The sequence below is a fragment of the Peromyscus maniculatus genome, chromosome 5 (assembly GCF_049852395.1).
Source record: "Peromyscus maniculatus bairdii isolate BWxNUB_F1_BW_parent chromosome 5, HU_Pman_BW_mat_3.1, whole genome shotgun sequence".
NCBI classification, from domain to species: Eukaryota; Metazoa; Chordata; class Mammalia; order Rodentia; family Cricetidae; genus Peromyscus; species Peromyscus maniculatus.
In genome coordinates this window covers 141,870,992-142,159,349 of record NC_134856.1, presented here as the reverse complement: position 1 = coordinate 142,159,349, position 288,358 = coordinate 141,870,992, and the positions used below count along the sequence as shown (strand labels likewise).

The 288,358-nt window shown below is 45.2% G+C and overlaps 3 protein-coding genes across 6 annotated transcripts; 2 read left to right on the top strand and 1 right to left on the bottom strand.

The window, feature by feature from the left end:
* The first annotated feature begins 16,773 nt into the window (after nt 1-16,773).
* Nucleotides 16,774-23,042, top strand: LOC102920631 (procathepsin L-like). Its single transcript, XM_006981708.2, has 8 exons — nt 16,774-16,933; nt 18,757-18,893; nt 19,173-19,295; nt 19,393-19,539; nt 19,722-19,946; nt 20,426-20,588; nt 21,661-21,769; nt 22,749-23,042. Exons 2-8 carry the CDS (start codon nt 18,768-18,770, stop codon nt 22,846-22,848), a joined length of 993 nt encoding a protein of 330 aa, XP_006981770.1. The 5' UTR covers nt 16,774-16,933; nt 18,757-18,767; the 3' UTR covers nt 22,849-23,042.
* Nucleotides 23,043-41,968: 18,926 nt separating this feature from the next.
* On the top strand, nt 41,969-45,659 carry LOC102920322 (procathepsin L-like). The gene is made up of 7 exons (XM_006981707.2): nt 41,969-42,101; nt 42,379-42,501; nt 42,599-42,745; nt 42,927-43,151; nt 43,664-43,826; nt 44,426-44,534; nt 44,946-45,659. Exons 1-7 carry the CDS (start codon nt 41,976-41,978, stop codon nt 45,043-45,045), a joined length of 993 nt encoding a protein of 330 aa, XP_006981769.1. The 5' UTR covers nt 41,969-41,975; the 3' UTR covers nt 45,046-45,659.
* A 28,306-nt stretch (nt 45,660-73,965) lies between these two features.
* Nucleotides 73,966-232,984, bottom strand: Dapk1 (death associated protein kinase 1). 4 transcript variants are annotated; one of them, XM_076573519.1, is made up of 26 exons: nt 232,848-232,984; nt 145,230-145,451; nt 120,521-120,659; nt 119,269-119,398; nt 119,054-119,102; nt 118,943-118,969; nt 117,976-118,128; nt 117,556-117,601; nt 115,891-115,980; nt 114,653-114,745; nt 111,674-111,793; nt 111,199-111,297; nt 110,200-110,298; nt 109,070-109,168; nt 108,014-108,211; nt 106,625-106,822; nt 101,364-101,462; nt 96,767-96,844; nt 88,519-88,741; nt 87,491-87,700; nt 84,350-84,547; nt 83,353-83,491; nt 81,583-81,703; nt 80,064-80,252; nt 75,228-76,456; nt 73,966-74,775 (listed from the first exon to the last, which is right to left on the bottom strand). In XM_076573519.1, exons 1-26 carry the CDS (start codon nt 232,907-232,909, stop codon nt 74,736-74,738), a joined length of 4,350 nt encoding a protein of 1,449 aa, XP_076429634.1. In that variant the 5' UTR covers nt 232,910-232,984; the 3' UTR covers nt 73,966-74,735. The 4 variants fall into 4 exon arrangements, with proteins under 4 accessions (XP_076429634.1, XP_006981766.1, XP_076429636.1 ...); XM_006981704.4 differs by having other exon boundaries at nt 87,491-87,679; XM_076573521.1 differs by having other exon boundaries at nt 73,966-76,456; nt 87,491-87,679; nt 120,513-120,659.
* Nucleotides 232,985-288,358: the final 55,374 nt, after the last annotated feature.

Sequence of the window (288,358 nt, the reverse complement as noted above, 5' to 3'; positions counted from 1 at the left end):
TCATGGGTACCCTGAGAGGCCTTCCCTCATTCAGTCAGTAACTCATGGGTAACCTGAGAGGCCTTCCCTCATTCAGTCAGTAATTCATGGGTGCCATGAGAGGCATACCTTCAGACATCAGCAGAGATTCTGTTGGTCAGAGAGATTTGCACTCTGGACAACCAAAGCTAATTTCCCTTAGAGGAAACAATTTTTTTTTTTTTTTTTTTTTTTTTTTTTTTTTTTTTTGGATCTGAAAAGTGCCTAACCCACAAACACCTGAAAGGACTCTTCAGCTGCTATAGCACAATGTCAGGAGAAGTTACCCCTGGAAACAGGATTGATCCTGAGCTAGTGCCTCCCCAGAGACAAGGGGTCCATATCCCAATCCTGCAGGCCTTTTCACACCGCCTCATTTCTCCTTCATTAAAAGATGGATTTATCAAATATCTGTCTTTCTCCTCCTCCTCCTCCTCCTCCTCCTCCTCCTCCTCCTCCTCCTCCTCCTCCTCCTCCTCCTCCTCCTCCTCCTCCTCAGTTCTTCCCAAATCCTAAAAATTTGAGTCCCCAGGACCAATATCTGAGGGAATTTCCCACTGCCTCCAGTGCCCAATAACAACTCTCCACTCTGCATATTCAATGTCAGTTTTTAAATTCCACATGTAGGTGTGGTTATGTGGTGTTTGTCTTTCTATGACTGAACTTAGTGTCCTCCAGTCCTGTTAATGATACTGGTAATGACCAGATCTATTTTTTAAAGAAAAACTGTATTACATGGCGTAGATATATCACATTTTCTTTGCATATTCTTTAGTTGATAAATAGATGCATTCCATCATTTAGCACTGTGAATAGTACTGCAGTGATCAGGAGAGTAGAGATATTTTGTAACTGAATTGTTTTCATTGAGTTCTTAAGCTTTTCTAAACACAACTACATTCCTATCTTCTATGTTAGATGTTGAATATTTTATGTTTACCTTTCTCTTTTAAATTCACAGATGGAATTGTGTGCATCTCCCAGGAAAAGTGTGATGGTCTGCCATACTTCTGCTAGGTGGAATAAATGAATCAAGATAATTAATGCATGCAAGATTCAGTCGCTCATTTTTAATTAGCACTGCATTCTTGTACAAAGGGGTTTCATTATGATGTTGCTGTGCATTCTTAGAATGATCGTGTCTACCTCCTCTATTTACTTTTTCTCGCTCTTCCTGCTTCTCTCTTTTCTCTTTCTTCTGAATATATAATAATCTTCCTTCTGCTTTCCAGTCTTTCTTCTACACCCAAGTTCTATATATGAAAGAATATATGTGACCCCTGTCTTTATGGCTGGGGAAATCAGGGTGTGTACGCCCAAGTTCTATATATGAAAGAATACATGTGACCCCTGTCTTTATGGCTGGGGAAATCAGGGTGTGTACACCCAAGTTCTATATATGAAAGAATATATGTGACCCCTGTCTTTATGGCTGGGGAAATCAGGGTGTGTACACCCAAGTTCTATATATGAAAGAATACATGTGACCCCTGTCTTTATGGCTGGGGAAATCAGGGTGTGTACACCCAAGTTCTATATATGAAAGAATACATGTGACCCCTGCCTTTATGGCTGGGGAAATCAGGGTGTGTATGTACCACACCTTCTTATCACTTTTCCTGTTCATGGCTCCCATGACTGATTCCATAGTGGGCTACTATGAGTAACACCATGACAAACACAGGTTTTCAGGCTTCTCTATTGTAGACTGACTTAAATTCTTTTGTGTTTATACTCAAAAACGATATGGGTGGTACATATGATAGTTACTTTTTTTTGTTTTTTTTTTTAAGGGACTTAACACTGATTTCCAAAGAGACTGCACTGTTTATAATCCCAGAAACAACAAAAGAGCAATCCTTTCTCTCTGGACCTCCACTAGCATTTGTTATAGTTGTCTGTGTGTGTGCATATGTGTTTGTATGTGTGGTGTGTGTCTGTATGTGGTGTGTGTGGATGTGTGTCTCTGTATGTGTTTGTGTGTATGTGGCCGAGACCCTGAAACCGGGCAGACCCACAACGAAATGGAAGGCTGCTTCTGATTCTGAGCGTCTTCATTTGCAGGGAACAACTGCCCTACGAACAGAGTAAAACGCTTCTTGCCGAGGGCTTTAGTCGTGCTGCACTGAACAAGCAGAAAGCTTTGGGCAGTTCACCTCATGGCCAAACTGCTCAATTATTTGCAGTCTGGGGGTGTAGGCAGGTGGATGAGCACCACACTCCAAGTGAAAGTACAAAGGAACAGTGTAGTACTGACTGAAAGCTGATTTAAAGGTCCCCTGATAACCTTCAGCCAAGTATACTTCGGAGGTGTTGACTAAGCAGAGGTGGGGCAGGTCAAATCAGGCTTCCTTTTGTCTTCACTCCATCTTTCTTATGTGCCCTCTCCATGTGCTAGACTCTTGGATCATAGGGATCACTCATAGTAGAAAATATACCATAAATATTTCCAAGCTGTCAGCCACTCCATGTCAACAACTCACATGAACCAACCATTCTAGTGTGGCTGCAGATACCCTGTGCCTGTTTGGCTTATATTTCTGCATAGTCCACAATTCTCTTGGGATGAAAGTGAGTGGTAGGAATTTAGGGCAAGAAAATAAGTCTTTAGATTGGGCAGATAACAAGGCCAAAAGCTGATGATGTCATTCTAGATTCTTGCCACTATCAAAGACTGAATTCAGTGAAGAGACAAAGAAAAGATGTGGGAGCTCTTTGTGTGTTTGTATGTACAAATCAAGGTATGTTCACACTTGCATGTGTATGCTTGTAGGATATGTATATGTGCATATATGTGTGTGCATGCGCACACATGTGTAGGCCAAAGCTGAAGGTTGGGTATCCTCCTCAGTTACTCTCTATTTTCCAGACAGGGTCTCACTGGGCCTAGAGCTGGCTAACTCACCTAGTCTAGCTGGGCAAATAGTATAAGGTGCCTGTCTCTCCTCTGACTCCCAGTTCCAGGGTTACAGGCTTGTGTCACCACACTCAGATGTTATGTGAGTACTGTAACTAGAACTCAAGTCCTCATGCCTGAGCCACCACCATTTTATGGACTGAGCATGCTCCCCTAGAAAATGCACACACTCCAGGGGTAAAAAGGACATCTCAGGGAGAGATGAGGCATTATAAGCCTAAATCTGGAGGGCTTGACATAAGGGTAGGTAGTTATTCTTTCACTACAGTGACTTAACAAGGGATTCTTTGCTTTTTACTTTTATCAGAATGCAGGTTAGAAGCTCAGATGTGGTCTGAATGCTCAGCGTATAAAAGCGATGGTTGCTTTTCCAGAGGATCTGGGGTTAATTCCCAGCACCCACATGGCAGTTCACAACTTTTTGTAACTCCAGTTCCTGAGGATCTGGCACCCTCACACAGACAAACATGCAGACAAAACACCAATGCACATAAAATTTTTTAAAAATAAATCGTTTTTATAAAAATGAGCCCAGATGCTATCTTCCATTTAATATAAAGCTAAGCTGGACACAGATCCACCCCCTCAACAAGTTACTACAGAAGTTTAGGCTATAAGTTCCTGCTTACTTACTCCTTTATTTTTTTATTTTTATTTTTATTTTGAAACAGAGCCTCACTATGTAGACCTGGCAGGCCTGGAACTCACTATATTAACCAGCCTGGCTTGGAATTCACAGAGATGCTCCTGCCTCTGCTTTCTGGGTGTGGAGATTAAATGTCCGCCCCGTCATGCCCTACTAATTTTACATTCATCTTGGATTTCATTGCCCTTTTTTTTTTTCCTTTTGGCTCCTTTGCCAATAAAATTGGCTGTTGTTGGCTGGTTCATTTTCATTATCTGCTTTTTATTATCTGCCTCAGGTTTCTGCTTTGTATTTTATTTTTATTTGCTTGTCAACTGTACAGGAGTTTGGTAGCAGTTTGAGTGACACCTGAACCAAAAGAATCAGCTGTGTCCAAAACATGCAGGGTCAGCCTGGGTCACTGGTTTCTCAGCGCCAAATCTTCAGAGAACCCTTAGGCTCTGACTAAAATAATGACTGAGCGCTGACAGGAAGAATGTTCTGTGTCGTCTCAGGTGTTAAATGTCTTTTTGGTGAAGCAACATTTTGTGACAACTGTACTTGAGTGTCTTAAAACAAATGACTGCCCTATGATGGGGACATTTGTCAGCATCCTTATCTTGGACATTTTTCAGTTAGTGTTTGCACTGTGCATGGGATGACAGTGAACCTGGAGCCTGCAGAAGACAAGGAATAAAAAGAATTTGACTGACGAAGAACCCTGCCTTAACTCAGAGTCTGCACTTGAACACGTAGCAAACATACCTGCAACTCCAGAACACCCTGGGTCACAGGTAGAGTCAGTTCATGGGCACCAACAATGGGGCTTCATCGTGGGTAACACAAAGGTCCAAACAGAATGTCTCCCCAGGGCCCCTCTTACCTGTCATCAGATGCCGTACTTAAAGGGCTTAATTGGACACAGAACCAAATTTTTCAGAAACTTCTTACAAGGCTATTGACCAGAAATTGATCATGATAGGAAGATTTAGGGAATTCCCATAGTGCAGAAAAGATTCCACACATTGAAACAATGAGAAATGTCATAGTCCCACAAAGGAATTCTAGAACAAACACAGCAGGAATTATCTTAGGAAGGTGATTTTGTGGTGGGTTTTAATTAATATGCCTAGAGATCTCAAATGGAAATTGAAGTTGAATCAAGGCCATTTCCCCCCACAGTCACCATCCTGAATCCACACTGCCCCTTGCACTGCAGAGCCTCCTTATTCCTAGTATTTCTCACAAGACAGAGGCAGAAGAGAAAGAAGACATGAATGATGAGATCCTGATTATCACTGCTGAAAGCCCACCACATGACTGAGGAGCACATTCAAGCTCTCCACAGGACCCATCACTGACACCCCAGTGTGCATACAACCCCTGTGCTGAGTGTGGTGCCTTTCACTATTTCAAAAACAACACTGGTTCCTCCAGAGGCCATGCCCCCAGGCCAAGTTGCCCTTTCAAGATGCCTCCTACCTGGCAAATTCCCAAAATTCAGGCACCATGTCACCACACAAATAACCCACAGGTGCCACCTGTGGGTTAATTCTGGGAAGCTAGAGAGTGTTTGGTTTTCAGGGTGTGGATGATCTCACTCAGCATGTCTTCTGCTTTCATCCTTTTACCTGCAAATTTCATAGTTTACTTTTTCTTTTCAACTGATTATAATTCCGTTGTATATATTTCTAGCATATTCATTATCCCTTCAGATAAAATTCAATGGGGGTGTCCCATTTCCTATCTTTTGTGAATAGAGAGGCAATGAACATGTCTGAGAAAGCATTTGTGGAATAGGATGTTGAATCCTTCAAGTATGTGCTGAGCCATGGTATAGCTGGGTCATATGGTAAATCTTTCATGTTATTGAGAATTCGCCACACTATTTTTCAGATTAGCTGCACCAATTTTCTCCCCACGGAGCAGTGAATAAGGGTTCCTCTTTCCCCACATCCACACCAAATTTTTGTCCTTTGTTTTTTTCATCTGAGCCAATCTGACCGGAGTAACGTGAAATTACAAAGTAATTTTATTTTGCATTTCCCTAATTGTTAAGTATTTTGAACACTTTTAAAGATATTTCTTAGACAATTTCGTTTTTTCTTTAGAGAACTCTCTGTGCATATCCAGCCCATTTTTTAATTGATCATTTGTTTTCTTGAATCTTTAATTTTTGGAATCCTTTATATATTCTGGATATTAATGACATATGGGATGTATATACATGATGTATATATAGGATAAATATACAGAATGTAAGTATGGGATGTATATACAGGATGTACATGTGGGATGTGTAGATGAGGTATATATATGGAATGTGTATACTGGATGTAAGTGTGGAATGTGTATATAGGGTGTATATGTGGGATGTACAAATGGAGTGTGTATAAGGGATGTATATACATGATGTATATATGGGATGTATACACAGGATATATAGCTGGTAAGGGTACTCTCTTGCTTTGTGGGCTTTAATTTTTTTCTTGATGTATCATTTCTTTTTCAGTCCAGACACTTTGATGTTGTATGAGATCTCATTTGTCATTTGTTGGCCTTAATTCATATGGTGGTGACGTCCTATTTAGAAAATCCTCTCCTTTCCCCTCTTGCCTGCAAATGTAAAAATGAAATAGCAATTTGGAGAAAACACGGGTGGAGCTTCAAAAATATACCCATACCTTTTCCCCTCATACTTATACCCAAAAGGAAAGAAACTGTATGTCAATGCAAAATGCTATCCACAAATGTTCTAAGAGCAGTATTCATAGCAACCAAAGACTGTGGAGGAAACAAATATCCCTCCATAAAAGAATTGGTAAACAAAATGTGTATTCATATAAATGAACGTTTCAGCCATGAAAACATATAAAGTACTGACACCTGCCGCAGTGTGAGTAGGGTGTCGTCTGTGTTTTCCTCTAGCATTTTAGTTCTGTAGGCTCCACATCAATGTCTCTGTCCATTAGGCAGTGACTTCTGTGCAGGGTGATAGATGTGGGTCTAATTTCTTTCTCCTTATGTGGGGACATCCAGGATTCCCCCCTCTTCATGGGATCCTGTAACTCAGTGAGTGCTGATATGGCTCCTTAAGAATTGAATTATAATCATGATAATTCTAGGATGACTTGGGGCAGAGCCAGATGACAGACTATGAGAGCCAAGTTTGTACAGCAACCCTAGAATCAGCAAGACACATGCCAACCATGATGAGGGCCAAGAGGTACCCTTAGCTGGAATGTCATTTAAAACAAAGAGGGAAAATGCAGAATTCCTCTTTAATGACTTTCAGAATGTTGTCTCTTTTTCTTAATGAAATATGGAAGGACAGACTAATCTTCATTTATAGATCATCTCTCTACAAGTAACATGGAATGACTACATAGAAACCTCAGTGTTCAAGGACTCCCAAAGGAGAAAACAAGCAATATCAGTGGGGAGAAGAGAACTTACAGTCTGGATGTTGAAATGGAATGTTGATTCCCCCATCTCTCAGTTTGACTTTAAGTGCATCAAGTACAAAAAAATGAACCAATATTTGGATCATGTTGGCTCTTCATCAAGAGAATGGCATGAGAGAGACCCAAGAAAGAGTTCAGGAAATATGAACAGGAACCATTATTTCATCCATACAGCCAAATTGATTCCTTTTCCTAAGATATTCACCTTCCCAAGAGTTGTTCATGCCACCTCCTTAGAAGAAATATTGTACAGAATAACTATATAGGGAATTATGACAACACTCTTTCCCAGAAATTTCCCTAAAGACCTTGGTGGAAGGTTGAGAACCCATCATTTGTGTTTCTATGGATTCAGGCCTATCCCCTAAACTAGTAGGTTTTACATCTCTCACACTTCTTAGAGGACCTCCAAGATTTCGGAAGTTCTAGGGCTCCTCTTGGTGTGGACAGCTTCCAGGAAGACAAGAAGCAGATTGAAGGCGGCTTGCAGAGTCTCTTCCTGGTGAGGGGCTCAGTTCCAACAGTTACGATTCCAGAAGGCTGTTATCATAAGTTCACAGTTCAGCCCAGTGTGTCACCAGAGGATTACACAGGCCAGATTCAGAGAAGAGTCAAGGAAATAAATATGATTGATGCAAAGAACCCCAGAAACACCAGGTATTGCTGTGGACTTCCTTTGGCTCTAATGCCAGTTCTCAAGGATAGAAGAACTTTGAAGAGAAAACTGTGGCTATGATTGCCTATATCAAACTATGATTTTTCACTCAATCTTATACAGTTCTTGGTTGTATCTAAAAACTTAGCTGATAAAACTGAGGCCTAGTTATAACTGCTGTTCACCCTTTATGTTTCCTGAGGCTGAGGTGGAGCTTTCTGTGCTCCAAGGCTGCTGAGGAAATGAGCAAGCACATGGGATATCATGAGACAGTCCCTGCCTTTGGCTCCTCATTTGTGCTTTACTTTCTTTTTAACACAGACATTGCTGTCATAGAGTTTTAGAATGGACTCTGGAATAGTCTGCAATCTGAGGTTTCAAAGTTCAGAAATTCCTTATTTGTCTAGTCTCTTTTCCATAGCAGTCAGAATAATAACAGAAAAAGGGAAGACTTCTGCTTTTGCAGAAAGCAAAAGACAGATAAGAAAGACCATGCAGAACTGAAACGCCTGTCCAGAAAGAGGGTCTGCGTGTCTCCCAGCTGCTTGGGACCTGCCCAGTCAGCAGAGAGCGTGAGATCCTCGTGTCAGCCCTTCTCAAAATCCTCGTAGAAAAAAGTAGAAATGTCAAATCCATCTCCAGTTTTCTTCCTTCTAACTCTTCTCTGCAAATGTAAAGTGAAATACCAATTCAGAGACAACTAGGGTAGGTCCTCAAAGAGATGTACATGTATCTCTCCTCCAATGTTTTTACACAAGAGGGAAAAAAATCTTGTGCACAAATGTTCTAGGACCATTACTTATAGTATCGAAAAATTATAGGAAGAAACAAATACCCAATCCACTTAAAATGGATTTGAAAAATGAGTATTTATATAAAGGAATGTTTTCAGCCATGAATACATATAAAGTACTGACACCTGTTACAAAATGGATGGACTAGAAAAGCCTCATCTTGAATTATCCAGACACAAAAGACAGCATAATGTATGAATCTTTTTATGACATGAATAGAGCAAACAAGCCCATAGGGAAAGGGGGTAATTAATAGACATGTAGAGGAGGGGAATTCAGACTGAATGTGACCAATAAACTTGGAACAATTTTTAAAGTGGTGTAAGTGTACTGGATCTCGATGACAGTGATGGATGCAGAACATAGTGAAGATCACTAATCCACAACATACTCATCTTGAGATGGTAAATATTATGCTATGTGCAGGATATCCATACCAGTAATGATATATAGTATATATAAAATATATACAAGGTACATATAAAGGCAAGATTGAAACCCATGACTTCATGGCCCACGGTGAGGAGAGTGAAGATCTTCTTGGAGACAGCCAGATGCACACATACCTGAGCTGGGTGTTCCAGGGGAAGGACAGCCCCACCTCTGAGGACCAGTTACTCTTGGAGTGAAAGCTTTGCTAGAGGAGAGTGCTGCTGTGGAGGTGCTGGTGTAGATGATGTCACCACTGAGCAATGCTGAGGCTCCAGGCAGAGTCTGAGCTCCTCACACCTGCTCCTCCTGTCATTCTCACAGAACCACTGGGACAGTAGTTCATGGACAGTGGGTCAGAATCACATGGAAGGCCCAGGAGCAATGAGATTGCTGATCTTTATGATGCCTCTGATTCAGAAGGCCTGGGAAAGGGTTCATGAATGTGGTATTCTAGCAAGTTCCCAAGAATGCATGTGCTGGTGACTGGGAACTTCACAACAAAGAGTTTTTCCATTGCAGATAAGCAGTCTTGAGTAAACCAGTTTGCAGGAGTGAGTGTTCCTGTAGTGGAGATGGAGATGACAAATGGGTTGTACACCTTCTCAATGAGGGAAAGTAATTTCCATGAATATCAGACAAGCAGAGATCAGAAACACAACCAAGCTGTTGAATCTTCACCTGTGTCCCTCCTCCCAGCCCTGATCTCTTATTTTGCATGTTCAACTCTGCAGGCATGAGGGCACCAGGGGATGTGGAATGTGAATCCCAAGGTTGTAGGAGATAAATAACCAAGGCTCCAAAGAAAACCATTGCTTCATTTGAGGAGGGTACCTTCTCCCATGGTACAACACTAGAAAAAAAGTGACAGGACTCAGCAGGGTGGATGTTGTGTGCCTGTGTGTGTGTGTGTGTGTGTGTGTGTGTGTGTGTGTGTGTGTGTGTGTGTTTGAGAGATGGAGAGAGAGAGAGAGAGAGAGAGAGGGAGGGAGGGAGGGAGGGAGGGAGGAAGAGAGAGAGAGAGAGAGAGAGAGAGAGAGAGAGAGAGAGAGAGAGAGAGAGAGAGAGAGGAGAGAGAGAGATTATGGAACAACAATAATAAAAAGAAATAAGAAGTCATGAATTTGACAAGAAGTAAGAAATAGGAATTTGAGAAGGGAGAGGAGGACTTGATGTGAATTCAGAAAAGTAAAAATAAATGTAAATTTAAAATAAATAGGTAAATGATAAGTGAAATACAGTGCTCCATGGCACTCCATAGCACAGCATGGAAGACTTCCTTAAGGGCCATGACTACACTCACAACTGCCACAGATATGAGGCCCTGCAGTGAGAGAGCCATCTGAAGCAACACCCCCAAGAGAGGAGAAGGTGGCTTTGTAGCCAAGGAGCACAGTAGGGCTCAGTACATGAAAATACCAAGAAGAGGCATCAGAAGTGGGGGGATGCTGCTGGGCACACAGGACCATTGCTGCAGACAGCCAGTGTGAGCAGGTGCTGTCTGGGGCATGTGGAGCAAGAGGATCCTGACCACAGAGGGAGTGTGGTCAGATAGGGCTGTGGAGGGTGGAGCTCCTGCTGTGATGGCATTCTGGTTCTTGACCATAACTGGATGTGAAAAGGAGCGCACAGGGGGACAACATGCGATGGAGTCTGATGTGATTTGGGCCCAGCATCATTTCACAGATTTTGTATGGACAGGGTTTGTTTGTTTGTTTGTTTGGGGGTTGGTTTTAGGTTTTTGTTTTGGTGTGTGTGTGTGTGTGTGTGTGTGTGTGTGTGTGTGTGTGTGTGTGTGTGTGTTTGAGTGTTTGAGACAGGGTTTCTTTGTGTAACATTCTTAGCTATCCTGGAACTACCTCTACACACCAGGCTGGCCTCGAACTCACAGTGATCTGCCTTTTTCTGCCTCCTGAGTGCTGAGATTAAAGGCATGCTCCACCACTGCCTGGCTGAACAAGTGTTTTGAATGACTGACGTGAATATTTATACATTCAGTTTTCTTGATTAATTTCATTCCCTATTCTCCAAAATTTGGTTTCCTGGTATAAATTTAATTTCAGAGCACTTTGGGCATGGTAAGGTACAAGTGTAATTTTTTTTCTCCCCGATTATAGGGGTCATGGTTGACATTGACCCAGGTTTATTCAGTTATTTTGGTAAGATTCTTATGGTTATAGCTCCTGGTGTTATGAGGAGAAACAATCTCATCAGCAAAGACCCTGGTCATCTGGCTCTCACCATCTTTATGTTCCCTTTTTTCAATTGTTCCCTGGGCTTTAGCTGTGGGAGTGTTTTATAGATATATGCATTGGGACTGGGCTCCTCCACTAGTCAGCATTTTGATTGGATGTGGTTTTCTGGAATATACATGTATATGCAAATAAATATATGCATATAAAAACAATTTATTAAAAAAGAGGCCATGGAGTTGAAGAACAGGTAGGGATATCTGCAAGGCTTTGAAGGAAGGGAAGTAGAGGGGGAAATGTAATTAAATTACAATCTCAAAAATAAAAATAAAAAGACTATTATGTGAAAGGCCCAAGACATCTGTTTGTTTAGGCAAATTTAAATGCTATGTGAAACTTCAGACACCAAGATGCAAATGTCCGGGGAAAACTGTGTGAGCTTGGCTTTGGGAAACGTGATTTCCCTAAAGCTGCTGATTCCAATGGGAAAGCTCAGCAAGGTGTGTCAGTTCAGACCTTCTGGCCTCTCTGTGCAGCATTCCTTCTTCCCAGGTGTGGACAAACCCTCTGGGATGAAGGTCTGCTGTCCTGCTCCCTGACAGGCTAGCTCAGAGAACCCAGCAGAGGCAGCTCAGGGAAAAAATGCTGGGCGGGCACTTAGAACCTTTCTGGGTGCATTGCTTGCAGGAAATGAATCAATGTTCTGATGACCAAGTGGGGCTATTTATCCATCTAAGCAAAAACACAGGGGTCACATTGTTGAAGTGGAATTTTTATTGAGTTTTTGGATGTAACAGAAGGTTGATAAGATAAAACAGAATTTGATCAAAGTTTAAAAATGTATTAAGCAACCAGGTAGTGTTGGCAAACACCTTCACTCCCAACACTCAGGTGGCAGAGGCAGGTGGATCTCTGAGAGTTAGAGGCCAGTCTGCTCTACAGAGGGAGTTCCAGGACAGTCAGGGCTGTTACACACACACACACACACACACACACACACACACACACACACACACACACACAGAGAGAGAGAGAGAGAGAGAGAGAGAGAGAGAGAGAGAGAGAGAGAGAGAGAAACATGTTCTAAAAACTAAACTTTTTATTAAGTCATACTATCGGCACAGAGAAAACCATTCACCCACGTGTCTAAGATAATCAAATGTTATTTATCTGAACATTATTTAAAACTCCAAATGATACAGACATATGGGTGTGTGTGTATGTGTGTGTGTGTGTGTGTGTGTTATGTATATTTGTCTATGTGTGTGTCTCTGTGTGTCAGTGTGTGTGGTAGGTATGTATATCTGTGTGTGTATGTGTGTCTATCTGTGTATCTGTGTGTAGTGGGTGTATATTTGTCTATGTGTGTATCTGTGTGTCAGTGTGTGTGGTGGGTATGTTTGTCTCTGTGTGTGTCTGTGTGTATGTGTGTGTTGTGTGTGTCTGTGTGTCTGTCTGTGTATGTCTCTCTGTCTCTCTGTGTGTATGTAACCACCCTATTAGGATAACAAAAAAAAAAAAAGATAAATTTTTGAAACTCCTAAAATTCACCAAAACCACAAAATAAATGAACTAACAAAGGGCTAAGAGCTACTAAAGATTTTCTGTGAGTAAGATAACAATGAGAGTTCAAATGATGAAAAGATTCTTGACAGCACAGATCCTTGGGAAACACAGCCAAGAATCACTGCACACAGTTGGGGAAGGCATCTTCAGAAAGAGAAACAGAGGACATACCATGTGTCAGCAAAGAGTCTGACATCAGCACCCCGGGGCACAGCTAGAGGTCAAGGACAGTGGTGCCTGCTCTGTGTGAACAAGGAGAAAACTGGATTAGACACCCGTCTGCTGCCCTTCTGAATGTGTACCCAAGCGATTAAAAGCAGAGGTTGGAAATACATTTGTCACCTAGTGGGACAGCAGTGTCACTAGCAAGAAAAAGGTGTAAAGACAGCCAGAGTTGCAACAAAGGCTGAGCAGATAAAGTGAAGATATCCACATGGAGGAGTAACTAAACCTCAGAAACAGGAGACTGGCACATGTGTGGGGTCTGCCCACGTTGGAATGGCCACATGGCTTTATACAGCTGGAATAGTGACTTACTTCCATCACGGCTGCAGTGTAGAGGGGGGTGCAAGCTTCATGCTGTAGCAGTCCTCAGTGTCACACAGGAAACTGAGGGGTAGAGAGATGCAGGACTCAGGAGAGAGGAGACACTGAGATCAGAATTTTAGTCTAGGAATACAGAATAATAAACTCTGCAGATCTATGGTGATGGCAGTTGAAAGACAGTGTGCATGTCCCTAATTCCAGAGATGTGCAGCTGAAAGATCAAATTTCCTATTAGCCTATTGTAACAGTGAAAAAGTTATAGGTCTGAGTTTGTTTCTAAATGGATTATAAATGGTGTCTTAAGAAGACATAAGCTGGTGAATAAGAATGTCATATAATTTTTTGTTTTAATCAAAGAACTTAGAATATGATTTAAAAAGGTGTTTTGGGGCTGGGTGTGGTGGCACACGCCTTTAATCCCAGAACTTGGGAGGCAGAGCCAGGTGGATCTCTGTGAGTTCAAGGCCAGCCTGGTCTACAGAGCAAGATCCAGGACAGGCACCAAGACAACACAGAGAAACCCTGTCTTGAAAATAAAAGGTTTTTGGCGAACTATAATGGAAATATATCACTAAACATTGTTTTCTACAATGTACTTTACTGAGTAATGAGGGTTAAGAATATTTATGGTTTATTTTTCTTAATTGGCAAATAACAAGAGCTTCTACCTACACAATGTAGATTTATAGCTGTTTTCTCACTTAAAAGCTGTCCAAACACTATCTCACTTCCAGCATTACCCTCTGTCAAATTAAAGCCCCTAAATTCAATCCCAAGGCAGAGACTAAAGAAACACAATGTAACCTCAGTGATGACAATCAAAGCAGACTCCAAAATACTGGTCACTTCCCTGTTCTTCACCTAGGTTTGTGCAAAGACCTCACAATTTTTTGTTGTAGCTGCAGATGTGAGACAAGAAAGGCCCCAGAGAGCAGACAGGATGAGATGAATTACAAGTGCCCTGATTCTCAGGATACTCCTCACCCTACTCCATTCCTGGTTTGGCTTTGACCATCTCCTGCCTGTTTTGGGGATTGCCTTCCCTAAAGACTCTTAGAAACCTGGTTGTCATCTGCCCTGACACTGGGGAGAATGAGCCCAGAGTCTGTTACCACCAGCAGATCCAGCTTAGCTGTGGATTAAAGGGGAAACACTGGGCTAGAATATAACAACTCATGGAAGAGCACTGGCAATGATTTTATTAAAATCTCTACTTCTAATAGAAGAGCAGAGTTATGTTGAAAATCCACATGGGGTTAGCTAGAACCTCCTTTTTAAAGGGTTTTTTTTTCATTTTTTAAATTTATTTATTAAATTTAATTTTACATATCAGCCACGGATTCCCTTGTTCTCCCCCCTCCCATCCCACCTCACCCCTCCCCACCCCTCCCCCCACCCCCTCTCGCCTTTCCCCCAGCCTACCCCCCATTCCCATCTCCTCCAGGGCAAAGACTCCCCCAAGGATTGAGTTCAACCTGGTAGATTCAGTCCAGGCAGGTCCAGTCCCCTCCTCCCAGGACGAGCCAAGTGTTCCTGTATAAGCCCCAGGTTTCAAACAGCCAACTCCTACACTGAGTACAGGACCGGTTCCCACTGCCTGGATGCCTCCCAAGCAGATCAAGCTAGTCAACTGTCTTATTTATCTGGAGGGCCTGATCCAGTTGGGGGCTCCTCAGCTATTGGTTCATAGTTCATGTGTTTCCTTTCGTTTGTGTATTTGTTCCTGTGCTTTTTCCAACCTTGGTCTCAACAATTCTCGCTCATACAAACCCTCCTCTTTCTCACCAATTGGACTCCTGGAGTTCCACCTGGGGCCTGACCGTGGATCTCTGCATCCAGTTCCCTCAGTCATGAGATTAAAGATGATGTGATTGAAGAATGTAATAAACATGGAGGAGTTATTCATATTTATGTTGGCAAAAATTCAGCTCAGGGCAATGTATATGGGAAGTGCCCATCTATTGCTGCAGCTATTGCTGCTGTCAATGCATTGCATGGCAGATGGCCTGCTGGTAAAATGATAACTGCAGTGTATGTACCTCTCCCAACTTACCACAACCTCTTTCCAGAGTCTATGACAGCAACACAACCACTGGTTCCAAGTAGACGATGAAGGAAGATATAGTCCCTTATGTATATAGCTTTTTTTTTCTCTTGAGAATACATCTTGAGTTATCTTTTTTTTTTTTTTGGTTTTTTTTTCGAGACAGGGTTTCTCTGTGTAGCTTTGCGCCTTTCCTGGAGCTCACTTGGTAGCCCAGGCTGGCCTCGAACTCACAGAGATCCGCCTGGCTCTGCCTCCCGAGTGCTGGGATTAAAGGCGTGCGCCACCAACGCCCGGCCTTGAGTTATCTTTTATTTAGATAAAAATAAAGAGGCAAGGGTCTACTGTCATTTGTATACAACTCCTGTTATCTTGAAAAATAAAAATGTTAACAGGAATGCAGTGTGCTCATTCTCCAACCTAGATGCCCTTCAACTAAAGAATGAATAAATAAATTATGGCACATATACACAATGGAATACTACTCAGCAGAGAAAAAAAATGACATCATGAGGTTTGCAGGCAAATGGATGGATCTAGAAAAAATCATCCTGAGTGAGGTAACCCAGACTCAGAAAGACAAATATGGTATGTACTCACTCATAGGAGGATACTAGAGGTGGAACGACGATGACTGGACTGCTGCTCATATCACCAGGGAGGCTACCTGGAAAACAGGACCCCAAGAAAGACACGAGGATCGTCCAATGACAGAGAAATGGCTGAGATCTACATGAACAACCTGGACATGAGTGGGAATAATGAAGGGCGAGGGTCGAGGGAAAGAGAGCCTGTGGGAGTGGGAGATCCCAGCTGGATCAAGAACAGAGAGGGAGAACAAGGAATAGGAGACCATGGTAAATGAAGACCACATGAGAAAAGGAAGAAACAAAGTTCTAGAGAGGCCCACCGAAATCGACAGATATCCCCACAATAGATGGCTGGCAATGGTCGAGAGACAGCCGGAACTGACCTACTCTGGTGATGGGATGGCCAAATACCCTAATAGTCATGCCAGAAACCCCATTCAAGGACTGAGGAATCTGGATGCAGAGATCCACGGCTAGGCCCCGGGTGGAGCTCTGGGAGTCCAATTAGCAAGAAAGAGAAGGGTTTATATGAGCGAGAATTGTTGAAACCAAGGTTGGATAAAGCACAGGGACAAATAGCCCAACGAATGGAAACACATGAACTATGAACCAAAGGCTGAGGTGTCCCCAACTGGATCAGGCCCTCTGAATAAATCTCTGAAGTATCAAAGGCCACCTGGCCAAACATCCTAATTGTCATGCTAGCTAGAACCTTCTATCCTGAGTCAAGTGCCAAACCTCTGTGAGAGGACTTTCTCACCTAATGTCCCTAGACTCACACACTCTGCTCCCTGGAGCAGGGACCCACTGCTCCCTTCCCCACAGTCCACCATGGCAGCCCACACCCAATGCCCCAGGACAGGGTGGAAATCAATGTCAGTATGTGCCTGCAGTCCCACAGCCTGGAGGTTCTGTCCAGTTGCTCACCCAGCCCATTGCAGGGAGGGGGAACTGGGCAGGAACAGTGTCCTGGAGCCACAGATTTGGGATTTAAAGCCTGGATCCACATGCAGCTGGGACAGAGCCTGGGATCTCAGCAACCTCTGAAGACCTGAGACTGTGAAGAACACTTGCCCAGCTGTGGACATCGCAGGTGAGCCCCAACACTCCCCTAAGGCAGACTGAGAACTGACACTGGAGGAAAGCCCTAGAGAGACTCCATGCAGGAACATGCAGCTCCCTCAGAAATGAGAGTATCAACTCAACCTTAGCAGACCTGGTGTGGGGATGCAGAGTTGGGTGAATGGGGATCCCAGGAGGTCACCAACATTTCAGGGGAACTGTGTTATTCAGTATCCAAGTAAGTTGAAAGTCAAGGCACAGGCACAGGAAGTACTATCTTGTCCCCTAAACTCTGGCTGTCATGGGCATAACTCCAGTAAGAACACGAAACATCATTAGGCATATCACTGCCACAAAAAATCCATCAGTCTACTATGGCAGGTTGAGGAGATGAGCATATGCCATGTCTTTTGACAATTGCCCTATCTTTAGTGTTGCATCAAAAACTTATAAGACTGGAGCCTGGACTAGTCTGTCCTTCAGTCCCACGTATACAGGTGGTTCTGTCATCCAATGACTTAGCCTTGTGACCGGGCCTCACTGAGACAATGAATTGGAGTTCTGAAGGCACATGCCAGTTTTGGGGCAGACAGATTCCTAGCTGTTGTCCTTCCAAGATTTTCCAGAAAGGACATCCCAGAAAGATTTAAGATGGGAAGAAGCTAAGGGATAGTTGCTCTCTATGTGTACACTGGCCAAGAAAAAGATGGCTGGTACCCTCAAATCATGGAGATCTCTTTGTATGTACTATGGATCACGCTGCATAAGTCTTGCTTAACTGAGCTAAATTGGATGGGCACAAAATCTGAGATAACTATGTCTTAAGAAGCTAATTGTTAGCCAGGTGGTGATGGTGCACGCCTTTAATCCTAGCACTCGGGAGGCAGAGGCAGGCAGATCTCTGTGAGTTCTAGGCCAGCCTGGGTTACAGAATGAGTTCCAGGAAAGGCAAAAAGCTACACAGAGAAACCCTGTCTCGAAAAACCAAAAAGAAAAAGAAAAGAAAAAGAAAAAGAAGTTAATTGTTGCTTTAAGCCTCTGTGGTGGTATTGTGTTCACCAAAATATTGTGCACCCTAATTAACTTATCTGGGGTCAGAAAACAGAACAGCCACTAGATACAGAGGCTAGAAAATGGTGGCACTCACGCCTTTAATCCTAGCATTCCAGAGGCAGAAATCCCTCTGGATCTCTGTGAGTTCAAGGCTAGACATGCTGACAAATGCCTTTAATCCCAGAAAGTGAGCCTTTAATCCCAGGGAGTGATGGCAGAAAGCAGAAAGGTATATAAGGCATGAGGACCAGAAACTAGAAGCTTTTAGCTGGTTAAGCATTCAGGCTTTCGAGAAGCAGTTTAGCTGAGAGCCATTCTGGATGAGGACTCAGAAGCTTCCAGTCTGAGGAAACAGGATAAACTGAGGAACTGGTGAGGTGAGGAAGCTGTGGCTTGTTCGGCTTCTCCGATCTTGCAGCATTCACCCCAATACCTAGCTCTGGGTTTGATTTTATTAACAAGAACTTTTAAGATTCCTGCTACAAGCTTCTGAACCCAAAGGTGCATCTGGTCCCTGTGGTGAGTTAAATGCACAGTGCACACACTTCAAATCTTGGGGCCTGGGCAACTGCTCTTCTTCTTCTTCTTCTTTTTTTTTTTTTTTTTTTGACTGACGGACTCCCTCTACATATGTGTTTGAAAACAAATGGATTCTTAGTCTTTTAAATAATCTTCATGTAAACCATTGATAGAATGGCTCAAATAATTTCATCCCATGGGGCAACCTGAATTTCTGGGGTAGAAATATGATTTTATTGAAGCACTGACATAATCAGAATCTCATTTCTTCTCCATCTCTAGGTTCTGGGATCATGATTCCTATTTTCTTCCTGGCTGCTCTTTGTTTGGGGCTGGTCTCAGCTGCTCCAACACATGATCCCAGTTTGGATGCTGAATGGCATGAATGGAAGACAAGACATGGGAAATTATACAGCATGGTCAGTATAATGAAAACTACCCAGAGGCAACACAGAGACATTGGTCCTTGCTGTGGCAAATTTAGATGGAATTCATATCATGAAAGCCAGTTCCTCCCTGGCATGACCACAATTTATGAAAATTGATGGCAAACCACCTTATTGACATGGATGCGGTCTGGATTATGGCTTCCATAGGTGCACAGCTTCCTTCAGTTTCCATCATCTATAGCAGCAGGTCCACTGAAAGAACTAGGGTTGGGCTTAAATTAAAATGACTATATACTGTATTTATTCCAGAATGAAGAAGGACGGAAGAGAGCAGTGTGGGAGAACAATAGGAAAATGATTGAGCTGCACAATGAGGACTATGCTAAGGGGAAGCATGGTTTCAGTTTGGAGATGAATGCCTTTGGTGACTTGGTGAGTATGACATGAATTACAGAACATGATTTCTTCTCTTCAGTTCTTTGTACATCATCTCTCCCTTTGCAATGATTTGTTTACTTTTTTCTTGAAGACCAATACAGAATTCAGGGAAATGATGACTGGCTTTCAAAGCATGGGACCCAAGGCGATGAAGGTATTCCAGGAGCCTCTGCTGGGTGATGTCCCCAAGTCTGTGGATTGGAGAAAGCATGGCTATGTGACTCCTGTGAAAGACCAGGTAGGACATGTCACGTTCTCAGGTGACAGAGTCCCCCACAAGTCAGGAAGAAAATGCCATTGTTGTCTTACTGACTGGAGCCAAATAAATCATTCACTGCTTGTGAAATTACTGTGTCATGTGAATTTCTGTCAAATATCTGTATTAATATTGTGGATGACAGTTTTTTTTTTCTTTTCTAGGGTAGTTGTAGATCTTGTTGGGCATTTAGTGCTGTTGGTTCCCTAGAGGGTCAAATGTTTCGGAAAACAGGCAAACTGATTCCTCTGAGTGTACAGAATCTAGTGGACTGCTCCTGGTCATACGGCAACAGTGGCTGTGATGGTGGCTTGATGGATTATGCCTTCCAGTATGTGAAGGATAATGGAGGCCTGGACACCAGAATGTCCTATCCTTATGAAGCACAGGTAAGTAGGAATCCTATGTTGTCATTCCAGCTCAGGTTTTAAAGCTCAGAACAATTGTGCAGACAATACACTGTCCTAAGAACTCTTTCTTCAATGGTAGAATCTATCCTGTTAAATCCTAATTGCTGCCATTAAAGTATTAGCCTTTGTATGCTGGTCAGATTCCATGGTTTCCATGCAGCTGCCCCTGCTTCTTTTTACATAGAGTATCTGCAAACCATTCCACAAATAGTATGGATTTCTCCACTGTAGAATATTAGGAATATCTATGTGGTGTCATAGAAGATGCATGAGCTAGTTTCTACCAGCCACTGAAATCTACCAGCTTGTCAGGACATGTAACATTTTATAAACACATACACTTGGAGATCCTCAGCAGCAAATGCTGTCACCTGCAGTTTTGACTTATGCTCCCGGGAGGTGGATAGCAATAACCATGTTTTTGTTTTGTTTTGTTTTTTAACCTTTGTCTTTCAAAGAATGGAACCTGCAGGTATAATCCTAAAAACTCTGCTGCTAAAGTCATGGGCTTTGTGAAAGTCCCATCAAGCGAATCTGCCCTAGTGAAGGCTGTGGCCACTGTGGGGCCCATCTCAGCTGCAATTGATACTAAGCACCACTCATTCCAGTTCTATAAGGGTGGTAAGTGCTTTTCTTTTCAGTAATCACATGAAAGAGCTGTGCGTCTGTGGTGGTATTGTGTTCCCCCAAAATATTGTGCACTCTAATAAGCTTATCTGGGGTCAGAGACAGAACAGCCACAATATTAAACATAGAGGATAGGCAGTGGTAGCACACACCTTTAATCCTAGCATTCCAGAGGCAGAAATCCAAGGGTTCAAGGATACAGCCAAGCATGGTGACTCACGCCTTTAATCCCAGAAAGTGAGCCTTTAATCCCAGGGAGTGACTGCAGAAAGCAAAAAGGTATATAAGACACGAGGACCAGAAACTAGAAGCATTTGGCTGGTTAAGCTTTTAGGCTTTGAGCAGCACAGTTCAGCTGAGACCCATTCTGGATGAGGACTCAGAGGCTTCCAGTCTGAGGAAACAGGACCAGCTGAGGAACTGGTGAGGTGAAGTAGCTGTGGCTTGTTCTGCTTCTCTGATCTTCCAGCGTTCACCCCAATACCTGCCCCAGGTTTGTTTTTATTAATAAGAACTTTTAAGATTCATGCTACATGCGTCTCACCACAGCTCATCAACTTGATGGCTCATTTTGACATAAATAACTTGAGTTGTAAATATCACATTCAACAGAAAAAATATTGATATGTTTTGGTTTTGCTTGACATTAATTAAGAACAATCCTATGAACTTGTGTTCAATATTGTTTTTTAATTAGCAAGATCATTTTCTGCAGTTGCTGAATCTTTATGATTTTAAATAGATAGTCCATTGATGTAGTTCAGTCTTACAGATGCTTCTTGATTCCTGTATTTTGTATTTCATGTGTTTTCCTTGGACTGACACACTTTCTAAGTAGGATGGGTTTTCTTACAACCATTCAAGCAAGTGTTTTCCCTGAGGATTTATGCTAACCTTTATTTCTGTTATGCTACATAAGAGCTTGTGTCCCAAGCCTTGCTAACTCAGAATCACTCCTGTCTGTATGTCATTGCACTGAAATTAGAAATGTTTCCATTATTGTGGGTGACAGCAGTCACTGTGGGGTCACTGGAACCTCTCAATCAGCTTTGATTTTACCTGTCAGGCATGTATTATGAGGCAGACTGTAGCAGCAATAATCTGGATCATGCTGTCCTGGTGGTCGGCTATGGTGAAGAATCAGATGGCAAGAAATACTGGCTGGTCAAGAACAGGTATAAATAGCCAAAAACATCTACATTTGAAACACTAAAGAAAGCACTGTATGCAGGCAGTATTTGGGTACAAATTTCAGCAATTTACCCCATATATTTTGAATACAGAAGTTCCAGGTTGTGATTATTGTTAATATTCTGATCCTGCCCCTTGGCACCACCCTATGCCCTGATATAGAAGCCTATTCTTTTTTTTTTTTAATTAAGAAATTTTCTATCATTTTACATACCAACTACAGATGCCACCTCCTCCCTCTTCCCACCCCTCAGTGTTCCCCCCCAACCCATCCTCCATTCCCACCTCCTCCAAGTCAAGGTCTCCCAGAGGGAGTCAGCAGAGCCTGGTACATTCAGTCGAGGCAGGTCCAAGCCCCTCCCTCCTCCACCAAGGCTGTGCAAGGTGTCACACCTTAGGCAGTGGGCTCCAAAAAGCCCGCTCCGCCCCTTGCTCTCTCTTCTTTTCCCGCTTTCCACCCACGAGGTGCGCACCTCTTGAACCCCTTGTCTCCCCCCTCTCTCTCTTTCCCTCCTCCCATCTGTCTCCCTCTTTCTGTCTTTCTGCCTCTTCATCTCTCTATTATATGATAAACCATTTCCACTCAGATGTATCTCCACCCACCGCCCCACTGCCAATGGGCCACCCGCCAGCCCACCACTGCATCTGGGGGTCCTTCCGCATACAATTCCTAACAATTATAATAACAAGATGTCATGTTTTGGGAGTGTTAAGATGGAATTTGAACCACTACATTTCTAATTTTGAGCCAAATGCGGGTGGAGAGATGCCTTGTCCTATTTCTGCTGTGATTCACAGTCCTGTTTGATGCAACAGTTGGTATTCAAGAGTTGACCCTCTGCCTTCTGGTCCTGTCTATTAAGTGTGCGTGGCCTCTGTCTCTGTGTTTCAATCAAAAGTTAATGTAATGATGCTTCTGCACTGTGTTCTTTCTACCTAATGGTGTATATGCTCTTCTTCCAGCTGGGGTGAATATTGGGGCATGAATGGCTACATAAAGATGGCCCGAGACCGGAACAACAACTGTGGAATTGCTTCTGATGCTTCTTACCCCATCGTGTGAGGAACTGGACAATAAGAAGGAAGGCGTGGACAAGGGACAGCATGTACAGAACAGGGCTATGCCATCTACCCCACTGTATGAGCTGCTGGAGAACAAGGAAGAAGAGGGGATGGCATGTGCAGAGGAGGGCTTCCCCCTTCATGACCAGCCTCTGCTGTGTGGGGGATGACACCTGAGTCTCTGAAGGTCCATGTTATGGAATGAATTCCGGGGCATTTTACTCCAATTAAATGTAACTGCCACTCTGCTGCTGTAAGTAGCTTTGTATCAATATGTTCTGAATTTACATTTTTTTTGTAAGACGTACACAATTTTTATAAAACCTGTGTATGAAAGACTGATGGTTCTTCCTTTTGTCTTTGTTTCAATGGCTTCTCTTAGTCAAACATGCAATTCAGTGTGAAGACACAGAGAAGGTGGTGATGGTATTTAGGGAAAAAGGATGGGTGACTCTGTTGTCAGGTCAATATTCCAGCCATGATCAGATAAAGTCACAGGCTTCGTGAAAGTCCCATCAGGAGAATCTGCCCTAATGAAGGCTGTGGCCACTGTGAGGCCCGTCTCACTTTCAATTGATGCTAAGCACCGCCATCAACCATGGTGTGAAAATATGAGAAAATTTCAAAATCTTAAAATTTTAATTCACACATATTTTCAAAGTTTAAATTATTTGCCATTCTGTGAAATGAGATGGCACTTTGGGCTGTTCCATTGAACTGGGCCTGGGCCTTAACGCTTTTTCAGACATCAGTCCTGTGTTCTGGCTACCCTGTCACCCTGTGACAGAAGCCATCTCCGTAGCCAGGTTTACTGTCACAGGATGCTAGCATGCTGAAGTGACACTTTCATAGCCCTACAGGGCCTTACAATGCTACATGGACACTGCTATTCCTTCACTTTTCTTAATAGTTACTATTGATAGCCCTCAGCACGTATAACAGATATGCATGAACTCAGAGATCCAGTGAGTCAGCTCTCTCGGAGCTACAGAAGAAACACAGCTTATCTTGTCCCCAAGCATTTGGTGGTTGCAAAAAGAAACAAAACAGTCCATATAGGTTCAAAAAGAGCTTATCTAAAGAGTACGGTTAACTTCCCCATTCTGCCCTTAAAGACCCCTTCTTCCCCCTTTCCTGTCATTAAAACAACAAGCTTTGAATTGTGCATCTGTTCTCTCTTGAACTCTGGTCAATGAGTGACTGTGTCTTGTACCCTGATCACCATGTGACTAGAACTTGAGACATCACTGCTCTGGCATTAAATATATCCTGCTCCTGCTGATTTTGATCATCTAAACATCATCTTTTGTTTCTTCCTACAAACTTAATCCCTATCCTTTCTTACATAAGGTCCATACAGGGCAGAGCTGAGTAGGATGATCAAACATCTGGCTCTTTATAGAAAGGGTTGCTGCCAGTGATAACATGTGCTGTACATTGCAGTCAGGTAGTATGATGTGAGATTCAGTTTTGGATGTGGACACATTACCATCCTGCAGACCAGGCACCTGTGGTGGGATGGATGCAGGAACTGACACCTGAAGGTCAGGAAGCAGACAGTTAGAGGGAGGACTATAGAAGGAAGAGGAAAGAGCAGGTTCAATGGGCCTGAGGAACCGACAGTTAACCTTGTCCATGGCAGAGAAAGACAGAATGGTGACTGTGCCAGACCCAGAGTTTGGGCATAGAGGTGCAGGTGATGAGTGCTGCAGGATGTGATTAGGGAGGGTAATATCTCACAGATGGAGTGGTGAGTTTAATTTGACCCAGACCTGTGAGGCAGGTAGGTGTGAAGATTGCCTTAGGGTCAGAACTCCATCTCCCTGTCAGATTTCAATGCCAGGTTCTGGGGAAACTGGAGCCTTGCTAGCAGGAGTCATTGACAGCCAAGGAAGATGTGCAGGTGTTTTCTGGTCTTATCTAGGCTCTGGTACTCTGTGAGGAGAAAAGAAATGGAGGCAGAAATTCCCATGTAGGTGCTTTAAGCAAGTTGTTAAAACTCAAGAAGTGAGTATCACCTATCCTCCAAGACTACCTTCATGATCTTCTGGAGGATTCTAGGTCACCATTCTTGACTCCTGGCAGTTGGAAGCTGAGTTCTCTTCTCCAGCTGACCTCAGCCTGCACTGCTTTCCAGAGGTCTCTCTTCACCAAAGCCTTTGGGCTTTGACCGAAACACAGCCAAGAGTGACCGGAGAAGAATCTCTGTTGCCCCACGTTTGTCGGGTTTTGGTGAGGCAGTACTGTGTCAACACTGTACTTAAGCCTCGTCAAACAAATGGCTCCTCTCTGCTTGCAGCCAAGCATCAGCATAATTATCTCATACACTTTCAATTAGAGTTTGCACAGCACCAAGCGTGGGGATAACACAGCACTTGGTGCTTGACAAGAGATAAGAAAGGAAAAGAATCTATGATAAAGTACTCCTTGTAGATAGTCTGCTGTAGCTTGAGTTTTCCTGCCTTGCCCACAGTCAGGACAAATCTCTGTCACCCGCCAGTCCCACAGCCGCTCAGATCCAACAGAGTAAACACAGAGACTTACATTGCTTATAAACTGTATGGCTGTGGCAGGCTTCTTGCTAACTGTTCTTATATCTTAAATTAATCCATTTCTATAAATCTATACCTTGCCACATGGCTCATGGCTTACTGGCATCTTCACATGCTGCTTGTCATGGTGGCGGCTGGCAGTGACTCCCTCCGCCTTCCTGTTTTCTCTGTTCTCCTCTCTGTTAGTCCCGCCTATACTTCCTGCCTGGCCACTGGCCAATCAGTGTTTTATTTATTGACCAATCAGAGCAATTTGACATATAGACCATCCCACAGCAGTCTGCAGTAAGTCACACATGGTACAGTAAATTCATTGTCATTCACAAAAAAAATTCCAAATGGGTGAAACAAAGGTCTGAACAGAATGTCTCCCCAGTTCACTCCACACACACTTATCATCAGATATCATCAGATGCCATATTAATTGGACACACAACAAAATTTTTCAGGAATTTCTTACAAGGCTATTGACCAGAAATTAATAGTGATCAGATAATTTCGGGAATTCCCATTGTGTAGAAAAGATTCCACACATTGAAACAATGAGAAATGTCATAGTCCCACAAAGGAATTCTAGAACAAACACAGCAGGAATTATCTTAGGGAGGTGATTTTGTGGTGGGTTTTAATTAATATGCCTAGAGATCTCAAATGGAAATTGAAGTCGAATCAAGGCCATTTCCCCCCACAGTCACCATCCTGAATCCACACTGCCCCTTGCACTGCAGAGCCTCCTTATTCCTAGTATTTCTCACAAGACAGAGGCAGAAGAGAAAGAAGACATGAATGACGAGATCCTGATTATCACTGCTGAAAGCCCACCACATGACTGAGGAGCACATTCAAGCTCTCCACAGGACCCATCACTGACACCCCAGTGTGCATACAACCCCTGTGCTGAGTGTGGTGCCTTTCACTATTTCAAAAACAACACTGGTTCCTCCAGAGGCCATACCCCCAGGCCAAGTTGTCCTTTCAAGATGCCTCCTACCTGGCAAATTCCCAATATTCAGGCACCATGTCACCACACAAATAACCCACAGGTGCCATCATACTCTGGGAAGCTATACAGTGTCTTAATTTGTTGTTGAGGATTTCATACAGTAGGACTGTGTCTATTCATTTCCAGTCCTCCCTTTCCTTTCAATTTCTCTTAGTCCTCCCACCACATCTCTCAGATTCAGGACCTCTTCTATAAATTTTATTGTAGATAAAACCTACAAAATCCATTTAGAGTTGCTTGTATGTATATGTGTTTAAAGATGACCTGGAATTTTGTGATTTATCCAGAGACTTGTCCCTGTACAAGGCTGATTCTCCCCCACAGCAGCTATTGATTGCCTGGGGTTCATCTGGGAGTGGAGCCTTGTGACATTTCCACCATCTGTGCTGGCGTTTCATAGGCTTTGCTGCTGGCTAGGGCTATTGTTTGCTTCTTTTGACTCAGCAAGTGCATAGCATGTTTGGTAATGGAAATATGATATATGACTTAGGATCCATTATACATACACCTTTGACCAATAACGCAAAAGGAGGTTCCCTGTTGCCTGACACTGGGGTTTTTCTTAGTCTATAGCTCTTTTGAGAAGCATTATCACCCCATGTGATAGAACTCCAATAAAGCCACACACATACATACACACACACACACACACACACACACACACACACACACACACATTGCATTTTTAAGAAAACATAGGATGATTCTCCCCTATGGGTTTTTCAGTCACCCTTGGTGTTATTCACTCCTGTGCCCTCCCTCGCTGTCCCCATTCCCCCCCTCCAGGAGACTGTCCAAGTGCCCCTACTTTGTCTCAGCACTCCCATAGCATCTGTGTCCTGCTACCCCCCTCTAGAGCTCCTTCTTCCACCTCAGGACCCCTTTTTACTTTCCTGCTTTCTGTGATTACTCCAGGTTATATTCTCACATCTAAAGACTCAAAGCTGGAATCCACAAAGAAGAGCGGATATGAAACATTTGTCTTCCTGGTCTGGGTGCCCTCACTCAATATAGTGTTTTCTGCTTCCTTTCATTTACCTGCAAATTTCTGACAAGGCTGGTGTGGTGGAGTCTTAAGTAGCTCTAGCTAAACTCACTAGGTAGATGTGCTAACTAGTTTTATGTCAACTTGACATAAGCTGGTGTCATCAGAAAGGAAGGAGCCTCAGTTGAGAAAATGCCTCCATTACATCAAGTTATAGGCAAATCTGTAGGGCATTTTCTTAATTAGTGATTGATGGGGGAGGGCCCAGCCCATTGCAGGTCCTGCACTGGTGGTCCTGGGTTATTAAGAGAGCAGATTGAGCAAGCCAGGGGAAGCAAACCAGTAAGCAGCACCCCTTCATGGCCTCTACGTCAGCTCCTGCCCAGTTACAGTTTCTGTGCTGAGTTGATTCAAGGATGAACACTGATGTGGAAGTGTAAGCCAAATCAGCCCTTTGGTTCAGTCATGGTACTTACTTCATTACAGCAAGGATAAGCCCTTAACAGTAGACCAGGCTGGTTGGAATTCAGAGATGAGCTAGCTGCATCTGCAGCCTAGTGGTGTGCTGGAATTAAAGGCATATACCAATGCTGTCACTTTTCCTTATGATGGATGCAATAGAATTTCATTATGTACATGAATTGCATCTGTACTATCATTCACAATTCAGTACCCTTCTTTTTTTTTTTACATTTACAATTTGTCATCTACTTTGTATAGAGTAGCAGTGAACATGTCTGAGAAAAATCCTTCAGGCATATGTCTAGAAAGATTCAGGAAAGACAAATAGTAGATTTTTTCAACTAACATTTAGAGAGTTACCTACTCTGATTTCCATGGGGCCACACCAGATTGCACCAATAGTGAATAAGTGTTTCCTTTCTCCATATCCACAGCAAATGTGTTGTCTTCTTTTTAAATCAGCTGTTATGAATAGGTTCAGATGAAATCTGAAAGCAGCGTTAATTTGAATTTCCCTAATTTCTAATGTTGTTCACACTTTGAAAGATATTTCTTAGCCATTTTTATTTTTTCTTTTTAAGACTCTGTACAAATCTACATCTGATTTTTTTTACATTTTTTTATATTTTTGTTTATTCTTCTCTATACAATGCATCCTGACTACAGCTTCCCCTTCCCACATTCCTCCCAGTCCCCACCCACCCACATCCCCTCTCCTTCAGATGCACTCCACCAGTATACCCACCCCCTCTAAAAAAGAGCAGGGCTCCCCGGGACATCAGAGGAACAGGGCGCAGCAAGATACACTAAGATGAGACACAAACTTCACATCAAGGCTGGGTGAGGCCAGCCAATAGGAGGGAAAGAGTCTCAAGAACAGGGGAAGAGTTAGAGACTTCCCCATTCTCACTGCCATGAGTCCCCCAAACACCAAGCCAATAATCATAACGTATTTGCAGAGGACCTGCACAGAACCATGCAAACTCCATGACGCCCCCCACTAGCGAGCTCCCACCAGCACTGCTTAGCTGATTCTGCAGGCCTCACTCTCCCATCTGACTTGTAATCGGATCTTTTGTCTTCTTGACTGTGTTGGAATTCTTGTTACAGCATGGATAGAAACCCCTTATGAGGTGTGCAACTGGCAAGGATTGTTTTCCATTCTATGGGCTTCCTCTTCACCCAGTGACAGTTTCCAATGCACTACAGAAGTTTTGTTGATTTGTGAAGTCCCATTTGTCAATTGCTGGCCTGACATCCTGTGAGAATGGAGTCCTACTAAGAAAATCTGCACCTATACCTACAGGGGAAGTTACCGTGTTTCCTTCTAGGGTTTTAGCCTTGCAGGTTTCACATCGACCTCTCTGTGCACTTGGAAGTGATTTTGTGCACCATAATAGATATGGGATTAACTTCATCCCCCGATGTGGACATCAAGGATTCCAACCTCTATGTGGAATCCCACAGTTCAGAGTGCACTGATATGTCTCATTAAAACTGAGTCAGAGCCAGGCGGTGGTGGCACACACCTTTATCCCAGCACTTGGGAGGCAGAGGCAGGCAGATCTCGGTGAGTTCAAGGCCAGCCTGGTCTACAGAGTGAGATCCAAGACAGGCACCAAAACTACACAGAGAAACCCTGTGTCAGAAAAAAACTGAACCAGAAAAAAACAAACAAACAAGCAAACAAAAAAAAAAAAACATACTAACAGAAGTGACAGTGGGGACTGAGAAAGGAACACAAAGGGTTAAGTATGATCCAAGTAAGTTCCATGCACATGTGAAAACATCAGTGTTAACCCACTATATTGTACATACAATGAATACAGCATAGTAAAAAATATGAAAGTGAAGAGAGACTGTAAACAGAATGACAGTTTAGGGGAAGAGGAAAGAGCAGTGAAGGGACAATGGATATGGTGGAATATGTTATATTCATTTATTAAAGAATTGCAGAACAACCCATTATTTTATAAAATTAATGTGATAAGAAAAATAAAGTTTAATTATCTGCATTTTAAAAAGAAAGAAAAAACTGAGTCAGAAGCAGGGTGCCCAGGAGTAGAGCCAAGTGACAGATTGTGAGACCGTGGTTTGTGCAGAGACCCTGGAATCAACAAGACATGTCCCAACAATGATGAAGGTCAAGACATACCTTTAGTTGGAATATTTTTTGAAAAACAAAAAAGAAAAAGAAAATCCAGGACATATACTTAATGTTTTTCACAATGTTGTTTCTTTTTCCTGATGAAACCTGGAAAGACAGACTAAACTTCATTTACAAAGCATCTCTCTACCAGTAACATGGAAAGACTACATGGAAACCTCGCTATTCAAGGACTCTAAAAGGAGTAAACCAGCAAGCTCATTAGATCCATGGAGAAGAGGAATTACAAAACCTACATGTAATTGAATGAAGTTATGATTTTCCAGTCTCTCAGTTTGACTGTAGGCTCCTCAAGTATAAGGAATGCACCAGTGTTTAGACCATGATTCTTGTTTACAGAGCATGACAGGAAAGAAAATCAAGAAGGGTACAGGGAAATATGAGCAGGAGCTATCGTTTCCTCCATGAGGCTGCTGTACTTTCTTTCTCTTAGGTTCTTGGCCTTCCCAACCATCTTTTCCTGTCACATTTTATACAGGGAATATTGTACAAAAATCACTGCATAGGAAACAATAGCAAGACTCCGTCCTAGAGACTGGCCTGAAGAATTGGAGGAAAGCTTGAAGACCCAACATTTTTCCCACTATGGACTCAGCCCCATTCCCTAAGCTAGCAGATTTTACAATTCTCACCCTTTGAGGGAAACCTCAAATTCATTCATAGGTTCCAGCTTCCTGGAACACAGGTGCAAATGGAAGAAAGCTTGCAGAGTCCCTGCTGGCAGGAAGAGACAAGCTCCCACGGCTCATGGTAACAGAGAGCAGCGCACAAGTTCACGAGTCAGTCCAACTTCTATTCACTCTAGTGTAGTGCAATGGGATTCTACACATGTACCCAGCTCAAAGCTGCAACCATGTAAAGTGCACGGTTTCCCAGAGTCAGTGAGGTTGGCCTTTGGACACTATGTCATTTCTCAAGGATAGACCAATTATTGAGGAGGAAATTCTGGATGTGCTGCCTTTATCAAAATGCGAAGTTTTATCAATCTCCCTTTTTTTAGGTTTAATTTATCCTTTGACGTGGATGACTGTTTTACCTGCATGTATGTCTGTGAATGACATGCATACCCAAATATTTCACTCAATCTTATGCAATTGGGGTGGTCTCCATGCTTTTAGAGAAAAAAACCTGAGGCCTAGTCATATCTGCCATTCAGCCTTTATGTCTTCTGAAACTGAGGATGGAGCTGTTGATGCTCCAAAGCTGCTGCAGGAGATGAGCAAACACATGGAGTATCCTGAGACCGTTTCTGCCCGTGGCTCCTCACTTAGCCTTTACACTTTCTTTTCAATGTAAACATTGCTGGCATACGGTTTTAGAATGGAATTCTAGAGCATTATGCAATTTGAGGTATCTAGGTTCAGAAATTTTAGCAAAATATTCTTATTTGTGAAGTCCATAGTCTACCACAGTCAGAATAATTAAAGGAAAAGAGGAGATTTCTAGTTCTGCAGAGAGCAAAAGACAGATGAAAAGATCATGGAGAACTGGAACTCATGGAGAACTGGAACTCCTGTCCAGAGTGAGGGTCTGCATGTCTCCCAGCATACTGTTTGGGACCTGCAAAGTCAGCAAGAACATGGGATTCTTGAGTAGCTGGTCAGCCCTTCATAAAATTCTTGAAAGCCAAAAGGTCAAACTCATTCCCAACTATCTTCCTCCCACCTGTTGTCTGCAACAGTGAAGTGAAATAGCATTATGGAGGCAACAAGGGTAAGTTCTCGAAAAGATGCACATATATTTCTCCTCAAATATTTTACCCAAGAAGGAAGAAAATATATGTTCATACAAAATCTGTGCACAAATGTTCTAGGACCATTATTTATAGTACCCAAAAATTACAGAAAGAAGCAAATACCCTTCCACTGAAGATGGATTAAGAAAATGAATACTCAACCACTTGACTAAATGTGTTTATCAGCTGTAGGAGTTCCCTGATAGAATTTTTGGGTTTACTTATTCGTATACTATCATATTATCTGTGAATAATGATACTTTGACTTCTTCCTTTCTAATTTGTATCCCCTTGTTGTTTTATTGCTCTAGCTAGAAGTTCAGATACTATACTAAATAGATATAAAGAGAGTAGACATTCTTGTCTTGTTCCTGGTTTTAGTGGAATTGCTTTGAGTTTCTCTCCATTTAATTTGATGTTGGTTATAGGCTTCCTGTACATTTCCTTTATTTTTTAGGTATGTTCCTTGTATCCCTGATCTCTCCAAGACCTTTATCATGAAAGGGTGTTGGATTTTGTCAAAGGCTTTTTCAGCATCTAATTAGATGACCATGTGGGTTTTTTTTTCTTTTAGATTGCTTATATGGGGGATTTCATTGGCAGATTTTCATATGTTCAACCATCCTTGCATAACATTAACTCAAAAAATTAATAACCCTCCTATATGCAAATGATAAATGCGTTGAAAAAGAAATCAGGGAATCAACACTTTCACAATAGACTCAATAATATAAAGTATCTTCGAGTAACTCTAACCAAGCAAGTGAAAGACCTGTATGACAAGAAATTCAAGTCTTTGAAAAGAGAAACTGAAGAAGATCTCAGAAAATGGAAAGCTCTCCCATGCTCATGGATCAGTAGGACTAACATAGTAAAAATGGCAATCTTACCAAAAGCATCTACAGATTCAATGCAATCTCCATTAAAATCCCAGCACAATTCTTTACAGACCTTGAAAGAACAATACTAATCTTCATATGAAAGAAAAAACCCAGGATAGCTAAAACAATCCTGTACAATAAATGAACTTCTGGAGATATCACCATCCCTGATTTCAAGCTCTACTACAGAGTTATAGTAATAAAAACCACATGGTATTGGCATAGAAACATACAAGTGGACCAATAGAATAGAATCAAAGGCCTAGATGTAAATCCACACACCTTTGGACACCTGATTTTTGACAAAGAAGCCAAAATTATACAATGGAAAAAGAAAGCACCTTCAACAAATGGTACTGGTCTAACTAGATGTCTGCATGTAGAAAAATGCAAATAGATCCATGTCTATTACCCTGCACAAAACTCAAGTCCAAGTGCATAAAAGACTTCAGCATAAATCCAGATACACTGAACCTGATAGAAGAGAAAGTGGGGAATTAGCCTTAAATGCAGTGACCCAGGAGAACACAGAGTGACTTCCTGAACAGGACACCAATAGTGTAGATACTAAGATCAACAATTAGTAAATGGGACTTCATGAAACTGAAAATGTTCTGTAAGGGAAAGGACACTGTCAATAGGTTCAAGGGAGAACACCCAGACCTCTCTGGGAAGGAGAAATAGAAGACACTTCATGAGCAGACTAGGGGCTGGTGGTGATGGGAACATGAGTGATCGCGTTGGGAGGCGATAAAGGGAAAGAGTACTGAAAGAGACAACTGGAAATGGGGGAGGGGAGCATTTTGAGGTCAGACAAAAACTTGGCACAGGGAAATCTCCTAGGAATCTACAAGAATGACCCCAGCTTAAGACTCCAAGCAATAGCAGATACATAGCCTGAACCAGCCATTTCCTGTGACCAGGCAGGACTTGAAGTGGATGGAGTGGGACACCAACCCAGAGACATAACCTTCAACCTGCAGTCTGTCCTGCCTATGAGATGTACTGGGGTAAAAGTGGCCTAAAGATTGAGGGAATGGCCAATCAATGATTGGTCTAGCCTAATAACCATGCAAGGAGAACAAGCCCACCCCTGAAAGTGCCAAGAGCACCTACCCACAGGCTGGATAGTCCAGAGACTCCTAACAATGCGAGCAGGGACTGTCTCCAACTCTTTTACTGACAAACCTTGCCCAGCCTTGAGACATAGGGAGGTGTTTAGTCTTACTATAACTTGATATGTTATGTTTTGTTGATATCCATGGGAGACCTGCCCTTACCTGAACAGAAATGGAGAAGGGGTGGATTGAGGGTGGGAACAGAGGGGGGTTAGGAGGAAGGACTGAGGGGAGAGGAAGAGGGGTGAAACAAGGCCATAGTATAAAACTAATTAATTAATAGAAAACCAGTATTCATATAAAGGAATGTTTTTAGTCATAAAACCATATGAAGAATTAACACCTGCTACAATGTGGATGGACTATAAAAGCCTCATCTTGAACAAGCCAGACACAAAAGACAGCATAATGTATGAATCTTTTTATGACATGAATAGAGCAAACAAGCCCATAGGGAAAGGGGGTAATTAATAGACATGTAGAGGAGGGGAATTCAGACTGAATGTGACCAATAAACTTGGAACAATTTTTAAAGTGGTGTAAGTGTACTGGATCTCGATGACAGTGATGGATGCAGAACATAATGAAGATCACTAATCCTCAACATACTCATCTTGAGATGGTAAATATTATGCTATGTGCAGAATGTCCACACCAGTAATGATATATAGTATATATAAAATATATACAAGGTACATATAAAGGCAAGATTGAAACCCATGACTTCATGACCCACGGTGAGGAGAGTGAAGATCTTGGAGACAGCCAGATGCACACATACCTGAGCTGGGTGTTCCAGGGGAAGGACAGCCCCACCTCTGAGGACCAGTTACTCTTGGAGTGAAAGCTTTGCTAGAGGAGAGTGCTGCTGTGGAGGTGCTGGTGTAGATGATGTCACCACTGAGCAATGCTGAGGCTCCAGGCAGAGTCTGAGCTCCTCACACCTGCTCCTCCTGTCATTCTCACAGAACCACTGGGACAGTAGTTCATGGACAGTGGGTCAGAATCACATGGAAGGCCCAGGAGCAATGAGATTGCTGATCTTTATGATGCCTCTGATTCAGAAGGCCTGGGAAAGGGTTCATGAATGTGGTATTCTAGCAAGTTCCCAAGAATGCATGTGCTGGTGACTGGGAACTTCACAACAAAGAGTTTTTCCATTGCAGATAAGCAGTCTTGAGTAAACCAGTTTGCAGGAGTGAGTGTTCCTGTAGTGGAGATGGAGATGACAAATGGGTTGTACACCTTCTCAATGAGGGAAAGTAATTTCCATGAATATCAGACAAGCAGAGATCAGAAACACAACCAAGCTGTTGAATCTTCACCTGTGTCCCTCCTCCCAGCCCTGATCTCTTATTTTGCATGTTCAACTCTGCAGGCATGAGGGCACCAGGGGATGTGGAATGTGAATCCCAAGGTTGTAGGAGATAAATAACCAAGGCTCCAAAGAAAACCATTGCTTCATTTGAGGAGGGTACCTTCTCCCATGGTACAACACTAGAAAAAAAGTGACAGGACTCAGCAGGGTGGATGTTGTGTGCCTGTGTGTGTGTGTGTGTGTGTGTGTGTGTGTGTGTGTGTGTGTGTGTGTTTGAGAGATGGAGAGAGAGAGAGAGAGAGAGGGAGGGAGGGAGGGAGGGAGGAAGAGAGAGAGAGAGAGAGAGAGAGAGAGAGAGAGAGAGAGAGAGAGAGAGAGAGAGAGAGAGGAGAGAGAGAGATTATGGAACAACAATAATAAAAAGAAATAAGAAGTCATGAATTTGACAAGAAGTAAGAAATAGGAATTTGAGAAGGGAGAGGAGGACTTGATGTGAATTCAGAAAAGTAAAAATAAATGTAAATTTAAAATAAATAGGTAAATGATAAGTGAAATACAGTGCTCCATGGCACTCCATAGCACAGCATGGAAGACTTCCTTAAGGGCCATGACTACACTCACAACTGCCACAGATATGAGGCCCTGCAGTGAGAGAGCCATCTGAAGCAACACCCCCAAGAGAGGAGAAGGTGGCTTTGTAGCCAAGGAGCACAGTAGGGCTCAGTACATGAAAATACCAAGAAGAGGCATCAGAAGTGGGGGGATGCTGCTGGGCACACAGGACCATTGCTGCAGACAGCCAGTGTGAGCAGGTGCTGTCTGGGGCATGTGGAGCAAGAGGATCCTGACCACAGAGGGAGTGTGGTCAGATAGGGCTGTGGAGGGTGGAGCTCCTGCTGTGATGGCATTCTGGTTCTTGACCATAACTGGATGTGAAAAGGAGCGCACAGGGGGACAACATGCGATGGAGTCTGATGTGATTTGGGCCCAGCATCATTTCACAGATTTTGTATGGACAGGGTTTGTTTGTTTGTTTGTTTGGGGGTTGGTTTTAGGTTTTTGTTTTGGTGTGTGTGTGTGTGTGTGTGTGTGTGTGTGTGTGTGTGTGTGTGTGTGTGTGTGTGTTTGAGTGTTTGAGACAGGGTTTCTTTGTGTAACATTCTTAGCTATCCTGGAACTACCTCTACACACCAGGCTGGCCTCGAACTCACAGTGATCTGCCTTTTTCTGCCTCCTGAGTGCTGAGATTAAAGGCATGCTCCACCACTGCCTGGCTGAACAAGTGTTTTGAATGACTGACGTGAATATTTATACATTCAGTTTTCTTGATTAATTTCATTCCCTATTCTCCAAAATTTGGTTTCCTGGTATAAATTTAATTTCAGAGCACTTTGGGCATGGTAAGGTACAAGTGTAATTTTTTTTCTCCCCGATTATAGGGGTCATGGTTGACATTGACCCAGGTTTATTCAGTTATTTTGGTAAGATTCTTATGGTTATAGCTCCTGGTGTTATGAGGAGAAACAATCTCATCAGCAAAGACCCTGGTCATCTGGCTCTCACCATCTTTATGTTCCCTTTTTTCAATTGTTCCCTGGGCTTTAGCTGTGGGAGTGTTTTATAGATATATGCATTGGGACTGGGCTCCTCCACTAGTCAGCATTTTGATTGGATGTGGTTTTCTGGAATATACATGTATATGCAAATAAATATATGCATATAAAAACAATTTATTAAAAAAGAGGCCATGGAGTTGAAGAACAGGTAGGGATATCTGCAAGGCTTTGAAGGAAGGGAAGTAGAGGGGGAAATGTAATTAAATTACAATCTCAAAAATAAAAATAAAAAGACTATTATGTGAAAGGCCCAAGACATCTGTTTGTTTAGGCAAATTTAAATGCTATGTGAAACTTCAGACACCAAGATGCAAATGTCCGGGGAAAACTGTGTGAGCTTGGCTTTGGGAAACGTGATTTCCCTAAAGCTGCTGATTCCAATGGGAAAGCTCAGCAAGGTGTGTCAGTTCAGACCTTCTGGCCTCTCTGTGCAGCATTCCTTCTTCCCAGGTGTGGACAAACCCTCTGGGATGAAGGTCTGCTGTCCTGCTCCCTGACAGGCTAGCTCAGAGAACCCAGCAGAGGCAGCTCAGGGAAAAAATGCTGGGCGGGCACTTAGAACCTTTCTGGGTGCATTGCTTGCAGGAAATGAATCAATGTTCTGATGACCAAGTGGGGCTATTTATCCATCTAAGCAAAAACACAGGGGTCACATTGTTGAAGTGGAATTTTTATTGAGTTTTTGGATGTAACAGAAGGTTGATAAGATAAAACAGAATTTGATCAAAGTTTAAAAATGTATTAAGCAACCAGGTAGTGTTGGCAAACACCTTCACTCCCAACACTCAGGTGGCAGAGGCAGGTGGATCTCTGAGAGTTAGAGGCCAGTCTGCTCTACAGAGGGAGTTCCAGGACAGTCAGGGCTGTTACACACACACACACACACACACACACACACACACATACACACACACAGAGAGAGAGAGAGAGAGAGAGAGAGAGAGAGAAACATGTTCTAAAAACTAAACTTTTTATTAAGTCATACTATCGGCACAGAGAAAACCATTCACCCACGTGTCTAAGATAATCAAATGTTATTTATCTGAACATTATTTAAAACTCCAAATGATACAGACATATGGGTGTGTGTGTATGTGTGTGTGTGTGTGTGTGTGTGTGTGTTATGTATATTTGTCTATGTGTGTGTCTCTGTGTGTCAGTGTGTGTGGTAGGTATGTATATCTGTGTGTGTATGTGTGTCTATCTGTGTATCTGTGTGTAGTGGGTGTATATTTGTCTATGTGTGTATCTGTGTGTCAGTGTGTGTGGTGGGTATGTTTGTCTCTGTGTGTGTCTGTGTGCATGTGTGTGTTGTGTGTGTCTGTGTGTCTGTCTGTGTATGTCTCTCTGTCTCTCTGTGTGTATGTAACCACCCTATTAGGATAACAAAAAAAAAAAAAAGATAAATTTTTGAAACTCCTAAAATTCACCAAAACCACAAAATAAATGAACTAACAAAGGGCTAAGAGCTACTAAAGATTTTCTGTGAGTAAGATAACAATGAGAGTTCAAATGATGAAAAGATTCTTGACAGCACAGATCCTTGGGAAACACAGCCAAGAATCACTGCACACAGTTGGGGAAGGCATCTTCAGAAAGAGAAACAGAGGACATACCATGTGTCAGCAAAGAGTCTGACATCAGCACCCCGGGGCACAGCTAGAGGTCAAGGACAGTGGTGCCTGCTCTGTGTGAACAAGGAGAAAACTGGATTAGACACCCATCTGCTGCCCTTCTGAATGTGTACCCAAGCGATTAAAAGCAGAGGTTGGAAATACATTTGTCACCTAGTGGGACAGCAGTGTCACTAGCAAGAAAAAGGTGTAAAGACAGCCAGAGTTGCAACAAAGGCTGAGCAGATAAAGTGAAGATATCCACATGGAGGAGTAACTCAACCTCAGAAACCAGGAGACTGGCACATGTGTGGGGTCTGCCCACGTTGGAATGGCCATATGGCTTTATACAGCTGGAATAGTGACTTACTTCCATCACGGCTGCAGTGTAGAGGGGGTGCAAGCTTCATGCTGTAGCAGTCCTCAGTGTCACACAGGAAACTGAGGGGTAGAGAGATGCAGGACTCAGGAGAGAGGAGACACTGAGATCAGAATTTTAGTCTAGGAATACAGAATAATAAACTCTGCAGATCTATGGTGATGGCAGTTGAAAGACAGTGTGCATGTCCCTAATTCCAGAGATGTGCAGCTGAAAGATCAAATTTCCTATTAGCCTATTGTAACAGTGAAAAAGTTATAGGTCTGAGTTTGTTTCTAAATGGATTATAAATGGTGTCTTAAGAAGACATAAGCTGGTGAATAAGAATGTCATATAATTTTTTGTTTTAATCAAAGAACTTAGAATATGATTTAAAAAGGTGTTTTGGGGCTGGGTGTGGTGGCACACGCCTTTAATCCCAGAACTTGGGAGGCAGAGCCAGGTGGATCTCTGTGAGTTCAAGGCCAGCCTGGTCTACAGAGCAAGATCCAGGACAGGCACCAAGACAACACAGAGAAACCCTGTCTTGAAAATAAAAGGTTTTTGGCGAACTATAATGGAAATATATCACTAAACATTGTTTTCTACAATGTACTTTACTGAGTAATGAGGGTTAAGAATATTTATGGTTTATTTTTCTTAATTGGCAAATAACAAGAGCTTCTACCTACACAATGTAGATTTATAGCTGTTTTCTCACTTAAAAGCTGTCCAAACACTATCTCACTTCCAGCATTACCCTCTGTCAAATTAAAGCCCCTAAATTCAATCCCAAGGCAGAGACTAAAGAAACACAATGTAACCTCAGTGATGACAATCAAAGCAGACTCCAAAATACTGGTCACTTCCCTGTTCTTCACCTAGGTTTGTGCAAAGACCTCACAATTTTTTGTTGTAGCTGCAGATGTGAGACAAGAAAGGCCCCAGAGAGCAGACAGGATGAGATGAATTACAAATGCCCTGATTCTCAGGATACTCCTCACCCCACTTCATTCCTAGTTTGGCTTTGACCATCTCCTGCCTGTTTTGGGGATTGCCTTCCCCTAAAGACTCTTAGAAACCTGGTTGTCATCTGCCCTGACACTGGGGAGAATGAGCCCAGAGTCTGTTACCACCAGCAGATCCAGCTTAGCTGTGGATTAAAGGGGAAACACTGGGCTAGAATATAACAACTCATGGAAGAGCACTGGCAATGATTTTATTAAAATCTCTACTTCTAATAGAAGAGCAGAGTTATGTTGAAAATCCACACGGAGTTAGCTAGAACCTTCTATCCTGAGTCAAGTGCCAAACCTCTGTGAGAGGACTTTCTCATCTAATGTCCCTAGACTCACACACTCTGCTCCCTGGAGTAGGGACCCACTGGACCCACTGCTCCCTTCCCCACAGTCCACCATGGCAGCCCACACCCAATGCCCCAGGACAGGGTGGAAATCAATGTCAGTATGTGCCTGCAGTCCCACAGCCTGGAGGTTCTGTCCAGTTGCTCACCCAGCCCATTGCAGGGAGGGGGAACTGGGCAGGAACAGTGTCCTGGAGCCACAGATTTGGGATTTAAAGCCTGGATCCACATGCAGCTGGGACAGAGCCTGGGATCTCAGCAACCTCTGAAGACCTGAGACTGTGAAGAACACTTGCCCAGCTGTGGACATCGCAGGTGAGCCCCAACACTCCCCTAAGGCAGACTGAGAACTGACACTGGAGGCAAGCCCTAGAGAGACTCCATGCAGGAACATGCAGCTCCCTCAGGAATTAGAGTATCAACTCAACCTTAGCAGACCTGGTGTGGGGATGCAGAATAGGAAGGATTGGGATCCCAGGAGGTCACCAGACCTTTCAGGAGGCCAGGTGTGTGCAAAATCTCAATAATGTGAAATCAGGCAAAATTGTTCTCTGGGTGAACAGAGCCTAGTAGACCGGCACTGGTTACATAGTACAGGAAGTGCCAGTTTTCCTCTGTATAATTTGCCGAGGCCATCACTCCCTATGCCAAAAGAGATCATCCTTCTCATGTAAACAAAGGTCAGGGAGGCTCTTTCTAGAGTATCCCATGCAAAACCTTATAAAGCTTAAATCTGGCATTAGTATATCCTTGTTTCTCCCCTAAATTGACAGCTAAGCTATGTATCCTGTATTCAACTATGGGGCCCTCCTCACTGATACAGTGAAGGAGAATTCTGAAGGCTCTTCCCAGTTGTGGGGCAAACAGATTCTTAACTGTTGTCCTTCCAAGATTTTCTAGAGAAGGCATTCCGGAAAGATTTCAGAAAGGAAAGAGTCAAGGCATAGTCTTACTCCTGGTGTGTACTCACCAATAAATGATGTCTTGTGATCCCTCCCATGTCTTGCAGATCTCTCTGTATATAATAGGAGAATATATTGTGCTTAAGTTATGGTTAGCTTAGGAGACCTTAGTATCAATGAAATAAAATGTAGGCCAACTATGTCTTAAGGAGTTAGTTGTTGCTTTAACCTTCTGAACCTTGGGTGCCTGCAGGCCCTGTGGTGAGCTAAATGCACAGTGCACACACACTCAAAGTCCTGGGGCCCTGGACAGCTATTCTTCGTTTTGTTGGACTCATGGAATTTTTTTGTTCATGTATGATTTAAGCCAGCCTCATTGTTAGCTGTGTCGACAATCATTGAAAGATGGATAAAATATTTTTATTCTACCACAGTGGCCTTAATATCTTATGTAGAAATAAGAGTTTATTGAAGAATTTCTGTGATCATAATCTGTGGTGGTATTGTGTTCACCAAAATATTGTGTACCTTAATAAATTTATCTGGGGTCAGAGAACAGACAGCCACTAGATACAAAGGCTAGAAAATGGTGGCACTCACACCTTTAATCCTAGCATTCCAGAGATAGAAATCCCTCTGGATCTCTGTGAGTTCAAGGCCACATTGGAAAGAGCCAAGCATGGTGACACGCCTTTAATCCCAGAAAGCCAGCCTTTAATCCCAGGGAGTGGTGGTAGAAAGTAGAAAGATAAATAAGGCATGAGGACCAGAAACTAGAGGCATTTGGCTGGTTAAGCATGTGGCTGGTTAAGCTTCAGGCTTTGGAGCAGCAGTTCAGCTGAGAGCCATTGGGATGAGGACATAGAAGCATCCAGTCCGAGGAGACAAGAACAGCTGAGGATCCGGCGAGGTGAGATAGCTGTGGCTTATTCTGTCTCTCTGATCTACCAGCATGGACCCCAATAACTCGCCTCGGGTTTGATTTTTTTAATAAGAACTTTTAAGATTCCTGCTACAATAATCTCATTTCTTCACCCTCTCTAGGTTCTGAAAACATGATTCCAATTTTCTTCCTGGCCACTCTTTGTTTGGGGCTGGTCTCAGCTGCTCCAACACATGATCCCAGTTTGGATACTGAATGGCATGAGTGGAAGACAAGACATGGGAAAACATACAGCATGGTTGGTACCTTGAGAACTACTCAGAGCAATACAGAGACAATGGTCTTTGCTGTGGCGAGTTTATAGAGAGTTTATAGAGTGAAAGCCAGTTCCTCTCTGGCATGACCATATGGCATGCTTTATGAGCACTGATAGCAAACCAAACTCTTGGTATGGGGTCTGGATTTTGGCTTCCAGAGATGTGCAGCCTCCTTTGGTACTCCCTATCTGTAGAAGCAGGTCCACTGAGGGAACTAGGGTTAGGATTGAAGTAGAATACACATTGTATTTATTACAGAATGAAGAAGGACGGAAGAGAGCAGTGTGGGAGAACAATAGGAAAATGATTGAGCTGCACAATGAGGACTATGCTAAGGGGAAGCATGGCTTCAGTTTGGAGATGAATGCCTTTGGTGACTTGGTGAGTATGACATGAATTACAGAACATGATTTCTTCTCTTCAGTTCTCTGTACATCATCTCTCCCTTTGCAATGATTTGTTTACTTTTTTCTTGAAGACCAATACAGAATTCAAGGAACTGATGACTGGATTTCAAGGCCAGGAGGCCAAGGAGATGAAGGTATTCCAGGAGCCTCTGCTGGGTGATGTCCCCAAGTCTGTGGATTGGAGAAAGCATGGCTATGTGACTCCTGTGAAAGAACAGGTAGGACATGTCACATTCTCAGTTATCTCCACAGCCAAGTCAAGAAAGAAATGCCATCCCTGCCTTGCTGACTATGGCGCACCATGCAGTTCACTACCACTTGTGAAATCATTGTGTCATGTGAATTGCTGTCAGCATCTGTATTAATTTTGTGAATGACAGCTTTTTCTTTCTTTTCTAGGGTAGTTGTGGAGCTTGTTGGGCATTTAGTGCTGTTGGTTCCCTAGAGGGACAAATGTTCCGGAAAACAGGCAAACTGATTCCTCTGAGTGAACAGAATCTAGTGGACTGCTCCTGGTCATACGGCAACAGTGGCTGTGACGGTGGCTTGATGGAGCCTGCCTTCCAGTATGTGAAGGAAAACAGAGGCCTGGACACCAGAGTGTTCTATCCCTATGAAGCGCGGGTAAATACAAATCCTAAGGTGTTGTCTTTCTTGATCAGGTTAAGAAAGCAGAATAATTGCAGATTTAATTTACTGTCCTCAGAATTTGTTTCCATTGTAGAATCCATCCTATTAAATCCTAATTGCTGTGGTTAAAGTGTCAGCCTTTGCACTCTGGTCGGATTCCATAATTTCCATGTAGCTTTCCCTGCTTCTGTTCACATGGCGTACATGCAAACCATTCCACAAATAGTACAGACTTCTCCACGATGAAAAGTTATTATCTATAGGAATATGCATGGCATATCATGGAAGACACATGGGCTAATTTATACCAGCCACTGAAATCTACCAACTTCTCAGGTCCTGTGACGTTTTTATAAGCATATACACTTGGAGATACTCAGCAGCAAATTCTGGGTCACCTGTGTGGATGACAACTCAGCTGAGTGTAGTTCTGACTCATGTTCTCAAGGAGGTGGTTAGCAATAACCATGGCTTTTTTTTTTTTTTTTTACATTTTTCTTTCAAAGAATGGACCCTGCAGATATGATCCTAAGTATTCTGCGGCTAATGCCACAGGCTTTGTGAAAATCCCAGTTAGTGAGGATGTCCTCATGAAGGCTGTGGCCACTGTGGGACCCATCTCTGTTGGAATTGATTCTCATCACCATTCCTTCAGGTTCTATAAGGGCGGTAAGTGTGCTTCCTTCCAGTAATCAGGGGAATGTGCCTCCACCAAAGCCAGTGAATTTGATGACTTTTTGGTATATAAAATTTGATGTAAATATTTTGAGCTATAGATGTTACATTCAACAAGAGAAATATGTATGTATTGTTTCTATTTTACACTAATTAAACACAATCCCATGAACATGTATCATGTTTTTTTTTAATTAGCAAAATTGTGTTTTATGGGGCTTAATTTTATTGAATTTACTGCAGTTGCTGAATCTTTATGATTTTAAATAGATAGTCCATGTATGTAGTTCAGTCTCAGGGGTGCCTCTTGATTCCTGTATTTTGTATCTCATGTAGTTTCCTTGGACTGACATATTTTGTAAGCAGGTTGAGGTTTTTACAACCATTCAAGCCAGTGTTTTCCCTAAGGATTTATGCTAACCTTTATTTCTGTTATGCTACATAAGAGCTTGTGTCCCAAGCCTTGCTAACTCAGAATCACTCCTGTCTGTATGTCATTGCACTGAAATTAGAAATGTTTCCATTATTGTGGGTGACAGCAGTCACTGTGGGGTCACTGGAACCTCTCAATCAGCTTTGATTTTACCTGCCAGGCATGTATTATGAGGCAGACTGTAGCAGCAATAAACTGGATCATGCTGTCCTGGTGGTCGGCTATGGTGAAGAATCAGATGGCAAGAAATACTGGCTGGTCAAGAACAGGTACAAATAGCCAAAAACATCTACATTTGAAACACTAAAGGAAAGCACTGTGTGCAGGCAGTATTTGGGTACAAGTTTCAGCAATTTACCCCATATATTTTGGATACAGAAGTTCCAGGTTGTGCTTATGATGATAAGACGTCATGGTTTGGGAGTGTTCAGATGGAATTTGAACCACTGTATTTTTAGTTCTGAGCCAAATGCGGGTGGGGAGATGCCTTGTCCTATTTCTGCTGTGATTCACAGTCCTGTTTGATGCAACAGTTGGTATTCAAGAGTTGACCCTCTGCCTTCTGGTCCTGTCTATTAAGTGTGTGTGGCCTCTGTCTCTGTGTTCCAATCAGGAGTTAATGTAACGATGCTTCTGCACTGTGTTCTTTCTACCTAATGGTGTTTTTGCTCTTCTTCCAGCTGGGGTGAATATTGGGGCATGAAGGGATACATAAAGATGGCCCGAGACCGGAACAACAACTGTGGAATTGCTTCCTATGCCATCTACCCCACTGTATGAGCTGCTGGAAAACAAGGAAGAAGTGGGGATGGCATGTGCAGAGGAGGGCTTCCCCCTTCACGGACCAGCCTCGGCTGTGGGGGGATGACACCTGAGTCTCTGAGGATCACCATTTAATGTGACTACTGGGACATTTTACTCCAGTTAAATGTGACTGCCACTCTGTTGCTGTAAGCAGCTTTGTATTTATGAGTTCTGAATTTTCGTTTTTTATAAGATGTACACAATCTTTATAAAACCTATGTTTAAAAGGCTGATGGGCCTTTGTTGTGATGGCTTCTCTAGTCAACATGCAGTTCAGTGTGAAGACACAGAGAAGGCGATGGTGGTGTCTAGGGGAAGAATGGATGGCTCTTTTATTCATGAGGTCAGTATTCCAGCCCTCACCAGAGTTCTTTCCAGACTTATGTACTCACCATCAACCATGGTGCAATGAATAATAAAAAATCTAAATGAAAATTCTTGACATTTCAATTTTTTTTTTTCAAGACAGGGTTTCTCTGTGTAGCTTTGCGCCTTTCCTGAAACTCACTTGGTAGACCAGGCTGGCCTCGAACTCACAGAGATCCGCCTGCCTCTGCCTCCCGAGTGCTGGGATTAAAGGCGTGCGCCACCACCGCCCGGCTACATTTCAATTTTTTTAATCCACACAAATTTTCAAAGTTTAAATTATTCACATTTTGTGCAGTAAGATGGCACTGTGGGCTGAGCCTTAACACCCATTTCGAACACATCTGAACAAAGTCATCACTTTCCTTCAATCAGTGATTTTGTCTACACTTTTTATTGTTTGAAAATTTTTACCATATATATTTCTTTGAATTTCTTTGAATAGGGAAAAATGTTGGGTCTAAAGGGAGGACAGTACAATTTCAGAGAGTTATTTATCTCCTACCTCAGAGGGAAAATGAATGTTAAACAAGATACACAATGTTTTACAGACAGAGCACAAGAGTTTCTTTCTGTACATATAATCCCTTTCCAAACACAGGCATATGTGGAGATGCATTAACTAAAATAATTCTAAATTAACTAAATTAATTCTTGGGTGGGGGAGGTTGGAAGAAGTTGTCAGTGGGCTGGACTGGTGACCAAGTTGAAAGCAGGTTTTTCTGCCCTGCCCTGTGAAAGCATTGAACTAGATGACTTTGTTTATTATTTGTTTTATTTTACAGAAATTTTTCACTAGAACACTTCAAATAAAATAATACTAAGTAACAAAAAATAATGTAATATTAAAAGCTAGCAGTTACACTCAGGAGGCAGAGCCAGGCCGATCTCTGTGAGTTCGAGGCCAGCCTGGTATACAAAGTGAGTTCCAGAAAAGGCACAGAGCTACACAGAGAAACTCTGTCTAGAAAAACCAAAAAAAAAAAAAAAAAAAAAGCTAGCAGTTCCAATCCAGCCCCACTTCCTCCCACTGCCAACGTCACTGTTAATAGTTTGCCCGCACGTTTTCCTTTATTTTCTTTTTCTTTTTTTTTTTTTTTTTTTTTTTGTTTTTTTTTGTTTTTCGAGACAGGGTTTCTCTGTGTAGCTTTGCGCCTTTCCTGGAACTCACTTGGTAGCCCAGGCTGGCCTCGAACTCACAAAGATCCGCCTGCCTCTGCCTCCCGAGTGCTGGGATTAAAGGCGTGCGCCACCACCGCCCGGCTTTATTTTCTTTTTTTTAGTTTTCTTTTTCAAGACAGGGTTTCTCTGTTTAATAGCTCTGGATGTAGACCAGGCTGCCCTAGAACTCATAGAGATCCACCTGCCTCCTGAGTGCTGGGATTAAAGGTGTGTGCCACCACCGCCCAGTCTTCTTTGTTTTCTTTATGAATAAACACACAACCATTTACCAGCTGCATAGATAAAGCCATTAAATTTTATTTGCCCTTTAATGATATTGTGTGATGCATGTTGTTCTAGGATTTTACTTTTGTACTCAAGGGTGAATGCTGAACCCCTTCCATGTCTCTAAACATGTAACCGTATTTAATGTTCTCTGGTAAATATTTAACATTACTTTTTAAAATCATTAAGTATGTGAGATACATAATACTGATGCTTGTGGGTTCACTTCTGAAAGACGACAGTGAGTTTCCAGGTAGGACAGTATGCTTATTCAAAAAGCATTTGCCATTCCTCAGTTATTGTCCACACCAAGCAACCCATACCAGTCTCAGGAGCAAACAAAAGGTCTTACTTCTCCAATCTCACCAATCCTAACTCAATCCTTAACAGTTTGGTCACAGCGAGTGGCTGGAAACAAGATGTCCCCTGACTTTCCTCTATGATTATGGGAGAGTTTCGGGATCATGCCCTGGGCTTTACCCCCTGCTGCTCCTGGTAGTGCTAGGGCAGGACATGGAGGAGGAGCTACACAGGAGTGGGCGCCCTCATAGAAGAGGAGGAGGATCAATGAGACATCTCTGTCCTCAGCAGTACATCTCAGAAGGCTGAGAACAGGATGTTTAGGAGGGCCCTACTTGAAGAGCAGGCAGGTGCTAAAGCGACCTCTGGAGAGCATAGAGGACTTTGGTACCCACAGAGCAGTGGTTCTCAACCTTTGGGTTGCATTCCCCTTTGGGGTCATGTATCAGATATCCTGCATATCAGATATTTACATTATGATTCATAACCGTAACAAAATTATGGTTATAAAGTAGTAACAAAATAATTTTATGGTTGGGGATCACCACAACATAAACTGTTTAAAGGGTTGCAGCATTAGGAAGGTTGAGAACACTGTGTTAAAGCACCCCACCCCAACTAACCCTAAAATAAAGGAGAAAGAGTAACAGGGAATCCACCAGAGAGGAGTGTCAGGATTTGCTTGTGTCTTCAGTGTCACTGTTCTGAGTACAATGCCATTTTGAAGGTCAGAACAGCCAAATGTCATGTCCCACACAGAAAACACAAAGCTACATCTAAATGCAGCTCCTCCGTGACTGATTTTAGACTGTCCACTCTAGACACAAATATGGGTACAGTATCTTTGACATGTGAATCTATCAATCCATTCCTTTGTTTTTAGCCTCTGGCTCCAGCTTCTGCTCTAGATTTCTATTTGATTGCCAGTTGCTGAGATTTTGGTGGTGTCTGAAGCAAAGGAAACAGCTGTGTCTGTCACAGTCAGGGTTATGGGGGACTAGGCTCAGAGGATCCTTTGGGGGATCTGGAGACCGTGGCTGAGCAAACACAAGCAGAACACTGTGCTATCTGAGTGTGAAATGTTATCTTCACAGTGAAGCGACATACATAAGCCCTGGACTTCAGCCTTGTCAGCCACAGGATCTGTCTGTGTCCTGGGGTCGTTTTCAACATCTTTATCTTTATCAGTACACATTAGTGTCTGCAGATCATCTAACACAGGGTAAATGCTCACCTTCATGCCTGTCAGCGTACACAGTTGGCAATAAAAGCAGCTGATAAACTGCTGGGGCTGTGCACACAAACATGCGACGCAGACATGCACACCTGCAGGTCCAAGCCTACTACCTGGGTTGCACAGGCAGAATAAAGTCCCTGGCACTCACCATGGAGCTGTGCAATGTCTAGTCATATTGAAAAGAGGGTGGAGCAGATGGTCTTCCCACATGAGAGATGCTGAAAAGGCTCCCAGTCTCCTTGAAGACCCCCTGAATCAGACTAAAGGTTTAGAGGGGACTTTGTGGACCACGTGGTTGAATTCTTCTGAGTTTGTTATAATGTCCCTGACCTAAACAGTTGCAGAATTTGTGGGTGAAAAAAGGTCCACAGATAAAGAGACAAACTTGTCTCTTCATCTTAGCCATTCTGACTGGAGTCAAGTGAAATTTCCAAGTTTTAATTTGATCTGCAGTTATCTAAAACACAAGCTTCTAGCCACACTTGTGATCAACTTCTTTCTTCCATAGGTTCTGGTCACCATGACTCACTGAGTAATGAACTGTGCTCTAGAACTGTGATTTAAAATGAACCCTTCATTTCTCATGGTGCTTTTGTCAGAATGTTTTATCAAAACAACAGAAAAATGACAGATGATACTTGAGTTTGAAAATCCTTATTGGCAATTTTCAATATTACCTTTTTTTAAAAGATTCTTTGCAGCTATCAAGTATGTTTATTTTCCTTATACCATACTTGTATATGTAGAACCTATATAGTTTTCAGTGAAATTCCATGTGAAAGTAAAAACAATATATTAATTTTATTTTGTTTTGTTTCCTAATGTGAAAAATTGTATCAACTGATAAATGATCTACTGTGCTTTTTAATTTCTGTTGGCATGATAAAACACTGACCAAAAACAACTTGGGAAGGAAAGGGTTTATTTTAGCTTTTAGCTTATAGTCCAACATGAAGGGAAGTTGGGGTAGGAACTCAAGGGAGGAGCCTGTAGGCATGAATTGAAGCAGAAACCATGAAGGAACTCTCTTACTGGCTTTCCCCCATGGCTTTCTCAGACTCTATTCTTATACAACTCATGACCACCTGTCTGGGGATGGCATCACCTTCAGTAGGCTGGATCCTGCCACATCAATCATTAATTAAGAAAATGTCTCATAGACGTGCCTATAGGCTAGTATGATGGAGGTATTGTCATAATTGAGGTTCTCTCTTCCTAGATGACCCTAACTTATGTCAAATTAACAAAAAAGCTAGTCAGCATACTTAAACTGTTTGCAAGATATTTACTATAATTTAATTAAGTGAAATGTATTATCTCCACTGAGAAGTATATTTATACATGTATTCTCTACAGTAAGTCTCTTAGGGTCCATCTCATCTGTTTTAGATGGAACTGATATTTATTTCAACTTTTAATTAATAAAAGCTTATTTTATTTGTTGGCATATTTTTTAAAAAAGATCCATAGGTTAAAAGTTTCACAATGAAATTCTAAGGTGGAAGGCAACACTTTAGTTACTGCCCAGACTGCTGCACCAGGTATAAAAATTCTATAATCAATAGAATTTTGTTTCTAACAAAGAAAATGAAAGGTATGGAGAAGGGAAAGAAAAGGAAAAAAGATAATTCTGAGGAAAAAACATGCGAAACTATGAAACACGGTTCTTCAATTGTCTTGTTATTGGTTCTTTGTAAGAGGGAATTTAGGTGTTGATCAGAACCAATACCATTTTCTTCCTTATTTCATTGCCTCCTTTTTTATATCCTTTTAAAATTCCTTCTAGCAATAGAAACAGAGCAGAAACAAATAAACAACAAAATACCTCTTAAAAAGATACTAAAATTAGCACAAAGCTACACAGAGAAACCCTGTCTCAAACAAACAAACAAACAAAAAAAGATACTAAAATTAGGGCTAAAAAAATCAGATTTGGTCTAGAGGATGAGTTAATTTAAATTGTAAGGAAGTAGATATTCCATTTATTGCAAATGTGAGCACATATTGGAAGAATGCATTCACGGGCTGGAGAGATGGCTCAGAGGTTAAGAACACTGGCTGTTTATCCAGAGGTCCTGAGTTTGATTCCCAGCAACCACATGGTGGCTCACAGCCATCTGTAATGAGATCTGGTACCCTCTTCTGGCCTGCAGGGATACATGCAAACAGAACACTGTATACATAATAAATAAATGTTAAAAAATAAATAAAAAAAAAAAAGAATGCATTCAGTAGGGGATTCCTTTTCTATTAGAGTAATCTTTGGAAACATCCACAAAGACACGTATGCAAATATATTTCTTACAATATTATTTAAATAAAAACCAAAAATGGTATGTCCACCAGTAAAAAAAGACATGGATTTTAAAATAATATTTATTACATTTATTTTACTTATTGGGGGGCCCTCATGTCATGTGGGCATATAGATATCAGAGGACAAATTGAGGGAGTTGGTTCTGTTCTTCCACCATCTAGGTTCCTGAGATTAAAGTCAGCTCATCAGGCATTGTGGCAATCACCTTTACCCACTGGGCAATGTTATTGGCCCATTCTAGCATGAACTGACATGTGGTCGGTCAATGGAGTGGCACATGTACACTAAAAAAGAAAGGCATGGATATATAGTAGCTGGGGTAAAACAGAAGAGTCTGGATAGCTTGGAGCCACTTAAGAGCCTAGATATAAGCCGGGCAGTAGTGGTGCACGCCTTTAATCTCAGCACTCAGGAGGTAGAGGCAGGCGGATCTTTGGGAGTTTGAGGCCAACCTGATTTACAGAGCAAGTTCTAGGACAGCTAAGGCTACACAAAGAAACCTTGCCTCCAAAAACCAAAATAGAAAACAAAAAGAAAAGAGAAACTAGATGTACTCTACAAACATGCAATTGTAGATCTTAGGAAACACTCCAAAATCTGATGGTATCTAAGTAGACTTCAAGGCTGCAGGCTTCCAACATCTGTGCTACCCCTACCGTCATCTGTGCTCTTTCATAAGCATGCCTGCCCTTATTTCCAATGTTGCCACCAGAACTCTATGTCAGAGTCCTACAGCTCAACTGTAATTATAAAACTCTGTAGTAGGTAGCCATTTCAACCTTGATCTGGAAGTTCCAACCCCCACTGAGGCTTTGGTAACTGTCACACCTACAAGGTGGGGCCAAGAGAGGACCCTGAACGATGGAGGTAGACCGAGCAGAGTTCTCCAGAGAATACCGCCAGACTGTGCTACATCTTTCCCAGACCCTGCAACCTACCTATCCCTTCATTTGTAAGTTATGCCACTAAATAAACCTCCCTTTTAACTACGTGGAATGGCCTTAATAATTTCACCAATAAAACTCCTCGAAAACAAAGACAAGTTCAAGGTTGAGCTATGGTAGGGCCAAGTGACAATCACAGGCCCTTATAATATGGCTAAAAATCCATGATGAAAGGCACAAGGTGGACTTGATTTTAATGTCTTTTGAGAGAATGAAAAATATAGGGAATGCCATTCTAGACTTCACGGTTTTTTAAAATTTCCCTCTGGGAATTGAGAATACATGGAACCCTTGCTGTTTAGGGGTCCTTTAATGAAAAAGCTACTTATGTATTTAGGTCAGTGGAAAATGAAAGAACTGCAAAGTTTATACATTACTGAAAGGGGTACTGACCCCCCTCCCCTCTTCACTTGACTGCACACTTCTCTGCTGTTGGTCCTTGGGAATCCCTTGGCTCACACCATTAAATGAAAGGGATCAAATAAACCACTCTCCATTATCCCAAGACCCTCCTCGCCCCAACATCTGTACCATCTCTCTGGAAGGTAGAGACTGGAGATGCCAGAGACCTGACACATGGGTTGAAGGAAAGCAAGGACCTGCCACTGTAGTCTTAGGCATGCCTCCCTAAGCCAGCACTGGGGATTCCTGCCTCCCTCCTCACAGTAGAAGCTATAGTGGATAGGTGTAAGATATTATGGTAGATTATTGTATATACTAGTAAACAAATTTAGTAAAATAGCAGCTTAGATAATTTGCACTGTTATGGATTCTTGTATATTGATACAAATGTAAACTATTTTTTATATTCCTTTTTAAGATAATTTGTATATTGATACAAATACAGAACTATATTTGTTGTGATGTACATATATTTCTACTCTTATTTGAAATATTTTGTATATTGATACAAATGTAAATTTATATCTGTCATACTGTATATATGTTCTAACTCTGTTTAGGATATTTTGTATATTGATATATATTTAGGATTATTGTCATATTGCATATTGCGCTATACATTCCTACCTCTGTTAAAGATATTTTGTGTATTGTCACAATTTTGAAGTCATTGTCCTTTTACCATACATTTGCTTACAGACTGTTTACCTTGTTTGCATGAAGCCTTAGTCCTAAGGTTATTTAGGTGGATAAGACTTATGGATTTATAGCCACCTGTACTTGTCATCTCTATAGTTATGTTAGTTAGGTTATCCCGATTTACAGAAACATAGGTCGGATGGACAGGTAATCTTCAAACACTTCATAGACCTAGAGAATATGGCATTTAAATAACTTAGAATTCTGTTGAGGTGAGACACAATTGCTCTTGGCAGCACCAATTTGATCCCGAGAGAATGTTGGGCTTCTAAGACATTTCTACTTGGAAGTTTGTCTTCTTGGCACAAAATGGCCTACTGGGCAAAGAACTGCCCTTGCCTCGACTGCTGACAGTACGAATGCAATGCTGTCCTTTCTGGACAAGCGGGACAAGGAAAGTGACCACTGTACTCTGCCAAGACAGGGTAAGATGGTCTTTCCGAATTCCTGCTTGTGAAAATGGTCTGTCAGATACTCGAGGCCTGTAGCCAATTTGAATGCACCAACAATGCTGGGAAACATTAGGTGACTGTCCTGGCTGCCAGCTGTCTCTGTCTACTCTTACAAGACTCCCAAAAGTTGCTTGCATCCATCTTCCATTTCTCAGGTATCATCATATTCCTTCTCAGGTCTTTTATGGGATTGAAGACTAACAGTTGTAGTTACAACTTAATATATATATATATATATATATATATATATATATATATATATATAATATCTTAGGTAGAACATATTAAGTATTAGATTTAGGTTCTTTAGGATAGGACACCTTTTGGAATGATCTTTGTAACATGCTATTTACCCATGCTCCAGATTTCTCTGGATTTTAGTATGTGTCTCTTGTTTAATATTGTTTGTGTTGGTTGTATTTCCATCTTGTCTAGGTCATTATCCCTTATTCCTCCTGAACAATATTTGATAATCATTCCTATTGTATACAGTTTTGTATTAGGTTAGAACTTTCTTATTTAGACAACAGGGGGAGATGTAGTGGGTAGCTGTTCCAGCTTTGTCCTGTAAGTACTACCCCCATTGAGGCTTCCGGTAACGTCTATGAGGTGGAGCTGAGACAGGAGGGCTTAAGACCTGAGATCCGGAAGTGCCGGCTCTCTTGGTTCCTGGATCCTGGGCGCTGGAGATGGACCAAGCAGAGTTCTCCAGAGAACACTACTGGACTGCACTTCACCTTTCCCAGACCCTGTAACCTATCCCTTCACTTGTAAGTAGCCCCACAAAATTAACCTCCCTTTTAAGGAGTTGCCTTAATATTTCCACCAATAATAAGTAGAAACATTCTATAAATTTTCACACATGTATTGAGGACCCCAAATCCATTTGGAAGTTCTCTATGGAATCCATGGAAGGGGGAGCTGTTCACAACACTCAGTTTTTAAAGTGGCAGAGAATCATCATCTGTTGTGTGATATTTTGTTTGTGTTTTGACAAATAAAGCTTGCCTGGAAACCAGAGGGCAGAGCTAGCCACTAGTTAACCATAGAGCCCAGGCTGTGGTTGCACATACCTTTAATGTCAGCACTTGGGAAGATCATGAGTTCAAGGCTACCCTGGGCTACATGAGATTGATCCAGTCTAAAAGAGAAACAGAGCCAAGTGGTGGTGGTGCATGCCTTTGATCCCAGCCCTAGGGAGGTAGAGACAGGAATATAAGACAGATGGAAATGGATCTTGGCCCCTGTTCAGTCTGAGGATTCATAGAGGTAAGAAGTTACTGGTGGCTGCTCTGCTTCTCTGATCTCCAGGCAAGTTTTATTTGTCAGAACATAAACAAAATATCACACAACAATCATCAGTGGAACAGAGTGCTATGGTTATGGGTATAGAGCTGTTTCCCTGGACTGAGCTAAACACTGCTCCAGTGCAAATGTATAAGAAGGCAGTAAGAATGGGTGGTAAGCAATTTCTCAACACCTCCATTTTAATGTGCTATTAGTGCTTTTGGATTGGACTGAATTCCATTTCTCAAGCATATGAGAATTTTCCCAAGGATATAGTTGGCTATATAAATGTGTTACTTAATTTCTAACATAACTATGTGAGGTTCTGACATTGTCCCCATTTATACTGGATGAAGTCAAGGCTTGAAGACAGTCAGTCATATGCCTCAACGTTATGCCTAGCGGAAGCGGGCTTAAGTTACCTGCATTCCAAAGCCAGTGTAAGGAGTAATGAGTAGAGTCAAGGTATACTGGCATCAATCATTGCCTGCCTTGTGTATCATGTTGCCAGTCATTCTTTTGATGCAGACGTGTAAGTGCAAAGAAGTGTATATGCAAAGACGTGTGAGTGCAAATGCTTCTGAACAGAAGCTCTAGAGTAGTTTGCACTTCAGTTGTCAACTCAGCATTTGTATGAACAAGTCTTATTCATTAAGTCTGTAACCTACGTCAGTCAAAGAATCAATAAGAAAGAAAAAGGGGATTGTTCAGCCTCATTAGTATTCAAAAGGAAAATCTAAACAGCAGGTAGAAATGAAGACTTAGAAAAAACCCATGGTATTGGTCCTTTTTATTAAAAGTATAAGGGAAGCTTAGGAGCACTGGCTCTTCTTCTTCTTTTCTTTCTTTTCTGTTTTTGTTTTTGTTTTTCGAGACAGGGTTTCTTTCTGTGTAGCTTTGGTGCCTGTCCTGGATCTCGCTCTGTAGACCAGGCTGGCCTTGAACTCACAGAGACCTGCCTGGCTCTGCCTCCCGAGTGCTGGGATTAAAGGCGTGCGCCACCACTGCCCGGCTGCACTGGGTGTTCTTATAGAGGACCTGGTTTGGTTCCCAGTACCCACATGGCTGCTCACAAACACCTGAAACTCCACTTGCCGGGGATCCAACATCGTCTTCTGACTCTATGGGCACTGTACACACATGGAAAATAGGCAGGCATGCCAGCAAAACATCTACTAATAAAGAATAAAGATAAATGTTTTTAAAAGAGTGGGGAAGTGAAGTGGCACAGTCACCGTGGGACAGCCTGGAAATGTCAGAACAGTGTGTGTTTCCCGCCTATGTGCATGCACAAGAGACATGGAAATGGATATTATACAAAATTATGTGCAACTCAGAGCAGCCCCAAGGGGAGCAGTCTACTGTCCACCCTCTGTGGATGGATAAAGAAAATGTAGTGTACTTGTAGAACAACAACAAAATGTTAGGTTCTGATAAGTCTCACAACTGTATTAGTTTTGAAAGAATTCTGCTAAGTTCAAAAAGGCAACAAAAAGGACTGTGTTTTATCGTTTTTTATATGAAATATACAAAACAGATACTTTTATACAAACCAAATATAGAAGATGACCATGGAGTTTAGAAGAGCTGTGCTTAACCATGGCTCACAAATGCTGAGGGTCTTTTGGGGAGATGGAAATGTCCCAAGAATACACAGAGATGACAAGAGCACAGTGCAGATATGAAAACCCACCAAAATGTTCACTTTGCATGCTGAATGTCGGTGTAATAATGCCACACATGCAGAGGAAGACTGCATGAGGTTAAAAACAGCAACATTTGTGTCATTACAAGAGTTGAAACTTGAAAGACCTTCGTGCCATTGAGATTCAGGCTCACACACACCTACCATGGTGTTCAATGAGGACAAGGCATTACTCCAGAGAAAGGGTATTTCTGTGAGGGCCCAGTAGTACTCATGAGAACTAAAGCATTATTAGAAAGGACTCCCGCCAGGACAGGAAGGGCAGTGAAGATGTGAAGAGTTTAAGGACTACCCAGATCCAGGCACTATTGTGGACATTTGCACATGCTTCTCCATCAATCCATTAGAGTCTCAGACTTCAGCCTCTGTCAAGACTGTCCAAAGAAGTGGAGCATGGTGGGGCACACCTTCAATCCCAACACAGAAGAGGCAAATGGCAGGAGATCTCTGTGAGTTCAAGGTCAGCCTGATCTACATAATGAGCTCCAGGCAGCCAGGGCTACCCAGTGAAACCCCGTTTCTAAACAAAAATAAATTTTTTATCTGGAGGGCTCAAGAAAATTTATTATCATCCCTGGAAGCTGTTTTTATAGTTGTCAAGGATGCTACTTATTGGGGACCCTACATCAGGCACAGTCCTTAAGAGATGGTTGTCCTCCTTGGTGCCCATTGTATAAGTGAGTGTGATCACATCAGTGAAGGGTGCAGAATCTCACAAGCATAGCACTGGGTAACTTTCTAAAGGGAAGAAGTAACCAAAATAAGCCTTCCAGTGAGCAGAACCTAGCTGGGCTATAGGGTCTTGACTTTCACCCTTCCATTTAGAAAGTTTCCCAATGCTATGCTTGTGTGGTTCTGCATAGCAGAATCCCCCAACTGCCTGCATCATTTTGCTTTGCAAAAAAAAAAAAAAAAAAAAAAAAAAAAGAATCTCAAGACTGAGAGTGCTAGGAGAAGTAGAACAAGCTTTAGCCAGAGATTATCAGAGGTAAAAGACCAGTGATCCCCAGAGCCCTTGTCTCTGCTTGTATTCCAGCTCACCTGCTCTCATGATGTAACAGTGGAGGACAGATTAGGGCTGCTAAGGAAAAGAGTTACCAGTGGCCTCCAACCATAATGAGATATATCAAGGGCCACTGGGATAGGCAAAGGCACCATTGCAATGGGACCGTGGAGCTGAGGAGGAAGACAGGCTTAACTCAGAACACAGCATGGTCATAGATAGAGACACAGGAGCACAAAAAGCAATCTCAGAGGCAAGGAGGACTCTGGTCAAACAGCCCTGGCGGGATTCTTGCTGCAAAAAAAGACCAGAGTGAGCAGCTGTCATCTAGGACATGGTGGAGGAAAGAGCAGGAACCTGATCAGATATGAAGCACCAAGAGGTATTTTGAATATGGATCTTGCTTAACTGACTTCAAAGGACTCTGCTAAACCTGGTGCTCAGATAGAACCAGTAGAAGACCTGGGACCCTGGCTGGAGTCAGCCCAAATGGAGTCTTTGAAGGCAGGCTGGCTGGACAAGACTGGGGTCCCACATCTACCTGGTGTCACCAGCATCTAGCATAGCATGTTGTCCCATGACCTCATGAGAATGTCCTTCCTTAAGCCATTTAGAGCAAACAAAATTCTGCCCTTCTTGGGACCTGTGCATTGTTAGACTTTTAAGCCCAGACATAAAACTCCTTAATTGAAAATCAGTTATTCAAACAGTGAAGTTCATTCATCCACCCATCCTAAACACACACCTGAGCCATGTTTTTAAAAGATGTTGCTTCCAGGCATGGTGCTGTATGCTTGCAATCCTAGCATTTGCCAGGGAGGTCACAAGGGCAACCTGGGAACACGGTGAGATCCTATCTCAAAGGAGAGGTAGGGAAAAGATGCTTGCATCAATCGTAGGCATCCCCTAGGGTGCCCTCAAAAACAAAACCAAAGAGCTCAGAACAAACTTTGAAGTCCTGCTAAATCACTAACTCCACTCTGAGATGGTGGTTCTTTCTCATGTGTCCTGCCTCTCTTAATACTTGCTCAAATCACAGGCTGCTGATTCCTACTCTTGATGTAACTGTCCTCAAGTCAGACCTGGAGGTAGGGTCCCAGGCTTTCCTCAACTCTGTAGGGTCCAAGGAGGAACCAGTTTCTACTGTGTAGAACTAACACACAGTAGCTGTCTTCCTTCCAGCCCATGTTCAACTACTAAAAGCACCTACAAGTAAGAGTTCAGTGTGGGATGCACAGGTCCTAGACAAGAAAGTGACAGCCACTTCTCAAAGAGGGTTTTACACTCACATGGGATTTCTGTTGTATGATGTCCTCTTCTGTAGCAGTCAGATGGTGGCAAGAGGCACAGGTCAGATCTGAGAAAGAGAAGCTCTGAGACCTGGAAGAGGGTTCTGGGGCTGCTGACCTGGGATGAGTCTGGGGAAGGTGGGGATTAACCCCACATGTTGGCTCCCTGCTATCTCCTGGGCCAGGATGCTGAACAACAATCTGATTTAAACATATGTGCCATTATCTATGTCCCTGGCTTTGACAGTGGGATTAGTGTGGTTGTCTGTGGCCCAACATGGGATAACTGAGGTTCAAAGAAAGGTAAACATGGAGGGATTCAAAAGAAGCACTCATGCCACACCACCTAAGGACAGTGAGATGCATCAATAAGATATATCTGCTAATAATTAGCAGTCATCAAAGTCATTTTTCTACAACATGGGCACAGAAGAGCAAGGAGCAGTAGTACCTCAAGCCCCTGAGCCCCAGACACTGGATATGGGAAGAAGGGTTTCTTTATCTTCAGTATCTTAAAGCTGTGTTTGTATGAAATTGTTTTTAAAATTCTTCTGGTGCTGACAGAGTTATTTACTGGGGAAAGTACATTGTTGCCAGCAATGGGACCAGGAAATTCAGTTTTCTACACATAATGAATGGAATTTGCCATTAGCTTACAATGTATACTGACATTATTTTAGTGGATTTGACACCTACACATGAGAAGAGATAGACCTGCAATGGGCTGGAGAGTTGGTTTGGTAGATAAAGACACTTACCACCTCCCTGAATGCCTGAGATAAATTCTCAGAGTCCACATGGTGGAAAGAGAGAACTCACTTCCACAAGTTGTCCTCTGACCTGTAGGGGTGTGCTGTAACATGTGCTCCCAAAACACACACACACACACACACACACACACACACACACACACACACACACACACACAAAGTGCATGGTTTTTTTAAAGCAAACTATAAAACAGAAGAAAACACAAGAGAAAAGTTTCATGACATAGAGTTTGATGATAATTTTCTTTTCTTCTTCTCCTCCTCCTCCTCCTTTTAAAGATTTTTTTTTTTTTTTTTGGTTTTTTCAAGACAGGGTTTCTCTGTGTAGCTTTGCGCCTTTCCTGGAGCTCACTTGGTAGCCCAGGCTGGCCTCGAACTCACAGAGATCCGCCTGGCTCTGCCTCCCGAGTGCTGGGATTAAAGGCGTGCGCCACCAACGCCCGGCCTTTTAAAGATTTTTATTTATTTACTATGTATACAGCATGTATACATGTTACTATGTATACAGCAGGTCAGAAGAGGGTACCAGATCTCATTACAGATGGTTGTGAGCCACCATGTGGTTGCTGGGAATTGAACTCGGGACCTCTGGAAAAGGAGTCAGTGCTCTTAACCTCTGAGCCATCTCTCCAGCCCCTGATGGTAATTTTCAAACATGACATAATAATTAAAAGTAGATCAATTGAATTTCACAAAAGTGGAAACCTTATTTCATTTAGTGTGATAGAGAAACCAATGCTCAGAGAAAAACATTTGCCAGCCATGAGTCTAATGAGGAGCTAACATCTAGAAGATACGAGAAACTCCTAAACTCCAACTTCACCATGACCAAACAAAACAGTCCAGTTAAACAGCAAAGCCTCAAAAGAGCACCCTTCATGGTAAACACTGAGCACTCATCAGCACAGAGAAGATACTCTGTACCATTAGTCATTAGAGGCAGACAAATTAGAGTCACAATAAGTTGAAAGGAAAAGAGCAAAAGAAAGCAAATGTGGTTGAGCTGACTAGAGACGTGTGCTGGGGGGCGGGGATCAGGATGAATCCACTATTAAGATAGAGAAAAATAAACAGAATTACTTACCCAGCACCCGCACTTTTGAGTAAATGTGTGAAAGAATTTAAAGCAGTTATTTGTATGTCAACATTGACAGCAGCATTGTTAGGAGTATCCAAATGTCCATCAAGGAATAAATAAAATGTGGTGTTGATAAGAAAAATGGAACTTATGATTCAACCTTAAAAATAAAAACATTTATGATGTGACATCTGGGTGGCATCATGATGACATTGTGTAAAGGAAAATATTCAGATGTAAAAGAGCAAAGCCAGCAAGGCTCCATTCTCAAGCAGCACCTAGAGATTTGTCTGTTGTGTACTGCTGTCCTGGAGCCATGGGGGCTGGGTGATTTATCATAAACATAATCAATTGCCTCGTAGTTCTAGGGGCTAAGTATTTAACATCAAGGTGCCAGTATCTGATGTGTGCCTTCTTGCTGGGTCTTAACATGGCTGAGGGCATCATGACAAAAGAGCAAGGGGTAAAGGTCAAAGGTCTTCACGGGGCATTCCATCCCCAGATAAAAGCATACTCTGGGACAGGCTGGGACCAAGAAACACCACACCCAGAGAAGCAGAAAGCTCACAAGCCATACCCATTAGCTGGAGGGTTAGGCCGGCCAGCAAATCTGTAACTTTTAAAGCCAGAGGCCAAGTAACAGTCAGAAGATTGCAAGATCACAATCTTTGAAGAGCTGAATTTGAGACGTGCACCTGTGCAGCTAGATCACCTCGGGTAAGCTTCCCAGCCCTGTGAGGAAGAAGAGGTGAGATTCTAAACCTCACGTGCAGGATTTGAGGAGGGGATCCCTCCAGGACCTCCAGGAACAAGAATATCTTCTCCAGCCCTGCCAGGGGAACCAATGAGAGAGGGTGAATGGGGCGTCCAGTGAGGCCTCCGGGCCACACAGTGGTGGGGGTGTCCCAGAACATGTAATTATGTCAAGGTCTGAGTCTGGCAACATGAGACAGGGAAGCTGGACTCCTGCACGTGAGGTTTAGATACTCATCTCTTCTTGCATCACCTCTGTCAGGTAAAATCCTCTCATCTCAAAAAGTACGTGCAGGAGAAGGCGAGGTGAACAAGGGGTCGGAAACTTAACCGAAAAGCTAGCTGCAATTGATCCCCACTGGCAAAGGGAAAATCAGTTCTCTCCAGCGTGTGTCATTGTGTGTATCTATCACATTCCAGCGCAAGGCCGGTGCCCAGATGTAGCTGGCCAACACACACTGAACTCAATGCTCTCTTTGTGGACTTTTTTTTTTGGTTTTAGTTTGCTCTGACATTTTTTGTCTTATTGGTCTTTTTCCTATCTGTTTTTGTTTGGGAGGGTTCTTGTTTTGGTTTTGTTTCTTGTTTCTTTTTTTAAGGGGGGAGCAAAGAAAATAAACTTGGGTGGGTATGGAGGTAGGGATCTGGGATGAGGTCTGATTTCTGTGGGGGAGGTGGGTTGTTGCCGCTGCAGTTGTGTTCTGCTGAGACTAGAGGCTTTTTTTTTATTATTTCTTTCATTTTTTGAGATCATAATATAATTACATCACTTGCTCTTTCCCTTTCCTCCCTCCAAACACTCCCATACATACTCCTCCTTGCTCCCTTTCAAATTCACCATCTCTTTTCATTGTTGTTACATACATATATGTGTATATGTATGTGTATATGTATGTATGCATGTAGATGTATATATACATATATATTTTTCCAAAATACACCCTGCTTAGTCTGTATAATATTTCTTGTATCTTTCTTTTCATGGTATTAGATAACCAACTGGTATGCTCTTCCCTAGGACAACGGCTTCTCCTACTCTACATCCCCTTGCTGCTTGTACTTCTTTATGTAGGACTGAGGCTTCATGAACTTTCCCACCCACTTTAGCATGTCTTTTTTGTTACTCCTTGGTAGGCTTGATTTCTTGGCTAGGTGTAAAAGATCATTAGAAGTATTGGCCCAATCAGGCCCTCACTCCTCTTCCCTCTACAGATTGTTACGTCATGAGTCCTGCTCTCTGCTTGGCTATCCTTTGCTTAGGAGTGACCTCAGCTGCTCCAGTATTTGACTCCAGTTTCAATGCTTAATGGCACAAGTGGAAGATGAAACACGGAAGAACATACAATCCAGTTGGTATCATGGAAACTTTCCAGAAGGACCCCAGTGAGAAGTCTTTGCTATGGGGAGCTCATGACCACAGTATAGGTTCTAGGATCCAGATCTTTCCAAGGTATAGCCTAATTGAGCATGGGGTGCACACATATCCCTATTGCCTCTAGCCTTCAGAATGGCTTCCAAAAGTGTACAGCCAGCTGGGTGGTGGTGGCACACAGCTTTAATCCAAGCACTTGGGAGGCAGAGGCAGTTGGATCTCTGTGAGTTCAAGACCAGCCTGGTCTACAGAGTGAGTTCCAGGACAGGTTCCAAAGATACACAGAGAAACCCTGTCTTGGAAAAAAATAATAATAATAAGTGTGCAGCCATCCCTGGCCATGAGTCATCTTCATCCATGGCTACAAGACCATTTGGTGAGCTTAGATTGGGCTTTAAGGGGAAATTAAGTCTGCTGGTTTTATGCTTCTAGAGTAAAGAAAAACAGAGGAGAGCCACTTGGAAGAAGAACATGAAAATGATCCAAATGCACAATGTGGAACACCTTGAGGGCAAGCATGGCTTTACCATACAGATACACATCTCTGGAGGCATGGCAAGTGTAATGTGGATGCCTCAATGCTGCCCTTTCCTCCTCAGCTTTCTTTAACAAAATAAATGCTCTCTTAATGTTTCATTTGCTTTTCCTTGAAGAACGCTGAAGAATTAAATGTGTTGAAGAATGGATTTCAAAACCAGAAACACAGGGTTGGAGTAGTCCAGGAACCTCAACAGAAAAAGATCCCAGATCTGTGGGTTGGAGAGAGCAAAGCTACAGGACTCCAGGGGAGGATCAGGTATGGCTGTCACACTCCCCTGTCAACTGTCCATGGGGTGCCAAGAGCGAGCCACCATCCCTAGTTTGTGGAGGACACACAGCTTGCTGCTTTCCTTTAAAGAACTCAGACATGTGACCTGCTGTTGACATGTTGCTGCAGGCTCTGTGGGCAACAGCCTTTCTGCTCCCTCTTCAGGGTCTGGGTAGTACTTGTGGGCGTTTAGAACTTCTGGGACCCTAGAAGGACAGATGCCCCAAGAAGAAGGAAAGTTGGTCTGAGTGAGCAGAGCATAGTGGACTGCTCTCTACCTCAACACAATAAGGGCTGCAAGGCGGGGTTAATGTACAGAGCCTTCCAGTATGTGAAGGGAGTTGGAGGCTAGAACACAGAGAGCTCTTATCCATGCAAAGCAAAGGTAAATGTCATTACTGTCCATGCTCTGGTTTTAGAAAGGGGACACTGCAGAGATAGCATGTCTGTCTCACGACTGACACTTTAAATGTTAGAAGCCACGTTTGCAAGTTGTCAGTTCTGATGTTATAAAGCATTATCATCTGTACTGCTCTGTAATGAGAAGCTCAGCAGAGGTATGGTCTACTGTTACTTAACAGGAACCAAATGCACACTGTTCCATAGCTAGCATGTTCCACCATGATAAAAGGGTTTCTTGTGGATTGATGAACCTAGAAATGTCATTGAAGACAGATGCTAATTTTCAGCTTAGATCAATCAGTAGCGCTGGACTTCCTGGGATGAATTGTAAGCTCCCAGACTACAGATGCTCGGCTGCAAGGTGTGGAGAATTGTGGTTCTGACTCTTGCTCCCCAGAAGGTGACTGGAAGTAACTGAGTCTCTTCCTCCTTTACCTGTGAAAGGAAGGACCCAGCATGTATGGCCATTGGTGATCTGCTAATCGCACGGGGTGTGTGATCACCCCAGGAATGAGGAGGCTCTTTGGAGAGCTGTGGAAACAGAGAGGCTCATCTCTGCTGCTGTTAGTGGACTAGGGGTTCCTTCCAGTTCTATAAGGGAGGTAAGTAGGCCCTGGGTGGAAGCTCATTCGGGGATGGTAGAAAAGGTCCCAGGACCCTCCGGCACGAACAGTCCTTTGATAGGCAAAAGTGAATGGAAATACCTTGGTGCATTGATTCCACACAGCTGTTTCTCCTGGGCACACAACAGTTTCACCTGGTGCTCCCATTTGTCCTTAGTTTAAGCACACCCCAAAATATGTAAGTATTTCACAATTTCTTAAATAGCTAAACTGTTAGATATACAGCTTCACTGTTTAAGTTGTTAATTTGCCCCCAAAGAGCTTTTTACCTTACATTTAAATCTTTTGATCAACAAATTTTGTGTTCTGTGCTGTCCTCCAAGATTGAACACATAGAAGTAGAATTACAGGGTATCTGAGGGCTGTCTTGAAGTTGGGCATGTCTCAACTCCACGCTTGTTGGACCTAGGAGTTTGTGCCCTCCTGGGTAGAGCAGTGGAACCTGTGTCAGTAGATAACACCCAAGCATCACCATTTATGGCTCTCACCAAGCCCTGTACAAAAGATTATGGGACATTTTGAACTATTATTGGTTCCAAATGAGAACATAAATCTTGAGCTTTAATTTGGAAGAAAATGGATTCTACTTTCAAATCTTTTATGGTGTTCATGTCATTTTCCTGAATTTGGAGGTGGATGGCAGAGTGTGTCGCTGCCAAGTACAGGAAGCCGCTTGGCTGAGCTTTGGTTTTATTTTTCAGGCAATTATTATGATCCAAATTGCAACAGAACCCTGACTCACACTGTTCTCATGATCAACTGTGGCTCTGAAGGAACAGAATCTGACAATAAGAACTACTGGCTGGTCAAGAACAGGTAGAAACTGCCAAACATATCTACATCTGAGCATCAAAATGAGCTTGATCAGTACTTGGACAAGTCTCCAAAGGCCTTAAGCTCTTAACATTGAACAGAGAACCATTCATACCTGACCATATTATGATGATGTTGCAGTCTCCCTATGCTCTTACATTGAACAGAGAACCATTCACACCTGATTGTATTATGATGATGCCACAGGTCTCCCAGAGGTATTTATGCTGTGCTGGTACTATTACAAAACTAAATTCCAAAAGTTTTTCTTAATTCTGAAACACACCTACCTGGAAAGACATCTGCCCTTTCTGTCTCTGGCTCTTACGGTCCAATGTAAGGGAATGTTTTGACTCGGGGGTAGAAGATATGCGCAGATTTCGACTCAGTAAGCGGAATGCCTGCCTCCTCGCCATCCTTTCTGTTGAGCCCACATCCCCAGCATAGCGTTTGCACGAGGTGATGACACAGTGTCTGCACGTGCTAGTGAAGACGGTGTACTTTAGTCCTCACGTAAAGTGGTAATTTGCTGTGCCTTCAGCTGGGGTGCAAAATGGAGCGTGGATGGTTATGGAAAGATTGCCAGAGACCTGAATAACAACTGTGGCACTGTGTCAGTGGCCATCTATTCCTTGGTATGAAATGTTACACTGTGAAAAAGGAGGGCTAGAATGAGGACATGTCCACATGAGGGGTTTCACCTTCATTCTGACCAGCCATTAGTGGGTGGGCTACAATATAGGAATCATAGAAGATATAAGCTGTGCCATAATTTCTTTGATACTAATGACGTGTATTGATTCACCTAAACAACATATTTAATTATGAATTAAATTTATAGTTTTTGAAAAGGTGAGAAACATTTGATTTTAATCTTTATGCATCAGCAAACATGTCATTAGTATCCAGAGACAAAGCAGAATGTGTCAGTGGCACACTAGAAAAAGACTGGGTAACCTCAGACTCTTCTAGTGATGCATATGCAGATCTATGTCATCTGTCCTGGGACCATATTCGATCCAATCCATGGATGAAGCAAAATTATGCAAAGTGGCCATAAGGACAAATAAAAACTGTTCTAATGAGGAAGCCTTCACTTCTTAGACAAGCAGACACAAAAGCACATGGAGGGTACTTCTCATTTCCCCCAACTTAGGTACAAGGTGAAATGTCTCACACCAGCCTCATCAGCATCCTTGCAGTTGAAGACCCCGTGGGTGGACAGGATACCAAGGGCTTACCAATGCTTGATCGTCTTGGAATCCACAAAGGATAAGGTATAAATTCCTAGGCTTGAGGCAGGGTTTTGAAATGGTGCCAGCCCTCAGAACGTGGAAGACAGGTGTGCATCTAAATGGAGGTGCCCTGCTGTATCTGCTTTCCATGGTTGTAATGCAACAGTCCCTGGACTAAGTACTTACAAAGAAGACAAATTTATTTGACTCATGGTTTCAGAAATCTCAGTTCATGGTAGTTGGGCTCAATGCCTTTGAGCCCAAGATGAAGCCACATAACATGGACTGGATGTGAGATAGAACACAGCTGCTTACCTCATGGCAGCCAGAAGGCACATCATCAGTCAGACAGAAAGGTGGTGATTCCAATACCCACTCCCATGGCCTGTCCCCAGTGGACTCCCATCCTTCCCCTAGCCCCACTTCCAAAGATCTCCACATTTCCCAATAGCATGGCAGCCTGGGGACCCAGCCTTCAACACATGGACCTTTAGAGAATATTTAAGATCTAAGCTACATCACAAGTTGTCGACTAAAGAAAACCCTCCCATATGTTCGTGTATAAAATAACATCTGTGTTCACGACATTATGAGCCCACTTGGGAAACTCTACAGAAATGCAAGTACCTCAGGAAAGGAAGGACATAGACAAGCTGGGGTCCCTGCCCACAGTGCTTACAGCGGCTTCTCTGCAAGCCCATCCACACTGGACCACTTGCAATGCTAAACCGTCTTCTGCTTTCCCTTGTGGGTTCTAACATTTATATTTTTGATTAAAAATGATATATATTGCATCTGGACTGACGAAATTCCTTCGGTTTTATTACAAAAGCAGACAGCGTTAGAGCAAGATGTGTGAGAGTCCCAAACCACTGCACTCCCCCACCCCACCCCTTATGTAAGCCTGCAGTGTTGCAGCTGCAGGTTCGAAGAGCAAACATTCTGCTTCTTAAAGGAGTGGTTCTCACCCTGTGGGTTATGACCCCTTTGGGGTCGCCTAAGACCATCAGAAAACACATATGTTTACATTATGATTCATAACCATAGCGAAATTACAGTTATGGAGTAGCAACGAAAATAATTTTATAGTTGGGGGTCACCATAAAATGAGGAACTGTACTAAAGTGTCACAGCATCAGGAAAATTGGGAACTACTGCCTGAGAGGATGAAGCAGATGCAGGAGAAACCCTGGGCTTTTTCAGACCAAGCATGTCCCAACCTAAAACTAGACCAAGGAATGTCTAACGGGAGGGAAACATGGGCAGGAGGGTCGAAGAAACAGCATAGTCAACTAAATTTTAAAAATGACTTCTCTAGTCATACAACCAAGCCTTCTGCCCTTGATACAACACAGCTTGCAGAACTTCCTGATTCCTTTTTAAAATGTAATACTTTTGTGTATTAGTCCAGCTTTTCTCAGAATTGGAAGCAATAGGGTGTTTGTGTGGAGGAAGGGTCTTATTTTCAGGAATTGACTTATGCCTGGCCAGTCCCAAATCTGTGGTTCAGCTGACTGCACAGTTACACCACAGAAAGATGATGTTATAAGTCAAGTTCAAAGGCTGTCAGTGAGAATGGGACATGGTAGCACATCCATGTAATTCCAGCACTGAGGGTAACTGCAAATTCAAGGCCAGCCTGGGCCAACTGTGGGAGCCTGTTTTCAGGTTCCTCGTGGCTTTACCCAGCAGGTCCGCATAGAGAGGATGATTAGGATCACCAACCTGAGTGCAGGTGTCTGAGATGGTCTGCACTTGGCTGTGCTGGGGGGTGGGGGTGTCTTTTGCTCCACCCCTTGGTGTCTCTATAAATACCCTGAGGCAGAGACAGTCAGGGCCCATTGGAAAAGGTTCCAGGCCCTCTTGAGGCTATCCTTTATTTTCTATCTGTTTATCTCCACAATATTATCTGCAATAAATCCTTCTATCTAATATTTCTTGCTGCTCACACTCAAGAAAACTCTGGGGAGCTGTGGGGTTGGTGGGTAAACGCCCCACAGCCAACCCACATCTCAAAACAACAATAGCAGATTCAGAGCTCTACCAACCAAAGAAAGCTGTGCTGATAAAGGCTGTCTGCTGAAGTACTTACTCTAGCTTACAGGAAGAGTATCATTCTTTCATTTTATTGTTTCCTTCAACTGAAGGAGAAGTAAGGCTCACCTATGTGGTGGAAGGCAATCCTGTGTACAGAAAGTCCACTAACTTAACTGTCAATCTCATCTGAAAACACCATAACAGAAACACCCAGAACATTTGACCACATCTGTCCTCTAAAGTCTGGTAAGAATAACTAGCAAGCTTCAGCACCACCTCGAGTGTTCTGTGCATCTTGTATGCATTCTCATAAGTTTTTTGTTTGTTTGTTTCTCATGGAACGTGGAACAGGACATGTGTGTCTGTTGGAATGTCTGTTCCAGTCTATGAAAGATGAACCCATAGGGAAATTGTCAGACTTAGTTTGAGTGTTCAGGATACTAATGCCACTTAACACACCCCTTCTAAATATTTTCTCATTTAAGTACAGTGATGCTCACTGAGCTAAGAATGCCCATTACAAATAACATACAATATTATCCAGCCAACTGTCCATTTGCAACATGACATTACCATTCAGTGTTAAGTAGGCACTCCATGTTTAACAATTAATGCTCATATGCAATCACTTAAATAATTTAAGGCCAGCAAGATGTCTCCAGAGATAGAGATGCTGTGCAAGCTTGCCGATCTGAGTTTGATCCCTGTAATCCATGTAAAGGTTGAAGGAGAGACTGGCTTCACAAGGGTGCTCTCTGACCTCCACATGCATGCCATGACGAATACACACACACACACACACACACACATTATGCTTACATACTCAATGATAAGTAAAGAATGTCTGCCTAAATAATACCTGAACAATCACAACACCAGCTCACATCCCAATGTGGATGGAGAAATCTCACAAGGTCCCATCCCTAAATGAAGAGCTACAGGCAGTTAATGGCTTCTGAGAGAGGGACAATCAGTCTTCCTCAGGGTTGAGACCCTGATTGGTTATCCAGTCCCAAATGACAGCAACTTAGCTGGTTGTATTTATAAATTTACATGTATATGCATATATGTGTACATACACACATATTAATGATATTAAAGAATAACAGACCATGATTTGAGGAGTGTGGGAGTGCAGGGGAAATTAGAGGGAGGATAACAAGGAAGAAATGACGTAAATACAGGACTCATCAAAAATAAATAGTAAGTCACCGGACAAAAGAAATTGAAATGTCAGCAAACCTATCATTTATATATGAGAAAAACAAAACTTCAGTAATCCCCTAAATTGGACAAAAGCCCTAAAATCCCATGAAGTTTTATAAGTAAATGGATCTTGAAGCTAGCTAGAGCTTCTTCAAAGTCACAATAGGTATGAGAACTGAATTGCTTAAGTCTCTGTGACAGTGAGGATACTGAATTTCCTTTCCAATCTTCCTAAAGGTGTAATATCACAAAATTCCTTATATGTAGCTAAAAAAAAAAAGAAAGGTAGTCAAAGAGAATTATAAAGTGCTAACTGTTTAAACTAATAAAATAAGGTTTTGCTTGGGGAAGCAGAGTATGATACACTTTTTTGCATTGGCAGAAATTCTGTCCTTAAATCTTAATCATTATGTGTCAGAAGTAAAAACAAAAAACATATATTTATATTTTATATGCAGTTAAAATATGTTAAACAGCTGAGGGTGTGGGGCAGGTGAGCATTTGTTAGTATGCATGAGGTACTAGATTTTATCTCCAGAGCCACACACACACAAAAGCACCAAAAGTAAAAACGTACCCAAAGATGTTTGTGGAAGCTGTGTTCATAACACAGGAAATGCCCTCCTGCTTCACAGAAGGTGACAGTTAAGTGAGGATGTGATACAGTACAGTCCTCTGCAGCCGTCAGAACTAATGTTTCTATGAAGCTTCTATCACCATTGAAAACTAGCTGTGTCGTAACGGTAGGTTTAAAAACAGCAAGAAAGAGAAGCATACAGTCTGTTTTACTGAAATCACATAAAAATATGTCAAAAAATGGCTGAAAGGGGAAAACAGCAGCACCTTTTCATTGCGCGAGACGCCCTGACGGCCAAAGGCCCACCCCTGCCCTGGGCAGGACTAGCGCTGGCTCACTTTCGGCCTCTGGTGCACACAGCAGCAGCGCACGGAACCCCCATCCCCACGCCCAGGACAACTCTCACCTTTCTTCTGGGTGGTACTGATCACGTGGCCTGTGTGGCTCCAGGGATGTCCTTCTCGGGAGACAGGGATGTATCATTGGTTGACACTGACTGTGACAAAACTTGAGGGGTTCTTTGGAGGGCTCAACAGAAGTCCTTGGGGCTCTTACTGGGGTCAGAGCTGCAGATTCTGATGCCTCAGAACCAGGGCAGGGGAAAGCTGCCCTGCTCTTCTCTTTGCTCACAGTGAGAAGATTCACACAGAGCTGAATCAGCCAGATTCTAGGGTCATGACAAAACATATCTTCAGGATCAGAGAATTCTTTTCTACATACATGTACACAAATACAAACACAAACACATGTACATATAGACATATACATACACCCTTATTCCTACACACATGTAACTTGGCACACATAGGTGGTTATGTATATATGCATATGACTTACAGGCATGTTTTTACTCATATGTACAAACTTATAAATAGACACACTTAACATGCATGCATATGTTTACACTCATGACACACATGCCAATGTATGTGCAAGTGCCATATTTAAAGGAGCAACATGAAAATAAAATAGACTTTACGGGTGGACTGGGGGCAGGAGGGACAGGTGGGGAGGGAGAGGGACTCAGGGAGACAGAGAGCTGGAATTAAGAGGCATTTGAGGGATGATATAGAAATCTAGTGCATTTTAAACTTCCTAAAATATTTGAAGTTTATCCTAATGAGCTCTCCTAATAATGGGAAAAACAGGCACCACGTGGGCATTTCTTGTCACTAAACAAGTCTTTGAGTCCCGGAACTTGGTTGCATTCAACTGAGTGGTTGGCCATGGGGGTCCCATGGAAATCCCCAAAAGCCAGGCTGTTGCCAAGACTATGGGTTGCTCTCCATAAGCTGACAGTGAACCCCATTGCAGGGGACAACACTCACAGAACTCATTGAACATGGAGAAGTCGAGCTAGTGACTACATAGAAACTTCACCCAGTGTTCTAGTGTCTTTGGTGAGGAAAGGTGCTCTGAAGGCGACAAAAGAAAAACAGAAACACCAATCCAGCCACAAAGCCTTTGACCTACAATTTTTCCTGCTTGCAAAATATGCTAGGGCAATGATGGAACATAACTTGTGGGAGTGGCCAACCAATGTCTAATTTGACTTAAGGGCCCACTCCATGAGATGAAGATACCTGACACTGCTTGGGTGACCAAGAACCAGAGATAACCCAGAGATCTAGGGTAAAACCAAACCCTATTGATCTTAAAAAAAAAAAAAAAAGTATTAATAAAACGACTCCCAATGTTTTGCTATATATTATACTATAAGTAAAATATAAATAATATAATATAAAGTATATACTATGCCTTATTCAGTCATCACCAGAGAAACTTCCTCCAGCAGCAAGCAGGAAATGTTACAGAGACCCACAGCCAGACATCATGTGGACAATAAGTCTAAATGGGAGGTCTCCATCAAATCCCTCCCCTGTTAGCTCAGGAAACCCCATGGAGGGGGAAATGGAAAGAGTGTAAGAGCCAGAGGGGATGGAGGACACCAGGGGAACGAGGCCCTCTGAATCAACTGAGCAAGGCGTGTATGAGCTCAGACGCTGAAGCCAACACAGGTCAGCATGGGTCTGTACTAGGTCCTCTGTATATATGTCACAGCTTTTAGCTTATTGTTTTGGGGGACTCCCGAGTGTGAGAACTCGTGGGTCTCTGGTTCTTGTGCCTGCTCTTCAGCCTCTTTTTCCTCTGTTGGATTACCTTGTCTAACTTCGATATGATGGTTTCATCCTATTACATTTTATTTTGTCACATTTGGTTGTTATCTCTTAGAAGCCTATTCATTTCAAATGAGATACAATGGAATCAGAAGGGAGGGGAGGTGGGAAGGAACTGGGAGGAATAGAGGGAGGGGAAACTATAATCAGGATATACTATAAAAGAAAAGTCTATTTTGAAAAAAAGGAAAAAATGAAAAAAAAATGAATCAACAAGGCAGAGCCAATGTAAAGGCCCACCTGTGGTTAGATGACCTGATCTAAGCCAAAGTTATGACTGACTCAAGTGTACCACTTTGTCTAATTCTCTTCATTCCATGACTTCCAGATCCTGGAGCGTGTCGGAAATAGTTCATCTCTAAGTTGACTTTATTTGTAAATTCTGTGGTTCTGATGGAACAAGATGGCATCTTCCAAAAAGATAGCCTGGTTCCCACTCTGTACTCCTTATGAGAAGGCAGCTGTGGGCTGTCATTGAAGCCTCCTTCATGTTTCCCTGACATGGGGAAACATGTCAGATGCCTGGCAGTGTCCCTCACTCTGGTGTCGACACTTGAGAGTGACTGGCCTTTGGTCAGGCCAGGCCAGGGCCCAAGTTGCACTGTAAGTGCTAATGGCCTCTCTCCTGACCTTTCCACTCCCATACATAGTCTCCCTCCCTTCTGACTAAGACCTGGGAACACATGGTCACTAACAAGCAATCAATGGGGCAAATTGGGGACAATAACTAAGTCCTCTACTGAGCTATTCCAGGAGTTTCCCAGGGATCCCTTCCTGCCTATAAAGGTGTGTGTCAGTCAGTTTTCTGTTACCATAACAAATACCCAAGATACTCAACTTACACAGAGTAAAGTTTTATTTTGGAGATTTGTTTGGGTTCATTGCCAGTTGACTCCACTGCTTTGGACTTGTGCTAAGAAGGCAGACCATAACCGGGCACATGTAGAAAGCACCTATCCCTGACTCCAAATGCTGGGGTTAGGTTTTGACATGGGTAGGGATTCATACTCAGGTCATCATGATTGTGGAACAAACTTTCTTGCTCATTCAACTATCTTCCAGCCCCTCCTCCCACCTCTTTGAGAAAGGATTTCATGTAACCCAAGCTGGCCTCGAACTCATTATGTATCCAAGGTGGACTTTGAACTTCTGATCCTCCTGCCTGTACCCCTTAAGTGGATGGATTCCAGGCATGTGCCTACACATGTGGTTAAGCCCAGCCTAATGGCTTCAGCATCTTCCAATAGTACTGGATGGAGTCCTAAACCTTTATGGACCTTTGGGGAAACATGTCAGATGCCAACTACTGCAAAAAGATGATGAATACTCCTTAACACAGCTTTTCAGGGCATCTTTCTGGTTCAGTCTCTGGCCAGAGGATTCACTGAAGACAAGGACCTCCTTTCTGACTGAGGACCATGTCATCTAATTTTATAAATAAAGAAGCATCTAGAGAAAGTGTAGTGCTTTCTGAGTGCTGAAGATTGCTTTAAAGATTATCTGGATTCTAGACTGGTGGATGCTGTGGTGCAGAACCCTGGGAGTGGAAACTTAACAGAGAGAACAGCTTCTTTTGAATCAAAGAGTAACCAATCAAATGCAATACGCAACAGTTTATTTATAAAACAAAGAAAAAAAAACAAACTTAATTCTTTTACGACATCTTATAGATTAAGTAAAAATACCAGTATTAATATATATGTATATACATAGTGCATATATATATGTACAGATGATATGGTAACATTACATGCTTCTCAGGACAGAATTAAAACATGTTCCCTCATATCGATGTAAAATTCAATCACAATCTCAAACACCCCAAGAAAACTTGTTTCCTCTATTTTCTCTCTTTCAGACTTCAAGTACAGGAAGTGATCAAACCAGGATCTAAACATAGAGCCCATCTGCTATGCACCAACAACAATGGACTGCCACAGAGTATGAGTTGGGGGTCTTCGAAATTCTTAACACGGGTCTCCATAACCCTACACTGTGTCAACCTTCTACCTGAGATGGGAGGGAGAGATGAGGCATGACAGTCTGTAGGTTTCATGTGCATGTTTACATGGATGTTTTGACAAAAGCAACTAAAAGAATGTCTTCTTACAGCAACACTGGCCATGAACACTCTGGGGGAGGATTCCTTTTTCCTCTTTCCTTGCCAAATGAAACACAGAGCCCCCTCCCTGGAAGGAAAAAAAAAAAAAAAAAAAACCAAAACCAACAACTCAGAGTGAAGCACCTCTGGCGATGATCAGCACACAGCAAGGGACAGAGAGGTAGCGTTTCCTTGGTGACAGCTCCGGGCTGACTCAGATGATTTCAACACACCCTCTTCTGCAAAAGGCACTCACATATTGTCTGTTTATAAATCATACAGTGGGGTCCAAGCATGGGAGTCTCTCCTACAAATATAAAAGAGATAAGCTGAGGAGCTGGTACAGCAGAGAAAAGGGTAAGAAATACACATTGTGTGTTCTTTTTTTTTTTTTAAGGATAATCAATAAGGGACTTTAAAATATTTTCATTGAAAAGTTTGGAATTCTAATAAAATTATCAGCAAGAAGCAAGGTATTAGAGGACGAGAGATGGAGTCCAAAACACTGACAAGGGGGGCACTAGCTTCCCAAGTGGCCAAAGCGAAGGACATGGTTTGCTTTTGACCAGTGGATGCGTGAGAGGGAGGGAAATGGAGGCTGAGAAGCAAGGAACAGGGTAGAGGGTGGGATGGAGGGCGGCGTCTCCAGGAGCAGAAGGAATGTATGCGGATCTGCACTGAAACGAATGGGTTGCCCCCTCCCCACTGCCCTTACATCTCTGTCCATAAAGACCCTGCCCAAGCCAAGGCTGCCCTCACCGGGACACCACTGAGCTAATGGAATTGTAGGAGGTGCCACTGTTACAGCTTGAGGCATAGGCCTCCTGGCCATTGCCATCAAGGTTGATCTTGAACACAGAGGAGGCCTTCAGTAAAAAGTCCGCAGCATCTCGACGCCCCAGCTCCCGAAGTTTGGATATGAGGATGCCCACTGTACTCTCAGGGTAGGAGGTCCATTCCTGTAGCAAGGCATGCACTGGGCTCGGGAGAAAATCCCTAGGAGCCCTGGTATTGATGTTGTGCTTGGCCACCATGTCTGGGAGGCCCAAGTTCATGGCCAGAAGGCACCAGTCCTTCCCCATGGGGTCGGGTGGGTCAAGCAGACGACTCAGTTTCCTCCGGGTCAGCAGACTCAGGTCTGATGCATGGATGTCCATGCCGAGGCTGGCCTGTGAGTAGACATCGTGACACCCAAAGCACGTGATGCTGCTGAAGCTCTCCTTGTACCCTCCCATGGTGTTGGTAAGGGAGCTCTCTTTCAGGGTCTGAGCACGGAAGAAGTCCCGGGGCTGGTAGACCATGACTGGTTCATGGTGTTCCCGCAGCTGCTGGGGGCTCAGGTAGTGCTTCACCGTCAGCAGCCCTGGCAAGGTGGTGGCCATGACATTCTCGATGGTGCTGCATACCGAGTCTAACAGCAGGCAGCACTTGATCTTCTCTGTCTCCAGCCCGCGCACCTGAACCTCGATGCCCTGGCCGTGATTGACCAGCAGTACCAGTAGCTCAGCCCCTCGGTTTGCGACTCTGCAGCCACTCACCCACAGACGGATGTCTGCGTCACCCTCGGCACTCTGCTGGTGAATCCACCGGCACAGGTTAACCTGAACTTTGTGAAAGATGCCACAGGGGAAGGGAGTGAGGTGCTCCACAGGGACGATTCGCACCCCGCCGTACACCATCACCTCATCCTCCTCATCGGCCCAGGAGCGCTGCAGGCTATCTGTTTTGATCAGAGCAGGAACATCCACCATAGTCCCACTACTCAGGTCCCGGGCGCAGATGTCCATAGCATCCAGGATCTGCAGCAGCTCCTCCACGTCACTGTCGGGAACCAAGCGTTGGATGTCTTCCACGGTATAACGGCCCCGATAATGGTGTAGGGCCCGAGGTGTCTCCACAGAGAGCAGCTTCCCCAGGACGTTGGTGCAGAGCCATCGGGGGTCCAGCAGCAACACATCCTGAACCGTCTCACTCTGCATGATGTTGATCTGCCAGAAGCGACAACTCAGAGTCACCAGAGGGAAAGGGCACCCAGGCCAGAGGCACTTAATTACCCAGAGCTCAGCAGGGAATCCCCAAGGAGACACTCTGAGACGTGGCTCTATCTCTAACACCAAACCTAACCACTGCCCTCAGCTGGTTCCAGAATATCAGAGGAGAGCTTCTCAGAAGCAATTCCCATGGAAGTAAAAGTCAAAAGTATGTAAAGACAGGGACAAAAGCAACAACAAGCCAAAGCAATAAACAAACAGTGAAGAAGACAAGGAAAGGGAGCGAGACAAGACAGCAAAAAGATTGGCTCTGATGGAATCTGGGTCTAGAAAAAGCCACAGCTCAATAAAGGGAACTATCAAAAGAGTTTAGCAGGGCAAACAGAAACCCTTGAATGAAGACAATAAACTTGGCCACTGCCTTAAATCGGGGTTGTATTTCTGGACTGTGAGCATGTGTTTTACTGAGCTTTGTGTGGGAACAGCCCTGTCTTTAGAGACACTCAACGATTTACAGTAAAATATAGCAATGTCTGCAAAATAAATTTTTAAAAGGTAAGAGAAAGGAGGCAGAGGAGCCAAAATGTAAAGACTCGGTCAAGGTCAGTTGAGAATATGTAGTTTTCGTGTGCTATGTTTTGTTTGTCTGAGACAAGAGGTCACTATGTGGTCCAGGCTGGACTTCAATTCTTCATTTTCTTGTCTCAGCTCTCTGAGTGCTGGGATTACAAGCATATCCCATGATACCTAGCTTCCATGGTGATGGAATTTTCTTTAAAAAGGTTCAGAATATTGTAACTAACATATTAATGCAATATAAAGTTTAAAGACACATTAAAAAAACAAAAAAACTTTATATATATTGTTTGTCCCTATGATAACCCTTCAACTGAAAGAGGGGACAGAATGATACCAGATATTGACCAGTGTGTCCATTTCTTTAAAAGCCCAAAAGTTGGAGAAAAAAATGTAAAACGAAAACAAACCAAAGCCAGAAATCACTTTTTCCTTCTGGACCCTTTAAGGATATTCTATGAATAACAGTGTTCCCAGGTAGGTTTTCATTGCAGGGGCCTCTGGCTCCACCTGCTGGCCATGGGCCTCTACTGCCCCAGTGTAGCTTAGGCTTCTCACTGCTTTCATATTTGAGCCTCAGACTTAACTTCTCCAGAGGAGACAGTCCATTTCCAACAGGGCACTGAGAAGACCCCTTTACCATTTCATACTAACTAATTGTTGTTATTTCTTTAGGGTCGAGACAAAAAAGCTTGACCCATGGAGGAGGAAACTAAGGAGCTAATGGTTCGTAAAGAAGGTTGCAGCTGCACAGAACTGGCCCACGTCACTGAGCTTCTCTTTCCTTTTCCCTTTCTCCCAGTCTTCATTTCCTAAAGTCTCAAGCTCCAGGGAAGACGGGATATGATATGAAACTAAGGGGATCCCACATCATGACTCAGAAAATTTCTGGTCAAATACTAGGAGGTAAGAGAATCCTATCAAAGGAGAAAGTTTATTTTGGCGTGCGCGGGGGGCGGGTGAGGGTGGGGGTCAGGGGTGGGGGGGGGATGAGGGTTAGGGGGAGACGCCCTATCTAAATGTCTAAATGCCTTTGCCCTGTTCCTGTCCTTTTCCCTGCATTCAGTTACTTTACAGTATGCTAGTCAGTCAGCCAATCAGTTGGCAGTTTACTGAGAGTTCAAAGGCTGGCATTACTGTTTGAGGTCCTTCTGGGCCACTAGCTCTTTATTCAGTATTAGTTTAAAAAATACACAACTCAGACAAATGCAAGCCTTGACATGGCGTACAAAACCAATGAACCCAGCTCTGTTTTCAATATTCTCAGATGACTCTAAGTGTTAATGATCACCACTGTTGCTCTCGACCCAGCCTAGCTCATGTGACCACTGTTTCATAGGAGTGAGGAGGTAAAAGGCTGTGCGTGTTCTGAGGACAGGCACTCGGGATGCAGTGAGAACATTTTCCATACTGGGCTAAAGGTCACACAATCAAGAACCAATTTCTGTCATTTCTGGTAGGTGTTGCTTGCTGAGAGGGTCTTTAAATGTGGTCCTGACTAAAGGACACTGCACATCAGAGTGTCTTCTTGTCCACAGACACTGTCCATGAGGATACCTCATGGGCTTTTCTCAGTATTTGTCAACCCAGGACCATTTACGGAGCCAGGGCTTCTCAATTCCCTCAGAGCAGCCAGCCTAAGGCTGCCAGGAAGAGCAGAAAAGTAGTGGGTGGCTGAGGGGGCAATGGAGACCCAGTTACCTAGGACAAGAGTAACTAACAACAACAGCAAACCAAAGAAAACAGACCAGCTGTTGATAAGGAGTAGGGATAGTTGCTTCTACCTGATATGACTTCTGAAAGTGCAACTGGTATCCTGAGGCCCAATCCTGAAGTACTATGCTCACACATCACACTCCAAACAATGGACCTAGAAGCCTGTTAACATCCTAGGACTTCAACCTCCATTAAGCTACAAACACACAGACACACACACACACACACACACACACTGAACAATGGAATAAGTTTCTCCTTTTAACAACCATCAAACATATAGATTCTATCCAATCTAGTCATATCAATGAATAGTAGTAGGAGAGCCAGATCCAGCCTGAACTAGTCTTGGCACAGTAGCAATAAGGAAAATAAATGTGTCCTATAAATAAACTTTCAGGGAAAAACCCTTATTTATCATGCTATGCTTATGCATAATTAGGTGTGCATATGACAAAAATCAGATGCACCATGGGAAAGGATATTCATCACATCAAGCAAAGGCTTACATAACCTAAACCTGTCAATTAAAATAGAGAACCTCCCAAGCCTGCCCTTTCTCTTTTAGGCCTCATAAAGCCTTGATGTGAAGCACAAGGCTCCTGAACACTTTCACCTATGTGACCTGCTGTCACTCTGGTCAGTGTATTTCTTTCTGATCTGCACTACTGCTTTGCTTTGAAAAAAAAAAAAAAAAAAATCTTGAAATTGTGTAAACCAGGCAAGTCTTTAGTTCAAGTCCTTGAAAAAGAGGCTCAAAACCTAGAAACCCCAGGCCCAGACTGTTGGAATTCCTGGCCACTCCCCCAGCTACATGACTACACACGCGCTGTTCAGATGTTTAGTCATTTCAGGGCTTTACGTCCTACGTAATCTGTGCGCTGCATGGTCGCGTGATCGCTCAATCAGTGCGCATGCGTGGCGTAGCTCTATGAGCCCATATGAGCATGTGCAGGGGAATCCATAAAAATCGGGTCACAGACTGCTCCCCCTTCTTCTCCCCCCACTCCCTGCACATGTCTTCCACAGGCCTGATCACATTCTTTCCTGTCCTCCCTTCTTCTAATAAAACTCTGATAGTGGGTTTTGTTGTGCCTCGTGGCTTTTCTCCCACGGTAATAGCGCCACTTAATGAGTAACATTGAGCTGCCACATAAAACCAACACAGACTCCAACCACTGGTAACATTAAGGTGAAGGAGAAGCAGAGAGCAGGAATTCTGTGTGACTGGGCAAGGTGAGGAGAGCCTCGTGTGGTGCAGGGTCTTTTCTCCTCTGCCAGCTGGAGCTCACCCACCCTCAGGCATGCTCACCTCGCCTGTGCTGTGCAGCTGCTGTGCAATGCGCCTGAGGTCATCCTCAGAGGCCAGGGGGTTCAGCTGGTCCTGCACATCGTACACAAACTGCTGCAGTGACATGAGCTGGTTTGGCCCGTTGAGCTTCCGCCAGGAGGGCAGGGTCGAGATGATCTTCTCACACAGGTGAGTCATGGGAGGGCAGCCCTAGACAAGCAGGTAGGAGAAGTTAGCCACTGCACAGCTGTGAAGCTCTCGGAGCCCAGGAGAGACATTGTTCATGCTGCACATACACAGAGTCAGCGCTTTACAGGCTCAGTCTCAGGGCCCATCACTAACCTAGCGGTATAATTCCTTTGAAAACTTTTAGAAGGATTCTTCAGTGCCAAATTATTTTAAAAATACATTCTCCAAAATTCCCATTCATGATACTTACTGTTCTACATTTGTAAATTTATAAGCTTTAATCCATGCACTTTGGGGCTATTCCATGGGTTGGATAATCCAACTTATTTCATTCCAAGCAAATAACCATGGTGCTGGTTTATTAAATAACCATTTTCCCTATTAAACTGAAATAACATCTTTTCTTCATCCCTCCCTTTTCTGATATGTGTATGTGTATGTGTGTGTGCACACAATGCATGTGCACATGTGTAAGCCTGCATGCCTACTGTCTTCCTCAAACACTCTCCACCTTATTTTTGACACAGGGTCCCTCACCCACCCTGGACTCACTGACTGACTAAAGTAGCTGACCAGCAAGCTTCTTGGATCCTCCCGTGCTGGAGCTACAGGTGTGCCCCGACATGCTTAGCTGTTGTGAGCGTTCTGGGGATCCAAACTCGGGCCTTCATGTTTGCGCACGGGGAACACAATCAGACTCAGCTACCTCTTCGGCTCAGCTTCTTTGTTTGCTGGTAAATGTCTGAGGACACTGTGATCTCTGGGGACACCATCTAAGCTGCTCTTAACTGTTTTAGTTATAAAGCCTGTGAAACCTATTTTCTTCTTCCATTTCCATTTCAAGGTGAAAATCCCAATGCCCTCCATCCCATTTAGATTCTGGGTAGAAATGTATTACATTGGAAAAATGTAACACTCCTTATTTTACCTGCATTGAGAACACCGTCTAATCTAGTATGTTCTCATCTGTTAGCACACATCCTTCAGTAAATTTTGTTAGTGACTATTTTTCTTTTCTGAATTTGTTACACATACTAAAATAAAGCAGATTAGAATTGCTGTTGTAATTTGTAAAAAGAAATGTTATATTTAAAGAAGTCAAGAAACACTGTAAGAGCTTGATATACTCTGAAGTGGTCCACTGTTGCCCACAACAGCTCTCGTCTCCAACCTTCCTGCCTCCCTCAGAGTAACAGGATAACATCACTTGCACGCAGACCTTTGTTCTGCCTCCTACTGTCAACCTGTCCCCCTGAAAACAAACCAAAGTGAGGGCAGTACAGTGGGGCCACCTCCTTGGTCAATGCTGGCATCTCCATGGCAGAGTCCAGGTCCCTCCATGTGTACTCACCGAGACAATCTGACTCCGTATTTCCTGCAGGTGATTCCGAAGAACCTTAATGTCCTTGGACCCAGAAGCCCCTGCATCCAGCACAAACAGCTTATTTGAGACATGAAGGTCATTCCCGAACCTATGGCAAAAGTGGGGGACCACATTAGCTCCGGTTCAACCTTAGGTTTTCCCGTGCAGGGGCTGAGCTCCTACTAGCCCCAGAGGCTGATGGGAAGAAAAGGGAGAGGGCCTAGTGACTGAAGCAGCTCTCTGTCCCTGCTGTTGGGTGAACTCTGCTGGTTCCTCTGGATGCAGTGTGTGGGAAGTCAGGGTACTCTTTCAGTCTTGTAAGCAGGAGTCTGGGATTTCAGCACAGGTAGAGGAAGAGACAGTAGAAAGACATCAGAGCCTCCTGATGCAAAGGCTTAAGTGTTCACTTTCCGAGGGAGGAGAGGAAATACTGCTGATGGTGGAAGGCTAGGATCACAAATAGAACAAGGAAGTTATACCACTCATCTAAAAATATTCACCTAAGACCTCTTTTCATAGCAGGAAGAAAACAGACTGCAGCTCTCATTGACAATTCAACGAGTGCCAGCATGTTACAGAAAACTGCAACTTCAAACTTTATGCTTTAAAGATTCATTTTTATTTTTATTTATGTGTATCTGTCTCTGTGTGTATGCCACCTGTGTTTGGGTGCCCACAGAGGTCACAAGAGAGCATTGGATCCCCTAGAACTGGAGTCACAAGCCACTATGAGCTACTTGTGTGGGTGCTGGGATCCAAACTCAGGACCTCTGCAAGAGCGGCAAGTGCCCTTAACCACTGAGCCCTCTCTCCAGCCCCAGTTCAACTTGTTAATGGAGCCTTGGAATATGCTATGGTTTGGATGTGGTCTGTCCTCCAGGGATGCCTGTGATATAGAGGCTCTGTCCCCAGTGAGGTGATGTGTGTTAATGGGGTCTTTAAGAAGTTAGGATTAACTGAAGGTCGAAAGTCTCAGAAGTACTGCCTTGCCAAAGAATTACTGTAGCTTCCATGGGGTCTGTGCTGTCTCAAGAGAGCCTACCTCCCAAATCCCTCCCTGAATTCCTGTCCTTACATGCTTTCCACCATGATGCCACCCACTAGGAAGTGATACGATCAAGGGGACCTCAGAAGAACTGATGAAAGAGGAGTTAGACTTCTTGCCTCCTAAGCTCTTAGCTAAGTGCCCCTTTTTATTAGCTACCCAACTTCAGGTAAATCATTATAGCAATGAAAAATTACCAATAGATTCCAAGTAAAAAGTTATATTTACCTCTAGTCCTTTATAAGAGAAACAAAGGTCTTATATAAAATACTTGACAGAAAAGCACCCTGATCTTTTCTATTCTGTTCTGTCCCATTCCACCCCACCCTAACCCATTATGGAGCTGGACATTAACCTAAGTAATTTCATAATCCAGTGAGTGTCTGCAACTTACATGTTAAGAAATACTAATCAAAGTGCTAACCATGTAAGTCCGGAGAACAGAAGTCACCTCTGTGTGGAGGTGCTTGGTGAGGTGGTGAGGGCAGGCTATGCCCTTTTACCATGTAGTCTCTGTGTCTAGCAAGGTTTACTGCATGTGTACTCATTGATTTGATGAAAATGAAAAATTCAACAAAGGTTCAATCAAAGATGAAAATTCCTTCCACCCCACCCCACCCCAGCATGGCCACTTGTCCCTTGCTGCATCCTCTCACCTGACCCAGTTTCCCAGTTCAGATGCTCACCCCATCCCACCAGCGGGCGGCCCTCACCTGTTCCTGATCTCTTTCAGCAAGGATATATCCTTATCATATCCAAACTCGCCTCCAGCAGGCCGGGGGATATTCATGATGTCAGCATGTGTGGCCACCAGGACAACTCGGAGCGGGTTCTTCAGCTTGCCTCCAAATGCTGAGGGAGAAAGTGCACCCTTTGAAAGTCTGATCTCCTCCCTGGCTGATTCTCCTGGCCCAGAGGGAATGTGTTGGCCTCATGCCTAGACCGCCTGCCTGTGCAGATGATATGCAACCTGCCCACAGACTGGACGGCAGCACTCTGGAGTATGTCCCTGGCTCTGATCCTCCACTACAGTTCTTAGCAGAGTCCAGGGCAAACTGCAGCACAGAAAGCAGCTCTCAGGGCCTCCCTTAAAGAGGCAACATGCACGAGGGACATTTGCAATCGGGGACAGCTTTCACAGAAACAAAGAAAGCCTTCTGAATGCAGCCACACACTGGAGAAAGCCCAAAGACAAGCAGTCTCCAACTCACACTGACAGAGCCACTCCTCACAAAGTGTTTTAAAGAGATGTGACAAAGGAGAAAAAAGAAGCAAAACTATATCTTCCAGATCAGTCCTGCTGATGTGATAAGTCTGGGCTTTTTGTAGAAGCAAGCTGGCTGCTGAGCATCACCCTGAACCAGGGAGAAACCAGGTGGAGGCAAAGCCATCACCGTCTCCTCTAGCCAATGTGCTGAGGCACGCCACCAAGGACTTTTCACAAGGGCTGTGTGGAGGTGAAGATAGAGAGTTAATCCCTCCTGCTGATGAATGGCCCAGTACTTTCCAGAAGGGAGCAGAAGCCATGGATGGAGGACTCCACTGTGCACTCAGCAATGATGACTTGCTGAGGAAGTGCAGCAGGGGTGAGAGGTTCAGGACTGGGAGGAAAACACAGCTGGGATCCCCATTCTGTGGGGTCTGAGTGTGGCCAGCGTGAGGACCCCAAGAGAAACATCACAGTGGAAAAGAAGGAAGGACCTTGCTCACCTATGGGTTCTTCAACTGGGACCAGAGACTTCAAGAAACTGAGCCAGAAAATCACTTGGTTCAGCTGGATCTCATAGGGTTCTTCTAGACTGAAAACGATGACATGGATGGATGTGGGGTCGTTGGCAGCAAAGTAGTCATAGCAACAAAAGTACACAGGGTTTCCAGAGAACTCCCATACACTGAAATCGCCAACTCCTTAGAAAGAAAACAAAGGCTGCAATCAGGAAACTTCAGTGGCTGTTAGCATTCTCAGGACTCTGCACAGGGCTTGTGACATCTGCAACATGCGTCTGTGTACGTACACAGGGACTTATACACAGGTCCATATCCAGTGCTCTATGCCTGTCTCTCTCCACCTATGTCTACATGACTCCCTCATAAAGGTTTTCATTAAGATAGCTCTGCCTATATCTACAGCATATTTATTCTAAATTCCTGGGAGATATATCTGTGCGTTAGAGGTGTGTGGGCCAGAGGCAGATGTTTGTATATAAACAAACTTTGTGTTCCCCTTTCATATTATCATATAAAGAGGGAGAGGGCCAATGAGGGAAAGAAGAGATCAGTCCTGTCAGATTCCACAGAATCACATGATTTTAGACACACACACACACACATCCTATAAACTGGAGGCTCAGCACAGCGTGGAAAGTTCTCCAAACAGAAATAGGACTTTCAGCACCAGAGACCTGGTTTGTGGTGGTGATGTCAAGTGAGGCCCAAATACAAGTTCCTCCTTTCTTCATGCTGCCGGGCCAGCTCTGTCCTGGGAAGCTGGGAAGAAACAGCTTGAAATGGAGGAAGTAGAATGGACTTTAATCCTGGTCATTGGGACCAGGAGCTCTCAAACTTGGTCCCCTCCAGGGAAATCCTGGGGGATACAGCAGTCTACACTGTTACAGATCTCCCAGGTGATTCCTGAGCCGGCTGGTGTTAAACAGTCACAGCTTCAGGTAATGTGATGTTTTTCACTAGGTACAGGATAATCATAGGGCCTCACCAGTGTGTCTAACTTGTGACCCGTGGGCCACATTCCAGTATAGCTAGGAATGTGGTTCAACACACGTGCAAATGTTGTTGTCACATCACAGTGTTGAAGGGTTGGACACATCTGGACATGATATGATCATCCTGCTATGTTTCTGAAGGTCTCCCCATGGCAGACATGATTGCAGCCCTTCACTACACATTCCTCCCAGTGCCTTTTGGGCATCCCCATCACTCTGTCACTGTCCCTGCTCCCTGCTGAGGATTTGTGAGCTGCAGGCTGCATCCCCAGTGACCTGATGGGAGGCTGAGAGGTGGGGCGTGGTGGGAGGTGGTCAGGTGCAAGGCCCTCAGGAAGAAGTTAACACCTCATTACTTTAGTGTCTTTTGAAAGTAGGTTATTATGAAGAGAGGCTGGCCACACCCCTGGGCTCTCTGGCTTTCTTTCTCAGCATGTACCCTCTCCTGTCGTGATGCTATCTACTTGCAATGTGAAAAGGGGACCCTAACAATAGATGGAGCTGATGGGGCCATCTGACGTTGGCTTTTCAGCTTATCTTTCCTTTATAAAGTACTCAAGGACTTGAGTGACAAGAGCAGAAAATGGAGTGGTAGGACAGTGATACCTAGAAGGGAGTTCACTTTTGTAACCATACCTGAAAATGGAGAATCAGCTTTAGAACTGGGTAACAGACAGAATTTGGGAGAGTTCTGAGACACAGGCCACCCACCACTCCCATCACAGGCCAAGGGACTTAGGAGGGCAGTCTAATTTCACAGAGCAGAGCTCAGGCAGTCCTCACAAGCTCACCACCCAGCCACCTCAGGACTCTGATTCCTGCTTTATGTTGAGACACTGTGGGTGCTCCAGTCATGTGACTTCAGACTGGGAGCAGACACATCTGGCATCTACATGGTGCTGATTCTGCAGGCATGCAGAATGCTCAAGGGCCATGTGTTACTAAAACTTCCAAGGAAAGTTGAGAAACCAGGCAGGGGCTGTCACACCTGGGGAAGAGACCAGAGCGCCTAGTGAATTCATGGGGTGGGCTGCAGCTGGGGTGCAGCTGGGGCTAGGGGAAGGCAGAGCTCCCAGCATGATGCACTGCTATCAGCTGGCAAGAGCTTCGGGCACAAGATGCTGCTGGACTTGGAGACTAAGGTTTGATGTCTGCTTTGATGGAGTTACTTCCGTCTTGGGCCAGCTAGCCTTTCTTGTTCCTGTGTCTTCCTTTTGGACCTGGAAGGTTGGTCTTACCCCTCCCCCGACACCACTGTGTCTTGGGAAAGTAGTCAACCTGTTATTTGACTCACATAGGTTCTTAGCTGCAAGGAGGTTAAGTCTGAGATGAGACCTGGACGGGCTGTTTTACTGAAGTTTTTGAGATGGTCTCACTCTCTAGCTCAGGCTGGCGTTGAGCTTGTGGTGAACTTACTGCCTCATCTTGGGTGCTGGAAGTATAGGCATGCACGGCAGTGCCTGGTCTGGACTTGGGCTCTGAGGTAAGATTTTGGAACTTACGGCAAAAGAATGACTGAACTATGGGGGCAGGAACTTCGGCGGCCGGAAGAGCATACTGGAGCCTGGCTGTGGCTCATGCAAGAGAGCCCTGCTCTACAGTGTGGGGTGCTAAGAGGTGAGGGGATGCTGAAATGTGATGGCAGAGGAGGGTGGTGAAGTCACTGGGGTGCTGCACGGAGGCTCACCTAGGTTACATCAAAGTCCCTGTCTCATAAGCAAACAGACAACAACAAAACACTCAGAGAATTCCCTGTATGTATGCCACAGCATTAGGCATGACTGTCAATATGTTAAACATCACCTTGTCAAACTTGCTTCATCAAACTATGAGGGTCTGTGTGTATCTTTATATCCCCACCTAAACTGGCATTCGATTCTACATTTCAAAAGGTACTAATCACCCAATCAGTCATTTACTGGGTGCTAGGTTTTTTGCTAGGTGCTTCCTACCATGTGGTTTTGCTTTTAGTGTGTTGCCAGCCAGCCATGGTTCAAGCCTGGATTGGCCCCATTATTGACTTCCTTTGGATGCAGCAGATACTGCTTAGTAAAAGCTGCTTTTGGGTAATGACTTGAAGCCCTGTGAAAGAAAAAAACAAGTTCCTTCCCTCAGGGTAGGTAGGGCGTACCGTTCAAATAAGCATTCTGGATGTCGATGGCCTTCGTGGACTGGTCGTCAGCCGAGCAGTGTAGATGGTGAGATGGAGCCACAAACACTTCCAGCATCCCTTTGGTGAGGCCTGGCTCGAACATCATGCTGCGGCTCCTCACACTCACATTCTCACAGCCGGGGTACAGGTTGTTAATGCTCACTGAGACTGCAGGCCAAAGGATTAGGACTCAGGGAGAAAGGTGGATGGTAAGGGAAGAGGTGGATCCAAGGAAAGGAAGGAGTGTAGGGTCGGGCGATTAGATGCATGTGCATTTCAGTGTATCTTTCCACAGACTGAAAGCCTCACATGAGCACTGGGGATCCCCAGGAATGTCTCATGCCCAGCACCTGTGTCCAGGACAACCACCTGGCAGAAGTGGACATCCTTAGTGGTCTGTGGGCACAAGCTAGCAGAGGATGGCAGGCAATATTGGCGGGAGGCCTTTCCTTCCTACACTTCAGTGATAAGTGTTCATGGCATGGATAAAGGGCCGGGACAGGCTTGTTCATAGCAGGATAAAAGTAATAGCTTATGAAACCACAGAGAGAAAAAAATTGTTGACTACTGCCCTCTAGTGACAACAAGAGGCAGACTTGGAGGGAAAACCTATTTTGATCTGAAGGTCATTAGCAACTTCCTAGGCAGGCTGTCAAGAGCAGGCTGTCAAGAGTTCTTCCCATGATGTTGGATGTCTCCCTTTATCCTGTACAGAACAACAGAACAGCCACAGTCCCTGAAGGGGGGCCACAAAACAGAGTAAGACATGTGGCAGCCAGTGACAGTGTGCGTAAAGTTCGTTGGAAAATCAAGTCCCCGCCAGCCTGAGTCACCCCAGTGTGTGAACTCAGACCCCACCCCACCCCCAATGCTTGTCTCACTTCAGGAGCACTGTGGATTTCTCCAGTGGTAACAGGACCTCAACCTTTGCCTTCAGGCATCTCTCACCCCAGAGAATGTAAAACCCAGCAACTTCAGGCGGCGTGGCCACCCCCTGGAGCTCCTACCTGTTGGCTTAGCAGCCAGGGGCGATGGTGGGAAGCGGGTGGAGTTGGTGGAGGAGAGTCTGGGCCTGCGCCTTCTGAAGAAACTCCTCAACAGCCCACATTTGAGAGATTCCACCAGTGTGGATTTCCCCGATCCCGAGTGGCCAAACAGCTTGAGCTTGATTCTTGGCTGGAGATTCTGCGTGGGTCGGAGTTGCTGGATGAAGAGTCCTCTGTGTGTGTCCTGCCAGAGGAATAAGAACCCCCTCACCCTTAGTCAGGGGAAAATTGAAGCTCTGAGCAGACTGTACCCCATGGGCCTTGTGCTTTCTCGTCCTGGGTCTGCACTTCCTACTGGAATCGGGAATACATTTCCTTGCTGTTTGCACAGAAATGTTTTTAAACTCAGGAAAGCACACAGCATGGCAGTCACCATTCTGAAGGGTGGGCTCTGGGGGGGTTCCAGGCTATCCCCTTGCTGTCAACCATCTCTGCTCCCCCACTTCAGAGCCCCTTTGTCATCCCCAGGAGTCCCAAGCCCATTAGCAGTCACTGCCCTCTCCATCTGTTCAGCCCCTGGCAACCTCTGTTCTCTGACTCTGGATCTGTTTCCATGGAATCTGGATCCTAACAAATTGGGTGGAAAAACCTGTGAAGCATCAACTTAGACATGAATTAAGATGAGCCCTGTCTTACCAACTAGGGGTCTGTTCTTCTGTGTGGAGAGTCTGAGGTATTGGTGGTACTGTCATGGCATAAGAAGGTAGAGCCTGCCCCTTTCTGGGCTGTGAGGTGGTTCCTTGAGGGCCAGTCATGGTACATGCAGGGCCTGTCTCTCTTTGTGTGAAATTTCTGGTTCCTTTCACAAGAGAGTCCAAGCCTGTTCTGGTATGTTTGAAAAGTCTGGTTCCTTTAGGGCCACGCCCGAAGGAGACTGGGGAGAAGGCATCACAAATGGAGACCACCTGCTGTGGGACAGCAGAGTGGCAGTGCTCTGCCTGTGGGGAAAGCAGGACTCTCCTCAGCACGGAATCATCCTCAGACTCACTCACTCGTCCATAAACACAGTGGTCTCCAAGTGTTAGGCTCAGTGCTGAGACCTAGGCAATTGAAGCTGTCAGATCCTTAGTCTTGAAGAGATACAGCCCTCTGGACAAACTGACTTTGAGCGTAACATCTGTACCCTGGATGGGATGTTTTGTCAGGAGGCAACATCATCTCTGTCCTCAGGCATCCTTCATGCCACAAGGTCTCATCCTGACCTCAACACTTGTCTCATTTTTATCATCTGCTGCTCTTTCCCTAATGAGGATCTGTTTGAAGCAATTACATGAAGTGATTGCATATCTCCTCCTTCACCAGGTCCCAGGAGTTTCCCCTTTATTGCAGCCTAACTTCCTTGCACACCACAAAACTCATCTGTCTTTCATCTCCTCCTGCAACCTTCATTTCTAGCAGGCTTGATCCATGTGTGGCTCTCCATCATGACCCAATAGACTGAGTTCTAGCCTCCAGACCAGGAGCCAAGTGAAAGGCAGAGCTGGCATCCCAGCCCTGGCACACACCAAATGATTAGCAAACAACTGGTAACATCAGATGAGACCCACAACAGGGCATCTCACCGAGACACACGCCTGGCTGGGTTCTAAGTCCTGAGATGCTCGTTCTCTGCTGACCCCTTCACATTGAACCATCATTGCTTCTCCTGTTAATTACCTTGTGGTTGGAACCAGACCTTTCTCAGCAGTGGTGACACTGCCCCCTGGTGGGCACTATGGGGAGAGATGTATTTTAGGTCCCACAAAGTGAGGATGCTTGGGCACCAGATGGAAAGGTGTGCCTCTCTATACCTCCTCCGGTGAAGAATATTCTGAGTCCCTGGTTGATCAGGGTTTACACATGAGAGAAATCTTCTGAGAAGTCATCTCAGTTTAGGACTTAGCACATTTTTGCATACAACCTGGGGAGGGAGAGGGGTGGAACACAGAGTTTTCCGAGATTATGGGTATCTTATAAATTGGTGGCTGGCTCACACAGTATTTAAATCTTTTATTTACTTATCTTGTGTGCATGTGTGTGGATGCTGTGGCACACATGCAGAAGTTAAGGGCAGCTTGTGAGGGATGTTCTCTCCTTCTACCTTGTGGGTTCAAGCTGACACCTTCATTTCCTAACCCATCTTCCTGGCCTTATCTAAATTTCTGTTTTACCTTTATGCATTGAGACTGACGGCCCTTTGCTTAATCCTAAAATTGAGCTGTTCAAGTTGCCATGCTAACAGTCCAATTAGCACCTGTGGTAAATGCTCTCAGTAACTCCAGGGCAGTGGTAGGCTCTCCCTAGACCAGGAGCACTAGGCCCCATGTCCCAGCATGTTCACACTGAGACACATCATTTCTTCCAAGTGTGTCCACTTCCCGGTTGGTGAGATTCCACTGAGAAGTGTCTGCAATGTTCTCCTTGGTGACATGGCGTTACAAAAGGCAAGCTGTGAACTCTCGGGTGACTGTCACAGAAGCTGTGTCTGCTCCTCCCCTTTGTCGGATAAGGAAACTGAGGCTCAAAACAGCCCCAAACTGTTGCCCAAGGACATGGATCCTCTATCCTTGTGAGTGTGAAAGGGAGGTGAACAGAGGGGAGAAATGGACAGAGACGAGCGGACGGAAGGCAGAATCTCAGGCTGTGTGCTGCAGGCCCAACACAGTGGACCACATAAGGCATCCACAGCCCATCTCACTGGAAGACACATGAACTCACTATGGGGGCTTCTAGACTTTAGTAAGAATTTATAAACCATCACTAGAAAACTGTGCAAGGTGAGAAAAGACCCTCCCTGCTTATTTTTCCACAAGGTGTGGCATGTCACTTTGGCACCTAGTGGTTTTGCTTCAGAGGCAAACCCATTCACGTCTGGGAGCAGTGGAGCATGGTCATCTGCCTCTCAAGAGCGGGAGTTGGTCATTCATCTCTGAATCACATGCCAACAAGCTAATTAATAACTGACTTCCACACATCCTGTTTTATAAAAGAATGCAGTGTGCTGCTAAATTTACACCTTGGCTTTTATGAGGTCCTGAACTCGGGGTGACCAGGCAAACAAACACATGTTCTCACCTTTAAAGTGGGGACACAGATATCAGACAGGAGTGGATTTCCAAGGAAGGAACCCCACCTAGATCACCCCCTGCTGCCTATGTTCAGGTCCCTTTCATGGCTTTTTCTGTCCACCAAGAGATGGCAACCTTGGCCAAGAGGCTCTGGAGCAGTGGTTCCCAACCCTCCTAATGCTGTGACCCTTTAACACAGTTCCTCATGGTGTGGTGACCCCCAACCATAACATTATTTCATTGCTGCTTCATAACTGTAATTTTGTTACTGTTATGAATCATAATGTAAATATCTGTGTTTTCCAGTGGTCTTAGGTGACCCCTGTGAAAGGGTCATTCGATCCCCAGGTTGAGAACCACGGTTTTAGAACATAAGCCAACAGGAATACTTTCTCATGAAGGCAGGCAGAGAACACTTTAGTATTGAGCAAGAAAAAGCAAAGAATCCTAATTCTCGTGTCTGAGGGAATCTTACTTCATCCTGCAGGATGATCACTCTTGCTTCTCACTTCGAACCCTGAATATAAACCCAATGCATTGTCACAACCTGCCCTTGGCAGGCGTTTCTCATAGCCCTTTCACTTCTGGCCACTAGATGGCAGAGCAGGGACAAGCTGAGGTGCCCAGAGGGAGCACCCTGGAAGGCAGTTTTTAATCAACCCTGTGAACTGTTTTCCTACCCTAAGGAACTGCTCCAGACCAGTTCTAGAAGGTGCTATGTTAATTGGTTTGGAGCGAAGCACAATTATAGCCAACCAAAGTGAACACTTAGCTGATGGTCTGAGACTGGACTTGGCCTCAAACCCAGCCTGGCCAGGCCCTCAGTAGCTGGGCCAGGCAGGAGCTTTTCCACCCAGCATCCCTGGGGAGTAGCAAGCTGGGGTAAGGTGCTACTTCCTTCTTTCTCAGGTCCTACAATGTTCTCCAGTGTGTGTCCCTTGGGTCTGTGGGTGTGACTGGGCCACACACAAGGCCTAGGGCATCAAAGGTTTGGGTGAGTCCTCTCTGTGCAGACTAGACACCATTTCATAAGACACCTCCCAACACCAAGGAGTGCAGGTTTATGGAACCTTCCACGTGGCTGTGAAGGGGGGTTGCAAGACAGGTTACACCCACCACTGGAGAGCTTTCATTGCTTGTTTTAAGTGCTTGCTTAGGTAGTTATTCTTTTTTTTTTTTTTTCTCCAAAGCTCACAGGGCAACTGGCCTGCACAGTCCCTGCCAAGCCCAGCGCCACACTGGCTGTCAGTGGCTTCCAGGGCTCCCTGCCTCTCCTCAGATCCTCCCACCACAGCCTGAACTTAGCAGGTAGGCCTCTGGGTTTGCAGTTTTCTCTCTTCAGCACTTTTCCCCTGGCAAATTAGCTTTCACTTCCCCCAGGAAAGATGACTGAACCCACAGACTGAAAAGGAAGCGGGCAGCAATCTGGAGGAGCCAGATAAGAGCCCCAAGAGGAGACAGTGGCTTCCAGCACATGGCAGGAGCTGTTAGACCCAAATGGAAGGAGTGAGGATCCTAATTATGCAAATGCTTTTCACTCCTGGTGAATCTAAATTCTGGGCAACACCCAACGTTGTCCATTTTCCAAGACATTGGAGAAGTGGGCACTTTTCATAACAGTTTAAGGGAAAATCTGATTGATATGACAAATCAAGTAAACTAAGTCCCCAAAGCCCTGATAAACATGGAACTTGCAGGGACAAAGGTGGCAAAAATGGACTTCAAGGCCAAGTCTAAAGCAGCCTACTCCCTCTGGCCATATTAACCTTGCATTTAGATGAGGAGACTAGGTCTGGCTAGGCAGCACAGTCCAGGTGTGTAGGGTGGAGGGACTATTTCCTGGTAGGAATCGTGTGTGTGTGTGTGTGTGTGTGTGTGTGTGTGTGTGTGTGTGTGTGTGTGTGTGTGATAGAAGGGACACCTTCCTTCTGTTAGTTCCTCTGGCAAGCACCAGCCAGGCGGCAGTTGTGGGGCTTCCAGACTCCACCAAGCCCAGTGTGCTGCTGGGAACTAGCTCCACAGATAGAGGTGACTCACGGAAGGGACCTACCTGCGGGTTCTTACCATATAAGGATTCCCTCCCACATCTGACTGTAAGAGCCCAGAGTGATGTCACTGAGCTGGGAGAAGACACACATGGCTGGCTGTCAGAGATAGTACCAAATGTTCCAAATCCTCCATATTGAACTGGGACAGTGTAGACTCCACACAGCTCAGCCCTACCTCGTGTTCTTAATTATCACGTAACCCTGGCCTTGACCTGGGTCCCTAGTGGTGACCTTCCAAAAGAGATGCTCCTGAGGTCCCCTGAATGCAAGGCTGCAAAGCCCTCCCTGGTCCTGTGTCGGCCCCTCACTGCAGTGATGCACGCGCGGACCCTCTGACTCTTGTGTTCACTTCCACTGGTGGTGGTGACGTGACGGCTTTGGTTCTATTTCCATAGGCCAATCTCCTTATTTCCTTCACAGCGAAGGTTCAAAATTACATTCCTAGGAGGTGAAAACCGGGGGTGATCCTTTGATAACTGCAGTGACCACACGGGACGGCCCCAAGTGAGGAAGGCCAAGGCCCACCTCTCCCCTGAGTGGCTCTAAGACAGGCAGGGAACGCAGCACAGTGTGTGGAGGTAACCTTTGGTTTTCACAAAGGAAAGAAAAAGAGAGAGAAAGAGATGCTGTAACAGGGCCCTGGAAGCCAGGGACCAAAATACTCTTCAAAGACAGGCCTTCCCACCCACCTGTAACGCCAGGAGAACCCTGGTGAGAGCTCTGAGGAGCATGGTAGAGAAGGTAGAAGAGTGGAGCGGACACTCTGTGGCCTTCCCTCTTTCTCCCACTGTGCTCTTTTGAACACTCTCTCCTCCTGGCGACCCAAATGAGAACCTCAAATAAATGTATCCCCCCGACCTTCTCTGCGGGTACTGGATTCTGAAGCAAGCCACTGCCGTCCCCCCTCAGCCCCTGAGGCTGTTGCTTTGACTTCTGAAACCAGATCCCTCATTGGGTGTTTCCCAATGTTGATGAATCATTTAGTTCAGGACTCTGAATGACAGGATGGATTAGCAGGGCTCTGCCTCAAACCAGCCAGGAGGCTGCAGTCTAGAGACATGTGAAGGACAGTGAAGGCAAGTGTGTGTCCTGCTGAACAAGAATTCTATAAGATCCCGCCTGATAGAACAGAAACCTCAGCTCATCACAGTGGGGAGTAATACGACCTGCTACAAGGCAGGGCGGCTCAGCAGACTCACTGTGATGTCCTCCCGTGGTCTGGGAATACACAGTGCAGAGGCTCTGTGCCCACAGAGACCAAGGAAGCAGGGACACTGCACGAGAGACGGGACTCTTGGCTTTGCACTGACCCCTTCGATCTCTCTGAGGCCAGGTTTCCCACAGAAGCATCCTCCTCTGTGAACCCCGGGCATGTAAACTGACAGTGGGTTGTCACCACAACTGCCACGGTCCATTCTAAGGATGCTCTTCAAGGTGCCAACCACAAAGGAAACCATGTGGTGCTTCCCGTGTGCAGGTGCTATCCTCAGGACATCATTTACCTCAACTTTCAACTCTCATTACCATTCTCTGAGGTAGCACCTCTTCCCATGGGTCAAATGCGGATGCTGAGGCACAGATTTGGTGAGCAATGGGCCAGTTCTTCCAGCAAGAGCTTAATGGGGCTGAATCCAGATTCCAGGCCACCTGCGCTCATTAGGTTTGCCAGCTTGATATAAATTAGAATCACCTCAGAAGAGGGACCCTCAATTGAGGAATTGCCTTCATCAAACTGGCATGTCTATGAGGTATTTTCTTAACTAATGATTAATTTGGGAGGGCCTGGCCCAAATTAATCCTGGGTTCTATAAGAAAGTAGACTGAGCAAGCTATGGGGAGCAAGCCAGTAAGCAGCACCCCTCCACACTAGGAATGGAAATCAGGGCTTCTAGAATGTTCTGTAAGATCTCTACCAACTGAGCTACATCCCCAACCCTAGGGTAAGGGTTAAAATGTGCAGACAATTTATCTATTTATCCTTTCGCTTCAGTCTAGAAACATCCTAAGCATTAAACTCTTGTACTTACAACCTCTTCATAGGTATTTGTAAAGACCAAACACCATCCTATTCCCTTAGTGTTGGTGACCTGATGTGTCTAATTTTTTCTACTACACTTTAAATAGGACTACAATGAATATGTGTGTTTTAACAAATAGATATCCTAACCAAAAGGGTTTGGGGAAGTCTCTTGATGCATGAAATGGGCTGCAGATCTCACACCTGTATTTACTTATTTTATGACTTTATAAATTTTACAATGCTGTTGTGATTTGATCAACAGGAGCTTAACTGATACCTGGGAATTCAAAACAAAAGAGTGAAAGAAGCATCATCAGTGTTCTTCCCCCTCAACTGTAGGGGTGTGTGATGGTTTCAATGTAATTGCCCCCCATAATCCCACAGAGATCAGCACTATTAGGAAGTGTGGCCTCGTTGGAGGAAGTGTTTCACTGTGGAGGTGAACTCTGGGGTCTCCTTTGCTCAAGCTATGCTCAGTGTGGTATACAGTTCACTTCCTGTTCCCTGTGGGTCAAGGTGTAGAACTCTCAGCTACCTCTCCAGCACCATGTTTGCCTGCATGCCTCCTGCCACAATGATAATGGACTAAACCTCTGAAACTGTAAGCCACTCAATTAAATGTTTTCCTTTATAAGAGTTGCCATGGCCATAATGTCTCTTCATAGCAATAGAAACCCTAACTAAGACAGGATGGTTAGCACAAAAACAATGGGGAACATCAGACTAGCTTGTGTGTCTATCTATGCATCACCTGCCTGCTGCCTGTGGAGGTCAGTAGGGGATGCTGGGTCTCCTGTAAGCATGGGGCTAATGGATGGTTGTGAGCTGTTAAGTAGATGTTGGGAATTGAACCCTGATCCTCTGCAAGATCAACTAGTGCTCTTAACCACTGAGTCTCCAAGCCCAAATACATTTTTTACAGCCAACTGTATAATAAACCCAACAGGTGCTTTTGCATGTGTGTGCCAACTTATAGGACAAGGACAGATGCTCTTCCTAAACCTAAGCCCAATGCCTCCTTCTGATAGTCCACAACGAAAACACCAAGAACTTCTCACACAAAATGAAGTCAAGAACTTCAAGTGAAGGCTCACCTTTCGCAGTCTTGCTAGCAGCCCCGCTACATGCTCGTGCTGTTCTGACTTGGCCAGGTCCTCAGCCGTCTTGCCATCCTGTAGGAGACAGGTGATCAGTGCCTTTCCCCTGCAAAGCAGAGCTGCATGTGACCCAAACACACCAGCTCAAGGAAGAAACAAGCACAGCAGAGTCAGAAGAAAATCAGGTAAAAGACCATGTCCTCGCATGTTTTCCTGTCCAAGGAATCCTTAATTTATTTTGTGGCCCAGGAAAGAAAGATGTCAGAGCTAGGAATGCAGCAGGGTCCTGTGGTGACAACAGAAATATGCTCAACCCACAGGCTCCGCACACACTCATTCTCTGGCTTATTTTCCCTGCCCTGAGCCCCTGTCTCTAACGCAGCAGTTAAGCGTGTCTGCTTCAGTGTAAGCTTTTGTCTTTCAGTTCCAACACGTACAAACCTGGCCCTCAGACAACACTGTGGCTGGCAATTGTTGTGCCTTCCAAAGAATGCTTGGTCCAGCACAGTTTGGTTTAAGGTTGCCCTTGGTCTAGCATGGTTTGGTTTAAGGTTGCCCTTGGTCTAGCACAGTTTGGTTTAAGGTTGCCCTTGGTCTAGCATGGTTTGGTTTAAGGTTGCCCTTGGTCCAGCACAGTTTGGTTTAAGGTTGCCCTTGGTCTAGCATGGTTTGGTTTAAGGTTGCCCTTGGTCCAGCACAGTTTGGTTTAAGGTTGCCCTTGGTCTAGCACAGCTTGGTTTAAGGTTGCCCTTGGTCTAGCACAGCTTGGTTTAAGGTTGCCCTTGGTCTAGCACAGTTTGGTTTAAGGTTGCCAACAAACACAGAGCAGGGACCTAAGAGCCCACAGCACTTTGACCCTCACTGTTTTATTACAGACTCTTTATGGAGCCGTGGTTTCGTATGAAGGGATTTATTCTTATTTCTACACCCTGGACAAGAACATCTCCTGAGAATCTTCTGGTCTAGACCTGACCCAGTTCACAGTGAAGCATAATCATAACCTCACAGTCCCTCAGGGAGACAGGAGCTGTGGCTGTACCCCTCCACACCAAGGGAGATGGACGCACTGTTCAGCTGAAGTTTTACTCAGCCCTAAGAAGCAATTTTCAAATAAATAAAGACACCTTTTCAGCAGAAGAAAAATAAGTCTATGGCTTCATTATCAGCATTTGGAGGTAAGCCATCCCATGGGGGCCTGGGACACACAAAATCTGTCTGCCTGCCATCTTCTTCAGCTCAAGTTGCTCTTGAGATACTCATGGGGTCTCTCTAGACCAGCAATTCTTAATCTCAGCTCTACTGGACTACGTACTTCTCTGCTGTGAAAAGCCATTATCCACCTTACACAGTGGTTAATAACACTCTGCCATCTACCAAGATGCCAGTAACATTCCTCAACATCTAGCCTGAAAGTCACATGTCTCCAGATAATTCCAAGTGTCTCCTGGGGACAAAACTGCCAGGCTGAAGATAAAGTGTGTGTTCCACAGGGGGGTGCTGCAGAGCCAGGGTCACCCCGTTCCTACTGTGTCCTTAAAGTCCTGAGATGGACCCAACACCAGCCAGGCTTTCTCCTTCGCTCTAGGATGAACTGAGTTCCTTATTGGACACTGCACCCCCAACCAGGAGTTCCCAACAAACTGTGTATTTGTCTGGGATGACTTTGGTGAGGATAAGCACTGAGGAAAGGGAGGAGAAAGTGGATGACTGCCCCGGACTTTCCAAGGTGACATACAAGGCTGAGCTCTGAGGACATGCAGGTCCAGAGACATGGAGGTGGGCCTAGGTGTTCAAGTAAAGCTGCAGGCCTGGGACCCAGGAAGGAACAGAGGGAAGAGCCACGGGCAGGCAGAGACACAGTGTGTCAGGACTAAGACACAGGATTAACAGGAGTCACTGGTACTTGCTGAGCAGGACAAGAAGTCAGTGAGAAGAAGAGACTCAAGAGAAGGTTATATCCAGAGAGAGGAGGCACCATGGAGTCAAGCCAATGGCTCCTCGGGCGGCTCTCCGAGTTATTCCATGGCCCAGGTGGATCTACAAAGGTCCTATAAATGACTTACCACACTTTGATCATTTTGATGACATACGATTTCATTTTATTTTTGAGATAGGGTCTCACTATGTAGCTCTGGCTGTCCTGGAACTCTCAGATTTGCCTTCCTCTGCCCCCCAAGTCCTGGTATCAAAGGTGTGTACTACCACACCCAGTCGCTTCTTTTGTAATCTCTGTCTTAGTTTATACTAAAAGAGACAACTTCCTAGGGGAACTGGGGCCTCTGCTGAGTCAATGGTCGAGAAAGCCAAGCCCGTGGAGGGTGAGGAGGCAGGGAAGTGCAGGAGCACTCAGAAATCATTCCCAATGACCCAGTCGAGATCAGACTAGGAGAATAAAGCTGACACTAGGAGGCGCTGTGGAGCCAAGTGTTGCTTGCACAGTCTTCTCAGGAGTCAGAAAAGGTTACAGCTCTGGCTGTCCCATAGGACAGAAGCTCCAACCACAGGTCAGAAACGTGACCCGGAAACACAGCGCAGAATGTCAGCGCAGAACACACAAAGGCACTAAAAACTTGGCACACATGAGAGAATATGAAAGATAGTAATCATCTCAAAATACTCCTGTTGAAATGTGTGCATGTACTGCTGAAATTTGTTTCATCTATTTCTTCTTTAACGTAGTTCCTAGAAGATTTGAATGACAGTCTGGGCTTAGTCTTTTGGCGATGTCCTCAGCACATGGTCACCCCACTCCTCACACAAAGTCATCACTGCTCCAAGAGGAAAAGGCCTGCCTTCCCCTGGCTGGAGTGCCACATGCCACAGGAGGCTCTCAGTGCATGGTCCCTGGAGCCCTTACAGAAGTAGGCGGCCACCAAGCTCAGGCCTCTGTATTTGGTGCTTTCTCTGAGCCTCTGATGACTTCTGGACTACTCAGTGGCCACACTCCATGTGCCAGCTCCTACAGAGGGGTCAGTTCCACCAATTTCCCAGGACCCAACTCTTGTCTGCCATCACTCTTGCCTCACTCAGGGACTCCAGATTGACAATTAAGACTTTGATCAGCACCCCTCTTTCATTTTCTAGAAGTTTCCCTGTGTCTGGCATGTCTGAGTAAATGGTGAGGCTAGTCGAGGAGCTATAAGGCGTGGACAGAAAACCCTGAAGAGTCCCTTTAGAAGCTGGAAGAGGCAGGAACCAGAGAAGAGGGTGGCACATGCAGGGTGGCCGTGGGGAACAAAGGAGACAGACACCACAGGCAAGCATGAACTGAGAGGACCATGGGCTCACAGAGGAACAAAGGGACCACATTTCTGGCTCCAACAGCTGATAGCATTCCAAAGTCATCCTTGTTTTTATTTTTTCCTATGCAGCGTCATCCGAGACAAAGAAATATCTTTTCCTCTTAAACCTGTGCATGATGCTTTATTGCAGGACAACTAACCTGTGGGTAAGGAGTTGGTATATAGATGGATGAAGTCACCTCGAGCCTAGTAGGTCCTTGTAAGGCAGGAGTGAACAAGTGCCCTGAGAAATGCACCCATGCTATGCAGAGCATTATTAATATCTGTGCCTGCAGAGAGCCCAACACTGCACAGAACAGAACTGTTGCATCTTGAGAGTGAATGGTACTGCAAAGACCTACATGCAGACCAGCACACAGGTGTTGGGGACTCTGCAGCATGCATAGCCAAAGACCATGGGTAAATGAATGTGAGTGGCGGTGCTACAGGGAAGCTTCATTTACAAAAACAAGCAGCGGGCTGGATTTGGCTCTGTGGGCCGCTTGGTTAAGATAAGACCTTGAAGATCGCCAAGAACCAAACCTGAATTTCCTATCTCAGAGCCTCAGGTGGGTTGCCACATCAAATACCATGTGATCACCTTTACAACTGACTGTCAGAAAAGCTAAGATCTGTGAATGTCAAGACCCCACACAAGCAGTCAACCCACTGTTGGGCCAGCAACAACTCACGAAATTATTTCGTGGCCACAACTGAACTGCCACCTCATCTTGTTGGGCACTCTCTGATCTCTGGTATTTTATGAAATGTGGAGCAAAGGGTTTCTTCTGCTGTTGGGGTAACAAGCCAGAAATGAGAAGTGAGAGGAATGGATTGCATCATACTTAAAAGTAATTTTCAGGCACAAAGGCAGCCACTAAACAGTAGACAGCACCCCCTTGTCTGCTCAGGACCCCCAAGGCTGCACAGGGGATCCAGCTCCTCCCACAGGGCACTGAGCCTCTGTGCCCTGGGGCCAACGGGAAGCACTTATGAAAGAGAAATCCATACGTGGAATGGAGAGCTAAGCGGCACTGTTGTGTAACACGGTAAACAAAAGGCCAGTATGAGCCAGCGGGTCGCTGGCGGAGCGAGGCTGGCGAGATGAGAAAAGGATGAAACATTAACTAGATATTAAACTGGGTCTGTGTGGGCAAATGTTTATGTAACTGCCGTGGAGGGTTAAAGCTTAATAGCAGCCTGTCTGCTTCAGAATGCAGTTGCCAGGCAATACCTTTCTCCCCGTGCCCTTGAGGCATGAGAAGTTTCCATGGCTCTCTGCAGCCAAACACCTGCACCTGCCTAGTACTCACCGAGGTCAGAGCCTCCACGTTGGCGCCCATCAGACAGAGGTAGCGGACCACATCCAGGATCCCGTTGTTGGCTGCAAGGTGAAGAGGAGTACGTCCATACTAGGAAGAGAAAAAATACCAAAGGTGTTTTCCTGGCTGCTGCATGCAGAAGCCCACAGTTCACAGCCGTTGTTGTTGAGGGAGAGACAGTATTATATAAGGGGCCTGGGTCCATCAGAACTAAAGAGGAGGTTCTGGCTCCCACTGAGGCAAGCCTGCCAGAGAGAACATTTTCAAGCACTTTGAAGTTGAAAGACTCGCTTCAAATACACCTTGAAAAGATGAATGAGGAGGCTAGCCGCAGGATAACCAAATTTCCTGCTGTGCTGGCAGAGAGCAAGGCAAGAGGCAAGAACGTGAATGTCCAGACATCCATGTGTCCTGCACCATACAGTTCAGATTCAGAAAGCCAGGGAGGCAAAAGAAGGGCTGTGGAGGGTACTCTAAAGAGGCCAAGCTTTGAGACCACGCCCATCACGGTGTTAATGCCTGCGGTTCTCAAACTGTGTGCCCTGAGCCTTGAGGATAATGAAGGCCATTTAAGGTTTGAAGGATATGGGGTGAGTCTCTCCTCCAAGTATCTCAGAGTAGGGATATTAGACTGCCAGCTTTCCTCCCAGTGACACTTGTCTTTGCAGGTCTGCTCTCAGGAGTTGGTGGCCTCTACACTAAGAAGCAAAGGTCTTGAAAGTGGGGACTGGAGTGATGGCTCCACAGTTAAATGAACTCGCTACTCTTCCAGGGGATCTAGCACTCACATGGTGGCTCACAACCATCCTTAACTCCAGTTTCAGGGATCCAACACCCTCTCTGATCCCACGTGGCACCAGGCACACATATGATGCACAATAACACATGCAGACAAAATACCCATACACTAAAGTAATAATTCTTTAATGTTTAAGTCTTAAAAATAATCGTCTGAAACAGGGAAGAGAGAGAGGCACCCAGCCCTACCCAGTCAGAGAAGCTGTGCAAGACTCAGCAACCGCACACCCTGGTGACTGATCACGTGAGGAGTAAGAGCAGGCGACTCCTCTCTGCAGGCATTTTGTCTTTCTCAGAGGCTGCTAAAGTTTGGGGGCTAAGAAACTCCATAAACACAACAGTGAAATAACAAAATCACCAAGACACCACGGAGGATGTGAACAGTCAGGTCTTGGGAATATTTGCTTACACAGTGTTTATTTTTACATGGGTCAATACATTGTCGTTTTAAGTGTTTAATATAGAAGGAGTGTGGTAGAAACTTAACTCCTCAATGCCACTCCACCTCTTCCCCACGCTACCCTGCTCTGCGCTCTCTCTCTATTAACACACTGGAGCATTTCCCTCCCGGTTCGCATCTATGAAGTTTTTGGTAAGAGACAGTAACTGAATTGGCGAGCACATAATCATATTCTTTGTTCCCTTACTAGCTTATTCACCCGACATTGGTGTTTCTGACACTGTAACTAAATCTACGGCATGCTTCTGAAAGCCTGCATGCTACTCAAGCCACGGTGACTCCTGTAGCCAGCCCGCAGGGAACAGAACTGGAGGCAGCGTTCCACTGCATCCCTACCGCAAACAATGCTGTGACGTGTCATCCTCTTTACTTTAGAAAAGTTTTAACTTTCAAAATTGCAAGAGTTAATGTGAGAAGAGAAAGCGATAGCTCTGGAGATCTAGATGAAATGTTTGGAAGATGAAATGTAAGGGAGATAATTCTGACACAGTTTTGTCAGGGGAAGAGAGACAAGGAAGGAAGAAAAGCAACAAGGAAACCCACCCTGTCCATGGACCTCAAACAGAAATCATCAAGGAAACCCACCCTGTCCATGGACCTCAAACAGAAATCATCAAGGAAACCCACCCTGTCCATGAACCTCAAACAGAAATCTTAGGACAGGGCCTCAGGTAGCCTGAGCTGGCCTTGAACTTCTAACCCTTCTGCCTCCACCTCCCTCCAGTGTGTAGCACTGGACATGACAAAATTCAAATTCCTTAGTGTTTTACTCTAGGCTTTTCACATCTGGACCCCAGGGTTCCTCCCAGCTTCATTTCCCCCTTTCTCCATCCCCTCTGCCCTCAGGACCCACACACCTGTGCCATGATGTGCACTACAGTGCTCAGGAGCTGTGCATCCGGCTCAGTCTGAAGTTGCCTCTCCTGACCTCTTCATCTAGCTGTATCCTAACCACTCTGTCACCTCTGTGAAGCTTTCAGATTCCTTCCTCTTCCCAAAGCGCCTTGTGTCTGCCCCCTGCCCACCCCAGCAGTGATGACAGGTGAGTTTGCTACTTTGTAGTGTGTGCCTGGTTGTCTGAGGGCAGAACCACTCACGGCTGAATCCTCACCTCCTCAAGTGCCTGGGCTGTACAAGAAGGCATCTATTACACCTGATGCCATTGCTGTCACAGGTGTGGGTGGTGTGCATGCGTGTGTGTATCCATCTGTCCATCTAGGGTGTTGCCCTACGAGGTTTCTGCCTTAGTGACATGGGGTTTCATCCCTTTCTCTCATATATGTTTGCTGACTCAGCTGCGTTAAAAAGCAACCACCCTAATCTTCAAATAAAGCATGAAGAAATGTCACCACAGAGTGACAAGTCCCTGCCCTCTTAGTGTGAGAGGAACAGGATGTGAGTGGTCAGTTTATCTCTGGAGGGATCTAATCTAGCAAGACGGCACTATGGGGAAAGAGTGGCAGCCTGCTGAGGGACACAGACGCCACTGTGCGGCATCCACTCTGACAAACGGCTACCCAAGTGGGCCTGAGTAAAGGCAGACCGGACAGACTGGGGAGAAGCTGTGACTGGAACGAACTTTCCTGCACACGACTTAAACATCTCTACTTCCAGGAAAGAGAGAAAGATATGGGGAAAGGGTCAAGGATGGAAGGAGGAAAGGACGAGAGAAGAGGTCAGAGGGACAGAACAAGGGAAAGAGCGGGAGAGGAGGAAGCAGAGGGAGAGGGACAGGCAGGGTTTGACTATCATTTGTCACCTAAAGGTTTGTAGGATAGAGACTTGGCTCATAACACAATGATGTGGGAGGTCACAGAACCTCTGAAGAGGTGAAGCCTCGGGCCATGTGGGTCACTAGGGCTTTACCTTTCAGGAATAGGTCAGGCCTTGAAGGACAGTGTAGGTTACAAAGTGGTTTTTATAAAGCAAAGCCAGTTTCCTCCCATGTCCGTACCCAGTGTGATGCCATTCAGCACGCAAGAGCACAGCCAGAAGGCTTCGTTATGACAGCTGGCAGATTCCTGCTGCATACATGTCTGAACTAGTTGCAGATCACAAGCTGACACCCTGCCACTCAAGGTTTTCGCTTTGGCTGAGCTCAACATACTACCAGAATCACCCACCAAAGGCCCTCTGTGCCATCCCAGCATGACATGTGATGAAAACAGTTCCCACCAAATGAGCCAAGTGTCCCGTGGGCCCACTTTTGTGGTGCTGTAAACAGGACCACAGGCCTTACACAGGCAGCCGAAGAGTCCCAGGGCACATCTCAGCCCAGGCCAGTTGTTTTTAAACATGGAAACTTAGGCTTGTCTTGGTGGATGTTTGTTTATGTTGGAGACAGACTCTTAGCATGTAGCCCAGGCTTGCCTCAAACTCGCAATCCTCCCCACATATCAGGGGTATTGGGAGTACAGGTGTGTACCCCCATGCTCAACAAAGCTGGTCTTTTTAATGAATATGTTTAATAATATTTTGCCTGTAGTCATGAGCTAAAACATGTTTTGATTTGTTTTATGTTTTCTGGATAGTGGGAACTGAACTCTGGGCCTTCCTTGTCCATGCTAAGACATTAGCTGGTGTAGCCCAAATGCTGTGCACAGGCTGTCCACCCTGCTGCCCGCAGTGAAGGTAGTTTAATGAGCACATGTCCATTGAGGTCCCTTCTAACTCACTGAGGGAACCCTGGAAGGAAAGGCATTTGGCTTCCTTCTTAAGCCACTTACACATCTATCTTGGCACGATTAGGAAAGGATAGACCAGGAGAGCAAGAAACAGCTAAAGCAAAGACCTAGCTAAAGCCTTCACTTTAGAGTATGAGGATTACCAGCTTCAATTTCCACCACAATTAATCTTGGAATATGCAAGAGGAATAGCAAGACAATTCTCAGCTGTTTTATAAATTATTGAGCCTCCAACAAATCATCATGAAACCCTATGACGTGTGTGTGTGTGTGTGTGTGTGTGTGTGTGTGTGTGTGTGTACCATCTATAAACTGACATATCCCGCAGTTAAAATAAACTTCACTTTTAACATGACCTTAAGAAAAGAGTGTGCCCACCTGTCACAGTTACACACTGAAGCTACACAACTGTTTAACTGTGCTTATTTTGTACTGAAAATCTATATGGAATTCAGTAAAATGACTGGTGACAGCTACAGTTCAGAATCTGCACTTGTGGCTTTTTATGGACTGATAAAATGCAGTTTATTTTCATTCCTGTATGACTGGTAAGATGACAGTATTCCCTTGGTTTTGCTTAGTGTGCATGCGTGCAGACATACACAGCCATGTTTGAAACTTTCGCCCACAGCCAGCACAACAGACACGAAGGAGACAGCCAGTGCTCCTGGGGGCCTTGGTCAGAACCCAGCGTCGCGAGCATTTACTAAGACCGCCTCAGAAGGAAGCCTGCTTTTGTGCCATGGACTCCAACTCTGCTTGGAAACACAAGCACACATGCATGTGTGCACATGCATAGGTTCAGCCCTGCTACACACACACACACACACACACACACACACACACACACACACACACACACGTTCATTCATTTTACAAGCACAGTAGTGGATAGTCAGGACAGGCAAAAGTGTTATGTTTTTTTTTTTGTTGTTGTTTTTTAAAGATTTATTTATTTATTATGTATACAACATATATGACTGCAGGCCAGAAAAGGGCACCAGATCTCATTACAGATGGTTGTGAGCCACCATGTGGTTGCTGGGAATTGAACTCAGGACCTCTGGAAGAGCAATCAGTGCTCTTAACCTCTGAGCCATCTCTCCAGCCCCTAAAAGTGTTATGTTAATGTCCCCATTTTCTGTTAGTCTAAGAAACTACTCAACAGTCACACAGCTCAAAATGGCACTGTCCCCTAGAAAGCAAGTGCATATGAAGGACAGTCATCCTGAACTAGACAAGATAATAATAAAAACATGGCAGAACCCAGCAGCTGGTGGTCACCTGGGGACCCCACCCTCCACAAGTACCTTGTTTGAGATGTCCAGATTGCAGTTGGCTTCGCAGAGGGCCGCCACGATAGGTGCGCTTCCGTCTTTGCAGGCCACATGCAGGGGGGTGTTGCCATGCCGGTCTTGGAAATCCACAAAACACCCATGGCCGAGGAGGGTCTTGATGACCTCCACCTGGCAACGCCTCACAGCAAGATGAAGGGCAATGTGTCCATCCTGGAACCAAGCCCAAGCCCATGAGTGCTCTGACTTAGACCCTCAGCCCTCTCTCTCCCCTGTGTGAGGCTCAGCTGGAAATAGGATGGCTACTTCAAACACCCAAGAGTTTCAAAGTCATTGGCTGGCCTCTGGAAGGGTAATCCATTTCACTCTGCACACCTGGAACCTGAGCTGATCACCAGTTGATTCATTTAGGCACACGCAGGAGATCAGACAGAAAGACTCCACACCTCTGTCTCAGAATTGGTAAGATATAACTAACTATTGGTATGCCAACTGCCCATGCAACAGAATGAAAAAGACTTGCTAAATTTCTAAGCAGAGAAACTCCTATTTTAGTTTGCATCAGGAGACCGGGGGGGGGGGGGGGGGGGGGAAGCACAAGAAGAAATAATTTCCCTCAGGGCTGTTGAATATTCAGAAAGAAGATGCAAGAATCTGGCCTAGGAATTAATAGCACCCCAAACAGGATCCCTGGGGAATAGAGGTGATGAGTGCTGTGGGCAAGCGCAGCTTTGGCCGCATCTCTATTGTGTCTCATGAGTTTCTCCACTCAGCACTCTTGGCATTGAGACTTTCGAATGTCTAGAAGAAGCACTAGCTCTGTCTACCAGGTGCCAGTATCAAATACCCAGCCCAACCTCAGCAACCAAAATGTCTCCAGATATTCCTAGAAAGTCTCCTGGGGACACAGCTGCCTCCAGCTGAGAACCACACACTGTTCCATGGCACCACTCCACAAAGGGCTGCATGAACTACAAGGCCCCAGTCTAATTGTACACAGCACCATTACTGTATCTGTTTAAGTACAAGTTCAAAGAGATTGTGTTGAATTTGCTTAGGTAAGAAGGGAACAGCTAGTCTAGAAGTGAAATTGTAAAACAAATAATAGCAGTTTATTGTCTTTTTACAAAAGAGCAAAATAAACACCCATTTCTACGTACGTCTAAAATCTGACAATCTGGTGTCATTGTCCCTGCTCCAAAATTAAAAACGGTGGCCAAACTGGCTTGCTCAAGTCATAAACTTAGTTACATACCAAAAAGAAGACTCTAGAAAATTCCAGAAACTTTTGGAACCAAAAATAGGAAATCCTAGTACACTGAGTTCAAGTGGGCAAGTGTCTCAGTCCCTCCAGCCCATCAGATCACTGCATGGTGAGCACCAAGCGTTTCCCCCATAAAGCACCTTATCAGAGGCATTCAAGTCGGCTCCATGTCCAACCAGACACTCCACGATGTCGTGATAGCCCCTGGCTGAGGCTGTCAGCAGTGGGGTCTCCCCCTCCCGGTTCTTGATATTCACATTGCAGCCAACTTCACAAAGGGCTTTGGCCACGGGGTAATAGCCGTGCCAGGCAGCACAGTGCAGGGGCGTTTCTTCTTCCTGGTCAAGGGCAGATGGCGGCAAAGTCAAGGCCATGGAGGACACAGAGACCGCAGCCAATGGGGCAAAAAGTTAATCTGAAATAACGACACCAGCAGGGGCCACTGCCATTAAGAGGCAGACCCAGGCTCTCCCTGGTCAGTCTGTGCCCTCAACGGGAGTGCTGAGTGAACTTGGCTTTCTCGGTATATTACAGGCAGCACCACTGGGGCCCCACAGGGCTGGCTCTGGCTCCTGAAGAGCAAAACCTCCATGTGGGTGGACTCAGAACATCTTTCGGCAAAGTTGCCTTCCTTTATTTGTCTATCTGAAACTATTACAGGCAGGAAAGCTCTCCTCTGCCGTGCTTTGGTCCCTGTCAGGTATGTAACTCCAGGATGAGTCAGGAGAGCATGCTGTGAGGCAGCTATCATGATGGCCTTTCTGTAACCAGTCAAGGAAGCACTGGCCTGAAAGTTCAGGGGGATGGGGAGTTTGAACCTCCATCCACATTATCAAACACACATCTGTCTACAAGGTTCCATTACAGAGCAGTGCTTATAAATAGAAATCCTAAACCCAGACTGGGTAGGGTTCAATCCCTGGTCCCACCACAGACAGCTTGAGCAGGCTGTGAAACTTCCTGTGTGATTTCCCACATCTATAAAGCAAGGGTGCTGAGAGCAGGCTGTCCTGTGGACTGAACGGGTGAATGAAGACCTTAGAAAGGAAGCTGGTTGCAGGTGCTGTCTGAGGACCTGTGCTCTGCAGTAGATAGACACCTAAGTCGAGAGGCTCCCTGAGTCACCTGGGTCACCTGGCTGCTGCACATCGAGGCCTGGGGGCAGGGAATTGAGCAAATTAGTTCCCACAACCTACCTTGTCCTGGAAATCAGGATTAGAGCCAAAGCTGCACAGTAGCTGAACCACATCTGCATGGCCATATCGGGCTGCCACATGAAGGGCTGTCTCTCCAGACTGCAAAAGAAATGGACTCATGATCTAAATAAAGACCAGAATTCAAAACCACTCGGGAGACCTAGAGCGCTGGCCCACGCCTTGCTTTGGTGGTACTTCACACTCTCTCTCAAGCCATTTGCTCCCGAGATTGCAGGCAGGACCTGGGGTCAGACAGCCCAGGCAGCTGCGATGCACACCTGGTTCATCTCGGTACTGAAAACAACTCAGAGTGTGTTCCCTTTACCACGAGGGCCATGTTTTACCTCCTTGATGAACAGATGCTTGCAGCTGTTGAACTTGAAACTAACACTACTCCCCTACCCGACTCTTGTACATGTGCACAAACCCCACCCCTTTAAGATCAGGCTTATCATTCTGCAATTACTTAAATGTGTGGTTTTATTTATTAACAACTTTCTCCTTTCATTGCCTTATCTGTGCTCAGAAACTTATTCCTTACATTCTCTGAGATTTTAAAGAATGCTACAATTTGCTCAAAATAAATTAATGTGAATAACAAATACAACTTCCGATGCTTTGCTTGTATCTGCACCTGCCAGTGTCAGACTAAGCGAACCACAGAAAATATGGTTTATTGTCAAGTGTCAGGAAAACTGCAGGGATGAACTTACGTGCTGCTGTCCAGATCTCAATCACCCCTTGAAGACTGTGTGTGAAAAGCTTGGAGCTTTAGGAGCGGGGGTGGGGTGGGGTGGGCTAATGAAGTTAGGTTACAGTAAGGAGACATTGAGGGTGCCTCTGTCCCCCTCCTTCCTGGCTGCCCTGAGGAGACCAGCTTTGCTCCACCACACAACCCTAAATATTTTGCTTCCCCACAAGCCCAACAACAGTTAGAAACGTCTAAGGTAGAAACTCTAATTTAAATACTGGGGCAAGCCACAGCCAAAAAAACCCCAAAACTTTCAATTTTAAATCCCCTACTGGAGGACTTGGTCCTCAACCTTTACCTTTGGGTTCTGGTGCATCAGCCAGACCAACATTTAATTCACCCTAATTCCTCTTGTTCGTCCTAAGACACATGGCCTTACCTTGTCTTTAACATCCAAAGGGCATTTGTTCTCATTGAGAAATTTCAAAGTATCCACGTGGCCATGCCGAGAGGCCCAGTAGATGGCATTGGATCCTCCCTGCAGGGAATGCAGAGTCACAGCTGGAACCCCAGGGGAGCCTCCTCCCAGAGGAACAAAACCCCATTTGACTTCAAGGCTTTGATAATTATACCATGGTTGTGTACCACATGAGCAACAAGGGAAGCTCAGTGAAGAGTGGAAAGGGGTTTTCTATATTATCTTTGCAACTTTTCTTATAAATATGTAAGTATTTCAATGTAAAACCAAAACATTCTTTCTCTTTTTTGAAGCGTTCATATCAACCTCTAGCTAGAATTTCTAACAATCCCCTCGGTATCTTCAGGGGTATTTAAGAAACTTCTATAAAATGATATAGCTTGCACAGAACCAGCATATCCTCCAATCCACTCTAAATCACCTCTGACCTACTCATAACACCTGATACAGCTGGAATACCATGGGAACAATTGTTATGCTTCATCATCTAGAGAATAATGAGAAGAAATACACTCTAGATTCCCCACACACACACACACAACACTCAGTCTACGTTTAATTACATCAGGGCTGGAGCTCATGGATTCTCAGAGCCTGTCACTCAATGACATCTGCCTTTACAATGCTGTTTACACCAGGACATGTGTCCATATCCAGAATCGTGATAAACATGCAAGGTAATGAATTTCTGATTAGATTAACTACACAATGTATGACTTGTAACACCATTGAGTAAATGTGATCTGCAAGGCATAAGGCAGGAGAGAGGAGCAGAGCCCGCGGGGGAAAATGTGCACACCTTTCCCTAGGGCATGTCAGCCTGCACAAGGCTCTTTATGCAGCTCACTTTTATAGGAAATCACAAGAGTAGACATACTCTCCCACTTACTGCTCCTATGATTAGGAAGACATTGGGGAATACATTAAATGAATTCATTTTTAATGACACAGAATTATGACCTTATCCTGGACATCGATCCTTGAGCCTCGTTTTATGAGTAACTGTAACATCTGGATATTCCCACAGCCAGCAGCAATCAGTAACGGAGGTGTCCCATGCTGGAAGAGAGGAGGAAACTATTCTGTTTTTCGGGTTTGGTAGGAAAAGGAAAGCCCACCCCATCATGGAGAGCCTCTCCCTGCTATCTCCATACCCCTCCCCAGATCTGGGACAGGAAGGAAAGACACCCTGAGAAGGGCAAGAAGCACCTCCTCTTTCAGATTTACACTCAAGGGTGGTGCTACAATTTGTAAAAGAAAAAGAGCTGCAAGGGTGCAGGTGCAACTGGGGTGTGAATGAAGGCCCTCAATGCAAAAAGTCCGTATTTGCAACTCAAATCACTCTAGACAGAAAGGATTTCCCCCATAGAATAGACTTGTGGGTGCACAGTCTGTGGTGCAACCCTCTGGCCCCCCTGGCAGAGGAGAGTCAGACCTTGTTAGGCTGGTTAACATCATAGCTGGACAATGAGCCCAGCAGGTGCTGCAGGCCTGGGACGTTGTCATCATTGATGGCATGGATGATGGCTTTCATCACAAAGGAGTCTTCCTCGTCCTGAGAGAGACAGGAGGATGGAAAGAGTTGCACAGTGGCCAGGATGCCACACAGTGGATGAGCCCTAGCTTGCTTGCCACAGAACCATTCTAAGGAAAGAATGCCACTTAATCCCCAATCCAGTCACAAAGGGAGCTGGGAGGTGAACTGCTGCCAACTATTACCACTTTCTATTAACTGAGCCTGATGGCACCTGCACTGTAACTGAGAACAAACTGTGTTTAAGGTTCAGATTTTGAACAAGATGCTGACTAATGACCCTCTGTTTATCTTAGGAATCTGTCAAAACAGAGTTACCAAAAAGCACTGTGGAGAGGTTCCTTTGTGACATGACCTCCACTGCTGGATGAAGAAAGAGAAAAACCACAGAACCAAGGAAATCCATGGTTTATTTAAAGAAGACAGTCTCATTTGCTAAATTTTCCAATTACAGAATTATCTTTTTGCTCTTTCTTTCTTTCCTTCCTTCTTTCCTTCTTGTCATTTGAATGTTTTCTTTCTTTAGGTCTAAAATAGTAAGGTAAAATCCTCTGAATGGCCAATAAAAGTGTGTGTGTGTGAGTGTGTACACGTGTGTGTGCATACATGTGTATGTGTGTGTGTGTTCACATGCATGCATACAGCCTACAGCCCCCCACAGTCAACAGAAGATAGTATACAGCTCCCCACAGTTAGCAGAAGACAGCCTACAGCCCTCACAGTCAGCAGAAGACACCCTACAGGCCTCATAGTCAACAGAAGACAGCCTACAGCCCCCACAGTCAACAGAAGACAGCCTACAGCCCCCACAGTCAACAGAAGACAGCCTACAGGCCTCACAGTCAACAGAAGACAGCCTACAGCCCCCACAGTCAACAGAAGACAGCCTACAGCCCCCCACAGTCAGCAGAAGTCAGCCTACAGAACCCCCAAAGTCAACAGAAGACAGCCTACAGCCCCCCAAAGTCAACAGAAGACAGCCTACAGCCCCCCAAAGTCAACAGAAGACAGCCTACAGCCCCCCACAGTCAGCAGAAGTCAGCCTACATGCCCCCCAGTCAGCAGAAGATAGCCTACAGCCCCCCAAAGTCAACAGAAGACAGCCTACAGACCCACAGTCAGTAGAAAACAGCCTTCAGCCCCCCACAGTCAACAGAACACAGCCTACAGCCCCCCCAGTCAACAGAAGATAGCCTACAGCCCCCACTAGTCAGTAGAAAACAGCCTTCAGCCCCCCACAGTCAACAGAAGACAGCCTACAGCCCCACAGTCAGCAGAAGACAGCCTACAGCCCCCACAATCAACAGAAGAAAGCCTACAGCCCCCATAGTCAGCAGAAGACAGCCTACAGCCCCCACAGTCAGAAGACAGCCTACAGCCCCCACAATCAACAGAAGACACCCTACAGCCCCCACAGTCAGCAGAAGACAACCTACAGCCCCCACAGTCAGCAGAAGACAGCCTACAGCCCCCCAAAGTCAACAGAAGACAGCCTACAGCCCCCAAAGTCAACAGAAGACAGCCTACAGCCCCCCAAAGTCAACAGAAGACAGCCTACAGCTCCCCAAAGTCAACAGAAGGCACCCTACAGCCCCCCAAAGTCAACAGAAGGCAGCCTACAGCCCCCCAAAGTCAACATAAGACAGGATACAACCCTCACAGTCAACGAAGAAAGCCTACAGCCCCCACAGTCAGCAGAAGACAAAGCAGGTGGAGACCTCCACTCCTAGAGCTCCTACCCTAGCTTTCACTGTGACACAGGACTGTGAAGAATGCTGACTCATGAACTTCAGTCATCCCCACAGTCAGACCCACACTGCCATTTTTCCATGGCTCCACTAACACTTCCACATCTTCCAAAGTAGTCTTCCTTCCCAGCCTTTGTAACTTCCTCTCTCCGGCTTTCCTTCATTCGTGTGTGTGTGTGTGTGTGTGTGTGTGTGTGTGTGTGTGTGTGTGTGTGTGTGTGTGTGTGTGTATACATACACATATATATATATATATATATCCTTTTACTCTATAGTTGTAGACTAGAGCTGAAGCATTAGTGCAGAGTAGCATCAGGAGAAAAGAAGAGCTAGTGTCTGCTGCCATGTGATCATTGCCCTAGGAGTCCCTAGCTCTACCCAGGAAACACCAACTATTGGGTTACAGGCCAGGGTAGTTCCCACAGAACCACTGTGTCTGCCTTTCCTGGAGTCCCCTTCACCTTCAGTGAACAAAGCCCCATTGTGTGACTGGCTGGATAAAGTCTCTCTGAAGTGAGAGGTGTCTAGCTGTATCTGAAGAGCTCATCAGTGATTAGGTTTCAGTGTGGACGTGGGGAAAATTGTGGTGCCGTTCTCAAGGGCTTTGGACAGTCAGGACAATGTCAATAAACCAAGTGTATATGGCCTTGGGTCTGCCATGAGACAGTCACTGTGCTTTCCTTGGTGTTGATGGGGGAAGGAAGTAAGGGTAGTCTGTCCTTTTGTGTTACTGAGACTCTGCATTCTCCTATTGGTGGTGATCAGAGCTCTTATGTTCACTCATAAGAATTAATGTAAGCTCTTTCTTCTTCCACTGGTTACCCTTTCTTTCCTACGTTTGTGTGTGTGTGTGTGTGTGTGTGTGTGTGTGTGTGTGTGTGTGTGTGTGTGTGGTGTGTGTACAAGTGTTCATGGGAGGAGTAGTGTTGGAAATAGTAAGAATGGCAGCTAAGACAAATCACAATCAAGGAGGAAAGCAGGACAGGGCACAGGGTGAGCCCACCTCAAGAGTAAGTGTGAACCTGGTATTTCCATGATGTGGCGTTTTCTAGACTGATGTGCAAACAGAACAATGGAAACAATCTAAACACAGTGCTGAGAGAAGCTGGCCAAGGCAAACAGGATTGCTTACCAGGGTATCATCGCTTCTGGCAACGCTCATGTTACTTCTGGACAAAAATGACCTGGATAATCTTTGGCACAGTGATATCAAGCGAACAGATTGCTAAAAATAAAATAAACATAAAAAGTCAAGGGGTGGAGGAAAGAGAACTTAAGAAGAAAACATTGAGAGCATGTTCACTGCTAGCAGGACTCTGGGGGTGGACACTCCATGGCAGGTTGGACTATTTGCTTAGGGAAGTATTCTAAAGGTCATGAGCCCAGATAGTAAGACAGAGAGACTCTTGTACATTCACTATGGCCTGCAGAAGTGGTTGCCTCATACCCCATCTCTCTCTCTATGCCTTGTTTTCTTCACCCCAACAAAACCCTTCAGGGTCTTCCTGGGTCCAGCATGGGATGCAACGGCCTTGCTCTGAGCTCTCTGGGCCCAAGTCAGCTAAAGGAATACATGTGGCTATTACCATGCACAGGTGGGTGACAGATACATTAGTCTGCAGTATAAGTTCCTCCATATCCTCAAAGGCTGAAGCCACAGGGAAAAGAAGAGACAGGAGGGAAGGAAAGAAGAGGGAAGGGGGAGGAAAAGAGGAAGAAGTGGGAGAGACTAAGACATAAGCTCTAAGCCTTGTTGAGAGTCTAGCCTTAGCTTAATGGGTGTAAAACTGAGGTACGCCACTGGACCAGCCGGGGAGAGAGGGCAGGGGCTTGCTCCTCCCAGGTTTGACCTAATCTTGAGCACTGGAAGCCACGCCATCACTTTCTGATCCTTGAATTTTGATTGTTTCAAAGATGCCTGAACCAGCATCCCACCCATGAGGAGAAAGGTGGGTTTCTGATACAAGCTCCAGGCCATACTGCCAGGGTCCATCCCCATCCCAGTGCCCCCTACAAGCCCACAGAGGAAGGTGGGTTTCTGAACAAGTTCTAGGCATCGCTGCTCACCAGGAAGAACAGGCTTATTTAGAATGTTGTTTTTCACAGTTGGAAAAGTGTTTATTGTAACTTTATTGTATTGATTTAAAAATTTGCCTTGGGGATGATCTGAGAAGGAGCATGCAAAATTTCATTTCAAAGAACAAGTCAAATAGCACTTAAATATGGTTTGTGCTTGCCTTTGAAAGTAACAACAGCACAGGAGATTACAGATTGGACTTTTGTTAAATGAATGCATTTACCAATTCCCAGTATGAGAAGACATGAACCCTGACCAGAGCAGACAGAAAACATAGAATCAGAGAGTCTTACTTTCCATTTTTTCCGAGCTGCAAACTTCTTGAATTTCTCCATGTTCACTGCTGAAGCTTTTCGACTAAGTGCCTGTTGTGTATCTTTAGGCTAAAATGAAAAGTCAAGAAAACATAGTGAAAGCTAATTACAGAAATGGCTCAAATGACAATGTTTTACAACCCCTCATTACTCTACAAGGCTTACACACTCACAATCTTAAAATAGCATGAGGAGTAGAGATTAACATTCAAGACCCAGGAGCTAGGCTGGGATGTAGCTCAGCAGGTGGAAATTTCCTAGCTTTCAATAAGCTCTGAATCTTTGATCCCCAATACCACATAAACTAGGCAGGGAGGTCCATGCCTGCAGCCTCAGCTGTAGAAGGTGGAAGTAAAAGAATCAGAAGTTCAAGGTCATCCTTGGCTATATCCAAGATTGAACCTGGCCTGGCATACTTGAGACCCTCTCAAAAAACAAAAGCATCTAGGAAGAACTAGACTAGGCCAGCTGACTCTTAATGACTAAGTCTTTTGTATAATACATAGAAAGTGCATCTAATCAAAAGTGAGCTTGTAACCAATCATTTATAATCTTCCAGAATGACAGTTTCAGAATGGCAAGATTCATGGGGAGGCCATTGTGTGACAGGCTGGAACCTTAGTCTTTCTTACTAAGTGATTTCAAGTTTGGAGGGAACCTAGAGGTATGCACATTTGGCTCATCCTAACAGCATTCAGACAAGTTCACTGCATCTTGTTCAATGCATACACTTAGGCACAGGCTCTACCCCAAGTGGGAGTGGGAGAGCCTTGGCCTTCTGTAATGCCCACTGATGAAGCCCATAGGTTTGTTTTCAACTATTAGATACCTTTATTATCTTAAACGTTCCCAATGCCTCTTATTCTAAAGGCTTACTGGCCAGATTGTGCAACTAGTAAGCAGAAGAGAAACTTTGCAGTAGTGGAGGCTAGTGGAAAGAAGATAAGTCCTTGAAGGAACCTACTGGAACCGTTGGCCCCTCATCCCGCCATCCTGCCTGGCTATTCTGCAGTCAGCAGCTCCGTCCTACCACATTCTCTCTGCTGTAATGAACCATCTTGCTAGAGGCCCCAATGACAGTGCCCCATGACCACAGGCTGAAAACTCTAAAACTAACCCAAACCAGTTCCTTCTTCAAAGGCCTTTTCCCAGGTGTCCTGCCACAGTGACAGAAAGCTATACATTCGTCAACCTCGGTTCCTTTAATTTCAGGCTGAAGCAAATTCAGTTTTGTTTCCCCAAGTGCCAATAGGGCAGCGATGTAAAAGTGTCATGTGTCAGGGTCAAGGCTCCAAAAAAGGGGTAGCTTCCCCTACAGCAGTGTGGAAGGAGAATATGGTATCTACAGACCTTCAGATCTTTCAAAAGATTCTGAAATTTGAAACACTTATATGACAGAAAATAACTCAAGCTTTAAAATGCTGCTTGTACTGTAACCCCATAGGTTACACCAAACATGCCTGTTTGACAGACGTGACTTCTTCCTGCTCTTAACAGCTCATTTTTCTCCCTCTGTAATCATTGGGACACACTGCAGTCTACCACTCTGCTTTAAAGCAGCCAGCTAACACTCCAGCACGACCCATAAGTGCTCACACCAATCCCTCAGAAATTATTACAACTCCAATGTAAGAAGCAACTCACCTTGATCCAGGGGTGCTGCAAACTATCCTGGATGGTCATCCTCTTCCTTTGGGGGAAAGAAGGAGAAAGAAAAATATTCACAGGACACTGAGACAGTACTAAAGTTATTCTCATGCTGGTTCAGCCTACCAAGCAGACACTCTGGAAAACGCAGTTTGTGGCCCACACTTTAAAAAAAAACAAAACAAAAACTGAGTGCAACCCCACAGGTCAGCTCAGCTCCAGACTCTTCCCCTGTGCAGGGGCTGAGTGAGCAAGCAAGAAGACCCTGAATGCATTTTCTGAAGCACTTCCTTCTGGGGTGTTCTTCCTTCAGCAGGTGGAACAGTGAGGGTCTGACAAAAGGTAGCCACCCACAGAACAGGTGCTGGTCTCCAGCCTCAGCCACACAAGGCTCTGCCTTACAGAGGGGACACTCACTTCGGATCCTTGACCAGCAGTCTTCTGATGAAATCTTTGGCAAGGGCACTGGTATTACGGAAGAATTCCTCCTCAAATTCGTAGTTGACAGCAGATACGTTCGCTAATGTTTCTTGCTTAGTGTCTCCAAGAAATGGGGAGGCCCCACTTAGGCTGTTAAAAATAAAGTGGGGCATCAGCAGAATATTAACACCCTTAGTGTGTTGTCACTGCTTCTTCTGAGTCTCACGTGGGAAACACCAAACAGGACTAGAACCTGGTGTGGAATCAGTCACCTCAGAATCAATCACACTTCATGAACACTGAACAGTTATGAACCAAAGTATGAATTTCATGCCAAGGAGTCATGCTAAAGGTTCATTTGGGGCTGGAGAGATGGCTCAGCTGTTAAAATGCCTGCTGCACAAGCATGAGAAACTGAATTAGGACCTCCAGAATCCACATAAAAAGCCAGGCACAGTGGCATGTGGGTGACAGAGGAGTAGACCCCTGAAGCTCACTTGCTAGCCAATGTCACCAAATCAATGAGCTTAAGGTTCATAAAGAAACCCTATCTCAAAAAATAATAATAAAAGTGGAATGCAGAATAATCATTCATACTTGTGTACAAACACACCATGCACACACATATTAACAAGTACTTACATGACATCTAAACACACCATCACACATGGTCATTTGAACCAGTGTGTAGTTTAAAATAAAACTCTTCTTCCTATTTTCTCAGCAATGGACAGCTAGAATTTCTCACCATAATTATGTTACAATCTCTGGCAATTCATTTTGATTAAGGAACAACAAACCCAATTAGCATAAAATAAACACATTTTTGAGGGTTCAGGATAAAGATGCTTAATGGAGAGCATGTACAAACTGAAGGGGCCTACATGATCTATCTGGTTGGCAGACGACATTTGTGGTCTCAGAGACAAGTAAAGAATACATGAGCTGTAGACTTGATACTTACAGAATATAGGTTATTACCCCGATGCTCCTGTACATAAAAATAAAAACAAAGCCATTAGGAGAACAGCCAAATAGATCAGAAAGATACCAACACTAAGGACATTCTCCTTACCACATGTCTGCCTCGAGACCCAGGGGCTCATAGTTGACGATCTCTGGTGCTAAGAGAAAATAAAGACTCATTAGCTTGGGAAGCCTGCAGACCAACAGAGTCTGTCTTCACATAACAAGCAGAAACATGCACAGGAAGTGATCCTAAAGCCAGGGAGACTCTGTCAGCGGACTGTAGATGAGACATAAGTGAGCCCGAGAGCAAAGAAAATTTACCTACAAACTCTGGTGTCCCAAATATATTTTTGAATTCATTTCCAAAGTCAATTTTATGGGCCAAGCCAAAGTCGATGATCTTGATCCGAGGTTTGGGCACATTTCTATCCAGAAGCATTATGTTTTCCGGCTTAAAAAGAGAGAGAGAAGTAAAAGGGTGACAAAACAGTTCTTCTTCACTGCTTAAACAAAAACAAGAAGATGTAGATGAAAAGAGAGCCCTGGGAATAACACGTTTTGGGCTCAGGGTCTTCAGGAGGCAGGTCTGAGTCCAAGAATTTGAGGCCAGAAAACCCTTGGTAAGGAAGGGGAGGCAGGAACCAGGAGGCAGGTCTAAGATGTCTGCTCTGCTAGGACAGGATGACTAGAGCACTGCCCTTCTTGACAACTGGAGGATAAAGGGCAGAAATCAGAGTCATTCCCATGGAAGCGGAGCCTGAACCCATCATCTCCCACCCTCTGGTCCTGACCGCTGCCCAGACAGCTCCCAGGTCAGAAACAAGAAGTCAAGCAGATGGACACTGGCAGAAAGCCACCTTGCGGTGTGCGCTGGTGAACGCTGGGGACACAGACATGGGCCTGATGGCCCTGCCACAGTGAAAACCACAGGACACTTTCTCCCTCTGCAGTCTTGTTCCAGCTTCATGGCCTGCACCAGCCTGTGGTCACCTCCAGTCAACCTAACAGCCACTCTCTGTTGTCCCTGTGTTGTCTTCCTTTCCCAAAAGAGCGTGCCTCCGTACAAGCTAGACATGGAGCTCACGCATTTTCAATCCCATGCAGCCTTGCTTCCAACCAGTCAAGGGCCCTATACCCAGCCAAGTTTGGAGTTGGGTCTGCTTGATAGTGAAGGGAAGGGTCAGACTCCAGGCTTGTATCAAGAGAAGAAACACTCAAGATACCTCCCACCAATGTCCAGCCACAGGAGGATGAAAGCTGTGCCACCCACCAGCCAACCAGCCAAAAACAGCCTAATGTCCAAGCTGAAGCACCTGGTTAGCAAGCTCCTTCGGTTCCTTCCAAGGATTCCTGACTGTGACCATTGATATTAAGCCTCTACCCCACAAAACGAACATTAGACACCCCAGCCATGGGAAAAGATTGTAGGCTAGTGATTTACATGAACAACTCCACTTGTTAAGCCCACATGGGAGAAACGTCTTTACTCATGTGCCTCAGTTTACCTTAGCCAACAAGCCACAAAGGCCACGGCTGGCCTAAGCTTCTATCTGGTTTCCACTCACAGTGTTACCTTCAGATCAAAGTGGGCAATCTGAAGCGAGTGCAGGTAGTAGACACCACTGAGAATCTGCTTGAGAAATTCCGTCGCTTCCTCTTCAGTCAGGGATTCCTTCTCAGCCAAGAAGTCAAACAGCTCGCCCCCTGCAACACTGAGAACAGACAGAGAGCCAGGGTCAACGGAGATCCTCCTTCCACATCTTACATTCATCCTCCCATGGCTGACAGGCAACTGACAGGCATGATGTCAAGATGTGCTGAAACCACTACGGGTTCACAAGTGAGGGGACAGGGCAAAGAGAGGTTGTGGGGAAATAAAAAGGAACGGGCATCGTTAAACTGTGTGTGTGCTCACCACATAGGTGCAGGCCCATGGGATGCCAGAGGGGACATCTTCCTCAGTCTCTATTCACCTTATGTTTTAAGATGCAGCCTCTCTGAGCTCAGCGCTCCTCATTTTGGCTAGAGTGGCTGACCAGCGCCCCTGGGATCTGCCTGCCTCTACCCCACAGCATGGGGTTACAGAAGCCAGTGGCCATACACATGAGCTTTTACATGAGTGCCAGGGGTGTGAACTCAGGTCCTCACGCTCGCTCAGCGTTTACCCACTGAGCCATCACTCTAGCCTCCAGTGTTAATTTTCTACACTTCAATTACATTTCAAACTTGGAATTTTTAACTCTCTGTTCAGGGATGAGGAGCTACACCCCAACTTGTATAGGACTCATGGAATAATTCATCCTAAGTTAGAGAGTAACCGGAAGATTCCTACCTGTATTTCAGCTGATTTTAAACTGATTTTAACATGGTATCATAAGGATTTCCTTTGGTCTAGTATTTGTTTATAAGTGAATATGTTCATTTTTATAAATGTAATTTCAAAAACACACTTACTAATGACTTTAAGAAATATTTTAGTTGCTAAGAATGAACGTAGGCAAAACTGCAAGGTCCATGGCTGGTGGAGGATTTATTGAGTCTATACCCACTGCCAGACAAGAAATCCACTGCGGGCAGCACGTAGAGCCCTGAGCTGTTGGTGACTCTTGAATACTGCCCTACCCCCAGCATGGTGCCAGGCTCATGGTACAACTCAAAACTTCTCTATCCAGCGAAGGGAAGAACAAATTCCTCCAAAACTCCACAGCGGTGATTAAGAGAAAACAACAGGGAGCGTTTAATAAGAGTTCTTGTAAGGCAATCTTTATCACATTTAACAATCTACAACATTATAATTAAATGTGATTATGCACATAACTGCTATATTCTGTATTGTTCAGCAAGACGGGACTCCATAAACATCATACCTAGTGAATCAACACCCATTCAGTATAAACAAGCTAGTGTTCCTGGGCTTTATCTTAAGGGAAAGCTCCTCACCCCACCTCCTCAGCCTCCAAATCAGAAGCTGTCTGCTTACACAGCTCAGGCTCCACTGACCTGGGAACTAGAGACACCTTGGTGATGCAGACTGTGGGCCTTCCAACCTGCTGCACAATGGTTTCTACAAATTCAGGCCAGAAAACTGGGCACTTTTAACAAGCACTGAAAACACTGGGAATCACTTCTTCGGGGGTTTGTCTCATGCCCCTTTAGCAAGCCTCACTCAATCCCTAGAGGGCTGGTGACCCAGCCTGGGACTCCAGAAAACAGCAGGAGCCAACAGAGAGTGTGAACCTGACTCTCCTCACCACACCCCCCAGCTCAGCTCTGAGAGACGCATTCAGGCTCTGCAATGCTCTTGACCACATGCTTCCACTTCTCCCCATTCAAAATGTGATGCTCATTGTATTATTGGAATCAAAACAATGAGAGAAGGAATCTTTCAAGTACAGGGAGGAAGAAAGGACAGGAAAAACAAGAAACCGCAAGGGACCCTACACAAAGAGAGAGATGGGCCAGCCGGTCTGCTCCTCCAGCCTTTTCTGTGCTCTCTGGGTTGGGAATGGCTATTGCCCTCTCCATCCAGTCAGAGGGCATCCACACTGCATATACTCAGATTCAGGGTGCCCAGGTTAGATTATTTTCCTAGAAATAAACTTTAAGATTTATTTATTTTATTCTATGTATATGAGTGTTTTGCCTGCATGTACTTATGTGCACCACATGCATGTCTGGTGTCCGTGGAGGCCAGAAGAGGATATGGAATCTCCTGGAACTGGAGATACAGACACTGTGAACAGCCATGTGGGTACTGGGACTGAACCCTGACTCTATGGAAAAGCAGCCTTTACTCCTAACCACTGAGCCATCTCTCCAGCCCCCAGGTTTAGAATCTTAATTCCCTCTCAGCCAGACCTGCATCCTGAAGTTATCTCTTCTCTCTTCATTCTCCCAGCAGTCAGAAGCCACAAAACAATCCTTTGAGGGTTTGGGATTGAAGATGGATGAATGCTAAGTACTGCCCAAGTCTGGCACAAGGCAGAGTCCTGAACGGTAAAGGAAGAAGGCTGTACCCCCATAGCACAGGACACAGGATGCCGCAGGCTCTGACCAGAACGCTCTCTCCCCTCAGCTGTTCCTCGGCTGGCCCGTGCTGGGGACCGAGTGCTGAGCTTCCCAGAGACAGGAGGGAGGAACCGAGGAGCAAACAGAGCAGGGCCTTTCCTGTGAGTCTAGTGCTGCTCCCTCCTCCTCTGTCTTTCTTCAGGGCTGCCCCCGTCCACCAGACACTGGCTGTGTTTCCACACATACTCACACCTTCTCTGCCCACAAGAAACACTGGCTGTGGTCTGGCTGTTCCTGTTGGTGTCTGTCTGTCTTACTGCACTGCCAGGGCTGGGTACAGCACATAGGCAGATAGGTTCTTCTAGTGACTCTACCAATCCTTCTTCCTGTCCCAGATTGTCATCCTTGTTGCCCAGGGCTTTGGGCTCTGTCCTCTTCAGTGGCTGGCTCTTCCCAGCAGTCCCTTGTGAATCTGCTCTTTCTCTTCAGATCCAAACCTCTCACCCCCAGGAGTTCCAGCCTTTATGAAGCAGGATGACAAACATGAGATGATCCTAACTCAGACCCTGCAGGGTCACTCAGGCCCATAGAGACTCTGGTTCTTTTCCTATAAAATAAGGGGCCAACAACACTTTTAATGAAGTTGTTCCAAGATTCCCAAGCACATCTAGGCCCTCTGTGGTTAGCAAATACTGATGTGTGGCATGAATCTTAAATGGTCTTATTAATAAAAGGAAACCTGGAGCCAGGTACTGGGGTCATCGCTGGAAGATCAGCGAAGCAGGACAAACCACAGCTTCCTCACCTCGCCAATTTCTCAGCTGATCCTGTTTCCTCAGACTGGAAGCCTCTGTGTCCTCATCCAAATGGATCTCAGCTGAACTACTTCCCGAAAGCCTAAAGGCTTAACCAGGCTAGTTCCTGGTCATCACGTCTTATCTGCCTTTCTGCTTGCTGCCATCACTTCCTGGGATTAAAGGCGTGAGTCACCATGCCTAGCTATTTCCAGTGTGGCCTTGAACTCACAGAGATCCAAGCAGATCTTTGCCTCTGGAATGCTAAGATTAAAGGCGTGTGTGCCACTATTTTCTGGCCTCTATCTAGTAGCTGTTCTGTTCTCTGACCCCAGATAAGTTTATTAGGGTGCACAATATTTTGGGGAATACAATACCACCACACTGATGTCTTTCTTCCTGTTTGGCCTCTAATTAAAACTCCTCCCTGATTTAACAATAGCTCTCTGGAATTAGGGTAGGACAAAAGCAGTTCCCATTGTGTTCTGTCCCCATGTGGCCACTGCAAGCCACATGGTTAGGAACTGTGGGGTTGGAAAGGTATACACACAGCAAACCCCTGTCCCGTGGGTGCCTGGCTCTGGAATGATGCCAGCCACTGTTGTCTTCTTAAGATAGCTACACCGGATCTTACACCTTGCCCCTCTGCACCTGGATCCTGCCATCATACCTCAAGAGGTGTCATCTATGGCTCTACTTTTAGAGTGCAGGCAGGTCCTATGACTACTTTGGCTACTGGGACAACACAGAAGTGATTATATGCCAACTCTAGGGTGGCCCTCATAGGCAAGGGGGTTCATCCCACATAAATTCCTTCTGTAAGACAACACATGTGATTATCCACAAATAGAAATGATATAAGAGAGCCATGGAGAAAACCAAACAACACTGGTGGTTTGAATAAATATAGCCCCCATAAGCCAACAGGGAGTGGCACCATTAGCTGGTGTGACCTTGTTGGAGGAAGTGTGTCACTAGGGGGTGGACTTTGAGGTTTCAGAAGCTCAAGCCAAGCCCAGTGTCACTCTCTCTTCCTGCTGTCTGTGGATCCAAATGTAGAACTCTCAACTCCTCTCCAGAATCATGTCTGCCTACATGCCACCATGCTTCCCACCATGATGATAATGGACTAAACCTCTGAAACTGTAAGCCAGCCCCAGTTAAATGTTTTCCTTTATAAGAGTTGCTGTGATCATAGTATCTGTTCACAGCAATAGAAACTCTAAATAAGACAAACCCCAAGTGAAGGTCTTGGAGCTGGAAAATCCCACCCATTGGAAAGCATGGACATCAAAGACTACCCACAAATACATTCCAGAACTCATGAGAAAACTGGAATAGCCATTTTAGGCCACTATAGCAGACGCCCATGGGCATCACCCATGTTCCTGTCCCTGAAAGATACCTACTGTCCTAGTTCTAAGGGTGGCTCAGTGGGTATTCCTTTGACCTCTACCACCCCAGAGCTCTTCTCTGCTGAAGAGAGCCCCTAGACTCAAGGTCATGCTTCTTCCCAGGAAGCTACCTAGTCCAGCAGCTGATCAACCTGGGGCCATGTGGCAGAGACCATCATCACACTTCCGTAAGACTACACATGGGGACCATCACACTTCTGTGAGATTACACACAACATACTCTACATACATGGGACCATCACATTTTGTAAGACTACACACGAAATACCGTACACAAATAGGGACCATCATACTTCTGTAAGACCATACGTGAGACGCTAGGACTGCACATTCTGTTGCAGCTGCTTGATTCAGCCAGCTCAGCATCAACATGAAAGAAACAATAACCGACATTTGAGTGAATGCATGTGGCTGTGTCCCAGTAAAACGTTATTAACAAAAGCAGGTGGCTATCTGAGTTTGGTTGCTGGTTGGTAATTTGCCAAACCTTGGTAACTTCTGCAGCTCCATGACCACAGAGAATCAAGAAAAACCCCAACCCCTAGAGTCAGGTCCTGGAATGTCCAGTGGCACTGCTTAACCACAGCTGACGGAGAGCAGGCCCCAGCTGGTCTTCTAATTACCTCTATGATTCACCCAGAACATTGCTTCAGTCTCATGTTGTACATAACATGGGTGCATGTTGTGGCTTGTCTAGGAAGCCAAATGTGCCCCTGGAAAACAGACCATCATTGGTGCCCTACATGCCCTGTGTTTATCATCCTTCCTCCTATTTATATGTCGTCCTTCACCTCATTCCTCCTCCAGTCCTACATACATACTCATCCTCGCTCACCCCACTTACATACTCATCCTCACTTCAGCAAAGGTTTGGGCCCACGCTGCACTGTTTATGATGTACTTGCCCCTCCTATCTCAGAAGGCAGCAAGTGATTGGATATTTGTTTTCTTGCTTGTTTTTCTTCTCACAAAGTCATTTCGACACACATGCTCAGAATCAGACCCTCCAAATAAGGCTAAGAAGGAAATTGGTGCAATCCTCTGTACTTGAACTTTTTGTTCCAAGTTTTATATTTTGCTTACAAAGGAAGATTGACGGAAGGAGAGATGAGCAATCTGCAGAGTAGATTCTGAGAAAAAACTGAGCCTCCTCATTAGGTCTTTGAGTCAGAGAGCTTTAAATTCCAATGCTAACACACACACACACACACACACACACACACACACACGCACACACACACACAATGTGTAGAATGCAAGCTTACAGGCACCTGCTGTCTCCACCAAGAGAGGTAGGAGCAGGAATTCTCTCACACCAGCGAGGCCTCCTGAAAGGATTCCTTACAGCACAGTTTTAAAAGCACCGTGGGCTCCTGGGTAGGTACACGGTCAGTGGGTTGAAGGAAAATCCATTTTAAAACTTCCCCCAATTATTACTTTGCAAGATTCTAGTCTCTAAACTAAAAACAGCAGAAAGTCCCTGACTCCTGTTAGCAATTGCCCTGAATATAACAGGATTCAATTCTGAATTGGCTCTGGTCAGTCTACAGTGCAGAGGACTCTCAGCTGCAGGCTAACTACCAGACTTGGCCCTTTTCAAGGTAGCTACTAGATTCCCTGAGATTGGGGGACATGTCCTCATCTGGTACCACAGACCAACTACATGTGACAGGTGAATTAGGGACAGTCAACAATCGGGAACCACCTACACTCTACTGTGTACAGGCTCCAGGGAAAATGTCTGGGAGTGGCCTGCCAGGAGTCTGAATAGGCCTTGGTACCAACTGTGTCCTTGGATGTGGGTGAGTGAACCCTAATTTTACTATCTATAAAATGAGGGGGTTCAGTGACTCAGTCCAGCGGTTCTCTTAACCTAATAATTAGGGACATTTTTAAATGCAATTTCCTTACACCTGCTTGACTAGGTCCCAGAATCTGCATTTAAGATGATCTTGGTGCACATTGACCACACACTTAAGACAAGCACCTCTCAGTTGTCCAAGTCAACATTTTAAGATTCTATGAGCCTGTGAGCATCCGGGCCTCCTTCTAGCCAGGAGTGTAGCAGAAAGTGATGTGTGCTGCTCCACTTCAATCATGGCCCCTAAAGCATCCCACACAAGCCTTCACCCACATTCTCGATATCCTCACTGATAAAGGCATTGCCACCAAACCTGACAAGCTGCATTCAATCCCTGAAACCCACATGGTGGAGGAGAACTGACTTTCAAAAGTTGTCCTCTGAACTCTCTAAGCGTGCCATGGTGTACCTGTACATACTTGCTCACACACATGTGCACACTGTACACACACACAAATAAGTAAATAAATAAATCTGATTATTTTTGAAGATTTATTTATTTATTATACATAGAGTGTTCTGCCTGCATGTGTCCCTGCACTCCAGAAGAGGGCACCAGGTCTTACTACAGATGGTTGTAAACCACCTTGAGGTTGCTGGGGATTGAACTCAGATCCTCTGGAAGAGCAGCCAGTGCTCTTAATCCCTGAGCCATCTCTCCAGCCCCAATAAATCTGATTTTTAAAAAGAATCCTGTCTTCTACAGTCAGGATGAAGAATCAGTGATGTAGCATTAAGATATGGGCAATGTGGAAAACTGACAATTCCCACCCATCCTTCTCGCTCATGAACAAAAAGGCAGAATGAGTAAGATGAAGACATAATGCCAGAAAAGCGTCACGGTTTAGCATTGGCAGCAGGCACCACTGATGTGGGCACCACCGATGGGGCCGGATCACATCACTGAGCTGCAAGGAGGATGTACCGCACAAGCCACAGCCTCACATCCCACCAGCTCCCAGAAAGCCTCACCAAGCCCTAACTGAGTTGACCACACACTCAAGCCCAAAGCCAAGTAATCAAAGCCAGTTTGCTGAGGCAGACTCTCAAATAGGAGGCCATGGTTCTTAGCTGCATGAGGTACTTAAAAAAAAATCCTTATCTTCCATTTTTTTAACTTAAGGAAGTATGTGTAATATAATGAAACATTTATAAAACAAGCCAACAAACCCAAATCCATTTTATTTCTCTCTTCCTCTTTCAGTGAACAGGCTTTACTTTCTCTTTACCCATTGCACAGATCACTAGGATAGTCAGCCTTGAAAATGTGCATTGGGTTCACAGACAAGTTGTAAGAGACACCTTTGGAGGAGAAGCCCTTCCTAGCTCCTGGGAGATATCACACAAGACATGCTGCATGCTGCTCAGACTGCTGCACATCACGCCCTGCAGGGTGTCTCAGGTAGGTGGTTGTCACACCTACAATGGATTGGCATAAACCACAGCCCTTCCTCCCCCAGTTCAGAACACTTGCTCATTTTCTGATTCTCTACTTGCATTTTCATTTCTAAAGGGACCAGAAGAAAGGGCACATGGGAAATAGAAATGGATGTGGGAGACGGCATGAAAATATTTCAAACAGATGAAGCAAGAATTTGTTTAAAGTTCCAGGAGATGATGGAGTCCATCAGTTCAGCTGGGAACAGGCAAAAACTTCAAAGAGAAAAATCCACAGTTCTGCAGACAATGGCCTAATGCACCTCTCAAGATGTTCCACAGAACCAGAGGTTGCCCCTGAGAGAGGAGCAACTGTCGGGAAAGGGTCCTGAGATAGGTGAGGGCTTAGGGCATTACCATGACTTGAGAGGGACCTTAAGTTTCTAGTCTCAGTCTTAGGAGCTTTGGACTTGGGGTTTCCCAGGCCCCAGGGTTCCAAGTATGTCAGGTGATGTCATGAGCAAATTCAGGTGAGAAAAAGCAGAGGCAGGCAAGCTAGAAAGGAAGCCTGGGGTCCAAGTGAACGCTTAGCTGCTCATCTAGAGGGTAGAGTGTATGTTTAGTACTCAAAGCATGAGGCTGGGCTACCCCATCCATCAAACCCAAAGACTACGGATGGTCTTAGGTAGTGTATTTTAAGAGACATACAAAGTTGGAAAATATTCAGAAAATGTGACATTGGGAGTGTGGCTCAGTAGTATGGATTGGAGTTCTCCAGGCCCTGTGTCTGGTTCTCCATCACAGAAGAGGGGAGGGAAAGAGAGAGGAGAAACATGCACACAGCAGGCAATAAAGACTTCCCTCTCTCGAGAAATTTAGATGCAGAAATTCATGCTGCAGTTGGCCTCAGAAAAGAGGAAACTGACTAGTGGGGTGTCAGACAAAAAGCCCATTAAGAAACACATGTCCCTCTGGGTACCACATCTTAGAGTTCAGTGGCTGTGTCACTATGGGTGGGATGCAGATGTGGAGAGAGGGATTCATGGCCCTCAGATTGCCTGCATGGGCCCTTGGTAGTATATCACTTTCCCTGGGAGACATCTACTCACCTGCCAGGTGACCAAAGTCAAGACTCCACCCAAGTCCAACTTAGTGAACCAATAAGTCTACTGGGCTTGTTTACAGGAGCATGGGTGACAGGAAATACTACATCACTACATACTCCCCAGCTCATCATGACAATGACATCAGGGATGCTACATCTTGGAGTCTACTTTTAGTTACTCCCACTTCTTACATACACCAGCACTCCCAAGATCACTAAGGCTAGGATCAGGGTGAGAGTAAAGGCTGGACCCCCATGTGAGGGACCCCCAAGATGGTGGTGGGTTTATGTTATGCTGGAGGAAAAGTCCATATACAATACTACATGATGCCCCAGCTTGATCATGAAGACAGTCATCTCCAGGCAGAGACAGCCTCATCCATTTAGCCCAGTGACCTAAATCCATGGCCACATTCAAAGCACCAGCAAGAATGTTGTGGAGCAGCACTATGTAGGCAGTCCTGTGGAGGAGGTGGAGGAGAGGGAAAGAGCCGAGAGACAAGATTCCCCTTGCACTTGGGCCATGTAGATTTCTTGAACTAAAGAAAAGAACTCATTCCAGGGAAAATGAAAAACCCCACAGCCGGAAAGCCCTGCAGCATATGCCAGGCCTCTTTTTACTTTAATGGCTTCAGCCCAAGCTTTGGAAACCCACAGAAAGAATTAGGCCAATCGAAAGTGGGGCAAACGGAAAAGCTGGGGCAGCCAGGCCTCTCCTCAGCTTGGGTAATTATAACCAGTATTAGAACAAAAGGCCAGTGGGACATAAACCAAGCTAAGAGAGCCATAGATGGAGGATGATTCCAAAACCAATTTATCTTGTCTAGCTGAAAACAAGGGAAAGCGATTACCCAGGGGTTGTGTGACTTCAGCCCCTCCTTCCTGACTGGATGGAACTCTCCATCAGGAGCTAAAATGACAGTTGCTGATTGTTGTTAATGATCTGGAAATCCAGGCCAAAAGACCACCAGCCTGTAGGAGAGCACACAGCCATTGCAAAGGACCATGCTGCCCCTGAGATGTGGATGTGGAGAGCTAAGCTTCTAATGTGCACAAGGCAAGAGGCCTTTCCCCTCGGTTTGAGAATGTGTTTTAGGAGGAAGAAAAGCTGAAGGAAGGGAAGGATTTCTGGAACTGAAATTCACTTGTGGGTATGGAGGCTTCCCATAACTTCCTCCCTGTTGCTAAGAAGCCCAGTCCCTGAGGGTTAATAAGGGGGATCAAGGTCAGGGCAGGGGAGGAATCAGGAACCCTGCAGAGTACGTAGGAAGTGAAGAGAGCCTTTAGTTGACTAGTTATGCTGAAAGGAAAGGGAAGTAGCAGCCTGCAGCCCTGTTCTGCTAGAAGGTGGATCTGAGAAAAGAGAGGCATACCCACCAGAGACGCTCAAAGATGGAGAGGAGACCTGGATGTCCCTTTCAGCAACATAGTTCAGGTCCATGAAAGGAGAACTCCATCTTGAGCAAGGAGACCTTTCATCCTCTAAAAGACTCTTCTTTCTCTCTGTCTCTGTCTCTGTCTGTCTGTCTCTGTCTGTCTGTCTCTCTGTGTCTCTCTCTGTGTCTCTCTGTGTCTCTCTGTCTCTCTCTCTGTCTCTCTCTCTCTGTCCCTCTCTGTCTCTCTCTGTCTCTCTCTCTCTCTCTCTCTCTGAACACTAATTTAACATGTGCTCCATGATGAGCAGGATTACACTACAAGTCTATGGCAAATTCCACTCCCCATGTCTGAGTGACACTGGCATCAGTGAGAGGCTCACAATAGCTTTCAACTTCTGTGCCCTGCAATCCCATCTACTGTCCATCTTTCCAGTCAGCTTGTCCCAACCTACACACCCAATGTGAATACAATTCCCCTTGTCCCAATTGGAACAATCTGCCTGTGCCCATTAAAGAAGACTACTTCAACCATGGCAGGTCACAGGCAAGCAGGATCTTGGGTGGTAATGCCATGGGCATTCCTTCCTCTTCTCATCCCCAATGTCCTGGCCTAGACAGTCCCCTCACTGTTGTTCCTAAGGCCCAGACTGCCTTCTGCTGGCTAGTCTCCTAGACTGACAGGACTTAGGCCACTTTTACTAGGCACTGTGCTAGCCTGCACATCTTCTAGATGTTTCATGTATAAGAGCAAACAAGTAAATTTCTAGCAATGTCTCAGAAAGCTTATAGTTCATTAAAGGGGAAAAACAGACACATAGTCTAGTAAATGCATAGTCAATACACTTCTAAAGGTGGTTTTTTTTTTTTTTTTAATGTGAAAGATGTCAAAAGGTAGATAGAAAACCAAAACGAAAGACAGGGGAGCCATGGGCTAGAGAGAGAAGACCAGAAGCTCACATTGGAGTGTTGAAGTTTGAGGAGATCATTTGGGTGAAAATGTTGAGGAGATCTCTGGAAGATGCTTACAGGGCTTCCGAGAGACCTAGTGATGTAGTCTTGGGGGATTGGAAATACTTTAGGAGACAATAGTTAAGTGTCTTGAACTAAGTACATACTAAAGCATTGTGCAGAATATATTAAGAAGCATAAATGGAAGCCTTTTACAGGTCAAAGAGGAACAGAGGGCAGAGTAAACTCTTCTGAAGAGGGAACAGAGACCAACAAAGAAGAATAACAAACAGGTACAGGTTGCTTCCTCTCTCCATCAACACCACTTCTATTGTAACCATTCTCTGTGTGGATGGCTCTCATCCTTCTGACGTGTGTGGATGGTTTTCATCCCTTCAGATGTGTGTAGACGGCTCTCACCCCTTCTAATATGTATGGATACCTCTTAACCCTTGTAGAGCTCCAAAGAGGCTTCCTTGTGAGAACTTACTCAAGGTCTGAGAATCTGAGCTTGCTTTTCCCAGCAGGACTGCATAAGGAGATGATTTGACCACAGGCATGATTATGAGGTGTTTGGAAGGATCTAGACTTGGCTATGTGGTGTGCTTTGATCTAGCAAGGGGGAAGTCTTTTGCCCTGCCCCTTGGCATTGTTATAAAAATCCCTTGAAGAGGCAGAAGGGGGACTTTGGGCTTTGATCCAGGTCCTCCCAAAGCTATCTTGTGTTTCTGTCTTTCTCCTCTCCACTATCTTTCTATCTAAAAGTTTCTTACCCCTCTCTCCTCCTCATAGGAACCCTTTAAAAGGTGGGAGCCTCTCACAGATGGTGCCTGAACAGAGACTTGGGTACAGAGGAAGTAAGTGAGAGTAGGGAACACTGTGGAAGCAGTTGGAAATGTCTGGTTTTGTATTAAGATTGAGGCAGTGGTATTTTATTCTTTGGGAGCAAAAACTAAGTATAGAAAAGTTAGGCTGCAGCAAGTATCTCTCTGTGCCTAGGTTTCTTTCTTTCTGTCTCTCTTTCTCAATCTCTATCTACTAAATTAGGTCTAAAAATGGTAGTATAATTAAGTTGTAGAAATGTAGGCTTAGGTATATTAGGATAGATAAGCTCTAGGTCTAGGGAGATGGTGAAGATTTAATATAAAGTAATTTAGAGTAGAGTAGTTCCCCCCACACACCCAGCACAGATGGAACCTGGGCCATAAAAGGCAGTGTCCAGGACTGGGCAGACACTGCAGGGCTGGTAGTCTGAGAACAAAGGGCTGTTTCAGAGACTGCCAGCTTCAGAAGCCCCCACAGCAAGTGGCAGTAGCTAGGCAGCATCAGCTGAGACCCTCAGACACCACAGCAGCACAGGTGGCAAACACCAGAGCCAGTGCAGGCAGCAGGGTTCTGCATATTTTCTGCTGTGAAAAAGCCTTGGTTAGGAGCTGCAGCAGTGGCAAGAATGCAGCAGAGGCTTTGGACCCCTATCACTGGGAGCAGTACTAGGAGATATCTGGGAGACCGCAGGAAGAGAGCCAAGCAGGGCAGCATCCCCCCAGGATGGAGCAGTGGTGGAAATAGGGATGCAGACCTGGGGAAACTGCTGGCTGACAGAGCACCCAAGTGAGACACACTGGAATTCAGGCCAGTCCAAGCTCCCAGCAACAGAATGAGGCAGAGCCCTGCAGCTACCCTGGGAGTGGCATTTGGCTGTTCAAGCAGGGTAGCACACAGGTGTTTCCAGGACCCAGTGTGCTGAGCGCTGGTGGCCTTGTGCTCACTAGGCCCTGAGTTCAGTAAGCAAGCTGCCCCAGAGGAAGTGGAGGACAGCCGAGGTGAGCCAAGCACAGGGAAGCCTGGGAAAGTCAACAGTCAGCAGCTTGCAATGCTGGGAGCTGCAGTCCAGCTACCCTGGAACCTCCTAGATCAGCTGTGGGCCTGGGACCCAGGAGGGAAGGGACAATGAATATGTATGCTGAGGATGCACAAGGTTAGTGCACACTAGACTGCTCATAGTAAGTGGTGGCAGCCAGCCCCTGGAGGGGACTCGGTGGACTAACATTAAGTCCCCCAGGCCTCGAGGGGACCACACTGAGACTCCCAGACTGCACATCTCCACATCATCATCATCATCATCCTCAGAGCCAAATAGTGGTGGCAAGAGCCATGCAGGAGGTTGATGAGCCAGGCCCTGATATTAGGCTGTCAGTGGAACTTTAAGACTGTTATTAGGACTGAGTTTTTTGAGCTTTTGCAAACCTCAGAAATGAAGCAGTTTTGAGTTCACCTACAATTTTAACTGTGGTGACTCACAATTCATGTACCCTCTGTCCTGTTGGAAGGAAATGTAAATAGTTCTGTTATGAGATCTCTTTTGAATGTTTGCTAAAGTTTGTAAAGTGTAAATAGTCCTATGGAAAGTTTGCTTTTGAATGTAAGTTTGTAAGAATTGTAAATATTGTAGTAATATTCATGCTAGTTATAATATGTACAATAATAATCATACTAGAATTATGCTAATCCATTGATATTGATGAACCATGGTTTGGTGAAACTAAGGGAGTCTATTGATTTATTTGAGGTGTTTGCATTAAGAGTTTATTGATTTAAAAAGGGGCTTTGCGCAGCTAAGGCTCTTATAGACATCTTAGACCCATCAAAAAAAAAAAAAGACATTCCATCTTGGTCATCCTCTACTTCTTTACTGGGGGATGTGGCAGCCATAATGATTACTGTGGTTGTTCCAACTACTTGCAAACTCTTAGTAGGGACTTGAGTCACAGCTGAGTTAGCTCTGTACTTCCCCCTGTCAGAGGCTGGTAGTCAAAAATGGGTAACATTCTTCTTGCTAGCTGCCAACCTAAGACAGAGTATGCTTGATGGAAAGTGTATCTCCATGATGGGTGAGGCTAATTAGGAAAGAAGGATGACCTAAGGCAGACACAGTCTATCTGAGGGGTCTGGGGGCCCTTTAATATATTAAGAAGAGAGAGCTATAGAGACCCACAGAGGTTTCCTAGTGAGAACTTACTCAGGGTCTGAGAATCTGAGCTTGCTTTACCCAGTAGGGCTGTATAAGGAGATGATTTGACCACAGGTGTAATTATAAGGTGTTTGGAAGGGTCTGCACTTGGCTGTGTGTGTGCTTTGATCTAGCAAGGGGGAAGTCTTTTGCCCTGCCCCTTGGCATTATTATAAAAAGCCCTTTTGAAAAGGCAGAAGGGGCTGTTGGGTATTGATCCAGGCCCTCCCACACCTGTCCTGTGTTTCTATCTTTGTTCTCATCAGCTAGGTTTCTCTTTCTACTGAATATTTCTTATCCTTCTCTCCTCATCCTAAGAACCCTGGAAAAGTTGGGAACTGGACTTCCACAATCTCCCACAACCCCTTCCAATGACAGGGAAATCTGAGGGGTAGAGAAGGTTGATAGTCTGACTTCCCAGTAGGTTTCTGGCAACCATAAGCTACATCAGCCAAAAAGTTCTACCTCTCTACTCTCCCCTCCGTGTCTCCATCACCCCATTCCAACAATGTTCTTAATGAAGTAGAAAAATGAGAAAACAAAAGGGAGATTTCAAAAAAGTGTACTTTTTTAAAATTTATTTGTTTATTTATTTATTTATTTATTTATTTTTGAGCAATTTCTGATGGACCCAGGGCTTTTGAACGGAAGGTCCAGGGTTAAAATGGCCTCTATTCATTCAGGGACAACTAAACATTCTTTAGTAGAAGGATTTCATCGGCAGACAGGGTACTGGGAATTGTGGGTTGTCCTCCTTCACCTCAGTATCATGAATCAAGTGAGATCAGAAAATCCAGAAAACTTCTTTACAACTACTCTCCAGATTTTCCTTCCTTCCCCAGTTAGTTGGCCTTTCCCAGGCACCTGTGCCCCTCACCACCCTTCACCCCCACCCCTGCCCCGCACTCCCGCCCCCTCCCCTCCCCCTCCCCCTCCCCTGCCCCCGCCCCCGCCCCTACCCCCACCCCCGCCCCCGCCATCAGAGGGTGAGGAAAACCCCTTGCCATAAGTGGCTGTAGCACACTGTTTCCTGGCACTTGTTGACAACACTTGGTTAAGAGCCTCACAATGTTCTGTGTGCTGCCTGCTTCCTCATTGATTCAAACCCTAATGTTCAAGAATAAGGGATACACCACTCTCTAGGAAAGATGTTTGCAATTATTTTCACAGCACTCACATAAGTAAATCATCAACTCATAATAAAAGACATCCTGGTTGGTCAGCTCCTAGTTTTGAAGTCAAAAATGACATTTTCATCCCTCTAAGCTGTCTATACTCCATCAGACCTGGCATATACTTGTAAGGCCAAGAACAGTCCTGAGTAGTATGGCAGATAAAGTAGGACATGGTCTTGTCTTCAAGAGAACTTCTTAAGAGGAGCACAGGTGTACACGCAAGTGTGACACCAGAGCCCCACCACATCATCTCACTGTCCATCTTCCCACAGTTTAGGGAAAAGCTTAAGAAAGGAGCAATAAGAACAATGTAGATGGCTGGAGAGATGGCTCAGTGGTTAAGAGCACTGGCTGTTCTTCCAGAGGACCTGAGTTCAATTCCCAGCAACCACATGGTGGCTCCCAACCATCTGTAATGAGATCTGGTGCCCTCTTCTGGCACACAGGCAGAACACTGCATACATAATAAATAAATCTAAAAAAGAAAGAAAGAAAGAAAGAAAGAAAGAAAGAAAGAAAGAAAGAAAGAAAGAAAGAAAGAAAGAAAGAAAGAAAGAAAGAAAGAAAGAAAGAAAGAAAGAGAAAGAACAATCTAGAACTTGGAGAAACAAGGCTAGAGAAAGTGATAGAAAGACCAGAGGCCCTCATAGTCCAGGCTGCTCTGGCTTTCCAGAGTCACCTTTTGAAATCCACCGAGATACATGTGGTTTAAGAGTCATAGAATACAGGAAGCACAAACTAAGGAGGTAAAGGGCAGAGGTGCCTCACAAGTTCATGAAAAATGAGGTATGTATGTAAGACATACAGAAGTTTAAGGCTTATAAAACCCACATAAAATAATCCCTTCCTAAGAAGCTACTGTGAGAATTTCAACCTCCCTCCCTGGATCTGGACTCAGAATATCTGATCTGGAGGTGGTACTGCCAACTCTCAGAGTGACACACACAGATTAGATGAACTTGTACAAGGCAGGGCCTACAATGGCTGACCCAAATGAGATGGTATAGATCAAATACAGCTTCCCCATTTCTTCCGGGTCTCTTATTAATGTAGTGTTTGATGATCCTGCCCAAGTGCAACCACTTTAAAGGAAGCCAATGTTAAACCCTTCCTTTCTGATGAAATCTGATCTACTTGAATTTTCCCATCAAACTATTTCAGACACTATTACCTAGGGACAGTCAGAGCCTGTCAGCCCAAGCCTCATGCATTCCAACTCTGATAGGACAACAGCCTTCTCATCATCTCATGGTGGCTGTGCTTGGGAAGTGCTATAGTGCACAGCCTAGACAAGTTGTTGATGCTGCCCTATAGGACAAGCATACAGTGATTATTGCTGTGCTGGGACCCTGCTTCTCCACATCTGCATCACAGAAATGGTAACACTATTTAAAAAAAAAAAAAAAAAAAAGTTCCATACATGTTAAAAGATATCCAGATGGAGACTCTCACAAAAATCCACAACTGGTCAAATGCAGAGAACAACTAACCATGGGGCACCAGTCTCAACACATCTATAATACAACCCCTGCACCTCAGGCTCAAGAAACATTGGAGAAGAGGGAGTGGAAAGATTTTAAGAGCCAGAGGACAAGGAAGGGCATCTGCCATGAGTCAGGGTGCTACATATGACAGGGTGCTACACACATGAAATCTTAACAATATGCTCACCTAAACAAGATCTGCACAATGACAAGACCAGTTGACATCCCAAGTGAATGAGGAAATGTTACAGTGCTAGGTGAAGAGCCACAGGAAATAAATGGCTACTAAGAGAAGGAGAATAGTCTTCTGCTGTGGGATGTTCTGTATTTCAAATGTGTTGCTCTGATTGGTTAATAAATAAAACACTGATTGGCCAGTAGCCAGGCAAGAAGTATAGGCGGGACAAGCAGAGAAGAGAATTCTGGGAAGTGGAAGGCTGAGGCGGAGAGACGCTGCCAGCCGCCGCCATGACAAGCAAGATGTAAGGTACTGGTAAGCCACAAGCCACGTGGCAAAGTATAGATTTATAGAAATGAGTTAATTTAAGATAGAAGAACTAGATAACAAGAAGCCTGCTGCAACCATACAGCTTGTAAGCAATATAAGTCTCTGTGTGTTTACTTGGTTGGGTCTGAGCAGCTGCGGGACTGGTGGGTGAGAGAGATTTGTCCTGACCGTAGGCCAGGCAGGAAAACTCTAGCTACAGTCTTCTCAAGGGATAAGCTCCTCAATAGGTTATCCAATGGCAAGTGGTCAGCCCCAAATGTGTATGCACACAAGTAACACTAAATGGACTCAGCAGGTTGTATTTATATACACATGTGTGTGGAAGAGGTCATGAAGTTGAGAGGGAGGGATATGGGAAGAGTTGGAAGTAGTGAAAATAATGTAAATATAGTACCTATATATGAGATTCTCAAAAAATAAAATAAGTAAAAATATTTTTAAAAATAACAAAGAGATTCAAGAGAAGAGGTGAGATAAAAAGTTACTTGGAAGTAAAAATTAGGAAAAAGAGCAATGCATGGATGCTTCTAGAAGTATCTCCATTTGCTTTCTAAACAGATTTATAAGAATGAGACCAAGGGGCTTACGGATGATTCTGGAATGTTTCTGACCTGTTGTGAACCCTGGTCAGTAAAGCAATTGTTCCAGGGGCCTGAGGTCTTCAGGCTCTTCTGGTACACCAGCCGTGGGCGAACTGTCCCAGCTTCTCATTCGTGTCCAGCTCTGACTCAAACACCATCAAAGAATAAGGACACTATGTGACCAAAGCCAAGCAGAAAGTGTGAGCTAAGCCTGGATCCCCAACCTGTAGTCCTCAGGCCTCAGGAGAAGTGAACACACTCTGAAGAGACAAGCTTTAGCAGCAGCCCCAGGGTAGAACAGCCTGTGGCTGGGACAGAAAAGATAACTAGAGATGCTAAAAGACTCAGCATGAAGCAGTGCAGGGCCGGGGGATCAAGGAAGCCAAGTTCCACAGTGCTCCCTTAGTCCAGATGTGCAGGGCCTGGGGGATCAAGAAAGCTGAAGTTCCACAGTGCTCCCTTAGTCCAGATGTGCAGGGCCTAGGGGATCAAGGAAGCCAAGTTCCACAGTGCTCCCTTCAGTCCAGATGTGCAGGGCCTGGGGGATCAAGGAAACCAAGTTCCACAGTGCTCCCTTAGTCCAGATGTGCAGGGCCTGGGGGATCAAGGAAGCCAAGTTCCACAGTGCTCCCTTAGTCCAGATGTGCAGGGCCTGGGGGATCAAGGAAGCCAAGTTCCACAGTGCTCCCTTAGTCCAGATGTACAGCTTACAAGAGAAGCTAACAGGAGACAATCAAGCCTGGCATGCGGCTGTGGGTGTCTAAGAGGAAGTGTGAAGAGGTCACAGACACTACACAGTGGGCAGAGCCTGCGGCCCCTGGAAAGGGGAGAGCTACTTGTATCCCAAGTTTTCCAAACCTTAGAGACCATACCTTTCTTGGATGCAAGCAAAGGGTCCTCATAATCAATGTCAACAGCTCATGTGGAGCACACACCATGACAGAAGGCAGAGAAACAGGCAATGGACAGAGCCTTCACACGACACATCCAAGTGCTCAGGCACACGTTGCCATCCAAGCATCAAGCCGTTCACATAAAGGAGTAAAAATACTGATTAATAACCTAAGGAACACTTTTCAACCAGCCTGGCAAGAAGAAACAATGTATAAGAAACACACTCGTGGGGCTTTATTTCTCAAGAGCACACCTAAGTGGAAAGCCTTCTACCATATGTTATTTGATCTGTTATGAAAGGCTCTTGACTTTCCACTCTTGCCTAATAAGAGATATCTAAAGGGTAGGGTACCAGAAGAGCTCTCGAAATTGCCTTGGCAAACAAAAGCAAAGGTTCAAAAAGTTAAAAGAGCACAATCTCAGGGAGGAACGAGCAAGTGTGCCAGCAGGAGAGACCATGGAAGTCCTAGTGCTCCTCTGTGTCACAGGCACCATGGGAGAAGCATCCAGCATCCCTCTATCAGCTCCCTTCAGTTTACCACCATCGATTAATTCTTGGCCTTTGTCTCTTGAAACATGTTCCCAGTTCTGGACCAGCCAGACAAATGTGTGTGCACCACACCAGAGTGTGATGATGGGAATTCACAATTCCCGCACTGGTGATTTCAACTCTCGGTTTGGCTGAGGAGTAAAGGGCTGGCTGAGCAATGATCTTACGGAAAGTGTCCGACACACACACACAAAAGTTTGAACACAACCTGTCTGCCAGGAGCAGCTTCATCCCAGAACTTACTACTTTGCCAAACCTGAGAGAGCCAAAAAGAACTGCTGTTCACCAAGGGAGGAGTTTCAGACTGTCAAAAAGAATTGTCCGAAGAGCCAGGCAACAACAGTGTACATACAGTTCATACCACTGTGCAACATGTATAAACATGGTTAGCACAATAAATTTTACAATGGGTGCTTTTTTATCATGATTAAAGGAAGCAACTGAAAAAGGGGGTGGGGGATTAAGGAAGACACTTGTACCAAACTCTGGCCTCACACACATGCTGTCACCACACACGTGCTCCCACGCAAACAGGAACACATACACACATGCACACCACATATATAAATGTTTTAAAATATAATAAATAAAATGTAGCCATTTAAAGGAAAAAGAAAATTATTTTCATGACCTGAACTTGAAATGGAATCACAAACGCATACCTACATACATGGACGGATGGACACACACACACACACACACACACACACACACACACACACATACACACACACATACATACATACACACATACATACACACACACATGCACACACACATGCACACACACACATACATACACACATACACAGACATGCACACACACACATACATACACACATACATACACACACACATACATACACACACACATGCACACACACATGCACACACACATACATACACACATACACAGACACACACACAGACACAGACACACACACATACATACATACACACACATCACACACACACACACACACACACACACACACACACACATACACACACGGTGGGAGCTTAACACAATTTACTATCTCACGTGTCTAGAGGCCATGAGACCAAAATCAACACTCGTCTCCCCTGCCCTTGGTTTGGAGGAGTTCCAAGCACCCCTTGGCTTGTGACCGCCTCTCTCCAATGTCCTGTTTACCAGCATCCTCCCTATACCTCTGCCTGCCCTTCTTAAAACGTCATCAACCACATTGATTACTGCCCTGCTCTACTGCAGTGTGACCTCCTGAGAACTAACCACACTGGAAACCACCCTTTCCCCCAATAAAGTTGCATCCTGACAAACTATCTATTAAGAATTACAATATATTTGGATGTGGGGCATAATTCAACCCTTAACAGCTTTTCAAAAGACAGAGCCCAGACCAGTCATGGCATCTACATCAGAAGATGATAAAAGCACAAATGCTTGGCTAGGGATGTAACTGAGTGGGTCGAGTGTTTGCATACAGCATGCAGGAAGCCCTGGGACGGATCCCTAGCATAACAGAAAGCCAGGCAGAGTGGTGCAGGCCAATACTTGAGAATTTTAAGTCATTCTCTCTGCATAGCAACTCAAAGCTAGCCTGGGAGAGATGAAGCCCTGTCTCAAAGATTAACTAATTAATTATTAATTTTTTCTTTGTCTTTTATTTATTTGTTTGTTTGTTTGTTTGTTTGGAGACAGAGTTTCTCTATGTAGCCTTGATTGTCCTGGAACTCACTATGTAGATCAGGCTGGCCTTAGACTCACCTAGATCTGCCTGCCTGTTTCCCAAATGCTGGTATTAAAGGCACGTGCACCGTGCCCAGCTAATTAATTAATTTTTGAGCCCTATGATGAGAGTCTAGAAAAGGTCAAAGAGCCTGTCTTCTGTAAGCCTTTCAGGAGACTCTAATGGACACTAGTATTTGGAAACTGCTTCCATACAATGCCCAGAGTTTCACACTGTTTTCTAGACTAAGTCTGTGCCTTGTCTTTCTGGGGAAATCTGGAGCCTCCAGGACTTTCCATCTTCACATCTATCTAAGGTGGCTTCTCCTGTGGCAGATTCCCAGATGCCATTGCTCATGTGAAATGTTCTCAGATCTGGATGTCTGTAAAGGCCACAGGTGCCTCTCACACACTGTTTAATCTGCTTGTGAATACTATAAACTGACTACACCACCCAATTGAAAACAAAGATCTGGCCAACCTAAATTCCAATATGAACAATCAACCTTTGGTGATTGTCCCCTTAAACTACTGTTGAAGGACAGCATTGAGGACCTCAGACATAGTTTCCACCATCAATGATTCTTATTTCCATTGTCAGCTGGACCCTGAGGATATTTGGGCTTGAGTCGGCCTGTGTGGTCCCCCAGGATCAAAAGAGAGATGGAGAAAAAAACTGCATCATTACCCACAAACCAAAATGTTTAGCAATGCACTGCTAGATGTCAGTATCTCTGATTGACACCACCATGCACTTAGAGACAGCATTTACACTTGGATCAGAAGTGTCTACCACAACCCTTTGTGTTCCCTATGGTACTACAGGCAAGTGTCGAGCCTTTAGTAAAGGATGTGAGGTCACTAGAGGATACCCTTCACAGGTACTAGAGCCGCAGTCCCTCCTCACTCTCTCTGTCTTCTTTCTAGCTACCATGAAGGGAACAGCTCTGCTCCAACACATACTCACCACTATGACATGCTGCCTACCCAGGTCGCCACATGGCAAGGCCAAGCAAACACAGACTAAAGACTCTGAGACTGTGAATCAAAATAAAGCCTTCTCTCCTTTCCAGTTGATCTTCTCAGGCATTTTGTCCCAGCCGTGGAAAGTTAAGCTGCGCAGTCGACGACACTAAGTTCTCTAAGTTCGGCTTCACTGCTCACAGGGTAACAGAGTGGTTATAAAATGATTCAAGCGCATTGCGAAGTTTTGTAGTGGCTTAGCTGTGCAGTGAGGTGGGTGGGAAGAACACAGGCAGAAGAGATCTTTGTCTCGGCACGGGCATGACTTCGTTAAAGAACAATGGCGTGTGGAGGATGTGAAGTCGTGATCGTGACATGTCACCTAGGCCTCCTTCGTGTTTATTCTGCACACACTGCAACAGTAACTCTTCTCCCAAGAGGCAAGAGGCTCCAGGGGAAGTTATTATCTTAAAGCTACTCTTCAGGGTGGCAAAGAATGTAAGGGCCTGGCCTAGGGTCTGACTGCTATGTCTGGAACACAAGCAAACACATAAATAGTATTATCCACTCTGGGGTCAGCAGCAGGACTCTTCGGATCCCGGGATGTTGTTCCAGAAGTATCTCTTACTCAAGGAAGGATTGGTCATTTTGCTCTAACTGGGCCTGCAACTGATTGGATGAGGCTCACCCACCTGATGGAGAGATGTCTGCTTCACTAGGTCTAGACAATTCACATGTTGATCTCATGCAAAATCACCCAGAGCTTTTAACCAAACGTCTGAGCAGCCATAGGGCTCAGTTGGTGACACGTAATAGTAACCACCAAAACTGCACATAGAATTGGTGGGTGAAGAGAACACCAGCCCCAGGAGTGCCGGACTCTGTGAAGATGCTTCTGAACCTGTGAGGAAGGAGCCAGGCTTCTAACCCTTCTGCCCACTTCCAACTCCGGCTGCTCCCACTGAACTTTCTCAAGTTGTACCCAAGGTCACAGCACAGTTAGCAACATAAAGCTGCATGCTGCCAGGCACCTAACCACATGCCTGCAATTGAAAACATAAACACTGCTGGTGTTGGGGCTGGCAGGGTAACCAAAGTTACCTATGCTGTAGAGGCTGAAAAGTGAAACTTTACACTTTGGAAAACAAGTCTGGCAGTTGCTTATGGGATTCCCACATGCCTCAGCAACCCCACTCCTAAGAGTTTACCCAGGAAATGTGAAAACTCGTTTTCACATGAGTCTGTGAGTACTGGGGACAGCGTCACTCCTGACTGTGAAATACTAGAGACAGCCTACGTATCCACTGGATTGTGGAAGAATAAACAAGCACTCCATCCAAGTGATGGAGAACTACTAGGCAGTTTTAAAAGGAACAGAGTATGTGCAAGTCTTACACTGAGTCAGGGAAGCTGGCATCAGAGTTTTCACATTGTGTCATTCTATTGGCACAACATTTGGGGGTTAGGACATGGAGATGGGCATGATTATAAAGTAGCCCAAGGGATGCTGGAGTTTCTAGGAGTGTGGGGAGGGCTGCGGGGCTTTTCTGAATCATGATCTGGGAGTCACCTGACTGTGCTTGTTAACTTCACTATAGTTACTCGACCTTCCTGCAGCATCATTTACTACAGAACAAGAATTTAAAGACATCGGAAGGAAGGTAAAGGAGTTGTATAGCATCCAGGTTACGTACAAAGAAAGGGAGCTGCCCATCCGAACTCAGGAACCTCCCGGGGAATGGATGGGACTTGTCACCACAGGGGACCATCCAGGATCAGCTGTCAGGCATGAGCCAGAGAGACATCCTTCTCCCAGAGAGACATCCAAATGCCTATAGAGAGACTCTCCAAGAACTCTGACTGGCTTCTTCCTCTCTCCTGCCAGAATGGGCTGCTGGACTTGGTCACAGTGGGTCCCCACAAAGCACATGCAGGCAGGAATCCAGGAAAAGGAGGGACAGGAGGTGGAAAACGGAAACAGCTCAGAACAATGCTTGCCAGTCAGCTTCCCACCATGACACTGGATGTGCAAGATGGAAAACCAGCAGCATGCTTCAAGAGTCCTGTAATCACATCTCGAAGCTCAGCTCCAACTTCACCCATTCCTGTAATTAGCACTGACAGTTCCACAGTTAAAAGCAGGGTATGTGTGAAAGATTGAGGGGAAAGAGGAAAGAAAGAAAGGAGAATGGAGCGAGAGAGGCAGAAAAACAGGGAAGATGGGGGTGTGCATGAAGCTTATGAAGAACCCCCCAAAGAAATGTGCTTATGGCAAGGAGAGTTGAACCTCAGAAAAGAGATGAGCCCCAAGATCTGGGGACTCTTGCAAATTGAGTGTCACTCTGTTAATGGAAGTGGCTCTTCAGAACATATTCCAGGCAACTGTATGTAACTAAGGCTCAGGAAGGCAGCTCAGAAAGGCAGCTCAGGGCTGCTCTCAACAATGGTCCAGTTGGGCTAACTACCACCTACGCATACCCATGTCCCTCCCCACCATCTCTTCCAGACACCACAGGGACACTCACAGCTCCAGGATCAGAATGACATCTGTCTTGTTCTCATAGACCTCATGCAGGGTGATGACATTTGGGTGTCGGATCTCCTTCAGGATGCTGACCTCCCGCTCGATATCCTCACGGCTCACACCCCGCCGGCTGGACTTGGTCCTCCTTTTCTTGATGAACTTGGCTGCATACTGAAGACCAGTGCTTTTCTCACGGCATTTCTTCACCACTGCGAACTGTCCACTAGCAGAGAAAGATGGGACAGTGTTTAGGATTCACTAAAGACAGGACCTGAGCAGGGACATAGCATGGCAAAACTGTGACTAGGGAAGTTCAAAAGGTTGACAATTAACAAAAGAGGTAGGCATACTTCTTACTGTGCATAGTGCAGCTTTATTGAGCCTGTTCCTTCTGAATAATGTCATAAGGAATAAAATGTATTTGACTGAACAGGTAGTCAGCCAGCCTGTCTATACTCTTTTCCTCCCATTTCAACAAACTCTTCTTCAGCATGTCTAGACATAGAGCTAGGAAAGGATGGGGGGAGGATGAAGAGCAGGATATCGGTACAGAACATGCAAGACTCTCTTCAAAGACATGTCTCTAACATCAATATTAAACACTGCAACACCCAGAGGAACAAGGCCCACAGTACCCAGAACCAAAGGATGGACGGGCTATTTCTTTACTCTGTCCATCCTCCTCTACATCTAACATCCTTTCCAGGGATCTCTGTAGGTCTGGGCTGATGACTCCACCCCAAACACTGGATTATGTGATCTAGACTGAGCCAATCAATGCGGTGTATTCCTCTGGCTTCAGTGATAGACTTGACCTATCTAAGACCTTCCAGACAATGGGGAGACAGTCTTTATGAGGCTCTTTTCATGAACACTTAACTATATACAACCCCAGAGTGGCTGGAAGCTATGTGGGATCATTAGGGGAACAGTTTATGGTTTAAGGGCAACCACCGCAAAGGGGTGCCCGTGGAGGGAAAGGAACCAGGTCTGTGGGAACACTACAGAGTGGCTGAATTAACTACAGCCTAGAACTAGGTAACTGGACTTGTCAGCTACTTAAGCCTTTTTACTAAAGGTTTGATCTGAGCTGTTTCTTCTCACAAAAGGAAGCATCCTCAGTGCCACAGAACATAGAACCAGAATCTCCTTCCCACATATGAAAGAGATCAGAAAGGATGGTAACACAAAATAACATGGTCAGAGAGCAAATGAGACTATGGGAGTTACAGAGCAGTTCTCTGGGAGGTACTGAAACACAGGAAGAACCTTCTAGAACAATCCCTGCCATTTCCCTTCTTCCCTACTGACAAAAGAAGTGTCCATTGGTCCTTCACAGGCTCTTTACATTTCTGTGCACCTGCTGAGAAATGGCTATGTAAGGAAGCATCATGGATATTTGTGACTGTTTAATTCTCTCACATGAAGACAAGGGGGCGGGGCAAATGAAGGATAATACTTTGATGATCAAGAGTGGACACTTCACCACACACACATTTGCTTTAGCAGAAGCCACTGAAGAAACACACACACACACACACACACACACACACACACACACACACACACACACACATTATTTTTGTAGCAACTTGTACATAATCGGTTAATTCTTACTTCCCCCTCCAGCAGCAAAATAGAGGGACAGATACAACAGAAAGCCAAAATTGGCTGCTAACTTTCTGGCTTAGAGTCCAGGGATAGGATGTGACTATCTCAATCATTTTACAGTTTTTCTAGGAATCCAACCCTGCTCTCTGTTGTACAGTGGAGGATGGCAGAGAGGCGCTTCCACAACCTTAATAAGAAGCAGGTTTACATCAGCTTTAGAGTCTTTAGACATTTAGCTTTAGAGAAGTGCTAAGTGGCCCTCTCCTCACAAAGACAGCATCTGGCAGACACCAAGCACACGAGAGGACCCAGGATGGAGAGGTCCAGCTGGGACAACAAAGGACTGTGCCAGACCGCTAGAGCTGAGCTGTGTGTACCTCACACATGGCAAAGTAACTTGGCTCAAGGATACAGGATACGGGATACAGGCTCCACATCTACTCAGGATTGACTCAAGAATTTTAACACAGTGAGTAAAGACATTAAAAACAACAAAAGCGAAAACTTCTTGCAAAGGAGCCACATGATCCAAATAGAAAGTTAGACTCAGAGATTCTCCTGAGTGTGGCTTCACTTCTTGCTGTTCCAAGGTGAGTAGGCAATATTCCTGCTTGAGCTCAAGGGCCAGGGAGGTGGGAGCATAATGTACAGGGCTCATTCCCCAATTGACAACAATGGCAACACCCAACACAGTGCGGGAACTAAGGGCAGGTAGTGAGGAAAAACCCTGTCCTTGCCATGCAGGGGAGGCCAGGGCCAGAAGGTTTCCGAGAAGCACCCACACTGCTGCCCATGCCACTCCTCTGAAGACACCTTCCCTTATTTTCCTGTCTCCCTTGGCAATCTGACCCCACCTGCCTGAGTCTCCCAGAGTCCTGATTATTGCATACCCCTTGTGTGGGGCTTGTTATTTCCTGACTACTTCTTTCCTAGCCTTCCTTCCCAAGGCTGTGGATTGCCTGAGGACCAAGGGCTCCAGGCTCCCCTGTCTGCCATCTCACACACACACTGCAGACTGCCCTCAAGGTTGGTTGGTGCGCAGCACTGGTTTGCAAGGCTGGCATCCTGAGCACCAGAGCATCAGATAGAGGACACTGTTATAAGCCAATGGAACTGTGCAGCAGCTGCAAACACAGACCACCTGCAAGCTGTTAACACAGATTTCCAATGATCACACTGTCATAAAGGGTTATTGAAGCAGAGGGATGTGCTCATCTGCTTTCCATTACTATAATGAAACACCTGATATAACTTATTGAGAGAAAGGCTTGTCTCGTAATTTCAGTGGCACCAGTCTGTTATCAACTGGCCTCATTGCTTTGAAGCCCAATGTGGGGCCCTACATCATGGTGGGTGCACACCTTTCACCTTGGAGCCAGGAAGGAGAGTGAGTGAGGAGGAGGCCAGAGGCTCATGAAGACATGCCAGAGCACACACCCAATGGCCTAAACACCCATCCTGCGGCTCCTTTGCCACCTCTTAGAGGTTTGGCCACCTCTGGTGAGCTCCGGCCAGGGCCACACCTTTCATGCACAGGTTGCTCCTAATACCTACATTAGAGCAAGGTAAGTTGCTTAAATGAAGTTCTGACAGACACAGTGATTAGAAGTGCCCTGACAACAGCACAGGAAGTCTTCAGTCAAAACTATTACTAATCTGCAAAAACTGAAATTATTTTCATCACAGTTTGCTTTTATATCAATGTAATGTGATATTACCCTCAAAATATAACTTCTCATCGATGTCCCCTTTGGGGGACGATAGTAGCATGGGCAAACAGGACCAAAAGAGAGAAGAAAATGCCCACAAGACAGCTGTATTGATGAACGTGGCTGCTGGCTCCAACCTTCACTCACATCTTTCCTCTACCCATTCTCTGTCCCCGCCCCTGCTACAATTGTAAACTACAGGCTGCATCCCCTGAGGTTCAGGGTCATAAGCTATGCACAGTCCTGGCATCTGTGTACCCTGGGTCACACCGGTGGCCCTGGTCATTTCCTCAGGAACATCTCCTCAGGCAGCCGCACACACAGCCAGGGACTCCTGGGTGAAAGACTCTTCCTATATTAGTTACCTTATGGTTGCTGTGATAAAATACCAGGACCAAAAGCAACTTAGTGGGGGAGGGACGGCAGCTGGAGCAGGAAGGTAAGAGACACACAGCTTCAACCACAAGCACAAAGCAGATCCGGCAAACTGGAAGTAGGCTGAGGCTGTGAGCATCAAAGCCCCCGGAGACACACTTCTCCAGCAAGGGCTCCTAAACCTCCCGAGACAGCTCCACCATCAGGGAAACAAGAGTGCAGATGCCTGAGCCTGCACAGCATTCTCATCTAGACACCAGCTCATCACAGACAGCTACTGCAGACACTTAGTGCAGCACTAGGCCAATTGCTGCCGGGATCCTTTTCTTCCTCGGCAACCAGAGCTCGACCATGGCTTTCCTGTCACCTTGCTTTGTGCCCAGGATCTGACTTTGAAGATAACTCTTTCCTAACAGCCCAACCCCCAATAACAAGTGAAGGGTTTTTTTTTATGCAAATACTTCTACTTTGAGGGTCCTAGCATAATAACATGATCCAATTCAAAGACTAAACCCAGACCAGGTAAGAGTCCCTTCAGTTCTGTTACCCACACCTTGACACTGGTTAGAATTTAATTCCAACATTGGAGGCCTGCATCACAATTACTGTTAGTCCAGAAAAAGCTTGGGTGTGACGTAGTCTAGTTTCTGTGCAGGGAAAGGGTCTGTACCTGACACTGAATTTTCATGAGATGGTATAATACATCCTCACCACCTACAGATTCTGTACTATGAAGTCTCCTGCTAACATTTACTTGTCACTTCCCTGTCAATCCCTGTGGCACTTTTTAAAGAAAGATTTATTTATTTTACTTTATATGCATGAGTGTTTGCCTGTAGGTATGTGCACCACATGCATGCAGTATCCATGGAGACCAGAACAGGGCATAAGATCCATGGAACTGGAGTTACAGACAGTTGTGAGTCACCATGTGGATGCTAGGAACCAAATCTGGATCTTCTACAAGAGCAGAAGTGCTCCTAACTGTTGAGCCACCTCTCCTCTCCAGCTGCCTTGTGGCACTTTTGTAGATGCTTACACACACACACACACACACACACACACACACACACACACACACACACAAAGAGTTGAGCTGTTAATAAGCACATCCTAGCTGAGGACCCTCAAAGTGATGATGTTCCTAATGATGTTGTTCTTAATTCAGCTCTCACACTGGCAGCCAGCAGCCCCTTAGTACTCTGCTTAATACCAGGTCGTTTTGTTTTGTTTGTTTGGGGGAGGGGAGTGTCATTGTATTTTTTAGCTTTTTGTGGTATTTCACTATTTTGGATGGTTTCATGTGCTGTTTATTAAGCCAAGAAGACTGATGTGCCTCATAGAGAAAAGAGGCTTATCAGTTAAGCATCATTCAGGGTGAGGAGCCATTGCATGAGTTCAATGTCAGTGAAACAATACCACATATTTAAAAGGTATCTATAAATGGAAATGCACATAAAAAGGTCATGCAGCATGTTTGTGGAAATGCTGTAAACAGGCTTATATGAACCCAGCTGCATTTCCCCAGGAGCAACAGCTCAGTGCTAGCCACTGATTAATAGGCACAAATTTCCCTGAAAATGGAATGCACTGCATGCCATTCTGTCAACACGCTAACATTTTCCTGTAGGATAGCCTGCAGCATTAGCGATGAACAACCAATCTGTTTAACACAAAACCTTTCAATGTACTAAACATTATCTGGTAGACAGACACAGTACTGAGATACACCCCTACTTTAAAGAGTTTCATAAATTTACAAAAAAAAAAAAAAAATAGACTCACACTACAGCAAAAATGGGCTGCTGATGTCACTTACAGAGCACCTGTGCAAGATCCTAGGTTTGGTCCCCAGTGCAGGGGCTGACACAGACGTCACAGGGGCTGAGAAGTAAAGCCCTTGCTGTGCAGGCATGAGGACCTGACTTCAGATCCCCAGCACCTGTTTTAAAAACAGAAAGTTAAACGAGGTGGCCCCCCAATCCTGGGAAAAAGAGGTAGAGACAGAGGAATCCCCAGAGCTTGCTGGACAGCTGGATTAGCCAAGCAGTAAGTTCCAGGTTCACTGAGAGAATCTGTCTCAAACAATAAGGTAGAAAAGATACTGAGGAAAACACCTGATGTCACTCTGGCCTATACATTAGTGCGCATGCTGCATGCATGCACACACATGTGCACACACACACATATTAACACAGACACACACAAAAAATATTTTTTTAAAAAGCCACAAATTTTCTCTAAAGAGGAAGACCTTAGCTTAGAAGAATAAACTGCCATCAAGCTTCCCAGTCCAGCTTATTAATATATTCCATTTGGCCATGATCCAGATTGCTATTGTACCCAGGACTCTACAAGGCCCAAGGCACAGAACCCCTGATGGACAGCCACAATGCTCGGACACACAGGAACATTTTATAAACATCTTAACTATCACACGGTGTGTAAAGGTGCATGGCTGTCAATCAAGCCCCAAAGCCCCATTCACCAGCTCAGGGGCTGCTCTAACCTGTGCACAGCCAGCACAGCCCAGTGGCTGGTCTAACCTGTGCACACCTGGCCAGTACCCATTGGGGGACAGATCTTTCCAGAGAAGACAGCTAAAAAGAGAATGCAAGCTGAAGACTCTGTGGATAACTGAGGTCACTTGATGTCATCTCTTCCTCTCTGAAAACTAGGTGTCTTGGACAATTAAAATCAAAATTTGGAGATGCTCTGAAGAGCCTGCAACAAAAAGCAACGTGTGTTTGTGGAATTGCTAGAAGGCACTATAGAGGATGGGCATCCCTAATAAGAACATCAAAATATGAACACCTAATAAGAACACCAAATCCAAAATCTTTGAGCATTTTGTAACAAATTCTACACCATAAAACTTTGTTTCATGCTCAAAATTATTAATAATATTTCATAAAATACCTCCTGGTCATAAGTGTGTGGTGCATATGAAACAAATGGATTTCCTGTCTCCTATTAGGACCCATCTCAAGGACTCTTCACTGTGCCTATGCAAGCATTCTAGAATCTGAAAGCACTCTGGGTGAGGAATGAATTGTCTGCATTTGAAACTACAGGCAGCACAAGCAGAGTCAACATCCGGTCATGTGCGGTGCATCTATTTCTGAAACACTGGTGTTACTGTAGCTCTTACATAGTTCACTAAACACTGAAAATGAACCCCTTAAATTTTGGTTGGCCCAAACAGGTCTAACTCTGAAATATAGTAATTTGTGGAAGACTCTGCTCATGGGAACAAAGAGTGAGATAGAGATCACTGCCAGAAAGGTGCCGTAGGGGCTGTGTGTGTGTGGCTGGGCATTAAAGCGCTCACTTGACATGTACAGGAAGGAGGGGGATGGAGGATGGGAGAGAAGGGGAAGAAGAGAGGAAAGGAATGGGAGAGGAGTAAGAAGGGGAAAAAAGGGAAAGGGAAAAAGGAGGAGGAAATGGGAAAAAAGATGATACCAAGCATAGAAAAGGCATACTGTAACAAGATAGGACAGTGCCCAACCCGGGGTCTAACCATGCCACACTTCTCCACAGCCACTCCTCAAGAACACGCTCCAACCTGGACAGGGTGCAGATTCAGACTACCAGAGCGTGTCGTTTTTATCTTTGATTTTAAAGCACACCCGCAAGGAATGTGCGGGTTCTCCTCTCAGATAACATTTAGAAGAGGAAGTAGGATCTCTCCTTCCATACTAACCACACCAGCTCCACGGATTTTGCCAGAAGACAAGGTTGCCTGAATAGAAACTTGCTAACGTTGGCCCCAAGTGGTACTCAGTCCCTTGGAACATCTTCTTGACGTAGTCTACACCTGGAACGGCTCTCTACCTCCCCACTGAGAAGCTACAACGAGAAGTGCTCAAGCTGCATGCTAGGAAGATGAAAAGCTTGTGAGCTTTAAAATACTCATTGAAAAGGAAAAAATTATTTGACCTGCTATGGAGCTCGGGAAATGACCTGGAGAGCAAGGGCCCCCCATGAGCAAGCAGCTCAGGTTGCCATGACACACAGAGAGACACAGCTTCCCAAGTGGATAAACAGCATCCTGTCACCCAGGGAACCCACAGGGCCCGAAGGTCAGGAGCAGAGGGGGGCCATGCAAAAAACACAATGAGTGGAGGGGAGTGGGACAGATGCTAGTCCCTGGGAACAGCAGCACCCTGAGGACCAAATCACACAGCAGAGCATGGGAAAGAAGAACACCCCAGGCCCAAGGCCTCTACTCTCCCATGGAAACAGAAGGAAGGTTTCAGATCCATCTGGAAGAACAAGTCTAGAGCTCCTAGGAATACCTAGAGAAAGCTAAAATCTGATAAGCAGTCCTGATAGGCTGTGTATGCAGGGCTAGAGCTGGCCCTTGTCACGGGAGGGCGTAGTGTGTGCCAGTTCAATCATTTAAGGCTGTTGTTATCCATAAAACCCTCACAAACTTATTCATGGTGTTTTAGACTTGGAGCATTTTAAAGTCCAGAATTCTGGAGGGATGCTGGGTCCCCTCTCCCAGTGACACTGTCAGCTTCTTCGGAGTGGGAATGGACTATATTCCACTGCAGGCTTTAGGGCTCAACACAGAAATGCCTCTGAGGCTATTCCTAATGGGTGGTACTTGTGGCAGAGTCCCTCCATGGACGGATGGAGCTGAACATAAAGGTGGAGGTGGGAGATGTGAAGACTAGTTAGTGTAGATCCTTCTGGGGCTCTGGTGCATTAAAAAATGGGAGTGGGCTGTGTATGGCCTGGGAGAGGTCACTGCCTCGTTCAGGCTGCTGGTCAGAGGGCTGCCCTGGGGACAGGCAAATCCATGACAGTCTCAGCTGGCACAGCTCTTACCATAACACAGTGTCTGAAGTTGTTTTCTTCCCTCAGTCAATTGTGCTGCATATTTCTGGTGGCAATTGAGAACAGAGTAAGATGAAGAGGTTAGATACTCAGAATCAATCGAGTGTATTGGATCCTGGCCAGCTGTCACAGACCAATTGTTTTTTGGTTTGGAAGGGGAAATTTTTGGTAGTAACTGTGGATTGAAACTCGGACCTTGCTGATTACCATTGAGCTATAAACCAGCCCCTTTTTTAATTTCTGTTTTGATACAGGGTCTTTCTAAATTGACTAGATTGACCTTAAACTTGTGACCCTTCTGTCTCCGACTCCCAAACAGCTGAGATTAAAGGCTTGTGACACCAGGTCCAACCAGACCAACTCTCCAGCTCTCACAGTAACAATGGATCATGAAGGAAAAGTATGCTGGTGACAGGCAGAGGTGTGGGTCCTGAGGTCTCCCGGGACCATCCTGAGTGGCCTGAGGCTCCTAGGAGCACAGTCCTGAGTGACCTGAGGCCTCTTGGGAGCACAATCCTGAGTGGTCTGAAGCTCCTGGGAGCATTCTTGAGTGGCCTGAGGCTCCTGGGAATAGTCCTGAGTGGCCTGAGGCCTCCTGGGAACAAGTCCTAAGTGGCCTGAGGCCTCCTGGGAACACAGTCTCTGAGTGGCCTGAAGCCTCCTGGGAGCACAATCCTGGGTGTCCTTTCCAGGTACTAGCCAGATGGGAGCTGATGGATGCACTGCTATTTTTTTTTTTTTTTAAATCATTGTTTGGTGATTTGTTTTTGTTTTTGTTTTTGTTTTCCCCAATTCAGTTTTTTCAAATAGACCCTCACTATGTAGCCCAGGCTGACCCTGCACTCAGGACCGATCTGCCCCCACCTCCCAAGTCCTGGGATAACAGGTATGGACCACCTTATCTGACTACATTGCTATTTTGCTCCAGTCTAGGCTCTTTTGCCTTTTGGTACTTACCAGTAAACAATACTGGTCCAGATAAGGTCTTGACAGTTCAGGAATTTACAACCCACAGGGATATCCAAGCATTCAATGTAAGCTGGGATGTAAGACAGTGGGTCTCCTGGGCAGTTGGGAGCTGTGGTGGGATTCTCACTGGCCATGCACACCACCACCCGTGACCTAACAAGACAATGCAAGCCTGGAGCTACATCTGCTCATTGTTTGTTTTTTTTCTTTAAAGCCAAAAGAGAAGCAATAAAATGTTGTTGCAAAATGTCATTTAATGCAATCCAAACAGGGTCTCCATGGACCAAGCAAGCAAGCAACGCTCAGATATCTTCCCCAAACACAATAAGCTCCATATTAGAGTGATACTGGCCTCTGAGTCTAGAATTATGAAAAACAAAACATTCTGTAAAGAACGTGTGTCTGCAGATTACTGTCAGGCAGCTGCCATTCCATGGACGTGACCACATCAGACGGACAGAGATGGGGCCTTCCTGCCTCAAGAGCATGTTCCAGCCACGGGTCTGGCCATCCCGGCTGAGACTCAGACCCTGTTTGACTACTCTGACTTCACCCTGCTAATCCCTGGAGCCCTTCCTATTATTTGATCACGCCGGCTCTGTCTTGTAGTCTCCTTTCAGCTGCTGGGACAAAGTTAACCAGGCCAGAGGGTATAATCTGTTCTGAACTCTGGGCAGTAGTGCTCATGTGTCTGCATGAAGAGAGGAGACATGCCAGGAGCTCAGCCGAAGTTCCTTATTCCAATAGAAGGAGAAAAAAGTCAGATTTAGTCAAGGTGCCGAGATGGAAAACAATAAGCTGGAGAAAAGCACATGCAAAAAGTCAGCAATCTGCTGTGCACAGCTCCTAACTAACTGGAAGCAGCATACAAACTGGAGCCAGATTAGGATGCAGTTGGGGAACTGAGGAGATGGCTTGGGGTAGGAGCACGGCTGTGCAAACACGAGAGCCTAAATTCAGATTCTCACACCGACATAAAAGTCATCATGGCTGCAGGTGCCTGCAACCCCAGTGCTTGTACCGGTTGGTGGGGGGTTGTCCACAGATGCTTTCTGTGTCCATTAGAAAAACAGCTGAGTTCCAGATTCAGTCAGAGATGCTGTCTCCAGGGACTAAGGGAAAGAGAGTGATCCTGTCTCCAGGGACTAAGGCAGGGAGGACTAAGGCACAGGGCATGTGACATCCTCCTCTGGCACACACGCGTGTGAGCGCGCGCACACACACACACACACACACACACACACACACACACACACACACACCACATCACACACACAGTGGAGCTTACAGAATCATGGGAACCTCTAGTGTCTACTCGGCTGTTTTAGAACACGAGTGGGTCTAACAGAGACGTTAATTCTCATTGCTCCCTCTCTGTTTGGGTAGAGTTTGCCTGCCTGTGTGCTCTTATAGAACAATTAGCTCCATCACCCTTAAAAGATCAGGTGCACAGTGGCTGTCAGCACTGCCTCGTGGCTGGTGTGTTTCAGCCATGCTCTGCTTGGGTCAGTCTAGCTCCAGAAGTAAAAGCTTAGCCTAGACTGTGCTGTCCTTCTCTAGGCATGGGAGCCACAGACTCAGGCCAGCAGGAGGCAGGATGGCTGACTGGCAGTCTGCACGACTAAGACAAACCCTTTCCACGGAGCTCCTGACCAGGTTCTACCTGTGGTGTCTACAGGTCTGTCACCTGGCTCTGAGTCAGGGGGGCTCACCGCACAGAGGAAGTCTAGGGGTAGTAAGAGACAGGACGACCTGAGCAGGTCACTTCAGGCCAGGTGAGGCATGGCTGGCACACAGCTTCCCTGCTGGAGTTACTGAAGGGAGAGCCATTCTGATAAAAGTGAAAGACGATCATCAGTGAAAGAGAAACCAGAGCTCCCCAGAAGCCTGGGCATTCGCTCCGTGCAAGCAGAACTCTCTGGAAGCCTGCCAGAAGGGCTGACCTCACCCCAGGGATGTGATCCCTACACACATGAGGCTAATGGTGAGAGCCAGGAGGTGACTGTAAACTCCACAGCCAGGAGAATAGCCTCTGACGATGTTACTTCTCAGGGAAGCGGGTGTCCAAGAGCAGAAAAGAACAACAAAAGATACTCAGTGTATATTAAGTTTGCAAGTGACCACTACTAAAGGGGGGTGGGGAGGGCAAACCCTGGCCTTTCCTGGAGTGATGCTACCCACGAAAACGCATCTGATTTCTGGGAGACTTGGGGTGGTCAACTGTGGAGGTCCGACTTGATGAATGCCCTGTATAAATCCACTGCAGCTTCCAAGACCATAACCAGCCTCTGTTTGAGTTACTTTTCTGTGGCTGTGATAAAGTACCATGGCCAAAGAGTTTGTTTACAGTTCCAGAGGGACAGTCAGTATCAGTGGGAGAGGCAGAGCAGCAGGCAGCCAGAGCAGGAAGCTGAGAGATGACATCTTCAAAGCAAACAGGAAGCAGAGGGAGTGAACCAGAGGAGGCATGAGGCTACAGACTCCCAGAGCCCACTCTGTGAGGCTTCCTCTAGCCAGGTTACACCTCCTAAAGGTTCAGAGCCTCCCCAAACACCACCACCCACTGAGAGCCACCACAGACCCAGCAGAAATGATGGGACAATCTAATGGGGATCTGGCATATGTTTAAGGGAGCACACGCATGAGACGCCTGTGAGCCTGCTTTCTGTCCCTGTGACAAACTGTAACAGAGAAGGATACTCTCCTCCCCCTGGGATCCTGAAAGGAGCCGACCACTGTCAAAATCTATCAAACTCACTTTAAGTTTTCATGATAATTCACTGAGTTCTTACTGTAAATACTCCTAATGTTCAGTTTTTTTGTAAATAAACAAAGACGTCGGAACAATGAATCAATCTGCCCCCCTATGTGGTAGCTGTTGGCGTCTCCCTCGTCGCCCTAGCTACCTCAAGTAAAACAGCAGAACCTTACGCCAGTGCAAGCCACTCTGAACACTCTGCAACGCCTTGAGAACTGCACCACATCTGCAGCTGACGGTTCCATCTCCTAAGGCACAGGCTCAGCCAGGCCTGTTTCAGTTTGGGCCACACAGTTTGCTAACACAGGCCTGGATGAACTCTGGATGACCCTGCGGCCATTTCCAGCTGGACCAGACAGGGAGCCCTTGCCCTAGCAGAGGCCAGAGGCAAGCCTTCATTTGCATGTGAGGTGTGCCAGGATGGGCCTGAGCAGCATCTCTAGCTGAACTGATTACGTGAAGAAGGAGCAGCAGAGCAGCAGAGCAGCAGGGATGGAGGAGCGAGCAGTGGTGACACCGGCGAGCAGCTGGCAGACCACGCTGCCAAGGGGGAAAGTTGGCATCTGCCCGGCAGATGATGAAAGTGGCTACAGCAGGAGCAAGTGGGACGGAGAGCCGAAGCTGGAAAGGGCGAACATCTGCAGAGAGCTGGTGGACAGAAGTGGCACGGTCTGCCTGCTGGGACGGTCCCAGAGAACAACCTAGCCTTGAGGGACAAGACAGGGCTGAGGGTCCTGACACTGCCTACAGATGACCTTGTCAGCACTAGGGCTGCCACCGCTGCTGCTCCGGCCTGCTTGCTGTTGCTGTTCTGTCAAAAAGACAGAGAAGCTTCACTCCTCCAGCATCGTGATGTCATCACCCTGCTGCGAGGTAATCACACTGTTGTGATGTCATCACCCTGCTGCGAGGTCATCATTCAGGAACAGCATTTATTATGTACAGGAAAATTTCAAGTACTATGAGACTAGTTCAGAGTTAGGAAACCAGGCATCAGAAGCAAGACTTAATCAAGCCAAAGGGACTGAGGAGGGCGTGGCTTTGCTTCCCCTTCTTGTTAGTGTGACAGGAATGCTGCCGGCTGCAATCAGAGAAGCCGTCCTGCCTGGGAGCTGGTGTTCAAGGCACTGGGCTGAGCCCCCCGGTGACGTGCAGAGCCATGAGCAGTATAAGCACTTCCAAATTTGTGCTTCGAGGGAAGGAGAGGGTCCCCAGCTCTGCCAAGGATGCCAAACATGAAGCACAGAAACAGAGACCTCATCTCTTCACCTCAGTAAACTCCGGTGCTGGCAGAGCGGATGATTCAGTCTCAGTCCTTGGAATCCCAAGCTCCTGGGGTTTGAGTGACTGGCCCAGCCACTTAAAAGAACAATAACTGAGTGGATTTTTATCATCATCATCATCATCATCATCATCACTATTGTGCCTTTAATATGATAAGGAAACAGACACAGAAACAGCAGAAGCTGGTGTGTCAGGGGCACACACCACAGTTAGAATCACAGTTAGAATCACAGTTAGGATGCTGGTGTCAGCGCTGGATGAAGCTCAGTGCAGAATGCTTGCCTGGCGTTCACTAAGCTGCAGCACCACAGAAACAGAGCTCAGCTGTGGTTACTTGTCCTCTCAGCACCTCAGAGTGGAGGTGGTGATCAGAAGATCACGATAATTCTGGGCTCCATGTGACCCTGCCTCAAATAAAAAGGGCAGGCCAAATTAACTTCAATAGCGTATTTTATTCCAGTATTTCAAATTACCATAATCTCTACATAATATAGACATTTAGACTATATGATTATGAGATTTCTTTCTCTTTTTATTTATTTATTTGTTTGTTCTAGATAGGGTCTCACTTTGTAGCCCTGGGTAGCCTAGAACTCACTAGGTAGATCAGGCTGTCCTTGAACTTGCGGAGACCCACCTGCCTCTGCCTCGTGCACCATCATGTCTGGAGCATTTTGCATTCACAGCACAGCTCTGCTCAGACCAGCCACATTTCAATGCTTGGTGGCTACAAATGACTAGTGGCTGTTGTGTCCAACAGCATAGCCTGAGGCTAATTTTATAGCCATAACATAAAACTGGGACACAGCATGGGTATTTATAGATGGGAGGTAGATGAGATCCTTGTAAGGTAGCTGGGATGTAAACCACACTGATTCAGCACCTTAATGGCTAGAAGGGAAAGTGTGAAGGTCTAGGATGGCAGGGCTGTTTACTCAGGACCACGTTCCTTAAAGTATACAGATAGACAAAGGAAACAGAATGAAGAGACAGCCTGCAGGATAGGAGAAAGTCTTCACCATTTATAAAACTGACAGGGGATAATTGTTTAGAATCTATAGAGAACTCAAAAATTAAAAATCAAAAAAATAAAACAGCAAACCAATCAATAAATGGGCAAATAAGCCTAACAGTTTCCAAAATTATAAATACTGATGGCCGATAAACACTTAAGAATGTGTTCAGCATCCTTGGCTTTCAAATTAGAACTACATTAAGATTCCATCTCATCCAGTCAGAATAGCCATCACCAAGAACTAGCAGCCACAAATGCTGGTGAAGATGTGGGTTAACAGAAATCCAGATTCACTGCTGGGAGTGTAAGCCTATGCAGCTACAGCAAAAATCAGGCTGGAAGTTCCTCAGAAAGCTACTCTGCCTGGCCAGAAAGAGGGCTTAGCACGTAAAGGTGCTCAAGGCAAAGCCTGACGACCTGAGTTGGAGCCACAGGATGGAAGGATACAACTCCTGCAAATTTCCCTCTGACTTCCACATATGACATGGCACATGTGTACACACACACAGGCACTCATGCACACACACCACACACACACACACACAGGCACAGGCACACACACGCACACACACACAGGTAAACCAATAAAACAGAATTTTCAAAAGCTGCTATGCCACTCCTGGGGACATCTCTCAGGGACTGTAAGTCACTATACTGCAGAGTCACCTGCACATCCACATTCACTGCTGCATCAGTCACAGCAGCCAAGTCATGGAACCAATCTAGACATCCATCAACAGATGAACGGAGAAAGAAAATGTGAGACATGCATACAGTGGCGTTTTCTTCAGACACAAATAAGATGGAAAGTTTGTCATTGGCAGGAAAATGAGACTGGAGAGCGTGTTAAGCAATACAAGTCAGGCTCAGAAAGACAAACACTGCATGAGTTCTCTCATATGTAAAATCTAAATGGCGGGGGGGGGGGGGGGGATGGAGGCTGCATGTAGGTATGTGTTATACACATGACACGAAGGCAGAAGGGTGACTATGAGGAAAAAGAAAACCAGTATGGGGCCAGGAGCTGGACAAATACAAGTAAAATACAATGCTGTAACATTTACAAAAACAGGATGAATTTTTGAGGTAAGAACGTGACCTTTTCAGCTCTTGATGTGCACTAAGACAGTTTCCTATTTAAACAGACGCTGCCAGTTTGCCTAGGGAAGTCACCTGGGCATCAGGCACACTGCAAGAAGCATTTGTGTGCTTGAAGGCTTGTGCCGAGTCTCCACACAACCCTCTCTTGCCAACCGCTGCTGGGATCACCACCGGTTCATGCAGACTAGCCTAGGGCTCCAACAGAGGGAACACCAGTTTATACGCAGCACTTTATAAGGCAATGAACAGCGTCCAGGCTCAGTGTGAAAGCATGGATATGAGAACTCAGCTAATTTTGAAAGTCTGATCCCAAGTGGTAAGTGGACTTTCCATATGATCTTATTTCAACTACCATCACACCCACCTCCTCCCCAGACTGAGGCAAGACAGGGCAAGGGGAACAAGACGATGGGAAGTGAGAATGGGCATCTGGAAAGGGGATGTGGGGGAATTTCTGACGTGGTCAAGGATGCAGGAAGCAGGTGTTGTGACATCGTGAGCAGAGGTGAGAGTTACAGGTGGGACGAAGAGGAGGATCGAAGAGCCAGCTTCACTACGCGGGGCGTCGTCTTCTGTGTACATGCTTGTTCATATTCATGTGGGTGCACATGTGTGCAGGGGTGTGTGTGTGTGTGTGTGTGTGTGCCAGAGAACAACTCCAGGTGTCGTTTCTCAGGCATCATCCACTTCTTTCTGGCACGTGGTGTCTTAGTCACGGTTCTACTGCTGTGAAAAGACACCATGACCAGGGCAACTCTTATAAATGAAAATATTTAATTGTGGGCTTGCTTACAGTATCAGAAGTTTAGTCCATTATCATCATGATGGGGAGCATGGCGGCACTCATGGTGCTGGAGCACTACATCCTGATCCACAGGCAGAAGGGGGAGGCAGAACTGGGCCTGACACGGGCTTTTGAAACCTCAAAGCCCACCCCCAGTGACACATTTTCTCCAACATGGCCACACCTCTATGAGCCTATGGGAGCCGTTCTTATTCAAACCACCACACTCGGCGGTCTCTCACTGGCTAGGCTGGTTGGTCATGAAGCCCCAGGGAGCATGTCTCTGCCTCCCCAGTGCTGGGATAACAAGCACACACCGCCATACCTGGGTATTTTATATAGGTTCTGGGGATATAATTCAGGTCCCTTACCAAATGAGCCATCTCCCCAGCCCCATACATCATATTTCTTAAACTACTATTTCCCTCTTGCTTTTCAAAGCCATAAAAATGAACAAACCTACGGCATGGGATTAACTGTGTTGCTATGGGTTGCTTAACGCTCTGTCAGGATGCTGACGAACATTAAGGACACCTGCCTGAATCCCTCTGGGCTGCTGTCAGCATGCAGCCATTTGAGGAACACTGTCAGGCTCACTGTGGTAGCAGAACAAAGGGAAATCTGTAAAATGACACACTGTTCCCCGTCTCCTCACTTAGGATAGTAACCTCTGAATAAATGTCTTCTCTCCTCTTTCCTTCTTCCTAACCACATATAGAGAGGAAAAGGCACAGCATTTCAGCCTTGTCCAAGCCTACCCACAGTTGACCTAGAAAGGATATGTTCTAAGTTCCCAGGCACCAACCACATCTTCATGGAGGGCAGCACCTCCAGAGGCTACGCTCACTCAGCAGCTCCAGTGCTGATCCTCCCACAGCTCAGTCACTTGTGACACAAAGACCTCACTGGACGTAGGGGCCGCTGACAACGTGGGGAAGAGTAAGGAGAAGTGGAAAAGCCACAGGGAATGTGGCCAAAGCCACCCGAGTGGGAGTCTGCCTCGTGCTTGCCAACTCCTGATCGGCTCTCGGGTGTTGGCTCATCACTCTGCAGGGCCGTGAGAGCTGTCACCAACGGTCCATGACCTCCATGCCAGTGAGCTGGTGTCACAGCCACAGGACTTCATGAATCCTCCTGATCTCTTCATTCATTTCTTGGCTCTAAATCATTTGACACAATCACAAAATCTGCCAAGATGTCAGCAACCCTTCTGTGTTGTTCTACGAATACACACACCTGTGGTGTCACCGACAACTCCCGCTCATTAAGAGAGGAAAGGAGCAGTCCCCGCCTGGTACAGGGCCACATTCTACCAGAACTCCAAATAGACCTTTGTTAAAAATGTAAGTTTGATCCCTTTGAGTAGCACAGATTTAAAGCCCTTCTGGGTTTTGTATTTTTGTCTTTAAGTTTAGTGAATTGTTTTAGCATCTAATTCTCTATTTGAGGTCCCATTCAGTTAAAATCTCTCATTATTTTAAGCCCAAGAATCGCAAGTGAAATAAAATGAGAACAAATAATGTTTAAAGTTGCATAGGACCTTGGAGCAGTCACGTGGTCTCTGCCAGGTGCCAGGCTCAAGATGAATGGCTGGCTTGTTCCATGGCAGGTTGGTGAAGGTTTTCCACATTTCCAAGCCAGTGTAGTCAGGTAAGTTCCACAGCTAACTGTTGTGTGGGCCGGTCATGTGAGCACCTCGCTTTTGACCCAGAACAGCTTATCTTTCACAGGGCCCACAGGGAATTGGGGAGAGACAGGAGAAAGGATCCAATTCCAACCTGGTCAGAACTACACAAGAGCACATGATTTTCAAGCCTAAAAGAGGCCTCAGGTCTTCCAAACCTTCACCCTCTGGGGCCACTTGTCTGTCTTGGGTCATGAAAACATACCGTTTTCAACACATTTTGATTTCTAGATGTTGTCCTATATAAAATTAACTAAGTAAAATAATAATAATAATTATTATAATAAGGGTTTTTTTTTTTTTCCAGCTTCTGCTCTCTGGCAGGCAGAAGGAATCCAAACACAGCAACTGCCACTCCAGGTGCCGGGGTTTCTGAAGGCCACACCGGACAGTGGAGGGAATTACCTCAGTTTGGGAAGATACATGAAAGCAGTTAGGGGAACCAAGAGAGCAAAGCAACTCAAGATGGTTAAGTTCTCAGGCTGTTACCTAACTGGGTCATGAGTTCAATTCCTCCTGCTGCCTGTAGCTGAGAGGAGAGGATTTAGGGGTCCACAAAGGTCTGTGTGATCTGTATTTGCAGTAGAGTCAACACCGAGCTTAGCAGGGGACATGCACAGAAATAAATGTCACATATTCACATTCAGTGTCTCATGGAGTTTCCAGAGCTACACTCCAGTACTGCCTCCCCCTAAAACTTTAGAGAACCTCTTTGGAAGCTTAGCTTCCTGCCTGATTTGGGGTACATGTTCTCCTTTTCTGAGAAGCCTCATGGCACCAAAATGATGGACAAAGAGCAGGGGGTGGGGGTAAAAACCCTCAGGATCACTGTTTTGGGGGATGGAGTTTTTAGACAGGGTTTCTCTGTGCCAGCCTGGCTCTCCTGAAACTCACTGCATAGACCAGCTGGCCTCAAACTATAAGGTTAGTGATGTCTACAGGAAACTCCTTCAGAGATAAGGATAAACTCTGTGTGGTCAAAAGTGGAGTTCTATTTACCAAACCAACCCCTGAGACAAAGGGTCAAAAGGGCAAAATTGTACTCATGAGGCCAGAACTCGAGACTGCTTCTGCATTAAGCTCCGCCTCTAGCCTGTGTAACCACCCTGTCTCACACTGTGAAGTCCCTTTACCATCCATATAAAGCCTTTTAGTCACAGATTCCAGAGATCAAGAGGAAAACAACGTTGGGGCCATCCTCTTTCTCACCACATCCCCAAAATGAGCCAGCCAGACCACTGTCCTCCTTGGTTCCCTATTTTCAAAATTGGGAACTAAAAGGACTGTCTGGAACATCAGCTTGGAAAGTCCTCTAGTTGTGGACCACAGGTAAAGAGTTTCTATACTCAGCTGTCACGACTTCGTCTCCCATACCATTGCCTCTGAATAGGTGTTCCTCACTGTTGGAGATTCTCTACATGGTTTCCATTATATCTAGTTTTGACCAAAAAGCTTCTGTCAAGGTCACCCTGGGTCTTACTACAGTGGATGTTATTGCTGTTCTTCTTTACAAGCCAAAAGTTTGAGCAGTTGCTTGCAGAATTAGGCTGGGTGACACTATTTAATACATTTTTACTAGACTCTGGGTGGTTGGCTGGGTGAATGGATGCATGGAGGAAAGGATGGAGAGAGAAGAATAAACAAATGGGTCAATGACCAGGTGGATGGATGGATGGATGGATGGATGGAACAGAATATAGCTTGGAGACTTTGAGATAAACACAGCCCATGTGTTCATTCCTGCAATATCTTTGTTCATTTCTCGAGTTCAACAGGAGGTCAGATGGTTCACTGTGCACAGAATAAGAAGAAAATGTGGAAATCTGTGGCCCTGACCCTAGGAGAAGAAACATTAGATCAGCCTCCGATCCTCACTCCTCCTGAGCTTCCCTGCCTTCCATTTGTCTGGGGGATCTGTGTCCAGAGGTCCAGCCAATCATAGAGAAGGTCCCGGGGTGGGGCTGCATCAGCACTGCACAGGTCAGGAGGCTTCTGGTCAGTATTCCCTAAACAGCCCAGAACAGCAGTTATTTACACCAGATTAGATATCAGCCACAGGTGAACTCAAGTATGCAGGAGGATGTGAACAGGCCACGCGCACAGACTGCCAAGGGATTTGACTGAGCACTGGCTCCGTTTAGCTTTACAGAACAGGGGGCATGGCTTCCGGGAAGGAATCCTCCAACTGCATCATTCTTGGAATTCACCAACAGAGGCCTCTGAACCAGACATTACAAGCTTCAGCATGAATTCTAGCTAACAGGAAGCTGTCTATCCATCCAACAACAGAACGATCAGGATGCAAAGGTTCCTTCAGCAGAACAAGGATGGATTTATGAGTTTCTTACCTGACACTCTCTCCCAGCCCAGAGGTTTCTCTACTAAGGTACCCAGCCTAGTGACTGACCTGTATGACCCTGCCATTGTAACCAGCTGGGGCAGCCTGGAGATGTTAAAGGTAATAGTGGGAATGTTCTCTCTACCTAGTCTTGGATGATTTGAACTCACTTCGCCCTTCAGTCACATATTAGTTGCCCAGAAAATGGGTTCCCTAATGTTTTAGTCAGGGATTCATGGAGAATGCATGTGAGTCTGTGAGTCAGCATGCAGGGGTGTGTGCAGCACGGCCCCCTCATCAACAGGTTACATGTGCCTTGGTAATCTGGGATAGCCTGAAGGCAATGCTGGGCATGCTGTTTGCTACATTATCCCAGAGAACTTTGCATGTGCCCCTTAGGGCACTGTCCTCAAGGACACACCTGTCCATGAAGATGTACTGGGCATGAGTAATTAAAACATACAATGGAGGCCAGGACAGCTGGGGCTACGTTGAGAAACCCTGTTCACCAAAAAAGGGCAACAAAAAACAAAACAAGCAAACAACAACAACAAAATCACAACAGCAGTACAGATGACGCCCAGACTGATGAAGATGAGCTGACAGGAGGGGCAAAGCCAAGGACTCCAGATGGTCTCAAAACGAAACCCCAAAGCACGGCTATCTGACACCGGAAGGAGACCACGGCTCCCTAAGAATGAGCAGAAGGAAGACAGGGCTGCTGCGTGCGGAGCTCTGCAGTCACATCCACGGAGAAAGAGTGGGGGACAAGGACTCAAAGTTCCTTCCCGCCAGCAAACTGACCTGTGGGTTGTTAGTCAAAGAGACAGTTCGGGTCTGGGCTCTGCTTTTTAAGAGAACAATGTCTGGCAAAGGACAAGGTATGGTGTACTCTCTCATCCAGAGAGTGAGAATGAACTGGCAAGACCCTTCTGGAAACAACTTTAATTCTATTCAACATGAACCTTCAAAATGTAACTTTGGCTCAGTGAATCAACTTCTAGGAATCTATCTTAAGGAGATAATCAGAAAAGCACTCACATCTCTTTATAAGGACACTTACACTTACCACAGAAAACAAGAATGGCATTAGCAGAGGCAATGGCTGATCAAATCACAACAAACCCACACAGTGCAATCTGATGCCAGCTTCCAAACTGGAATCGTCATAACATAATTTTTGTTTTAAAAAAGGCATTCAGCTAGAATCATAAGTATGATTTTCATTTATGTCACGAGGCATAAGACTGGCAGCTAACGCAGCTAAATACTGTCCTGTAGTGGGATCTTTGGGGGTTCAGGGTGGTGACAGATGCCTACTTCCTCTTTCCTACTTCCTCTCTCCAAGTTTCCTAATTTTTTTTTAAACTTTTGGCATGGCATGGGTTACATTTAAAGTCAGAAGGAGGCTGCCATCAGGAACAGCAGATCACTGCAGGAAATGAGGTGCTGTGATGCCACTTTCCTGTGACCCGTGGGAAATATCTCATCTAGTCCTGTTATCTCCTCTGAGCACCTCTTAGAGAAGAATTCTTCCTTCAATTCCCATCCCTGCGCCAGAGAGTAAATGGAGGAGGAGAGGAAAGGGAAGGAGAGAAAGAAAACAGAAACTTCATAGTGGGACTAGTCTTGGTTGGGGAGGGGAGGTTATAGTGAGGTACACATATATACAGTGGCAGCCGAAGGTCAACCTTGGAGTCATTCCTCAGGCGCCATCTACCTTGTTTTTTGAGGTAGGCTCCTCATTGGACTGGAGTTTGTAGATGAGGCTGGCCAACAAGCCCCAGGAATCCACCAGTTTCCTCCTCCTCCGCTCAGGGATTACAAACAGGAGCTACATGCCTGAATGGGTCCTCGGGTTTGCACAGCCAACTCTTTACCTGCTGACCTATCCTATCTGCCTGACTCAGCCAGAATCACTAAGTCAGAATAATAGGGCAGGGGCCCTGGCTCTGCATTTACAGGGAAGTCATCACAAGGTCCAACAGCAGAGCTAGCTCTCAAATGTTAATACGCACTCTGATCTTCTGCATCTTGGGTAAAACACTGATGGCTGGGCCTCCAATTCTGTGGGTCTGAGATAAGCCCTGAGTCCATGCCGCCATCGAGTGCTAACGGGGAAACACACGGGAACCACGGGTACACAGAAACAGCTCCTCAGGATTGCCTCGTTGGCTACAAGTTCTGCACAAGATTGATGTACAAATCCAACTGAAACATCCTATCATTCCATCTCCTAACTCCTAAACACTGGCTAGCATGACAAGTCACAATAAAAAACAACAAAACAGAGAAGTGAAATCTGGGATGGATGCTGGCGGGATCTGTCCCGTGCACTCTGACGCACGCACGCACCATCCTCCTAAAAGCCACACACAGAAGCCACCTCTGTTTGTACCTCAGGAAACTAAACCCTGAGCTCCAGAGAAACATGGAGAGGCAGAGGCCAAGAAGTAACCAGGGCTTGTCAATATATCCAAGTCCAGGCTTTTCACCTGCCAAGAACAGACACAAACACATGACAAAATTCATGCAGCTTAAAAAGGGTAGGATTTTGAAAATCTGGGAAGATCATTAGAACAAAACAAGCCTGTTGAGGTTTGGATTTGTTTTGGCTTTAATTCATGTACTTATTATGTATGTCTGTGTACACTCATGCATGTGGAGGTCAGAGGACAACTTTCAGGAGTGGGTACTCACTTTCTTTTGAAGTCCAATGTCTTACTGTTGTCATTAATGCTATTTTGAAGGTCAGGCCTCTGTTTCTGCCTGTGCATTCTCCCATCTCTGCCCAGCAGCTCGCTCAGGGAGTGCTGGGGCTATGTGACTTCTGGGGGTAGAACTCAGGCCATCAGGCTTGCAAGGTAAGCACTTTGCCCAGCCAAGCCATCTCCAGACCCTTAATTTTTATTAGTGTGGATGAAGTGACAATGCATTCAGTACTGGTAGATACTTGCTCTCAGCCTGCTTTTAACACAGATTCTACTGTATTTTCATAGACTCTGCCTGTGTGGGTGTGTGAAGAATGGGCCCATCAAAATCCACCTAAGTTTGGAACATGCAGGATGCTAACATTAAGAGATTGCACTAAAAATGACACCCAATTACTGCACACAGCTGTGTCAGAAAAAGCAAAACATGGAATGACCAAAGCACTTGTAAAGCCTGAGAAGTGTGGCTGCTATGGATTCAAGATTGAAGGTGTTCTAGACCTCCTTCCCGGGGCAGGACTAGGTCTGTGCGGCCCCCACCCATACACTCATACAGTCGAGCTGTGCCTCTGATGTGCCAGGCAACGTCTCCACGCAGGAGGCTGTCAGAGTTGTTCTGTTCTGAGTTTGGCACCGTCGGCTGAAGAACATTATTTTTATTCCTCTCAGGGTACACTGCCTTCTAAAGGGAAACATTGTGTTTGCTGTTAGGAAAGAGAAGGCAGGAGGAGAGGGGGAAGGAGAAGAGAGGAGGGGAAGAAGGAGGGGGGAGAAAGAAGGAGTGGGTGGAGTGTTAACTATTGGCTCACTTATGAATATTCACCTTCACAGGCACTTACCCTCAGTGTTTTCTAGGGCACATGAAACAACCTAGAGCAGGGAAATTTTATCCGGGTCTCAATGTTGAAGTGACGGCGACACCTGGCCTCACTCGTACGTCAGGTACATCTGGGCCAGACCCAAACACTTCCTTCACAGTAAGGACCAGTATGGTCTGAATGGCCTGAAGACCCTAGTGAGACAGAGGTATTTGTTCACCCCAGTATTTGATCTTTCCTTTGCTCACAGTCATTGATCTATCAGTGTTTGGGTGTAGGGCTGGTCACTTGGTCTAAGTACATTTTGCCACCTACCTTGTGGCCATGTGACTACATTCTGAACAACAGGATGTGAGCAGGAACATCTTTCATTAGAAAGAGCCTGTCCACTGCCAGGCCCCCCACCCCCACCCCGGGATGGTTCAGGGCATCAGCACCCATACTGACAGTAACATCAAAGTCCTTTGCTTAGGATGGCAGAACAGCACCAAACAGGTGGCAGAGTCCTTGACCTCCCAAAGCTGCCAGGTCACTTGTGGACTCCCACATGACACATTATTATTCTGGGCTGTCTTTGATAAGCAGCTCAAAGCAATCCCACCAAGCACCCAGTAATGAAAACGTCTATAAAGACACCTCAAAGCCTCACATGACCAGCAGTCAGTGAGGGTTAGTCAGAGGGCTGGGGCATAAAGGAACCTGACACTTTCTATCACTTGTTGAATTTCTGGACACAGGCCTAAAGTGGTGACCGCAGTTGGAATCATTTTCTCCATCCAGATGTAGTGCCAGCAATAAGGCTCCAAGTGTGCTGCCCACCTCTTTAAACACATGGGCCTCTTCCAGAGCCACACAGCCACACCACCCCAGACCAGATGCGTGCATCTTTCCACCACATCCCAGGTTGTATGAACAAATGACTCTGTGTGAAGCACACTTTCCTGAAACTACCACTTCCATCCCTGTGGGGCAGAGTGTCAGTTCTGGGGCCACTGGCAAATGCCATGCTGAGAATGAGAAGCACACCAGGCTGTTCCAAGGCAGGAAGTGTGCTGGTTCCCTGGGGAAGCCAGGTGGGGTCAGCTGTGCAGGCCCCAAGAAAAATGAAAGATCCAAAGTTGCATGCATTCTTCAGTACATGGCCATTCCATGTCACACTGGCAGCACAGGCGAGGTGCACACACTGCCTGCCTTCCTTCAGACCACTGACACTCTCAGGATGCCAGTTTTCCTCAGTGGTCTAAAAGCAAGGCCTATGTCTTCAGAAACTAGTCTCAGAGTTTGGAGGGGCTGTAACTTTCATACTCTCAGCCAGGCCTGGCTTTCTCCAACATGGAAACCTGCACTCTGGGGACAGCGGTACCAGTGGCAGCAACACAAGGCCTCAGTCCAGCCCAGACCTGAAGAACTTGAATTTGCATCACCTGGACCTCACAGGCTCACAGGCACGCTAAAGTCTGAGAAACAGATTGGAAATCTTGGTCATGACTGACACCCCAAAAGCAGAAGAAACTAAGTACCCCAAAATGGAAGTGCTGGGATCTGGGGTCATCTCTGAAGGAGTCCACAAATAGCTGGGTCGCTCTCAGAGAAGCTTCTATAACTCAAGGTCAAACAGTGGCATCACATAACCTCAGTGAGAAAAAAGACAAAGCTGGTCGATGTCCGCTAAAACCCCAGGAGCCCCAAGTTCTGGCATGAGCACCCACACACTCCCTACAGATGGCTACGCTTATGGAACAGTGTGAGGTTTTCCAAATCAATTCACCCAAACTGAAGTGCTGGCAGGCAGATGGGCAGCCACACAAGGCAACCCTCAATTTGTGTCTCTGGACGTCCACAAAGAGGCAGAGTGCACAAGAGAACAAACTCTCTGTCCCCCTTTGAACTTCCTTCTGTCCAATGTCTGTGTGTATATGTGTGTGTGTGCACATTTGTGTGTGTGTGTTTCTCTCTCTCTCTCTCTCTCTCTCTCTCTCTCTCTCTGTGTGTGTGTGTGTGTGTGTGTGTGTGTGTGTGTGTGTGTGTGTGTAAGGAGCAAGGAATAGTTATGGACTAGACTCTGTGTGTCTTCAAAGTTGATCTCCACAAAGCCAGATTCATCTTTCTTAGATTTTAATTATTTCGTTTTACTTCTTTTTGCAATATTGGTATTGAACTCATGACTCCCACGTGCTAGGAGAATGCTTTAACACACACACACACACACACACACACACACACACACACACACACACACACCACTTTCTGCTCTGGGAAACACCATTCCATGGATCAGAATTTCACAGGTAAACATCAGCCACAGCTGAGATGTTTGCTCCAGTGTTCCCAGCCACTGACTTTGCAGAAAGGAAAGTCTAAGTTTGCCCCATATTGACCCTAGGTAGCAGCTTTTGTTCCCAATGTACAATTAAGTCACTGTTGGCTTTGGATACGTGTGTACCAAACACACAATGCCTTCTATTCTGGGCTTAAAGAAAACAGGCATTGGCATGAGGCGTTGCATCTTCCTTCATGCACTGGACAGTCCAACCTGAAATTCAAGTGCTAAACTTTCAACAGCAAACAGAAGGCTCGTGTTCCAGAGCGGTTCACTGAAACCAAGAGGAACCCTGGGAGTGTTGACTTACTTATTCTTCTCTTATCAGCACGTTTAGGGGTCAGTTCCCCATGTAAGCAACAAAAGCCAATTGATCACATGATACTTTGGATAGAGGAAAATAAAATCATGGAGACCCTTGCTTTACGCTGTATGTGTCCTACTGTATGTGGCTACTGTCCCTTTCTCTCTCCTGGCCCCTGACTCTAGGACTCAGGATCTATACATGTGCACAGGCAGTTCAACATTTGGAGTCAGTAGCCTAAATCTCAGCCATAACATGCCAACTCCTCCCATTGGGAAGTCCATGGAAGGGGATGTCTGTGGGAAGCAGGTGTCTCTCTCCCCAAGCAAGAGTGGTCTGCTCACATGTCATATAAACTACAGGTTTGAGCATGGGCATCTATATTATTTATGCCATGTGTGATAAGCTGCTTATTTGCATAATAAGTGAGGAGAAGAATGAGAAAGAGCAATGGCCCAATGGGAAGCTGGCATTCTAAGAGGTAACCACGACACACACTGCCAACTTGCACCAAAGCCACTGGAGATGTGATAAACTTGGTTCCTAAACATGGCTTCTCTACCTCCGGCTACCAGGCAATTTGTGTCTGTCTCTGTGCGTGGTTAATAATTAGGCAGGCTGGAATCAAAAGCAGAGTTTGGGCCAGGCAGAGAAGCCTGAGTCAAGAATGAAGTGTGCCTCACCCGGGGACCAGAGGGAAAATGAGGTCAAGTCCGTAGGACCCCAGTGCTATTTGACCAGCAGTGTTTGATCCTTCTTTCCTGAACTTACAAAGATTCTTCCCTTATCACAGGCGACAAAGAAAATATTAACAGGTGACTCAGTTATGCAAAGAATAACAGAAGTGCAGCGCAGCGTTCCAGATAAGAAGTAAAACTCAGCTGTGAGAAAAGCAAACTCAAGGGCGGTCTCCAAGCTGTCCGAACTAACTAAGAACCAGAAATATAAACATTGTGTTGCTAGAAATAAAATGTGGCATCCAGAAGTCTGGAAGTAGATCCCAGAGTGACTTCTTCAAAGAAAAAAACTATCTACTGTATGTATTTCTAATCTATTTACTATATTCTTGAAAGTTGTTTTCTGGAGTCTTGTGGAGAGAGAGAGACAGAGAGACAGACAGAGACATAAAGACATGCAGACAGAGAGACAGCCAGGGGAAAGTAGTTCTCAGCTTCATGGAGCCATTTCCATATGCCCATTGCAGGCAGGAAGCCAGGACACAGGATCAGTGGCCTGGAAGGGGGGCCTGGAGCATGTCGGGCTTCAAGAGAAAGCTGAGGAAGTGTCTATAATGAGACACAGGACTCAGCAGCGATCCCCTCAGCCCCTCCTGCAAATCACAGCCTAGGACCAGTGCCCCAGCTGGCATAGGTAATGACAGGCTCTGGGCCCAATAAGTACTTGTTTCTGAATCTACTTCCTCCTCAAGCATTTGTCCAACATGGGCTTCTAAGGCTGACTCACAACACTCAGGGGACAGAAGCAGAATCGCCACAAGCTCTAAATCAACCTGATTTACACATGGTCCTTGGACTAACCCCACTACAGAGTGAGACCCTGTCTCAAGTCCCACACACACTCACATAAGAGTGGGCCACTGAAGAATTTCTATTTATTTCTGTGCATGGGTGTGTGCATGTGTGAGCATGTTTGTATGTGTGTGCACACACGTGGGGTGTGAGCACATGTGTATAGACATGAGTGAAGGCCTGAGACAACCTGGAATGTCATTCCTCAGCCTATGTCCACCTTTTCTTTAGAAACAGTCTCTCACTGACCTAAAGCTAATGAGATAGGTTGGGCTACTTGGCCAGAGCAAGCTCCAGAGCTCGCCTGTCACGACTGCCCAGCACTGATTACAAGTGGGTTCTGGAGTTTGGACACATGTCCTACAAGCACCTTATTCACCAAGCTACCCCCCCCAAGTGCTTCTATTTATTAATTGCAAATGCTATATCTGCGTGTAGATTTAGGTACCTGAACTGTAGCAGATAAGCCAGTCCTCAGCTGAGTTTAGCTGGAGGAGGGGCTTTTAAAAATACTGGTTCCAGGGCCCTTAGGATCTGACTCAGCTACCAGGGCCAGTAATCTTCAGCGTAATAAGCTCCCTAGGTATGCCTCACTCACTGTGAGGTTTAACTCAGGCACCTGAGCTGGGTGTGGCGGCTCACTCCTGTGACGCCCAGTACTTGGCAGCTGAGGCAGAAGCATCAACAGTTCAAGGCAAGTCTGGGTTACGTGAGACTCTGCCTCAAAATGCAAAGAGTAAAAAGAAAGTGAGGGGCCTGGGGAGATAGCTCAGTAATTAAGAGTACTTGCTGTTCTTCCAGAGGACCTGGATTAGGTTCTCAGCACCCACATGGTGGTTCCAGTTCCAAGGCATCCAACACCCTCCTCTGGCTCCACAGAAGCCAGGCATGCACATGGTGCACAGACATACATGCAGGGAAAACACACATGAGCATAACATGTACATATAAATATATGACCCCACAGCTGAGCAGACAACTTTGTGGGTGAAGTGCTTGCTCTGCAAGCATGAGGATGTAAGTTCGTAATCTGGGCACCCACATAAAAGCCGGGCTGGCAATCCCTAGACCTCACTGGCCAATCAGTCGAGCACCAATGACTCAAAGTAAGTTCTGTAAGAGTCACACACACACACACACACACACACACACACACACACACACACACACACACACACACAATTAAACCAATGGTCAGACTTCACCCAGTCTAGCTAAATCTGAGGCTAGGCCCACCAGCAACGACTTATAACACTTACAGAGTGAGTGGGGCGAATAAGAGCAGTGCTACTTATTCAGACCCAAGCCCGGGTTTCCTGCCCCTGAAAATGAGGTAAGTTGATGGTTCCCTTCTGTAGCCAATTCTCCATTCCTCAGAGGTCCTCTCTCCTAGTCTGCTCCTTTCGATGGTACCACATGCAAACTAGGTGGGAGTGAGGCCATTGTTGTGGTCCCCTTCACACCCTGGGAGTAAATGATTTACAACCGCAATCCAACAACAGGCCTGTTTCCAGAATCACAAAACAGCATGTGGGCAAGAAGGCGCAGGGAGCAAAGGGGCTGTGCTACACAGGTCTGGAGACAGTTTAACCCAAGGATTCCACACAAAGGGGGAAGGATCTCAAGTCCACACATGTGCATGCTCACAGAGACACTAAAAATTCAGAAACTAGAAAGCCCAGACAGCCCTCATCCACTTTTGAAAGCTTTTTCAGAAAATGTCATTTAGGAACATTGGTATATAACACAATACGGGTCTTCCCCTTCCCCTTTGGGATAGCTCCCAGTCTGAGGTGCTCAGACCGCTGCACAGACAAGGAAGAGTACAGTTGAACTGTAAAAGTAACCCAATGCCCACACTGCAGCCCAGCTTCTTACTCTCTTGAGCCACACGCCTGGAAGTTGGAGACACAGGGCAGACCTAAGAAGGCATCTTACATAATAAGCCATCTCTCCAGGGTCTGCATTAATTTGGAACTGAATTGCTTCAACAATCTTCTAAATGCAAATGCCCTCAAAGGAAAGTAAGCCCCAATCATGAGGAAGTGTCACTTTCATCCTCTGGTTACAGCTGGGGGCTTCAAAGGCTGTTTGAGCCATAGCCCTGAACCTCTGTGGTTTTGAGGAACTGAATCCAAACTCAGTATCTTAAAACTCAGAATCCTAGCATCGCCAAAAGACTCAGGAAAGCTGGTAGCACTGGCCCATGTTACCATGGGCAGCAAGGACAAGGGAGCCATGGCTGTCTCAGGATGGCCCTGTGATCTATAGCTGGGCATAGGATGCCTCACTCCTGGTCAGCTTTACCCAGCACTGTCCTCTGCACAGTCAATTTGTCATAGGACAAGGAACTGGATCTGCAACCAGGTGCTGATCTCCTTACTCATTGGCCATAAGACCTTAGATAGACACGGTCCCCTCCTTAGAGGCTCATTTCTGTGATGTTGGTTTACAGTGAACAGTGCCAGCATATCGGGGTGTCCACATGTACTAACAGGAACTGAATGTGAGCAAGCACCCTGAGCATGATGGAGCAACATTTGAGAAATAATCACTACCCCACAAGACTCCTGAGCACAGCTCTGAACTCTTGAGGCACTCCCAGGTGGGATGTCATAGACATGCAAAACCCATCAAAGGATCCCAAGTGTAGCCTCATCCACAGAGACCCCGGGAGGCTCAGATCAATCATGCCAGTGGAGACCAAGAGGTTGATTCTAAAGGGGCTATAAAATGTATTCCAGCTGAGGCAGATCCCTACATTACTTCCAGCATCTCCAATTTGGCTCAGGTTCTCCTGATCCACAGCTTGTCTCTCTCTAGCTGGAAGAAACGCACAGGTAGGAAGGACCCAGAGGAGAGGAACAGGCACAAGCCCGCTCCCTCTCTTTCTCACTCCTCCCCACTCCCTCTTCTCTGTTATCAGCTTAGTAAACTGTTTGCATCCTGACAGGATTTTCCTTTGCCAGCACTGGAGGCTGAGGGAGACAGCAGATGGCTCGCTCACAGCTAATTTGAGTACATATTCAAGACAATAACCAGCTACAGATTGACTTGGCATCCACCACTGTGGGAGAAGAGAGGGCAACAAGCATTGCTGAAGTCCACCCTGTCCCCATGACTTTCTCCACAATTGCCAAGACACAGAGTTCTAATGTTATAATAACTTGTTTGGAAAGAAACTCTACATTTCACAAGCAGCCGTCCATCTAAGTCTTCGGTGAACTACCCACGTGAATTCTGGAACATTTCTCAGTGAATTGGAAACCTTCATTACTTGTCTTTCTTGCTGTTCTCCCACCCACCCAGGCACCTAAATGTGTAGGAATCAGCTCATATTCCAGACTGACCCTGAAAGATGCCAGCAGCCTATGGAAGTCCCCTGTATGACACAATGTAGGCCTGCTCTACATCAGTCCCGTCAGTGGTGGCCTCATACAGTGACTGAGTCCTGGGGACGGGGACGGGGGTGGGGGGGTGGGGGTGGGGGGTCACTGCTCTGGAGACAGCAAACCATTAGGAATGCAAAGGGCACATCACTAGCCCTTCTGCCTTTGGCTAGTGGCAATTTGTCATGACTCTTGAACTCTCCTAGGATAGTGAAGCCTCTGCCTGTGACTCCTTGGTTTTGTGTGGTGACAAAGGGAAGCCAATCTTACTTCAGCTGAGATGCAGGCCAAGCTTCTACGAAAGCCCTAGGTTGAGCTCTCTATCTTCTACTAGAGTATACACATCACTGTCCCCAGACCTGCACACATCAACCTTGAAATATCTCACTATGCATACCCATCTAGTCTGTTTCTTCGAAATAAGATGCATATCCTGACCCTTGTGTAATCAGACTTAGGTCTGGACCTTATCCCATGTTCTGTGACCTCAGGCAAGTCAAGGCCTGTTTCTGTGATTTCTTTTCTTCAAAAGCAGCAAAAGACCTATGATTGTGTTAATCACACTGGTCATCCTTAGTGGACTCGAAGTGTGGAATGTTGGAGCACCTTGGAGAAACAAAACTCTAGAACCCACTCAAGGTCTAATGAATTACAACTTCTGTCTTCACAAGATACCTGGATTCCCCTGTGTGAGCTCAGGGCAGCCACGGGACACCCAGGAATGCTGGATCCTTCATCCTTCACTGGAACTAACAGCAGAAGGCACACATCCTCCTGCAGTCCCCTGCCCTCATCACACATATCCCCTTAGTCCTCCACTTTCCCCTCAGAACTGTAAGCACGGTCACTGATAAAGGGCAAAGCCTTCCGGTGTGATTAGTAATTACTTCCTGGGTGAGTCAGAAGTGGGGACAGTCGAAGCATAAAATAATTTGTTGAGGCGGGGACACCCTCATTAGAGCCTTACTCCTTAAAGAAGAGTCTCTATGCCAGCCAATAGGAAGCCGGCTGGATTCAGTCCCAGAAGCCAGCCAGGATGCTGTTTACAAGCTCTCAAGAGCCTTGTAACGGACAACAAGGTTCAAATCCCAGCTCTGATATTGATTCTATGCTCACTCTGGCAAGATGCTTAACTTCTCTGGGTTTCATCAAGAGACGAACACAGACAGGACTCAGCAGAATGCATGGCATATGACGAAAATCAGCATTTGCATGCAACTAGGAGCAAAGAGAAATAATATACATGACTGTAAGAACCCAGAAAATTAAATAATTAAGAACAAAAGAAAAACAGTAAATTTCAAATAGTTCTGCAAGCAGATAAGAGCCAGCACACATTATACTTTATTTCTCAAACTGGGGCACAGACCCCTTAAATTCAAAAGCATTCAAGGACTTTATAGAGTCCTGTTTACTTTTATACTACAGCTTCCACAGCTCCTATACAAGAGGAGTTTAATAAATGTGTGCCTGGTATGATATAAAATACCACAAATTCATACACGTATGTAAAAAGGGATGTCCCTGCAAAGAATGTGCCAGTATCGGCTCCCTTGACCAGTCACTGAATGCTTAATGACTGCTCACTTCCAAGATGCTCCTTCTCCAAGGCAGCAAGGCCTGTGACACTGCTGTGCTAAGTTTTTAGAAGTCTTGTGCTATTAAAAAGAAGAAGGAGGAAGAGGAGGAGGAGGAGGAGAAAAGAGCGAGGGAGAGAGAGCGAGCAAAACAGAATATAGTGGTGCATGCCTGTAATCCCAATACTCAAGAAGCAACGGAAAGCAGATCTGTGAGTTCCAGGCCAGCCTAAGCTACAGAGTGAGACCCGGCTTTGTTGACAACCATGGGAGGTCTGCCTCTGAACAGAAACAGAGGAGGAGTAGTTGGGGGAAGGGATGGAAGGAAGGAAAGAGGGAGGGGAAACTGCAGTCGAGATGTAAAATAAATTAATAAATTTAATAAATAAATAAATGAAATATTTAAGGCAAGAGAATAGGAACGTAACGACCCATAGAGGAGTCTCTGCCTTGGGATCCACAGCTTCCATCTCCGGACAAGCTGCTGCTTGCCGTCCATTCTCTAACCTTCACATCAGATCACATCATCCACCGGGAAAGAAGCAGAAGAGTTTAAGGAGGTCAGCACTCAGCTTAGGTTCCAACAAAAAGCAAAGCAAGTTGTCATGTCTGAGAAGAACCCTTGTTAAATCATTCTTCAAGCTTAGGAGTCAGCAATCAGCCTGTATTTTGTAATAGCAGCTAAATGTCTTCCAAATTCGGACAGCTGACATGCCATTACTGTATGAGCTAGGCTTACAGGAATCTGTTCATTCCCCTGTGGATACTACCAGAGATGCAGGAAAAAAGCAAGGTTACAGGGCAAGCTCACCTCCTCCAGGCTACAGGGCAAGCTCACCTCCTCCAGGTTACAGGGCAAGCTCACCTCCTCCCAGGCTACAGGGGGAACACCCAGCCACTCCAGGTTTGGGTATGATTATGTGACTTCTTTTTGCATGCATGTGTATTCATATTCCCCTGTATAGCGGTGTGTGTGTGTGTGTGTGTGTGTGTGTGTGTGTGTGTGTGTGTGTGTGTATGTGTGTGTGTGTGTGTGTGCGCGTGCGCGCGCACGCATGTGTGAAAAGCCAGCTCTCTTTTTGCCGCATCTTCCTGGTTCATCAACAGGACTTCCAGTGGGACTTCCAATGGCTTTGGTCCTAGACTTGGGACATTAGACATAAAGGCTATTTGTTACAGCGGCATAATTCTGCCAGTCCTAAAAATACAACTACAACGAACAGAAACCTAATCTTCGGCTACTATGCTAACAAGCAGGAGAGCTTCTTTTAAACAAGATGGCATTTGACCCTTTTTTTTTTTTCTGTTTTTTCGAGACAGGGTTTCTCTGTGTAGTTTTGGTGTCTGTCCTGGAGCTCGCTCTATAGACAGGCTGGCCTCAAACTCACAGAGATCTGCCACTTCAGGTCTTTTAAAATGGTAGTAAACACACATTCCCCACTGAAAGGTTTCCCATATTAAGCCTCTCTGCTGATGCAGTAATCCAAATCAAACCTAATTAAGAATTAAAAGTCCAGATTTAATGAGTAAAATGCTCCCGGATGATTTTTCGGCCCCCAGAGAAGAGATGGGAAGAAGAGACCAGAAAACCACATGGCCGTTCTTTGGGGGGCAGTTTAAATATCCTGTAGATGTGGTCTTGAGCATCTCTGGGGTAGGAGCTGCCGTCCGGCGGGCTTTCTGAGATGGGGGGGGTGAGGTGGAGCTTCCACCTGAACCCCCACTTCCTAAGCCACTCTTCCTTCTCTGTCCTTGCTTGCCTTAGATTCAGGAAATCGCGGAATGTCATTTTTCTGCTGCAAACCCTCAGAAGGTGCTGGGGTACGAAGCCAAGTCTGAGACACCCCAAGTTCTTCACCCGTCACAGCCCTTTGTACTGACTCCTTTGGCCGGCACTGCCAGGTCTGTAGTCCTAAGGTGGGGGCATCTCCACTGTCCTGGGAAACATCTCATCACAGCCCAGTCCCAGAGGGAACTGCCCAGACTGTGCCAAAGCAGGTAGAAGCCGTGGGCTCCTTCCCCGGGCTCACTCCTGGCCCAGGTTACACTGCCTTCAATGCCAGGCCACCTGCTCTCTTCTCTGCAATGTGACATCATCTCTGACTCTGGGTGTTCATCTCAAGTCTCAGGGCCTGATCTCCATGGCCCTATAGCTGGTCACATGTCCCAGGGGCCTCCAGAGTCTATGACCTCATCTCAGAGAGGCTCAGAAAGCCTACACTGGCCTCTGTAACATCCCTGAGCATTCCAGGCAGGCTCCTCCTGCTGTCCCAGACCCAGCTTCTGAGGAGCCAGGATGACATCAACCTCCACACCCCCCAAACCCCTTCCCCTCACAGACAGTGAGGAAAGAGAAGGATACAGCCTTGGGAACCATCAGAGCCATCTGTGATGGTTTGGGTGGATGAGGTTCTGTCTGGGAAGAATTTCCTAAGTTGGAGGCTTGGTCCACAGAGAATGCTGGGGCCATAAAGGAGTCGAGCCAGATGGGGCTCAGAGGTCCTGTGGCATGTGTCCTGAGAGGAACAGGTGTCAAAATTAATCTTATAGAAACTTGTAGTTCGTGTGAGTTGTTTCCAATGAGTCTAAACACTCTCTGGGTAGCAATGAGGATACTGTGCAACCTAACCTGGCTGGTAGAGGACAGCAGACCCACTGGTGAGCTCAGGTGGCCAAAGGCATGTATTCCTATACAAGCCTTTTGCCCAATATGCTTACATCTTTCAGAGCCTGAGAACATTGCTCTAGTGAAGTAAACAGGACACCAAAGATGACACTGTACAGTTTCAGATGAGGAACCTCTGGTCACAAAGTACTAAACAGAAGCAGAATGGCAGCCGTCACAGCCTAGGAAGGAATTCTGCTTAGTGGATTTCCCTTTTTTGGGGGAGTAGGGGGTTCCAAGGCAGGGTTTCTCTTTGTAGCCCTGACTGTCATGGAACTCATTCTGTAGATCAGGCTGGCCTTAAAATCACAGAGATGCACCTGCCTCTGTCTCCTGAGTGCTGAGATTAAAGGTGTGCACCACCACACCTGGCTTGATGGAGTTTCTAAGTTAGTGTTTAACAGTTTCTGAAAGATGAAAACCGTTCTGAGTTGTGTGCACGAGAATGTATTCCATGCTACTGAAATGCACACTCAGACTATTTAAGATGGTGAAATTTTACTTCCTGTTGCCTCGGCTCAAGATGCAGGGCTCTCAGCTCCTTCACCAGCACCGTGTCTGCCTTCACACCACCATGTCCCACCGTGGTGATAAAGGAGTAAACCTTTGAACAGTGGTGCTGTCTACAAGCTATTTTATAACCTAAATTGTACTTCCATCATGGAGTCAGTTGTGCAAAGGTCTAGGGACCTACTAAGGTCTGGGAACATGTTATAATATGCTTAAATATTAAATACTGAATGCAAAAGGAAACAAAACGAAAACAAACAAAAATATGGTAAAATTTAAAGCCATGTAATATGACTCCACAATTAAACACAAAAATAGAGTTGGGCATGTAACTGAATGAAGAATGCTTGCCTATGATGAGCAAGGTCCTAGGTTCATTCCTAGCACTGGGACGCGCGCGCACGCACACACACACACATTTTAAAATCTGCAGGGGAAAGGAGGGAAGAGTGGACGGAGGCCTCTCCAGTTGCGCAGGGCGGAGAAACGGCAAGGCTGGTAGAGAGGCCGAATGGGCATTGCTCTGAGGCAGGTGCTTGAGCCGAGTCACACAGAGTCTCTTTGTGGAGCTTCAGGTCTCAAGCCAGGGCCTTTCAAACCCCCAGAACTGTTACAGACATCTGACTGCCTACTGGTCTAGATTCAAAGAAGCCATGGAGAGGTGCTGTGGAGCTCCTTCTGTGGAGACTGCCGAAATGTCTGCACCACCAGAAAGCTAGGCACCCGCCAGAGCTCATCAAGCCTCAGTCTTTTTAGCCAGTCTGACCAAGTGCAAGGCTTGGGTTCTGGAAAGCCATGAGGAGAGCTCACAGCAGAAGCTGTTGGAGACAACCCGAGGCACCAGCCACAGTAGGACCACTGCAATTGAACCTTAAAAAATGAAAGCGAAACCCACTTCTCAGGTGCACTTGTCACATTTCATACGCTGTACAGCCACGTGGGTTAGTGGGCACAAAACACTAATTCACCAACACTGGGACAGTCTGCATGCAGTGACAACCTCGCAGCCATCCTGTTCACATCCCACCGCCGCCGGCTCCACCTGCCTCTTGATGGAAAGAGGCCTGACTGGGAACAGACAGACTCTGTGTCGTGCTTTCTTCTGTAGAAAACAAGGGTGGTTGTGGTGATACTGTGTTCCCCAAAATATTGTGCACCCTAATAAACTTATCTGTGGTCAGAGAACAGAACAACCACTAGATATAGAAGCCAGAAATTGGTGGCACACACACCTTTAATCCTAGCATTCCAGAGGCAGAGATCCGTCTGGATCTCTGTGAGTTCAAGGCCACACTGGAAACAGCCAGGCAAGGTAACAAGAGCCTTTAATCCCAGGAAGTGATGGCAGAAAGCAGAAAGGTATATAAGGCGTGAAAACCAGGAACTAGCTGGTTAAGCTTTTAGGCTTTGAGCAGCACAGTTCAGCGGATAGGCATCCAGCCTGAGGAAACAGAATCACCTGAGGAATTGGCGAGGTGAGGTAGATGTGGCTTTTTCTGCTTCTCTGATCTTTCAACATTCACCCCAATACCTGGCTCCAGGTTTGTTTTTATTAACAAGACCTTCTAACAATTCATGCTACAGGTGTTGGAGTCCACACACCACTTACCAGGGCCCAATTTAGGGCTTTCCATCGTGACAATGGGCAAAAGTGGCACACATGCGATGGAGTCCTCACTCTGACTGGGGGTGGTAACACGTGCCTGTGATCTCAGCACTCATGAGGCTGAGGCAGGAGGATTGCTGTGAGCTCAAGACCAGTTTGGACAGATATCAAGAATCTGGTTCAAAAACACCAAAAATGGGGTGGGAATGGAGGGCAAGTTCACACCTTACTTCAAATTTTTAATTTTAGTCTTTTCCTGGGCTATCAATATGCCACATGAAACCCTCTTGCCAGACAGCATGGCAGCCGGCAGCCGGCAGCCGGCAGCCTGGCCTGTGATCAGACAACATGCTGTGCGGCTGAGCTAGATCAGAAGCCCGCAGGTTAGACATCTTCACTTTGACTTGAAACTTTACCTTAACAGGTTGTAACCCCGTAGACTGAAGGGCATCTTTGTCACCACCTACCTAGTCCAGAGAGTGAATGAATCAAACTGGATAGCACCAGCCACCTGCCGGCAGTCTGTTCCCTGAGTGCCAGTTCTCATTTGGTAGGAGAGAAGGGAACGGGTCTGTTGAGTCGTGTACGCATACAATCACACCCACACTTGGATTTCCTGAAGAAAGGACCCCGTACCACCCTGAGTTCCCCAAGTATGAAGATTCTCAATAAACAACTGAAATGGGTGGAGAACCCATGCCTCCCGCCCCCGGCAAAGGCGCCATGGCCAGGCTCTGGGCTGTCTGGTTTACCTCTTTCTTCCTGCCAATCAGGAGTCCATTCACAGACAGCATGGGAGTGGGAACCACAGGAGCGGGAGCAGCCCACAGAGAAAGCTACAACTGAGCCTCCACATAGCTCTCACAGGCCCCGCAATGAGGCATGAAGGTAGGTGCATGAAGGAACCTACCATTCTGTCAGGAAAAACTTTCAGTCACAGCCTTCTTTGCAATTACCTTGAGGTAGTACACAGGAGAAAACCAGGGACCAGCTGGTTTCTACATAAACAAATGTTCACATGCCAGGTCCTCTCGTGGCTCAGGTATCTGTCCACAGCTACAGATGTGTGTGTCTCTCTCTGTGTACACATTTGTGTGAAGCACATTATCAAGCAGCCATTCTTATTTTGGTTTGCCCACTGGTTTTTCCTTGGCTCCTGTAATGTCACCCAATGGGCTGATTGTGCCAAAGGGATTTAATCTACTATGTCTACAGTCTTCCCATGATGCCTCGGGGAGAGCAACTGGCAGGCCAAGATAGATGACCATCATGCAGTCACTTTGAGGTTCTGCGAGCATCACCGGAAGCCAGACAGTCTGCCTTCTTCACTAAGCTCTCAAAGGCCAGGGAGAGGGGACAGGACTTGCCAGGAGCAGCTAGCCAGCACGCTGGGCTATTTCTCACAGTTCTGATAATCTAACACTAAAATGGAAGACTTACTGTGGCTGAGTAAACAAGAAGGAAAACATCTGAACCATCACTAGCTACTTACCCATCACAAGATATGCCTGGCTACCAAAGGAGGACTTTAAACATCCAACACACTTCTACCAGATCACTTCTCAAGGCTTCAAATGAGCGGATGGGGACTCTGCTGCAGAGGGAAAGAAACCATTCGAAGACTTTGTTCTGTCAAAGGACAAAATTACCTCAGTTTAGTTTAATGGTCTTCACTGGTTTCTAGAATCAGGCAACGTAAAGTAACGAATATTCTGAGAGACCCGGCAGAAAAGGAAGGCTCAAGAAAGCAAGATCAGGAGTCAATAGCAGCAGGATCATTTCAAAACCACAGAAAAGAAACGATTACTTAGAATTGAGCTTGGCTGTTTTTCTTGTTTGTTTTGTTTTTTTGACAAGTGTATGAGGGGCTGCACGTGTGTGTGTGTGTGTGTGTGTGTGTGTGTGTGTGTGTGTGTGTGTGTGTGTGTGTAGGTCAGAAAACACCTCACATAGCAGTCCTCTAGCACCATCTACCTTTTTATTTTTATTTTTATTTTTATCTTTATCTTTTTGAGGCAGGGTCTCTTGATAGCCTGGAGCTCCATAAGGAGGCTGACCAGTGAGCCCTAGGGATCCACCTGTCTCTGGCTCCACAGAACTGGGATTACGAGGATGGCTACCACAGCCTCTTTTACATGGGCTCAGGTCCTCACATTTACAAAGCAAACAGTCCAGCCAAAGCAAAAGAAATTTCACTATAATGATGACAGGCACTCGTGTTTGGCATTTGGTAGTCCACCCTCTCTCTAATCCTGTCTCAAAGTCAATGGAGAGGAATTGAGGAAGACAACCACTGTTGATCTCTGGCCTCCACACACACACACACACACACACACACATTCAAAAAAGAAAACAACCAACAACTGGAAGTCAGACATGGAGGCACACTGCCACAGAGACAGCCTGGGTCACACAGCAAGTCCAAGACCAGCTTAAGGAACATTTGAGAGTCTGTTTCAAAGTAAGAGAGAAAAAGGGGAAAAGAGAAAGGGACAGGAAGAAAGAGAAGGAGGAGGCATTTCTTCACCAAAGGAAACCAGCTAAGGAGTCACATAGGCCTCGCTGGATCTTTCCCATCATGCTATGCTTCCTCATTAGCTGCTTCATCGCCTACAGAGACCAAGACCCGGTCCCTTTGTGAGACAGCGGTAGAGGGTCCTCCACACATCTCAGATGAAGAGCCTGCCCCACCCCACATGCCCTGTCAATCATCTGCACCATGAGGCGAGACTGTCTTTTCTACTGCTGTGTATCAGGGACGTAGAGAGCAAACTGAAGCCCCCTGATCACCACAAGTGGCACAAGAGGCAGATGGATGGCGAGTATGGGCACACAGGTGGGCCCTGCAGCCAGCTCCGTGGCCTTGGATTATAGGGAAGCTTGCACTGTTCCTCACCGGTTTCCCCTAGTTGCCAGATCTGTAAAAAATCAGTATGTTTGTGCTGATCGCACAGAGCTTCTGTGAAGAAGCATGAGATCATCACACCTGGATTACCCCCACCCCCACATGTGATCAGTCACCATCCACCCCAAATGTCTTCTATTAGGAGTTCTGCATCATGGAGGAGTCCCAGAGAGGGAACCCAGAATGTGAACAAACAGCGCTTCTTCTGTTCCTGAGTGGTAATTAGGATAGCCCCATTCATCCTTGTGGCTTCTTTGATAATGTCTCATTTTCCCATTTGTCTTTTTAGAGAAAAACAATGCCTAGTAGTGACATGAGCTGGTGACTATCTCCACTGCTTTAAGTAATAATTTCCCCAAACACTGTTGAATCATATTGATATGGAACTCGCCCACCTTTTAGCTAGCCAGTAATTGTTAATAGTGCGCATTTCCAGGGTGCCTATTTGATTTAACAGCAAATAATATTAAGAAACATCTAGTACTTTGTGGGCATTTAAAAATGGGAGGTGATTTTTTAAATTATTTGAGGAGAAGGTTTTTGTTGTTTTTATTACTCGTATTTGAAGAAGAGCAGCAGATGGTCTCAGAGTCTTTCTGCTTTCTCTCTGGTCTGTGTAGAAGAAAGAAGAGAGGGGAAGGCCGAAGGAAAGGCGATGTGATACTTTAAAAGGTTTAGACTAGGCTCAGCTCACTTCTGTCCTGCTTAGGAATGGGCTCTGCTGCACAAGTGGCCTCTCAGCACAGCTGGGCCAGGAACTGGTCTTGGGGGATTGTGAGCTCTTTACAAATGTGCAAACTCCCTCTGATGACAAAGGGATACCGAGTAACTTCCACACCCCTAAATCATCCCTGTGAGGACTGGGTGCATCCAGAGGACTCTCCTCAACTCTGTGGACTCTGGGGTTGAGGTTTAACCAACAAGAACCCGGGCTCCCAGGAGAACCCAACATCAAGTCTGACAACAACTGTGTCAGGAATCTGCCACCTGCAAAGTTCCTCTTTGAAGACCTTTTGAAGCGCAAGTGAAGCCAGGACAGAGGCCAGTCATTCTCTAGAGTCTGAGGGGGCACAGAGGCCAGTCATTCTCTAGAGTCTGAGGGGGCACAGAGGCCAGTCATTCTCTAGAGTCTGAGGGGGCACAGAGGCCAGTCATTCTCTAGAGTCTGGGGGGGCACCCAGAATCCTGGGCAGAAGGTAGAACTGTCCTTGGTGTAAGCTCCTGGTGTATCCAACAAACAGAGGCCATCTGAGGGCATGGTGCTCTTTTGGGGAGTCCAGGCACCCATTAAGATCTAGACTCTCCCAGGAGGCCTCCTGGCCACAGAAGTAATCAGTATACCCTTGCTGATGGATCTAAGTGCACAGCCCTGATGATGGATCCAAGTGCACAGCCCTGAGTCTTTGGTAGTGGGGCTTGGGGGTAGGGGGGTACTGTGGGTGATCCCTTCCATCTTCCCACCTGGATCACCATTATGCTCAAGGTAAAATTCATTAAAATTGCATTATTACTGAGGTTCTGGAGATGGAACAGATAGCTCACACATGCTAGTCTAATACCCTACCACTGTGCTGAATATTCTAGATGCAGTGAAGATGACCCAAGTTTGATATCAGGCCTAAATAATAACACCACCTTAGGGCATTGCAGGAGGTGGGAACAATAACCACTTTGTAAATCATAGTCAGTGATGCGAGTCCTGAAAACAATCACCTAGGAGGATTCTAGATAACTTCCATGGTTGGGTGTGGGGGTGCACACTTGCAGTACCAGCACAGCGAAAGCTGAAGCAGGAGGATCATGAATTAAGAGGTCCTGAGAAAGGGGAGAATGAAAATCAAAAAAGGGGAGGGGGGGAGGGAAGGAGGGAGGGAGGGAGGGAGGGAGGGGCTCTTAGAGATTACTGAAAGCAAACTCAAATGCAAACTTTCCAGGACTCGTTAGTCACAGTTCTTTAAGAAAGGTCTACATGGATTAAAATAAACATGATGCCTGCCTATGTCATCATTCAGAATGTGACTTTCTTTCTTTTGTTAATTAGTTTTTACTTCTCTTTAATGTGTGTGTGTGTGTGTGTGTGTGTGTGTGTGTGTCTGTGTGTGTGTGTCTGTGTCTGTGTGTCTGTCTGTATCCATGGAAACCAGGTGGTCAACTCCTCAGGCAGTTCTGAGGCACCCAACATGGGTATTGAGTGCTGGAAATCAGAACTCCAGAACTCGGGACTTCTGCTCTTAAGTGCTGATCCCTCTCTGCAGCCCCTCTGGGCATATTTTGCCAGGTGGATCATGGCTGAAGCTTGCAGAGTTCACAGTGGGCGGGTCTGATGACTACTCTTCTCCTCCAGTGATGCATTCGGCACCTTTGTACGTTCCCGCAGAGATGAAGCTTCCATCTGAGGACCAGCCAGATTTTGCCATGTTCTATGACTCGAGAATGTGGTGTCTTCAGCAAAGGGATCTTGCTGTCAAGTTATGGAGGGTAACAAATAGCAATGGCCATAACCTGTAATGTTTGGAGGATCTATGGGACAACACTGGACAACAACTCAGAAAGATGTAACCTATTCTTGGTACAGGGGTTTTATTTGGCATCATATGATGTCTCGTTGGGGTATTGTCTCTCCATTTAAGGATAACTCCACTTAAATCCTCAGGTAAATAGATGGAACTGGAAATAATCATCATGAATGAGATGACCCAGGCCCAGAAAGGCAAACATTGCGTGGTCTCTCTCACACATGGTATTATTAGCTGTTTAAAGTGTGTGTTCATGGAGGTGATGTAATCAGTAAGAGGACAATGAGGGAGGAGTAGCCAAGAGGGAGGAGGAGATCTTTCAAGAGAGGAGAAATAGAGTATAGAATTATAAAGAAGAAAAAGGGGGTAGAGGGTGAGGGGCAAGGTAGGAGAGAATATGGTGAGGAATAACTAATACTAAGGCCTACTGCAGAAGCCATATGGAGACCTACCACTATAGAACTTCCTAAAATATATACACATAAAGAGACTTTAAATGTAGTTTCTCTCTTTTTTTTTTAAGACACGGACTCTTTTAGAAAGCCCAGGCTGGCTTAGGATCCTCCTGCCTCTCAGCTCCCTCATACTGGGATTTCAGACCATTTCACCACAGCTGACTCTGGGGCAGGATTTCCAATAGGGCAAGAAAGGGCGGCTCTAGAACTCTACTAAGACAAGAACGTTCTTGGGAACATTCTTCTGGGGTGGGTACCGCCTCCAACTATACTCAGAGGAACTTCCCAACTGTTAAGCTAGAGTTTGCTTAATCTCCAGTGAAGTTTCCCAATCTGTTCCTTCTTTTCATTCCACTGAACACATCACAACCCAGAAAGGAAAGGAGTCTAGAGGGGGGGTTCTCCCATGTCCCTCCTGACCGTGAGTGACAGACATATCACAGCCTTTCTCTTCCTCTTTCTCTTGTTACTCTCAACTGTGAGATGTTAAAAAGAAGTGTGTGTGTGTGTGTGTGTGTGTGTGTGTGTGTGTGTGTGTGTGCGCGCGCGCGTGCGCACGTGAGCGCACCACGTACAGTGCTAAAGGCTGAAACTGTATCAAACAGGTCAGAGAGGGTCTACATTCTTATGGGACTCATTACACTCTTAGGGACCACATTCTTATGGAAGATCACATAAACTGATAATCAGTGGCAATATCATTAGATTAATTGTATTCTAATATAATTAATAATTATATGATAGCAGTTAAAATGCACAGACTATTAACTAAGAGACAGAGACTATACAGCTCAAAAACATGTCCAATCATTTAGTGCCGCACTATGACATGCAAAAGCCAAGACAAAGAAATACTCCATAAAAGCTGGTGGGGTAGGGGGAGGAGTTACTCAATGAGTAAAGCGCTTGCCACTCTAGTGTAAGGACCCGAGTTCAAATCCCCAGTACACACATATGGCACACACCTGTAATCCCATTCCTCCTGCAACAAAATAGAAGACATACATAGGGAGATCCTAGGAGCTTACAGGCTGGCTAAACTGGTGTGCTCACTGGTAATCAACAAAGAGGTCCTGTATCAAGTGAAGCCAAAGGCAAAGACTAACAAACAAGGTTATCCTCTGATCTCCACACTGTGGCATGTGTGCACCCACAGTCACACACAGGACCATGTCTCTACACACATGCACACACACAAGAGAAAAGGAGGAAAATAGAGTCTGACAGCTAGGATTCTGTTGGTCTCCAGCTGTCTGCTGAAACCTAAATGTCAATAATATCCAGGACTAGATTTCATATTTCCAAACTAGCTTTAAATTCAGACTGAGAACATAGCATGGTAGCTGTCCCAGGGTCACAGTAGTGCTCAGTGCCAAATTTCATTTTAGGAGGATGATAAAGTTCTGTAAAAGGAGGGTGGTAACAACTGCACAACACACACACACACACACACACACACACACACACACACACACACAGAGAGAGAGAGAGAGAGAGAGAGAGAGAGAGAGAGAGAGAGAGAGAGAGAGAGAGAGCTCATTGCTTTGCTCAAACACTGTGACCAAAAGCAGCCACGGGGAGGAAAGGGTTAGCTTCAACCCACAACTCTCAGGTCACACTCCATCACTGAGGGAAGTCAAGACAGGAGCTCAAACCTGAGACAGAGACCGAGGAAGGATGCTCACTGGCTTGCTCGTCCTGCTTTCTTATACAACCCAGGACCACTTGCCCAGTGGTAGCACAGCCCATATCAACCATTAGAAAAGAAAATGCCTATAGGCCTACCTGGTGGGGGCACTTGCTCAATTGAGGTTCTCTCTTCTCAAATAATTCTAGCTTATGTCAAGTTGACAAAAAAGCTAATTAGTACATCACTTGATTACAGCACCTGAAAAAAGCTACTTAAGGGAGGAGAGATTTATTTTGGCTCAAGGTTTGAGGGAACACAGTTAATCGCAGCAACAGAGGCATACAGCTCTGGCTCCGTACCTCCCCATGGCTCCTCACCTCCCTGTGTCTCCAGGGAAACAGGAAACAGAGACTGACCAGGAAGTAGGAGAGGCTCAAACCTCAAAGCCCACTTCCTCCTGTAAGGCTCCACTTCCCAAGGTTCAGCAACTGCCCCAACAGCACCTCCGGGGACCCAAATATTCAAAGGCGTGAGCCTGTGAGGAAATGACACTGAGCTATGTACTTTACAGTGGTTAAAATGGTACATTTCACTGTAGAAAGACAATTGTTGATTTTTCTTCCTTCACTAGGCCAAGATGTCACCATGATGGTGTCTGCCACGTGCTCCAAGAAAAAAGTCTACATGCTGTGAGCATCACTCACCCTACTTTAGAGCTGTTTCCCTGTCATGGGTGGGCTGGTGCATTCCCTCTTCCTGTAAAATCCCTCCCTGCTCTTTTGTGGGATATATGGCACAATTCAGAAGGAAATCCCAGGTCCAGAAAGTCATGAGAACTGTGGTATACTGAATAACAGGGTTGAAAAACCACACTCAACAGAAAGATCCCTGTATGGCAGCATCACCTTCCTGTCGGCTGTGCTGGTCAGGCTCCAAGATACCTACCTGGCCTTGGAGAATGTAGGACCACAGTTAAGGTCAGGCATGCCCTGCACAGTATCACATCTCCCAGACTAGCAGTCTGAAAGCTGAGCCGGCCAGGCAAGCCTCCTCCATGTTGTCTCAGAATCTGATCTCGGGTATCTATCACAGGACCTCCTCACCCTCGAAGGCCCATGGCTCACTGGTAGCAGAGATTATTCCAGAGTGTAACTGCTCATCTAGATCCCAGCTGTGATGGCCACAGAGTCATCTGAGACTTGCATCTGAGGCAGGTGAGGCTCGCTTCTCAGAGAAGACAGAAGCCAGTTACTGTTATCTTCAGAAGGCCCCCCTCTCGGCTCTGCACAGCCACGCTGGTTTAATTACAGCTTCTCCATGTCACCATATCAGGAGCCACTCTGCCCTGAAGGAGGTCATGGTGTTCACTGCTTCCTGATGCCTGAATGCTGGGCCCCAGGCTCCTCTTCCTAATTCATGTGCAGTTCTGGGGGTTTTTGCTCCTGCCCTGACTTTCTTCACCAAAGGCCTGGAATGAAGGACAATCTCCCCCTTTTCTTGCTGTCCCGGTAACAGACTATCAGGCCTTGTATCTTCAAGGATTTCATCTCTAACCACACAGGCAAACCACAAAATCCAGATTAATAAGGTGGGGTGTCTTAATTGGTTTTCCACTATGATAACAGGATACCCAAGACTAGGTAATTTATGAAAAAAGAAAAGAGAATGATGATTTGGCTTCATGGTTCTGGAGGCTGATGGTGCCAGCATCCACCTGAGGACCATGTGTTGCTGCAGACAGAAGGAAAATGGACAGATAAGCAGGCATGTGTAAAAAGGAGAGATGGAGGCCTGACTTCTGAGACTGCTAACACATTCCTGTGAGAAAATTCTTGAGCCATTCAAGTGTTTTAATGATGTCACATCACACCCATGATGTCACCAGTTTAAGAAATAGGACCCAGGGCTTGTCAGCACTGCCTCCTGGTACAACAGGAGTGACAGAGAGGAAGGGCTGCCAAGGCAGCCGGGGGTTCAATACCGGCCTCTGGGTTAGCCTCCCTCCCTCAGTGTCAGGAAACATATGCAAAAGAAACAAAAGCACATGGTCTCAAAAACACTCCCCATAGACCAGTAGAGTGAATCATGGGAAATGCCTGGTCAAAAGGAGAAGTGGGAAATGATGGCATTAACTAACTGATTAATTAATTAACTCAATCCAACCACCTGCACCATAAGTAAATTCCCACAGTGGGGTGACTTCCCAAAGGTACACTCTTCACAGCCTCCTGGAGAGCCTCCACTTTGTTGGAATCTCCCCCAAATAGATGCAGACAGAATCTGAAACATGCATGGGTGACCCAGGCTGGGAAATCCCAGCAGATCTGCACACCAGGCCTTCTCCTCATGACCACCAAGAATAAAGTCTACACTCTGCTCCTCAAGAAGGCAGCCAAGGGTAAGGAGGCCTGGCACAGAGGATAAACTGACTCAGTAAGAACACTGGCCTGCTGGCCTGCAGAGTGAGGGGGAACTCTGAGTCTGCCTGTGTGCACATGTGTGCATGCTCTCCAGAGTGTCCTTGTGAGTGGGGGTTTCCTTCCTCAGGCACCATCCACCCTTTTTTGTTCCTGAGACAGTGCCTGTCACTGACCTGGAACTTGCCACGTAAGCTGTGCTGGCTGGCTAATAAACCCCAGGCTGTGTAATTCCGCCACGCTGGAATTACAAGGCCACTGGCTCACTAGCCCCAGGCTGTTGTAATGCTCTCCCCACTTTACCCACTGGACTATCTTCCCAACCTTCTGAATGTATATATACACATATTGGTTTTTCGAGACAGGGTTTTTTCTGTGTAGCTTTGCGCCTTTTCTGGAACTCACTTGGTAGCCCAGGCTGGCCTCAAACTCACAGAGATCCACCTGGCTGGGATTAAAAAGGTGTGCCTCCCTGCCTCCCGAGTGCTGGGATTAAAAGGGTGCGCCGCCACCACCCGGCCTGAATAATTTTTAAGATTAGTTGCGGCTGGAGAATCAAAGAAGTAATTTCAGTGTTTGGTATGAACATAAAGAAAAAAAAAGTATAAATCAATTCCACTTTTCAATCAGCCAAATGTCTTCTATTGATCATGTTGCTGAGCTTATGTTTTGTAGAACAGACATAAGAGAAATGTAGCCCATACAATGGTGAGCAGGAAACAGAGAGATGATGAAGAAAGAGAGGGGATAGGGTACCTCTTCTCACTCTCCTCATCTGAAACCAACCACCCTCGGTCTCTCTATTAACCTTCTCTCTCTCTCTCTCTCTCTCTCTCTCTCTCTCTCTCTCTCTCTCTCTCTCTCTCTCTCTCTGTGTGTGTGTGTGTGTGTGTCTGTCTGTCTGTCTGTCTGTCTGTGTGTGTGTGTCTGTGTGTGTCTATGTGTGTGTCTGTCTGTCTGTCTGTGTGTGTATGTGTGTGTGTCTGTGTGTGTGTCTGTGTATGTCTGTGTGTGTGTGTGTGTGTGTGTGTGTGTGTGTGTGTGTCTATGTGTGTGTTTTCATGTCAGATTTGGGAGCCTTTCTCACCTCAGAATGGCTGTTCCTCCCAGGGCTGGTCTCTGCTGGAGACAGCCATTGTCCCATCTGCCAACATAGCTTTCACACACACACACACACACACACACACACACACACACTGCCCCACCCACTCACCCCACCTCCTGTAACTGGCCCTCACACTCCAGGCCACAGTCCCTCTGCCCAGTCACGCTAGGGTAAAGTACCACTCAGCTCCATGCCCCAGTGCCCACTGAATCACTCAGCCCAGCCCGTCATAAGCCTGCTTCACTTCCTGGCCTCTTCCTTTCTAGAAAAACTACCACAGAGGCTGCTGTCCATGTTTCACCAGGCTCACACTGATCCACCCTGTGTGACACAGGGGGCCCTGTTCTGTTGGCAACTGTGAGCGCTCTTTCCACTGGTAGAGCGGTCTCTTGACCTGCTGGCCTCTGTACCTGAATTTAAAACAAAAAGCTACAAGAAGGTCATTTGCCTCCAGCACATGCAGTCTCTCAGACTTAACAGAAGCGCTGCATCATGACAGGAGAGCAACTTCCAAACATCCACTTGCTGTGTGCTGCAGGAGATGCATTCACCTCAAGTAGCTGTGTGCATTCAAGTGACTGCATGCTTCGGGAGATGCATTTCTCTCAAGTGGCTGTGTGCTGTGGGAGATTCACCTCAAGTGGCTGCCAGAGGAGATTATTAACAGCAAGCAATTCAGTGGTCTGCTCCAAACCATTTCTAAAGTTCTGCAGAGAGAAACACCAGGCTCCTGGAAACCTGAGAATTTCTGATAAAAGGTGTTAAATGGCTGGGTGTCATAGCACAGGCCTTTGATCCCAGCAGTCTGGAGGCAGAGGCAGCAGATTTCTTTTGAGTTAGAGGCCAGCCTGGGCTACACAGTGAGGTGCTGCCCCTCTGCAAAGTGGGGGTGGGGCATATTAAGTGCATTTAAAAAGCCTCGGCTGGTGTGACTGCTCCACATTTGTGTCAAGATTATAGGGGAGCTGACAGCATCTTCAAGGTAGGAAGGTAAATATCCAAGGCAGCCAATCAAATGCTCCAGGTCCCCCAGAGGAGAGGCACCACCCACAGTGCTGATGATGGATGGGTTCCTTCTCAAGTCTGACAAGATGTGTGCAATGCAATGGCTTACCTGCCAGAGAGCAAAGCTTAGGAACACAGGGAGATTTTAAATCCTTGATTCTCAATCTTTCTAGCTTGTAAAATGCCTTTCCTGAAGTTTGGAGCATAGGAGGGAAGCTAACATTTTGTCACAATTAAACACTCACCTAAAAATTAGCACTATATATTTTTCCCACATTTCCATTTTGAAGTCATTTCTCCCCAAGGAGAGGCGGGGGAAGGGCACACTACCTATGGGGACCACCAGGACCTTACTATTAAGTTCAAATGTCACAGTGTGGAATAGTGGAGCACACCTTTAACGTCAGCACAGAAGGATCACCATGAATTTGAGGCCAGCCTGATCTACATATCATGAGGCCAGCCTGATTACATACTGAGTTGTAGGCCATCCAGGGCTACCTCGTGAGACCCTGTTTCAAAATTAAATAGAAAAATAATGTTACAGTCATTAACACTGCAAAATTACTTACTTTCAAATGTGCAGATTGTATCTTGAAAAGAATGCGAGGTAAGCTTTCTGGAAGGTGTGTATAAGCATACTATGTGCACAAATAAGCCATTTATCACTATGCATGCATGTATACACATACACACGTGATCACATATCATCAGGCACTACATATAAATATAAATATAAAATAAAATATATATAAAATATATATATATTTAAAATATATATAAATATATATATTATATATAAAAATATATATAAAATAAATATATTTACCTACTTATGAATTTGAGCTTTTTAAGACAGGGTTCCATGCAGTCCAGACAAGGCTAGCCTGGGCTGCATGAAATCCTGTCTTAAAAACCTCCAAGATAGCCTTCAACTTCTGATCCTCCTGCCTCTGCCTCCCCAGTGCTGGGACTATAGGCATATCCTCCCATGAAATCCATATATACTTTGAATATATGCCTTATGAAGCTTCCCCTGTCCATGTAAGCCATAGTTAAAGATGGAGTTCTAAGAACTTCACTAGTTTATCTTTGTGTCAATACGTGATGATGAAACAAAAACCCAGGCTGAAATTTCACTGAGACAGTGAGATGATAGGGAATTTCCTTTCCCCTTGATATTCTAAAACTTGAGAAATGAGGGGCTGGAGAGACACCTCAGTGGTTAAGAGCACCAGCTGCTCTTACAGAAGATCCTGGCTCTATCCTCAGCACACATTTGGCAGCTCACAACTATCTGTAACTCCAGTTCCAAGGGACTCAAATGTCCTTTTCTGGCCTCTGTGGACACCAGGTACATACATGATGACAAGGCATACATGTAGGCAAAACACCCAGAAAAAAAATTTTTTTAATGTGTAAGCTTAAGTAACAAACTGTGCTGCTCACACTGTTTAAGCTAATCTACCACATGCTCACTCATGCATGATCCTCTTTGGAGACTATACCTGAGGTCATTTCCTAGCAAGAGTCACTGGGCACTCTATATTTATAATCTGTGCCTCTATTATCTCAACATGAGCTTGTGGTTAAATAACAAAAAACAATAATTAAGGTCATAAAATGTCTTCTGAGTCCTCAGTTCTTTAAACCTCTGGAACAATATTATAATAAGCAGAATCCAAGCTCACGCAGTTATGATGCATTAATTCTGGGCATTTAAAAAGGGAATCTTTCATATTTTTCCTGAGTTTGTATCACCTTACCCAGCTCACAAAGTGTACTGTAGAATCCCTCAGATAAGGACAAATGACATCACAGAAAACATGGTGGGATGAGAAGACATTCCTGGGAATCACTGGTGGCTGCATTGTTCTTACTGACATGTCAGAACCCAACTCTGTCTTCATAAAACACTGGTCAATGCATTTAAAGAAACTGGATTCAGGGTTGGGGATGTATGTGACTCAGCTGATCAAGTACTTGCCTCGCATGCAAGAAGCTCTGGGTTCTGTCCCCGGCACCACAGAAACTGGGTATGATGAGACAAGCCTGGAATCCTAGCACTTGAGAAGTGGAGTAAGGGGGTTACCCACAACTGCAAAGAGTTCCAGGCCAAACTGGACCACATGAGACCCTGTCTTGAATGGGGGAGGGGAATCAAAACAACCAATATTACACTTTAACTAGTAAGCAATGGGACATGTCCCCATAAAAAGTTATTCCTTGTAACTAAGTATGGAAGAAGAAAAACAACATGCCCACCAAGCTGTTGATTTTGCCCTCCACTTCCCCTTATCACCCTTTCCTGTGATAAAGACCCCTTCCTTATTAGATCACTGGTTCTGCAGAGCCTTAGCTGACCCATCTCAGCCATGGTAAAGCATTGTTTTATATATAATGAAACTAAGTAGTACTTTTCAATGTCTTTTACCGTTGCATCTCAAACTTGCTTCATACACCATATGCCATATCCTAACTCATAACTGTTAAAAAACAATTCCCATAGAATGTCTACATGATTCACTGTAGAAGCAATGAAAATAACTCATTTACTTCTGCCACCATACAGTCTGATTACAGTATTTAATTATAGAAAGACATGCTAACTAGGCAAGTTACGTGAGAATCTCTCTTTGTAATTATGACATCATTTCACGAATGTCCATGGGCTCTGCTACAGTGAGGGTGAGAAAGTATATCATTTGAGGTTTAGTGGTAGCTCTGCATTCATTTACATTTAAATACAGAACTCTAAATTCAAAACTAGGATATATGCACATGAGAGAGATCATGCAGTATTTGTTTTTCTGGCCCTGGATCACCTCACTCAGTAATTCTAGTTGCATTCATTTTCCTGCAAACTTCATAGTTTCTTTCTCTTTTTATGCAGGATAGAATTCTGTTTTGTATATGCACCCCATTTCTATTATCCATTCAAAGCTGATGGACATGTAGGCTGATTCCATTTCCTAGCTATTGTAAATAGGACAGCAATGAAGAATGAACATGGACATGCAGATATCAGTGCCAAAGGGTCCTCTGCGTATATACCTAGAGGTGATATAGCTGGGTTGTGCGGTAGTTCTGTCTAACCTTCACACTGATTTCCATAGTGGCTCCACCCATCTACATTCCCACCAATAGCGGACAAGGGCTCTCTTTGCCCCAGAACCTCATCAGCATCTGCTCTCATTTGATTTTATGGGCTGAGATGAAGTCTCAAAGTGGTTTTAATTTCCACTTCCCTGAAGGCTAATGATAGACAACATCATTTTAAAGATGAGCAAAGACAACGTCTTACCTGAAAAATACAAGAGCAACAAAATGTAATTGCATCAACTGGGAAAATATTAACATATGTTAAACACACACACACATAAAATAGATTTTAACAACAAAAAAACCTATCACATTAGAAATAACAACAGCTATATAAGTACATTGTATAAGTATAAGAACAACTGTACATTGATATGTAAAAGGTAGTTTGTGAAATGTGCCCTTGAGAGACTCTGGCACTCCTTAACTCTACCTTCAATCTGAAGATAAACTCACACTTCTTTTCTACATTTGTTCTCTGTTTAAACACCGAAGACCACTTCCAAATATTACATGCTGCTCTGATCTACAACAGGCTGTGGCCATCCTTCTCTATCATTCCTCTGGTGTTGAAAAAAGAGCTGCTGACCCCTGAAATGAATGTTAATTGTTCAGGGTAAGTGTGGGTCAAAAAATGATTCATCAGGGATAAAAATAACAAGCAATACTCATTTAACTAGAAAGACACTCTGCTTGGGGCTGAAGAGATGGCTTGATGGTTAAGTTAACACAGTACTATCGCAGAGCACCCAGGTTCTGTTTCTAGCATCCACATCAGGCAATTCACTAACTGCTTGGAACTCCAGCTTCAGGGGGATCCCACACCTCTGGCCTCCACTGGCACCTGCCCTCACATGCAGATCCTATACACAGACACATATTTAAAACAATTAAGAAATTTAAAAACCTCTCTCCTCATAGACTCATGCAGCTCTCAGACCTCAACAGGGAAGTTTCTTGGCACAGTGGATGGTGGTTAATGTAGAAACTCAGCTGGTCAAAGTGCAGAGAACCAGTGACTGTGGAACTCAGCCACAAATGGGGCATCTGTATCACATCCCCTTCCTAAGATGCAGGGACCATCTCAGAAAAGAGGGCAGAAAGATTTAAGATTCAGAGGCCGGGGAGGACCACAGCAAACAGTGTCTTCTGAGGGTGACAGGACTGCTTCACTAGTGAACTCACAGTGGCTGTGCGTGCCTGCATAAAACCTGGACAAATTCAAGCCAGACAACATTCTACCATAAAATGGCCATGGATTCATGAGCCCCAACCCCTAACGGAGAAGCTATGGGCGAATGACGGCTTCTGACCACCCCGGCAGTGGACCCACACCCAGGAGCGCCACAAACTGGAGTCAGTGGATTCTCAAATTCAAACTCAAGGACAAAGCTGGAGGACAGGAAGATAAGGACGGATCTGGGATGGGTTGAGGGTCAAAGCTGAGGTAGACATAATCAAAAATACCACATGAAATTCTCAATGACATAGAATTATTTATTTCAAGAAATATCCACTAATAAGAATATGATAAATCGACTTACTTATCTCTATTTTAATAGAATATACCTCAGGGTTTTTTCTCTGTACTTACTTACACAGGTATATGCATGTTGAACCTATGTGTATGTCTGTGTACCACATACATGCCTGGTGTCCACAGAGGTCAAGGGCAGCAGATTCCCTGGAACTGGAGTTACAGGCAGTGGTTAGCTACCACAAGAGCCCTAGGAACAAACCTAAACAAGTGTCCTTAACTGTTGAGCCATGGCTCCAGCTGCACTTCAAATGTTATTGATGGGTTATTGTTCTAGAGGCCCATCTGGGCTCTACTGTTAAGTAAAAAATAAGAACAAAAATGAAAATTGCAGGGTAATATGTATATATAACATGATCTCATCTCTACAAACCCAAAGTGGGGGCTGAATCTTTATATGTGTATACATGTAGAAATGTGTGGAAACGAGTGCATAAAGCTTAAAAAAATCCTTTAAAAGGATGTTCTACTTGATGCTGTGATTTTTGTCTTCTTCTAAAAATAGGTTTGACAATGTACACACATATATATTTTTACTGTTTGAAAATCCAGGTGTCTTAATTAAAATGTGGTGAAGTCTAAGAGTATGTTCTTCTAAGCAATACTCATTCCTGTGTGAGGTTTAGTGTATTTTAAAAGCTGAAAATGGATTTCTATGATATTTCTGCCTCGGCCTAAATTTCTATTCAACAATTATTCATGTATCAAGTATACCCAAGCATAAAGATGATAAAGACATGGGCACTCAGAGGCCCACAGTCTGGGGTAAAGTCAGGTAACTCAAGTTTGTTTGCCATGACCACACAACAACATGCATGTGCAACCAAAGCACCCTAGACTAGAGAGCTCTGTCAGAAAGCAGACACTGGGCCTGGTGAGGTGACACAAACCTGGAGTCCTTGCACTGAAGAGGCTATGGCAGGAGGATCCTGGGGCTACAAAAGAGCCCTGCTCACAAAAACAATCATAACAAAAATAAGAAACAACTGTCTTAAACTTCAATAATTATTTGTTTAGAGACAGTCTCCTATGTAGCCCAGGCTGGCCTAGAATTTACTGTATAGATCATGCTAGCCTCGAACGCAAAGAGATCCTCCTACCCTGGGCTTAAAAGTGTGTGCAGCCACACCTGCCAGGGGCTGTTCTAATATGCTGTGATTCCCATTTTCAAAAGATATGATTTAAGCTAACATGTAGAGTCTTAATGAAAGTTCTCCATGTGGCTCAGTAGGGCAATATGACATACTTCTTAGAATTTAATCAAATGGACACTCCAATTAAGTGAAGAGTCAGCATAGTTAATTCCTAAAACAGAATAAAGTCAGCAAACTGTTTATAAAGCTGAACAGTTCTCTGTTGTCTTGCGGATTGTTTTATTTGCACTGATGGTAACATTACTCACTGCCTAGTTAATTGGATGGAGGTTGTGCGTTCAACCGCCATGGTTTTCTCTGCAGTGTGTAAAGCCTCTCAGAAAATCACGAGAACTTCTGAGCAGAAAGCTGTTGGCATAAATATTGGGTCTCACTGATTTAGTGTTTTAAAAGAATTCTGTTCAAATTTTGCCCAAATAGCACATATTTCGAGACCAATGAGCTGTCTGTCGGGTGTGGGGGAATTCAGCAGAGGCCTTCCATGGAAAGATAACAGCAATGAAGACAATGGCTGTCACCCCACCTACCATAGACAGGGCGTGGACTTGCAAGCCCAGCCAGCACACCCAGCTAAGTGGGAAATAACCAGACACAGATGGCCATTCTCTCTTGGTGGTGGCAGAAAGATGTGAAAAGCACACCCGTGTTCTTCCTAATGGCTGCTGTATACAGGGGGAAGTCTGTCATTTTACAATATACTTCAAAAGAGAAGAACCTAAGCCTCTCTCTAGAGCTACTATTTGGCTCAATTATTAGACAATACTTCTGTGAGAAATTAACATCTTGAATTTCCTCTGCAAAGATGGCCTTGGTGCTCATTTAAATGCTGACACTGAGATTACAGCTTTGGCTTTAATTAGAATCCTTTTGACCTTAAAGCTGGGAAGACACGGAAGTCTTTAAGCCATCAGCAGCTACAGAGAGAGCATTTTAACCAGGGGAACAGCTGGGATTCCCGTGGGGTGGGGGTTGGAAGCTGCAGCCATTACTTTCACAAGCAGGAACACACCACAGCTCCCCAACCCCCAGTTTGTCTGGGCTTTTGCTCTCTGATGTTTATAGCTTTAGGCGCCTGATATCACCAGGCTGTACCTCCTTGGCCTGGAACCAAACTAATCCTCACCAAGACTCTTCTAACTTTACAGATGCACATTTTATAGTCACTTCTGGAAGCCTCCTCCATCAAAAGCATTAGACAGCATCCTTTCTGAACATCTCCATGGCTCCCCTGAAGGCACACAAGCATACAAGTATGCACACTTCATCCATCACATACAACTACACACAAGCAAGATGCTTCACAGACATACAAGGCAGTTCTCCACACACACACACACACACACACACACACACACACACACACACACGTGCACCCAGGACATACATACACCCATCACACAGTCCATACACAAATGCACAAATTCATATACCACATCTTACACACACACCACATTACCACATGCTACACAAACAACATATATATAAAATCATACATTACACATGCCATACACAGAAACCACACAACAAAACATAAACACATAGACACAAAGCACTCATTACACACAGCATACACTTCTCACACACACAAAATCTGCTTTGCACATGCAACATGCCAGGTACAGCAAGTTACAGATTTGCTACATAGCTGTTGATGTCCGTTGGCTACTGGAGGCTTAAAGCCCAGGAAGAGTGCATCTCATGGGCTGCAGAGGCGGCTCAGCAGTTAAGAGCACTGGCTGCTCCTCCAGAGGGCGGAATTCTGTTCCCAGCACCCACATGGCAGCTCACAACTGCCTGTAACTCCACTCCAAGGGACCCACATTCTCTTCTGGCCTCTGTATCCACACACAAATGGCATTCACACACATACACACACACACACACACACACACACACACACACACACACACACACAAATAAAATATTTTTCAAAAGAGGGCATTTCTTTCACTTTAGAGTTTTCAAAGTAAAATTTAATTTAAAACAACTATTCTTACCTCAGATGATAAAGCTATATTAATACATGAGCGATGTATAAAAAGACAGGTTAATTTAAAACTATTCCCTGTCCCTGACTTTATATTGTTATTGAGCATAATGAAAAACCAATAAAGGTAAGAAATGTAGGATTCTGAGAAACAAAAGAAGTACTGCCCATTACTGGTTTTATTTATTTATTTGTTTGTTTGTTTGTTTGTTTGTTTATAGGTCTATGCTCTGGGACCAAGGAAGGGAGCAGAACTGATTGGAATGTTTTACTTATTATTAAATGTATTGATTCAATTAAAACTATCGTCTTCAAAACATTTTACAATTCCCATACAACTTGTAGATTTGTTCTCTTTTTCCAACCAATTCCACTGTCAGAATTTAGGCTCTTGGCTTTTACATCAGTACAGACGGATAAAAGCTTTGAAATCGTCAGCGTTTCCCTGGAGGGAAGAGTCTGTTTCAAAAGCCACCTCTGAGCCACATGCTCTGTCCTCGTTGTCTCCAGAATACCTTGGTTTGTAGACAGGGGCTGTGGCTCCAGGTGGTGCCAGCTCATCATGAGGACACATTTGTAACCCCTATGCTGTGTAGATCCAAAGAGAAAACAGAAAACACCTACACCTTGGAGGAGTTCCAGGGACCTTATCCTTAACCCAGAGGCTATTGGTTGCTCCAGGCTCCTGACCTGAAAGGCACCCTGGGATTCAGTTGAACAAAGGGAAGTCAGGGAGGCTGAGAGTAGGCAGATATAGTCTGTGGAACACTTACAGGCAGAAGGAAAAAATGTAAACACCTAAGATTGGAAGTGAGGATGCCTTAGCAGTACAGGAAATGCCTCAAATGTAGGACACTCTAGGTTTGATCTCCAAAAATATCAAAAGTGATAAAATAAAAACAAACCATTTGGATATGCCTTTTTTGTGAAGCCAACTGTCGCAGACCAACCTTCTGTTTTATACGTGTCTACTCTCCCTTACCTCAGCATGTATGGAAACATAAAAGTGCCTCAAATGTGCACCCATCTCAGGAGAGGGACATTTAGTTTACTGACTCACATTTATTGAAAAGAGTATATATTGTATGTAACAAATTTGTAAAGAATTGGAGAACAAAGTTTATGAGCCTGTGTGCCTCTAAGACATCTCTAGCCATTCCTGCAAAACAAAGGTACCCTGAGGAGCAATGCATTTCAGTGAACTAGAGAAAGGTTCACAGAAGAAGAAAATCATCCTTACAGGCAGCATCACCACAGTAGAGTGAACAGCACCTGCCAGGTGATCAGGTGTCAGTCATTCACAGTAGGAGACCCTGACCCTCTGAAGAGCAGTTTCAATTTTATGCCCTTTTAAAAAAGAGGTTATATGAGTTATAACTGTTCGGTCCCTGAGAAACACAGCACTGGGCACTAAAACCCGCCCAAAAGCCCTGTACAGGTGACGTTTGCTGGGTCAGTGCTGCGGGACAGTAGTCCAGGGTCACTGGCACAGGGAAGCCGGCTGATAGGGATGTCTTCTCAGGCCAGCAGTGAGCACTGCCATTACCACAGGAGAACACAGTGGAACTGCCCTCCTCCCCCTGAGCTGAACAATCACAAAAGAAAAGATGTCTCCCCTCATCTGTTTATCCACTCACATCAATCAGGGGCTTCACAAGGCAGGTACTGATGGAGGATTTGTTCTTTAATCTCCCGAATAGCATGTCTTCCCAAAGTGCTCAGAAAATGCATTAAACAACAGAATCAATTATAACAAGTGGATCAAGCAGGAGCATTTCCGAGTTTTCAAATAAGGGTCTGAAGAGAAAAGCATGTAAATCAAAGTCAGTTCACCCGTCCAAAGGTGTCTACTGACAGGATCACTGAACACACTGAAACCGGCTGGTGAAACTGACAAAGCCCAACAGTATAGGTGGAGGCCAATGCGACTTGAAAAGCTGTAAATAGAATTTTAATAGACCTTAAAGACAGCAGCTGGAGAACACATAAGGGAGGATTAAAGATGGCTGGCTGTCATGCAAAAGGCACCTCTCCGGGTCCCTCCCACAGCTGGTTGCTAACACCTCCCTCCCAGGGGAGCAGGTTAGCACACAGTGGACACAGGTTCACTCCAGCCTGCATGGACACTGCTGTCACAAGCCTCCCAGAGGCTGCTTCTCCTGCCTCGGGAGCCTCTAAAAGGCTGGGATAAACCACAACCAAACTGTCCTATGTTTTTCTGTGCCTCGCCCTGAGACAGGAAGGAACACGAAGACCACGATGGCCCAGCAGACAAGCCTGCACGACCTGGCTGGACTCAACCCACATGTTCTCTCCCTTTGCCACGCACTTTCCTGGTTTTTAAAACATCAGCCTGCCCACGGTGTACCCTGCTGCCCACTCTGTGCCCTGCACATGGCCGCTTTAGCCCCACAGTGGCCACAGTGCTACCAATGCCAAGGGCGGCTCTCTCCAGCAAGTTTTCTTCTTTATTTTTTAAGGTTTCATTTTGTGTGTGTGTGTGTGTGTGTGTGTGTGTGTGTGTGTGTGTGTGTGTGTACACGTACATGCATGCCTGAATGTGCATATACATGAGTGCAGTTACTCTGGGAGGCAAGAAGAGGGTGTCAGGTCCCCTGAAGCTGCAGTTAGAGAGGATGAGGGACCCCCTACATGGTGCTGGGAGACCTGTGTACTAGGAACCACACTGGAATCCTCTCCAAGAGCAGTGAGTCCTCTTCAGGACTGAGCCACCTCTCCATCCTGCCTAGCAGGTTTTCAAAGACTCTCACTCTGTGGGTAATCCCACTCCTTTACATATACTTTGTATCCAGGCCCACCAACTTCTTTGTATAGTTAAATATTTTTCACAACTAAAGTACAGGAAAAAAAAGAGAAAAAGAAGAGGGATTCTTTTTTCCTTTTCACAGGTATGAAAGGCTCTTTGTATACATGCCTCTGTATGGTGAAGTTTACACTCTCCCTGCTTAATTAGATTTTTTTTTTTTTTTTTTTTTTTTTTGGTTTTTCGAGACAGGGTTTCTCTGTGTAGCTTTGCGCCTTTCTTGGGACTCACTTGGTAGCCCAGGCTGGCCTCGAACTCACAGAGATCCACCTGCCTCTGCCTCCCAAGTGCTGGGATTAAAGGCATGCGCCACCACGGCCCGGCCATTTTCAGATTTTTTACGGAGGGGAACGTGTGACCAGAGTAAGATCTTAACTACACAGATTGAAATGATTTGATATGTCTTAGATCTCAAAATTCAAACCAATAACATGGGACAACAGTTTATGCTTGCCCTAAAGATGAAGCAGGAGTTAGCAAACTTTTTCTGGAGAGGCCTAGATCTATAATCAATATCCTCACCCATGAGGCCAGCACAGACTCTCACAACTTTCAAGTTCTACCATCATAGAACAAAAGCAGTGACCAAGAGAATAGTTGCAACTGTGTCTAAATACAGCTTTATTTTTTGGATACTGAAATAGATTATCAATAACATTGTATCACAAAATATTCTTTCCATTTTTCTGACTTACAAATACAAAAGGTCACTCTGCACATTGGCTTACCAAACAATAGTAGCCAGATTTGGCCCTGGGATCACTGGCTGTTGGTTTACTGTTCATAAAAACCAGGGGACATTGGTCACACTGAGTCACACCACAACAGCCTTACTAAAATGAGGGGGGTAAAGTATTCCATCAGTCCTAACATGGACAGAAGGAACACAGTCCTTAGCAAGCACCAACTAATGCCTCCACCTTCCCCTCTCCTCCTCCCCTTCTCCTCCTTCTCCCATGAGAGTTGGATAGATACTTTAAGATATATATCCATGCTTCCAGCTGACTGTTCGGAGGGTAAACGGTTCTGAAATGCATCAGCCTCTATTTTTAAAAGGCCCGATGCTAATGTTTGGCTCACAGCTGCTCCATCCCCTGGGGAAGGAAATTACTTAAAAACCTCCTTTGAAAGGGAGCCTTGCTTGAATATGAAGAAGTCACCAGTCTGGTCCTAGTGGCTACCTTTGTTCCAGAGAGGTTGACCTTCAAAAGAACCCTGTAAGGACTTCCCAGGAGGCCACAGGAAGGTTGCCTCTGAACATCATCTTCAGAAGGCCCCCATCCCTGGGACTCCAGTAACATAAACAGACATTATCTCACTCAATTTGTCCCCAAATATCACGATTTCCAAGGAAGGTGGGGTTTAAAAATTAAATTGAGCTTTTAATTTTTTTTATTTGTCTGTAAGTCCTCCAGTGTGAGGATGCATGAGTGTGTGCATGCATGTGCAGATGAGAGGTCAAAGGTAGGTGTCCCCCTAAGTCACTCTCTGCTTTGTTGTTTGTAACCAGTTCAGAGTGGCTGGCCAGCAAGCCCTAGGGACCCTCCTGCCTCCGCCTCCCTAATGTTAGGATTGCCACATGCTGCTGTGTTCAGGATGTTACATGGGTGCTAAGGACTGAACTCGGGTATTCATGTTTTTGTCTCTCCAGACAGACCCCAGAGGGAAATAATTATAGAATTCCTGAAGACAGGATACCATAGATGCAAGTTTTCATCAGTTATCAATATGAAGCCAGTAGCTGCAGATTAATAACTTTCTCTTCACTTTCAAAATGGGTCCAAAAAGGTGGCTATGTTTTATGTGACTTTTAGAGAGGCTAATATTGTTACTGTGCTTGATTGAAACTCTCCCTAAAACCAACTTGAGGTTTTGTTTGTTTGGTTGGTTGGTTGGTTTTTTGTTTTGATTTGGTTTGTTTTTTTTGTTTTTTTGTTTTTGTTTTTTGAGACAGGGTTTCTCTGTGTAGTTTTGGTGCCTGTCCTGGATCCCGCTCTATAGACCAGTCTGGCCTCGAACTCACAGAGATCCACCTGGCTCTGCCTCCCGAGTGCTGGGATTAAAGGCGTGCGCCACCACTGCCCTGCCTAAAACCAACTTGAAATCAACCCGCAGATTTAAAACCCAAGCTCCCTTACAGGATGCCTGCAGGGATGGATGGTAAAGCACAGGCATTGAAAGTCAGCTGTTTCGTCTGGACTTCTGCCAGCTACCTACACGGAAAGGACAAGTTGAAGGCCCAGTTTATTCCTCACACTGGGAAATTCAGCTGCCATGGTATAAGTCACAGTGAAAGCAATAGCAGCAACAGGGCACACAGAATCATTTACATCTTGTCGGCAAAGAGGACGTCACCAGCAGGCTGTCCGGCCAGTCCCAAGATGCTGGGAAGAAAGCTTGGGCTGTGATAATAGTAACAGGGCTGCTTCGAGCGCAGCCAGGGCTGCTGAAGTCACAGCCTCTGCTTCAGTCTGCACAGATCTCCAAGGCTGCTCTCCAGACAGGCTTCTGGAGGTGGGAACGCACTGCTCCTGACAGGTGGAGCGGCATCAGACCCTCCTCCACACCAAACATTTCCAAGACGCTGAAAGTGACAAAGAGGGGCCGTGGAGCGGGGAAGAAACCACATGGGACAAGGGGCAGCATCCACGCCTTGGCTCTCCTCCTCAGGACTCCTCACACGGCTCCTCTACTCTGGTAGCCTCACTGGGTGGCCTCACTTGTCGGTAAAAGATGCCATCTGCACACAGGATGCAAGGCTCTGTCTCCCCCAGAGCCACCTGGCCCTTTCCTTCGGCTTTGGGGTAACCCAAACACTATTCCACACACCTTTTATCCACACAAGCATCTACACTACGCCTAACAGTTAGGAGCTGACATTTCGATGATTTTGCCATCTTTGCAAATAAGGAGAAGTACTTTTGATGGAGCAATCAGTCCTGATGTCACTGAGTAAGGGAGTGCTGAACAAACTTAGAAGAAGGTCAGTGTCAAGTATGTGGTTCTTGATGGGGAGAACATTCCAGAAAGACAGACTAGATGATACACAGTAACAGGGGCTCCTAATGGGAAAAAAAAAATTGGTGTGTTTAGCCTAACAAGGGTCTCTTTTCCCAGGCCAAATAAAAACAAGCATTCAATCAGCTAGCTTTAGCCTGTCCCTACTTAGTGCTGTTAGTTTAGCTTCCTGTGTGGAATTCACACCATCTATGCACAGCTATCTGAAATACTGTGGGATGGGATGCACATGTGCAAAGGGAATGTTTCTGAAACTTAATTTTCCATTCCCAGGTCAGAAGACTGCAGCCTCAAAGGAGAATTAGCCCTTTCTGCATTCTGCTCAGTAAAGGACCAGCTGCAGACAACACTGTCTCCATAAGATCACTTCCCAGCCTAGGATTTTCTCCAGGCTTAATGTGCTTCATCATGTAAGTATTTGAAATGTCACTTGTAAGAAAAGAGGGCTGAGAAGAATCACCCCAGGAAGCCCCAATAATCCAGCCAGTATCTGCTCAAAGAACAGCTCTGTGCTTGGAAAGTCTCCAAGAAAAATACAAGGTTGCTGTTTTGGGACACTTGTTAATGGAAATCGATACTAAATGTGCACCCACTCAAGTGTCTTTTAAAGGCTTTGGGGCTCTCTCCCCAAATTACCCTCTTTACAGACCTGGCTTCAGAAGATATCAAATTCCAGGAAGGGAGTCTACCTCAGCTGGAGTGAGCTCTGTTTTGTGCTTGCTAGTGCCTAGCTGTTGCAGGCTGTACCAGTGCAGAACACGATCTTCTCCGCCAGCCCAGAGAGCCGCGATGATGAAGCAGGAAGATTGCTGCAGCACCAAGCCTCTGCTGCAAGTACTACCATGTGCTAGGTTCTGAGAGAGCAGATGCAGCATCAGAAACCAACAAGCTTCTTGTTTCTCTCTCATCCACTTTCCACTACTATTACAGAACACCTGAGGCTAGCTACAGATAAGAGATTTATTCAACTCAGAATTTTGAAGACTGGAAATCCCAAAACTGGCTAGCCCTCGTCTGCTCCACCTGCACTGAAGACCTTCTAGCTACATCTCAACATGGCGGATGGCACCTTGGCAGGAACACAGGCAAGTGTGAGAGATCACAGGGATAGACAGGAAGGGAGAGGCCAGAGAAGGGCCAGATAACCACTCTTTGGAACTAGTCCCTTCCCATGAGACCTGACAACTCCCACACAACTGCATTAATCCATTCATTAAAAATGGAGCCCCCATGATGTTATTACATTCCATTGACCTGGTTCTAACCACCAAAACACCAGCATGCTAAAGACTGACCTTACAAGGCATAAACTTGCTGGGGGCCACATTCCACCTCATCTGCTCCAGAAACGCATTCTCAGAAAATACAGACCTTGTTTAAATAGTGACTATTTGGACTTGTGTGGGTCAGTAGGACACCAATAAGTACCATGTTACCTGAAAGAAAGCCAACTGACACGTTCCTCCCTGAAGTGTGAAGCTGTACACCTGGCTTAGCTTTTGGAGACCGTGAATAGAATTTATTTTCATAATTCATGGACAATAATTAGCGACAACCAACAGCAGCACCTACCCCACTTCATCAGTGTCCAGTCTCCTAGCTAAGGGACACGTGTTCAGTGGACTCCTGCTCCAGTCTACCTCCCCAGCTGGCAGTGCTAAGGAGTCTTGCTGTTCCCCAACTGTCTTTGGAGTAGAAAGCAGCATAAAGAGATCATTGTTTCCTATGGATTCTGTATTTTCAGAGAAATGTTCATCTAACATTTCCAAATTTGATCAACAGCAGAGAAGGTCTGTCACACACAAGAGAGCGCAGTGGATAACAATTAAGGATGGTGTACGGTAAGATGTCACCAGAATGGTGAAACATGGGTGACAACGGGACCACCACCATCACCATCATAAAGGACACATGGTGCATAATTAGAGGGACCGCGTGATACACAAGTCTTTGCCTTCAAAAGCGATATCAAACATGTTTGTTAATGCTAACTATCTAGCAGGCATGCCATCTACTAGTAGTAGAAAACCAAAGACCAGCACAGTAATCCCTGCTCACCCATAGAGGACGAGATACAAACCCCCCAGTGGACGCCTGGGGTCAAAGGCAGTCATGGCACAAACAGCACTGACTACAGTCTTCTCTTTCACATCTAAGATAATTTTAAAAATCAAGCACAGTACAAGACTTCTAAATAACTAAAAAGGAAATAGAATACTTATAGCATAATAATTCTTAAAATATTGATATTTGCTGAGCTTGATCATGGATAACTGATCACTGTAACATGCTACAGAAACCCACATGTCCCACAGCTGTAAATGGATAAACTTCACAATAGAGTACGATTCAGCAACAAAAGGGGGCAGACTATGAATATAGGCAACTATATACACAAGTCCAAATGCATTATGCCAGCCAAACTGAAAAAGCACACATGCTGTGATTCTGTTCCTGGAAAATGACAGAATAACCAGAACAAAAACTGAAAATTACCTGCAAGGGATGGGGGGATGAAAGCTATACAAGGCATGGATGGGAAATACTACATGTTCCATGAGTCTATGCATTTACTAAAACTCAGAACTGTATAGCAGAAAGCATGAATGTTGCTATTTATCTAAGGTATACCTTGGGGCTGCAAAGATGGCTCAGTGGTTGAAAGCAGCACTGGCTGCTCTTGCACATAACCAGGGTTCAGTTCCCAGCACTCACATGGCAGCTCACAACCACTGTAACTCCAGTTCGAGGGATCCAATACCCTTTTCTGTCTCCATGCACACCAGCCACACACGAGGGCAAACACATAAAATAAAATAGTGTTTAAAGTAAAGCGTAAGAAACGTGAGCAGTAGTCAGCAAATGAGCAAAAGCCTATAAACAATTTAAATAGCTACTGTTTTAGGTAAACTGCATTTTAACATCTTAAAAACAAACTTACAGCCTCTATCTGTACTTATCTCAGTAACAGAGCACTCACCCATGGAGAAGAGAAATGGCTGAGCTCCCTGGCCTGGTGCCCATGCAGGCAGGCACACTAAGAGGAACAGCCACAGACAGATCTGGGTAGTTCACAGTGGGACTGCTTTGACAGTGCAAGCAGGCTGGAAGACCCACACACCCCCACGTGTGTCCAGTCAAGGACCACCTCAGGTCATATTGGGATGACGTCTGTCATTCATTTATTTAACTCATTTTAGTTATGCACTGTGCTAGACAGAGTGAAAAACAGATACAGAAAGTTCTGGAATCCACCCACTCACTCGTACACAGAAGGACTTCTTCCACTTTTATGATTTCTGGCTAAGGTCTTCTCTGGGCTATAGGACATGTGGACTTTGAGGTGTACCACTCAGACAGTTTGAAGTTGGAACAGTTATTGCCTGATGATTACCGTGTCCCCCAGAAATGTGTGCAACCCCTGGAGGCTGTGAAGAAGTTGGAAGGTAACCCATCCCAGGCCCTTCAGGACTGAGAATCTTGGAATTTCAAAGTCTTGTGCATGTGTCTCCCATCCTTTTCCACATTACCTGGCAAACCACACAGCACTGGCGCTATCCCACCCCCAGACATAAAGCAAGCCCCAAGCTCAAAGCCCTGGGCCCTTCCCAGGTGTCCTGAAGGGAAGGCAATGGAGGGCCAAACACCCGGATTGACAGAGAGAGCCCTGGACGACTGGATAGAGAGGTCCCATGTGCTACTGGGTCGTGGATCCAGAGATTAGACAGACCTGACTCAGGCCACTGCCAGCCAATTAGCAGAAAGCTCAGAACACCCACAGTTTTCCAGGCCCAGCCCAGCCCCCACCTGGGTCTCCAGGCCCAGCCCAGCCTCCATGTAGGTAGGTGCATAAAGTACTTGTCCCTGGGGCACATTTTGTCTAAGGCAGTACACTCTGTCCCAGGAACTTGGTCCTATTTGATCCACCCCCTCAGTGGACGCACCACACACCACCAGCAGACTTTCACACAGCAACAGAAAGCGAACTAGAACACTGTGTGGTTAAAACAAGAAAACATTTATTCTTGAGTTCCCTGACTTACAGACGCATAGAGTAAATTTGGACTGATCCCCAAGAAGAGATAGCTATCAGAGAGCATAAGGATATTCTCTGTGGTTAAAACTACCTGAACATATCACCTACTTAAATGCAGAAGACATAAAGGGACCTATCCAAGAGCAGGTGTATGAATCCCTACTTCCTCGTAAGTCGCCCCAGTTTGTATGGATGACAACCATAAAGCACCAAGCTGCTGGACAAGAGGCATGCCCTTTCCTCAAAGATGAGGTCATAAAAATGGCAGGCAAAGGCCGGGCGGTGGTGGCGCACGCCTTTAATCCCAGCACTCGGGAGGCAGAGGCAGGCGGATCCCTGTGAGTTCGAGGCCAACCTGGGCTACCAAGTGAGTTCCAGGAAAGGCGCAAAGCTACACAGAGAAACCCTGTCTTGAAAAACCAAAAAAAAAAAAAAAAAAAAAAAAAAAAAATGGCAGGCAAAGAAAGGAAGTCAGAAGGAAAGGACACTGAGGAACTGGTCTCCTCTTCCCCGTGTGCCACGCCTGAGGGCCACATCCCCCAGATGGCAAGGCCCTGGCCAGCCTAGCTCTGGACCAGTCCAGTCCCTGGTGCCCTTTTCCTGTCATTCCTTACTTCCAGCTGAGCACTATCCTCCTGGGCAGGAACCAGAGTCCCCTCAACTAGCTTGGGAGCCTAGCTCCTCCATCGCACCACTACCCACCGACTCACTGCATATCCCACGCCTCCTCAGGTCCAGGAGTAAGTATGATGAGGCCTGGTGATGTCCTGGGGCCTGCTGGGGCTGAAAAGAGCTGACAGGTTGCTTTTCAGGAGCTGGCTGCTGTTGGACAGGACAGAGCCAGTCATGAGAGGACAATGCGAGGTAAAAGGACAGCTAGAGCCACTGCTGGGGCTGGAGCCGGATGAGGATCAGTGTAATGAATGTGCCCAACAGTGGTCAGTTCTCAGGCGTGATGGCAAAAAAGGCTAGGGAAGAGCCAACAGTTTTTGTTCAAACAACAGTCAGCCACGGGCTGGCCACGAAGAAAGATGTAACCATGTGTGCATATGTACATTTCTAGTGTATATCATAGACAATGGTTGAGTATATGTGTATACTCATCTATAAGTACAGCCCTATATACATGTACAAACCTACATGAATACATGCACGCTTGCCCACACAGAGGTGGGATATTTATTCCTTACCAGAAATTCCTACAACTATAAGGGTTTCAAGTTGCCTGTGGGGGGATGAGGGGAGTTGGATTTTGAAATATTTACATGAATTTTACTTGCTAAACAAGTTAACTGAGATCACAGGAAATTCGAGATTTTTTTTTTTTTAAATTTTCAGATGTGGGACGTTTTATTTCACCCTTCAATTAACTCTTCTCTCTCAGACCTATTTTCTTTGACTTCTGTTTTCCTGATACATAAAAGCACCAAATCACCAGCAGCAGCAAGGGTCAAAAAAAACTAAGTAAGCAAGTAAGCTACACAATTATTACCAGTATCAGAGTTCGTCCCCCAACACACAGCACAAAGTCATCTGTAAACACTTTCTCCCAGCCTTTCCTGTGCCTTGCTGTATCTTCCTGTCTTCCACCCTTTTGTCATCACAGGAAGGGACGAGCTGCATGGGGCTGGAAACTGCTATGTCCCCCGCTGTCCCTTTCCATCTCCCCAGATCCTTCCACAGCCTCACAACTGACACTTCTTTCCCTCCCCCCTGGGTGCCTTCGAGGCTAATTCACACCTTGTCCTGCTGGCAAGACTCCCAAACAGATTTTCCCTTCCGCCAGCTCCCTCACAGGATCCTGCTGCAAAGCTCTTCTCCCTGGTTGCATCTTGGAGCATGTCCCACAGAGCACCCCAGTCCACAATTACATCCTATGCTTTCAGAACCCACTACACACCTTTCCGCATGTACTAGAATCAATTAAAAGTTACCAGGAAGAAATCAGCTCAGTACTAAAATCTTCCTTTTTGACACCTCAGCTTCAAGCATCATTAAAAATAGTGTGATTGACAGGGCTGTGGGGCTGGCTAGTCCCTTCGAGGTCTCAGAGCACAGGCTCACCACCATGTTCCTTGCTCCATCTTTGAACAGGAAGATTCCCAGCAAGCAGCTGTACTGAGGGACAGTGTGACCACAGACATGTGTGGCACATGTACATCAGAACAAGGAGCCCCTTCCCCCTTCTGCAATAAAAATGAGTTGAACACACTGTATTCTAACTAGGCTTGCCTTCTTTGTAGGATTTGGAATTGAAGTGTGTTATCTGAGTCCTATGGTGAGAAAAGCCAGTGTAAACAGGGATCCTGGGAAAGAATTCATCAACTGACTGAGCCCCTCTCCAGCCTCGTCAGCAGGGAGCTGAACCCTCACAGGCTAGCGCCTCACAGGTGCTCTGAGAACGGAAGCATGTACAAACATAGTATGCTTTTGTGATTTGTTTTCAGGACAAATTTCATTACACAGTCTAGGCTGGCTTTAACTTAAGGTCGGTAGGCTGGGCTACCACGTACATTCTATGGATCCTTAGATTCAGCCAACCTCAGGTCATACATGAACCATGTAACCAGGCCTGCAACAGCCACGTCTACACCAAACATGTGCAGACTTGTTTCCTGCCACTGTTTCCTAGACAATGCAGTATAAGACAACTTTACATAACATCTGCATTACATTAACGATTAGTAGTAGCCTGGAAGTGATTTCAAGTACACAGGAAGATATGCATTCAATATGAAATGTCTGCCCACAATGTCTGTGAGTTTAGTTATTTGTAGGAGATCCTGGAACCAACCCTCATGAAAACTTTGGGACAGACTTCTGCATGCGGCACATTTTATCTGTGCATGTATTCCATCCTGTGATTTCAGCTATGTAGTCCTTACAATGAATAGGGATGTGCAGATGTGTCAGTCAACACATTGATCTTACTCCCAGTGAGACTGACAATAGTTAGTCTACTTTTAAGATTCCTAGAACCCATCACAGCACTGATGAGCCTAAAACAGGAGATTAGAAATTCAAGGTCAGCCTAAGCTGGCTACATAGCATAATCAGGTCTCAAAAGCAAAACAAACAACAAACATAAAGAACTATGGCTTCAGTCTTTCAGTTCCCAGTGTCCTAATTAACAGACCTGACTATCAGTCTGTTATTGCTGAAGTACCTTCTCCTAGCAAGAGGCTGGAAACAAATTGCCTATGACTCTTACCGTGGGTACTGTCATCATCCCGACAGGCATGAAGACACTCTAAAGAGATACTTGTATCCTCCTTGGCTATCACTTTTGAGGCAATGCACCCCCAAGGGTTGGAATTTTCCCCAGGAACCTCATGTGGGGAAAGGCTGGAGCCTGTGGGGGTTTTCCTCACAGTATTTGTAACTTGTCAGACGGCCTTAAAGGAGATTGTCATTAGACGATGATGATGGGCTAAGAGACCACACCTTCACCCAGTCTGGTTTCCTGTTGCCCTCCCCACAAGACAGACTGTGGGTAGGGGGGACACAGGATCTCTCTGTTCCTCTTCCCAGCACCGCCACATTGAACATCTCTCCATTTTCTGCTCTTCACTCTCACTAGTTTGTTCAATTGGCTTATTTGGGTTGGGCGGCCCAACCTGGCATATGAGGGCTGCCAGAGCTCATGTTCTGGCCCTAGTGGTCCAAAAATATAACCACGCACATATGCATGTGCAAACACAAGAGAATGGAGAGTGTGAGTTGGAGCAGCATGGCAGCACACATTTGCCTGTGGAGAACACTACTTTGATGCTCAGAAATGAGTGTGCAGGACATGCAGTATACCAGAAGCAATGAGTTCGGGGTATTGACAACACAGATACCCAACACCGGCACCAACAGGGAAGGACAGCAAAGCCAGCCAGTCCTCATTTCCCTGTTATCACTGGTGGACGCCCCTTCCTGGTTATTCTCCCTCTGTCCACCCTTCTCCACCCATCAATCTGTTCTTCCCTTTTCCCTGCACAGGACACCACCCTGTTCCCTGCCGGGCTTCCTGTTATGTTAAGCTGGTGGGAGTGTGGGGTCAGGACTGAGACAGCTGATGGTATTTCTTTCCCAAAGTGGCATGTGCTGGTGACTAGCTCACCACAGACATGGCATCAACCCCGTCCCTGTGTTGCCAGCGGTGCCAGTGTGCACTTCACCACCCCACGCTTCTGGACCACAAGGATACAGTCCAGTTTCCCACAGCAAACTCCCTTCCCTTTAACAGGCCTCCTCATTAGCACCAGGCCTTTTGGCCCCTACCAAACCATCTCCAACCCACTTCCACAAGAAGTGCCTTCCAGAGTCTTCTCGGCAGATCTGAAACAAGTGCCAGAGCCCAGGGCTCAGCCATCAGGAAACATACTTCACCTCTTCCTGCCAGAGGCCCTCAGAGTTGAGCAGGTTACCTTTAAAAGCTCCCCCATGCGGGGCTCCCCATGGTTACTCACCCCATCCCACTTGCTGCAAAGGCAGAAAGCAAGGATTTCTCTAGCTTGGACTGAAAACAATCACCATGAACAACAGCAAGCAGGTTAAAAGCAGTCATGAAGATCAGAGCAATGAGCCCCACTTTAGAAAACCACAGACTGGACGAAGGGAAAATGGGGAACCGGGACAGTTCTGGTGAGGGGCTCAGACCCCAGAGACGGCCACCCCATCCATGCTCTCGCCTGGAGTCTGGCAGTACGCAATGAGGGGTGGCCACAGTCGACCTCTGGCTGGAACCCAGTGGAGACACCGAAGAGAGTGGGCCCAGAGACCCCAGCTCCACACAAGCACAAGGGCAGAATCGGGAGCCACTTCAGCAGTGTGGACATTTCACTAGTATCCAGTTGCCAGGTTTATCCGTGACCCTTGCCATGCAAGGAGGCGCTGTAGAGGAGACTTCTTGAGTCTCACAACTGTCCCAAGCAGTGCTTTGTGCTGTCCTTGGGGGTTCAGCTGAGTCAGAGCTGAGTGCCTGGAGCAGTGGAGAAGCTTGAGGCGCAGCTGACATTGCAGGACATAGTTGTCACCGAAACAGGTGAGGCTAGTTGTTAGCAACAAGGAGGAAAGATCCCCAGGGTGGGCCCTGAGACCAAGAAGTAAACAAACAGGTTCAACTCTAAGTCTTAGGTCAGACCCTCTCCCATTCTGGCCAACTGAATTATGTCATATCTCAGAGTCTTGGTTTAATATGTCAGTAAAACAGAGAGCAAGTTGGCTAATTATGGGACACAGGCTGAAATCTCTCTGCCCGTTTTTTTTAATCAGAGAACACCCACAGGCATCCAGACATGGGTTCTCTGTGTACGTTCTGAAGTTCAACCAGTGTTGAAACAGAAGCCATGTGGCCCCGAACTCTTAAAATATTTATCTGCACAGAAAAAATTGCCAAGCCAGAAACAGAAGATCCCCAAGAGGCGCTGATCTGCAGGATTCAACTCAACTGATACTTGCAAAAAGGTGTGCCTGTTGGTGCCCTGATAGCCAAATACAATAGATTATTCGTGAGACAATGGAACTCCCTTACTTTTGCCTTCTCACCCAGAGGAGAACACCATCGCATCCCATATACAGAGTGCCCAAGGCCTTCCTTCCGCGGATGTTACATTTCCACAGTGCAGTCAATGCCGGTCTCACTAATACAATCCCAACCCTGATTCCCCCAGGCATTTGTGAATTATAAAAGCACTGTGATTCTCAGCAGGCCTCCCTGCCACTGAACTGGACAGTTGTTGTTTTCTTCTAATTAATTCTCCAGCTTCTTGTTTGTGTCTGTCCCACTTAATCATGTGGGGTGTGGTTCACCCAGCAGCTGCTATGAACCTTCCATTCCTTCGAGTCACTCAAAAACTGAGTGAAATGATTCCAGGCCAGTGGATGGGCTGACAGGAGAATGGGAGAGACACAGCCCTGAATCACAGAAGTGTAGTCTTAGAGAAGAGACACTTTCAAGTTCCCCCCACACAGAGATATAATGTTAACACTCTGTTTACAACAACAAAGTTATTGTGTTTTTTAAGGTTGATGTGCTCTTAAGTGATGTTCACAAAACCTGCTTAGAAACTCCGAGATTTAGTTTATCCATTTACTAAATAAGACATTTAAAGTCTGTACTGTGTTTCTCTAAATGCCAAATAAATGTTGTCTGGATCGGAAAAATCAGTTACAAAGAATTACTTCTACTTCGAGACATGCTGAGTAAATTATAGCAGGATCATAAAACTATGCTGGATAAATCTGGCATATTATTCAAAATTTCATTGGGCCTATGATCTTCAGTCCTCTATATTGACAGTTAAGTAAAGACCTGCCACTGACTGTGGGTCCTCCACTATAAACTTCTGGGGAGCAAAGACAACAGAGGACTTCACTGATTCAAAGACCCTCTCCAACCTAAAGAAAGAGCTTTACTTTTATATTTCTTAAAGCCTGCCATGTTTAAAGGATGCCTAAAATTTTGCTCAGTATATACCTAAATAATAAAGTGATGTTCTGGATTTGGTACAAGTAAAGGTGATTTCATGCCCTTATTTAATCAAGTTTTTATAAAGCTGTTTATTTACCCAGACCCCTGCCTTGTTTAAGGCAAGTTTCCACATTTGAAATGATTGGTCTGAGATGGTATGGGGTTAGGAGACCTCCATACTCTTGCTGAGACCCAGGTTTGGTTTCCAACACTCATGCTGGACTCCTCAGTCTCCTATCACTCCAGCCCCAGAAGATGTGCACCTGCATGCACGTGCCTACTCAAACCCAGGCACACACATACACGTAATTATAAGTAAATAAAATAAATAAAAATAAAAAAGCTTAAAATAAAAATTAAAGAATTAAATGTTTCCACTATCTTAAGAGTGTTTTTCTTTGGGTGTTTCATTGTCTTTGGAATTTCCTTATTAAGTATAATTTGGATGAAATTCTAAATTAACGTACACACACCAAACAAACAAACAGACCTCCATTTGGGGTTACTTGCACTTTAAATCCACCGATAGGTCCCTCCTTAATCTGCGTGCTGATCCAGCTCACGCAGAACACTGTCCAGCGTGCCACTTGGACTCCATTTCATTGTCTTGATGGGAAATACAAAGGCCAGCCTTTGGCCTAGAGGCCACAGCCTCCATCTTGATCCCTCTCCAACTTAGGTAGACTGAGTCGACATCCACAAACCCTTGCGTCTCTTCCTCTATCTCCTTTTCCGGTAAAGATCATTCCTGACTCTTTCTTAATATAAACAAAAGGCTGGAATGTAAGACTCTAGAATCCAGACCCAGCTGCAGCTCAGCCTGAACACCTGCAGAAGCCCTGACTGGCAGGCACCCTACAGAGACATTGTCTGTGACTCTCTAAATAGCAGACCTCCCGGGATCAGCTGTCTCACCTCGGGAGTGAATTTACCTCAGAGGGTTCTGAGGGCCACACATCCTGCTCCCCACCCTCTTCCCTGCCAAGAGCCTAGGAATCCAGCTGTGCTGTGAAACCTCCCCCACCCTCAGAAAGGTGAGAAAAGAACATCCATTTCTGCCCCGAGAGCCCGGATTTCCACTCTTCTGAGCCCGGGCCACAGTCTGCCTCGGTGCTGGGGGTTGAACTCTCCTCATAGACTCTTCCATGCTGTTACCCGTCTGTAAAAACTCTTGTAATGAACTCCATACCCTACAACAATCTGTCCCAGGGTCCCTCCTTGAACCCCTCATCCAAGACCTTCCAGAAGCGATTCCACAGACAGCATATTTAATTACAGCAGTGACAAGCATGAGGAAAGAAAGTAACTCCACCTTTGCCACGCCGGCACAGGAAGTCAAGCTGCCAGGGTCTCCAGGCCTTACCCTCAGTCCCAGCCAAGCAGTGACAGAGGCAAGGACTCAGGAGCAGCCAAACAGGCCCGGGGAAACTGTCCCAAGCCTTGAGTCTTTATGTCCCAGCCCTGGACCTCCAAGTTCAAATCTTTCTTTTAGTTCAGTCCACCAGAAGTTCACAGACTTCTTTCCGCCTATCGTGCACAGGCTTTCCTTGCCTTCGGCCCCTGTACCTATCAGTCAAGACTCGTGTCTTGATCCTGTAACTGAGTGACTCCCACTGGATAGAGAAAGGATTCTGCTCCCACAGCAGACTTAGCCATGGCGGCAGGCATTTCTTTGTGTCATAGGTGGGGTGCGATGCTCAATGGCCTACAGCAGATGGAGGCATGCACAATGCACAGGAGGCCCCACCCAACATACAACTTTGATCCCAACACTTGGGAGGCAGAGGCAGGTGCATCTCTGTAGGCCAGCCTGGTCGGTCTACAGAGCGAGTTCCAGGACAGCCAGAGCTACACAGAGAAACCCAGTCCAAAAAAAAAAAAAAAAAGATGGAAGGAAGGAAAGAAAAAAAGAAAGAAATGTTGACTTCTATTCTCTTTTTTCTTTCAAGACAGTGTTCCTTTAGGTAGCCCTGGCTATCCTGGAATACTCTCTGTAGACCAGGCTAGACTTGAACTCCAAGAGATCTGCCTGCTTCTGCCTCCCACGTGCTGGGAATAAAGGCATGCGCCGCCTCCGCCACCACTACCTGGCAAATGGTGACTTCTAATCGACCTCCAACTGCTGGTCTAGTGGTGGTCCCTAGAGAATCTCAGGCTCCTTGTGCCCTTCCTTCACATCTTAACTTCAGTTTCTTGGTGGATATGTAGACAGAGACACTCTGTATATTCTCCTAAACTCACCAGTTTGCATGTGTGTCTCTCTCACACACAGGAAGCTGGATCGATGAATTAAAACAAAAAATGAGGAAATATTCAAATCAGAATAACTTGATCAGATTCTAAAAATATTTTCATCTTTCTTTACCTCACTTGAAAAGTTATGCATGTTCTGTCTGCATCCATATCTGTGTACCCCGTGTGTGTCTAATGCCCTCAGGAGCCAGAAGAGGGTGTCAGATCCCCCGGAATTGGACTTAACAGATGACTGTGAGTTATGTGGGTGCTGGGAACTGAATCCAGGTCCTCTGCAAGAGCAGCCAGTGCTTTTAACTACTGAGCATCTCTCTTGCCCTGCATAGCACTGTCATTATAAACTAAAGATATCCTACAATGGGCCCCCAAATAAGGAAGACTCCTCTAGAGCAGTCTGCCCTTCAGCAGCCATGTTCCCTAAACAAGCCATATGCTACTTCAGGCCACTTACAGGGACGGCCACTCAGCAGCATCCGTGGCCATTGCCCCAGCAGCTGGCATAGCCTGGCCATTAGCAAATCTGAACAATTCAACCTTTCATCTACCAACCTAATGGACTTTTCTTGGCAAAGGCAGATCTGACTTGGCCCAGCACCCATTTTCACATCTCAAATCAGTCCATGTCAAGAATGAATGGAACCTCTGATCTGCCCTGTTTCTTACTTTCTATAGCAGGTTTTTCTCATCAGGGATTGCAGGCATTCAGCTCAGACTCTCCCCTGCATAAAGATCCATAACATAAATCAATCTACTTTCCCATCATCAAATCCCTAGTGTTGCATCTGGCCACTTCAGCTGGTTTTAAAAATTAAGACGTGAGCTAGGAAAAGATATTATCTGCTTCAGAGAAGTTAGGAGTGTCATATTAAGTCGAGCAGTAGTGGTGCACGCCTTTAATCCCAGCATTTGGGAGGCAGAGGCAGGTGGATCTCTGTGAGTTCAAATCCAGTCTGGTCTACCGAGTGAGTTCCAGGACAGTCAGAGCTAGAGAGAGAAACCATGTCTCAAAAGAAAAAAAAAAAAAAAAAGGCCACATTAAAAACAGGAATTTACATGCTGACACGTAGTCTTGGGGTGACCACCCCTCCAAGCAGGTCAGGAAGCCTTCTAACCAAGCATGGCTCCCTCTCGATCATCCTCTCACATGGTTTCCTTTTGTAACCCTTCCCTTCTTAGCAGAGCCTCCCGGTTCTTTCCTCCTGTGGTCGGGGTGGACTGGCGACTGTATTCCTTAAGTTCTACCTCCAATAGCAGCTTTCAAATGCCCAGCCAGGTGTCTCAGGGATGCTCCAAGAACCACCAGTACACCACAAAGGCACTCACCAAGACCTAGGGAGCCCAGCCTAGAGGACAGGCAGATGGCACAGGGCAGACAGACAGCACAGAGCAGACAGACGCATGCTTAAAAAGGCTCACAACCCACCCAGCAGGCTGAGCCAAAGGGGCAGAAAGAAGTAGAGGGGACAGGTGTGAACAAAGATGAGGTGAGGGACCCCTGCCACAGCCACCAGGAGCTGAGACCAGAACCTGAGTGCAATGAAGAAGTAAGAAGACAGAAATACAAACAGACCCAAAACCAATTTACAGTTAGTCAGTCCCCCTCCTCTCTCAGAGACACACTGGCACACATGGATGGCAAGAGGCAGATAGATCCAGGAGGAAACGACTTCTCCAAGTGGAGGAGGATGGAAATCATCCCATTGGTTATCTGAAAACACAACCACGGAGTGAGGAGTGTCTAACATGTCTGACAGCAGTGCACACTAATTATAGACACTCAGAGAAGCAATACCTTATAAAGAGTATGTGTGTGTACGATGCTTGCACATGTGATGTATACACATTTGTGTGTGTACAATGCTTGCACATATGATGTATACACATTTATGTGTGTACACAATGCTTGCACATGTGATGTATACACATTTGTGTGTTTATACAATGTTTGCACATGTGATGTATACACATTTGTGTGTGTATACAATGCTTGCACATGTGATGTATACACATTTATGTGTATGTGTGTACAATGCACATGTGATGTATACACATTTATGTCTGTGTGTGTACAATGCTTGCACATGTGATGTATACATATTTATGTCTGTGTGTGTACAATGCTTGCACATGTGATGTATACACATTTGTGTGTGTGTACAATGCTTGCACATGTGATGTATACACATTTGTGTGTGTGTGTGTGTGTGTGTGTGTGTGTGTGTGTATACAATGCTTGCACATGTGATGTATACAGGTTTGTATGTGTGTATACAGGTGTACCTGCATGTGGAGGCCTGAGGTCTGAGACTGACACTGGGAATATTCCTCACCTGTTCTCTCCATATTTTTTGAGACCGGGTCCCTCACTAAGCCTGAGGCTCACTGGTCCTGCTAGACTAACTGGCCAGCAAACCCCAGGGATCTTGCCATCTCCAACTCCCCAGTGCTAGAATTATAGGCACACACCTGCTGTCTCACCCAATTTCTACCTGGGGGTTGGGGATCTGAACTCAGGTCCTCATGCTTACACAAGGAACACTTCACCAACTCCCTCACCTCTCTGGCTCAAACAACTTTTTACATCCTATCCCAGATGTACAGAGGAATCTTCTGGCAGGATGATTTCTATCTGGTTGATGAGTTAATAAAATATTATAAGTTGAGTGTCCCTTACCTGTGGCACTTGAGGCTGGGAGTGCACCAGAGGTCATAGATTTGTTACACTTTGGAATATTTGATGAACTCGCCAATTAAGCTTTCCTCATGTGAAAATCTAAACTAACACTTTAAGCATCATGTCCATCATCAAGTAAGTGGGATTCCTGAACACATCGGATCTCACGTTTTCAGACCAGGGAAGTTCAATCACAGCTGGTACCTGTTGGCCCATCAGATTTCTAGGGCAGCATCTGTGTGCAACACATGTGAGTTCATCTTTAACTTTAGCCTTCATCTGTTGAGTCTGTCTTCTACAGGACACACACACCTCTGCACCTGCAGCTCTCCTGAAAAGCAGCAGATTTAACCTCATCCCTCTCCCAAACACAAACACAGAAGAGGAGAGGGGAGAGCTGTCCATGGGGAGGGGAGAGCTGTCCATGGGGAGAGAGAGCTGTCCATGGGGAGGGAGAGCTGTGCATGGGGAGGGATGAACTGTACATGGGGGGGGGGGAGAGCTGTGCATGGGGGTAGGGATGAACTGTACATGGGGAGGGAGAGCTGTACATGGGGGGAGGGAGAGCTGTACATGGGGGGAGGGAGAGCTGTCCATGGGGAGGGAGAGCTGTCCATGGGGAGGGAGAGCTGTCCATGGGGAGGGAGAGCTGTCCATGGGGAGGGAGAGCTGTCCATGGGGAGGGAGAGCTGTCCATGGGGAGGGGAGAGCTGTCCATGGGGAGGGAGAGCTGTCCATGGGGAGGGAGAGCTGTCCATGGGGAGGGAGAGCTGTCCATGGGGGGGGGGAGAGCTGTGCATGGGGAGGGAGAGCTGTCCAGTGGGGGAGGGAGAGCTGTCCATGGGGGGAGGGATGAACTGTCCATGGGGGGGGGGGGAGAGCTGTGCATGGGGGGAGGGATGAACTGTCCATGGGGGGAGGGATGAACTGTACATGGGGGGAGAGAGAGCTGTCCATGGGGGGAGGGATGAACTGTCCATGGGGGGAGGGAGAGCTGTCCATGGAGAGGGATGACAATGCAGCAGACCTTCCCAAGGGAGGATGGCATCAGAACTGAGCCAACACTAACAATGACCTCCTCTCCCATCTCTCTCCTGTATGGCTGGGCCACAGACAGACCTCTGAGTTACTAAGCAGATAGATAAGAGCTCGGAAGAAAAATCCAACCCTCCCCAGGATGGGACAAGAGAACAACACTGATTATTCACTCACTTTCAACTTCTTCAACTGGAAAACCCGACACTGCAGGCCAGGCAAAGGAGATCGTCACAATGTCTAAAACAGTCTGGACAATTTTACACTAAAAGTAAGACTCGGCCAGGTTTGTGGTGCACACCTCTAGTCCCAGCACTCAGCAGGCAGAGGCAGGCGATTTGAGTTCATCCTGGTCTACAAAGTGAGTTCCGGGCCAGTCAGGAATACAGGGTGAGACCCTGTCTTAAGTTTAAAAAAAAAAAAAAATGAAAGGTGGGTTTGGGGAGACGGCTCAGTCAGTAAAGTGCTTGCCACAGAACACAGGGACCTGAGTTTAGTCCCTAACCCTGAGTCACGCGTCGTAGTAGACACTTATAAAGCCCGTGCTGGGGAGGCAGGGACTTGTGGAAGGGTCCAAGACAGCTTAACCAGTACAGCCATCAGCTCTAAGTTCCTGTGAGATCCTGTCTCAAAAAACAAGGCAGACAGCTCCTGAAGAATGACCTGTGGCCTCCACATACTTATCATGGACCTTCATCCACATAAATGTGCACATATATGCACACACATACACCAAAAATCAAAGGTAGGTTGAGGCTGCGGCTTAACGGTACAGCACAAGGTCCAGGGTTCAATCTCCAGTTCTTCAAAAAATAAAAAAGGTTATACAGTTTGAAAAGCAGAAAAATAAACTATTGACAGAAATATTCAGCAATTGAAATCTGTTCATTCTTGCACGTGAAAGTATGTATAGAAAGGCCCTTTTCCAAAACAACTAGGACCCTAAGTGTTTAGGATTTCTTTTTTCTTCTTCTTTTCAGATTTTAAAAGAGTTGCATATACATAAGGAGTTAGCTCAGTGAAGAAACCCAAGTCTAAACATAACATTCACTTGTTTCATTCACACCTTATACAAACAGCCTAAGGTAATGGTGTGGGGATACGCATGATGCATACACAAGGGTGTGTGCTTGCTTGAGCTTTCGTGGAAGCGGGCCAGAGAAGGACACTACATTCCGGGAGGCCCTGTCTCCCTCGGCCCAGCACTGGGGTTACAGGCACACCTTTTATTTTTCCTAAGGAAGATGCAAGTCAGGGAAGGTTATTATTTATATATATTATTATTTAAACTATTTTAGTAGGAGGACAGAAAATCAAATGCTCACCTTCTTTTCTCTATCATATCCTAACTGCATACTTAAAGGCCACTTAGAATGTCAAGAAAGGAACATGAAGACTTGCTACTAATAACACATTGCTGTGAAACCTCCTTGGAGGCCAAGGAGATGCACTTTGGTCTGCTGGGTTATCCCAGAAAATCAAAGCAAGTCAATTGAATTTCACCTTCCTGTAAAATCCTAAATGATCACACACCAAGTCTGAGCTAGAATGACCATGAAATGAAAACCTGTAGGTCAGTTAGGAGGTGGATCCAGGGGATGGAGACCAGAGTCCACCACATTAGGATGCTAAGAAGTTAAATACAACATAAGAGTTTAGTCAAGTTTCTAAAATACTGAACTATTAACTTTGGGACTTGACTAAGCATAGTGTGCTGATGCCACATGCAGGGCACAAGCCACAAGGGGAAGGTGAGATAGAGCATCCTTAAGACCTGAGGGAGCTCTCGCATTCAGAAGAGCAGTGGCCGCTAACTTTGGTGGTTTCTATGAAATCCTTCTGCGAAGTGAATGCTGTTACATTTTGAGATTGGGGAACTTTTAGGAGGTGGAGTCTAACTAAAGGAAGTATGTCACTAGAGTGGGGCTTCAAAGACTACATACAGCCTGACCTCCAGCTGTAGCCCAGTCCTCTGGGTCCACCACTACCTGGCACGCTTTCTTGATGCCATGCACTGACATTCTCTGCCGTCTTCCCTGTCGTGGTGGGCTGAAACTTGTGAAACTATGAGAGAAAAAACCCTTAGGTGTTTTCATCAAGTATTCTGTCCCCAGAAAGGCCAAGATAACCCATATGCTATTCTCAACCATCCTCTGCATCATATCTGCTGGGTTGCATGGTCATGCAGAGCTGTCCAATTTAAATTGACTCTGGGAAGGGGGTGATCACCACAGCTTAAACATTACAGACAATAGCTCAGCCTGGGCCAGGGTCCTTAGATGATCTCTCATCAAGTACTAACCAGCTGCCTTGGAAAGCTACTGTGATGAAACACTGAGCAGAAGGGAGGGAACTGACCACCTAGGCTTCCTCCACGCTACAGTCCTTGAGGCCTCAGGTTGCCTAGTGCCAAGGGTCTCCTGTCTCTCGTGATCAGACATGTATCTCTAATGACATCATGTTTAGGTTGGGTATACAGAGCAACTGGCTCAGAATTAAGGATACATTTCCCTGATGAGTGGGTCAATAGAGCCCTGACTTTGTCAGCCTGCACCCCAAGTCCCTGACCTCATCTGAGGAGGTGTCCTGCAGTAGATGCTATGCCTCTCCACCCACTCACCCACCTCTCCCCACCACCTGACCTGGAGGGAAATGGTCCACACCTTCAAGGAGTGACAATTGCTGGGAGGCAAGGGACACACACACAGCAAGATACACAAATGTTCCCTCTCCTAGAGAAATGCACTTAGCTCGCGGAATGAATGTGAGCACCCCTCAGCATTCAGTTTTCTTTGTTTTCCTGGGGTATGTCAACACGCCTAACCCCTCAGGTTCCTAGAGGCAAGATAAGACACATGCACAGAATGGAAAGGCACGCGTGCAGGGCCAGAAAGCCAGCTCCAAACCCCCTCTGCTATTGGCCACATTGAACCTAAGTTCAGGCCCAGGAGCAGAACACAAACCTCCCATAGCCAAACTTCCCCCACTACCACCACCAACCTCATGCCTGCCTTCCACTGCCTTTCTACTATTTCTTATTTTCAATTAAAACACCTATGGATTTTATGCCAAATGAGGAAGGTAATAAATCTGAACTGTAAGCCTCTAACCACCATCCAAGCCAATGTGAAATACTTAATACTCCACCCCATTTGTTTTGCTTAAAGCTGATCTCTTGGAAATTTGGGCAGCCATGCTTCTCGCTGTTGGGTAGCAGAGAATGCAAATGTGAAGGCCTTATTCTCATGAGCTGCAGCTTTGACATCTCCAGTGTGTCTTCATCATGGTCACTACTTTCTCAAGGTGCACATCTATACTTCTCCCAAGGACCCATGCAGTCAATCACCACACATTTTCTGAACATCTACTAAATACTATGCATTTAATTCAGCACAAAAATGAAAACATGTTTCTGTATTAACTGTGAATGAATAGAACAAAATAAATTGCCTGTGATGGAAAAAAAAAAAAAAAAAAAAAAATGAAAACATGGTGAAAACGTCCAAGGTCATTGCTCCCTGGGAAATCAAGCAGGCTATTACTGTGCAGGGTGACACCTGTCATGATACAGAAAGGTTATTAAATGAACATTAGACAGTGACTATGTGTCAGAAATCCAAGGCCATTGCCTCTAATTCACCTATGACCCTATAAATGAAAGTGTCCAAAGAAGTGCACCAAGGCAAGTCCACTCTGCATTAATAGCATCACATCTGCAACCACCAGCTAAACCTTAAGTCCTCTCTGTTCAGCTGCCCTGGTAGCTTGGAGTCAATTCATTCATGTTTATACTGGCCTTGTGTCTTCAGCACACAGCACATCCTGTAGAGAAAGGATCACAGTGACACTGGACCAGAGCACACCTAGAAAGAATTCCCAAGCAAGCTGCAAGAATCAAGATGAACAGTATTGTGAAACCCAGGGGACCTGGGCCTTCAGACCAGTCATCCATCTGGCTCCTGTAACCATGGAATGGCTGCAGAGATGCCACAGGGCTTGGGGGTGCTTGCTGTGTAATCCAGGGAGCCAGGAGTTCAAATCCCCACACTCACACATGCTAGGCATCCCACACACTCCTGCCACTCCAGCTCTGAAGAGAAAAGTGGAGGAAGGAGAATAGTTGAGATCTGCTGGCTGCTAGCCTACCTAAGAAAATGTGAGCCCAGGTCAGGAGAAAGAGCCTGCTTTAAAGGGACAGGCGCGCAGTGACAGAAGAAGGAACCTGGTGCTCTTTTCTGTACTCTACACATGTGCACAGCTGAGCACTCCTGCACACACACTGTACACACACACACACACACACACACACACACACACTAATAATAATAATAAACAACTCTTTTTAAAATTATCATAAGAGTTATTAAGGAAGCAGACCTCAGTCAGACCGAGTAAGGTTAGTCAGACCACGAGACAGAAGACATGGCTAGTCCCTCAGCAAAGCAGTGGACTAGGAGGAGCCCAAGAAACTCACAGGTCAAGCTCAGTGACAGCCAAGAGTACAACTAGGGCCAATGGTGGGCAAGCCAGCAAGCAGCTGCCCAAATCCCCAGCCGAGAGAAGCAGCCAGTGTACACTATTAAAACAACCTAGCACAGCAGCCCTGAAAAGGTGCTCTCATCAGAACTCCTCTTGGGGAGCACCACATACCATGGAAGGAGCACTTCGTTCAGCCTCCCAGGAGAAGGGCAGAAATGCTAGACTGCCTCCTCAAGTGAGCACTGAAAGGCACCAAAATCTCCTAGAGACAATGGTCCCCTCTGCCTCTGCTTGGAAGGACAGAGCTCCAGCCTAAGGCTACATTAATCTGAATCAAAGAGGCCAAAGACTCCAAGGTCTCCACTAAGACCCTTTTCACACAGTGGCCACCTTCTCTTTCCAAGTGGCCCACCAAGCTATCAGCCTGTCCCAGACATCTATCTGTTGTGGTCTTTTCCACAGATAAGATTATCTGTTCTTGTTTAAGCCTTATAAACTGTTTCTACACCTTATATGACTTGATTTTCACAACTTTTATGAAATAAGCATTGGGCTTATCAGTTATGACCTGCAAAGTTGGGTTTTAGTCTATGCTTTTTGTCAATTGGTGGGTCTCATCTGTCACTCCTGCAAAAAACACAGTAGTTTTAAAGTTCTTAGCAGTCAACAGGAAGTTTTACAGTCTTAGGCAATGTAGACGAAATTCTAAACAGTCTTATTAAATAAGAAACAGAGAGCCAAATACAGAGTTAAAAGCCCAAGAGATCAGAGCACTAGCGAAGAGCCAAGACTCCCTTTAGCTTACCAGAGCAAGAAAAAAACCTCTGTATGTGATTTATTTGGGAGTTGGGTGGCGGGCCCCCCAAAGAGTAAAAACCCACAACAATAGTGTACCCTACTTCCCTAAAACACATCTTTTCTAGATGAGAATTTTCTTGGTCCATTTATGAGATGAACAGCTGTATTTAAGGATTACTAAACAAACCTAGGTGGGGCTAGAGACAGCTCAGTGGTTGAGTGCTTGCTGATCTTCTAGAGGACCTGAGTTCAACACTCACACCAGGTGGCTCATAACAGCCTGTTCTCCAGCTCCAGGGGATCCAATACCCTCTTCTGGCCTCCATGGGCACCGGCACGTATGTGGCGGGTACACAGGCTCATGGATAACCTAAAGTTTTAGACACTGAAGGCTGGTAACCGCTCAGAGATTAGCATCACCCTCCATTCGGGCCACGTGCCCGTCTGTTTGCATTGCTCTGCCCTCGAGCCCTGCTCCACTCCCGGTCTTCCAGAGACATCTCTACCTGTACACCGTACATCAAAGCCTCTTTGGCAGAAGGGATGATCTCCAAGACAGACACAAAAGCACAGCCTTAGAAAAAGCCTACCATGTGCTTCGTCTTTTGGTAAAAACAAGAGCAGCTATCACAGTAGCTGAGTACGCACCTTTTCTTTCTTAAAATTACCCAACTCCCAACCTCTCCAAAGCGCTTCTTCAAACTTCCTAGGTCACACAAATGATTTAATAAACAACTCATCACTTAGTCTTGCATGGAGAAGAGAAGAGTTACACACAGAAATGTAGACAGAGTAAAAATCACAGTGAAACGTTAGAAACAAATGAGCAAAGCTCCCTTGTCTCCACACCCACGCAACGAAGATCAGAAATCCATTTGCCAACCCCAGGCAAGCCCCTCCCTTCTCTTAACACAAAATTCCATACAAGGACCGTAAGGGAAACAAAGTCAATATATTTTATTCGTAAAACAATCATCTCACCTAATTTTTACCATCTCTTTTTGCAAGATAATTTATAGAATCTGGCAACCTTACAAAAGTGGAATCAATTTTTTTTCACCCTTTTTATTTTCTAACCCCCTGGGAAAATCCCACACACTCATCTTGCTATGAACCACAGGAGGAAAGTGGCTGAATTCCAGTTAAGTCACGTATTTCAACTGCACACTCTCAACCTCAATCTTAACCATATCCATGAAATGCGATCTTTTGGAGCCTTGCCTTTTAGTCACTCATTAAGATTTAAGATAATAGTATTCTCTCTCCCTAAGCACAGGCTCTATAGACGCCTCAAGTCTACACTGACACACATAAACGCTCTGCTATAACTTTTTAAAAGATCTTTTTCATTCCTGGGCTATCTGAAATATTTTAAAGCTTTAGTTAGGTATCTTCCAAAATCCTATCTGGTAATAGAGGGTGTGGGTCTTTTTTGTTTTTTAATTTCCTTTCCATGCAGAAAAAAAGCTTGGTATGACGCCATTGGGTATATATGGAAAAATACAAATTTCAATACACACACTGTGTGAGTAACTTCAACTATGTTTGTTTATAAATCCTTTTACCTGCTTTAGTCACAATGCCAACACACAAATTCCACACGCCAAATTTTAAATAGAGTATGAACACCGAGCTATTTGCTCACATAAAGCAGAGATCAATAAACTCGGTGGATTAATGGAAAGTCACCCAGCAGCCCAATGCTGCCAGAGAAATCTTCTTTGTGCACCTAGACACTAACACACTCTGCTCAGCATCTCAGCTCCCACTGTGTGCTGGAAGGCTCTGAATATAGACTGCGGCCATAAATGAAATCGAAGACACCAAGTCCAATTCCTGGTTGGAATAAGTTTCAAAATCCAAGGCCAACATCTGCCAAGTTCCACAACTACCTACCAATCCTGATCGGTGTTGCACTGAAAATTCAGCACAAGGGGTGAGTATTAAAATTTTAAACGCCCATTAATTAACTTGTACTCTGCTTAAATCACACATAGGCGGCCCCTCCAGTTGCAGTTAAGAGTCTTAGGGTTTGCCTCATTGTCTTAGAAGGGAGAAGGCTGACATGAGTTAAAGCACACAATGAAGTCTGTTCTTGTCCAGGGATTCTGACCACACTCTGCGCAGTAACTGCACTGTGAACTGCCTCTCCAGCCCTCGGATCAGGCAGTTTATCCCTGGTTCCCGGCCTTCGCGGGTTAGGCACGGCTTCCTCTACCGTCCGCACATCTCTGAAAAGGGCCGGAGGCACGCCTGGCTTAAGCAGAATCTGTTTACCGCGCACTGCCCCCCACCCCGAGCGCTTCCGCACCCCTTCCTGGTACCTGCCCAGTTCCTCGCCGGTGTCGTAGTAGTCGTCCACGTTTTCCTGCCTGAACACAGTCATGATAGACTGTCACGCCTCACCAGAACCCAGGCCACTCCGGCTCCACGGCCCGAACCATCCCCACCGCCGCCGCGCTGCTGCGGGCCCCTCATGCACCAAGCCGCAGACCTCTAAAAGAAATGGGGAGAAGAATGAAACGGCAAACCTCCAGGAAATCGGGGTCCCCGGGGCTCGGCCCCGATCTCGAGGCCTCCCCCGGCTGGGGCCACGCGCCCTTTGTTAAGCCCGGGCCGGGGGACCCCCACACCCCACACCGCCGCGCCCCAGCCCCGTGCCAGCGGTTCCCGGGCTCCCGCCTCCGCCTCCGGACGAAGCGGGGACAGCGGAGGGAAGGGACACAAAGCGCCCGGCCCGGCCACCTGTTCCCCCGCGCCGGGGCCGCCCTCCCGCTCTTCCCGCTCCTCCCGCTGCCTGTGGCGGCCACTCACCCGGCCCCGCAGCTCTCAGTCCGTGCGCCCTGCGCCCCGTGGCTGGTCCCCGTCCAGGGCAGCTCCGAGCGGCCTCCGCTCCTTGCCTCAGGCGCAGCTCGGCCCCGCGGGGAGGCAGCCACCACCTCCTCCTCCTCCTCCTCCTCGTCCTCTTCCTCCGCTGCGCTCGCGGCTCCTCCCGACTCCGCGCTCCCGCCCCGCCGCGCGCACCCCGCACACACCCACTCGCCCGCACCGAGCGCGCGCCCCACCTGTGACTTAGCGCCCGGCTGCCCTCTGCCGCCCGCTTCGAAGAAACCGGAGGCTTTCGTCTCCAGAGTGTGAACCCAACGACCCGCGTGGGCCAGGCGGTATGCTCCGTGTCGGGGAAAAAAAAAATACAGCAGGTTTAAAAAATAAGTCAATAAAGTCCTGCCCCGGAGACGCCCACACCCTGATGGAAACGATAGCAAATAAATAGCTTATAAATGAGGTTGCTCTGTTCTTCTGTGTTGACAACAAAACCGACAGAGAATAACAGGGGCCTCATCAGAGGGGGCGTCTCCATGACAGGTGTTTTGAGCTAGGATGAAGGCAAGGCACGCGATCCATGAAGGAAAAGGTTGAGATATCAGAAACCTGATGAAGCTTGAGAGTCCTGTTGCTCAGCTGAAGCAGCAAGTCCTGCTTGAGCTATGTTAGCATACAATACACCCCAGAGTCTAAGAGAGTATAAAAAATACGAATGAAAAAGCAGTAGGTATATCTATGTATTAGGTACATGACCAAATGACGGTGCTTTGGATCCATCCGTTTAAATAAAACTTTATTAAAATGAATTACACTATCGTTATTTTTCTGTCACAACACGTGCCTTGCACTGGAGGACCAGCCAAGACACTCCAGGTCCACCCATGAAACCGGTATCCATTCACCCATTTTTCCTTAAGTCCCTGTGCTCCCAGATGAGCAGAGTTCCTAAAGAGGTTTCTATCTAGCTTACAAGCCAAAACTCATCCGTGAACCCACTGAGATTTCATATCCACGCCACTGCTCAAACTCTTGATTCATCAAAAAATTTCAACTGTGGAGGCTTGAGCCTAAAACGAACAAAGCAAAAGAATGTTCCTCCGGCCATGTATCAGATCCTAATCTTAAATATTTCCCCAGCTAGGAGTGGTGGCACACACCTGTAATTCCAGCACTTGGGTGGTAGAAGCAGAAAAATCAGGAGTCTAAGGCCAGTCTCAGCTACATAGCAAACTGGAGGCTAGGCTGGAGTACATGTCTCAAAACAAAATCAAAGCTATTCTTAGTGGCCCATGGAAAGAGCCCAGCAGGCATGATAAAAGAGTGAGAAGGTAACACTGATCTAAGTGGTAGATCTGAGAATCGATACAAAAGGATCTTGAGAAATACAATAAAAATGACAGCAACCAAAAAAAAGTGATTCATTTTGGAAACATGAAAATGAATACATCTGTTGGAAAAAATGAAAACCATGGGTGTTGGGAAGAAACTTGGAAAGTGTTTGTGGATGGCTGATTTCCTACAAAAACAAATATATTTTCCAAGACCACTAAAAGGGTTGGATCTACTTGGGGCCATTAGGCTGATCACAAGACATTTTTCTGGTGTCATGAAAGGCAGGGTGGAATTTTGATTTATGAATTTTCATCTAATATCCGTGAGGCCTTCTACCAGCTGCTTAGATAAGGTCACTTTCCCAGATCTGCACTAATTCAGCCAATGTTTTAGGAAAGGGGACTGTGGTGATTTAAAGCAATGCCTGTAAAGTCTTTGACTTGCCTCCACTCAGAAAGTGGAGTTTAATGCTCCTTCCCATGAAGATAGGCCTCACCCTTCACCCTGGTTGTTTCTAAGAAAATCTGGGGGTAGCCACACTGAGTGGTTTCTTCCCAATGTTAGCATTCTCCCTTTCTCCCTCTCCCTCTCCCTCTCCCTCTCTTCCCAATGTTAGCATTCTCCCTTTCTCCCTTTCCCTCTCCCCCTCCCCCTCCCTCTCCCTCTCCCTCTCCCTCTCCCCCTCCCCCTCCCCCTCCCTCTCCCTCCCCCTCCCCCTCCCCCTCTCCCCCTCCCCCTCCCCCTCTCCCTCTCCCTCTCCCCCTCCCCCTCCCTCTCCCTCTCCCTCCCCCTCCCCCTCTCCCCCTCCCCCTCCCCCTCTCCCTCTCCCCTCCCATCCAATCTCCTCCCCTCCTCTCCTCATTCTATGGTCTTTCCGTGAGCTTCCTCTGGAACTGCCATTTAAACACATAAAAGCAGAGAGAGCAAAGGAATCGCCCCAGCCAGTCGGCTCCACACACCCCACCACCCACAGCAGTTAATAGCTTCTAGCTCAAGTCCTATGAGGCATATTGTGGGGTGATTTATTGTACAGCACCAGATCACTATATAAGAAAGTCAGGAAAAGCTCAAGGGATTAGAAAAGGATAAAGGAAATGCAACTTTTTAACACAGCAGGGTCAAGGTTAGAGAAATTATTCTGTCACTGTATCTTTTTACACAATTATGTAAATTGACTTTTTCCAGTTTATAGTTAATTTTCTTAGTCTGTTTCATCATCATCTATAAAATGGGGACAAGTTGAGTTTGATCCCCAAAGTCCACAGTAAAAGGACAGAGGTGAAAGCTGGGTGGTGGCGGCGGCGGCGGCGGCGGCGGCGGCGGCGGCGGCGGCGGCGGCGGCGGCGGCGGCGGCGGCGGCAGCAGCAGCAGCAGCAGCAGCAGCGCACGCCTTTAACCCCAGCACTTGGGAGCAGAGGCAGGCAGATCTCTGTGAGTTTGAGGTCAGCCTGGGCTACAGAGTGAGTTCCAGGGAAGGTGCAAAGTTACACAGAGAAACCCTGTCTCAAAATAAATAAATACATAAATAAATAAATAAAAGGACAGCGGTGACTGCAGAAAGTTCTCTGAACTACACACACACACACACACACACACACACACACAAAACAAAGTAAAGAAATAATGTACATGGTGACAGTAATACATTTGCATCCTCTAAGAGAATCTAAAGAGCTGAATCAGAGCTGTGTGCATTACACAACACGTCTGAATATTTGGCACAGATTTTGTGAAATGTTCTAAGCAAAAACAACTCCAAGGGACACATCTTGTTCATAGAAGACAAGAACCCTTGAGTTATGAGATTCAAGTCACAAAGGATGTCCACACAAAATGACTGATTCCAATACATATTAAGGCCTGTGACAATCATGGAGGTGGCATTCAAACCCACAGTATAGATGTCAGAGCTACATTAGTCTGAGTAAAACTACTTGCTATAAAAATCTAACTAATTTCAGAGGTTTATCACATTAAAGATTCATTTCTTGTTTCCAGGGAGCTGGAAGAGGACTCAGCTGCACCATGTCCCTCGAGGCCCCACCCAGGCATGCTGTCTGATGGAGTCACTGCACCCAGTGCAGGTTGTCAGTCTTTTCGAGATTAGCTGATGAAAACAGAGAATGCGCAGATGAAGGCCCTGGGGGTTTGTTAGGTTTGAAGTTAAGGTTTAAACTTTTGTTTTTCTTTTCTCCCTTTTTTTTTTTTGTTTTAATTAGCAAGATGGTATCAGATCAAAGAAAGTTTCAAGTTAGTTTTTAATAATGTAACTTTGGTTTTATCGAGAATGGACATTTTTGCTGGACAGTGGTGATGCACACTTTTAATGCACACTTGGGAGGCAGAGGCAGGTGGATCTGTCTGAGTTAGAGGCCAGCCTGGTCTACAGAGCTAGTTCCAGGACAGCCACGGCTACATAGAGAAACCCTGTTGCAAAAGCTGCCCCTACCCAAAATGGACATTTTAAAATGATATGTTGATTTTTATGTTATCATATGAGTGTTCTACCTACACGTATTTTTATATGCCATGTGTATTCCTGGTGCCTCTGGAGGCCAGAAGAAGGCATTGGATTCCTTGCAACTGGAGTTACAGGTGTTTGTGAGCCAGAATGAAGGTGCTAGGAACTGAACCCCAGTACTCTGCAAGAGCAGCCAGAGATCTTAACCACTGAGCCATCTCTCCAGCACCAAGAACAGATCATTTTAAATGATACCATGCAGAATACGCCTGCACCTTATTTCATTGTTTAAGGTGATTTCCTTGGAACTAGAGAGGTGGCTCAACAGTTAAGAGGACTTGTTGCTCTTCCAGCACCCACATTAGGCAGCTCACAGTCACCTGTAACTCCAGTTCCAGAATATCCAATGATCCCCTGTGGCCTCCATGGGGTATGGCGGGCTGCTGGCGAGATGGCCCAGTGGTTAAAAGAACCCACTGCTCCTCCAGAGAATCCGGATTCAATTCCCAGATGCCACATAGCAAGTCACAACCACCTGTAACTCCAGTTCCCGGGAATCTGATGCTCCCTTCTGGCCTTTGAGAACACCAAACCCACGCATGGGGCACAAACACACACACACAGGCAAACACCTAGACACATAAAACAAAAAGAAATAAATCTTTTTTAAAAAAATTACCGAGCTTATGCTGCCTATGGTTAAACCTTGGGTTCCAGAAAGCATGTGGCAATTTTACAAGGGCAATCCTCAAGCAAGCATGAGTTACCATATTCACTGATTGATCCACATCTTGAGACTCTGCTGTGTTTGATGCTAGGGATGCACACAGACATCAGAGCCCCTTCCCTCTGCCAGGTAACTCAGACTGTCTAGAGGCTGCCGTGAACAAACCCACATACAACTGTGCTCTATCCAATCCACCACCACCTTGCAAAACCTGTCCAGCTTCCCCCACCCTTACAGCCAAACTGCAAGACTCAATGTTTCCTTATCCTTGGGTTGATATTGGATCTGGCCAATGGGAAAACTTGGCCTGAGGTCAAAGAGCAGGGTGGAAAATAAGAACAGAAAAGTTATTTCCCAGACCAGCTTGCAGGGTTGCTTCACTAGGATCACACAAAGCAGGTTCTCACCTCTTCCACATGGCTTTGGCTTTTCACCCTCTCTTGTCCCTTCAAACCTGAAGGTCTTGTCCACCCCACTATCCCTGGCTCTAGTTCTGCCCTAAGTCTCCCTCTTCCCCGTCAAACTTGCTCATTTGAGTATGTCATCTCACTTCTCCAGACCCCTGATGGTTAATATAACGGGAAAGGCATTTCAGGGAGCTGTGGAAACCCAGACAAACAGCTTAACCAAGGTGCCTACTTAACATATCAAAGCGGACCTGGCTGCCAGGTTCTCCCAGCATCCCTCAGTCCTACCTGTTACAGGGTCTTCCTGACAGGCACATCTTTCCCCTTACACTGAACTCTCCTGCCCACAGGCTGGGCTGCCCTTCCCCCAGCTGCTCTTCCTGTATAACCCAGCCGTTTTGGTTACCTGGTCCTTTTTTACCCTTTACCCTCCTAGCTTCCTGGCCTCCTCTCTCCCCTCCCTCCTCTCCTCTCTCCCCTCCCCCCTCTCCCCTCCCCCCTCTCCTCCCATGGGCCCAGCTCAGGGTCATGCCCACTCTGGACTCTCCCAGATGTCTCTGCCTCTGGCTATGCTCTCCCTCAGATCTACAATAAGCTTTCTCCTCCACCATACCCAGGAGCAGTCACGTCCACCTTCTTATTTCTTTTTTTCATTCAGCAGGGAAGATTCAGGGGTGGGAGGAGTCCAGGGCTTCAAGGAAGCTAGCTAGCATTTAGTGGGATCTTTGAAAGATGAAGAATAAGCACAACTGAATGGGATGATGGAGGTGGAAGGTGTCAGTGCAGGTCACAAGAGAGCAGGATCTAGACAACAAGAAAAGACACAATAAGATTAGGATTGTGACCGTCAGGCTTCTGTAAGCATGCAGAACCTATGCATTGAGAAGGCAGGTTAACATGCAGAAGTGATGGAGCTTTTCCAATACCTCCAGAATCTGAGGAAGGTTGGTGGAGTAAGGGCTACTAGGGATGACTTGAAGTGTGGCTGGGTGATTAGATGTTGCCACCACATAGACGGAAATACAGATAGTCAAACGGTTTGGAAAGAGAAGATTCGGTCTGTCTCAGAGATACAGAGGTTGAGTGCTCTGCTGCAGACATTAAAGATGCCCAAGTAGAAGTGGGAGCTTGGGGAGTGGGACTGAAGAGCCACCGAGGACACGAAGGGACTGCAGACCGGAAGTGGTTGAAGTCACCTAGGGACAAGATGCTTCTGCTAGGGCAGAAGTCTCCAGACAACTTACGAACTGAAGCGAACATTGAGAGTCAAGAATGCCTGGCCAGCAGCTATAGCTTGCCAATAGATCTGATGAGATGTGGGTGTCTTATTTGTTTCTTGCACAGAGAACAGGTGAGGTCAATGTGCAATGAATTGAGACTTTATGATGATCAAGTCTCTGGAGTCTCCTGTGGACCCCTCAGAGCACAGCCTGCACATTGTTTCTCTTTTTAGCTAATAGCTACTAACTTCCTCACCTAATTTAAAGCCTCCCAGTTTATCTTGTTGTCTTCCAAATTGAATATTTACAAATCAATTACACACCTCCCATTGAACCTTGAGCTATTTTATTCCCAGCCCCTCTCAGCTCCCTCCCCACAACTCTGAACCAGCTTCCAATCACTCTTGAACAGGGTATATAGAGGCAAATCATGAGAGGCATTCAAAAGATAGACGGTCCTTTGGTGCCTGAAGAAAGAGAGACTTGGGATGACTTGAAGCTTGGCTGGGTGATTAAACATTGCCACCACAAAAGCTGGTTTTAGAGTTTCCACACTACCTGCCTGGCCTTCTGCCCTGGAGTCTGTGATCCCAACGTCAGGACCCTGTGGGCTTTAGCCTGCTGCATTTCTGTGCCCTTGTTTCCCTCTCATTCAGTTTCTAATTTTCATTTATTATTGAAGAGAAATCCAGAAGCAAGCACTCAGCCTCATACCCTCTCTAGAACTGGATGTGCCAATCACACTCACATGTAAAATTCGAACTTACAGCCTCATTGATTTAGTGAAGAGAGTTACTTTTTCCCCCCATTGATTCTACTTTTTCTCCTCTGTGGTGACTAATGGATCTCTTTAAAGCTATCAGGCCTAACACCATTGATTTCTATTTATTTCCCTTTCAGCAGAAATTATGGTTAAAATATTTTCAGTCCACATCAAAATTTCTCCTTTTTGCATGGATTGATATTAAACACTGCAAGAGATTCAATCTCAATGGAAGCCTCTGGGCACCCCGGCAGAGTTCAGGGAACGACAGCCTCGTTACTCAAACCCGTGACATGATTTACAGTCTCAGTCACGGCACTTCACAGGATTTATAGAAACATAGCTTTTAAAAAAGACAAACTTGCCATGAATTTTCCTGAACGTTCTTGTCAGCTTGAAGATTTGCAAGGAGAGCAAAAACCATTGGTGTTGTTGATGTAGTCAATGCAGCATTCTTAGACCAGGAACTTGGTTCACATACCCGTGGAGCTGCTGCATTCTACTTATAAGGACTAAATCCAAACGCACATACATGTATATAATATATATGGTACAATTTATTTTGAAGCTTGAATATTTTTCCTATTTCCCTTATTTGTAAAAAAAAAAAAAATTAATGATGAAATATTGTGAGGACATGCCTGTCAGCACATACCTCACGAAGTCAGTGCTGACCACTCCTGACAACACCGTATCAAAACTTCCAGTTGACACCAGGTAGTGGTGGTGTACATGCCTTTAATCCCAGCACTAGGGAGGCAGAGGCAGGTGGAGCTCTGAGTTCAAGGTCAGCCTGGTCTACAAAGCAAGTTCCAGGACAGCCAGGAATACACAGAAAAATTCTGTCTCGAAAAATCAAAAAAGAAAAAAAATGTTCTAGTTAAGACAATGTGCAGAAGCCTGGTGACGCATACCTAGAATGGTATGCATTCCACTATACATGGGAGGCTGAGGCAAGAGGATTCTGAGTTTGAATAAATTTTAGCTACATAGTGATTCAAGGCCAGTATGGGAGACATAATGAGATTTGTCTCAAAACCATGAGTAACTAAATAAACATGAAAATAGAATAATGCACTTATAAAACAGACATTAAGCATTATTTAGTAGCTATACTGGCCTTAAGAGCTTGGGAGCTATCTTCCAAATTCTTGGAAGAGTTTGGAAGTTCTTGGCATGGGCCTGTTACTGAATATCTGTCCAGGAAAGTGTGACCTAATTTGTCTTTCTTTCTTAGGAAAGTTCTACAAAGCAATGTCTTTCAGATTCTTCAGTACAGCTCAGGACTTGTACCAAGTGTCTGCTGTTTACATCAATGGTTGTTGCAGGGATGTACTCTTTTAACCAAAACTAAACAAAAATACCTCAATTCCTTTCACTGTTCCTCCCTCAATTTATTTACAAATTCTTATTATTAAATATAACAAAGATCCCATGGGGCTGGAGAGATGGCTCAGTGGTTAAGAGAACTGACTGCCCTTCCAGACAACTTGGCTTTGATTCCCAGCACCTAGATGACAACTGTAACCCCAGTTACAGGGGATCTGATGCCCTCTTCTGGCCTCCATGGGCACCAGGCACACATATGGTGCACTCACACACATAAAATAAATTTAAAATGTAAAGGTCCTCCCAAAAGATATGCAACGACCTTCCCCAGGTCATCTGAAAACCCCACTTATAATTGTCTGATGCAATTTCAGTAATGTGGTCTATAACACAACTCTAAAAAACTGAGCAGTTTGATAAAAACGAGCCGGTGGGACAACAGATCCTGAGTCTGGAAGTATGGTGAACAAGGCATCTTAACACTCCAGCTGTGAGGAGTTAGAAACACTAGTACATGTAACAAACACTCCTGAATATCCAGCTATACCTGGAAGAGCAGATGATGCCGCAGCCCTGGGTTTGTGATGCTCAGGGAGCCCCAGAACATGAGACTGTTGGCATAAAAGATGTCCCAAGACACAAAAGTTTCAGTAAAAGACCCTAATGAAAACTTACCCACCCACACCAATGACTGCTCTGCCACAAAATGCATAAGAATTCATTTTCAGGCTTCCTTCTGACACAGAACTGAGTAGTAAAAGTCTGCCTAGTGCTTGGACTGGAATCTAAGTCAAGAAAGTTGTCTAGTCCGGATGTAACTAGATTGTAGAGTGTTTGTATAGCTACCTTCTGTTCCTATAGTAAAACGCCCTAACCAAAAATAATTTACTAGAGGAAGAGTATATTGTCTTGTAGTTCCAGAGAGATGAGTGTCCATCATGGCAGGGAAACACACAGCAGGCAGCAGCTAGAGAGTACATGTCTTCAGTCTGCAAACAGGAAGGAAGGAGCACGGTGAACTGGAAGAGGATGGGGGAGCTCAGCAACAAGCCGCACAAGTGACACTGCCTCCTAAACCTCCACACAAAGCACTACCAGCCGCAGCGGGCGACCAAGTGTTCAAATACCAGAGCCCATGGGGGGCATTCTCATTTAAAGCACCACAGTGCTTGATTATCATGCACGAGACCCTGAGTTTAATCAGCCGCACTGTATAGATCAAGAATGGTGCTCCATGCCCATAGCGCAGCACTCCAGAAATGGAGGCGGGAAAACAAGTTCAAAGTCATCCTTGGTTTTTTAATAAGTTTGGGCTACATGAGACCCTGCCTCGAGGAAAAGAAACTTTCCCATCCTCCTCTGCTGCTCTGAAGGGACCTTCCCCTACCTGTGCCAAGGAAGGTAATGAGTCCCATTAAAGATGAACTCGTATTGGAAAACTGCAACGCCCTCAAGGAACCAGTGCAGCATAGCTATCAGCAAATATAACATGCAAGGGGTGCCTTAGTCAGGGTTTCTATTGCTGTGAAGGGACAGCATGACCATGGCAACTCTTATAAAGGAAAACATTTAACTTAGGGCTGGTTCACAGTTTCAGAGGTTCAGTCCATCACAGCGGGAGCATGTAGGCAGACATGATGCTGGAGAAGAGCTGCTACATGTTGATATGCAGGCAACAGGAAGTAGACCATGGCACTGGGAGTAGCTTGAGCATAGGAGAATGCAAAGCCCATCCCTACAGGGACACAATTCCTCCAACAAGGCCACACCCACTCCACCCACACCTACTAATAGTGCTACCCGCTTTGGGGACCATTTTCTTTCAAACCACCATGAAAACTTCAGTGACAAGACAATTAATTGAAGGCTATAGAACAACACTGCTCAGAAGGACTAAAGACGTAAAGGAGTCAAGTTTAAGAACGGTAAAAGAAAACCAATATTGGAATAGGGCCACTAGGCTGCAGGGAACGAAGGGACTCGATAAAAAAGGGAGGAGATTTGTGGAAGGTCTGGGTCTTACACAAATGCTTTGTCCACGAGGTTTTCCCGTCCTGCTGAAGTTCATCACTTCAAAATAAGAATAGGGCTGAAGTGCTCTAGTCCTGATAGAGGAGGAGAGCTACAGGGTTTAAGAGGTTGGCAAGATATCCCCAAGGAAGCAGTTAGTGACTGTATGTTTTCATTGAGACTACTGTATGCATTTGAACAATTTTACACTTTTAAAAGATGTTTTAAAATGTGTGTGTGTGTGGGGGGGGTGTTTCAATGTATGTATACCATATGTTGGGGGTGTCTTCAGAGACCAGAAGAGAAACCTTGCAGGCCCACCCTTTCAGAAAGCCACCAAACAGCAGCTCTTCCCCTGGAGCTGTTCAAGACCACACCTACAGGGTATTTAAACTGCCTTCTTGAAAGTGACCCTTTGATTCTGTTCTCCTTTCCCATCTCATCTCTGGGGACCAAAAAGGTCACCTGAGAATGCTTTGCCCAATAAACCTGGTCTTTTATTTTTTAATTTAGCTTGATTTGGTTCTCTGTGTTGGCAGAGAGCCTTAATATTGGGGTACAGATGTTGTATCTGTTTTGAGAAAACCCCAGAGACCACCAAGGAGCCAGTTTCCAATGCAAGCACATAAGGGTTCTTTTATTGTCAGATTTGAACCTGGGCCACCACATGGCAGATGGGGGAGAATGTGGCAGTGGCAGCAGGCCCAGGGTAGAGAGTTTTTATAGGGAAAAACCTCAAGCTGGGAATTACATGCTTTGGCACCTTGGGATTGGGTAGAAGGGATATGGGGCAAGGTGATTTTTGAAACTATTGGTCTAGACTTTTGGGGTAAAACCACATTTGAAACTATTGGTTTGGACTTTGGGTGGGGAACCACAACTTGCTGAGCAGGATTATCTGGGCTGCTCAGCAGGATTATCTGGATATCTTCAAGGGTCACAAACTGCAGACAGACTATCTGCAGCACCATACTGTCCTGTATCTGTTGTCATGGCACCTTCCTAGAACTGAGTACAGCAAGTGGTCCAAGATGGTGGCCCTTCCCTAAGATGGAGTCTGTATTGCCTTTACAATGGAAACCTTTCAAAAATAGCTACACGCAGTTGTGAACCACCCAAAGTGGGTGCTGGGAATCAAATCTGGGTCCTACAGATGAGTGCTGTTACCCACTGAGCCGTCTGTCTCTCCAGCCCTAATTTCACACTTTTTAAACGGTAAAATATTTTTATTTTATTTTTAAAATTGTAAACTAAGCCACATCAGACTCGGTCAGTTTCCTGAGTTTTACTGCTGTTGCCATTTTCTGCTCAATTCACTGTGACCTTGTGACAATGGCTCCTCTCCCTTTCTGAGGGTTCCACGATGCGGGTAAGGAAGCTTCTGGAAGGGGTTTTGTAGAATAAACGAGTGGAGGAGGCCTGCCTGGGTTCTACTTCTCAGTCTACCCTGGAGCCTTGTGCAAACGGTATGACGGTTCTTGATGCCGACCCCTCACTCATTTCTTTAAACAACAGAGGGGTAACATACAAGCAAAGTAGTATAAAACGTGTAAGGTCCAAAGTCCACTGGTGTGCAATGTTTATCTGAATGGATTACCATTACCAAATGGATTTGCTCTTCCACAATATATTGAAATCAAAGAGTATATCATCTTCTTAGCTTAGTAATGTGCTTTTAAAAGAATCCATCTTTTTTCAAGGCTTGATAGCTGTTTTCTATTGCTGAATAATATTCCACTTTTTGTCTGAACTTGCTTCTCAGCTGATTTACCGACCACGTCTTGGTTGCTTCTAAGTTTGGTAACTATGAATACAACTGCTAAAAGTATCCATGTGCTGACATGCATTTTGGATTTAGTTGGGTAAGTAACAGATAGCAGGTTGCTGGATCATATAGAAAGAGTGCGTTCAGTTCCATAAGAAAGTGAATGAGCCATCCTGTGTTCCATCAGAAAGAACGGAGACTTCCGCAGCCTCGCCAGCGCTGCTGCCGTCTGTGTCGGTACAAGCCATTCTAACTGACATATGGTGTTCTCTGGTTGTTTAGTTGGTATTCCCTGATGGACTGTGGTGGGAACATCTTTCCATATGTCTGTTCACAACCTGTGTATCTTCTTTGGTGAGATGTCTGTCTTTCAGGACTTTGGCCCATTGTGATCTCCGAAAGTGGATTGAGTTTCTTCTCAGGCTACAGGAGTGTTCTGTGAGAAAAAGTGTTTCACAATGTATCAATTACTTTTCTGTTGTTGTGATAAAAAACCATGACCCACCAAAGGTTTAAGCCAAGAGTCCAAAGGACTAACTGTCCCTGATGGTAGGGGAGGTATGGAAATAGTGACAGAAAGGTAAGAGATCACGTCTCAACCTTACATAGGAAACAGAAAGAACAAACTGGAAGTAGAGCCAGGCTCTGAACTCTCAAAAGTGGTCACACTGATGTCCTTCCTCCAGCAAGGCTCCATATCACAAAGGCTCCATAATCTCCCCAAACAGCACCACCAACTGGGGACCAAGTTTTCAAATATATGAGCCTATGGGGGACATTTCTTGTTCAAACCTCTACACATGGTCTAGACATGCTTGAGAAATTGAGGGCAGGGAAGAAAGCCTGTGCATGTGCACCAAAGATGCTGGATGCCTTTGGAGCTGGAGGTGCAGGTGGTTGTGAGCTGCCCATTGTGGAATGGAACTCGGGTCCGATGGAAGCTGACGTTCTTGACTGCTGAGCCATCCTTCCAGCCCTCATTCCCTCAAGATTGTTACACATGCTCATTGCACAAATAGTAGAATCAATGTGGAAGCAGAGAACACGGGGGTCCATGGGCTCCACACAAGTGACAGAGACTGGAGCATCCAGGGCCTTGAGTGTCCACAAGAGGCCTTGGAATCAAGGGATTGCTGAAGCTGCATTTATTTCTTTCTGTCTCCTCACCGCTTCCTGTCTCCTTCCTTTTGCTTTTGATTAACCATATGTAAATTGAAAACGTTTAACAGTTCTATTTCCAGAGTGGATCTCAGTAGCACTAAATTAGATCTGCTGGCTTTGAAACCACACAGCAAGCTGCTTGAGAAGCCAGTGCAAAGGTATAAAGTTCATGGATTCTTTAAATTATGAACTGCAGCAATCTTTCCTGATGGCCAATAGGTTGTACAGCTGCCAAGTAGCAGAGACAAATTTATTAAATGCATTATGTTTTGCTAGTGGAATATACTATTTTGATCTCTGATTGCAACAGACTCAACAGCAAATGTTTGGCCATTCATACCCTGCTGGGAAGGAGCACATTGTAATGGTAAATAGTTTAGCTGGGTAGAATTTTCAGTATTCTTGAGTCAGGCTGGAGGCGACCAAATACTGTTAAAATCTACCTGGGGGGAAAGCAGTCCTTTCAACCAGAGTTCTAGCGAGAAAGCACTGGGAATTCTGTACAAAAGTATAACCTAGGAACCGCAGCACCTACACACCTGGAGTGAAAGGATACACAGGCCTGGAAGAGGTGGATTTCAGGCTTCTTACCTGGAATAATCACTTTTCAAAGAAGATGCAAATTGTACTGAACACTGACTGTCCACTTAAAGTGAGTGAACTGCAAGAAAGCCTTAAAAAGATGCAGACGTTCTTCAGAGTGATGTTCCAAATGTTCTTGAAACTTTGAAACTGCTTGGTGCCTCAGAGCATAATGCCTTCTGTTTAACTGATTGAAGCAGCCTTAAAAATCTTCCCAGATGTGACTGAGAGGGTCATTAGAGAAACAGAAGAACTAATATTTCCTCAATATTTACAACAGATTTATTTAAATAACTACACAATTTATGTTGAGGGACAATGTCAAGAACAATGACACACACACAAAAAAAAAACATTTATTGAAGTTTGATTGTCTTGAAAAAAAAAAAAAAAGCTGTCCTCACCAATGTGACTGTCTTGAGGAGTTTGAGGACAAGAATATACCCGTCAAACCCTTACCACCACCAATGCCACAAACACATTTTTAAAAAGTGTTTTATTGTTTTATTTAATGGAGTGTGTTTATCTTGAAGCAAGGCCATTAATGAAGTATCCGAAAACAAGCATGACACCACATAGCAAGGATGCTCATTAGTGAACACGCAAACACCTGAAGAAAGCACCCGTTAATGGGCATTGGGGGTTTTTGCTTGACCTGTCAAGATTATAGGGTGCAGCTTAAGGAATCATATGTGAGTCGCTGGTGTTAGAAATGTCCAAGCAATCCCTTAGGCTGCCGATGCCATGTTCCACAGTCCTGTCTCCCTATGAGGCTTTCCAGCCAATGTCCTCAGGAGGGAGACATGTCCCTCAATCTGTGTGTTTGTGACAGTCTCATTTGTAATCTAGGCCAGCCTCAAACTCATGATCCTCCTGCCTCAGCTTTTTGAGTGCTAGAATTACAGAGTGAACCAGCACACAGGGTTTTAGAGGTCAATTTTATGAGCATTGTTTATGTTTTGTTTCATGATGTGGAGACACGGTGACTGGATAAACATGAATTTTCTAACTTCATCTTGTGCACTGCCACATTTTATTAACAGTCATGACTTCTGGGGTCTGAGCTTTCTCTATGTATACTCTCTCCAGAAAGATACTTGCTTCAGTATAGCAGGCAAAACCCAAGAGAAACCCATTCCAGACTGTGTTGACTGCGTGGCTCGGAGCCACACAGGCTGTGGCTTTTTTGGTTGAGCATCAACTAACTGTCCTGTTATTGACCGAAGTAGTGGCATGACCTGGTGTCACATGGACAGATTCCCAATTTCCACAAGTGTTCAAAAGTGTTAGTGGTCATTCTTCTTTATGAACAAGGAAAACGAAAGGAAGGGTTACTCTGAGGCATCCTTCTAGGCCAGGAATGGCCACTTGGTCAAGGAGCTCCTCAGAGTCTCACACTGGTGACACCCACATGTAAGGTGTTGCTCATAGCTTGGGTGAGGGTAAGATATCCTGAAATCAGACGTATTATTAGGAACATATCATATGTTCTTGCAGATATGTTGTATATATGGTGGGGGTTGCACATGCCACTGTGTACATGTGGAGGTCAGTCCTGACTTCTATCTTGCTTTTGACAAGTCTCCTCGTTGTTTGCTTCTGTGCACGTCAGGAGAGTTGGCCCATCAACTTCTAGGGATTTTCTATCTACAGTAGGGACAGCAGGACTGCAGATGTGTGCTACCGCACCCAGGTGTATGTAGGATCTGGGATTCAATCTCAGGTCTTGACACTTGCAGGGCAAGCCTTTACCCACCAAGTCTTTGCCCTAGCCCTCGAGGTAACATCTCTCAGGCAATAAGCATTCTAAGCTGCACAGCGAGGGAAATGGGACCCAAGTTCTATCCTGTAAAATACAAAATCACCTGCATCAGCAAGCTTTACAGCTCGTGTCTCTCCCTACCCTGGCATCCTCCTGCTGTGTCTGTCTCCAAGCTGGTGGAACTGGAGTATATTTTGCTCCTAGCCCTCCCCTAGTTCCAGGCTTGCCCAGCACTGAGTTTCTTAGCTGTGTGTCTTACACTGTGTCAGCGGTCTGGACCATCCTGCTGTTTCAAGGCCTCCTGTGGACTTCCAGCTGAGCTTTGTCAGGGGAAGGAGCACCAGGGCTGGGGCTCCTCTTCTACTCCAGCAGCACACAGCCGCCATCTCCTTTTTTTCTTTCCTTTAAAAATTTTCTTCTGAAGAGGTCTCATGTAGCCCATACTGGCCTTGCACTCACTGTGTATTGGAGACTAACTTTGACATAATCTTCTTGCCTCTACTAGGATTATAGGCATGTACCACCATAAGTGGTTTTACGTAATGCTAAGTGTGAGACTTATGGCCTTCTGTAAGATAGGCCAGCACTCTGCCAACTGAACTACATACCCAGGCCATCTTGTCCTTTCTTTAATGATCCAGAAGCTCCTTTAGGACCTGAAACAAGGGTGGGTATCTTTTCTGAAAGTTTCCAGAGATTTGGGGCTGCATGAATACCACTGAAGCCTGCCTTAATGCTTGAGAGTGACCACTAAGTACATTCTAGTCCCGGTGTTTAGCTCCAGAAGATGCATAGATATTTTAAAGCCCCACCGACACTTTTGTGCGTGCGCGCGCGCGAACACACACACACACACATACGCATGCACGCACACACACCTATTTTTGTGTCCTCTCGGTGGCTAACTGCTTAACTGGTTGTAGCTGTTCCGTGAGCTCCTTGAATCTGGGCAAAGCCACCTTTTCATCTTACACCTTTACTGCCACTTTGATGGAAAGAGGCCACGGCTCAGTGTCTCACCTCTGCCTATAATTTTACATAAAGTTTGTCACATCCAATAAATCCTGTCAGAGTTCTCAGGGGGCTTAGAAAGGGCTGCCCAAGCGTCACCTTTCTGTTTTACAGCTTGCTGTCAGGAGTGGATTTAAGGTTTACTTTTTGACTCGCACCTGCCCTGAGACATTTAGGGGTTGATCTCTGGGCCACCCACTTCCTCCAAGAACCCCCTTTGGAGTCCCATCTTTATTCCATCTACCTCCATTAGCTCATGCTCTGAACTTTCAAAAACCTTCAAGAAGTTGAAACAAGGAAACAAAACCTGGTCATGATTTTGAGGGAGTTGCACAGATCCTCAGGACCTAAGCTGTCTGTGCAGGAAACCACAGTGCTTTGGATCTCAGTCCCGTCCTGTGCAAACAGGGACAAGTTGCTGCAGTTTCACAAACCTTACTTTCTCCTTGGGAAAATGGGATTGACGATGCTACCTGCCTCCCAGGCTGTTGCTGTTGCAAGCCTAATGTCTGTGGTCTGGTGACTGACTATGTTTACTGTTTGGTTTTCAATATCATGCTCACTAAAACTATGAGGGGGGTGATTACTATGATATTATAGAGATATGATTAGGGTAAAAATGATCCTTGAAATTGCAGAGTATTACTGTGTGTGTGTGTGTGTGTGTGTGTGTGTAAATGCATATAAGTGCATGTACTACACATCTGGAAGCCAGAGACAGACATTGGGTATCTTCCTCCATCACTCTCCACCTTGGTGAGTTTTTGTTTTTTAATATTTATTTACTTTTATGTGTGAATGTTTTGCCTACAGATATACATGCTCACCATATGCTTGTACAGTGCCTGTGGCAGTCAGAAAAAAATGTCAAATACCCTGGAACTGGAATTACAGATGGTCGTTAGCCATCACATAGATGCTGGGAACTGAACTTAAATTCTCTGTAAGAGTGGCAAGTGCTCTTGATGGCTGAACCACTTCTCCACCAACACATTTTTGTTTGTTTTTGAGTTGTTGTTGTTGCTTTTAATGTGTATGAGTGGTTTGCCGGAATGTGTGTATACCATATGTGTGTGCAGTATCTGAGGATGCCAGAAGAGGGCACTGGACTCCCCAGAATTGAAGTTGCATGTGCTTATGAGCTGTCATGCAGGGCCTGAGACTTGATCCCAGGTTCTCTGTAAGAGTATCAAAAGGTCTTAACTGTTGAGATACTTTAACTTGGTTGATGTTTTTATTTTTTTATTTTTTTAAAGATTTATTTATTTATTAAGTATACAGTGTTCTGTCTGTGTGCCAGATCTCATTACAGATGGTTGTGAGCCACCATGTGGTTGCTGGGAATTGAACTCAGGTCATCTGGAAGAGCAGCCAGTGCTCTTAACCGCTGAGCCATCTCTCCAGCCCCTGATGTTTTTATTTTTACATCTATCTATCTACCTATCTATCTATCTATCTATCTATCTATCTATCTATCTATCTATCTATATCTATCTATATCTATCTATCTATCTCTATCTATCTATCTATCTATCTATCTATCTATCTATCTATCTATCTATCATCTATTTTGTGGGGAGGGGTGTGAGAGCATAAATGTGGAGGTCAGAGAGACAATTTGCAGAGATCAATTCTCTTCTACCATGCAGTTGGTCGCACAGATCAAACTCAGGTCATCACGCTTGGTTGCAAGCATTTTTATCTACTGAGACAGCTTGCTGGCCACACACATTTTTTCTGAGACGGTCTCTAACTGAAGTTTGGTGACTCACAAGACTGGCCAGCAAGCCCCAAAGATCAGTGTTGATCTGAGTGTCTCCACCTCGAAGTGCTGGAATCACAGACACAGGGAACCTTGCTGGCATCTTAAGTGGGTTCTGGGTATCTGAACTTAGGTTCTCAGGCTTGCACAGACTGAGCTACTCTCCAGCCCCCAGTGTTGAACCAGAGCTAACTTTGCCCTTTGCCTGCAGTTATTGTGACCCCTGGAGGAAGGCTCAGCACAGACTACAATGTGAAGGTCTAGAGGAAGAAAAACAACAAAGAGAGAAGAATTTATGAGTTCAAATCCAGCCCTTAACAAAAACAGAACAGTACAGATTTGTCAATTTCTCTGTGTTCTAAGAGGAAAAACTAACTTTGAAAGAAAGAATGAAACATCCCAGAAGCGCTTCAAGATGAAGGGTAGCCTGTGACTGCTCCTTTGAAGTCAGGTTGAAATTAGTCTATTCCCTACCAAGAACTGAAGGCACAGTTCACAGTGTATATTTAATTTTTGTTAAAAATATGTAGCTAAGAGAGAGCCAAGGAAATATTTTCATTTAAGAGATGCCAACTCTCATGTTGTCTTCTGTGTGGGAAGAAAGTACTGTGTTTTCATTCTTGCCAATCAATAACCAAACCCAGTCTCAATACACATCCCGGTTCGATGATTAGAAGGTCATCTGTGTTGTAGGGAGATTAACTTACCTCCCCAGTCTCTCTCCCCGCCTCCTTCCCATCTTTCTTTCTGTCAGGCATTGAACCTCGGGCCTTGCTAAGCACACTACTACAGAACTGCCCCCAGCACAAGATGAATGGCGTGGCCAAAGTCCTCAAAGGTTTTTCCCTCCATAGTCAATGTGTTCATTTCACTGACGGATGACTGAGAACTTGCTTTCACTGTCCTGCCAACAATTTCAGTTTATGCCCCATTCCTCGTGGTTGGATTTGAACATAAACTAGACCCCTGACCAGCCTTCTCTCACAGTGTTAGAAGCTGAGGTGTGGGGTGGGGGAGGGGCATGCTACATGCAAGGCTCACCTGAACACAAATTTGGAATCAGATAGATCAGGTTCCCAGCCAGTGCGGTCCTCTGGTTTTCCAAGCCTCAGTCTCCTCACTTGTAAAATGGAGTTCATATGATACCTATCTATGGTGGCTTGAATGAGAAGGCCTCCCATTAGCTCGTGTATTTGCCCGCCTAGTCCCCAGTTGATGAACTGTTAGAAAGGATTGGGAGATGTGGTTCTCTGGGGTAAGTGTGTTCTTGTTGTGGGGGGTGTTGCTGGAGGTGGGTTTTAAGGTTTCAAAAGCCCACAGCCTGGCTCAATCTCTCTCTCTGCCTGCTGCCTGTGGACCAGGACATAAAGCTCTCAGCTACTTCTTCAGCACCATCACCATGTCTGCCTGCCTGCTACCATGATCTCAGCCATGATGATAACAGAGTAACTCCCAGACTGTAAGCAAGCCCCCCAATTAAATGCTTTTTTTTTTTTGTAAGAATTGCCTTGGTCATGGCGTCTCTTCACAGCAATAGAATGGTGACTAAGACACCATCTCATAGAGTTTTTGTGAAAATTTGAGGTCATGTACAGATTATGAGTTCATGGGAGAGGGCATAGAACTTTCAGGCTGCCTAAATGGGAGTCTTGACTTCATCATGTGCAGGGATGCACTTAGTCCTGGTATAGTTTGGGGGTGGGGGGCGGGAAGCAGGGGCCAAGCCAGGGCTGAAGGAGGATTCTGAACAGAGGGGAGAACACCCAGGAGACAGAGGACAACTCATTTACTAGGAGGGGGAAGGGGATAGTTACACCACAGGAAGAATGGCCAGTTAGATCCATGTGGTGGTATATTATTGGCTGGAGCAAGGACATTGCGGGTGCTTCGTTTGCATACTTAAGAGCAGCAGGGGTGAGGGGAAGGAACCTTATAAGGTAAGATAGAAAAGAAAGGAAGTCTAGCCTGGGACATTTCAGTAGTCAGATAAACAGCAACCAGTCCTTGTAGCCATGAAGACGCATGAGCTCATCAGTTACTACATGCACCGGGGCATGTCCATGCCCAGGGCAGCCTATCTGCTGGGGTCTGAGCAAGACAGGGGAGCAGCCAAACTCCTGCTGCTCTCAGGATGAGAAAACCCAGGGTTCAATCCTTCTTAGCATCAGGCCAGCCCCACAATCATGTAATTTTAGAAATATATACTTTTTTAATTTTCAGATTATTTGTTTTATTCTTCTGTGGAAGAGTGTTGTCTGCATGTATGTCTGTGTACTACATGCATACCTAGTTAGTACCTTGCAGAAGTTGGAAGAAGGCACAGAGTCCCCTGGAATTGGAGCTGTAGAGAATTCCACAATTCAATTCCATGTTGGTGCTGGGAATTGAACCCAGATCCTCTTAACCACAGAGCCATCTCTCCAGCCCTGCTACTGGGAATACTGTGGCCAGCATCTCTGCCTACAGAATGAGAATTCAAACAGTTTCTAAATCCTGACCTATCGTGCTAGTGGAGATGATTAGAAGGAATACTTCAGAACAACAGCTTGGCTAACTTGACTTCTGCTGATAAAGATAATTTTCTCTTGGTTTTGTGAGAAACTCATGACTTTTAGACTTTTACCACAGGGATGATTTTCAACCTTTTAGCTTTCCTTGATTTCTCTTTGCTTTGGACACCCATGAAATTCTCTGTACCTCTCCTAAGCATTCCTCCCTTGAAATAGCTCATTCTATGTGTCGTCTTGGTTGTGCTACAGTACCCTGCTAGTCAACCAAACACCGACGAAGGCGTTGTCGTGAAGGTGTGTGTAGTGAAGCTAACATCTATAATCAGCTCACGTATGTACAGATTCCCTGGATGATATGGATGTGCCACTTCTAACCACGTGAAAGCAGCAAGAACAAACCCTGCAGTGAGTTGGTAAAGAGGGATTTGGCCTCAGAACCGCAGAATTCGCTTCTGGTGTTTCCAGACCGCTGGCCTGCCCTGTAAGGACACTCCCCAGCCTCTGCCATTCATGAGCCAGTTACTTCAAATTAATCATAAACGCCCTTTCTACTATTGCCGTTTTTTCTTGTGTGGAATCTCATTTGTTATGTCTACTTTCCCATTTAAAATTACTGTGTGTTGTGAATATGTACGTTTGTATGTGTACATGAGAGCAGGGGTCAACCTCAGGGGTCTTCTCAATCACTCTCCACATCATCATCGTCATCGTCAACACCGCCACCACCACCATCATAGTCATCGTCATCATCATCATCACCAGGGACAGGTCTATCACTGGACCTGGAGCTTGCAGTTCACTTAGTCTGGACTAGCTGGCCAGCAAAACCCAGGGATCCTCTTGTCTCTGCCTCCTCAGTGATGAGATGGCAGTGCTCAGCCACCCTCAGCTTTATGTGGGTGCTGGAGATCCACACTCCAGTCCCCATGCTTGTGGGGCAAGTGCTTTGCCAAGTCGGCCATCTTCCTAACCCTGCATACTTTCCAAGTAGGAAAAAAAACTATATGAAAATTTTGAGCACCTGTATCATTTCCCGCCAGGATGAAAGTTGTTAGAAGGCAAAAGGTATCACGAAGACCGCTATGTATGTTCCAGTTAACTCTGGGCTGTGTCTGTTTCATGGTGGAACCTGGGGCCACATTTGGACAGTGCAGGTAAATTCCCCCACAGGGTTTGTAACATATTTAAATTAGTTGCTAATGCTGAAAACAGGAATATTTCTCACAAAAATTTTGGAATTGACTATATTTTATAAGATCAGTTTTGTAGATTTGGAAACACGGGACTCTTTCCAGAAGCTGTTACCCTGACACAGCAGACAATGCTCAGTGTTTCAGGTGTGTGTGCTACAATGGGGATCAGACCCAGGGACTTGTGCTTGCTAGGAATTCCCATTATTGGTATGGAAATATCTTTCCTTTCTTGTTTCCTTTTCCTTTTAAAATTTAATTGTTTGTGTCTTAGTTAGGGTTTTTATTACTGTGAAGAGACATCACGACCAAGCAACTCTTATAAAGGAAACATTTAATTGGGGTAGCAGCTTACAGCTCAGAGGTTCAGTTCCATTATCATCATGATGGGGAGGATGGTGACAGGCAGACAAGGTTAGCATCCAGTTTGTGGACATCTGCCTATTTCTGCCTCCCTCCAGGCTTGAGATTCAAGGTTTGGGCAACCACAACCAACATCCCCCTTCCCCTCCCTCTGTCTCTTTTTCCTCCCACTCTCTTTAAATAATTAAAACTTTATTGTAAAGAACTTGCAAATTAAAAAAAAATGCACACTGAGATTAGCCAGATTCAATGACACTAAATTTTAATGAACTTCTGTACAGTTATAATAGCCATTCTTTCTCATAAATACCTGAGATAATTACTATTCCTAAGGAGGAAGGTTTATTTATGCTATGCACATACTCTACTACTAAGCTGTGTCTCCAGACCTGTTTTTTTCTTATGGTTGTGGTAGCCCAATTTGAGGTCCCAATTGATATCTATCTGTCCATTCATTCACCCATGTATCCATTCACTCATCTATTCATCTATTTGCTCATCTTCTTACTTTCTGTATGTATGTATATATATATATATGTATGTATATATTTAAATAAAATAATTGAGTTACTTATGACCTCAATATTTCATTTGCTGTGGTTCAGAATTAATGTCTTGCAAAGGTTCATGTTGGTATTGACTTCTTGGTCACCAACCTAGAGCACCTTCTAACCTTAGAAGCTGACGCCAGAAGGAGGAATTTGGTCCTTGAAGCAGTGTTGGCACTAGGACCTCTCTCCTTGTTTTGTTGAGGGGGGGCACCTTCCTCATCTGCTTCCCCACCAGTGTCCGCAGCACGACCGAGAACAGATCAAAATGCCAGCAATGTGTGGGAGCCAGGAAGAAAAAGACACCTTTTCAACCTTAACTGCCTCAGGATAGGCTTCTGTTGCAGTGTTAGGAGCTGACTGACACACATCCTTAAATTATCTACAACTCTGCACTATTTTAATTCCAGAGGGAGGGAAGAGGGAAGGCAGTACATGGACTTAAAGCTCTAGCAATGGGAGGTTATGGGACCATGTTGGCACAAGTCATCCAGATAAAACCAAGGCTTTGTCCCAAACAGAGATGTGTTTTGGGCAATTAAACAGGATGCTCTGTGTTCAGTGCCCCAGTGCCATTTTTCTATCCAATTGGCTTACTACTTCTATCCCCTTGCCTTGCCCTACCCTGCTCAAGGCCATCATTCTGGAACCCGTCCTGATTGATTTCAAATTAGAACCAGACTGAATTAACTTCCCCAAATGGAATTGCTATAGTCTGGTTTCCATTATTATCTACACTTATTCTGAGTGTAGATTCTTCATGAAAGCCTTTGGCTGCTGCACTTTCAGGCTCGTGTGCATCAGGGGTAACCTAAGGTCAAGCGCTAGTTCCATCAATGTGAGTGTCTGAATGGTAATGGAGAAACTGTCAAAGGGATTTCTCCCAGCATCCTTTATGTCTTAGTTAGGGTTTCTGTTGCTATGAAGAGACATCATGGCCATGGCAACTCTTATAAAGGAAAATATTTAATTGGGGTGGCTTACAGTTTTAGAGGTTTAGTCCATTATCATCATGGCAATGTGCAGGCAGACATGGTACACAAGAAGGAGCTGAGAGTTCTACATCTTGATGCTCAGGCAACAGAAAGTAAACTGAGTACCATACTGGGCATGGCTGGAGCATAAGAGACCTCAAAGCCTGCCCCCAAAGGGACATACTTCCTCCAACAAGGCCACACCTACTCCAAAAAGGCCACACTTCCTAATAGTGCCACTCCCAATGGGCCAAGCATTCAAATACATGACTCTACAGGGGCCATACCTATTCAAACCACCACACTCTACATTTATTTCTCTTTACATATTTTACATCTATTTTTTAGCACATTAGGGTAATGTTTTTCTGTTTGACTTGATCTTATATTGAGTGGTCTCAGTTGATCTTTACTCATGGATGAATGTCCTGGCAACTTCATCAGGACTGCAGTCAGGAAGCAGACACAGATAGAGTAGCTGTCTTGGGATAGCACATGCCTGGTCTGAGCCCTCTTCTTCCTGGCCTTCGGTCAGGGGGGACTGATATCAGGGGCCTAGCACCTCAGTGTGCAATGATGCTTCTCCCTGTGTTTGAGCTGCCAGTCATGGCGAAAACCAAACTAACCAATAACCTTGAGATAGCATGGGTATTCAGGCAATAAACCTGTGGCGTTTAAATTAAATATCAAACAGTGGTGAGGCAATAAACATTGATCTTCTCTTAGACCAATTGTGTTTCTGTGGCATTGTCAAATTCGAAGACGACAAATTTTGTGTATCTTTGTAGATTATCCCTCACGACCAGAGAGCTCTGAATATACTTACATGGGCTCAATTGCATGTCATCAAAATAACTTCAGGATTTAGAGCTAAAGTTGCTTGAGAAAGTGTTCAATGTTTTTGTTGAACTCACAAGAGTCACAGAAAATATTCGGATTCAAATAAAATAAAGCTGAAAGTGTTGCTAACTTTAAATTGTGTCTAAACAGGGATTTGGTCTGCTCCTACAGAACTGACAAATCCAGACAGGAAGGACAGACAGTACCCTCTCCTGGGCTTGGTGTTGTGATTGCTGCTGTTTGGGGTTTGTATTTATTTGGAACCCGGGCCTCTAGCATGCATTTGGCAAGAGTCTACCACTGAACTACAACCTTAGCCTGTTTTTCAAGTCAGATAGCTGTCCTTTAGGGGTGAGACAAGAGATCCAAAGGCAGCCAGGAAACAAAGGAATTCCCTACTGTTTGTAGACATCAGAGGGTGGATATCTCTGAGCTTAGCCGATATCGTCCTTGGCATCTGTGGTCTAACTCAGTCCACTGCTTGTTCTGTGATGTCTTTGGTTTTCAGATCCATGTCCATGAGCTAGCTCTCTCTCTCTCTCTCTCTCTCTCTCTCTCTCTCTCTCTCTCTCTCTCTCTCTCTCTCTCTCTGTGTGTGTGTGTGTGTGTGTGCATGTGTGTGTCTGTGCGCGTGCGTGCGTGCGTGCGTGTGTGTGTGTGTGTGTGTGTGTGTGTGTGTGTGTGTGTGTGTTAGGAATGGAGCCCAGGGATTCACACACACTAAGTGAGGACTCTAACACTTCTCCACTGTAAACTTGACCTGAAATGGTAAAACATTCTACACCAGTCAAAAGCCAGACTTTTGCTCATACTGTGCAGGCTGGTCTGACTTTCCACAAATAAATTTCTGCTTTGCGGTATAGAAGATACTTACTGCATGCAGCCATGATCCTGCTTGAGCCTTTTCCAAGATGCAGACTTGACTGGTCCTGTCTGGTGGGCTGGAGACAGGTCCATGAGAAGGGAATCATCTGAGCAGTTTTCCATAGAGCCTGTTTGTGTTGTTGAAGGGGAGGAAGAGAGGGGATGTTGGGTCTCCATTGGCTGGCTGGCCTTGATGCTGGCACACCCTCAGCTTCCTTCAGCTCTAGGTGCCTGAATGTAGCCCAATCAGCAATGCTTTTTTCCAACCTTCAGCATCAGTCACTGAGGCCAGCACCCTGAAGAGACTTGGGCTCTCCTCTCGTGGCTGGAGCCAGAAAGGGCAAGGTTAACTTGATGGAGAAGAGAAGGATCAGAGAGGAGGAGCATGCTGGTATACACAGCTGCACCCTTCAGGAATGTGACTCAAGGTCAGGTGTGAGGTACTGCAGGAGGCAACATGGTCATAACTGTGGCATTTTCTGTGTCCTGGAACAAATAACTCAAGAGGCTGTGTCACCCCACCCACACATGTGTGGCAGGTGGCTTCCCCGAGGTCACCTGGAGGAATACGCAGCATCAGCTGAATGCTTCCTTAGCTAGCCCAGCATCCTTGGGGAGGAGGGCACTCCACATGGCCTTGTTTGAGTGAATGTGCTTGTTTTTGAGGCAAGGTCTCTGTAGCTCAGGCAGGTCTGGGACTCATGTTACCCCCGCCCTTATTTCTGAAGTGTGGGGATTACAAGGATGCCACCATGTGAGGCTCCGAGGAAGTTTTTGATTCACAGAAAGATTCTTAGAAATCTTGCACAGGAGAGCATAAACAAACTAGGGTTCAGGTTTTTCATACAGGGAATGTTTTTGGCCAGAAATCTGCAGAAGAAAATTTTCAGACATGCACGTGACACTCAGAGAGGTGTTGTTTCGGGAATACCTTGTAATTAGATCCAAACCCTCACCAAGCAGCAGCACAGGACTGTAATTTCGGTGTCAACGCCATGCATGGTCTGAATCATATTCCAGTTTGTGTTTTCTTCAAGGTTTGCCTTACAAAAGGCAAAACTTCCAAAATAGTCATCTGAATCTGCTGGAAGGAAAAGCCAGTTTGTGGGTCAAGTAGGGAGACTCAGGCTAGAGGTTCCTCTCCTCACCCAGTCACCTGACTACCCCCTTTTCTGTAAGAGAAAGGGGTTAAATCCAGGGAAGTTTGTGAAGGAGTGGTTGGCAACTCATTCTTGGGATGTTGGGGATGGGGTGAAAGGGAGGGAGGTTTTTGCCAGGCGATGAACTTTGCTCCGTCACTCCTGCTTCCTTTAGCTCTGCCTGCTTTCAAAGGGCCTGTTACATTTCTATGTCTAGAACTTATATGAGGAAAATTTGGGAAGTTTTTAGAAAATAAAAATGTCTCTATTGTTTTTCCTGATTTCAGCTTTCTGGTTCCAAATATTCATAAAACATAGAATTTATAAAATAAAAGTCACTCATAAGCATTATCTCTCAGCAACGTCCACAGCCTCCATCTCCTTGTTGTATGTGAGTGTCCACACAGTTTCTGTGGAAACCCACTCACATTTATTTTTACTGCTGCATCTCTAGAAGTGTTACACACCATCATGCTTGTTCCCTCGCAGGTTATGTCCATGCTTTTCCATGTCAATGAAAAATCTATTCATGTTAAAAAACACAGATTTCCATCATCTTTTTCAGTGGCTTTTCCACATTCTCCCAGATGGGTTAGTCATTTAAAGACTTGTTTCCTGGTAAAGGACATTAAAATTGCTTCTGTTTGTTTGTGTGAGAACAGAACTAAACTGACTCTCTTTGCATCCACATATATCCTCACTATTATTTTCCCTTTAAGGTAAGTCCCTGCAAGAGGAAATTCTGGCTCAAAAGTTGCCCAGGAGGATGGAGAAATGGCTGAGTGGCTAAAGCACAAACTGCCCTTGCAGAAAATCTAGCACTATGGGCATTTCACAACTTCCTGTAACTCCAGCTCCAAGGAATTGGTTGGTCTCTAGCCTCCATGAGTACTCTACTCACATGCACATACCCACACAGACACATGCAGACATACAATAATTTAAAAGTTGTGGAAATCAAATCTCAAAACAATTCAGGAAAATGGCACCAGTTTATGTTCTCACTGAACATTATAAAGTAGCCATTTTCCCCAACTCCAGCCATGTTGGCTTCAGCATCCTCTCTAATTTCTAATGCACAAAAGGTTTTATCTCTGCATGCAGATGGGGTGGCTCTTAGTTCCACATGTATAGTATTCATTACAGTGAAAGTCAGTTAAGGAAAAACTCCTGCTCAAGAGAAGAGAATCTTTGGTCTGGTGGAGACCCAGCATTCCAGGGGGGCAGGTTGGTTAATCAATGGCCAAGGAAACGTTCATGAAGGCAGGACACCCCTAGGAAGGTAGGCTCACCTTTAATGAGATACTATACCGTTCCTTCTCAGAATCCCTTCCTCCTAGTGCCTAAATCCCTAACCTGAGCAGCCATGAGGCTTGGCTGGATCCACTCACCTTCAAGTAGAACAAATTATTCTTTTCCTTTTTTCTGTCTCATATGCTGAGCAGAACCTACGCATGCGTTTTCTGGTATTCTCAGTTCCTTGATCTTTCTCTGAAGCTCCCCTCCTCATCATGTGGCAGACCTCCATGCCAGTAACTCAAACAGCATGGCTTTCTTTCTCTCCTCCATTCTCCTCTCCACAGCTGCTGAGACTTGCAGCTTGCCTGCTCTGAGAGTTTTTCTTTTAAATGCTAATAAAATTGCCCTCCAGCTTCTGCTTGAGTACTATACGAGATTTCTTTATTAATGAGGCTATGAACCCAGATTTTCCTGGTATCATGGTGACCATTTTCCCTTGTGCGTTTGTAAGCTGCCTATCTATATTTTTTCCCATTTTTAACTGGGATCTGAATCAGTCTGTTTCATAACACTGTGACAAACCTAAAAATGAGTTTTATTCAGCTAATTACTTCCCAGAGGCCCCACTCAAAACACCATTGTCCTAGTTAGGGTTACTAGTGCAATGATGAAATACCAGCATCAAAAGAAAGTTGGGAGGAAAGGGTTTACTTGGTTTATACTTCTACATTGTAGTCTGTTACTGAAGGAAGTCAGGGTAGGAACTCAGACAGAGCAGGAACCCGGAGGCAGGAGCTGATGCAGAGGACATGGAGGAGTGCTGCTTACTGGTTTGCTACCCATGGCTTGCTCAATCTGCCTTCTAATAGAATCCAGGACCACGAGGCTAGGGGTGGCATCACCCACAAAGGCCTAGGTCCTCCCATGTCAATTATGAATTAAGAAAACGTTCTACAAGTTTGCCAACAGCTTGATCTTATGGAGGAATTTTCTCAGTTGAGGTTCGTTCCTCCCAGAGGACTGCATCTTGTATCAAGTTGACATAAAACTAGCCAGTGCAATCATGGAGTTGGATTAAGTTTCCAGCTGACTATCCACCTGTTTGGTACCTCACCAGGGGCACTAAATTTCAATATATGAACCCATGGTAGACATATCCAAATGATAGTTGAATGTTTATAATTTTTGTCTTATTGCTTTGTAAAGACTTTCTATATTAGGGATGTTCTTTGAGGTCTAATACAGACTATACCCCTTCATTCTCATATTATTCTCATTTTAAATAAAGATCCAAGTTACCCATCATTATGTCACTTATAAAGTAGAAGTCTATGGTTTGTTAGGAAGAATAGATTGCTGTTTGGAGAAGGTAGAGACTTACTTACTTTCATTCTTTCTTTCTTTCTTTCTTTCTTTTTTTTTTTTTCTGAGATGAAGTTTCTCTGTAGCTCTGGAGCCTGTCCTGGAACTTGCTCTGTAGACCACTCTGACCTTGAACTCACAGAGATCATCTGCCTGCCTCTGCCTCTTGAGTGCTGAGATTAAAGGCATGTGCCATCACTGCCCCACCGAGACTTACTTTCTATGATGTTAATGTATTCTCAAATCCTATTTTCTCTATGACTTTTCCCACTCCCACTTTCCATCTAAGTCCGCATCTCCCATATCAGCACCCCAAATGGTGCTGTCAAGGGCCACAGTGACTGGAGGATTTAAACACTTTGAAAGAGAAGTGGGTGGTGATGGCAAGTTATTGAAACTTGAAAGAAAGCCAGTTTGATACAATTGAAATTTCACATTGGGAGTGCATCACTATGGCAACAAAGGACAGATCTGGAGAAACACGGCGTAGCATCACAGAATCATGGAGAAGACTGATCAGGGAGGAGAGTGGATGTGTGTTTTTTGTTTTACTCTCAACTCATTTCTCAAGACTCTGCACTAGCACCTGGGAAACAAATTTCGGCTCTCAGAAGCAAACACATTTTAATTATGTTTACATGGATAAAGCCACGAGGAGGAAATTGTAATATTGTTTGTAGTAACAGCGACAGGGTCTCTGCAGTCTTTTTATTTGAGAAGCAATGGTTTAATTTAAACTATACACATAGCTTTGAATTCTCATCTTCCTAAGTTAATGTTTTCATCCATCTATTTACTCAATAAATATTCACTGAGACCCTGAAATAGAAATGGAGTTTACAACTTTGAGCAAACTTTGACCTGGTGTATAGTCTCATCTTACATCCCACAAGAGACAGTCCTCCTGTTATTAAATATCCTTGGCCCCCTCAATCAGTAGTGATTTATACACACATTTGCACATGTGAGGATTCAATAATTCCCTATCCTTTGACATTTGCACCAATTTTGCTTTTTCATTGTAATAATGATGAAACAATAAGTGAAACAAGTTGAGACATGTATGACTCACTGGCTCTGTTAGGGATCCCCTGCTTAACATACCTCAAATCTTAAAAAAAAGAGATACCAAAATCACAGCCTTTCAGCCTTTGAAGAGGAAAGATCATTGCATATGAAACCCTGCTTTCTGTAATAGGAGAACAGGGCAAGAAATTCCTTATGCATGTGTTTCCCAAAGCAAGTCTTAACTAGATATCACTTTAGAAAGTAGAAATAAGCAAAGTTAATGAAAGGTCAGAGTTCAATAACACTCAGTGAGAAGATCCTTGATAGAGAAGGGCATCTCTGATAAGAAAGGAAAAGGATGCTATATATATGCAGTTAGGCCCTGTTTGGGAGAACCATGGTCTAGTTCCTCAATGGAGTGCAATTTATTTGTTGAAAAGATATTAAAAATACATGTGCCAACTTTGTATTTTATGGAGCTTGCATTCATCATATTCACAAGAGTCAAGTGTCATAAATGCCATTACACAGTTCAGAACACATTTGCTCCAGGGAAAATTTCCCACCTCCCCTGCCATGATGATGCCTTCCCTATCCATGGTGACACACACCTCCCCTGCCAGGATGTCTTCTCTACCCATGGTGACATTTTCCTTATCCATGATGACACCTTCCCTGCCATGGTGACATCTTCCCTGACATGAAGATGGCTTCTCTACTATGATGATAACTTCCCTGACACGGTGACATCTTCCCTGACATGAAGATGGCTACTCTACTATGATGATAACTTCCCTGACACGGTGATATCTTCCCTGCCGTGATGATGCTTCCCTGCCATGATGGACTGTGTCCCTTTCAACTTAAGTCAAAATAAATCCTTCCTTCCTTAAGATGTTTCTGTCAGGCATTTGGTTTCAGTGATAAGAAAAGTACCGCACCCTTTCCTCATGTTCTTCATGCCCCTCTTCACATTCCTCCCTTTTGCCTGTTCCTTGTCCTCTGTCTCTCCCTCCCTAACCTCAGAGGCTCTTTCTCCTCTTCTTCCTCCTTTCCCTCTTAGTTGTATTAAAGTTTGGTGCCTAGAAAGGGTGGAGCTGAATGACCTTAGGTGAGTCAACATCTTTGGGCTCTTTTCTCTAGTCTCCCTTTCACTTTAAACTCCCTCGTACTCATGCTCAGGTACACACACACACACACACACACACACACACACACACACACACACACACACTAAAATCTGTCTCTTCACCCTCCTAACACATAGCTTGTGAGTTTCTTTGTCCAGACTGGAGCTCATAGCCCTTTCCAGTGCTTCCATCTGAACTTCCAGCTCAAGGCTCAGTTCATATGACCTCCCTCAGGAATCCTTCCTCCATCCCAGTCAAAATTGCTCTGTGGTTTCAGACATGTACAAGTCCCTTCCTAGCTCTAATTGTAAACTTAGACCTGTCACATATGAAAATATTAAACACACAAATCACAGAGGCATGCTTCCTCTGTCATAAAAAACAAGATAAAGATCTTTTAGTGCAGGAAATAGTATGGAACACAATGAGCAATACAAGCAGCAGTAATTTCTGGGTCTAAGAGAGAGGTGCAAATTCTGTGGGATAACTGAGACCAAAATACCACTGAAAATAAGAAACTAAGTTAGCCACATTGCCTCAAACTGGAGACCTCAGGAATCCCTGGTCCCCAAACAGAGGTTGATGGAATGCAGCATACAGAATGCCCTGTACCTCAGTGGCAACAGGAAGCAGTCACAGACTCACTTTGTAAAGGGGCCCAAGGCTTGAGAGGGGTCGGTTGGTGCAGTTTTGACAACCTCAGTGCCTCTTATTGCTGGAACCTGAGAGTTTATGCAAGAACTGGTTCTCAATGCACAAGGTGCATGTAGAGCAGTGAGTGGCAAAGATGCCTTAATGTTGTGGATTATTACTTTACTTAGGCAAAGATGTGTTTCATTTGTTTATGCTACAGAATATAATTTTAACTGTGTAAAGGTGTGTTACATTTGTTTATGCTGCATTTTTTTAACAATGTAAGGATATGTTACATTTGGTTGTACTACATCTGTTTGATTAAAGATGTGTTGCATTTGTTTCACCTTGCCTGCCCAAAGGACCTGACTGGTCTAAAAAAAGAGTTGAATGGCTAATAGCTAAGCAGAAGCGGGATAGTCAAGGCTGGCATGCAGAAAGAATAAATAGGAGGAGAAATCTAGGAGAGAGAGAGAGAGAGAGAGAGAGAGAGAGAGAGAGAGAGAGGAAGAACAAGAAGAGAAGAGAGGAGAAGAGGAGAGAACAAGGGACATGCCCGGGGCAAGAAGCCAGGCAGCCACCAGACACAAGAAGCAGTGAAAGTAAGATAATATGGAAGGAAAGAAAAGTAAAAAGCTCCAAGGCAAAAGGTAGATAAACAGGTTAACTTATAAGAGCTAGCCAGAAATGAGCCTATGTAGTCAGAAGATTTCCTGTGTCCTGACCTGCCGGCAGTCAGGACAAATCTCTCCCACTCGTGTCCCCCAAGTAAACACACAGAGGCTTATATTAATTATAACTGCATGGCCATGGCCCAAGCCTTTTGCTAGCTAGCACTTATATCTTAAATTAGCCTTTAACTATTAATCTATGTATTGCCACATGTTCCATGGCTTTACCTGCGTCCCATTACATGTTGCTCCTTGGGCAGCTGGATGGCATTTGCCCCCACCTTCTTTCTGTCTCTCTCTTTAAATTTCCCACCTGCCTCTAAGCTGCCTTGCCATAGGCCAAATGGCTTTATTTATCAACCAGAGTAACACGTATTTACAGTGTACAGAAAGACATTCCCCAATCAAGCCTAAGCTAGGCTGAGCATTCAGAACCAATAAGTCTCCATGCCATGATTTGGGAGCTAGTTGGTGGCCCAAAAGAAAAAGTCTGGTATACCCTAATATGTATGAGTATGTTTTATGCTGCTGTAACAAAATACCTGAGGCTGAACAAGATATAGAATTTTATTTATTTTCTTGGTATATGTGTATGTAGTGTGCATGTATGCATGCATGTTTGCATACATTTGGACTTACTTATTTATGTGTGTGGTGTGCATGTATTCATGCACATTTGAATGAGTTTGGACATGCCTGTGTGTACTAGTGGATGCATATGCTGTACACATGTTTATAGGGTCCAGAGGCAGATGATGGGTGTTTTCCTCCATCACTCTCTACCTTATACATTGAAGCAGATCTGGCTTTCTGAGTTCCCAGAACTTACTAAGTTGGCTTGTCTAGCTTGCCAGCTTGCTCTGAGAGTCTGTCTCCACCTTCTAAGCACTATGGTTATGGATAGCCAACCATTCCCACCCAACATTTATGTGTGTGCTGGGGATCTGAACTCAGGTTCTCACACTAGAACAGCAAGTACTTTACCCACTGGACCATCTCTCAAGCCTCAGTGATAGAGTTTTACTCGGGCTGGATGTGTGGCAAATGCCTTTAATCTCAGCAGTCAGGAGACAGAGGTGGGTGGATCTCTGTGTTTGAGGCCAACCTAAACATAGTGAGTTCAGGAACAGCCAGAACTAATGGTCCCTTGCGTGGAGGTGGGAGCATGCTGCAGCAGCTGGTTTCATCCATTCAGTAGGCAGAGGAGGGCATGCTGCCCCCCAGCTCCTTTTTTCCTTCCCCTCTGTCATTCCAGGATCCCAGCCCCCAGGACAGTGCATTCCACAGGGTGTGTTTCCTTACTCAGTTAAATCTCTACAGAAGCACTCTTAGAGACCAAGGTGTGGGTCAGTCACCAATGTCCTAAGTATAATCAAATTGGCAATTAAAATAAGCCATCATGAAAAAAATCTACTGAACAATGATGAGTTAATAAAGATGATAAATAATTGGAAGGTGGATATAGCCTGGGCATTGTGTACAGTTTGGATATAACAGTGGAGGTTTATAAAACCCTTTTAAAAAGGAAGACACATAGTTCATGGTTATTCTTTGGGATGCATATTATGTTGGTCAACATTCTGGTTCTGTGACAAAGTACATGAGATGATCCAGTTAAAAAGAGGAAAAGTGGCTGGGCGGTGGTGGTGGTGCACACCTTTAATCCTAGCACTCAGGAGGCAGAGGCAGGTGGATCTCTGTGAGTCTGAGGCCAGCCTGGTCTACAAAGCAAGTTCCAGGGTAACTAGATCTACACAGAGAAACCCTCTCTTGAAAACAAAATAAATGAAAGAAAGAAAGGAAGGGAGGAAGGAAGGAAGGGAGGAAGGAAGGAAGGAAGGAAGGAAGGAAGGAAGGAAAGAAAGAAGAAAGAAAGAAAGAAAGAAAGAAAGAAAGAAAGAAAGGAAGGAAGGAAAGAAGGAAGGAAGGAAGGAAGGAAGGAAGAAAGAAAGAAAGAAAGAAAGAAAGAAAGAAAGAAAGAAAGAAAGAAAGAAAGAAGGAAAGAAGGAAAGAAAGGAAGAAAGAAGAAATGTTTCTTTGCTGACAGTTTAGACCTTTGTGTACCTGGAAGCTTGATCCTTATGGTGGTTTGAATGAGAACGGCTCCATAGGCTCATAGATTTGAACACTTTGTTCCCAGTGGTGGAAATGTTTGGGAAGGATTAAGGAAGTGTGGCCTTATTGGAGGAGGTGTGATCGTCAGGGTGAGCTCTGAGTTTTCAAAAGTCCATGTCATTCCTGGTAAGGTCTTTCTCTCTCTGCCTTATGTTTATGGATCAGATGCAAATTCTCAGCTACTGCTTCAGCACCATGCTTGACTGCCTGTTACCATGGTCCTAGCCATGATGGCCATTGTCTCTATGGAACTCTGACCCTCTGGAACTAAGATCCAAATAAAACTCTTTCAAGTTCTGTCAGCCATGGTATCTTATCATAGCTACACAGAAATAACCAGGACATCCCTGTTGCTCTTGACCTGTGGAGGGGTCATGCAGATTACAGTGCTCATGTGCCCAGGAATGGGCCAGAGTCCCAGTCCCCTTCCAGGCTGTGCCCTCCTGGCCTTCATTAGGCATCACTCTAAATGTCCCACCCCCTAGCTGGAGCCAAGCCTCACCATTTGGCTTCTGGGAGACATTGTGGATCCAATCTACAGCACACATTCTTTGTGGTCCATATTTCCATCCACTCTTCAAATTTTTATGGGTGCAATTATCTTGTCCTAAAACTGCATAAGAAAATAAAGTCACTTAAGTGAAAGATGTTTGGGGAAAGTGGTGACTGGGGTGATGCTGAGAAGAAGCACTTTGAAAACACACGACACACCTCAGAGTGAAGGGGGGCGGTGCTTCTTCATGTTGAGCGTTCACTCAACAGGCCCGGGAGCCATAACAAGCTGCACACACAGTTGCTCAGACAGGAAACTGGAGTTTTTCGGTCTGGAGATGTAAAGGCCAAGGCCAACCTTTCTGCATGAGTGGTGCTCCTCTTGCTTGCTTCCTGGTTTGCACTTTGCCCTAGTTAGCTTCTCTGTGGCTGTGATAAAGCCCTGACTTGGGAAGTGAAGGGTTTATTTTGTCTTACAGCTCGCCGTCCATCAAGGAAGTCAGGGCAGGAGTCCAGAGGAAGGAGCTGATGCAGGATGTGGAGGAGTGCTGGTTACTGACTTGCTCAGACTGATTCCTTATACAACCCAGCACCACCAGCCCAGGCTGATGCTACCCACAAACAAAAAACAAAAATGCCCACAGACATGCTCAAGCCAAGCCGACAAAACAGCCGTTCTCAACCTGTGGGTATTGACCCCTTTGGGAGTCAAATGATCCTTTCACAGGAATCACATAACCAATATCCTGCATATCAGATTACAATTCATAACAGCAAAATTACAGTTATGAAATAGCAATGAAAATGATTCTATGTGGGGTCACCACAACATGAGGAACTGTATTAAAGGGTTATAGCCTGAGGAAGATAGAAAACCACTGTGCTGGAGATAATCCCCAATTGTGGCAACTCTTCCCAGGTGGGTTAAGTCGAAGACTGAAGTAGCCAGCACTCAGGTTTCCTTTCCGCCACAGCTGATAGAAAGAAGAAAGGGACAATAGCACGCTCTCATGTATTTCCTTCTAAGGGACCTGTCCCATCTGTGCTCCTCTGGCCTCATGACTCCCTCACCTTCTGCTGTGGTGTTTAAATGAGAATTGTACCTCATGGGTTGCAGTGTTTGAACACTGGTCCTCAGTTGGCTGTGCTGTGGGGAGGTTTAGGAGGCATGCCCTTGCTGGAGGAAGTATGTTACTGGGGGACGGCTTTGCCTTATTCGGTTCTCTCTCTGCTTTGTGCTTGAGGTTTGGAGATGTAGTCTTCAGGCTTCCTCTCCTGCTGCCACAAGCCCTGCCACCATGACGGATGCTTGCTCTCTGAAGCCTGAGCCAGAATGATCCTTCTTCATAAGCTACTTTGGGAACAAGGTGTTTATCTACAGAGATAGAAAAGTAACTGATACGGTTATCTGGAGAGCAGGATTTCTGTACCAGCTGCCAGTGCGGGGCTCAGACACTCAGTCTTCAGCAGAGTACTCAGATAAAGTCAAACACCCTGAGGTCATCCAAGCATAGAACACAACTCCTGATCATCCCGGCTACATCTTGGGGTAAACCCAAGGTGTATTTTTACCTGAATGCCAAGACTGATGCAAATTTTAGGCCCAAATGGTTGCTATTAGGAAAAAGGGATCTGTTGTTTGGAAAATTGGCTTTTTGAAAGATCTGCATTGTGTGTAGCCAGGACTCAGTGTAGAGAGGCTGACAGGGAGATATTCAGCGTTAACATGGATCCCTCCTCCTGAGACACAAATGCCACTCTCGGGAATACCAGCTTCCCCTTTCAGGCTATAGGCATCTTTCCAACCAATCTCCATTTACTTGAGGTAAACAAGGGCAGACACCTAGGTCCTGGGGGGCAATGTGGCTGACTTCTTCAATACCTAAACATTGGGATATTTATATTACCAACGTTTCTGCATCCAATGTTCATAGATGTGGTCTTAGAATTTTTTCTTGTCTAACTTCCCTGGTAAATACTTGCTCGTCTCCTCAGGAAGAGCGAGACAAAATAACCAGGATGAATTCATTTGCTATAAAAGACTTGTTGGGTTTTGCAGAATGGTTTGTAAACTAAGAGAAATAATTGACTTCACTTTTCAACTTGATCTTCCCAGTGTCCACATGACTAAGCCTCTGAACACCTGTGGTCAATCACTGCTTGAAAGTATATTTAGATCACTAAAGGTGACTTCTATTAACAGTGGTTGGTATTTGCCTCTATTTTGTTGTTTTTAACAGGGTTTTACCTATCAGAGATGGTTTTAAGATTAATAAAGGGAAAAATGTTGTTTGTTGGAAGCATCTCAAATCATCTTGCAGAAAGAAAAAAATAGACAAAAGCACCAATAATAAATAAAATTGTGACTATTCTGATCCCCAGATAAAAAGTTGAATTGAGAATTTTTTTCCCAAACTGCTTATAAGCTCTTTGGGTCTAGATGAACATAAATTTTGATTAGCTAGGTATGATCACCCATTCCTGTAGTTAGAACACTTGGGAGGAGGCTGAGACAGGAGGATCAGGGATTCATTATCAGCCTTGGCTATATAAGACCCTGTCTAAACAAACAAACAAACAAAATGAATGCTGATGTCGCCAGGGAAATACAGGAGGGGGATTCCCAGTGTTTACTGGTGCTCAACCTCTCTATTCTTTGATTAGTTAGGTTTTCACCCTTCCACTGTTGACGATAAGGCTGATGACAATAAGTCATGCAGGATTGGTGTGTGAAACTTAAGGGACTCCTGGACCATCTCCTAATGAGACGCAAAGTAGGTTTCAGGATATACTTAAATTAGACTAATTTAGTCTAAAATAACCATGGGCAGAAGAACAATTATATTCAAAGTTATATAAATCTCCATATAAATTGTAGCTCTCAGTCCTGGAATCTCTTGAGATTTGCATATTTTTCCAACCTTAATATAGAACATAAATTTGGCCCTAATTTATATTCTCAAAGACTCTGATTGAAGAATTCTTAGTTATTAATGCATGAAAGCCAAGACCACACATGTATATTAATGAGTAGGCAATTATTAAATTGCTAAATAATTTTCCACCTCATGTTTTAATTATACATTTTATTGGCAGGTAGCTTTTAGGAAGTGCTTTCTGAAAACAAGGGTGCACTTGCTGGCTACATTTATCAGAGCAGGGAGCCATGGGAACATGAGCAAAGAATGGCTCAAGGTCCCAGAAACAACTCACAGCCCAGGGGTCAGCCTCTTATGGTATTTGGATCTTCTCTGTTGCCTAGGAACCAAGGCTTCCTCACCTGATTGAATCATCTCTGCAGAGCAAGCTAATACCAGTATGGAATTTTTTTAAGTGAAAATTCTCTGAATTCTGTATATATATATATATATATATATATATATATTCTCAGAACTGATCCTACTTTGAGGAGATTCAGTTTGAAAACTGAATCCTAAGACTGAGTTTACTGCTAGTTTTGTCTTGCAGTCCCCTTCTGCAGTGGTTTAAAAATATATTTTTAAAATTTATTTGTTTGTTTTCCCAGAGACAGGGCCTCTCTGTGTAGCCCTGGAAGTCCTGGAATTCACTTTGTAGACCAGGCTGGCCTCAAACTCAGAGATCTGCCTGCCTCTGCCTCCTGAGTGCTGGGATCAAAGGCGTGCACCACCACTGCTCAGCAAATTTGTTTGTTTTTAAAAGATGCCATCAGACAAGAGTGGTGTTCTGTTCCTGGGAGAAACAGGAATGGAAGAACTTTGGAAAAGAATCACTGACAATCATTATTTATTAAATTCCAGTACTATTTTCAGAATTTCACTTTAAATGTTGGCCTCGGGGCATGTGCCCTAAATCTCAGTACTTGGGAGGTAGAAGCAAGAGCATCAGAAGTTTAAGGCCATCTTCAGCACTTAGTGAGTTCTAGTCTAGCCTGGGCTACATGAGATCCTGTTCAAAATCCAAATATTGGCCTCTCCATGAGCTAGCTTTCCTTTATAACAATGACATACTTAAGGTGGTTAGAATTTGGGTGATGGTTTTAGTTCAATGTCAAGAGCAGACGATTCTATGACTTTAGGTTTGGTGGGGTGGTACATCGCGGAATAGTGTGTCCCACACTCCTTGGAGGGCACTCCTCAGTGATCTGCAGACTTCTCAGAAGACCTCTACTTCTAAAGGTCCATAGATTACCCCAGTCTAATTCTCAGCTCTCTTCTCTGAATGCTTCACCCCTCCCTCCCCTTCCCTTTTTCCTTCTCTTTCCTTTTGTTTTCTTTTCTTTCTTCCCTCCCTCCTTCCCTCCCTCCTTCTCTCCCTCCCTCCCTCCCTCCCCACTCCTTCTTTCCCTACTTTCTGTCTGCTTGATGTAGCCCAGGTTGGCTTTGGACTTCCATGTAGCCAAGGATTGCACCTCCTGAGTATTAGGATTATTCAATGCGGGGATCCAACCCAGGGGATCCTGCAAGCCAGGCCAGCACTCTACTAACTGAACTACAACCCTGGCCCTCCTTGAAATTATATTTTACTTCTTTTATTTTTTGAGATTGTAATATAATTACATAATTTCCCATTCCCCTTTCTTTCTCCAACCCCTTCCATACACCTCCCCTTTCTCTCTTTCAAATTTATGGTCTCTTTTTCATTAATTGTTGTTACATGCATGCACATATATATACATATGCGTATGTGTATATATATATATATGTATGTATTTATACATATATATTTCTAAGTACAACCTGCTTAGTCTGTATAATGTTACTTATATGTTTTTTTTTTCAGTGCTGACTGTTTGGTATTGGATAACCAATTGGTGTGTTCTTCCCTAGGGAAGACTATTTCCCTCGCTGTCAGCACACTTTAGATGCCTGTAGTTCTTTGTGAAGGGTAGAGGCTTCATGAACCCCCTTGAAGTTTTTGTTGTTGTTATTGTTTTTCAGGTGTTAACAGGGCAGTGCCTGGGTAAACTGATGGGTAATATGCAAGGATTGCTTCAGAGGTGAATGAATGGCTAATGCCAGGCAGTCATAGTCATCTGAGAATAGAGAGACATCGTCAGGCAGATATGTGCAGAAAGCACACTGTGCGCCTTGCTTCCCACCTTCCTTTGATTTCAGAGCTGGGTAAAACAGACCTCCACACTCTTTGCTGTCTGCTCTCATTTCCAGGTCTGTGAGTTTTAATCCTGGCTGTGAGAGAATTATCTGGGTTCCATCATAATGTCCAGAGATGAATCACAGTGCTCAACTTGAAACAGCCTTGTTCATACTAGTAGTGATAACTAGGCGTTCTAACTCTTTCTAATTAATACAGAGTTTTGTTTTGTTTTGTTTTTTGTATGTGTGTGTATGTGTGATGAGTCTCATCTCAAAAATAATGTTTGGACTAAGACTGTAGCTCAGTGGTAGAGTATACATTTAGCATGCTTGGTAGGGAGGGTTTGGTCTCCCCCTGCTACATACACACACACACACACACACACACACACACACACACACACACACACACACACAGATGAACTGTGGCACTGAGAATATCTTCCATCCCAATATCCACTAGTCAGATTAAAACGAAGAATATCTGGGATTTCCCAACAAGTATTTCACTCACAGAGCTCAGTAGCCGAGGAATGCCTGTCCCTGTCATGTCTGCTGTCGCCCCAGGGGTCTGGTGGGATTCTGCAGTTGGCCAAATCAAGACTTCTCAACTCCTAGTCACAGAGTGGTCATCCTGGGTAGGAGAAGAAACTTCCCCTCTCCCTCTGAGTTCTCTGAATTAACTGACAAAGACATGCAAATAGAAGCAGGGGTTTCCATGCACATAGAAAAGAACTACCATTGCCCCCACAGAGGCGGGAACCCACCTGGGAAAGGGTAGAGAATTCAAAGAGACAGAAGTTAGGGCCAGTCAGAGTGGTAAGCTGTGGGGACATAACTCTGTACCAGCCTGGCAGAAGATAAGGGCTATTTTGGCAAAGGTTGTTTATGTAAACTGGTCTTGGTGCCGGACTTTCTGTCTCCAGTGAGAAGGGCAGTTCTCTTCCTTTTGGTGCCAAGGGAGGGCCAGGAAAGGGCGTTGGCACAAAAGGAAATTTACGTCCCGATTTGGGGCAGATAATTCCTCCTATATCTACTATTTCTTAGTTGTCTGCAGCTCAAAATAACCCTCATGCTGAAGTGCCACATCTAGAGGTGAGTCCTCTAGTTCCCGTCAGACTCGAAGGCTAAGATCCTGGTGAACTTCAGGAGCAGTTACACGCTAGCCCTAAGACTCCTCCAGTCCCATGTGCAGAAGACTCAGACTCAGGAAAATGTCCTGATCCAGCTGGTGCAGTGTTCTGACCTGGTGGGGACTGGGGTCACAGGGCCTACTGACTGGCAGCCCGACAAAACCAGAGGATACAAAGACGTTCCCATGTAACAATAACAGACATCCACCTCAATGAACCATAAGGTCAGGGTTACAGGAATGCGGTTGCTCAGAGTCAGCCCGTGAACCTAGATGGAGGAAACAGGTGACAGTCCCACTTGTACTCTAGGGTCAAGCCCTCCAGCTGCACCTGGTCACCACCTGGTCACCACCTGCAGGGAGCATAGGACACAAGGTGCCACCTAGCGGGTGTTTTGGAAGGTCTGTCACTGTGATTGGCTGGCTTTTGGGGGCATTTGTTTGTTTGTAAGAGTCTGCCTATGGAGCTCAGACTGGCCCTGAATTCATAATCCTCCTGTCTCCACTTCCTAAACAGCATGTGCCACCATGCCCAGTTAGTGGCTATGACTTTGAACCAATTTAAACTTTTTTAAACATTTAACTATTTTTATTTTATATGTATGAGTGTTTGTCTGTATGTATATCTGTGCACCATGTGCCTGCCTGGTGCTCAAGGAGTCCAGAAGGGGTGTCAGATTTCCTGGAACTGGAGTTACACATAGTTGTGAGCTTCTGCATGGGTGCTGGGAACTCAGCCTCAGTCCTCTAAAAGAGGCCAGTGCTCTTAACTGCCGACTTACCTCTCCAGCCCTGACACTGAACCAATTTAAAAAGAATGAGCTGGGCGGTGGTGGCGCACACCTTTAATCCCAGCACTCGGGAGGCAGAGGCAGGCAGATCTCTGTGAGTTCGAGGCCAGCCTGGTCTCCAAAGCGAGTTCCAGGAAAGGCACCAAAGCTACACAGAGAAACCTTGTCTCGAAAAAAGAATGAAACAACTGAAAAGGAGCTAGAAAGATGGCTCAGGAGTTAAGAACATTTGTTCTTTTGCAGAGGAACTGAGTTCTATTCCTGGCACCTCTGTTGGGGTACCTCACAACTGCCTGTAATTCCAACTACACAGGATTGAGGCTTCCACATGATGCATCTTTACTTATATGTACAGATACTCCTCCAGACACACACATACACATAATTAAAAATAGATATTTTTAAAAAAATCTGAGAAGAAATGTAGGTGTAGAATGGGTTGGTCTAATATCCTAAGGTATTTTAAATGTGTGTCAGATTTGGTGTTTTAACCCCAGACGAGCAATAAAACTCAGCATATCCATGACACTGTGGTTGGAAGGCATCATAGTGTGGTCAAGACTAATGATCTACAAATGAAATATATCAGGAGAGGAAACATTTAAGAACACTGTGTACAGTGAGTTGAAGAAGTATCTTGTGCTGTTTATAGATCACTGCTGCGGGGATCTGAAGGCACTTGTGATGTGAGGTTGATATTGTAATGTCAGTTATGACCTTAGATGTGTGTTCTTGCCTTTTGCTTGAGCATCTGTGGCTGTGTCTCAGCTGTTAGGCTTTACAACACTGTATTTACTGGAGTCGCAGTGGAGTGGACCAGGGGTAACAATCCAGCTGTGTGTTTCTGCTAGCTTTATGGGTGAATTCCTAGAACCTTGGACTGGGTGTTGTCTTATCCTATAAGGGTCAGTAAAAAGAATCTAAATTATCAAAGTGGCTCCAGAGGCTGGTTTAGACAACTGTTTATTTCGCAGTCTGAACAGGTGTCTCACTGAAAACTCAGCTCTTACCAGGGGTCCCTGTAGAGGTATTTGCTCTGCCCGTGACCTAGTGCTATATGGCCCAAATGAGGTATTTCTTGCTGCTGTGGTACGTGACCTCTCTGATAATGACCTCGGGAAGGGACACAGGCCCCTTCTCCTGGCTCCTGGCTGAGAGGCGGATTCGCTCCCAGTCAGATCAGAGGACGACTTCTGCTGTCCTCTCAGTTCTGTAATTGTGAGTGTGTTTCCTCAATTTATATCTTAATAATTCTGTTATCCATTTAATAGATTCACATGGATTGTCCATAATAGGTTCCAGTCACTGGACTGGGCTAGGTAGAGAGATTTAAAGGAACTTTAAAGCCCAGGTGAAAATTGTAAATATTCTATAGAGCCATTTCCTTGACAGAGGGTGCTGTGTCTCCTATGTGGATAGTTTCCTCCATGCCTGTATCATCTCTTCACGATCAGGGTACCAGGGACCAAGTATGGGGTACACAGGAATGGATACAAAATTAAAATGTACATGTTTGGTAGGTTCCTCCATACATCTGCTTACAGTAAGGGTGGCTATTTGAACTGGAAGAAACCACTCCATACGAAGAAAGATGATATATAATAATTTCCTTGGGCTTTGATGTTGAGAGTGTATGGCTCACATCTGCTTGATAGGTGATGGAAGCAACATTTCATTTTGGGGAGAATTTCAGGTTATGTTGCAACCAAACATTTGAATAGATTAACTAATGATGCTTTTTTTTTCTGATATATTTCCTAATTTAGCCAATGCAAAAAAAAAAAAAACCTAAAAATAAGGCCTCATTGATCCTGTATAATTATGGTAAAGACATTTAATAAGATCATAGTTTGCATTGTAGATCCACATCTATTGAAAGTTTTGTGAATGGAGAAAAAAAATAAACCTCTTGTATGTAGCAAGCACCTATTCTAACATAGTTTTTTTTCTTTTTAATATATATATATATATATATATATATATATATATTATTTTACAATACCATTAAGTTCTACATATCAGCCATGGGTTCCCTTTCTAACATAGTTTTTGTTGTTTGATATTTTTCTATGTGAAGTTCAGTCACTTTGGGATTGAATAACTTAAATAGTTTTGCTGCCTCTAAGCTATACGGATTGTCTGTATTGGCCTGGAGTCTGGGAAGATCAAGGCAACATATTACTGCTTCATAGGGCTTGTGGGCAACTGATAAATAGATGCTGCTCTGACCTGTAGGTTTTTACAGGCTTGTTCTGGGATGGACTTTTTGCATCACTAACAACTGTCTGGTCCTGGGAGAGGTAGAATCTCAGTAGCTAATGATTTTTACTCATTTCAGTAAGTGGGGAACACCAGACATCTTTGCTTGCATTTTATGAGATCAGCTATACACCTTTGCCATCCTGCTTCAGAGAACTTTCAACTCTGACTGTACCAGGACTGAGTCTATAAAGGCTATAGCTGAATCATAGTTATAGTGTATACGCTGATGCTTGCCTGCCCCTTGACATTATGCTGATAGACTCAGAGTACAGGAGGCAGAAGGTTTACTAGCTATTCTGATATGACATGAATCAAAGATGTTTCAAAACATATAGCTTACAGCATGGCAATGGTTGGAAAAATGCTAGGTTATTGTCTTTTTCCATAAAAATGTCTATTATTGAATATTTTGTCTTCTCCCACCAAGAAAGAGGCTTGGTGCACAGTGAGTTTCTTTGGATATTGAGTATGTTGTCTGGACCAAGTAAGCAGGTGGCTCCAAATCTATTAGCTTGGTGTAGACCCCAGGGATAGGACTTTCCAGTGGTCCTGTTTCCCTCTTCTCTTCTGGCTCAGAATCATCAGCAGTTCTTAAGAATGCCACAGCAGGTCAGAGCGTGTGAAGCTCCTGTGTGATCCCAGACAGAAAAAATATAGCAAGGACTCTAAGGACTATAGAGCAACATCATGCTATTATTTGAAGCGAATGACTTCTCTGAAGAAGTGATCCTGTTTTGTTTGTAGATTTGATGTAAATGCAATACCAGGAGCTGATGCTGTATGGCACAACCAGCCATGAAGCTGGGTCTTCAGTGCCAGGCATAGGAAGCTGTAACAGGGTTAGGCCTGAGTCATCCCTGAAGGAAATGATGTTTACACAACTGCATAGTTCACATTCCAGACATGTCTCCCACTGCTGTGCTCTTCTGTCCAACCTACACTAGCAGGTGTGTGGAGAACTCCTACAACTGAGGAATTCTTAAAACTCAAACCTCTCACAGTGGTTTCTACTCTGCCTGCCACCCTCACCAGAATGGGCAACCAAAGCATTTCAACAGGAGAGCAATGAGGGTTTTTTTGTTGTTGCTGTTGTTGTTTTTTGTTGTTTTTTGTTTTTTGCACTGGTTAAATTAGGAAAAATATCAGAAAAAAAGCATCATTAGCTAATCTATTCAAATGTTTGGTTGCAACACAATCTGAAATTCTCCCCAAAATGTCAAAGCATTTCAACAGGCGAGCACTAGAACCTTCCTAGTGGCTGGAAGCACAGTATATCTTGGTATTAGCTCACTGAGAGCACCAATTTAAAGACAGAGTTTTATTTTGTCTCACAGTTTTGCAATATTTAGTCCATGATCAGTAACCCTTTACTGCAAGGCTTATGATAAGACAATTCGGAGCCAGGGCCTTTAGCAGAGGCCTTTTGGGGGCATTATAGACTCAAACTCCAGCAGTCTCTCTGCTGTAGAACAGAGGGTCATCTGAAGTGATAAGATTGTGTATCCGTTTCTGGAGAGTGGTTGTGGGCGTTTCAAAAGAGCACACCTGGAAGATGTGAATTAAAGGACCAAGCAGATGGATGCCATAACAGGCTGCTCCGTCTTCTCTGAGATCAGGCATCAATTTCAGTTTCTTGAGACTTGAGCAAGCAGTTTCTGGGAAGGCCATGAACAAAAGACAATTAATTACTGATGCCCCTGACAGCAAGGACAGGGGGATAGGATGCACCAAGCCTGGGCCACTGAGCCAGCCCTCACAATCAGTATGTGCCAGGCCAGCCCGTCTCCTTGGCAGCTCAAGGACAAAGCCTGGGACAGGCTTTGTCCTGGCCTGCCCAAAAATTGATAACTGCAACCCCCAACTAACCCTGGCCAATGAAAAGTTACTAATATGATTGCCACTCGCGTAAACCAATCCTGAGTCTGTTCCTATGTAGTCTATAGACCCCAAGCCCACACTTGCTTTAAAAACCCTGCCCCGGCCGGGCGTTGGTGGCGCACGCCTTTAATCCCAGCACTCGGGAGGCAGAGCCAGGCGGATCTCTGTGAGTTCGAGGCCAGCCTGGGCTACCAAGTGAGCTCCAGGAAAGGCGCAAAGCTACACAGAGAAACCCTGTCTCGAAAAACAAACAAACAAACAAAAAAAAAAAAAAAAAAACCCTGCCCCATTGCTAATCGGGGTCTCTCCTGCTCTGTTGCTACATTAGATGGGGGAGAGTCCCGGGTTAACTCGTAATAATACAAACTTAATTTTTTAACTTCATTTAGATGGTGGCAATTTAGTTGATTAAGGAGTTTATAATGCTTGCTTTGGAGGCTGGAAGTTTCTGAGCATAGCATCAATATTCACCAGGCCTCTTATGAAGGCTTTCTAGATGAACCAAACATGGAGTGACCATAACCTAATTGAACTGGCTTTTATATCAGAACCATTCTCAAGATATCCCACTAATTCCAAATTCAATTAATACCTGAGTAGATTGATCCATTGACTTGGGCAGAGATCTTGATTATAGGAGCACATCACCATGACTGAATAGACTTCTTTTTCAATGAGACGAACACACCTTTATATGTTTTAGCCAAAAATATTTGTGTTTTGGGTGTATCAGGGTAATAGCACACCTCACTGAGAAATCCTTCATGATGATGGGCACAGGCCTAGAGGGTGTGGGTTGTGTGATAGTTTGAATGTGGTTTCCTTGAAAGCACTGATATGCTGGTAGCTGCCCCTCGTCATTATAAACTATCCATTCATAGAAACTTTGTTACAGTCATAGAATGGGAACAAAGATTACCATCCAATTTGCAAATATGAAACTAGTTTTCTTGCTAGGTGGGTCCTGGTCGTTGTGCCCAGGGCAAGAAGAGAATGTGACATTGCAGCCCAGAGAAAGGGCCAGCAACAGGAATTTCTTGTTGAAGAATGGACCTGCTGATTTTCCTGTGATTTACAGCACAAAGAACAAAATGATAGTGAGGACCTTCGTAATTACTTACATCAACATGCTTTTGTAAAGTCTAAAAACTCTATAGACACTTGGCCTGAGGAATTTGCCAGTGGCTTGAGCTGTGCCTGCTCAGCAAACTTGCTCTCCAGGGATAAACAGGAGCCTACTGCACCTCACATCTGGCCTTCCGCAACTCTGAAGCTCTTTCTTAGGTTTTGACTGACAAAGCATCAAGCCAGATCCTGTAGGGCTCACGGCTTGTTCCACTCACCGTGTTTAAGAGTAAGCAAATGTATGTAAGTCTGTACTCAGAGGAACTGCCTCACAGGAACTTCATTATGGTGAACAATGTTTTTAGCAGTTGTTAGGTTCCACTGAAGGCAGAGAAGGTATTAGATTATGACCCTGGTTCTGTGGCCATCCTGGAAGGGTCACTGCTCTGCTTTCTTCATCTGACACGCGTGCTTTGCACCTCTCGTAGGAAACAGTGCCTGGCAGGTTCCCTAGGACTGTGTTGTTGGAAGCCCTGCAGCTGCTAACTTCAGTGGTGGATCCCAGGAGTAACCGTGACTCTCAACTTAGTCAGTATTGTCTTGCCACCCTCCCCATGGTCTAGGTGTATTTCACTAGTCAGGTGGTATGTGCTTAAAACCAGCAATGAAGCTGGGCATGTTGGCCATCACTTAATCCCAGCACTTGGGAGGCAGAGGCATGCTGACTTTTATGAGTTCAAGGCCAGCCTGGTCTACATGGTGAGTTCTAGACTAGCCAGTGCTATGTAGAGAGAACCTGTCTCAAAAAACCAAAACAACAACAATCATAAAAACCACAACCCAGTGTTGAAAGGTCCCCTGGGATCAGAAGCCCTTCAGTGACAAGCTCAGTGCCTGTGGGTATGTGGGAGTGTAAATTGAAGCAGACAGATGTAGAATGTTTATTCACTTTCTGAACACCCCCCCCCTATGTTTGTGGTTTACTGGGGATTAAACCCAGGACCTAGAGTATCCTAGACAAGTGTCCTACCACTGACTTAACACCCTCTGATGTTTTCTCTCTCCTTGAAGAGAGGGTAAAAGAGCCTTGCAACAGGTTTCCACATAGTGAAGACTGCCTTAGAATTCTTTCTACATCCAAAGATGGCCTTAGACTCTGGATCCTCCTACTTCTACCTCCTTGGGTGTGGTCAGAGCTATGCACACGATGCTTGGCCTTAAGTTATAATTTCTAGATGGAATAGACCAATCATGTTGGCCACTGGGGTTCTGAACTTAGAGATTCTCCAGAGAAAATTTCTAGAAGGCTGTAGGAATATCAAAAGATGGAGGTAGAGCATGAAGATAGATGGGTGCTAGGAAAAACTTGATGCACCCATATATGAATTTGTTACAGGAATGGTTGCCTAGCAACACTGTTCCCCTCCCTAACCACATCATCTTCAGCTTGCTCATTGCTTTCTTGAGACATCTGTACTCCTTTTATCTTTTTATTTTTTTAAAAAAGACTTTAATTTAAAAAAATAGAACAGATATTTATTCATTTATTCAGTGAGACAAAGACTCACTATGTTGCTCAAAGTCCTGGGAGCAAGAAGTAACGGGAGGGCTGGAGAGATGGCTCAGCAGTCAAACCAGTGGGTCACAACTCCTTTGAATATCAGATTTTTACATTACAAGTTGTAACAGTAGCAAAATTAATTATGAAGTAACAATGAAATAATTTTATGGTTGGGGGGACTACCACAACATGAGGAACTGTTTCAAAGGGTCACAGCATTAGGAAGGTTGAGAAACACTGGGTTAAGTTGTTAGAGGGGATCTGAGTTTTGTTCATAGTACCCATGTCAGGCAACTCACAACTGCCTGTAAGTCCAGCTCCAAGGGATCCAATGCCCTCTGCTGGCCTCCATGGGTACCTGCACTCACATGCACAGAAACACATGTGTGAGACACACACACACACACACACACACACACACACACACACACACACACGAGTTATTCTCCCATCCAGCCTTCAGAGGAGCTGGAATCCTAGTGGGTTTGATGATTGCTCCATGCTTGTTGTAGATCTAGATTTCATTCAGCATCAGTCTGTTCAGAGTCGTGTGTAACAGGAAGGGATAAAGAGAGAATTGGTTTACTGGTGTAACTGGGAAGATTTGCTCTCCAGGTGCCTCCTGTAAAAGTGAATGGTCCACTTTTGTTGTGTTACAAAAGTTAAATATTTCAGTTAATAGAAAGGGTTTTGTTTGGGAGTACACAAGGCGGCCCAGTGGTTAAGAGCATTGGCTACTCTTCCAGAGGACCCTGGTTCAATTCCCAGCACCCACATGGCAGCTCATAACTGTCTGTAACTCCAGTTCCAGGCAATCTGATACCTCCATATAGCTGTACATCCAGGCAAAACACCAATGCACATAAAATATAAAATGTCATTTTTTAAGAAGTGTTTTGGTTTTTGATACTTAAATACTCTGTCTTTTCACAGGTCCTACACCACACTGTCTTGTCACTGTCTTCTTAAGCAAGATGTTCAGTGGTTTAATGGATGATTCATGCTGTGTAGAGACCTAGCAATCCTTGCAGGAGAACTTTTCTACCTGAGGTCTGGGAGTCTGGCTGGGTGGCCTTTGTGGAGTACTTGCTCAGCATGCATGAAGCCCTGGGTGTGATCATCTGCACTGAAAAAGAAATTTATTGCAGTTTTATTTTGCAAAATATTTACTAACTAGGTATCTAGAATAGGTAAAACCAAAGCCTAATTTACAGTATTTGCCAAAATCCATGGTATAAATGTTCTCTTGACAGGCAGCTTGGTGCTGCCCCTGTATAGAGGGTAGGGAAGGGATACACAAACTACTCAGGCCAGCTGCCCCATCACAACATGGAAAGTTCCATCACTCAATATTCAGAGGAGAATTTCAGACAACTGTCAATAATCCTGTGAAGTCCAAGTCCTGTGAAGGTTCAGTTCAAAGGGTAAAGTGTTCAAACTCCAAACCCAACCCATATCAGTCCCATTGACTCACAGAAATTATTACACAGTTTCCAAGAAACATAGGCACCTTTATTAAGTGCATAAAACACAAGAACAAAATTATTACTTACAAAACCTCAGCCATATGTGAGTAATGATTCTTATTTTGTTATATTTCTAATTTGATATTCTTAAAATTATTTCTCAAAACCAAGCTTTATGTTAGGAAACTACATTCATTTCAATAAATGCTAAGCTGTTCATAAATTTAAATATACACTTTAAGAATTAAAATAAACATTTATCTTTTTGACCTCTCTAAAGGATATGTGTCTCCTGATGTGAAACAATGCACCAAATCTGTGTTGAACATTGTTATTATGGGAGTTATTTTCGAGACAGAGTCTCATTATGTAGCCTAATGGATCTCTGACTGTTGATCCTCCTGCCTGGCCCCTGAGTACTGAGACCACATCTGGGCACCACCATGGCCAAATGTGGACATAATTATTACTATTTATTTTTGTAGGCTGAGAGGTCCATCACCCTTTAGTAACATAGTTGGCAAATTCTCAGAGCTGTATTTAGAGACATCACTATAGGATTGGACTCCCAACATTATGGAAAGTCTTCAGGAATAATGAACTTAATCTTCCTTTAAAATTCATGCTGCCACCCAGTACCTTTTGCCTGGGAACCTAACTACATGTCTTGCTGGGGGGTGGGGGGCGCGCGGAGCACATCTGCTTCTACCTGATGCTCAGCAGAGTGCATGGCAGCCAGTATGTAGGGAGCACTGCCTGTATTTCCTCTCTGCCACCTGCACATCTCTGGGGTCATGGAGAGCATAGCTGTAGGCAGAGAACAGCGGTTCAGAAAATGAAGATCTGTGTGTCAGTGCGATTCTGCTCTCTGGGCAGGTACTGACTGACCTCCTGACCCTCAGTTCCCAGTTGGCTAAACTGGTCAGAGAAGAGTCCTTGCCAATAGTGGGGCAAGATCAGATTTAGAACTACAAGCTTTCTGCCCCACCCTCTCTTCCCAGCTAATCAATGACAATTATTGCCAACAGTATGTCATGGGGCATTTTCTCTTGACTTACTGATTTTGACCCATAGTAGAGAAAGTTCTCATGTAGATCTGTCAGAGATGTTTTATGCATGAGGCTGTCACTTTTTTCCTTGCTTTAAAAGGTGCTATAGCATCCAAACACAAATCTAAATCAAAACTGCTTTCCTAAAGGAGAGCTGCATCTAATTACCACCTGTCTCCTGATTACAGGTTATCTGCACTCATCCATGACTAGTAATTCATCATTTATGAAGCCCTACACTGCCACTTGCCTTAATGGCTCCCATTTTAGAAGTCTGATGTTGTCAAGGATGCTTAACACAATGTTTAGTAATGGCAATGAGCCTCTATCAATTATTCCTGAAGTAAGTCTTGTCAAGAAGGAAGTAATTTCCCAATTTGCCTCTGAGCATCCTCCTCTAGCCAGCTCCTTGCAGAAGCATCAGCCTGGAAGGTACAAAATACACCCTGGTTCCAAACCCCATTTCTTTGAAGGATGTTGGACTGTTCACCCGGGACTTCCTTCTTGGCGCAGGTACCCAGCCCTCCAGTTTCTCAAGAGCATTTTGGGAATGGTTCCATCAGGAAGATGGGTTCTGGCAAGATTTGAGCCAGTATTTACAGCAGGTGACTGACAGTAATCATTTCTATAAAGACGCTGTTTCTGGACCTGAGGGCAGTGGGACATCTGTAAAATCACAATGTGGATACCAGGAGTGCCAAACAGGAGGAGATGCTTAAGCAAAATGGATTGGCTTGGTTGTTAATCTAATCCAGGACACAGTCTTGGGATTGAGAAAGGGAACTACATTCCATGTGGTGCCAAGGGCTGACAGTCCTGGGTGACCTGGCTTAAACTTCATGGCATGAGGTAAGCCATTTAACATTTTCGTTCATTTGTTTGTTTTGCTTTTCTAGACATGGTTTCTCTGTGTAGCCCTGGCTGTCGTGGAACTCAATTTGTAGACCAGACTGACCTCAAACTCACAGAGACCCACCTGCCTCTCCCTCTCTAGTGCTGGGATTAAAGGCCACCACTGCCCAGCACCATTTAACATTTTTGAACGTGTTTTCCAAGAAAAAAATTGAGTTGAACAAAGCTCTTTGTTAGCTTGCTTGTAGCTCTGAGCTTTTGAGTTTCGATTATGTACTTTCCCTTCTAAAGCCCTTTGTGCTCCTGTTAAATCACATTTGTATCGAGTACATCAGAAATTGATGACATCCATGAGGCTAAAGGTTTCTAGAGCCTGAGTCCTCCCTTCCTTAGACATTTCAACAGTGCCTTTAATTTACCTTCAGAGCTTAGGGTTGACTAGCTGATATATGGGGCATGTTTTGATCCACTTCTGCTTGGTTTTAACAGTAGAAATGGAATACACACAGTGCATAGAAATAATTTAATAACCTTTAGACCAAAATGAACTTTGGTTCAAATTCCTGCTCAACTCCTTACTCCCAGTGACTTTAGATTATTCAAGATACCATCTGTGCACAATGTAGACAAAGATGTCATATCATAAAAAGCTTGCCATTCAAGACTCAACCTTCACTTTGTGAGAGTTCTGCAACCATGTGGAGGCTTGCTTGCTTGTGAATTTCAATCTCTCCACTTCTTTCATGATTTCCCGTTATCCTCCTAAGCCACTCACTACCATGACATTCCTCTCCTGTCAACAAAGACAGTAGCAGCCTTTATTATGTATGTACTCCTCATTAGCCGCCACTTCCTGTCCTTGCTCTGGTCCCTAGGAGGGAAAGCAGCATCTCCAATCAACTCTAGCCTGTTGAAAGGCTTTATTTATGAGTCTGCGTACTCTTCTCCCTGTGTTATGTTCACGTTGTGGCAAACTTCATGCTGCCCTTGGATACAGTGACTAACAGGGCATCATTCCTTTCCTGAGGGATTAGCTAGAAGATCTGGTAATAGACAGACACCTTTCTTTTTTTCATGTTTCTTTATTAAGAAATTTTCTACTCACTCTACATACCATCCACAGATTCCCCCTCATCCCTCCTCCTACGCCCCCAGCCCTCTTTCCCAGGCCACTCCGCATCCCCACATCCCCCAAATCGAGGTCTCCCATGGGGAGTCAGCAAAGCCCAGCTCACTGAGTTTAGGCAGGTCCAAGCTCCTTCCCATTGCACTAAGGCTATGCAAGGCGTCACACCACAGGCACTGGGTTCCCAGAAGCCTGCCCATAGACCAGGGACAGATCCTGATTCCCCTGCCTGGGTGCCCCCCAAACAGTTCGAGCCAAACAACCATCTTCCGTATCCAGAGGGCCTAGTCCAGTCCCATGGGGACTCCACAGCCACAGGTCCACAGTTCATAGGCTTCCACCAGTGTGGCCGGTCATCTCTGCATGCCCTCCCATCATGATCTCAATGTCCCTCATCTTCAGAATCCCTCCTCTCTTTCATCATTTGGATTCCTGGAGCTCAGCCTGGTTCCTGGGCATGGATCTCTGCATCTGCCTCCATCAATCACTGGACAAAGGCTCTATGATGACAGCTAGGTTATTTACTAGGCTGGTCACCAGAGTAGACCAGTCCAGGCACCCTCTGGACCACTGCCAGCAGACCAAGGTGGGGTCATCCTTGTGGATTCCTGAGAGCCTCCCCAGCACTCTGCCTCTTCCTATTCCCATGATGTCCTCATCTATCATGTCCTCATCTTCCTCCCTGCCCTCCCACTCTGTCCCAGTTCCAGGTTGACCCTCCCATTTCCCTATGTTCTCATCACCCACTCCTCGACCTCTGATGTTCCCCCCCACCTAGTCCGCTCATGTAGATCTCATCCACTTCTCCTTCACAGTGTCATCCATGCAGACACCTTTCTTTTTTTTCTTTTCTTTTTCTTTCTTTTTTTTTTTTTTTTTGTTTTTGTTTTTCAAGACAGGATTTCTCTGTGTAGCTTTGGTGCCTGTCCTGGATCTCACTCTGTAGACCAGGCTGGCCTCGAACTCACAGAAATCCACCTGCCTCTGCCTCCCGAGTGCTGGGATTAAAGGCATGCGCCACCACTGCCCGGCACAGACACCTTTCTTAACAGAGTGTGTACAGGTGACTCAGGAATCGCTGGGGTGGAAAGTGGGTTGCAGAAAACAGTTCCAGTGTTCTCTGGGAAAACAACAGCAACATAGCAAACCACTATTGCTTACTTGGAGCTAGTTAACTTTTCTGAGTGTTTTGTTTGTTTTTAAAATTACATTTATTCATTCATTTATTTGTGTGTGTGTGTGTGTGTGTGTGTGTGTGTGTGTGTAAAGGTCAGAGGAAAACTTGGTAAGAGTTGTTTCTCTTCTTCTTCTATGTGGGTCCCTGGGATAGAACTCTGTTTTTCAGACTTGGCAGCAAGCACCTTTACCCACTGAAACATTTC

Excerpts from the sequence above, each read along its gene's own strand:
- LOC102920631 (XM_006981708.2), top strand. The coding sequence starts at position 18,768 with ATGATTCCTATTTTCTTCCTGGCTGCTCTTTGTTTGGGGCTGGTCTCA. Across the intron at positions 20,589-21,660 it reads ATTCCAGTTCTATAAGGGTG|GCATGTATTATGAGGCAGAC; the intron begins GTAAGTGCTTTT and ends TTTACCTGTCAG. Across the intron at positions 21,770-22,748 it reads TACTGGCTGGTCAAGAACAG|CTGGGGTGAATATTGGGGCA; the intron begins GTATAAATAGCC and ends CTCTTCTTCCAG.
- LOC102920322 (XM_006981707.2), top strand. The coding sequence starts at position 41,976 with ATGATTCCAATTTTCTTCCTGGCCACTCTTTGTTTGGGGCTGGTCTCA. Across the intron at positions 42,102-42,378 it reads ATGGGAAAACATACAGCATG|AATGAAGAAGGACGGAAGAG; the intron begins GTTGGTACCTTG and ends TATTTATTACAG. Across the intron at positions 43,827-44,425 it reads CTTCAGGTTCTATAAGGGCG|GCATGTATTATGAGGCAGAC; the intron begins GTAAGTGTGCTT and ends TTTACCTGCCAG.
- Dapk1 (XM_076573519.1), bottom strand. The coding sequence starts at position 232,909 with ATGACTGTGTTCAGGCAGGAAAACGTGGACGACTACTACGACACCGGC. Across the intron at positions 106,823-108,013 it reads ACTTGAATGCCTCTGATAAG|GATGGACACATTGCCCTTCA; the intron begins GTGCTTTATGGG and ends GCTTGGTTCCAG. Across the intron at positions 88,742-96,766 it reads TGCTAGCAAGACTGCGAAAG|GACACACACAGAGGACTCTT; the intron begins GTGAGCCTTCAC and ends TTCCTCTGGCAG.